Raw genomic sequence first — 276,689 nt, forward strand, 5'->3', positions numbered from 1 at the left:
CGTGAGTTGCCCTGTGTGTGTGTGTGTGTGTGTGTGTGTGTGTGTGTGTGTGTGCTTATATTTGTCCTGTTTCACACATGTACAAGTGTGTATTCTACACATGTGTCCTGGAAAGAGATGGAGACCCGCACACTGTCTGAAAAGGAATACATCCAAAACTGAGGCTTTAATGCAAAATAAAGATGTATATTAAAACATCATGGTGTCCAAAAAATCATCAGTGCATAAATGAAAGGTGGAAACAAAACACAAACGTTTCAGCCTCAGGCCATCATCAGTGTAAATTGTCTGCACACACATGGCCTGAGGCCAAAACGTTTGTGTTTTGTTTCCACCTTTCGATTATGCACTTTCTTGCACTGTGATTTTTTGGCCACCATGATGTTTTAATAATTGCATTCAAGCCTCAGTTTTGGATGTATTCATTGTTTCTACAGTGTGTGGGTCTCCATCTCTTCCAGTATTCTTATTTTGACACCTACACACCTGGAACAGACACTATTCAGTAGTAAGAACCTTAAAAAAGCGCAGACAGCCTCGTATCATTTATACGCATGTGTGAAATGGAAATGTTTTTTTTGCATGTCCCAACTCCCCCTGAGACACATACTGTACGTGTGTGTCCCCTCTCTCTCTCTCTCTCTCTGGCGAGGGGAATTTCAATGGTATGGATAAAGAATTGGCAGCAGGATTTCAAAGGGCCTCGCACAGGTGTACACTCTGAGCCTTATCTTCCCTTTGTCGCCAAGGGGTCAGTGTGTCGACATTACAGCTTCACCAAACTATCCCCACCCCTTACCTATTTTGACTGCCCTAGTGTAAAACACACTGAATGTCAGAACCACATACTGTCTTTATAGTTTATGACAGAAAGGTTTGGGGGCAAAGTGAGAGGGGGTGGAGGAGAACGTGTGTTAAATATGTACCCCCCCCCCTCTCTCTTTTTCTCCCTTTCTCTCTCCCTCTGTAGCATCTGATGTAATGACGGCCACCTGTAGTGTTGAAGAGTTCCAGTGTGCATACGGACGCTGTATTCTGGACATTTACCACTGTGACGGAGACGACGACTGTGGAGACTGGTCTGATGAGTCCGACTGCTGTAAGTACACACACACACACGTCTGATTCAGGTAGCTAATCATTGACATCTGCAGGCGCCAGCACCATAAATGCTACATCAGAGGCTGCTACACCGCCAGGCAGCAAACACATACTGTACCTCAAATTCCTCTGCTACACAAACAAACACAGACACACACACACAGACACACACACAAACACACACACACAGAGAGAACCTGCTGTGGCCGGACGACAGCTTGGAATTCTACCCAGAATGCCGAGCGCCCTATTTCTCAAGTGGAATGTAAACATAGGGGTCAGTATGTTAGGGGCAGGGAGGATTGCAGGTGGGCTACAACTTTATCATGAGGGACGGGAGTGAGGGAGTGAAGTTCAGTATTTGAGAGGTGCCACTGACACTCTTTGATTTCTTTTTAAGGCCTTATCAGGTGAAAGCAATAGTGTGTCAATATTTCCAGTCAAGTGTTCATAAAAGAAAAGAGATAAGGATAGGATCGGCTGAGGTTAAACAGAATTGAGACAAGTTGGTGATGGCAGGTCCAGCTGTTACCATTGTAGCTATGATTGAGCTTGAGCAGTGACATGTTAAATGGCTACACTGCAGAAATCTGTCTCCCTCACTTATTATGGCTCTCTGAGCGTTCCCTAACACAGATTCCTGGAATGCCCTGTCCCATTCTCCTTGCTGACAGCTGTCGTGGTAGAGCCTGCTGCTCCGCGGTGTGTCTATGTTACGTGCGTGTGTGCATGTCTGCGTGGGTTGGAAAACACTTCCCGTCTTTTTCTCTCTAACACACACATACGCGCGAGCTAGCAAGCGTTTCGATTAGCACAGGCTATCATGTTTCTACTCTTCACTCCAAAGAATGTACCCTGTTAGACTAATAATAACTAAGACCTTACTGCTTTCATGTCCCTTCTTTCTGTTAATGTATCTCTAGCTCAGTCTTTCATCTCTCCCTGTCCCACAGTCTCTCTTTCGCTTTCTTTCTCGTTCTCTCTCTCTCTTTCTTTCTCTTTCTCTCACTCTCTCTTTCTCTCTCTCTCGCTCACTGATACACACACTCTCTCTCATTCTCTCTGTCATGGCAGCCCACACAAAATGCCTGTGAATGGATCTCTAATAGCATGCATCAGACTAGGGAGTAGGATGAGAGGAGCGAGAGCAGTGATTCTCAAACTCCTCTCTTCTTTGATGTTGTCTTTAACGGTGATAAGCTTTTTTTTTTTAAAGGCTTTCTTTGTGACTGACTGATCAGTAAGGTCATGTTAGTTGCATGTCTTCGTCCCCTCTCTTCTCCTCCTCTATCATCCCTTTCTCCGCCCTCCACAAGCATTTCGCTACACCCGCAATAACATCTGCTAAATATGTGTATGTGACCAACAGAAACTTGATTTGATTTGATAATTGCCCCCCTAGCCTGGGGATATTTATAATTTTTTTGGGAGAGTTGAAAACGCATCAAAGAAAAAGAAAAAGGACAGAGATAAAAAAAAAAAAAGGAAAAGAAGACCTTACACTACAGCTGGGAGAAGAGACATACCAGAGAGGAATAAGACTAGCCATCCTCACACTGCATGTCTTGGCATTGACTGTATGCTGGACGCTTTGATAGAAAAACACTGGCACACTCTCAGATGGGCATGGTGTGTGTGTTCAGAATGGAGAGCGAGCTGGGCACACGAGCAGATCAAACGGTTATCTGTGTGTTTAGTGGTGTGTGTGTGTATGGCTATGTCTGTGTATTCGTTGTGTGTGTGTATTCTGAGAGTTGGGCACACACGGGTAGATGAAACGGTTCTCTGTGTGTGTGGGCGTCAATGTGGACGACAGGGTACCAGCTGATAAGTGGGTTTGAACATGAGAACACTGTCCATTTAAAATGTCTTTCCATTTCTCTCTCTCTCTCTCTCTCTCTCTCTCTCTCTCTCTCTCTCTCTCTCTCTCTCTCTCTCTCTCTCTCTCTCTCTCACCACCTGGTGTTTTGATCATCCCCTCATCACACACACAGCATTGCTTTATTCTTCTCTTCTTTCTTCTCTCCCTCTCTTCTGTTCTGTTGGCGCTGTTCCCTTCTCTTGTCTATCTGATAACACTGCACATGGACGCATTCAGACACTCTACAGCACTTGTTCTCTCACGCTTCCTCTCTTTTTTTACCCTCGCTTTATTCATTCCTCAGCTCTCTGTCCTTATCTTCTACCCTCAGCACTTCAGCCTCATATGAACAGGCTCTTATTGTTAGATCATGAATACAAGTGTGTGTGTGTCCTTGTGTGTGTTTGTTTGGTCTTGAATAGATATGTTTGATTCTTTTGCAAACATGCATGTCCTGCCCCACATGTTTCTTTCTGTTCTGTCCCTGTAAAAGCATCTTTGTATTACCAGGGTCCTTCAGATCAATTGTTTTACACTGTCAGGGATGATTGAAGTTCCAAAAGCATTTGCATTTTATCTCACGGTAGTGGTTGTGTGTGTGTGTGTGTGTGTGTGTGTGTGTGTGTGTCCTGCAGCCTCCCACCAGCCTTGTCGTTCTGTGGAGTTCATGTGCAGCAGTGGGATGTGCATCAACGCTGGCTGGAGGTGTGACGGGGAGTTTGACTGTGATGACCAATCAGATGAGAAAAACTGCAGTAAGTATCTGCTTGTGTGTGTGTGTGTGTGTGTGTGTGTGTCTCTAACCAACCTGTCCTCTCCCTCCAGCCACCTCCATGTGTACTGCGGATCAGTTCCGCTGTGCATCGGGACGCTGTGTCAGGTTGTCATGGAGATGTGATGGCGAGGATGACTGCTCTGACGGCAGCGATGAAGATGACTGTGAGAAGACTGGTACGTGTGTGGGTGTGTGCACGTGTGCAGATCGGCATTAATCTAAACTAGACAGTACAGAGGAAATAAAAGGATACAAAGAAGGAAAGAGAGATCCAGGGACTTAGTTCTTATAGGCGGGCTAAACAAACATTGAGCTAAATCTCACACCTCAGACATGCACCCTATAGTTCAGTATCCATGACAACAGTTGCAGGACAGCTCTCCATGCTGAAAAGCATCATGGTGGAGGAAACTGTCAGAGGGAAAGCATATTGGATGATCACCCCACCCAGGGTGGAGTCTAGATCCAGTCAATCTAAAGAACGGTTACCATTACCCCACAGGCCTTTTGTGTCTATCCTTCAAAAGTCAGAGGCTAAGTCCCAAATGGTACCCTATTCCCTATATAGTGCACTACTTTTGACCAGGACCCAAGGGGTGCCATTTGAAACAGAGTTTTCAGATGTTGTCCATTGTTCTTCACATCTTTTTCCCAGCCCATTGTAACTTTCTCCATCTATCTCCCCACCAGACACCCCGCCATGTGCTCCAGACCAGTTCCTGTGTGGGAACGGCCGTTGTATTGGCCAGAGGAAGGTTTGTAATGAGGTCAGCGACTGTGGAGATGGGACGGACGAACACCCTCACCAGGACTGCCGTGAGTTATGTCTGACTGTATAAGGGGAAGGGTGTGTGTGTGTGTGTGTGTGTTTGGGGGCTTATGCGGAAACATCTGTAAGGCTCCACATCATAACATCTCTCTAACAAGTGTGTGTGTTTGAGTGTAGGCCCGCGGTCCAGCGAGGGCAACTGTAACCTAAATAATGGAGCCTGTTCTCAGAAGTGTCAGATGGCCAGAGGTCTGGTCCAGTGTACCTGTCATACTGGCTACAGACTGATGGAGGATGGCAGGGCCTGCCAGGGTGAGACTGTGTGTGTGTGTGTGTGTGTGCGTGTGCGTGCGATGAGAGACTGAAAAAATTTAAATGAGCTCTGCTGATTTTATAATGAGTTGATTGAAAATGTATATATTTGAGGTGTTTACACTTGCAGTTCCATCACATAGTCTCTTACACCCCCCGTTCCCAGATGTGGATGAGTGTGCAGAGGAGGGCTACTGCAGCCAGGGTTGTACCAACACAGAGGGGGGGTTCCAGTGCTGGTGTGTGCAGGGCTACGAGCTGAGGCCTGACAAGCGCAGCTGCAAGGCGCTGGGTGAGTCCACTCACAACCTTTCAATTTAAGACCTTTGGCTTCAACATTTGGAGGGATTGCGAGCGCCTGGGGAAGGTGTTTACCTGAAATGCATCAGGGTTTTGTGTTTCTTGGAATTCAAACCATTTCCCTTACTCTGCCCTGGGTAGTGGGTGACCCATATGCATCATAGTTGTGTTTAAAACATGCAAACATGTTTCATCTGCATTTAATTGTAACCGTATCCCTTGCTTAGCTTGGGGGAGTTGGACTGTGGCTGAAGCTAGCTAATAGTTTAAGGTCAGAAAAGCGAGTGCTTGGGTGCATCCCAAATGGCACCTTATATCCTATAGTGCACTACTGTACTAAAGTAGTCCACTATAAAGCAATAGGGTGCCATTTGAAACGCAGGCCTGGTCTGTACTAGATTTAGATATGGAGCTAGGGTCCACTACATTGCTAATACAGCACCCCACAAATCTGGTGTGTATCACTGGTGAACCCCGGTCGAGCATCTCTGCTTGGGTTCCAGTGGCCAGGGGGTGTACTTGACTGACTGACTAATATTAATGTTGGGTCTTATTGAAAGTGATGGCTGGAGTTCCCTGCAAGAGCTGAGTTTTTCTTCCTCTATCCCTTGCAACTCCACACCCTCTCCTCTCTCTCCCTCTTTCTATCACTCTCCTCATTTTGCTTCTCACTACCCTCCCTCTCTCCTTTCCCTCCCTCCTCTCTATACCCTCCTCTCTTTACCCTACTCTGTACTCCCCCATTAGGTCCTGAGCCAGTGCTGCTGTTCGCTAACCGTATAGACATCCGCCAGGTGTTGCCCCACCGGTCAGAGTACACTCTGCTGCTGAACAACCTGGAAAACGCTATCGCTCTGGACTTCCACCACAACCAGGAGCTGGTCTACTGGTCCGACGTCACGCTCGACCGCATCATGAAGGCCAACCTGAACGGGAGCAACGTGGAGGAAGTGGTTTCCACTGGCTTAGAGAGTCCAGGTATGAACATGACCGTTTATGGTCTAACTCTGGTCAAAACACACACGGTAGAATGCATAGCAGGTGGTTTCCACCACCATGGATACGATCACAGATGGTCATGCTACATTCTAAACACACACAATTATTTAAAGGAAAGCCCAGTTATAACTACGACCACACATGGGTTTACTATGGTCAGAACATGTATCAACATAGTATGTACAGCACTGCAACAGTCATAATGCAAGGTTTAGGACAAATTACGAGTCAACACAATCTGGCCTTGCTGAAGAAGACAAATGGATGGCATTTTCTAACCCAAAAAGGTCAAATAGGGGGGCTTATATTTGTTCTGTGTAACCTGTACAAGTGTGTGGTATGAGCAATTAGGGTTAAGTGCCTTGCTCAAGGGCAGATCAACAGATATTTCACCTAGTCGGCTCAGGAATTCAAACTAGCAATCTTTCGGTTACTGGCCCAACGCTCTAACCGCTAGGCTACATGTCGCCCTCTAATCCCAAATGTGATTTTAGCTTCTACACTTTTACCCAAAGTTTGCCCCAAACCATAACCCCTAGATAAAAACTAGATAGCTCAACAGCGCTGATTATTTTGCCACATTTTAATCTACCAGGGTTGTGTTTATTAGGGCATGCAACATAACATGTTTTAAAACTTTTGCAATGGAAAACAAAAGACTGTTTTTAATTAAGTCAAGTCCCTCCCTGTTTCAGTCTGTTTTCCTCCGTTTGGTGCCTAATGAACATGACCCTGCTCTCTCCCTCTAGGTGGTCTGGCTATAGACTGGATCCATGACAAGCTATACTGGACTGACTCAGGGACGTCCCGTATTGAGGTGGCCAATCTGGATGGAACCCACCGCAAGGTCCTCCTATGGCAGAGCATGGAGAAACCCAGAGCCATCGCACTGCACCCTATAGAGGGGTAAGGAGGATCTCGCTCTTTCTCCTCTCTCTTCTCTATCCCTACCTGCCAACCTGCACGTATTGTGTGTACCATACACGCAATTTCAGGTCAAAGTATGCTGGTACAAAAAACAACCCTAAAATACGCAAAAAATAAGCTTCTGGTAGGCACATTGTGGTTTTTGACTCTGAAGTTGGAGCTGAACCAATCATAGGACTCAGACGAGGAGAAAAAATCTCCGGCCCTCCCCACCCCCCGTAGTCGTAGTACTATTTTCGTCCCTGCAGCTGGATGGCAGCTCTCCACTTCGTCTGTTGATACCACTGATGTGTGAGGAAAAAGGGTAAGGGGTATGGAGAATGCACTGTTTGCCAAATACATTTTCCAAAATTGTATGCGTTAGTCAAGCACATAACCAATATTATTTCTTAGATACAGTCAGGGAAAAAAGTATTTGATCCCCTGCTGATTTTGTACGTTTGCCCACTGACAAAGACATGATCAGTCTATAATTTTAAAGGTAGGTTTATTTGAACAGTGAGAGACAGAATAACAACAAAAAAATCCAGAAAAACGCTTGTCAAAAATGTTATGAATTGATTTGCATTTTAATGAGGGAAATAAGTATTTGACCCCCTCTCAATCAGAAAGATTTCTGGCTCCCAGGTGTCTTTTATACAGGTAATGAGCTGAGATTAGGAGCACACTCTTAAAGGGAGTGCTCCTAATCTCAGTTTGTTACCTGTATAAAAGACACCTGTCCACAGAAGCAATCAATCAGATTCCAAACTCTCCACCATGGCCAAGACCAAAGAGCTCTCCAAGGATGTCAGGGACAAGATTGTAGACCTACACAAGGCCGGACTGGGCTACAAGACCATCGCCAAGCAGCTGGTGAGAAGGTGACAACAGTTGGTGAGATTAAACGCAAATGGAAGAAACACAAAAGACCTGTCAATCTCCCTCGGCCTGGGGCTCCATGCAAGATCTCACCTCGTGGAGTTGCAATGATCATGAGAACGGTGAGGAATCAGCCCAGAACTACACGGGAGGATCTTGTCAATGATCTCAAGGCAGCTGGGACCATAGTCACCAAGAAAACAATTTGTAACACACTACCCCGTGAAGGACTGAAATCCTGCAGCGCTCGCAAGGTCCCCCTGCTCAAGAAAGCACATATACAGGGCCGTCTGAAGTTTGCCAATGAACATCTGAATGATTCAGAGGAGAACTAGGTGAAAGTGTTGTGGTCAGATGAGACCAAAATCGAGCTCTTTGGCATCAACTCAACTCGCCGTGTTTGGAGGAGGAGGAATGCTGCCTATGACCCCAAGAAGACCATCCCCACCGTCAAACATGGAGGTGGAAACATTATGCTTTGGGGGTGTTTTTACTGCTAAGGGGACAGGACAACTTCACCGCATCAAAGGGACGATGATCAGGGCCATGTACCGTCAAATCTTGGGTGAGAACCTCCTTCCCTCAGCCAGGGCATTGAAAATGGGTCGTGGATGGGTATTCCAGCATGACAATGACCCAAAACACACGGCCAAGGCAACAAAGGAGTGGCTCAAGAAGAAGCACATTAAGGTCAATCCCATAGAAAATCTGTGGAGGGAGGTGAAGGTTTGAGTTGCCAAACGTCAGCCTCGAAACCTTAATGACTTGGAGAAGATCTGCAAAGAGGAGTGGGACAAAATCCCTCCTCAGATGTGTGCAAACCTGGTGGCCAACTACAAGACCTCTGACCTCTGACCTCTGTGATTGCCAACAAGGGTTTTGCCACCAAGTACTAAGTCATGTTTTGCAGAGGGGTCAAATACTTATTTCCCTCAAAAAAATGCAGATCAATTGAAAACATTTTTGACATGCGTTTTTCTGGATCTTTTTGTTGTTATTCTGTCTCTCACTGTTCAAATAAACCTACCATTAAAATTATAGACTGATCATGTCTTTGTCAGTGGGCAAACGGACAAAATCAGCAGGGGATCAAATACTTTTTTTCCCTCACTGTACATACATACATACATACATACATTCATACATACATACATACATACATACATACATACGTACGTACGTACGTACATACATACATACATACATACATATACATACATATACATACGAAAACATATGCTTAAAGTACTTTGCTTCCTCCTTCAAAATATAATTTGGTGAATAATGGATGACTCCGTCATTTGTAACCAGTTTCAGTAAATTATTTTTTAATGTTGAAAATTTAAAAAAATAATTTGGTGAATTTTTCCCAATATTCCATCTAGTTTGCTTTATTTTTATAATATATTACACTTGATCTTTCTTGAATAAGTTCCCTCCATTTATTTTTGTTTTTTTCTGTAATTTATTCTGAGCCTCTATGTTACAGTTTTTATTGCTATCTATCTGTTCTGTTAGACCTTCCTTTTCCTTTGTTAGTATGAACTCTTGACCTAAATTGCTTTTGTTTTCGAGATGAGTACTGAATTGCATGGCCTCTGAAGGCACATTTAAAAGTGTCCCATACAATAAGAGGATTTGCTGTACCTATGTTATGTCGGACAAATTCAGTTATAAATTCCTTTGTCCTAGTTCAAAACAATTTATCATCCAATAAGCTTTGATTAAATTTCCAATATCCTTGCCCACGTGGAAATTCAGTAAGAGTAATGTATATGCCAATTATATGATGGTCCGACCGCATTCTGTACCCTATCAACACTTTTTAAACTTTTGGTGCCAACGAGAATGACATAAGAAAGAAGTCAAGACGACTAGCTTGATTGAGACTCCGCCATGTATATTTCACAAGTCAGGATATTTAAGTCTCCATATATCCACTAGTTCTAATGTATCCATAACATTCATGATTTACTTAAGAGCATGAGGGTGATAGTTTGTAGTGTGATTTCCTTTACAACAATATTTGTGATTATGGAAAACGCATTAAGAAGTAAAGACATTCCACAAATTACTTTTAACATGGCACACCTGTTAATTGAAATGCATTCCAGGTGAAGCTGGTTGAGAGAATGCCAAGAGTGTGCAAAGCTGTCATCAAGGCAAAGGGTGGCTAGTTTGATGAATCTAAAATCTAAAATATATTTTGATTTGTTTAACACTTTTTTGGTTACTACATGATTCCATATGTGTTATTTCATAGTTTTGATGTCTTCACTATTATTCTACAATGTAGAAAATAGTTGTAATAAAGAAAACCCCTTGATTTAGTAGGTGTGTCCAAACCTTTGACTGGTACTGTATCTATAAGTAGCCTGTGTCATTCTTGGGAGGTGGAACCTAAACAATTACAGGAATTACGTCAAAATAGGGGTGGCTTTGCCCTCTGGTGGGCACCTTTAATATGCCACAGTGACCTCTAGCGACATGGAAAAGTTGGAAACTATTAATTTACTAATTTAGCTCATCAAATAGCTAATTTGCATGTGGTAATTGAGAGGATGGTTGGTAAATTGGCTATGAATGCTGAGAGCCAAAGAATATAGATGATTGAAAGACAGGAACCAGGGTGGAGAACGTGTCAGTGACCTTGATCAGTTAAGTTTTAAAGTTATTCAAACAGCTGACATCAGTGGCATCTGATAAAAACTATGAATTACCTAAGTTCGAATAGTATTTATTTTATTTTAAATACTTTGAACGTTGTTTGATTGAGCCTGCATGGAGTGCCAGATGGGCGGGGTTTTGTGGTGGACATTTTAAATACTATCAAATAAGGACAGACAAACTTATCACACAAGTCAGAGTTGTACTTAAACTAAATCTTTATTCAAATAACTTATCGATAAGGGAGCTGGTCGCAATACCACACAACCAAGTGGATAGAGTGAGAGCCCAACGAACAGGAAATGCTGACATCTTATATAGTGGACCAACAAATGCTTAGTCATGGCTGGTTCCACCCCTCCCCGGCAGATCAGGAGCTACCTTGTTTTCTTCTTGTGGCTTTGTGTAACAGGTCATAGCACACAAACAAGTGATAACGTTAGTTCCGTTACTACTCATATCTCCACACAGCTGTGCCCTTGGAAGATAGTAAAAGACAGGATGAACTGAAAAACTGTGGTCACTTTGAGGCTCTTTGTCTTATGCCGTGTGACCAGGTTACTCAAAAGCAACGAGAAATTGAAACAATACAGGTTTATCTGTTCCTCAAGTTTATTTCTTTCCTATGTCCTTGACTACATGCCCAGACCAGCTGCAGGGAGCTAGAGGGAAACATCCTTATGAAAATCACAGCATTGGTAGTTAAGGAATGTCTCTACTATTGTTAAGCTTATTAATTGTTCATCAACTATTCATATTAAACAAATCCGGTAAATATGTGATTTTTCTCCTACAGTTTGCACTTATGGATTCAATCTTCTATAAAATGATATGACAAATTCACACCATATGTAAAGATAAAAAAATAATAATAATAGAAAACCTTCCAGATGTAACATATGACATGTTCAGTTGAAGTCGGAAGTTTACATACACTTAGGTTGGAGTCATTAAAACTCTTTTTTCAACCACTCCACACATTTCTTGTTAAGAAACTATAGTTTTGGCAAGTCGGTTAGGACATCTACTTTGTGCATGACACAAGTAATTTTTCCAACAATTGTTTACAGACAGATTATTTCACTTATAATTCACTGTATCACAATTCCAGTGGGTCAGAAGTTTACATACACTAAGTTGACTGTGCCTTTAAACAGCTTGGAAAATTCAAGAAAATGATTTGTCATGGCTTTAGAAGCTTCTGATGGGCTAATTGACATAATTTGAGGTGTACCTGTGGATGTATTTCAAGGCCTACCTTCAAACTCAGTGCGTCTTTGCTTGACATCATGGGAAAATCAAAAGAAATCAGCCAAGACCTCAGAATTTTTTTTTTAGACGTCCACAAGTCTGGTTCATCCTTGGGAGCAATTTCTAAACGCCTGAAGGTACCACGTTCATTACATTTACATTTACATTTTAGTCTTTTAGCAGACGCTCTTATCCAGAGTGAGTGCATACATTATATTTGTTTATACTGGCCCTCCGTGGGAATCGAACCCACAACCCTGGCGTTGCAAATGCCCTACCAACAACGTACAAACAATAGTACGCAAGTATAAACACCATGGGACCACGTAGCCGTCATACCGCTCAGGAAGGAGACGCGTTCTGTCTCCTAAAGATGAACGTACTTTGGTGCGAAAAGTGCAAATCAATCCCAGAATGACAGCAAAGGACCTTGTGAAGATGCTGGAGGAAGCAGGTACAAAAGTATCTATATCCACAGTAAAACGAGTCCTATATCGACATAACCTGAAAGGCCGCTCAGCAAGGAAGAAGCCACTGTTCCAAAACCGCCATAAAAAAGCTAGACTACGGTTTGCAAATGCACATGGGGACAAAGATCGTACTTTTTGGAGAAATGTCCTCCGGTCTGATGAAACAAAAATAGAACTGTTTGGCCATAATGACCATCGTTATGTTTGGAGGAAAAAGGGGGCGGCTTGCAAGCTGAAGAACACCACCCCAACTGTGAAGCACAGGGGTGGCAGCATCATGCTGTGGGGGTGCTTTGCTGCAGGAGCATCTGGGCGTTCAGACAATATTCCACTCCTACTGAGCCGACCTTGTGAGCAAACCTCTATTTACAACAGGCGCATTTCTAAGTATGCAACAGGTCAAACATCACTGACCTCAGACATTATTTAAAGACATTTCAAACATTTTGTGTACCAACCTTGTACAAAACACCAATCCCTTGAGGCTTTTCTTACTGGCAAGATAGGGGTATTGCAAGGTGACTCTGGACACAGGACTAACGCTCTGTGCTCTAACAGTGAGGCATGTACAGGTGTGATACCCGCAATAGCCTCTTTACTGAGTGGATACTGTGCTCTAGAGGGGGACTGGTATCTTTCGGAGTGACTACAAGGGGCTCAGCCCCCTTCATCCTGCCAAAATCATACTTATCCCTTGTCCATAGGCAATCAGGGACACCTCTCAAGAGGGGCAAGTCCTCACTCAAAAGCATGATATTGGTGACAAAGGAGGGCTGATCAAGTCCATACACACCCCTCTCAACTGCTGTGTCCCAGTTGAGGGGGTAACAATATGTCAGTATGCTGGGTGAATGTTGACCAATCTGAACCAATCTCCCAATCAACAGCATTGACCAGGCCCTTTATCCAAACTGCAGTATCCTCCCACTCAACTCTTCATGATTTTGCCAGGGACACATGTGGTGCACTATCTTCAAACATGTAGAGCTCTTTCTGTGCAGGGGTTAGATTAACTCCCAAAGCACAGGAATCACTGCTACAATACAACCTTTCATACTGGATAGATTCTGGCGCTACACTTTCTAACAGCCATTTGTTCTCATCTCAGGTCTCTTGTCAATGGTGAGAAATGGGAGGTGCAATGTAAGCCTGCTTCAGACATAACTGCCCTCGTGACCCCAATGGGTTTTGGCCCATTGAGAAAACACGAACCATATTGGGCACCTCATTTATCAACGTCCCATGCATAATACCAGTCACAAAACTCAGACATTAACGTCAATTGCTCCCCCTCTTCCTCCTCCTCCTCATGAATAATGGTTAAACCGGTTGGGCCACATGTTATGTTGATGCCCAGTTTACAAAGGAGGTCCCTGCCCATCAGATTGACAGGACAGTGGTCAGAGTAGAGAAATTGATGCTGACACTTCTCCTCATAAAAGGAGACAGGCAGAGGCATAGTTACATGCTCTCTGAATGGGAGGCCTGAAGCCCCTAGTTTTGACTGTTTCACTAGATATGGGAGGTTTTGTCATAGCCTTTACAGTTAATCACAGACATTGTAGCTCCCGTATCAACAATAAATATTATTCACTCAACATTGATGCAAGCCTCCACTGTTGGCTTGATTCGAGGAAGGGTATGGCTCTTTAAAAACAAATGTTCTGGTTGCTCTGACAATTCTAACTCAACTACTTCTCCCTTCTCCTCCTCTCCTGGATTGTACAGGGCCGTCTGTGCAGGCGGCCCCATCTGCCAGGCCCCAGGCTGGCCTCTGCCTTGAGAGCCCCCTTGTGGGCCTGGCCATTGGTTGGTTGGCGGCTGCCATGGCTGTTGAGCCCCCTTGGGGCTCCTCTACCTCTTGATCCACCTCTGCCTCTTCCCCTTGGCTGCTGGGCAGTTTGAGTGCAGCTTACGGCGAAGTAGCCAGGTTTTCGACAGTTGTAGCAGATTCTTCCACCACTCACACCCCCTCCAGCAGCTGCTAGTGCAGCCCCCTGGTAGAATGTCAACTGAGCAGCTGGTAGTTTCTGAGTCTTGTCTTGTCGTCTGGGCTGGTTGGGGGAGCGCCCTCGAGGAACGGGTTACGACTCTTCCTGTCCGCTGTCTGGCTCCCCCAGCCATACCCTTCCTCTGTGGTTTGGGAGTTGACGTCATTCCCACCGCCAGCATGGCCAGTCCAGAGAGCAGTTTGTCCACCGCTGCTGCTACTAGGGGAGGCACAGGAGTGAACTGTGGAGTTGGGGGAGGAGGCACAGTGGGGTGTAGAGCAAGAGCGTCCACTTGGTCGTTTGGATCAGGCGGAGGCAGGGGAGGGAGGTCGACAGCCGCAGCCACAGGCCCAGACAGCACTGGGTAGAGATTGGGAGGAGAAAAGTTCTTTCTCATTATCTCGTCTTTATCTGTTCTCCCTTCCTCCGCAGTCTGCACTACCATATTCTGACGGGGCTGTCCCCCAAATGGGTCCTGTCTTTGTGTACGCCTTTCTGTCTCTCTTTCCCATTTTCTAAATTTAACCCAGCCTATTTGATCTTTTGTACCTTTTTTAGTCCCTTCATACTCTGTCAGTCTCTCCCTGACTTTGTCTAACATTGTTAGACTCAGTGTCCCTGTCAACGGAAAACCACCTTCCCTATCTGTAATTTCACCTGGTTCAGATTGCCCCTTCCCCACTTATCTGCACATAACCTTCAGGGCCCCTGTGGGGGGATCTGGAATACCATGTCCCTTGCTCCCGTGTGCTCCCATGGTTCCTGTTCCACTCACACACTTACAGATAACACAGACACACACCCACAGGGGTAGACAAACAAAGAAAGCCGGTTAGTGCTGTTTCTGATTTTATATTTTATCCATATGAACAGGGAAATTCATATCTCCATTAAAATATTGCCCAGAACGTGGTGTTATCTCCACACGGAGATATCACCTACTGCGATTACTGTGGTACAGACTACACCAAGTGCTGGCTTCTCTACCAACACTCTGGCTCCTGCAGGGCATACCTGGCTAGCACATTTAAAATAATCTGACTTCACCACTTCTGAGGCACACCCTTCAGACAGAGGTCCTTCATCCAATGGGACTTCACCAAGTGCTGGCATATCTACAGACACTCTGGCCCCTCGTCCCTACAGACCGCACCAATCACCACTGTGATCACTTCAGTGTCAGGACGGCTCTAAGTCGCCCGCAACAGACCAGTGGCAGAGTATCTTTGAGTCTGACAGTGCTGTCAGATGACTCTCCTCTGACTCTGCCCTGCTTACGCCTCCAAGGTGCCCCCTCTCACAGGAATACAAACTCAGAGCCCACGTAACAGAGGCTTTTCATAAAAACTTGACTTTGTGTGGTTCGCTCGCCTCCTTCTCAATAATGAGGAGAGACAAGGTCAACCACCAATCAGGATATTGCTGGATCATCTTGCTCCCCTCTCTCAATACTATGTTCGGGATCTGGTATCCACCCATGCCCGCTTGCTCGCAGATCTTAGGTGGATCCAGCTGCTCATTTAGGTGCGCAGTTCCCCTGAGATCCCAATTTGGGGATCCCCTGTGCACAGTTTACCCAGACCTTCAGGGGCGACCAACAGGTGAAGTAACAGATCCCATCCTCGTCGCCAAATGTGGTGGATATTTTAAATACTATCAAATGAGGAGAGACAAACTTATCACACAAGTCAGAGTTATACTTAAACTAAATATTTATTTAAATAACTGGATAGAGTGAGAGCCCAACGAACAGGAAATGCTGACATCTTATATAGTGGACCTAAAAATGCTTAGTCATGGCTGGTTCCACCCCTGCCCGGCAGATCAGGAGCTACCTTGTTTTCTTCTTGTGGCTATGTGTATTGGGTCATAGCGCACAAACAAGTGATAACGTTAGTTCCGTTACTACTCATATCTCCACACAGCTGTGCCCTTGGAAGATAGTAAAAGACAGGATGAACTGAAAAACCGTGGTCACTCTGAGGCTCTTTGTCTTATGCCGTGTGACCAGGTTACTCAAAAGCAACGAGAAATTGAAACAATACAGGTCTATCTGTTCCTCACGTTTATCTCTATCTCATGTCCTTGACTACATGCCCAGACCAGCTGCAGGGAGCTAGAGGGAAACATCATTATGAAAATCACAGCATTGGTAGTTAAGAAATGTCTCTACTATTGTTAAGAATATTAATAGTTAACTATTCATATTAAACAAATCAGGTAAATACGTGATTTTTCTCCTACAGTTTGCACTTATGGGACTACTGCATTGGTTCCATTGCACCAGGAAAACTTGATCTAGCGCAGCAAATTATTATTTAAAGAAAACAAGTACTATTCGATCCCAAGTCTGAATGGTGCTTGTCCTATGATACAGTTGAAGTCGGAAGTTTACATACACCTTAGCCAAATACATTTAAACTCAGTTTTTCACAATTCCTGACATTTAATCCTAGTAAGAATTCCCTGTCTTAGGTCAGTTAGGATCACCACTTTATTTTAAGAACGTGAAATGTCAGAATAATAGTAGAGAGAATTATTTATTTCAGCTTTTTTTTCTTTCATCACATTCCCAGTGGGTCAGAAGTTTACATACACTCAATTAGTATTTGGTAGCATTGCCTTTAAATTGTTTAACTTGGGTCAAACGTTTCAGGTAGCCTTCCACAAGCTTCCCTCAATAAGTTGGGTGAATTTTGGCCCATTCCTCCTGACAGAGCTGGTGTAACTGAGTCAGGTTTGAAGGCCTCCTTGCTCGCTCACGCTTTTTCAGTTCTGCCCACACATTTTCTATAGGATTGAGGTCAGGGCTTTGTGATGGCCACTCCAATACCTTGACTTTGTTGTCCTTAAGCCATTTTGCCACAACTTTGGAAGTATGCTTGGGGTCATTGTCCATTTGGAAGACCCATTTGCGAGCAAGCTTTAACTTCCTGACTGATGTCTTGAGATGTTGCTTCAATATATCCACATAATTTTCCTTCCTCATGATGCCATCTATTTTGTGAAGTGCACCAGTCCCTCCTGCAGCAAAGCACCCCCACAGCGTGATGCTGCCGCCCCCGTGCTTCATGGTTGGGATGGTGTTCTTCGGCTTGCAAGCTACCCCCTTTTTCCTCCAAACATAACGATGGTCATTATGGCCAAACAGTTTTATTTTTGTTTCATCAGACCAGAGGACATTTCTCAAAAAAGTATGATATTTGTCCCCATGTGCAGTTGCAAACCGTAGTCTGTCTTTTTTATGGCGGTTTTGGAGCAGTGGCTTCTTCCTTGCTGAGCGGCCTTTCAGGTTATGTCGATATAGGACTCATTTTACTGTGGAGATAGATACTTTTGTACCTGTTTCCTCCAGCATCTTCACAAGGTCCTTTGCTGTTGTTCTGGGATTGATTTGCACTTTTCGCACCAAAGTACGTTCATCTCTAGGAGACAGAATGCGTCTCCTTCCTGAGCGGTATGACGGCTGCGTGGTCCCATGGTGTTTATACAGGTACACCTCCAATTGACTCAAATGATGTAAATTAGCCTATCAGGAGCTTCTAAAGCCATTACATCATTTTCTGGAATTTTCCAAGCTGTTTAACGGCACAGTCAACTTAGTGTATGTAAACTTCTGACCCACTGGAATTGTGATACAGTGAATTATAAGTGAAATAATCTCTCTGTAAACAATTGTTGGAAAAATGACTTGTGTCATGCACAAAGTAGATGTCCTAACCGACTTGCCAAAACTATAGTTTGTTAACAAGAAATTTGTGGAGTGGTTGAAAAAATAGTTTTAATGACTCCAACCTAAGTGTATGTAAACTTCCGACTTCAACTGTATGTGACCTATCTTTTAGTTGGACAACTACAACCTAACCCTAAGTTTTCCTGACTTTTTCCACCCCCCACAGCAAGATCTACTGGACGGACTGGGGTAACACTCCTCGTATCGAGTATGCCAACATGGATGGCTCCAACCGGCGCATCATCGCCGACACACACTTGTTCTGGCCCAACGGGCTGACCATCGACTACGCCGGGCACCGCATGTACTGGGTGGACGCCAAGCATCACGTCATAGAAAGAGCTGACCTGGACGGACGGAACCGTAAGGCCGTCATCAGCCAAGGTAAGGATACCAGGGAACCAAACACAGACACACACAGGCCATGTTCGAAATTGTTCTTGCCTACTGCTTAATAAAAGTGTATACTGTGTACTAATCATACACTGTTTAGTAAAAATGTATGCAGTAAGCAACAAATATCAACATTCTCCCAAGGCATCATCTAATGTGCAATTGGTTTGTTACCCGCCATTCATTCACACACACACACACACATCAGACACTCTCCCACACACGCAGACACTAACTTACAGTCACACACACACACACACACACACAGTCCTCTCTCTGCTGGCACCCTGGGTTACCTGTGTTTACGGAAAATCTAAATCTCCACAACTGAAAATCCCCTAAATGAACGTTTGGCCACGAAATGAAACCCCTATCAGCCAGAGAGAGAGAGCGCGTGAGAGAGGGGGAGGAAAAGGAGGGAGGAATTGAGCATAGGTTTGACAAGAGTTCAACTTGGTTTCTGAATGATCACAATGCTGTTATTGTGACGCTGATACACACATATACACGTAAACACACACAGATACACATGCACTCACACATTTCCTCAGTCAGAGAGATATAGTGCACACTACATTTTACATTACATTTTAGTCATTTAGCAGACGCTCTTATCCAGAGGGACTTACAATTACTGCGTTCATCTTAAGATAGCTAAGTGAGACAACAACACTTCACAATCGTATCAAGTACATTTTCCCTCAACAAATTATTTATCAGCAAAGTCAGTGCTAGTAGGGAAAGACAAGCCTTTTTTCTTTTTTGGAGTTTTAAAGAGGTAGGGTTTTTAGACGTTTTCAGAAGATGGGCAGGGACTCCGCTGTCCTGACTTTAGGGGGAAGCTTGTTCCACCATTGGGGTGCCAGGACAGAGAAGAGCTTTGACTGGGCTGTTAGAGGGCCAAGAGACCAGAGCTGGCGGAACAGAGTGCTCGGGTTGGGATGTAGGGTTTGAGCATAGCCTGAAGGTAAGGAGGGGCATTTCCCCTTGCTGCTCCATAGGCAAGCACCGGGGTGTTGAAAATTATGCAAGCTTCGACTGGAAGCCAGTGGAGTGTGCAGAGGAGCGGGAGGATATGGGAGAACTTAGGAAGGTTAAACTTCAGGCGGGCCGCGGTATTCTGGATAAGTTGCAGGGGTTTGATGGCGCAAGCGGGGAGCCCAGCCAACAGAAAGTTGCTGTAGTCTAGACAGAAGATGACAAGTGCCTGGATTAGGACCTGCTGCACTTCCTGTGTGAGGTAAGGTCGTACTCTACGGATGTTGTAGAGTACGACCTTAACTGAACTAAAAAACATTGTCTAATACATTCATTTTAGGAAGTGGGGGGATTCAACTTCATTTTCAAGTAGATATAGTTTACCCAATAGCAATTACATTTTCATATTAAAAGGGTCAAGTTAGTAATAAGTTTATGAGCAGAACTGCATGGTCAGGACGAGAAGGTTCATTTCCAAAAATTCAAATTGGTCAGAACCATTTGTTTTTGAGACAGGGGTATCACCAACGCTGTGTTTTACTCATTAGGTACAGTATGTTGTAGCTAATTTTCAAATATTCATTATGATACATTACAAACTTTTTAAAAAAAGAAAAAAAATATTATGACTAACCATGGCCATTTGCATGACAATTAATCGTTACCCAAAATTCCATAATCGTCACAGCCGTAGAGAGGAGGGAGTGGAAGTATGATAGGTCCAACTGAAGTTTACTTTTCCTCAATTTTTGCTCAGCTACCCGCAGCCCTCTTCTGTTAATACACAGTGAGTCATTTAGCCACAGAGCGGGAAGGGAGGGTCGAGCCAGCCGGGAAGAAAGGGGACAGTGAGAGTCAATTGATGCGGAAAGGGAGTAAGGTCGAAGAGGCAAAGTTGGGACACAGGAGGGAGAAGGATTTAGCAGAAGGGAGAGAGGATAAGATAGAAGAGGAGAGAGTAGTGGGAGCAAGAGAGCGAAGATTGCGGAGGCACATGAACATCTGGGGAGAGGCTGAGTGGGTAGGGTTGTAGGAAAGATGGAGAGAAAAGGAAACAAAGTAGTGATCAGAGACATGGAGGGGGGTTGCAGTGAGATTAGTAGGTGAACAGCCTCTAAGATGATGTCAAGTGTATTGTCTGCCTTGTGAGTAGGAGGTGACTGGGAAAGGGTGAGGTCAAAAGAGGAAAGGAGTGGAAAGAAAAACATAGAAAGAAATTAATTGAAGTCAGGTGTCGGGAGGTTAAAGTCGCCCAGTACGATGAGAGGTGAGCCATTGTCGGGAAATTTGCTTATCAAGGTGTCAAGCTCATTGAGGAACTCTCCAAGGGCACCTGGTGGGCGAAAGATGACAACAATGTTAGGCTTGAGTGGACAAGTGACAGTGACCACATGGTTTTCAAATGAGGAGATAGACAGGTGAGAGAGGGGGAAAAGAGAAAATCTCCGCTTAGGAGAAATGAGTAGCCCTGTGCCGCCACCGCGAGGACCACATGCTCTCTGACTATGAGAGAACTGCTGGAGTAGCAGTGTTCTCTGGGGTGATCTATGTCTCTGTTAAGGCCAAAAAGTGTAGGGACTGAAGGACAATATACATGTAGGCTGAGATTAACTCAGCCTTATTGACGGCATATCGGCAGTTCCAAACGCTGCCGGAGACTAGGAATTCCACATGGGTTGTGTGTGCAGGGTACACGAAATTATAAGGGTTGCAGCCATGGGGTGGGGAGCGTCTGTAAAACCTACAGGGACAGGAGCGAACAGGGATAGAAAACACACACAGTTGACAAAGCTACAAAAGAGCAAAAGGAAATCATCTGAAAATAACTAGGTAAGATATTTACATTTGAAGTCGTAAGTTTACATACACTTAGGTTGGAGTCATTAAAACTCGTTTTTCAACCACTCCACAAATGTCTTGTTAACAAACTATAGTTTTGGCAAGTCGGTTAGGACATCTATTTTGTGCGTGACACAAGTAATTTTTCCAACAATTGTTTACAGACAGATTATTTCACTTATAATTCACTGTATCAAAATTCCAGTGGGTCAGAAGTTTACATACGCTAAGTTGACTGTGCCTTTAAACAGCTTGGAAAATTCCAGAAAATGATTTGTCATGGCTTTAGAAGCTTCTGATAGGCTAATTGACATCATTTGAGTCAATTTGAGGTGTACCTGTGGATGTATTTCAAGGCCTACCTTCAAACTCAGTGCCTCTGCTTGACATCATGGGAAAATCATAAGAAATCAGCCAAGACAGAAAAAACTAATTGTAGACCTCCACAAGTCTGGTTCATCCTTGGGAGCAATTTTCAAACGCCTGAAGGTACCACGTTCATCTGTACAAACAATAGTACGCAAGTGTAAACACCATGGGACCACGCAGCCGTCATACCGCTCAGGAAGGAGACGCGTTCTGTCTCCTAGAGATGAACGTACTTTGGTGCGAAAAGTGAAAATCAATCCCAGAACCACAGCAAAGGACCTTGTGAAGATGCTGGAGGAAACAGGTACAAAAGTATCTATATCCACAGTAAAACGAGTCCTAAATCGACATAACCTGAAAGGCCGCTCAGCAAGAAAGAAGCCACTGCTCCAAAACCGCCATAAAAAAGCCAGACTACGGTTTGCAACTGCAAATGGGGACAAATATCGTACTTTTTTGAGAAATGTCCTCTGGTTTGATGAAACTAAAATAGAACTGTTTGGCCATAATGACCATCGTTATGTTTGGAGGAAAAAGGGGGACTTGCAAGCCGAAGAACACCATCCCAACCGTGAAGCACGGGGGTGGCAGCATCACGCTCTGGGGGTGCTTTGTTGCAGGAGGGACTGGTGCACTTCACAAAATAGATGGCATCATGAGGAAGGAACATTATGTGGATATATTGAAGCAACATCTCAAGACATCAGTCAGGAAGTTAAAGCTTGATCGCAAATGGGTCTTCCAAATGGAGAATGACCCCAAGCATACTTCCAAAGTTGTGGCAAAATGGCTTAAGGATAACAAAATCAAGGTATTGGAGTGGCCATCACAAAGCCCTGACCTCAATCCTGTAGAAAATGTGTGGGCAGAACTGAAAAAGTGTGTGCGAGCAAGGAGGCCTACAAACCTGACTCAGTTACACCAGCTCTGTCAGGAGGAATGGGCCAAAATTCACCCAGCTTATTGTGGTAAGCTTGTGGAAGGCTACCCGAAACGTTTGACCCAAGTTAAACCATTTAAAGGCAATGCTACCAAATACTAATTGAGTGTATGTAAACTTCTGACCCACTGGGAATGTGATTAAATAAATAAAAGCTGAAATAAATCATTCTCTCTACTACTATTCTGACATTTCACATTCTTAAAATAAAGTGGTGATCCTAACTGACAGGGAATTTTTACTAGGATTAAATGTCAGGAATTGTGAAAAACTGAGTTTAAATGTATTTGGCTAAGGTGTATGTAAACTTCCGACTTCAACTGTATGTGTGAGAGTGGTGTGAACTTATTCTCTTTCCTTCCTCGAACAACTCGACAGAACAACTCGGCAGAACGTCTTTATTTCGGCGACAGTCATGGTTTTGTTGACAAAACAGGGGAGACTGAAGTACTAGCACTAATTGCCTAGCCAAGGTGATAGACACACCTACCTGCACTGATTGCTGATTGCGTGTCAGAGGCAAAGAAAACACCCCCTACTATACAACACGCCCACAAATTAGCAAGACTGTTACACAAATAGACCTGAAACTAATCTAAGTCCACAACGACAGTCACAAGTAATGTAAGTCACAAGTACTACATATAATGCTGTTCACCACTGTAAAACCTCAAGAGTGGGAGGAGGAGTGTCCATTTTTGTTCATAAACGTTATCAATTCTTTGTAAGAGAGGACCTCGCACTTGCATCTGATAACATGTTGAATCTCTTCATTTTTTGGTGGTAATTGGATGCATCTATCAGCCACTCGATTCTGACATTGGGAGTTTTATTGATATCCTTGCATCAACCTTGGATTTGATTAATAATGAAGGTAACATTTGTTTTGTATTGGGTGATTATAACATGAACTTATTTAAAAGTGAGAACCACTCACTGACATCTGACTTTTTGAATACTTTATACTCCAGCTATTTTAATCGCTCATCTATAAGCCTACAAGAGTTACCAGTTCATCTGCCACCCTTATCGATAATATTTTTCCAAATTATTTGAAAAATGTGGCTAAAACAGGTATACTTTATACTGACATTTCTGACCACTTCCAATTTTCCACTTCGCTTTGGCAGCTGGAAATGAACCGATGGGAATGATTAGTAGCATTAAGGGTAGAATATTTAACTAAAGTAATTGTGAGCGCTTTAAGATGTTGATTGATGATATTTAATGGGAAAATGTTTATAATCAGGGAGAGCAGGAGATTGTTTCTGGAAACCTCGGTTTACAACCGGTCTCGAAAAATTGTCAGTTAAAGAAACTAGTTGTATAAAAAGTTTCTCACACATCCCTCTCCCCTGAATTCTGCAACTTACAAAAAGTATACGGTTGAATAAGAAAAAGGCATCTACAACTATCCCATCTCAATTTATTGTTGAAAATAAGACCTATAGTGATCCTGATGTTATTTCATGTGCATTTAATAACTTTTTTGTGAATGTGGGTTCCTCTCTGTCAAAGAAAATAGAGAAAACTGATGGAGATCCCTTGGAATACATTGTGACATTTCCCTTCTCTGCTTCAGTTTGATCCTCCTGATGTAATGGAGGTGATGGACGTAATTGGTAACTTAAAGGTATCAGCAGCAGGTCATGATGAGATTGTTGCCTCTTTGGTGAAATCAGTGTCTTCCTCGATTACTGAGCCTCTAATGTATATCTTCACCAAATCAATGCAAACTTGTATTGTTCCTAAAGATGAGAAAATTGCCAAAGTTATCCCCCTCTATAAATCTGGGGATCCCAGATCTTTTACAAATTATTGCCCAATATCTGTACTACCATGATTTTCTAAAATCCTAGAAAAATGTGTGTATAAGAGAATGTTGAATAATTTAAATCAACACTGTATTCTATATGAGCACTAATATGGTTTTCGTTAAAAACTACTCCACAGATATGGCTCTTTTGAAACTTGTGGATAAAATCTTTACAGCCCTGAACAACAATGAATACGCTCTCGGCATTTCACACGGTTGATCATGAAATATTACTTTATAAATTGCATTATTACGGTTTTCATGATTATACATATAATTGGCTATATAGTTACGTTTATGATAGAGAACAATTTGTTGATGCAAACGGCTGTGCATCTACCAGGGCCAAAATATCCTGTGGCGTGCCAAAGGGTTCGATAATTGGACCTTTGTTATTCCTAATCTATATCAATGACCTTGCTGCTGTGTCTTCGTCTGTACTTCCCATTCTCTTTGCTGATGACACCAATTTGATTTTATCACACAATAATTTTGACTTACTAATTAATTACTAACCTCCCGAGTGGCCACTAGAGATCCTGGTTCGAATCCATGCTTTGCTGTAGCCGGCCGCAACCGGGAGACCAATGGGGCGGCGCACAATTGGCCCAGCGTCGTCCAGGGTAGGGGAGGGAATGGCCGGCAGCGAGGTAGCTCAGTTGGTAGAGCATGGCGTTTGCAACGCCAGGGTTGTGGGTTCGATTCCCACGGGGGGCCAGTATGAAAATAAAAAAGAATAATGTATGCGCTAACTGTAAGTCGCTCTGGATAAGAGTGTCTGCTAAATGACGTAAATGTAATGAAGCCACATTTCCTGAATGGTTCCAGATAAACAAATTATCTTTAAATGTTAAAAAATGTTTAAAAATCCAACTTTATTGTATTCACTTGTAAGAATAATTGGTGTGAATTATTAAATTAGTCACATCCACTAGATTCCTCTGAGTTCTAATTGATGAAAAGTTATTCAATTTGTCTGCAGCAAAGTTGTCACGCCCTGACTCAAGGGACTCATATTTGTTGAGTCAGGGTGTGTATTTTCTGTGTTGTGTTGTGTTGTGCTATGTTGATTTTCTATGTTAGATCTAGTATGTGTAGATCTATGTTGGCCGGGGTGGTTCCCAATCAAAGTCAGCTGTAGCTCGTTGTCTCTGATTGGGGACCATACTTAGGCAGCCTTTTGGCACTAGTTAGTCGTGGGATCTTGTTCCGTGTTAAGGTATGTTGTGTTGTGCTGTATCGTTTGTTTATTGTTTTGTCGTTGTGTTTGTTCGTTAATAAACATGTATGCATATCACGCTGCGCCTTGGTCCGTCCCGTCTGTAAGCGATCGTGACAGAAGATCCCACCAAACGATGACCAAGCAGCGTGCCCAGGAAGAGCGTATAGCGATGTCACAGGTGGGCAAATGGTGGTCATGGGAGGAGATATTCGCGGGGAAAGGGCCATGGGCGAAGGTAAATGCCCAGGCAGGAGAGGAACGACGGCAACATGGAAGCCGGCCGAGGAGGAGGCCCGAGAAGCAGCCCCAAGAAACATTTTTTTGGGGGGGCTAAAGGGGTGGTCGGGGAGCGATAGAGAAGAGCCCCGACCACTGCACCCGGTTGGGTTTCGGATTGGGTCCCTACGACCTTGGGAAGAGGAGTGGGAACAGTACTACACTGAGGAGTTGGAGGATGACGACGACGACGAGTGTCTGTTCCCTAACTCGTGGGGGCTCCCGGAGGAGTCCTCACGGGAAGAGGAGTGCCGACGACGGAGACCCGAGAGGCAACCCCAAGAAAATGTTAGGGGGGGGGCACACGGTGTGGATGACGAGGCAGCAGGAGGCAGTGACAGGGCGGATCTGCAGGTTAGGAGAGGAGGCCACCAGGTTACGGGGGCTATTGGTTCAGAGGGAGCAGGAGTTATTAGGTCAGAGGGAGGAGCTACAGGAGGCTAAAAGGGAGAAGGAAGGTGTAGAGGCACGGCGAGAGGAGCTGGTTAGGCAGCAGAAGGAGCGGGGGTTTATAAAGGAACCCAGTCCCACTCCTCGCACCAAGCAAGTGGTGCGTGTCGCCAGCCCGGCCTGTTCTTTTCCCTCGCACCAAGCCAGTGGTGCGCATCGCCAGCCCGGCCCGGCCTGTTCCTGCCCCTCGCACAAAGCCAGTGGTGCACGTCGCCAGCCCGGCCCGGCCTGTTCCTGCCCCTCGCACCAAGCCAGCTCCACTCCGGAGCCAGAGCAGTCCGCTCCACCGGTGCCTGATCCAGCTCCGGTTAGCTGCTCCACTCCGGAGCCAGAGCAATCCGCTCCACCGGGGTCCAGTCCAGCTCCGGTCAGTGGCTCCACTCCGGAGCCAGAGCAGTCCGCTCCACCAGTGCCTGATCCAGCTCCGGTCAGCGGCTCCACTCCGGAGCCAGAGTAGTTCGATCCACCGTCATCGGGTCCAGCTCCAGTCAGCGGTTCCAGTCCAGACCCAGAAGTCAGCCCCTCTCCAGGTTCGGGGTCTCCCACACCAGGGTCCAGACAGGGCTTGGTATCGTGGGAGGAAGGAGAGGGGAAGCAGCGCGCCGAGGTCCAGACCAGACCAGGGGCGCAACAGGGAGGTGGAGAGTAAGTGGTGGTCACGCCCGGAGCTGGATCCGCCTCCTAGGCGGCATGCCCACCCGGCCCCTACCCTGTTATGTTTATTTGGCGCGGTCGGAGTCCGCACCTTTGGGGGTACTGTCACGCCCTGACTCTGGGGACTCCTATTTGTTGAGTCAGGGTGTGTATATTCTATGTTGTGTTGTTCTATGTTATAGGTTCTATTATGTCTAGATCTATGTTGGCCGGTGTGGTTCCCAATCAGAGGCAGCTGTCGCTTGTTGTCTCTGATTGGGGACCATACTTAGGTAGCCTATTGGCACTAGTTAGTTGTGGGATCTTGTTCCAGTTATGGTATGTTTGTGTGTTACCTTGGACTTCACGTTTCGTTTGTTGTTTTGTCGCGTGTTCATTCGTTTAAATAAACATGTATGCTTATCACGCTGCGCCTTGGTCCGTCCAGTCTATAAACGATCATGACAAAAGTGATGAAATCTGTTGATATCATCAGAAAGATTAGTGGTTTGGTTCATCAGGCTTGCTTCCTAACTCTATACTATAGCTTAATTTACCCATATCTCATTTACTGTAATATTGTCTGGGCCAGTACATATGCCTCCTACCCAATGTACCCTCAAATGTTTTTCGGGCACTGAGCAAATTTCAGGTCTGCTGAGCGCAAACTTGATCGAAACTTCCTGCACGCGTTTACTGTGAACACTGAGGTTGTACCCGCTTTGATCATAATGTAGGCCTACCAGAATGGTCTAACATCAAAAACAATGGAGAAAAACGCATCCCATAACATTTTAACATGGAAATAGATGTTCTATCATTCAGCCTATAGTAGCAGCCAATGTGTGGTGTTCAATGCCTACATTCCATGAGACTTTTGGAAAGAAAACATGCAGGGCTTGACATTAACCTGTTTATCCACTTGTCCTTCAGACAAGAAGGTGACTGAAAATGTGTTTGATGGAAGAAACCACTTTACAAAATAAAATGCATTATTATTCCCATACCATTATTACAGAGAATCAGACAAATTATGCTACGCTCTGCCTATTGGCTACTTATCTTATTCAAGACTGTCTCAAAATACAACACTTCCCCTTTAAGACATAAAAAAGCTCTTTACATGACTCGCTTTTCAAAGATGGCTAGAAATGCACACATTTTGTGCTCTTGTTGGAAGCAACCACTCCCCCATTGTTGACTAGAAATTAGCTATAACTGGGCTAATAACTCACTTACTAGCAAAGGATATGAACAAATGTGCACACGTGGCTACATGCAGCTCTCACTTTGATCTCAAAACAAGCGCATCTACTCGTGACCGCTCATACTGTAGCCTAAACACAGTCGAGTTCAAAGTGAATGGCACAGATCCATATATGGCAATGGATATAGGCCTACTGCAGCTTTGCATATAGGCCTACTGCAGCTCTGATTGGTTATGGCACAGTATGAGACTGAGTCTTGCCTGTCAATGCAATAGAATCCTACTCCAATGTGCTCTGCCTACAAGAAAATCTCTTGCACAGTTAGTTTTGCATACTAAATATTGCATAGTTCGTTTTCTTTCGGTATATTACATTGAAAGTGGCTAATATTGTGTTGATTCGATCACAATTCCCACAGTAGAGCGAAATGTTGATAGTGTTAACTAAAGGGGAAAACTGTAGAAAGTTGAGTGAAGTTCAATCTCGTGCTTCTCTGCGCAGGCTCATATTTCTTCTGCGCCCACACACGCTCGCAGCTTAGAGGGAACATTGCTCCTAACTACACAAATTACTAATCATACAAAATAGATTTGCAAGACTAGCCACCTCATCTAATTACCTGGCTCCATCTGCGCCTTTGTTTAAGAAACTCAATATCCTGTCTATTTACGACATCAATGTACGCCAATTATGCACTTTTATCTACAAATACTCATACCTCCCAGACAGTTTACCTAAAGCTTTCAATGGATTCTTCCAGGTTAATTCTGAAATCCATCTATATAACACAAGACAATGCAATAACCTTCATCATTCCCACTGCCACATCTCACATAGTCAATTCTCTATCAGATATAGAGGTACCATACTCTGGAATTCTTATCTTCACATTGCCAAAATATCATCATCCCTCAATAACTTCAAGACTGGGGGTCAGCCTGATGAACCAAACTACTCAGTAATCTCCTCCATATAGCCTAACTCTCACACACTCACATTTTTTCATGATTACTGATCAATTCATTTATGCATTTATAATTAGTAGGTTTTGTTATCTGTTTTAACAAACCTTTTTTATTTTTGAACTTCTGTATTGTATATAGTTTTTTTTGTGGTGTGATTTTCAAATAAGCCAACAACACCTGCACACCTTTTTTTTAATTTAGGGTTTGTTTTCATCTGTATTGTTGTCTATCACTTGTTTTCTTTGGTGCAAATAAATAAATACAAAAATAAATGAGCAATCAGACAGTTCAAACAGGAATGATTAACTAGGCTACTACGTGAAAGACAAAATTAAATGAAATTGCTCTAGCAAGATGATACCTACAGTTACTTGTTGAATCAAAAATCTACTTGCTGCTATTGTAGGAGCTGATATCCTTCCAAACTATAGATGAGGAAAACTAGAGCTGCTCTGTCATACCATGTGGAATTAATCAATGCCATATTTCCATTAAATTGCACACAAAAAACAGCACACTCACATCCACACAGCAACTCACATCCACAAAGCAATGAATGCATAAATCCTGTGACTTGGAACCAAGGGTGTGGGTGTGTGTTTGTGTGTGAGAGAAAGAGAGTGTTTTTGTGAAAGACCGTGGGAGATATGACATTATGACAAGTGCAGATCAGTGTTCTGTGGATCATCACCACTCCCGACACACTTCACTCACCACCCCCCCGGCCTGCTAATTGGAAATCACCCGTTCTGGAAATCAAAGCAGCGCTGGCTTCTGTTTATGGGGAGAGCGGGAGCCGTGAGCTGTGTCCCAAATGGCACCATATTGTCTATATATATATATTTGACCTTTATTTAACTAGGCAAGTCAGTTAAGAACAAATTCTTATTTAAAATAACGGCCTACACCGGCCAAACACGGACGACGCTTGGCCAATTATGCGCCGCCCAATGGGACTCCCAATCACGGCCGGTTGTGATACAGCCTGGAATCGAACCAGGGGGTCTGTAGTGACGCCTCAAGCACTGAGATGCCACTCGGGAGCCCAATATAGGGCACCCTAATCCCCCCATAGGGCTCTGGTCAAAAGTAGAGGACTATTTAGGGAATAAGGTGCGATTTGGGACACACCCATGGGCTTTGCCACAGCCACAATTCCGCTCGGTATTCCAACTGGGCAGAGATAATTCCAGCTCTGCAGTGGCAAATCAGCAGTCGGTGCAGAACACCTGTCGGTCATAACAAAGCGAGACAGGAGTAGAGGTCCTCCTCAGTCTCCATCTAAAAACAGAGGCGATAGATAGGTATGTTCACTTGTTATCACAGCCTGGTCCTGTCTGGCTTAGTATGCAACGCCAAGGATTGTAGGTTCGATTCTCGCTAGGGTCACCCATACAAAAGATGCATGCAGGCATGACTGTAAGTTGCTTTGGTTAAAAGTGTCTACTAAATGGCACATACACTCACCACCCAGTTTATTAGGTACAGTGAGTCAGTGTGGCCTTGGCTTGTTCTATAAAGCAGGCAAGCAGATGGACATCGGGGCTGACCCCATTTAGTCGACTGGTCGATTGTTTTGTCAATAGGCTGTTCGTCGACCAAGATATTTTTAGTCAAGCAGTAGAAAATATATATTATTTTTTTATGGCACACGAGACAACTGTCTGATTTACGCATGTCTCAGTGGACTAATCCATTGCGGAGGCCGAGGGATGCCACACCAGTATCACCAGTAGTATATTTACCGTTAATTCCCATCATTTCTAATCTACAATGTTTGGTTATGGTCATTTCTGTTAATGCATTCAATATATTATTATTACAGTCTTTTACCATTCTCATTGTCTGAGTGGACACGTTGTTTGCGGACTGCACAACCTAGGCTAGAGGAACAAGTTTTTATTTATTTCATTTCATTTCTGAGTTGTCAATTTATTCATTGCATTTTATTTGTAAGGCTCCGGTCACTGTTGAGTAAGGACGTACACCTGATTATGCATAGAGGTAGGCCTAGGCTACCTGGCCTGTGCACAAATGTAGGCCTCTAAATGTGCCCATTTGGGGATCTCATAGTATTTCTGATTGTCTTAACTCACCACCACTGTGGAGCTTCTCAAATGATTTTTTTCTTCACCTCAAACAACAAGTAAACAAAGTCTGTTTTTACATCCATTGAGAATGACAATAGTTCCTCAACGTAGCCTATTTGAAAAATCTTTCCAGCTCTCTTTCGATAACCACTCCACTCTCTACTTGGTGTGAAAGGGGGGAAAAATGTCATGCTCTGATCCGCTGGAAACGTCATAAAATAGGCCTACCTGATTACTTCTTATCCCTTGCGCAAATAGCCTACAGCTGTGTCCAGAGCTCACTGGTGCGGGAAACTCTGAGGGGCCAGAATATTTTATACAATGTTGCAAGTTTTCTAGTGCTAGGTTCAGGCCGGACCAAGTTGATAGTTGGAACAATGTTTCAAGTTCCCTTCAGACAGGCCATGCGTAGCCAATATAGGATTTATAGGATATTTATTTTTATCAGGATGTTTTCTACCTTCAGGCTGCAATGTTTTTATGAGTTATTAGTTGGCAATGGCAATAGAAGTTACTTTTAGAATTTTGATTAACCACATGATAATGATTTTGAGATACGAAGACTTGATTATAAATTAAATGAAACTGTTCCATGAAAATGTGAATATAAAAATCATAACTGGCACGCAGATCGGTAGAAATTGTAAGATAAATTGGCACTCCAAATGGAAAAGGTTACCGACCCCTGGTGTAGCCGTTTACCGGCAACTTCAGGAGCTTAATGGCAGAATCTGCGAAGGCCAGCAGTAGCTGAAGGAGGATGGTCGGGAACAGGTTTTTTTCTTCTGGTTAGGCTATCTTGATATCTGGCTACCTCTTGAGTCATTTGTCTGTCTTAATTATTATATCACATTGTGCTTAATAAAACACCAGACAAGCTCAATAGCCTAGATATACAGTTGAAGTCGGAAGTTTACATACACCTTAGCCAAATACAGTGGGGGAAAAAAGTATTTAGTCAGCCACCAATTGTGAAAGTTCTCCCACTTAAAAAGATGAGAGAGGCCTGTAATTTTTATCATAGGTACACGTAAACTATGACAGACAAAATGAGAAAAAAATATATATATACCCTTTGTTGGCAATGACACAGGTCAAACGTTTTCACACGGTTTTCACACACTGTTGCTGGTATTTTGGCCCATTCCTCCATGCAGATCTCCTCTAGAGCAGTGATGTTTTGGGGCTGTCGCTGGGCAACACAGACTTTCACAGAACTCCCTCCAAAGATTTTCTATGGGGTTGAGATCTGGAGACTGGCTAGGCCACTCCAGGACCTTGAAATGCTTCTTACGAAGCCACTCCTTCGTTGCCCGGGTGGTGTGTTTGGGATCATTGTCATGCTGAAAGACCCAGTCACGTTTCATCTTCAATGCCCTTGCTGATGGAAGGAGGTTTTCACTCAAAATCTCACGATACATGGCCCCATTCATTCTTTCCTTTACACGGATCAGTCGTCCTGGTCCCTTTGCAGAAAAACAGCCCCAAAGCATGATGTTTCCACCCCCATGCTTCACAGTAGGTATGGTGTTCTTTGGATGCAACTCAGCATTCTTTGTCCTCCAAACACGACGAGGTTGAGTTTTTACCAAAAAGTTCTATTTTGGTTTCATCTGACCATATGACATTCTCCCAATCCTCTTCTGGATCATCCAAATGCACTCTAGCAAACTTCAGACGGGCCTGGACATGTACTGGCTTAAGCAGGGGGACACGTCTGGCACTGCAGGATTTGAGTCCCTGGCGGCGTAGTGTGTTACTGATGGTAGGCTTTGTTACTTTGGTCCCAGCTCTCTGCAGGTCATTCACTAGGTCCCCCCGTGTGGTTCTGGGATTTTGCTCACCGTTCTTGTGATCATTTTGACCCCACGGGGTGAGATCTTGCGTGGAGCCCCAGATCGAGGGAGATTATCAGTGGTCTTCCATTTCCTAATAATTGCTCCCACAGTTGATTTCTTCAAACCAAGCTGCTTACCTATTGCAGATTCAGTCTTCCCAGCCTGGTGCAGGTCTACAATTTTGTTTCTGGTGTCCTTTGAAAGCTCTTTGGTCTTGGCCATAGTGGAGTTTGGAGTGTGACTGTTTGAGGTTGTGGACAGGTGTCTTTTATACTGATAACAAGTTCAAACATGTGCCATTAATACAGGTAACGAGTGGAGGACAGAGGAGCCTCTTAAAGACGAAGTTACAGGTCTGTGAGAGCCAGAAATCTTGCTTGTTTGTAGGTGACCAAATACTTATTTTCCACCATAATTTGCAAATAAATTCATTACAAATCCTACAATGTGATTTTCTGGAATTTCTTTTCTCAATTTGTCTGTACCTATGATGAAAATTACAGGCCTCTCTCATCTTTTTAAGTGGGAGAACTTGCACAATTGGTGGCTGACTAAATACTTGTTTTCCCCACTGTACATTTAAACTCAGTTTTTCACAATTCCTGACATTTAATCATAGTAGAAATGCCCTGACTTAGGTCAGTTAGGATCACCACTTTATTTTAAGAATGTGAAATGTCAGAATAATAGTAGAGAGAATTATTTATTTCAGCTTTAATTTCTTTCATCACATTCCCAGTGGGTCAGAAGTTTACATACACTCAATTAGTATTTGGTAGCATTGCCTTTAAATTGTTTAACTTGGGTCAAACGTTTCGGGTAGCCTTCCACAAGCTTCCCACAATAAGTTGGGTGAATTTTGGCCCATTCCTCCTGCCTCCTGACAGAGCTGGTGTAACTGATTCAGGTTTGTAGGCCTCCTTGCTCGCACATGCTTTTTCAGTTCTGCCCACAAATGTTCTATAGGATTGATGTCAGGGCTTTGTGATGGCCACTCCAATACCTTAACTTTGTTGTCCTTAAGATATTTTGCCACAACTTTGGAAGTATGGTTGGGGTCATTGTCCATTTGGAAGACCCATTTGCGATCAAGCTTTAACTTCCTGACTGATGTCTTGAGATGTTGCTTCAATATATCCACATCATTTTCCTTCCTCATGATGCCATCTATTTTGTGAAGTGCACCAGTCCCTCCTGCAGTAAAGCACCCCCACAGCATGATGCTGCCACCCCCGTGCTTCACGGTTGGGATGGTGTTCTTCGGCTTGCAAGCAACCGCCTTTTTCCTCCAAACATAACGATGGTCATTATGGCCAAACAGTTCTATTTTTGTTTCATCAGGCCAGAGGACATTTCTCCAAAAAGTATGATCTTTGTCCCCATGTGCAGTTGCAAACCGTAGTCTGGCTTTTTTATGGCGGTTTTGGAGCAGTGGCTTCTTCCTTGCTGAGCGGCCTTTCAGGTTATGTTGATATAGGACTCGTTTTACTGTGGATATAGATACTTTTGTACCTGTTTCCTCCAGCATCTTCACAAGGTCCTTTGCTGTTGTTCTGGGATTGATTTGCACTTTTCGCACCAAAGTACGTTCATCTCTAGGAGACAGAGCGCGTTTCCTTCCTGAGCGGTATGACGGCTGCGTGGTCCCATGGTGTTTATACTTGTGTACTATTGTTTGTACAGATGAACATGGTACCTTCAGGCGTTTGGAAATTGCTCCCAAGGATGAACCAGACTTGTGGAGGTCTACAATTGTTTTTCTGAGGTCTTGGCTGATTTCTTTTGATTTTCAAGCAAAAAGGCACTGGGTTTGAAGGTAGGCCTTGAAATACATCCACAGGTACACCTCCAATTGACTCAAATTATGTCAATTAGCCTGTCAGAAGCTTCTAAAGTCATGACACCATTTTCTGGAATTATCCAAGCTGTTTAAAGGCACAGTCAACTTAGTGTATGTAAACTTCTGACCCACTGGAATTGTGATACAGTGAATTATAAGTGAAATAATCTGTCTGTAAACAATTGTTAGAAAAATGGCTTGTGTAATGCTTAAAGTAGATGTCCTAACCGACTTGCAAAAACGATAGTTTGTTAACAAGAAATTTGTGGAGTGGTTGAAAAACAAGTTTTAATGACTCCAACCTAAGTGAATGTAAACTTCGGACTTCAACTGTAGTTGATTTTATTAACACATAGGGTGTGTCTATACTGAAGTTTTGGAATGGCGCCGGAGAAGATGGCTGCCGTTTTACAGCCCTCTAACCAATTGTACTATTATGTGTGTTTTTCCGCGTTATTTGTAATTTATTTTGTACATGTTTTTGCCATCGTCTCTTATAACCAAAAAGAGCTTCTGGATATCAGGACAGCGATTACTCACCTCGTATTGGACAAATAATTTTTCTTCAATGAGACGGCCGCAAAGGATATCCTACAGACACCCGACAAGGCCCAAATCCCCGTCATTCGCATGAGGAAGAGACGGAGATATCGTGGACGTAGGTCGGGGTGCCTTGTAAGGATCCGACGGCGAGCGAGTAAACTGCCGCTCCCATCAATCCTATTAGCCAATCTTCAATCATTGTAAAATAAATTGGATGACCTAAGATTACGGTTATCCTACCAACGGGACATTAAAAATTGTAATATCTTATGTTTCACCGAGTCGTGGCTGAACGATGACATGGATAACATACAGCTAGCGGGCTATACGCTACATCGGCAGGATAGAACGGCTGACTCCGGTAAGACAAGGGGTGGCGGTCTGTGTATATTTGTAAAAAACAGCTGGTGCACAAAATCAAATACTAAGGAAGTCTCGAGGTTTTGCTCGCCTGAGGTAGAGTATCTTATGATAAGCTGTAGATCACACTATTTACCAAGTGAGTTTTCATCTATATTTTTCATAGCTGTCTATTTACCACCACAAACCAATGCTGGCATTAAGATTGCACTGAATGAGCTGTATAAGGCCATAAGTCAACAGGAAAACGCTCATCCAGAAGCAGCGCTCCTAGTGGCCGGGGACTTTAATGCAGGGAAACTTAAATCTGTTCTACCTAATTTCTACCAGCATGTTAAATGTGCAACCAGAGGAAAAAAAACTCTAGACCACCTTTACTCCACACAGAGACGCATACAAAGCTCTCCCTCGCCCTCCATTTGGCAAATCTGACCATAACTCTATCCTCCTGATTCCTGCTTATAAGCAAAAACTAAAGCAGGAAGCACCAGTGACTCGGTTAATAAAAAAGTGGTCAGATGACGCAGATGCTAAGCTACATGACTGTTTTGCTAGCACAGACTGGAACATGTTCCGGGATTCTTCAGATAGCATTGAGGAGTACACATCAGTCACTGGCTTCATCAATAAGTGCATCGATGATGTCGTCCCCACAGTGACCGTACGTACATACCCCAACCAGAAGCCATGGATTACAGGAAACATCCGCACTGAGCTAAAGGGTAGAGCTGCCGCATTCAAGGAGCGGGACTCTAACCCGGACGCTTATAAGAAATCCCGCTTTGCCCTCTGATGAACCATCAAACAGGCAAAGAGTCAATACAGGACTAAGATTGAATCGTACTACACCGGCTCTGACGCTCGTTGGATGTGGCAGGGCTTGAAAACTATTACAGACTACAAAGGGAAGCACAGCCGCAAGCTTCCCAGTGACACAAGCCTACCAGACGAGCTAAACCACTTCTATGCTCGCTTCGAGGCAAGCAACACTGAAGCATGCATGAGAGCACCAGCTGTTCCGGATGACTATGTGATCACGCTCTCCGTAGCCGATGTGAGTAAGACTTTTAAGCAGGTCAACATTCACAAGGCCGCAGGGCCAGACGGATTACCAGGACGTGTACTCCGAGCATGTGCTGACCAAGTCGCAAGTGTCTTCACTGACATTTTCAACATGTCCCTGACTGAGTATGTAATACCAACATGTTTCAAGCAGACCACCATAGTCCCCGTGCCCAAGGACTCTAAGATAACCTGCCTAAATGACTACCGACCCGTAGCACTGACGTCTGTAGCCATGAAGTGCTTTGAAAGGCTGGTCATGGCTCACATCAACACCATTATCCCAGAAACCCTAGACCCACTCCAATTTGCATACTGCCCCAACAGACCCACAGATGATGCAATCTCTATTGCACTCCACACTGCCTTTCCCACCTGGACAAGAGGAACACCTACGTGAGAATGCTATTCATTGACTACAGCTCAGCATTCAACACCATAGTGCCCTCAAAGCTCATCACTAAGCTAAGGATCCTGGGACTAAACACCTCCCTCTGCAACTGGATCCTGGACTTCCTGACGGGCCGCCCCCAGGTGGTAAGGGTAGGTAACAACACATCTGCCACTGATCCTCAACACGGGGGCCCCTCAGGGGTGTGTGCTCAGTCCCCTCCTGTACTCCCTGTTCACCCATGACTGCATGGCCAGGCACGACTCCAACACCATCATTAAGTTTGCCGACGACACAACAGTGGTAGGCCTGATCACAGACAACGATGAGACTGCCTATAGGGAGGAGGTCAGAGACCTGGCCGTGTGGTGCCAGGATAACAACCTCTCCCTCAACGTGACCAAGACAAAGGAGATGATTGTGGACTACAGGAAAAAAAAGAGGACTGAGCATTCTAATCGACGGGGCTGTAGTGGAACAGGTTGAGAGCTTCAAGTTTCTTGGTGTCCACATCACCAACGATCTATAATGGTCCAAACACACCAAGACAGTCGTGAAGAGGGCACGACAAAGCCTATTCCCCCTCAGGAGACTGAAAAGATTCGGCATGGGTCCTCAGATCCTCAAAAAATTCTACAGCAGCACCATCGAGAGCATCCTGACTGGTTGCATCACCGCCTGGTATGGCAACTGCTTGGCCTCCGACCGCAAGGCACTACAGAGGGTGGTGCGTACGGCCCAGTACATCACTGGGGCCAAGCTTCCTGCCATCCAGGACCTCTATACCAGGCGGTGTCAGAGGAAGGCCCTCAAAATTGTCAAAGACTCCAGCCACCCCAGTCATAGACTGTTCTCTCTGCTACCGCACGGCAAGCGGTACCGGAGTGCCAAGTCTAGGTCGAAAAGACTTCTCAACAGCTTCTACCCCCAAGCCATAAGACTCCTGAACAGCTAATCATGGCTACCCAGACTATTTGCACTGCCCCTCCACCCCATCTTTTTACGCTGCTGCTACTCTGTTAATTATTTATGCATAGTCACTTTAACTCCACCCACATGTACATATTACTTCAATTACCTCAACTAGCCGGTGCCCCCGCACATTGACTCTGCACCGGTACCCCCCCTGCATATATAGCCTCCCTACTGTTATTTTATTTTACTTCTCCTCTTTTTTTCTCAACAATTTTTTGTTGTTTTATTTAACTTTTTTATTAAAAAGAAATGCACTGTTGGTTAAGGGCTGTAAGTAAGCATTTCACTGTAATGTCTGCACCTGTTGTATTCGGCGCATGTGGCCAATAAAATTTGATTTGATTTATAGGCAAAAATACACTTTTCAAGATTTTGACCAATCGATTGGTTGAAAGAACAGATGACTCTTGATTTATTTTTGTCGGGGACAGCCCTGATCAAAGGCATTCAGTTACTGTTTTATTGAACGTTAGCATGGGTAAAACGAGTGACCTAAGCAACTTTGAGCGTGGTATGATCGTTGGTGGCAGGCATGCTGGATCCAGTATCTCAGAAACAGCTGCCCTCCTGGGATTTTCACGCACGGCATTGTCTAGGGTTTACCGAGAATGGTGCAACAAACAAAAAACATCCATCAGCGGCAGTCCTGTGGGCGAAAACAGCTTGTTGATGAGAGATGTCGAAGGAGAATGGCAAGAATCGTGCAAGCTAACAGGCTGGCTACAAACAGACAAATAACGGTGCAGTACAACAGTGGTGTGCAGAACGGCATCACAGAACGCACGACTCGTTGATCCTTGTCATGGATGGGATATTGCAGCAGACGACCACACCAGGTTCCACTCCTATCAGCTAAAAACAAGAAGAAGCGGCTCCAGTGGGCACGCGATCACCAACACTGTACAATTGAGGAGTGGATAAACATAGCCTGGAACATGACATTGAGTTCAGGTCTGCGCAGTCCCCAGACCTCAACCCAATAGAGTATCTTTGGGATGAGATGGAATGGTCTGTTCGCAGCATAAATGTACCACCGTCCAATCTGCAGCAACTGCGTGATGCCATTGCGTCAACATGGACCAACATCCCTGTGGAACGTTTCCGACACCTTGTAGAATGACCTGAAGAATTCAGGCTGTTCTGGAGGCAAAGAGGGGTCTGACCCGGTACTAGATGGGTTTACCTAATAAACTGGCCAGTGAGTGTATATAAGTCGCTCTGGATAAGAGTGTCTGCTAAATTACTCAAATGTAAATATATTATCTAACCTGTAAGAAGCTTCCACAAACACAACTCCGGAATACTACACTTCGATTGGCTTATGGGTCCATCAAAGTGTTTGTTGGGATAAGTTTAAAAACGTTTAGGTTTTTTGAGGGTGGAAGAGAAGTGAGGTGTTTTTTGGAGGGGAGGATGAATAGAAGGAAGGGCTTTTGGGAGAGGAAAAGGAGGGGTACCCACTGCCCTCGGTGAGTGTTTGATTAGAGGAGGAGGGGTGCATGTGGGGTGATAGGGGGAGGAGAACAGGGGTGTAGAGGGTACCCGTCCAGCCCTGTGTGAGTAGCCCTTAATGATGTGTGCTCTCGGGATAAAAACCTGTAATTGGCCCTGTACCTCCACTAGGCCCTCTGTTTGCTCAGACAACAGGCAGAACAAATGGGACGTGTGTGTGCCTGTGTGTGTGGTTTTGTGTGTGTGCACGCATGCATGCCTTTATGTGTGTGTGTGTTCGTTTGAGAAACATTTGGAGGCATGCCAGCTCCTTTGTCATGGTATATGGAGAGTGATGTGGGTGACACCATTATCCTCTGAGCACACCTGTGCACCTTCAGGGGCGAGGTGGGGGGTGGGGGGGCAGTAAAGGATAACTGATGTTGTGGGGACAGGGAGGGATGGGAATGTGGGCTTTTTTGGAGGGGGGGTTGAAAAGGAGGTAGGGGAGAGACAGAGAAGGACACAATAGAGTGAGTGAGGGAGTTGAGGAGAAGAGCGGGGACAGAGAGGGGAGAGGTTACATGTGGGTGGAGGGTAGACCCCCATGGAAGGTTCCCCGTTGCCTTACAGCTGCTGGCCCAGCTGTCCCTTAGACCAGAGACAGAAACCTGAGAGACAGAAAAGAGAAAGTAGGCCCACATACCACCAGTGTTCCTGCTAGCTGCCTTTGAAAGAGAGAGGAGAGGGTCAATCCAACTCTATGACTCCCCTCCACACTCATGTCTTACCATGTGTCTCCTTGAAGATAACATCAGTAACACACACACACCAAGTATCGTCCTACACACACCTGGAGACCTAAAGAAAAAGATAGACAGATGGAGAGACATGAGAGAGAGAAAAAATACCAATATTTCCCTGAAGCTAATGTTATTTAGTTTTTTTCTGACGGGTATGATACTTTAAGTATGTATCTGAGTATTCATTTACATTAAGAGTTAAGTAATATCTTGGAGAGAGAGAGAAAATGATTGCATCTCCACGGGTTTGGTCTTTCACCATTCTTCATTTACACCCCCACTGTAAATTCCTGGTATAAAATGCCAAACCTGTGTAAGACCTTTATGGCAGCAAGCTCACCACAAACTGTGCGCCACCAACACAAATAAACGAGGGGAAAAACGATGTTCTTTCCATCCATCAGTTGAGCGTATTCAGCGCTCTCTGTGGTTCTCTGTGCTTTGCCAAAAAATATAGGCAATCTGGCCAATAGGGTCACTGTAGCTAGGCGAATGAATGAAGGGCCGATTGTATGGAAGTGTTCCACTCATGCGCTCCACCAAAGACTGTGGCTCTATTTAAATGAACAAATCATTGTTCCCTTCCTTCCTTCCTTTCTTTGATCAATCCCTCCCTCATTGCTGTAAGTATTCAAACAGGGACTTTTTCTCAGAAGAAATCTATAGAGCTAGCACTTAACTCCCAAAGCTTATGTCATTAGCGAGTGGCTAATAAGAAACAGGCTAACTCCAACCAGCTCTGATTAAGCCTGAATACAATAGGGGACACCGTGACATCTGCCAGAACCACTGCTCTCTTCTGGGTAATGTTTCAATAGAGGGGGGTTGCCTTATGTGTCACTAAATTGAAAAGACAACAACATTAACTCATCCTCATTTGATGGTGTGAGGAATCAGATCTTGTCCAACTTTGTGCTATTTTGCTTTGAAGATAATTGTTCCTTTACGCCAGATTGGTTTTATTTGGTGTTTTGTCTTAGTTTGCGGAGGAACTGTTTAGGGATTTGTGTGTGGCTGTGTGTTGTTTAGTTGCTGCTCCAATGGGTGCTTGTTGTTTGAAATCATGTAACCCCCCTCCTTCTATACCACTTGGTCTAAGTCCTTTGAAGGGTCAACGAGAAGGTTCCAAGGTTGTTATTGTGTTTCAGAAATAAAGACAACATATGCTTCTTTCAATACATATATTTGTCTCTATCTCTCTCTCTGTCTTTCTCTCTCTCTCTCTGTCTTACTCTCTCTCCATCCAGGCTTGCCCCATCCATTTGCCATCACGGTATTTGAGGATAGCCTGTACTGGACAGACTGGCACACCAAGAGCATCAATAGTGCCAACAAGTTCACGGGCAAGAACCAGGAGATCATCAGAAACAAGCTGCACTTCCCCATGGATATACATACACTGCACCCGCAGAGACAGCCCGCAGGTCAGTCAGAACACACACACACACACACACACACACACACACACACACACACACACACACCACCCACAGATGCACTCTGTTAGTCAGTAACACACCTGCACACTCACTCAGTCACTCACTCACTCAGTGCTTCTAACCTCTCTCCCCTCCTCTCTTCTTCAGGTGGGCGTAACCGATGTGGGACCAACAACGGGGGCTGCAGCCACCTCTGTCTCCCTGGCAACAAGACCTATACCTGCCACTGCCCCACGGGCTTCAAGAAAGTGGACCAGCATAACTGTGCCCTGAGTGAGTATACTTACTGGCCTACAAGAACACACTCTAGGTAGAATAACAGAATATTTGTTGACATTTGAATGTGATGATTTAGAGTTGTAAATCTTTTTGTGTTAATTTAGTCATTACTTTATTCTAAATATAATCTAAAATGTTTGCTAATAAATGTTCAATCCAGTTAGTCCATGTTGTTGTGTTGTGTGTGTGTGTTGTGATGACCCCGTTGTTAAATGTAGAGCACTGACAGAAGACCTTTGGTCTTTGATCAGGTCTTGACAAGTTCCTGCTTTTTGCCCGAAGGACGGACATCCGACGAATCAGCTTTGACACCGAGGACATGTCGGATGATGTCATCCCACTGGCTGACATACGCAACGCCGTGGCACTGGACTGGCACGCTGAGGAGGGCTTAATCTATTGGACGGACGTCACCACCGACTCCATCAACCGGGCCCAATGGGACGGCTCCAAGCAGGAGGTCAGTTCTGCCCCATATTACTTTCTTAGCAGATGCTCCTATCCAGAGCCACTTACTGTACAATGGATGGTGCATTCAACTAAAGTAGATGAGACAACCACCCATCAAGATCATTACAAGTAAAATAGCTAGTTATAAAGAAGAAAACAGTTTAGTGTTATAGTGGTTGATGTTTTGATGAGATCAGAGTATTGATAAAAGTCTCTTGCACTTTACTTTTAACCAAATATCGCCACCTATTGATGAGAGTTTGGTATCACAGTTAATTTCACAGCTGTTTGACCTTGTTGCAATGGGGGAGTATTTCATTGAAGTTACTGTACTGTATTTTAATGAGTTGTTATTGTGTGTGTCAGGTGGTGGTGGACACCAGTCTGGAAAGTCCAGCCGGTCTGGCTATTGACTGGGTGACCAACAAACTCTACTGGACCGACGCAGGTAAGAATCCTTAACTGTACCAGTGTTCTAGATTTAAATTACTATAGGGTAGTGGTACATACTTCAGTTTGTGTATCATGTCAGCTATAGACTACCAGGAAGTCTTTATTGACTAGTCTTTATTGAGTCATTTGTTGTACGAACCATAATGAATTGTGTGCGTGTGTGTGTGAGATCAGGTACAGATCGTATCGAAGTATCTAATGCAGACGGGAGCATGCGTACTGTCCTGATCTGGGAGAATCTGGACCGACCCAGGGACATCGTGGTTGACCCAATTGGAGGGTGAGTCAGAGGTCAAGGGTCAATGTCAGATGTCAATGACACCTCTGACAATAGTTTACAGAGTAGCGTGTAAACACACCTTTTTTTCCAGCAGTCCAATAAGTTGGTAAAATACTAAAAAGTTAGCGCTGCATGGATTTTGTTGTTTACCACAGACACCTAATCTGAACATACAGTATACAGATGACTTTTGCATACCACATACATGTACAGTTTACTGATGCATGATTTTCCCTGTGTACCATAGATACATGTACTGGACAGACTGGGGTGTGAGTCCTAAGATAGAGCAGGCAGGGATGGACGCATCCAGCCGTATCGTCATCATCTCTTCCAACCTGACGTGGCCTAACGGACTGGCAATTGACTACCAAACACAGCGCCTGTACTGGGCCGACGCCGGGATGAAGACCATCGAGTTTGGCAACTTTGACGGCTCAGACAGACAGGTGAGGTGGTCTTGAAGGGATAGTATTTTAAAGGTTTAGCTTATTTTCAATATATTTTTGTTTGTTGGATGGGTATTTAATCAAGTGAGACTTTTTCTCTGTAAATCAGACTACTGGCTAATATTTATATTTTTATTCCCCGCCCCCCTCCCCTCCATTGGTGTCCAGGTGTTGATTGGCAGTCAGTTACCCCACCCCTTTGGGCTGACTCTGCATGAGGAGAAGCTCTATTGGACGGACTGGCAGTCCAAGAGCATCCAGAGTGCCAACAAAATGACTGGCCTGGGACGACAGACACTCGCCGAGAACCTGGAGAACCTCATGGATATTCACATGTTCCACCGCTACCGCACCACAGGTGTGTGTGCGTGTGTGTGACCTGTTGGCCCTCTGAGTATTTTGTGACAGGATACTAGACCCCCACCCCCAACACCAGGTCCAGTGTCCCTCCCTGTCACTAGGGGGATTAGGGGCCAGGTAAACTGATCCTAGATATGTGGTTCAGAGGGAAAAAAGCACCTGGGGCTCATACCAGGCTAAAGCAGCACTTATCAGAGTAGGGATGTCAAACGTTCAGCCTGCTGCACAGACCTCATGGAGGCTCTAGTCTAGAGCGCCCGGTTAAATTGTGTTTGAGATCATTTTTAAACTCTCAACTGTTAAATGAGTGAGAAATAGATGTCATTGTTGCAATAGTTTGTGAGTGGGCAACATATACTATCATCTTACATTTACATGTTGAATAATTTTATATTGCGCTCTCTCCCCCCTCTGTCCCTCTCTCTCTCTAGTGCGGACCCCCTGTGCGGTGAATAATGGGGGCTGCAGTCACCTGTGTCTGTTGGCCCCACCCCCTAAATGCTCCAGCTGTACCTGTCCTACTGGCATCAACCTTCAGCTGGACGGAAAGACCTGCACACACGGTAGCATAGCAACAATGTCATATTATTATATTACCAGCACCCATTGTACAACAACCCCATGGTACATTGGATGTTTTGGTGCCTCTGGGGCAATTTAGACACCTGATTTAGGACCTTATTACTGATGTATGTGTTTATGTTTTATGACCTTGTTCTGTTTCTGCTTGCATTTTGTATTTTCTGAAATTCAGGGTTCTTCTGTAAAAGAGACCTTGGTCTCAGTATGACTATCTGGTAGAATAACGGTTAAAAAAACAACAACAAAAACAACACTATATCATATATCTCATCACCTTAGCACAGAGATACAGAGATATTGATGTGTGTAAATAAACTATGTCTTCCAAGATACCACAAATAGATTGATAACAATGGTTAATTGATATAACAAAATATTGTCTCATCCATGATTTAAAGGAGAGAAAAAAACAACATAGTTTAGTATTTTGTTAATTAGTCCGCTGTTGATATGGTCCCAACAAGCGTGCATGTCAGCAGTAAAGTTTTCAAGATGGAGCACTTTCAGTAAAAATCTAAAAGTGTGATGATAATGTGTTTTGCATTATCATCACACGCTTTGCTTTGTACTGTAAGTGCTCTATCTTGAAAACGTTACTGCTGACATTCCTTTAATTACTACCTGCACCGTCAAGGCCCAAGCTGTGAATCAGTATTTACAGCCCATTGATTCTTAAAGTATATCACTTACAAATGCCTCATAAGCTTAGTTCAACTGACAGTGTTGTGTCTCTTGGTTGTAGGGATGAGTAGTTTCCTTATCTTTGCACGGCGGACCGATATCAGAATGGTCTCTCTGGATATCCCATACTTTGCTGATGTGGTGCTGGCTGTCAACGGATCCATGAAAAACACCATCGCCATCGGGGTGGACCCCAAAGAGGGTGTGTGTGTGTGTGTGCGTCTGTGCGTGTGTTTCAGCTTTTCTGTGATCTCAGTGTGGTATGAACAGGAAAATGAGGAAGGTCTGCACTTAGTTTTTGCAGTAAAAAAATATATATATATATATGTATTCCATCTTTCAGACGAGATGTTTCGCCCGAAAGGCTTCATCATCAGTGTCCTTTGAGAAAACAGTGTCATTTTTTCTTTTTGATCTGAATGTGCACAAGTGGTGGTCAGTGCCATTTAATATTTTTTCAATGAGCATGGCCTTATTTATATTACAGGATATTGGATGACTGTCATTCATATTTCATTCACCCAGCTCAATGTAACATCGATAGGTTTAGGCTACTACATGATACAACATTTTTCCCAATAACCATCATGAGGTTTCTTCAACCTATCCTACGAATGAACGTTTACCACGTACGTGCACAGGTTGAGAGAAATGTTTTAGTAATCAAGGTGACATACAGTGAATGACGCATTCAATACTGCCTTGCACACTTTTCCCTACATCTAGCTGATCTAGGGTGTAATCATTAGTTCAGCAGTTGCAAACGAGAGTTTCTATTGGAAAAATTCAGGTATGTTTATCCCCGTTCCGTTTTCTTCCTCTTAAGAAATGTTTTTCAACAGAACCGGTGGAATGAGTACACCCCTGATCACCCACCCACAGGTCACTTTCATAGCAGCCACATACAAACAGCATGATCACTTTGCTCATTGTATAATTCCTTCTCGCATTTACGCTGTCCTCCTCTCTCCTTTCCCTTCGCTTGTGGACTTCATTGCACAACACAACAGCTGTCTGTGACCAGGCAAAAAAAACTTTTCAAGCCAAACCTTCATACCATAACCGCTAACCGCTACACACAGTTCTACATCGTTGTCACCATATTAGCTAATGTCATAGTCAACATAGCTACTAAAACTAACGCATTAGTAAACCCGCTACAATCATGCAGTACAATGTACAGCAAGCAGTTTAGCAGTTAAACCAAAAGATTATCTTGACTTGGAAGAGTTCCAGTGCTGGATAGCATTAATTAGCTAAGTAAGTGAAAGTGAAAGAAATACAACAAAATATAGCTAGCTCGCTCTCTCTCTCTCTCTCTTGCTTCTCCTTCATTTTTGAAGAAATGTATTTGTTCTCTGATTCTTTGATTGGGTGGACAACATGCCGGTTTATGCTGCAAGAGCTCTGATAGGTTGGTGGGCGTCCTCCGGAAGTTGTCATAATTACTGTGTAAGTCTATGGAAGGGGGTAAGAACCATGAGCCTCCTAGGTTTTGTATTGAAGTCAATGGTACTACCCCAGAGAGTGCTTTTGAGGTGACTGTAGACCTTCATTGCAAAACAGTGTGTTTTAATTAATTATTTGGTGATGTGAATATAGTTAGTATAGTTTTATCTATAAAGCATAACTTTTTTATGTTTCACTATTTAAATTTTTATGAAATTCATTGAGGATGGTCCTCCCCTTCCTCCTCTGAGGAGCCTCCACTGATGTGCACACGCTGTTCCATTTGCACGTACTAACAGTAAACAGTGACTAACAGTATGTCTTTGTAACCTTGATGAGTGTGTGTCTACTGCCCCCTGCAGGTAAAGTGTACTGGTCAGACAGCACATTGAAGAAGGTGAGTAGAGCTAACATCAATGGGACGGCTCATGAGGATATCATCGCTACAGGTGAGGGAAATAAACAATCAGCTTTATTTCATAAAGGAAAACATATCTGAATCATATTACAGATAGTACTAGGCTAGTGTCTTTTTTGTCTTTCTGCTGTATTACAGAGGAATAGTAATCTATATTGTAAAACAAATGACCTGTAGCACAGAAATATTTCAACTTCTATACTTCTTATCTCTCCTTTCTCTCTCACTTCCTCTAATCCTCTCTCTTCTCCCTAACTGTATCTCCTTCGCACTTCCTTTCTTCCACACTTCCTTTTTCTTTCTTTCTTTCTTTCTTTCTTTCTTTCTTTCTTTCTTTCTTTCTTTCTTTCTTTCTTTCTTTCTTTCTTTCTTTCTTTCTTTCTTTCTTTATCTTCCTTCCTTCCTTCCTTCCTTCCTCTCTCTTTCTCTTGTTCTCCAGGTCTGATGACCACTGATGGTCTGGCGGTGGATGCGGTGGGCCGAAAGATCTACTGGACTGACACCGGAACGAACCGGATCGAGGTGGCCAACCTGGACGGCTCCATGAGGAAGGTTCTGATCTGGCAGAACCTGGACAGCCCGCGAGCCATCGCCCTCTACCACGAGATGGGGTAAGGAGTTATTTTGGCTGTCAGTCAATTAAGATTCGCTGTGCACAGTGTGTTTAGCTCCAGGTTCTGATTTTGCACTTGTTTTTATATTAAAGTGTAATTTTTACTATCAATTTACTGAATAATCATATGCAGACTGTTAGTTAGTTCCTGTGAGAGAGTTGGTTCCTGTGTTTTTTAGGTATTTAGATATTTTTGTTGCAGGGCAATAAAAGTTGACCCATCGTGAATTACACCCCAGCAATTTACTTTCTAAACAGCCTAGATTGGGCAATAGTTAGCCCTACTTTGTCAGTCGCTAACGACTTGCTAATTTCTCTCTCTCTCTCTCTCTCTCCTCCAGGTATATGTACTGGACAGATTGGGGGGAGCATGCTAAACTGGAGCGGTCATCGATGGATGGCTCTGACCGTTTGGTTCTGATCAGTAACAACCTAGGCTGGCCTAATGGACTGGCCATCGACAGTGCCGGCTCACAGCTACTGTGGGCCGACGCGCACACAGAGGTCAGTCGCCCCGTCCGAAAAGCTGTGCAGGCTTTTGTTCCAGCCTAGCTCTACCACAGCTGGGTCATGTTTAAAGTAGGACACACCATAGCAAAAGCATTTTGCCACTGAAATGACAATTCTGAGTCAGTGAATTAACAAAGTTTTACCCTCCCGTAGCGCATCGAGGCGGCAGACCTGAACGGGCTGAACCGCCATACCCTGGTATCCCCGGTCCAGCACCCATACGGTCTGACCCTACTAGGACCACACATCTACTGGACCGACTGGCAGAGCCGCAGCATCCAGCGGGCTGACAAAACCACCGGCGCCAACACCATCACCGTACGCAGCAACCTACCTGGGCTCATGGACATACAGGCTGTGGATAGAGAGAAGCCACTGGGTGAGTGTACCAATGGCACACTGGCCTCGGAACAGCAGAGAGGAAGGTGTGGGTAGGGGTTTGCGTTGGTTTAACCTCGTCCCCAGGCTATTGTGCACGTCGCATAAAAGCCTGGTACATCAACGATTCAAAGTTGGCCTTAGTGGGAGTGACCATAGAATTCTATGGGAGTGACCTTACTTCTCATCATTTAGTTTTAGAAAATCACACGACTGCAAATAATCTGGGAAGGTTGTTTGGTTGGTGTGTGTTTGGAATTGCGTTGCACTTACCCGTTTGCTGTCCTCCCTTTGTCCCCTGTATTTTCTATTTATTGTTTGTCTTCCCTCTCTCACTTCACTTTCAATGGAATCAGTTGCATGTATGTAATGGGAATGTAATGAAACCCGTAAATATACTGTTGCTACCCCTATTTGTGTACCTGCAACAAAAGTCTGACTTGGTTTGCTTCTTTCTCTCTCTCTCTTACACACCATCTCTCCCTCTCTCTCTCTCTCTCCCCCACACCCCTCCCTCCCCCTCTCCAGGTTTCAATAAGTGTGGTAGAAGGAACGGGGGCTGTAGCCACCTGTGTCTGCCCCGACCCAACGGTACTTCCTGTGCCTGTCCCACTGGCATCCTCCTCAAGGGGGACGCCAGGTCATGTGACGACTCCCCCGAGACCTACCTGCTCTTCTCCAACCGGGTCAGCGTGCGACGCATCTCCCTGGACACAAATGACCACACGGACGTTCATGTGCCCGTGCCCGAGCTGCACAACGTCATCTCACTGGACTACGACAGTGTGGACGGGAAGCTGTACTACACCGATGTCAGCCTCGATGTTATCAGGTATGCTAAAAAGACACACTCACACACAATATACACTGAGTGTACAAAACATTAGGAACACCTTCCTAATATTGAGTTGCACCCCCTTTTGCCCTCAGAACAGCCTCAATTCGTTGGGGCATGGACTCTACAAGGTGTCAAAAGCGTTCCACACTGAATTCACTGATGTTTGTGGAACCATTCCTGGACAATCCTAGCCTTGTGGCATGGGGCATTATCCAGCTGAAAAAAATCAATTTGCAGATGGATACACTGCTGCCATGAAGGGATGCACCTGATTGGCAATGATGTTCAGATATCCTGTGGCATTCAAACGTAACTCCACTTTTATCAAGGGACCCAATGTGTGCCATGAAAACACACCCCACACCATCACACCACCACCAGCCTGCAATGTTGACACGCAACATGATGGATGCATGTACTCATGTGGTTTTCTCCATACCCTAGTCCTCCCATCACCGTGAAATAGCAGGAACCGGGATTCATCAGACCAGGCAATGTTTTTCCAATTCTCCAGTTTCCAGTGATTTCGTTCCTTAGCCCACTGTAACCGCAGTTTATTGTTTTTTGCTGAAAGAAGTGGAACTGTAAGGTCATCGGCTGCCATACCCCATTCATGTCAAGGTACGACGAGTTGTGCATTATTTTATGGGTCTTTGGGGACAAATGTTGTACTGGACTGTCAGTTGACTAACTGTTGTCCGTCAATTCGTGTCAGCCTCCTTTGTCCTCTCTCATCAATGACCTGTTTTCAACCACTGGCCTGCCGTTGGCTGGATGTCCTTTGGGTGGTGGGCCATTCTTGATACACACGGGAAACTGAGCGTGAAAAACCCAGCAGTGTTGCAGTTCTTGACACACTCAAACTGGTGTGCCTGGCACCTACTACCATATCCCGTTCAAAGGCACTTACATCTTTTGTCTTGCTCATTCACCATCTGAATGGCACACATACACAATCCATGTTTCAATTGTCTCAAGGCTTAAAAATCCATCTTTAACCTGTGTCCTCCCCTGATTTGAAGTGGATTTAACAGGTGACATCAGTAAGGGATCATAGCTTTCAACTGGATTCACCTGGTCAGTCTATGTCATGTAAAGAGCAGGTGTTCCTAATGATTGTACACTCAGTGTATACACACACAATACATACACTCTCACTCACTTGTCACTGTCACTTTTTCGTACTATTTGGGGTTTTAACTCTTTGCAATTAATGTATTTGAGCAATAGAAAGGCACTGTACCAATAAGATTTGATTTAATAATTGATATAATTTATTGATTTGTTGATTGATTAATTGATTGATTGACTTAACTTCTCCTGTGCTGTTCAGACGGGCCAACCTAGATGGTACAGGGATGGAGACAGTGATAAGCCAGGGTCTGAAAACCACTGATGGTCTGGCTGTGGACTGGGTGACCAGGAATATGTACTGGACGGACACAGGTCGCAACACCATCGAGGTGGCCCGACTGGACGGGACCAGCCGCAAAGTACTAGTCAACAACAGCCTGGATGAACCCAGGGCCATCGCTGTGTTTCCCAGCAAAGGGTGAGAGAGGGGAGAGGAGGAGGGATAGAGGGGGGAAAGCGTTAAGGTTGAGGGAAGAGGGTGGAAGGGTGTAGTGGAAGAGATTGGTTTTGTGGGTGTTTATATATGCGTGTTTGTGTATGTGTGGGGGGCGGGATGTGGGAACTGGGTTGTTATTGTTTCATTGGTCTCCCTAGGTACCTGTTCTGGACAGACTGGGGTCACATTGCTAAGATCGAGCGGGCACACCTAGACGGATCAGACCGTAAAGTTCTGATTAACACAGACCTGGGCTGGCCCAACGGACTCACACTGGACTACGACACACGCAGGTTAGAAAGAGAGAGCGGGAGGAAGGGAGGGGGATGGAGACAGGGAGGGAATAAGGGAATGGCAGACAGAGATACAAGAGAGGGAGGGAGTGGTAGGGAGGGAGGGAATAAGGGAATGACAGACAGAGATACAGGAGAGAGAGAGGGATTGATAGGGAGGGAGAGAGGGAGGGAATAAGGGAATGACAGACAGAGATAAAGGAGTGAGAGGGAATGGTAGGGAGGGAGAGAGAGAGTGAGAGCGCAGGTTAGTGTTTTTCGTCACTAGCTGCCTAGCCTTAACTCTAACCTTAACCACACTGCTAACCCTAATGCTTAACCCTTCAATTAACTTTAAATTAAGACCAAAAAGCAAAGTTTTGTTTTCATGAATTTTACAATATAGCCAATTTTGACTTTGCAGCTGGCCCATCTAGCAGAAATTGCTCAGTTCTGCCTCCGGGACAAGACTCATCCCGATAAATGTAAACCTGCAGAGGGAGTGGAAGGGAGAGTGTGACAGCCAGAGACCGGGAAAGAGGGAGAGAAAGACTGAAAATATTAGGAACTAACAAAATCGAATTATTTTCTGCAGAGCATTCTGTTTTGTGTAGTTAATCATAGTACAGTACAGGAGTTTTCTGGCCTCTTAATAGGATAGCTTTGATGTCAATTCCTGTTAAATCCCTCTCATCTCTGTCTAATATCTCTTGCAAGTATTTTTGCCTAGTATGTATATGTACTGTACTACTATATGTACTCCTGCGTGGCGCAGTGGTCTAAGGCACTGCATCGCAGTGCTAACTGTGCCACTAGATATCCTGGTTCGAATCCAGGCTCTGTCGCAGCCGGCCGCGACCGGGAGACTCATGGGCGGCGCACAATTGGCCCAGCGTCGTCCAGGGTAGGGGAGGGAATGGCCGGCAGGGATGTAGCTCAGTTGATAGAGCATGGCGTTTGCAACGCCAGGGTTGTGGGTTCGTTTCCCACGGGGGGCCAGTAAAAAAAAAATATATATATATATATATATTTATTCACTAACTGTAAGTCGCTCTGGATAAGAGCATCTGCTAAATGACTAAAATGTAAATGTACTATGAATGTGTGTGTTTAACTCCTCCGTGTGTGTGTGTGTGTAGGATCTTCTGGGTGGATGCTCACCTGGACCGCATTGAGAGTTCCGACCTAAACGGAAAGCTCCGTCAAATCCTCATCAGCCCTGTGTCCCACCCCTTCGCCCTCACACAGGTACCCCCCAGCTGTCAATCAACCACCTGACTCCTCCCCCTGGCTGCCACGTCCACTCACTTTCTCTCTCACTCCTCCTCCACTCACTTGTTTGTTCACTGCCTCACTTGCTCTCCCTCCTCCTCCACTCATACTGAACCATAAAACTGAACCATTCTACTTCCCTTCATCTCTGACCTTCATTTTCTTCCTCCCTCTCTCTCTTCCTCCTTGTCTGTGTTTCTTTCTCTCCTCTTTTTCTCTACCTTGTTCCCCCAGTTGAAGCCGGTGTCCTCCCCTCTAACCCCTTTCTCCCGACTCTCGCAGCAAGACCGTTGGATCTACTGGACGGACTGGCAGACTAAGTCCATCCAGCGTGTGGACAAACACACTGGCCGCAGCAAGGAGACGGTCCTGGCCAACGTGGAGGGTCTCATGGACATCATCGTAGTCTCACCACAGAGGCAGAGCGGTAAGGGAGCAGGGTGAAGTTGCCCCTAGACACTGATCTTGGGTCATTTTAGCATTTTCCCGACTAATGGTTAAGGTTAGGATTGGGTAGGGGAAGCTGATCCTAGATCTGTACCGAAGGGGGAACTTTACCCTTGAGCGAGCGGTAAGTTGCCCCTAACTACTGATACCGGTTCAAGTATTTGTTCATCTTCTTATGGCGAAGGTTAGGATTGAGGGTAATCTGATCCTAGATGATTAGAGCCAGCTTCTACCTTCAACCCCCATTGTGGTGTCGCCACAGTGACTTAGTGGTAACGAGGCATTTCTGGGATGTTTTTAAATTTTTTAATTTAAGCTTTCACCTTATACTGGTGGTCACACTCAAGGATGGTATTTACAGTGTGTGTTATGTAATTCATGCATTGTTTAGAGCTGAGGTAAACATAGTTTTTTACTCAACAACAGTAAAAGTGTTCAACATTGTATTGTGAATCTCTACAAACTCTTCTTCATCTGTTGAGTAAACCTTGCTAAACAATGGCCGTTCAGCTAAAGGGGTATCCATCCCGTCAATTACGGTAAAAAAATACAAAATTACATACCATTCAAAAGCTACAGCAATTGTCTTTTTGGAAATCAACCTCAAATCTTACTGCTGGCAATGTCCTAAGCATGCCCCCCCTCCCCCAACGCCCCACCTAGCTGTCTTAAGATGAATGCACTAGATGTAAGTCGCTCTGGATAAGAGTGTCTGCTAAATCTGGATAAGATCGTCTGCTAAATGACGAAAATGTCAAATGTAAATGTCAAATGTACACCCTGGTGATCATATTGCAATGCATTTCTTTCTCAATTCATTACCTTGCATGTATCCTCCAGTATGTACCATTGCTATATCTGACTCATTTACTATGGGGTAATTGAATGGGAAAATAAGTTTGACGTTTCCTCACCTATCTGTGTGTTATTAAAAAAATAATAACTTGAAAGCCCCAATCGCTAGGGTCATTTTAAGATGTCAGGCGTCAAAATCTGTCCAGTTTTGACACTGAGCTCATTGCCCAACCAGACACATCTGGTTTCAAGTGGCCAGGAGACCTCGTGATCTTCAGCTGCTATTTAGCGGACGAACTGGGAATCAGACAGGAAATCTAATTACATTAGTGGAAAGGTAGCAACGTCAGTTTTCTTCACATATGTATGTTATTCCTGTACGTCGAAAAATGGAGGAGTTGCACAAGCCCTATGGGAAGTTGTGCATGTTTATAGCGCCACCATTAGGTAAAATATCTGACTTGTTTTTTTAAATCCTTTTGGAACAGTTATTAGTGGTATATTTTATTTCAAACCTAGACTTTCAAAACTATTTTTCTCTTAAAATGTACTGACAATTTTACTTCCCTTTACCTGCAGTTGCTCTGGCTCTGTAATAGTCACGTTGTTGCTGACTATTTCTAATAGTACTAAGCATGTATTTGTTGAAATCTAAATGTCTTTCATGAAGCATAAAATATATGTTAGTCACAGCCGGAGCAACTGTATATTCCCCCTCAAGCCAATACCACGATGGCCCTCAAGGAACTACACTGGACTTTATGCAAACTGGAAACCAAATATCCTGAGGCCGCATTTATTGTAGCTGGGGATTTTAACAAAGCAAATTTGAGGAAAATGCTACCGAAGTTCAAGCAGCCATTGATTGTAGTACTTGCTTAAGAATAACCCTAGACCACTGCTACTCGCCTTTTTGAGATGCCTACAAGGCCCCCAGCCCTCCCTTCGGCAAATCAGATCACGACTCCATTTTGCTCATCCCTTCCTATAGGCAGAAACTCAAACAAGAAGTACCCGTGCTAAGGTCTATTCAACGCTGGTCTGACCAATCGGAATCCATGCTTCAAGATTGTTTTGATCACGCGGACTGGGATATGTTCCGGGTAGCCTCTGAGAATAACATTGACGTTTACACGGACACGATGACTTGAGTTCATCAGGAAGTGTATAGGAGATGATGTTCCCATGGTGACTATTAAAACCTACCCAAACCAGAAACGGTGGATAGATGGCAGCATTCGCGCAAAACTGAAAGTGCGAACCACCGCATTTAAGCATGGCAAGGTGACTGGGAATATGGTTGAATACAAACAGTGTAGTTATTCCCTCCGTAAGGCAATCAAACAGGCAAAACGTCAGTACAGAGACAAAGTGGAGTCGCAATTCAATGGCTCAGACACAAGAAATATGTGGCAGGGTCTACAGACAATCACAGATTACAAAGGGAAAACTAGCCACGTCGCGGACACCAACGTCTTGGTCCCAGACAAGCTAAACACCTTCTTCGCCCGCTTTGAGGATAACACAGTGCCACCGACGCGGCCCGCTCCCAAAGACTGTGGGCTCTCGTTCTCCGTGGCCGACGTGAGTAAGACATTTAAGCGGGTTAACTTTCTCAAGGCTACCGGCCCAGATGGCATCCCTAGCCGTCTCCTCAAAGCATGCGCAGACCAGCTGGCTGGAGTGTTTACGGACATATTCAATCTCTCCCTATCCCAGTCTGCTATCCCCACTTGCTTCAATATGTCAAACATTGTTCCTGAACCCAAGAAAGCAAAGGTAACTGAACTAAATGATTATCGCCCCGTAGCACTCACTTCTGTCATCATGAAGTGCTTTGAGAGGCTAGTTAAGGATCATATCACCTCTATCTTACCTGACAACCTAGACCCACTTCAATTTGCTTACCGTCCCAATAGATCCACAGACGATGCAATAGCCATCACACTGCCCTATCCCATCTGGACAAGAGGAATACCTATGTCAGCCTTCATCACCATAGTACCCTCCAAGCTCATCATTAAACTCGGGGCCCTGGGTCTGAACCCCGCCCTGTGCAACTAGATCCTGGACTTCCTGACGGGCCGCCCCCAGGTAGTGAAGGAAGGAAACAACACCTCCACTTCGCTGATCCTCAACACAGGGGCCCCACAAGGGGGCGTGCTCAGCCCCTTCCTGTACTCCCTGTTCACCCATGACTGTGTGGCCACGCACGCCTCCAACTCAATCATCAAGTTTGCGGATGACACAACAGTAGTAGGACTGATTACCAACAATGACGAGTCAGCCTACAGAGAGGAGGTGAGAGCCCTGGCAGAGTGGTGCCAGGAAAATAACATCTCCCTCAATGTCAACAAAATGAAGGAGCTGAACGTGGACTTCAGGAAACAGCAGAGGGAGCACGCCCCTCTCCAGATCGACGGGACCGCAGTGGAGAACTCCTGAGTGGCGCAGTGCTAACTGTGCCACTAGAGATCCTGGTTCGAATCCAGGCTCTGTCGCAGCCGGCCGCGACCGGGAGACTCATGGGCGGCGCACAATTGGCCCAGTGTCGTCCAGGGTAGGGGAGGGAATGGCCGGCAGGGATGTAGCTCAGTTGATAGAGCATGGCGTTTGCAACGCCAGGGTTGTGGGTTCAATTCCCACGGGGGGCCAGTTAAAAAAAATATGTATTCACTAACTGTAAGTCGCTCTGGATAAGAGCGTCTGCTAAATGACTAAAATGTAATGTAAAATGAGAAGGTGGAAAGCTTCAAGTTCCTCGTACACATCACTGACAATCTGAAATGGTCCACCCAAACAGACAGTGTGGTGAAGAAGGCGCAACAGCGCCTCTGCAACCTCTGGAGGCTGAAGAAATTAGTCCTGGCCCCTAAGACCCTCAGAAACTTTTACAGATGCAAAATTGAGAGCATCCTGTCGGGCTGTATCACCGCCTGGTACAGCAACTTCACCGCCCGTAACCGCAGGGCTCTCCAGAGGGTGGTGCGGTCTGCCCAATACATCACTGGAGGCACACTGCCTGCCCTCAAGGACACCTACAGCACCCAATGTCACAGGAAGGCCAAAAAGATCATCAAGGACATCAACCACCCAAGCTACTGACTGTTCACCCCGCTATCATCCAGAAGGCGAGGTCAGTACAGGTCCATCAAAGCTGGGACCAAGAGATTGAAAAACAGCTTCTATCTCAAGGCCATCAGACTGTTAAATAGCCATCACTAGCTGGCTACCACCCGGTTACTCAACCTTGCACCTTAGAGACCGCTGCCCTATATACATAGCCATGGAATCACTGGCCACTTTAATAATGGAACACAAGTCACTTTAAAAATGTTTACATACTGCTTTACTCATCTCATTTGTAGATACTGTATTCTATTCTACTGTATTTAGTCATTGCCACTCCGACATTGCTCGTCCTAATATTTATATATTTATTTTACTTTTAGATTTGTGTATTGTTGTGAATTGTTGAATTGTTAGATACTACTGCACTGTTGGAGCTAGGAACACAAGCATTTCGCTACACCCGCAATAACATCTGCTAAATATGTGTATGTGACCAATAAAATGTGATTTGATTTGATGTACGCCGTTGTGAAAATGCCACAAGAGGGCGTCAGAGTTTAACAGGTTAAAGTAAGCATTTTCTCTTCCCTGCAGGCTCTAACCACTGTGGGGTGAATAATGGAGGATGTACTCATCTCTGCTTCGCTAAGACAAACAGCTTTGTGTGCGCCTGCCCTGATGAACCAGACAGCAGGCCCTGCTCCACCAGTGAGTGTGTGTGTGTGTACTTGCGTGCGTGTGTGCATGTATGTAAGAAACAACTTATTTTGATAAACAACATTCCAGCTTTGTGTGTGATCTGTTTATGTATCTTTAAAACACTAATCATTGTTCCTCTGTTTAGTCTCAGGTTATGTGCCCACCTCACCAGACAGAGAGACCACCAGCACCCCAGCCCCCAACAAGATCCCCAAAGCCCCCACAGACACGTCTCAGCAAGGACCCCCACTGGTCAAGTATGTCAACTACAGGCCTGACATTTTACCTCATCGACCATGACTTGAAGGGATCCTATTTATACATAATGAGTGCTGTCTGATATGAATATTGACTAAATACCTTGTATCACTTTTATATTTACCTTTATATCTTCAGTTTGTGAGAAAGTATAGGCTCAGTTTGATGGTTCATGTTCTATTTTTTACATCCTGTTTTGTAGCTGCACAGACAAGATCCTGAGTGTGGAGGGCTGCTTACAGAGCAACGTGGTGACGGCTCCTCACGGTAAGATAAAGATCAGTCAGCTTCATCATCATAATCATCATCATTATCATGATTATTACCCTTCGTAGCGTCTTTATCACACTTTGCGTCATCATTACTATCATCATCACTTTCAAATGTACAGTGTTGATTTAGAGGCTACATCTAATTGTTTAGATGTCATAGCAGTGGAATCCACTCATTGGTTGATGTTCATCTGCAACACTTCTTTCCCAGGGGAGGGGCTTCATATCAGCTATGTGATTGGAGGAGCGTTGACCATTCTTGCCATCCTGATACTCATCACTGCATTCATTATTTACAGGTAAGACCAAGTCCTCTCTAAATACTCAAAATTCCTCTCATTTGACATTTACATTTGAGTCATTTATCTAGATGGCTCTAATCTAGATCAATTTACAGTTAGTACATTCATCTTAAAGTAGCTAGGTGAGACAACCACATCAGTCATAGTAAGTAAAATGTTCCTCGATTAAGCAGTCACCAGCAAAGTCAGTGCTAGTAATAAAATAAATATGTCTATATGTCTATTCTCCATCCCTTTATCTGCCCAGATCTGAAATAAGTGATTAGGTGAAAACAAATTGAGCACCAATAGATTTCGCCGATGTTACTGTCAGGTAACTTATCGTTTCATGTCAGTGCAGATAAAGAACAAACAGAGAGGAAGCTACGTTAGACCTGTGACATTTGTCTGTTGTGGGAGCTAACCTAGATAGCCACCCCATGGACAGTTTTAACCAGTGGACTGTGTGGACGATGTGTTTTCCCATCTTTCTTTCCTCAGACACAAAAAGTCCAAGTTTGCTGACCCCGGGGTGAGCAACCTGACCTACAGTAACCCCTCATACAGGACGTCAACGCAAGAGGTCAAGATCGAGACCTCTCAGAAGCCGGCTATTTACAACCAGCTACGATATAAGAAAGAGGTAACTATCCAGGCCTATTTAGTATTGTAAGAAAATGTCGACGGTGTTCTAATCTAGCGAAGCATTTTTGCATGTGCAGCATTTGCAGCAGTTATTTTTCTGGAGGGACTAAAGCATAAAAGTGAATTGAAGGTGAAATCACGATTTGAAGGGGAAATGGAAATGTATGTTATTCTCTTATAATGAGAATAAGAAAGTAACTCATGTTTAATAGAGGAACGGATACATTTGATGTGAATCCATTGGGTTTCTGTATGCCTATTGTGACCGAAGGGTTTCAAATGGTATAGCTGGAAGTAACCATTGAGACAAATACCAGTTTTCAATGTTTGTCTCTATCTCCTATGCTTTAGATAGATTGCTTTACAGTAGTTTAATTATAACCAAACATGAAGAGGTGATCGACCCCTCCACTCATCTCTCCTTTCTTCTCTTCCCCCTCGCCTTCACTGCAGCTCTCTCATCCTTACAACAGCCTCTCTCCTCTATTCTTTTGACCTGTTTTGTCCTGCGGAGAGGTAGTCACACACTGCATGGGGGAATCCCTCCAATCAATCAACCTATCACTCTCTCTTTCACTCCTCCTGTATCTCTCACGCCTTTGTATCTCTCTCTCTCTCTCTCTCGTCCCCACCTTCACCTTGCATGTGTACATGCTCTCTCTCTCTCTACTATTGTTCCTCTGCTTGGTCATACATGACAACTGACTCTTTCTGTTTCTGATGACTGACTTAACTAATTATTTAACAAATGTAGAGACGTACAGTGCCTTCAGAAAGTAGTTACACCCCTTGACTTTTTCCACATTTGTTGTGTTACAGCCTGAATTTAAAATGGATTAAAATGAGATTGTGTGTCACTGGCCTACACACAATACCCCATAATGTCAGCGGAATATGTACTTCTACATTTTTACAAATTAATTTAAAATAAAATGCTGAAATGTCAATAAGTATTCAACTCCTTCTTTTTTTTCTGCAAGTCTAAATAAGTTCAGAAGTAAAATTTTACTTAAGTCACATAATAAGTTGCATGGATTCACTGATAGTGAAATGATGCAATGATAGTGTTTAACATAATTTTTGAATGACTACCTCATCTCTGTACCCCACACATACAATTAATTACCTGTAAGGTCCCTCAGTCGAGCAGTGAATTTCAAACACAGATTCAACCACAAAGACCAGGGAGGTTTTCAAATGGTTCAAAAAGAAAGGAACCTATTGGTAGATGGGTAAAAAAAATAGCAGACATTGAATATCCCTTTGAGCATGGTAAAGTTATTAATTACACTTTGGATGTTGTATGAATACACCCAGTCACTTGGGCGACCTTCCTAACTCAGTTGCCGTAGAGGAAGGAAACCGCTCAGGGTTAGGGTTAATGGCTGTGATTGGAGAAAACTGAGGATGGGTCAACAACATTGTAGTTACTCCACAATACTAACCTAAATGACAGAGTGAAAAGAAAGCCTGTTCAGAATAAAAAGATTCCAAAACATGCATCCTGTTTGCAACAAGGTACTAAAGTAATACTGCAAAAAAAATTGGCTACGGAATTAACTTAATGTCCTAAATACAAAGTGTTATGTTTGGGGCAAATCTAACACAACACGTCATTTAGTACCACTCTTCATATTTTCAAGCATGGTTGTGGCTGCATCATGTTATGGATATGCTTGTCATTGGCAAGGGAGTTTTTTAGGATATAAATAAACGGAATAGAGCTAAGCTCAGGCAAAATCCTTGAGGAAAACCTGGTTTAGTCTGCTTTCCAACAGACACTGGGAGACAAATTCACCATTCAGCAGGACAATAACCTAAAACACAAGGCCAAATATACACTGGAGTTGCTTACCTAGACAACATTGAATGTTCCTGAGTGGCCTAGTGACAGTTTTGAGGACATCTCACTGAAAAGCAAACTACCACTGTGCATGGGTAGAGATTTACAACAACATCCTGCTCTGGAGTGTTTGTAGTAGTTTTCTGATGAGTTATTCCAAAATGGCTGCTGTCTAACCACTGATACAGGTTTAGTTTTCTACTAACTACTTATGCAGGGTCAGATATTCTTCATCCCCTCAGATGCTTTTGGGGATATGATCATCTGACCCTAGATCTGTGATTATGGGTGATGTCTACGTCGTGCGCTAGGCTAACATAGCTAACCCTTCTACTGTGTCTTCTTTCTCCTTCCTACTTCCTCAGGGGGGCGGGGACAGCGGCTACACCAAGGAGAAGATCCGCATCGTGGAGGGCGTGTGTCTCCTCTCCAGCGAGGAGCTGTACTGGGAGGACCTGAAGCAGCTGAAGCCGTCGCGGGGCGGTCTGCACACGTGCATGCGCACGGACACTGTGTCCCTGCAGGCCAGCAGCGCCTCGCTGGACGACGGCGAGACGGAGCAGCTGCTCCAAGAGGAGACGTCGGAGTGCTCGTCCATAAACACGCTGACCCCCGCCACAGCCACACCCCAACGACACCCCCAACACAGCCTGCCCGACACCGGCTGGACCCCCGTGCGCAAACCCTCCACGGAGAGCGAGGTGTAAGGGAGGCCTCTCGATTCACTGCCTCCCTACTCCTACTCTTCCCCCTTAGTCCTCCTGACCCCTTCAACTACACACCCTTATATACACACACACACACACACACCTGTATACAATATACACATACATACAGTACTCATATGTAAACGGTACGTACTTACGCTTCAGGCCACAGTGAGTCATACACAAACTGACACTCACACAGATAGGTGGTACATACAAACACTAAAGCCACATACATACTTCATGCTACACACAAACATTTATGCATGCATACAAACCTGGCATCTCCTCCGCCCGCTGGACTTCGTCCTACACACACGGACACACATCGGCACTCTCACCACTACCCTCTCACAACTGCAGACTGACTCACTGCTACCCTCTTCAGGCAACAGACTGAATGACAATTTACAAACATGCTGGAAAAAGAAAGCAAAAAAAAAAGAGAAAGGAAATGATAAAAAGAGAATGAAATGACATCTGGAGCCTTTTTAAAGAATTCAACCCCTCAAGGTGAGGGCCGCTTAGTTGTGTATAACATTGCATTTTTTGTGAACTTTTTGGCAAAGCTAAAAACGATATACTCCCGCAGGAGACTATGTAACAAACTGCTCTCACCTCTATATGCCACTCATCATATACCATGTCCTTATGAACTGTATTTATGAACTTTGTTCTTTGAGTGGGTTTTAGCTGATTTTAGAGAATGGTGAGAGTGTTGTGTAGAACTGTATTTATGACAGTGCCAAAGGGTGGAGCTTCGCTACGTCTACATCTACACTAGAAGAAAATTGTATGGGATATGTGCCACGTAAAGGACGGACAGACAGACAGTTACCTATGGGAGAGCACAGGAATGGGACAATCTGTTTCAGACATATGTTTCGCATTGTATATCTACTCTTCTAAATCCAACCATGGACTTATCTATCTGGTCTCTCTTAACTGGTACTCTAGACTGGTACTGGAAACTGGTACTCTAAACTGGTACTGAAAATGGGTACTCTAGACTGGTACTGGAAACTGGTACTCTAGATTGGTACTGAAAATGGGTACTCTAGACTGGTACTGGAAACTGGTTCTTTATACTGGTACTGGAAACTGCATTAGCAATCGTTGAAATCCATTCATTTTATAACATCTAAAGTAAACTGCAAGTAAACCATTTCTGGTCCTCGGGGAATAGCAGTCTCGATGAAGTATAAGTGCCAAACATTATTTTCATTTTTTTCTTTCCTCAGTTTTATATTTCCTGGAGGTTGTAAAATGTGCTTGGTATTCTTTTAGCTGTTCTGATTAAAGAAGATATCTGTCATCTCTGAACCTGTAAAGCACTGTGCACTTAGTGTCCACTGTTCTAGTCTAGACAATAGAATAGGCTTCAGTGTATTATGTCATTTGACAAGGTTGCCCTTTGTGAAATATCAAACACATACAGTGCATTTGGAAAGTATTCAGACTCCTTGACTTTTTCCCCAAAAAAATTAAACGTTACAGCCTTATTCTAAAATGGATTAAACACTTGTTTTACCTCATCAATCTACACACAATACCCCATAAGTGAAAGCAGGTTTTTAGTAATTTTTGCACATTTATTAAAAATAAAAAACAGATACCTTATTTACATAAGTATTCAGACCCTTTGCAATGTGACTCGAAATTGAGCTCAGGTGCATCCCGTTTACATTGATCATCCTTGAGATGTTTCTACAACTTGATTGGAGTCCAACTGTGGTAAATTCAATTGATTGGACATGATTTGGAAAGGCACACACCTGTCTATATATGGTCCCAAAGTTGACAGTACATGTCAGAGCAAAAACCGAGCTATGAGGTCGGAGAAATTGTCTGTAGAGCTCCGAGACAAGATTGTGTCGAGGCACAGATCTGAAGAAGGGTACCAAACAATTTCTGCAGCATTGAAGATGCCCAAGAACACAGTGGCCTCCATCATTCTTAAATGGAAGAAGTTTGGAACCACCAAGACTCTTCCTAGAGTTGGCCGCCTGGCCAAACTGAGCAATTGGGGGAGAAGGGCCTTGGTCGGGGAGGTGACCAAGAACCCGATGGTCACTCTGACAGAGCCCTAGAGTTCCTCTGTGGAGATGGGAGAACCTTCCAGAAGGACAACCATCTCTGCAGCACTCCACCAATCAGGTCTTTATGGTAGAGTGGCCAGACGGAAGCCACTCCTCAGTATATGGCACATGTTGGAGTTTGCCAAAAGGCACCTAAAGACTCTCAGACCATGAGAAACAAGATTCTCTGATCTGATGAAACCAAGGTTGAACTCTTTGGCCTGAATGCCAAGCGTCACGTCTGGAGGAAACCTGGCACCATCCCTACGGTGAAGCATGGTGGTGGCAGCATCATGCTGTGGGGATGTTTTTCAGCGGCAGGGACTGGGATATTAGTCAGGATCGAAGGAAAGATGAACGGAGCAAAGTACAGAGAGATCCTTGATGAAAACCTGCTCCAGAGCACTCAGGACCTCAGACTGGGGTGAAGGTTCACCTTCCAACAGGACAACAACCCTAAGCACACAGCCAAGACAACGCAGGAGTGGCTTCGGGACAAGTATCTGAATGTCCTTGAGTGGCCCAGCCAGAGCCCGGATTTGAACCCGATCGAACATCTCTGGAGAGACCTGAAAATAGCTGTGCAGCAACGCTCCCCATCCAACCTGACAGAGCTTGAGAGGATCTGCAGAGAAGAATGGGAGAAACTCCCCAAATACAAGTGTGCCAGGCTTGTAGCGTCATACCCAAGAAGACTCTAGGCTGTAATCGCTGCCAAAGGTTATTCAACAAAGTACTGAGTAAAGGGTCTGAATACTTATGTAAATGTGATATTTCCAATTTTTATTTTATATATATATTTTCAAACATTTCTAAAAACCTTTTTTTGTGTTGTCATTATGGGGTATTGTGTGTAGATTGATGAGGGGAAAAAACTAATCTATTTTAGAATAAGGCTGTAATGTAACAAAATGTGGAAAAAGTAAAGGGGTCTGAATACTTTCTGAATGCGCTGTACAGTATATGAGATTACCATGAACCATAAATCACAGAGGTGTTACCTTAGACAAAAAATATACCACTGACAACTTAAGGAACCATTCATATTATTTAAGTAAAAACAATATATATTACATTAAGGCCTAGATTCAATCCGTATCGCTGAAGAGCCACATTCTAGCGCAATTGAAATGTAAAGGTAATTTCCAATTGAGCCGACATATGCAGCGTTTACCCTGAATGCAGTCTCCGCGAACTTGGGCACATTGCCTTTAAATTTAAATCGTGCTGTATTGCGGATCTTCAGCGTTATGGATTGAATCTAGCCCTTAGATTAACATTGTTTTGTACTGTTCTATCTGTCATGGAAATGCAGAGGGTGGGCATTGGAGCGTTGCTCTGGACAGATATCAGTTTGAGTTCTCAAACCATATATCTTGAAGTAACTTCAACAAGTTCAGCAACATGCTGATTTGCTGCTAGACGGGAATTCCACAGCACTGATGCCAATGAAAGAAGGTCTTGGCAGCTACTTTACCTGAGGTCTCTGATGGTTGGATCACAGATGCATCAATCTGACCAACGCTTCAATCATTAACTATGCTAACACACAGAATCCCACCCACTCAGCGAAGGTTGCTAAACTGTACAGATTTGACCATGCATTTTAAGCAGACAAATTGTCAAAGATATTGTGTTGATTTTGTACAAAGGGATTTTGTACAAAAGGGATTTCATGATTGTTTTGACTTGTATTAATATTACTCACTGGAGAAGAACATTTTGTTTTGCTGGATTATTTAACCACTGTGTTTCCAAACATTGTAAATGATAGGGTTGCTGACATTTATTTAATAATGCTGTTTTATGTTAAGAAATATTGGTCACATATAACTGTTGTAAAGTTAACTAAAAGAGATATTTATGATTTCTTTGTTTGGTTGTCACTTAATGTGTAAATATGAATAGTACCTGCAGTACTAACAAGCTGTGTTGTGTGATATAGTGAATTATCCCTTTGCTATCTTTTAATATAAAACTGCATTTGCATTTGAATGGAAATGTGACTTTTTTTTGTCTCACAAGTTTGAAGCAATGGATCTTCCTCTCTGCAGATCTTACGGAAGCCCTGAAGGCCAAGGAAAAAAAGAACACTGTCGTTTAAACGACTTAATTGTTATTTTGTCTAATTAGGCCTCATCTGTTGCTGAAGCCATTCATTCACTGATTCCATCCATTGATATGATTAGTCATTGACAGTTCTTTACGCCTATTCGGTTGTAATTATTTAGCCTACCCCACCCATAGTAGCCTATATCTAGTTTATATTCTACTTTCTAACATTAGGATAGGTCACGTTGTATAATGATTTGAAGACAGGCGCAGGAATACGTATTTGGGGTTTTATTTACTCCAACCAACACAAGGTACGTCATGAAAAACGACAGGGAAGAAGCCCAAAACAAACATGTACAGTGAGGAAAAAAAGCATTTGATCCCCTGCGTATTTTGTACGTTTGCCCACTGACAAAGACATGATCAGTCTATAATTTTAATGGTAGGTTTATTTGAACAGTGAGAGACAGAATAACAACAAATAAGTCCAGAAAAACGCATGTCAGACGTTTCTTGTAGTTGGCCACCAGGTTTGCACACATCTCAGGAGGGATTTTGTCCCACTCCTCTTTGCAGATCTCCTCCAAGTCATTAAGGTTTCGAGGCTGACGTTTGGCAACTCGAACCTTCAGCTCCCTCCACAGATTTTCTATGGGATTAAGGTTTGGAGACTGGCTAGGCCACTCCAGGACCTTAATGTGCCTCTTCTTGAGCCACTCCTTTGTTGCCTTGGCCGTGTGTTTTGGGTCATTGTCATGCTGGAATACCCATCCACGACCCATTTTCAATGTCCTGGCTGAGGGAAGGAGGTTCTCACCCAAGGTTTGACGGTACATGGCCCCGTCCATCGTCCCTTTGATGTGGTGAAGTTGTCCTGTCCCCTTAGCAGAAAAACACCCCCAAAGCATAATGTTTCCACCTCCATGTTTGACGGTGGGGATGGTGTTCTTGGGGTCATAGGCAGCATTCCTCCTTCTCCAAACACCGCGAGTTGAGTTGATGCCAAAGAGCTCGATTTTGGTCTCATCTGACCACAACACTTTCACCCAGTTCTCCTCTGAATCATTCAGATGTTCATTGGCAAACTTCAGACGGCCCTGTATATGTGCTTTCTTCAGCTGGGGGACCTTGCAGGTGCTGCAGGATTTCAGTCCTTCACGGCGTAGTGTGTTACATTTTTTATTTTTTTTTTTTAACCAATTGTTTTCTTGGTGACTATGGTCCCGGCTGCCTTGAGATCATTGACAAGATCCTCCCATGTAGTTCTGGGCTTATTCCTCACCGTTCTCATGATCATTACAACTCCATGAGGTGAGTTCTTGCATGGAGCCCCAGGCCGAGGGAGATTGACAGTTATTTTGTGTTTCTTCCATTTGCGAATAATCGCACCAACTGTTGTCACCTTCTCACCAAGCTGCTTGGCGATGGTCTTGTAGCCCATTCCAGCCTTGTGTAGGTATACAATCTTGTCCCTGACATCCTTGGAGAGCTCTTTGGTCTTGGCCATGGTGGAGCATTTAGAATCTGATTGATTGATTGCTTCTGTGGACAGGTGTATTTTATACAGGTAACAAACGGAGATTAGGAGCACTCCCTTTAAGAGTGTGCGCCTAATCTCAGCTCGTTACCTGTATAAAAGACACCTGGAAGCCAGAAATCTTTCTGATTGAGAGGGTGTCAAATACTTATTTCCCTCATTAAAATGCTAATAAATTTATAACATTTTTGACATGCGTTTTTCTGAAACGTACAAAATCAGCAGGGGATCAAATACTTTTTTTGACCTGTCTCCTGGTAGCGCCTCCATGCTCTGGACACTACGCTGACAGACACAGCAAACCTTCTTGCCACAGCTCGCATTGATGTGCCATCCTGGATGAGCTGCACTACCTGAGCCACTTGTGTGGGTTGTAGACTCCGTCTCATGCTACCACTAGAGTGAAAGCACCGCCAGCATTCAAAAGTGACCAAAACATCAGCCAGGAAGCATAGGAACTGAGAAGTGGTCTGTGGTCACCACCTGCAGAACCACTTCTTTATTGGGGGTGTCTTGCTAATTGCCTATAATTTCCACCTGTTGTCTATTCCATTTGCACAACAGAATGTGACATTTATTGTCAATCAGTGTTGCTTCCTAATTGGACAGTTTGATTTCACAGAAGTGTGATTGACTTGGAGTTACATTGTGTTGTTTAAGTGTTCCCTTTATTTTTTGAGCAGTGTGTATACAGTTGAAGTCGGAAGTTTACATACACCTTAGCCAAATACATTTAAACTCAGTTTTTCACAATTCCTGACATTTAATCCTAGTAAAAATTCCCTGTCTTAGGTCAGTTAGGATAACCACTTAATTTTAAGAATGTGAAATGTCAGAATAATAGTAGAGTGATTTATTTCAGCTTTTATTTCTTTCATCACATTCCCAGTGGGTCTGAAGTTTACATACACTCAATTAGTATTCGGTAGCATTGCCTTTAAATTGTTTAACTTGGGTCAAACGTTTTGGGTAGCCTTCCACAAGCTTCCCACAATAAGCTGGGTGAATTTTGGCCCATTCCGTCTGACAGAGCTGGTGTAAAGGAGTCAGGTTTGTAGGCCTCCTTGCTCGCACACGCTTTGTCAGTTCTGCCCACACATTTTCTATAGGATTGAGGACAGGGCTTTGTGATGGCCACTCCAATACCTTGACTTTGTTGTCCTTAAGCCATTTTGGCACAACTTTGGAAGTATGCTTGGGGTCATTGTCCATTTGGAAGACCCATTTGCGACCAAGCTTTAACTTCCTGACTGATGTCTTGAGATGTTGCTTTTATATATCCACATAATTTTCCATCCTCATGATGCCATCTATTTTGTGAAGTGCACCAGTCCCTCCAGCAGCAAATCACCCCCACAGCATGATGCTGCCACCCCCGTGCTTCATGGTTGGGATGGTGTTCTTCGGCTGGCAAGCAACCCCCTTTGTCCTCCAAACAACAATGGTCATTATGGCCAAACAGTTCTATTTTTGTTTCATCAGACCAGAGGACATTTCTCCAAAAATTACGATCTTTGTCCCCATGTGCAGTTGCAAACCGTAGTCTGGCTTATTTATGGCGGTTTTGGAGCAGTGGCTTCTTCCTTGCTGAGCGGCCTTTCAGGTTGTCAATATAGGACTTGTTTTACTGTGGATATAGATACTTTTGTACCTGTTTCTTCCAACATCTTTACAAGGTCCTTTGCTGTTATTCTGGGATTGATTTGCACTTTTCGCACCAAAGTACGTTCATCTCTAGGAGACAGAACGTGTCTCCTTCCTGAGCGGTATGACGGCTGCATGGTCCCATGGTGTTTATACTTGCGTACTATTGTTTGTACAGATGAACGTGGTACCTTCAGGCATTTGGAAATTGCTCCCAAGGATGAACCAGACTTCTGGAGGTCTACAATTTTTTTTCTGAGGTTTTGGCTGATTTTTTTTATTTTCCCATGATGTCAAGCAAAGAGGCACTGATTTTGAAGGTGGGCCTTGAAATAAATCCACAGATACACCTCCAATTGACTCAAATGATGTCAATTAGCCTATCAGAAGCTTCTAAAGCCATGACATCATTTTCTGGAATTTTCCAAGCTGTTTAAAGGCACAGTCAACTTAGTGTATGTAAACTTCTGACCCACTGGAATTGTGATACAGTGAATTATACGTGAAATAATCTGTCTGTAAACAATTGTTGGAAAATTTACTTGTGTCATACACAAAGTAGATGTCCTAACCGACTTGCCAAAACTATAGTTTGTTAACAAGAAATGTGTGGAGTGGTTGAAAAACTAGTTTTAATGACTCCAACCTAAGTGTATTTAAACTTCCGACTTCAACTGTATATAACACTGGGATGTAAACCAAAAAGAAGAGCGAGATGTAAATCTCCAGACAAATACACGGGACGAGACCCGTAATCACAAGAGCACAATACACGGTACTCACAAGACCAACGGACATGGGACAGTAATTGAGAAGGACAATTGGGAACAGAGGGCACATATATATACATACTAATCAGTGGGAATGGGAACCAAGTGTGCGTAATGAGACAAGACAGTCCGGGGTTGGTGGTAATGATCCGTGTCAGTGACGCCTAAAAAGCAGGTGATGTAGAACGGAATGAGCTGCAGTACCAGGGGGATCCGTGACAATATGTAGTTTTCATTTTGAAGGAATTCAAATGTATTAACGGATGTTTTAGGCAATACATAGGCTACTGTAAAATGCGTTTAAGTTTTTTTGGGGAAAGGAACACCATAATATAAATCAAGTTAATTAGGCTAAAATATCAGAAATAAATCATGAAAAATAAAAGCCAGTATCAGCTTCTTTTCATAAATAAAAGGGAATAAATAATCTGGAGGAAATCAGGCACCGCTCACAAGACCAACGGACATGGGACAGTAATTGAGAAGGACAATTGGGAACAGAGGGCACATATATATACATACTAATCAGTGGGAATGGGAACCAGGTGTGCGTAATGAGACAAGACAGTCCGGGGTTGGTGATAATAGTCCATGTCAGTGACGCCTAGAAAGCCGGTGACGTAGACCTCCGGAACTGATGAACGGAATGAGCAGCAGTACCAGGGGGATCCGTGACAGTAACCCCCCCCCCGATGCGCTGTGGGACGACACCGGCCTCGGGGACACAGTGCGGGTTGGTCAGGGCGCCCCGCCCGACGCCTCGAATCCAGGATTTCACGGACTGAGTACGTCGGACCTCCCTCAATGTCCAGAGGAGGAGGCGGGGCGTCACTGGGTCCAGCCTCAGCGAGGGGACCAGGCACCACTGGCCTGAGGACAGACACATGAAAAGTCGGGTTAATGCGGTAATCATCAGGGAGTTGCAAACGGTACGTTACCTCATTAACCCTCCTCAGGACTTTAAACGGCACAACAAACCATGGACTCAGCTTCCGGCAGGGCAAGTGGAGGGGCAGGTTCCAGGTGGAGAGCCAGACCCGGTCGCCTGGAGAGAAAACAGGCGCCTCACTGCGATGGAGGTTGGCCTGTTCTTTGTGCCGACGCACGGCCTGCTGGAGACGAGTGTGTGCAGCATTCCAGATCTCATCAGCGCGCCGAAACCACTCGTCCACCGCAGGGGCCTTGGTCTGGCTCGGATGCCAAGGTGCCAGGGCCAGCTGGTACCCCAACACGCACTGGAAATGAGTGAGGTTAGTGTAGGAGTGGCGGAGGGAATTCTGTGCGTAATCAGCCCAAGGTAGAAAATCTGCCCACTCCCCCGGCCAGTCCTGACAGTAACACCTCAGGAACCTTCCCACTTCCTGATTGACCCTGAGGACGGTACCCGGAGGTGAGACTGACCGTGACCCCCAGGCGTTCCAATAGCGCTTTCAATACGCGTGAGGTAAACTGAGGACCATGGCCTGACACAATGTTCTCCAGAGATCCCATAGTGCCGGAAGATGTGCGTAAAAAGAGCCTCCGCATTTTGCATGGCCGACGGGAGCCCAGGCAGAGGAAGGAGGTGACAAGCTTAGGAAAACCAGTCCACAATGACGAGAACGGTGGTGTTCCCCTGGGAGTGGGGAAGGTCCACCGAGAGGTGAGACCAGGGTCGTTTTGGAACCGGCTGGGGAAGGAGCTTTCCATAAGGGAGGTGTCTGGGTGTCTCAGACTGGGCACAGATGGAGTAGGAAGAGACGTAAACCCGGAAGTCCCTAGCCAAGGTGGGCCACCAGTACTTCTCAGTCAGGCAGGCGATGGTACGGCCTATCCCAGGATGACCCGACACAGGCGCCTTGTGCGCCCAGGAAAGGAGGTGGTCCCGCACACCCGTGGGCATGTAGGCGTGGTTCTCCGGGCACCTTGCAGGTGCGGGTTCCGTACGTAGGGCCTGCCGTATTTCGGCGTCCATGTCCCACACCACTGGCACGGTGATAGGGAACGGAGGGATGATGGGGGTCTTCTGTATGTAGGTCTCCATGACCTCGGTCTCCGCGTAGGAGAGGGGATAGACGTGTCCTCTCGGGAGGGCTGCGTCAGACAGCATATCAATGGCACAGTCCCAGGAGCGATGAGAAGGCAGGCGTTTAGCCTGGGTCTTAGAAAAAACCCGGTGCAGATCCAGGTATTCCTCCGGTAAATCCACTTGAGTGGCGTGGTCCGGACTTTCCACTGTAGTGGTGTTGACAGACACCGCGAGACACCTCCCCTGACACTCCTGTGTTGGAGCAGAAGAATTCCCTGGCTTGTCACCTCCTCACCTATTAGTGGATAGGGGGCAGGTCGGGGAGAAATGACCCCTTTCTCAACAATAGGAGCAGAGACCCAGATTCCTCCTTCTCCTACGCTCTGCCTTGGGCAAACCTGCAGAGCCCACCTCCATCGGCTCTGGCCACGGAGCAGGTGTAGCCATGGGCTCTGGATTCCGCACAGGTCTTCGTTGGGACCGCAGGAGATTGTCCAACCGGATCACCATGCTGATGAGCTGGTCGAGTGACAGGTTGTCATCACGGCAGGCAAACTCCCTCTGTACCTCCTCCTGCAGTCCGCTGTGGAAAACGGTGACCAGAGCCGACGCATTCCATCCGGTGGAGGCCGCGATGGTCCTGAACTCCAGGGCAAACTCCGAGGCGGTCCTAGATCTCTGGCGTAGTCAGAGTAGACGCCCACCCCCATCTCGGCCCTCCACGGGATGATCAAACACCGAGTGGAAGAGGAGGGTTAAGCGCTCGTAGGACTCGACCTCAGGTCCGCCCGTTTCCCAGACCGCGGCACCCCAGTCCAGGACCCTTCCATTCAGTGCCGAGATGACTGTGGCAACCCTGTCTCTCCCGGAGACAGCCTCAGCATAGCGAGCGAGGTACAGGTCACATTGCAGAAGGAATCCCATCAAAGCGCTCCGGGAGGGACAGAGGTATTCCGCAGACCGGCTCTGATGGGACGGAGGCAGGTAGTGGTGGTGTGGGGGCTGGTGCCAGAACCGGTGCTGGAGACTGGAGGGACTGCACATTCCTCTCCAAACGCAGGATGGTTGCCAGCACGCTGTCCATGGCGCTGATGAGTCTGGAAAGACAGTCCAGCATCACAAGGACTATCACTACGATGGTCGCCAGCTCGGCCTTTCCCGCTGTCTCCATTTTATGGGTTGATTATTCTATCACGTTGTATAATGATTTGAAGACAGGCGCAGGAATACTTATTAGGGGTTTTATTTACTCCACCCAACACAAGGTACGTCATGATAAACGATGGGGAAGAAGCCCAAGACAAACATGTGTATATATATATCACACTGGGATATAACCCAAACAAAAGAGCAAGGTGTAAACCTACAAACAAATACACGGGATGAGACCCATAATCACAAGAGCACAATACACGGTACTCACGAGACCAACGGACATGGGGCAATAATCAACAAGGACAACGGGGAACAGAGGGCACATATATATACATGCTAATCAGTAGGAATGGGAACCAGGTGTGCGTAATGAGACAAGACAGTCCGGGGTTGGTGGTAATGATCCGTGTCAGTGACGCCTAGAAAGCAGGTGATGTAGAACAGAATGAGCTGCAGTACCAGGGGGATCCGTGACAATATGTAGTTTTCATTTTGAAGGAATTCAAATGTATTAACGGATGTTTTAGGCAATACATAGGCTACTGTAAAATGCGTTTAAGTTTTTTGGGGGAAAGGAACACCATAATATAAATCAAGTTAATTAGGCTAAAATATCATTAATAAATCATGAACAATAAAAGCCAGTATCGGCTTCTTTTCATAAATAAAAGGGAATAAATAATCTGGAGGAAATCCGGCACCGCTCATCACCTGGCCAATACCATCCCTACAGTGAAGTATGGTGGTGGCAGCATCATGCTGTGGGGATATTTTTCAGTGGCAGAGACTGGGAGACTAGTCAGGATCGAGGGAAAGATTAATGGAGCAAATTACAGAGAGATCCTTGATGAAAACCTGCTCCAGAGCACTCAGGACCTTCCAACAGGACAACGACCCTAAACACACAGCCAAGACAATGCAGGTGTGGCTTCGGGACAAGTCTCTGAATGTCCTTGAGTGGCCCAGCCAGAGCCCGGATTTGAACCTGATTGAACATCTCTAGAGATCTGAAAATGCCAAAAGTGTGCAAAGCTGTCATCAAGGCAAAGTGTGGCTACTTTGAAGAAACTCAAATATATAATATATTTTGATTTGTTTAACACTTTTTTGGTTACTACATGATTCCATATGTGTTATTTCATAGTTTTGAAGTTTTCACTACTATTCTACAATGTAGAAAATAGTAAAAATAAAGAAAAAACATTGAATGAGTAGGTGTGTCTCTCCTCATCTGACCATGTGTTCTCGCATACCCCGAGAGCATCTGGTCAGAGGGGTGGTGGCACAGGAATCCTCATCTCTCCCAAGTGGACATTCTCAATTTTCCCCCTAACCCATCTGTCTATCTCCTCATTTGAATTCCATGCTGTCACAGTCACTAGCCCATTTAAGCTTAATATCCTTGTCATCTATCGCCCTCCAGGTTCCCTTGGAGAGTTCATCAATGAGCTTGACGCCTTGATAAGTTCCTTTCCTGAGGATGGCTCACCCCTCACAGTTTTGGGGGATTTCAACCTCCCTATGTCCACATTTGACTCATTTCTCTCTGCCTCCTTCTTTCCACTTCTCTCCTCTTTTGACCTCACCCTCTCACCGTCCCCCCCTACTCACAAGGCAGGCAATACGCTTGACCTCATATTTACTAGATGCTGCTCTTCTACTAATCTCACTGCAACTCCCCTCCATGTCTCCAACCACTACTTTGTTTCCTTTTCTCTCTCGCTCTCCTCCCACACTACTCACTCTGCCCCTACACAGATGGTAATGCGCCGCCGCAACCTTCGCTCTCTCTCTCCCACTACTCTCTCCTCTTCCATCCTATCATCTCTTCCCTCTGCTCAATCCTTCTCCCTCCAATCTCCTGATTCTGCCTCCTCAACCCTCCTCTCCTCCCTTTCTGCATCCTTTGACTCTCTGTGTCCCCTATCCTCCCGGCCGGCTCGGTCCTCCCCTCCAGCTCCGTGGCTTGATGACTCATTGCGAGCTCACAGAACAGAGCTCCGGGCAGCGGAGCGGAAATGGAAGAAAACTAAACTCCCTGCCGACCTGGCATCTTTTCACTCCCTCCTCTCTACATTTTCTTCATCTGTTTCTGCTGCTAAGGCCACTTTCTACCACTCTAAATTCCAAGCATCTGCCTCTAACCCTAGGGAAGCTCTTTGCCACATTTTCCTCCCTCCTGAATCCTCCCCCCCCCCGCCCCCTCCTCTCTCTCTGTGGATGACTTCGTCAACCACTTTGAAAAGAAGGTTGACGACATTCGATCCTCGTTTGTTAAGTCTAATGACACTGCTGGTCCTACTCACACTGCCCTACCCTATGCTTTGACTTCTTTCTCCCCTCTCTCTCCAGATAAAATCCTGCGACTTGTGACTGCAGGCTGCCCAACAACCTGCCCGCTTGACCCCATCCCCTCCTCTCTTCTCCAGACCATCTCCGGTGACCTTCTCCCCTACCTCACCTCGCTGATCAACTCATCCTTGACCGCTGGCCATGTCCCTTCCGTCTTCAAGAGAGCGAGAGTTGCTCCCCTTCTCAAGAAACCAACACTCGATCCCACTGATGTCAACAACTACAGACCAGTATCCCTTCTTTCTTTTCTTTCCAAAACTATTGAGCGTGCCGTCTTTAGCCAACTCTCTTGCTATCTCTCTCAGAATGACCTTCTTGATCCAAACCAGTCAGGTTTCAGGACTGGTCATTCAACTGAGACTGCTCTTCTCTGTGTCACGGAGGCTCTCCGCACTGCTAAAGCTAACTCTCTCTCCTCTGCTCTTGTCCTTCTAGACCTGTCTGCTGCCTTTGATACTGTGAACCATCAGATCCTCCTCTCCACCCTCTCCGAGCTGGGCATCTCCGGCGCGGCTCACTCCTGGATTGCGTCCTACCTGACCGGTCGCTCCTACCAAGTGGCGTGGCGAGAAGCTGTCTCCGCACCACGTGCTCTCACCACTGGTGTCCCCCAGGGCTCAGTCCTAGGCCCTCTCCTTTTCTCCCTATACACCAAGTCACTTGGCTCTGTCATATCCTCACATGGCCTCTCCTATCATTGCTACGCTGACGATACACAACTAATCTTCTCCTTTCCCCCTTCTGATAACCAGGTGGCGAATCGCATCTCTGCATGTCTGGCAGACATATCAGTATGGATGACGGATCACCACCTCAAGCTGAACCCTGGCAAGATCAATCAATCAATCAATTTTATTTTATATAGCCCTTCTTACATCAGCTAATATCTCGAAGTGCTGTACAGAAACCCAGCCTAAAACCCCAAACAGCTAGTAATGCAGATGGAGCTGCTCTTCCTCCCGGGGAAGGACTGCCCGTTCCATGATCTCGCCATCACGGTTGACAACTCCGCTGTGTCCTCCTCCCAGAGTGCGAAGAGCCTAGGCGTGACCCTGGACAACACCCTGTCGTTCTCCGCCAACATCAAGGCGGTGACCCGCTCCTGCAGGTTCATGCTCTACAACATTTGGAGAGTACGACCCTGCCTTACACAGGAAGCGGCACAGGTCCTAATCCAGGCACTTGTCATCTCCCGTCTGGACTACTGCAACTCGCTGTTGGCTGGCCTCCCTGCCTGTGCCATTAAAACCCCTACAACTCATCCAGAATGCCGCAGCCCGTCTGGTGTTCAACCTTCCCAAGTTCTCTCACGTCACCCCCTCCTCCGCACACTCCACTGGCTTCCAGTTGAAGCTCGCATCCGCTACAAGACCATGGTGCTTGCCTATGGAGCAGTGAGGGGAACGGCACCTCTGTACCTTCGGGCTCTGATCAGTCCCTACACCCAAACGAGGGCATTGCGTTCATCCACCTCTGGCCTGCTGGCTCCCTTCCTCTGCGGAAGCATAGTTCCCGCTCAGCCCAGTCAAAACTGTTCGCTGCTCTGGCACCCCAATGGTGGAACAAGCTCCCTCACGACGCCAGGACAGCGGAGTCACTCACCACCTTCCGGAGGCATTTGAAACCCCACCTCTTTAAGGAATACCTGGGATAGGATAAAGTAATCCTTCTACCCCCCCAAAATTGTAAAGTGGTTATCCCACTGGCTATAGGGTGAACGCACCAATTGGTGAGTCGCTCTGGATAAGAGCGTCTGCTAAATGACGTAAATGTGCCCTTGAGCAAGGCACTTAACCCTAATTGCTCCTGTAAGTCGCTCTGGATAAGAGCGTCTGCTAAATGACTAAAACGTAAATGTAAAATGTGTGTCCAAACTTTTAACTGGTACTGTACATAGTATAAAACAAGGAGAAATGTATGGCCACTCAATCTTTACCTATTACAATAGTATGTGAACACCTTTAGGCGCAACAAGGTGCTACATCGACAATGGATAAAGTAGATATGTGTTATTACATACATTTGTATTTGTATTTATTATGGCTTGCAAAAGTATTTACCCCCATTGGCATTTTTCCTATTTTGTTGCCTTACAACCTGGAATTAAAATGAATTTTTGGGGGGGTTGTATCATTTTATTTACACAACATGTGTGATGCGTGATTTGAAGGAGGAGGGTAAATCACAGTATACAGAGTTTATTCCATAATCCAGCGTAACCAGTCCAGTGCGCAAAACAGGCTCACTGGAACAAACATGCACACAGGGAAAATACCCCGGCAATACAAAAATACTGAGCTCAACTGAGCTACTAATCCTCACAATGAACAATCACCTACTAGGACAAGGGGGCAGAGGGAACACTTAAACACGTACTAATGAAGGGAATATGAACCAGGTATGTGTAATGACAAGACAAGACAAATGGAATGATGAGATATGGAGCGGCTGTGGCTAGAAGGCCTGTGACGACGAACGCCGAAGCCTGCCCGAACAAGGAGGAGGGCAGCTTCGGAGGAAGTCGTGACAGTACCCCACCCCCCCCAGCGCGCCTACCCAGGCCTCGGGGACAGCCAGGAGGACGCGGAGCAGAGGGAGGCGGATGGCGACGGTGGAAATCCCGCAACAGGGAGGGATCGAGGATATCCCTCACCGGGACCCAGCACCGTTCCTCCGGACCGTACCCCTCCCACTCCAAGAGGTACTGAAGGCCCCCCACCCGACGCCTCGAATCCAGGTTGGAACGGATGGAGTACGCCGGGGCACCCTCGATGTCCAGTGGAGGAGGAGGGACCTCCCGCACCTCAGACTCCTGGAGCGGACCAGCCACCACCGGCCTGAGGAGAGACACATGAAACGAGGGATTAATACGGTAATCATGGGGGAGTAATAACCTATAGGTAACCTTGTTGATTCTCCTCAGGACTTTGAACAGCCCCACAAACCGCGGCGCCTCGATCTGGTTCTGGTGCCACGGTGCCAGAACCGATTGGTAACCTAAAACACATTGGAATGGCGTTAGTTTAGTGGACAAGTGACAGAGGGAGTTCTGGGCATATTCGGCCCATGGCAAGAACACCGACCACTCTCCCGGCCGGTCCTGGCAGTAGGACTGCAGGAACCTAACCACATCCTGATTTACCCGTTCCACCTGCCCATTAGACTCGGGGTGGAAACCAGAGGTCAGGCTGACCGAGACCCCCAGACGATCCATGAACGCCTTCCAGACCTTGGATGTGAACTGGGGACCCCGGTCAGACACTATATTCTAAGGTACCCCGTAGTGCCGGAAGACGTGTGTAAACAGGGCCTCCGCAGTTTGCAGGGCCGTGGGGAGACCGGGCAGAGGAAGGAGGCGGCAGGCCTTGGAAAAGCGGTCCACAACGACCAGGATGGTGGTGTTACCATTGGGAGAGGGGAAGATCGGTAAGGAAATCAACACTCAGGTGAGACCATGGTCGTTGTGGAACTGGTAAAGGTTGTAACTTACCCGCTGGGAGGTGCCTAGGTGCCTTACTCTGGGCCACACCGAGCAGGAAGAGACATACACCCTCACGTCCTTAGCAAAGGTAGGCCACCAGTACTTTCCGGTCAGGCAGCGCACTGTACGACCGATAACTGGGTGACCAAAGGAGGGTGACGTGTGTGCCCAGTAGATCAGACGATCACGGATAAGAGCAGGCACGTACTGCAGCCCAGCTGGACACTGTGCGTAACGCCTGCTCTACAGTCGTGGTCAAAAGTTTTGAGAATGACACAAATATTAATTTTCACAAAGTCTGTTGCCTCAGTTTTTATGATGCCAATTTGCATATACTCCAGAATGTTATGAAGAGTGATCAGATGAATTGCAATTAATTGCAAAGTCCCTCTTTGCCATGAAAATGAACTTAATCCCCAAAAAAACATTTCTACTGCATTTCAGCCCTGCCACAAAAGGACCAGCTGACATCATGTCAGTGATCCTCTCGTTAACACAGGTGAGAGTGTTGACGAGGACAAGGCTGGAGATCACTCTGTCATGCTGATTGAGTTAGAATAACAGACTGGAAGCTTTAAAAGGAGGGTGGTGCTTGAAATCATTGTTCTTCCTCTGTTAACCATGGTTACCTGCAAGGAAACACGTGCCGTCATCATTGATTTGCACAAAAAGGGCTTCACAGGCAAGGATATGGCTGCTAGTAAGATTGCACCTAAATCAACCATTTATCGGATCATCAAGAACTTCAAGGAGAGAGGTTCAATTGTTGTGAAGGCTTCAGGGCACCCAAGAAAGTCCAGCAAGCGCCAGGACCGTCTCCTAAAGTTGATTCAGCTGCAGGATCGGGGCCCCACCAGTGCAGAGCTTGCTCAGGAATGGCAGCAGGCAGGTGTGAGTGCATCTGCACGCATAGTGAGGCGAAGACTTTTGGAGGATGGCCTGGTGTCAAGAAGGGCAGCGAGGAAGCCACTTCTCTCCAGGAAAAACATCAGGGACAGACTGATATTCTGGAAAAGGTACAGGGATTGGACTGCTGAGGACTGGGGTAAAGTCATTTTCTCGAATAAATCCCCTTTCCGATTGTTTGGGGCATCCGGAAAAAAGCTTGTCCGGAGAAGACAAGGTGAGCGCTACCATCAGTCCTGTGTCATGCCAACAGTAAAGCATCCTGAAACCATTAATGTGTGGGGTTGCTTCTCAGACAAGGGAGTGGGTTCACTCACAATTTTGCCTAAGAACACATACATGAATAAAGAATGGTACCAACACATCCTCCGAGAGCAACTTCTCCCAACCATCCAAGAACAGTTTGGTGACGACCAATGCCTTTTCCAGCATGATGGAGCGCCTTGCCATAAGGCAAAAGTGATAACTAAGTGGCTCGGGGAACAAAACATCAACATTTTGTGTCCATGGCCAGGAAACTCCCCAGACCTTAATCCCATTGAGAACTTGTGGTCAATCCTCAAGAGGCGGGTGGACAAACAAAAACCCACAAATTCTGACAGACTCCAAGCATTGATTATGCAAGAATGGGCTGCCATCAGTCAGGATGTGGCCCAGAAGTTAATTGACAGCATGCCAGGGTGGATTGCAGAGGTCTTGAAAAACAAGGGTCAACACTGCAAATATTGACTCTTTGCATAAACTTAATGTAATTGTCAATGAAAGCCTTTGACACTTATGGAATGCTTGTAATTATACTTCAGTATACCATAGTAACATCTGACAAAAATATCTAAAAACACAGAAGCAGCAAACTTTGTGAAGACCAATACTTGTGTCATTCTCAAAACTTTTGACCACAGCTGTATATCCGCGTCCATCGCCCATACTACCGGCGCCACAATACAGGAGGCTGGGAGTATGGGGGTGTTGTCTCTGGGCCTCTCCTCTGTGTCATACATACATCGTACTTCTGCTCCGCCGGGCTGAGCTTCTTAGAGAAGAAGGCACAGGACAGCGCCTATCCCTACCTCGGACGCATCCACCTCCACTACGAACAGTAGTGATGGATCGGGGTGGGCCAGTACCGGGGCTGAGGTGAACAGACCCCTCAGGTTACTGAAGGCCCTGTCAGCCTCAGCAGACCAGCGGAGCTGGGACGGCCCACCCTTCAACAGAGATGTAATGGGAGCTGCGACCTTGCCAAAGCCCCGGATAAACCTCTGATAGTAGTTGGCGAAGCCAATAAAGCGCTGCACCTCTTTAACCGTGGTTGGAGTCGGCCAATTACGCACGGCTGAAATGCGATCTCCCTCCATCTCCACACCTGAGGTGGTAATACGGTAGGAGACGGATTGCTGGAAAAACAGACACTTTTCTGCCTTGGCATAAAGATAATTTTCCAACAGTCGGTCCAGCACTTTGCGAACCAGGGACACATGCTCGGCGCGCGTGGTGGAATACACCAGAATGTCATCGATGTAGACCACTACACCGCGACCAAGCATGTCCCGAAACATCTCGTTCACAAAGGACTGGAAGACTGATGGAGCATTCATCAAACCGTAGGGCATCACCAGGTATTCATAATGCCCCGTGGTTGTTTTGAATGCTGTCTTCCACTCATCCCCCTCTCGGACACGCACCAGGTTGTACACACTCCGGAGATCTAATTTGGTGAAGAAGCACGGCCCTTGCATTGACTCGATCACTGAAGGAATGAGGGGGAGAGTATAACGAAATCGTATCGTCTCCTTGTTCAGTGATCGATAATCAATGCAAAGGCTCAGACCGACGTCTTTCTTCTTCACAAAAAAGAAACTCGACGAGGTGGGTGAAGTGGAGGGACGTATATACCCCTGGCGCAGGGACTCGGTGACGTATGTTTCCATAGCCTCCGTTTCAGCCTGTGACGGGATACACATGACTCCTGGGAGGCACAGCGTCTACCCGGAGGTTTATCGCGCAATCCCCCACCCGATGAGGTGGTAACTTGGTCGCCTGCGTTTTGGAAAACGCGTGCACCAAATCGAGGTATTCGGGGGGAATGCTCACGGTGGAGGTACTGTCTGGACTTTCCACCGTGGTTGCACTAACGGAAACACCAAGACACCTACCCTGACACTCTCACGACCACCCTGTGAGAACCCTCTGCGGCCATGAGAATGTGGGGTTGTGGAGTGCTAACCAAGGGATACCACAGGGAAAGCAGGAGACTCAATAATAAAAAACGTGACTTGCTCGCAATGAGTCTCGTGGGTAACTATGGTGATTGGTGCAGTAACTTCCCTAACAAACCCGGACCCTAATGGTCGACTGTCAAGTGCTCTGATGGGGAGTGGAATGGATCGATATATCGGGTCCACTCCTCTCCAAGTGTTGGAGGACCTGGATAACCCGATCCATCGCTTCTCCCAAGCTGGCTAGCATTGTTGAATGCTCCTGGACCCGTGCCATGACTCCAGGCATACGCTCCTCTCCCGCTGACTCCATAGTTGGTGGGTGATTCTGTGATGCGTGATTTGAAGGAGTCAGGCGCAGGAGGGTAAATCACAGTATACAGAGTTTATTCCGTAATCCAGCGTAACCAGTCCAGTGTGCAAAACAGGCGCACTGGAACAAACATGCGCACGGGGAAAATACCCCGGCAATACAAAAATACTGAGCTCAACCGAGCTACTAATCCTCACAATGAACAATCACCCACAAGGACAAGGGGGCAGAGGGAACACTTAAACACGTACTAATGAGGGGAATATGAACCAGGTGTGTGTAATGACAAGACAAGACAAATGGAATGATGAGATATGGAGCGGCAATGGCTAGAAGGCCGGTGACGACGAACGCCGAAGCCTGCACGAACAAGGAGGGGAGGCAGCTTCGGAGGAAGTCATAACAACATGCCTACCACTTTGAAGATGCAAAATATTTTTTGGGGTGAAACAAACAAGATATAAGACAAAAAAACAGAAAACTTGAGCGTGGATAACTATTCACCCCCCAAAGTCAATACTTTGTAGACCTTTTGCAGCAATTACAGCTGCAAGTCTCTTGGGCGATGTCTCTATAAGCTTGGCACATCTAGCCACTGGGAATTTTGCCCATTCTTCAAGGCAAAACTGCTCCAGTTCCTTCAAGTTGGATGGGTTCTGCTGGTATACAGCAATCTTTAAGTCATACCACAGATTCTCAATTGGATTGAGGTCTGGGCTTCGACTAGGCCATTCCAAGACATTTAAATGTTTCCCCTTAAACCACTAGAGTGTTGCTTTAGCAGTATGCTTAGGGTCATTGTTCTGCTGGAAGGTGAACCTCCGTCCCAGTCTCAAATCTCTGGAAGACTGAAACAGGTTTCCCTCAAGAAGTTCCCTGTATTTAGCGCCATCCATCATTCCTTCAATTCTGACCAGTTTCCCAGTCCCTGCCGATGAAAAACATGGTGTTCTCTGGTGATGAGAGGTGTTGGGTTTGCGCCAGACATAGCATTTTCCTTGATGGCCAAAAGCTCAATTTTTGTCTCACCTGACCAGAGTACCTTCTTCCATATATTTGGGGAGTATCCCACATGGCTTTTGGTGAGCTCCAAACGTGTTTGCTTGTTTTTTTCTTTAAGCAATGGCTTTTTTCTGGCCACTCTTCCGTAAATCCCAGCTCTGTGGAGTGTACGGGGGTACCTGTCTGGTACAGGTACTCCCGCCACACCCCGCCCCTCTCTCCCGAGCTTTCGCTCACCTCCAGCACACACGCTCTGTTGGTGGCGAGTGACTCTGAACTTACGATGGATAGCCCCAAGTCATTATGTTTTTCTTGTGCTTTATGCTATTTGCCTCATGACTCCTGCGTGCATTGTTGACTATGACCTTGCTTGTTTACCAGCCCGTGGAACAGACTATGTTTGTTCCCACACTCGGGACTCTGACTCTCTATTGGTTGCACAGTCTCTTGGACTCCCATCCTATTCTAACCACCACTTGCCGGCTTTGTATTCATGTTACCTGATGAAATGTACAATATGATCTCGTTGCCATCTGATGCACATTCAAATAAATAAACACTGCAGAGCTCTCCCTGTCCTCGGCCGTGCCCTGATTGTATTACTGCTGATGATATCTGGAAATGTGCATGTATACCCTGGCCCATCTACTGTTACTAGCCCCAATTCTGACTTGTGCTCTGATATCTGCTTCACTGATTTCTGTTCTCGTAAAAGCCTGGGCTTTCTGCACTTTAACACAAGAAGCTTATTACCTAAAATTGATAAATTGAAAGTGTGGGTTCACAGCTCCAATCCAGATGTGTTGGTCATTACTCTGACGTGGTTAAGAAAGAGTGTTTTGAACACTGTTGTTAACCTTTCTGGTTATAACCTTTTTCGTCAAGACAGATCTTCCAAAGGTGGTGGAGTAGCAATCTTTACCAAGGAAAGCCTTCAGTGCTCGGTTGTCTCCACCAAGTCTGTCCCCATAACAATTTGATTTGCTGGTTGTAAGCATTAAACTTTCAAATAGCTTTTTGTTAACTGTTGCTGGGTGTTATCGTCCACCATCAGCACCGGCCTGTACCCTACCTGCCCTAAGCTCTCTCCTGGCCCCTTACACTAAGTCTGAATTTGTCCTGCTAGTGACCTAAACTGGGATATGCTTAAACCACCTGACCAAGTCCTAAAGCAATGGGACTCCATAAATCTTTCTCAGATTATTACCAATCCCACAAGGTATGACTCAAAACACCCATTAAAAAACTACTCTCATTGATGTTATCCTCACAAATAGTCCTGATAGGTATCAGTCTGGTGTTTTCTGTAATGACCTTAGTGATCAGTGTTTTACGGCCTGTGTTCGTAATGGCTACTCAGTGAAACGACCTGTCCTGATTTGTCATTGCTAAAAGCTTTAATGAGCGCGCTTTCCTTCATGACCTGGCCTCTGTAAATTTGTATAGAATCAGCTTGATCCCCTCTGTCGAAGACGCTTGGACTTCTTTTTTGATATTTTCAGTGGTATTGTTAACAAACACGCTCCATAAAGAAAATGAGAATTAAAAACAGGTTCAGCCCCTGGTTCGACCGTAATCTGGCAGAGTTACTCCACCTCAAGAATTCCATTTGGCGAAAGGCTCGGCACACGCTTACTCAGGCTGACTGGCTCTCGTTCAGGCAAATGAGAAATAAGTGCACTCAGGCTATCTGGACGGCTAAAGCTAGTTACTTTTAAGGAGCAGTTCTCTCTCTGTGGGTCTGACCTCAAGAAGCTCTGGAAAACAATTAAAGACCTGGAGAATAAACCCTCCTCCTCACAGCTGCCCATGTCCCTTAATGTTGATGATGTGGTTGTTACTGACAAAGAGCACATGGCTGAGCTCTTTCATCACCACTTCATTAAGTCAGGATTCCTATTTGACTCAGCCATGCCTCCTTGCCCGTCCAACATTTCCTCATTTCCCAGTCCTTCTAATACGACTAGCCCCGATGCTCCTCCCTCTTTTCCCCCTGAAGTTTCTCCCTGCAGGTGGTCACGGAGTCCGAGGTGCTAAAGGAGCTCCTTGAACTTCACACCAAAAAAACATCTGGGTCAGATAGTTTAGACCCTTTCTTCTTTAAGGTTGCAGCCCTATCATCGCCAATCCTGTCTCTGACCTTTTTAAAATTTCTCTTCTCTCTGGGGAGGTTCCCATTGCTTGGAAGGCAGCCACAGTGCGTCCTTTATTTAAAGGGGTGATTAAGGTAATCCTAACTGTTATAGGCCAATTTGTATTTTGCCCTGTTTATCAAAAGTGTTGGAAAAACTTGTCAATATTCAGCTGACTGGCTTTAATGATGTCTATAGTATTCTCTTTGGTATGCAATCTGGTTTCCTCTCAGGTTATGGATGTGTCACTGCAACCATAAAGGTCCTAAATGATGTCACCAATGCCCTTGATTCTAAGCAATGTTGTGCTGCTATTTTTATTGATTTGGCCAAAGCTTTTGATATGGTAGACCATTCCATCCTTGTCGGCCGGCTAAGGAGTATTGGTGTCTCTGAGGGGTCTTTGGCCTGGTTTGCTAACTACCGCTCTCAAAGAGTGCAGTGTATAAAGTCAGAACATCTGCTATCTCAGCCACTGCCTGTCACCAAGGGAGTACCCCAAGGCTCAATCCTAGGCCCCACGCTCTTCTCAATTTACGTCGGTGGGATTACTACCTCTGAGGGTTTAGAGCTTGAGGTAGTCACCTCATACAAGTACTTGGGAGTATGGCTAGACAATACACTGTCCTTCTCTCAGCACATATCAAAGCTGTAGGCTAAGGTTAAATATAGACTTGGTTTCCTCTATCGTAATCGCTCCTCTTTCACCCCAGCTGCCAATTCAGATGACCATCCTACCCATGCTAGATTACGGGGACGTCATTTATAGATCGGCAGGTAAGGGTGCTCTCGAGCGGCTAGATGTTCTATACCATTTGGCCATCAGGTTTGCCACCAATGCTCCTTATAGGACACATCACTGCACTCTATACTCCTCTGTAAACTGGTAATCTCTGTATACCCATCGCAAGACCCACTGGTTGATGCTTATTTACAAAACCCTCTTATGCCTCACTCCCCCCTATCTGAGATACCTACTGCAGCCCTCATCCTCCACATACAACACCCGTTCTGCCAGTCACATTCTGTTAAAGATCCCCAAAGCACACACATCCCTGGGTCACTCCACTTTCCAGTTCGCTGCAGCTAGTGACTGGAACGAGCTACAAAAAACACTAAAACTGGACAGTTTTATCTCCATCTCTTCATTCAAAGACTCAATCATTGACACTCTTACTGACAGTTGTGGCTGCTTCGCATGATGTATTGTTGTCTCTACCTTCTTGCCCTTTTTTTTTTTCTTATTGGGGGAATGGATCAGCTTAATATTGCAGATAGATTGTATCTTCTATCAATGTAATTGTCTGCATCACTTCCAATCCCCCATGTTTTTTTTTTCTTTTTTTTTCTCTTTTATATATATACTTCCCTTTATTACTTTTACAAAAGTCTGAACCTTTCTATTCTCATTGCTTCTACAGATTGTGAATTTAAAAAAAACATTTTTGCTAAAAGTATTATTATATTATTGATTGATTGACTATGACTTTTCAGATCACCCAGTAATGCTATCTGCAAGGTTAGTTCCAGGTAAATATTGCAATCCTTTAGCCATTCCTGGACCTGTGTCCAAAAACAAGCTACAAATGGACAGAACCAAAACAAATGATCTAATGATTCTGTATCTTCACAGCAAAATCTGCAGAGCTGGGAAGATTGTATCCCCCATATAAATAACATTCTATTGGTAGCAAGAATTTTATATAATATTTTAAATTGAAAGATTCCTAATTTTTGAATCCGGTGTCGTTTTGCGTGTCAGTTCATAAACACTATGCCATGGGATCGGTACGTCAAAGATCTCTTCCCAACTTTTTTGCAATCTATATGGGACGGCTTTCAATCCTTTGGTCCTTAAGTGAAACTGATATACTTTTTTATTTATCACAGTTTTCCTTAACCAATTATGTTCTTTAATGCAAAGCCGACAGACAAGTTCCTTACTTTCTCCCCCTTCCATTTTCCTCTTCCACTTTTGCGGTAAGGCTGCAATTATTTGGTTGTAATTTTGGGTAGAGCAGACATTTCCATATGTTTTTGTTAGCTGCATGTGCGACATATCTCCACCAGTCCTACCGATGATATCATTTACGAAGATTATACCTTTTTTAAACATTCTGTCAAAAAATAAAGGTTTTTGTCAATTAGTATATTTGAATTTAACCACAATATTTGTTGCATTATTTGTTCTGTCGTTTCTGGAGGATTAAATTGAAATTGCAACCAACTTTCTATGGCTTGTTTTAGAAATAGTGACATTTGGGAGATTATTTCCTTTTCAAATAACTGAAAGTGAGAGGTTGTAATCTGAATAAAGGGAAAAAGGCCTTTGTTGAACATTGGGTGAGACAATCTTACTAATTTGCTTGAGAACCAGTTCGGATTTAAGTATAACTTTTGTATGACTGAAGATTTTAGTGATAGGTCTAATGGTTTAATATTTAATAATTTCTGTCCTCCGAATTCATATTCATTATATAAATATGCTCTTTTAATTTTGTCTGGCTTGCCGTTCCAAATAAAATTGAATATTTTTTTCTCATATAATTTAAAAAACTATTTGCTAGGCGTAGGCAAGACCATAAGCAAATAGGTAAACTGGGATAATACTAAAGAGTTAATCAGGGTGATTTTTCCACAAATTGACAGGTATTTTCCTTTCCATGGTAGTAAGATCTTATCTATTTTTGCTAACTTTCTATTAAAATGTACTGAAGTGAGATCATTTATTTCCTTTGGGATATGTATTCCGAGTATATCCACATCACCATCAGACCATTTTATTGGTAAACTTCATGGTAATGTAAAAATTGTATTTTTTATTGATCCAATACGTAATATAGTACATTTTTCATAATTTGGTTGTAATACAGAGAGGTTAGAAAATGTATCTAGATCCTCTATGAGGCTGTGGAGGGATTCTAGTTGTGGATCTAAAAGAAAACATGAATCATCTGCGTACAATGACACCTTTGTTTTTAAGCCCTGTATTTCTAATCCTCTGATATTATTATTGGAGCTGATTTTAATAGCTAACATCTCGATGGCCACAATAAATAGATATGCCGATAGTGGACAACCTTGTTTCACTCCTCTTGACAGTTTAAAACTTTCTGAGAAATAGCCATTATTTACTATTTCACACCTAGGGTTACTATACATGATTTTGACCCATTTTATAAGAGATTCTCCAAAATTGAAATGCTCCAGGCATTTATATATAAACCCTAGTCGAACTTTATCAAATGCCTTTTCGAAGTCTGCTATGAATAGCAGGCCTGGTTTCCCATATTTTCCATAGTGTTCTATTGTTTCCAATACTTGCCTTATATTATCTCCAATGTATCTTCCATGTAAAAAACCTGTCTGATTAGAATGAATAATATCCGACACTACCTTTTTTAATTCTATGCGCTATACATTTTGCTAGGATTTTTGCATCACAACACTGAAGTGTAAGGGGCCTCCAATTTTGTAAATGGACTGGATCTTTATATTTTCCACTTGTATCCTGTTTCAGTAATAATGAGATCAGACCTTCTTCTTGAGTGTCAGATAATCTACCATTTACATAGGAGTGGTTAAAACATGCTAATAACGGTCCTCTTAGTATATCAAAAAAGGTTTGGTATACCTCAACTGGTATGCCATCCAACCCTGGAGTTTTCCCGGACTTAAAGTCTTTAAGCATCCAGAAGTTCCTCCTCTGTAATTTCACCTTCACATGAGTCTTTCTGTGTGGCTGTTAATTTGACATTATCAATAGAAAAAAAATCTCTACAATTAGCTTCAGTTAGAGGAGATGGAGGCGACTGAAAAGAAAACATATGCTTAAAGTACTTTGTTTCTTCCTTCAAAATATCATTTGGTGAATTATGGGTGACTCCGTCAATTGTAACCAGTTTCATTAAGTTCTTTTTGGTAGCATTCCTATGTTGAAGATTAAAAAAGAATTTTGTGCATTTTTCCCCGTATTCCATCCAGTTTGCTTTATTTTTATAATATATTACACTTGATCTTTCTTGAATAAGTTTCTCCATTTCTTTTTGTTTTTCCTCTAATTTATTCTGAGTCTCTATGTTACAGTTTTTATTGCCATCTATCTGTTCTGTTAGACTTTCTATTTCCTTTCTTAGTATAAACTCTTTTGACCTAAATTGCTTTTGTTTTCGAGATAAGTACTGAATTGCATGGCCTCTAAAGGCACATTTAAAGGTGTCCCATACAATAAGGGGATTCTTTGTACCTATGTAATGTTGGAAAAAGTCAGTTATAAATTCCTTTGTTCTAATTATAAATAAATCATCATCCAATAGGCTTTGATAAAATTTCCAATATCCTCGCCCACGTGGAAATTCAGTAAGAGTAATGTATATGCCTATTATATGATGGTCCGACCGCATTCTGTCCCCTATCAACACTTTTTTTTACTTTTGGTGCCAACGAGGATGAGATAAGAAAGAAGTCAAGACGACTAGCTTGATTCAGTCTCCGCCATGTATATCTCACTAGATCAGTATATTTAAGCCTCCATATATCTACTAGTTCTAATGTATCCATGACATTCACAATTTCCTTAAGAGCATGTGGGTGATTGTTTGTGGTGTGATTTCCTTTACGGTCCATTGAGCTATTTAAAACAGTATTATAATCCCCCACCATAATAATATTGTCTTGAGTTGCTTGCAGGCTTGATAATTTATTATATATATTGTCAAAGAATTGTGGATCATCATTATTTGGTCCGTAAAGGTTAATGAGCCATATCTGTTTATGGTCCAATAACATATTTAAAATAATCCATCTACCTTGCGTATCTATTTGGACAATTTGCACATTCGGATCGAAATTACTATTAATTAATATCATCACCCCTTTTGAATTTCTTTGCCCATGGGAGAAGTATATTTCCCCCCATTCTTTTTCCACGCTACTTCATCTCGAATTGTTGAATGAGTTTCCTGCATACAATAGATATTATATTCCTTCTCTTTGAGCCATGTAAATATTGTTCTTCTTTTGTTATTATCAGCTAAGCCATTACAATTATAACTGGCTATACTTATTTCACCATACACCATAATGAGATACAAGTTTCAAGTCTATTTATCATTATATATGTTTGTAAATTTACCAATAAAAAATAGCGTAATGATTGAGTGTCCATATAGCTGTACCGTGATATTTGCATTGCTACGGAGTAACCCTTCAATTGTTCTCCATTAATTCCCCCGCTAAAGCCCCTCCCCATCCCAAGTTGAGCCGTCATCCCAGTGATCAGCATCCCACCCACGTCCCTCCGTATCCCTAAGGCCCCGAGAGGCCAGGACCCATCCATCGAAAATAGCACACAGTGCCACCCACAAAACAGAAGCAGATTAACCGCCAAAAGCATTTCCAATGCTTTCACCTCTATATATATATATATCTATATAACTATTTTTTTAAAAAATTATGCATATCCTATTTTCCATCATTATCAATTAATCAAGCGCAGGACAACAGAGGCTTCGTCCAAAAGTCTTAGTAAGACACGAAAAAACAAACAAATGGCTACAAACGAGCCAGAGGCAAGTGAACTTTACGCACACTGGGTAAACCACAAAGTACAAGCAAATGCGCACAACAGTGCGGACACTCTCTCAAAAAACAACAAATGGAGAGAAATAGAACTCACAGCTCCTGCTGACCGGTGAAACAATTACACACAACACAAGACACAAACGACGAGAACTTATAGGACACATAATAAGTACAAAACAGAAACAGGTGTAACCAATCAGACAAAACCAAACAAACATCGAAACATACAACGGTGGCAGCTAGTACTCCGGGGACGACGACCGCCGAAGCCTGCCCGAACAAGGAGGAGGAGCAGCCTCGGCCGAAACCGTGACAGGCAGGCTCAGAATCTTGAGGGGGCGGTGCTGCTCAAGTAGGTCTCTGACCGCATTTATTTCTCTGTTTAGGCTGCATATTCACAGCAGGTCCATAAAAGAGATGGGAACATCTCTTTGGTGTATGGGTCGCTCAGGTGGGTGTCCAGGTTATAGGGTTAGGGATCTTTCCATCATGATAGGACAATGAATAATTAGATTAGATGTATATTTAAAAATGTATATCCCTCATCTACACAAAATTGAAAGCTCTCTCTCACTACCCCTGCTCATAGACCCCCGGTCGGCTCTGGGATATGCAACCATTTCCCCTCTCACTCACTTAACGCCGCACCTTTTCAAACACAAAAATGCACACCACATGGTTGACTGCGGAAGAAATGGGCCGAGCGTGCAAACGCACCCGCATCCACATCTGCCGCAAGGGGGAAAGGACGCCAGAGAGAACACAGGACCAACCACAACAACCATCCGCCAAAACAACCTCCCGCCAAAAAAGCCATGTTCTAATTATTTGTATTTAAAGATGTATTATTCTGCTTGTTATATCGTTTTATCCTTTTATAAAATACTATACTTAATATAAATGTTATTTAATATTACAATCCCTATCATTGCTAGTATCAGGTGCTCCAATATTTGACTCCTCTATTACAACTTTTAGAATAGCCATGGTGTAGTCTTTGTGTCTCTGAACATTTGGTTGTCAATATATAATTTATCCACCACTAGTGCAACACGTTTCCCTTTTAATCTGTTTTCCTTGAAGATTGGATACAGAACTTTGCGCCTTTCTACAATCTCCCTCGGGAACTGATCATTCATGCCTATTTTCGTGCCAGCAAGTCTTTTTCCTAGGCTTTTCACCATAGCTTTATCCTTAAAAAAAGCACATTTGGCAACGATTGGGCACTCATATTTCTGTCCTCTTTTTCCGAAACGATGTACACGTTCGAGTTGGATTTTATCGACAGCCTCGAGTGGGATTTGTAGCGCTGTATGCAGGAAGTCCTTTATAATATTCTCTGTTATTTCTCCCTCCTTTTCCTGAATACCCGTAAATACTAGATTTTCCCTCATCGATCTAGTTTGGATGTCTAGTAAGGCTTCTCTCAGAAGATTGTTCTCCTTTTTTAGTTCCCTAACGTCCGTTTCCATTTTAGAGACTGTCACTTTTATTTATTTGGTTTCTTTCTCCATTACCAAAGCTTTTTCGTCACTCATTTGAAGACTCGCTTTCAATCTTTTACGTCTTTACTGACCAATTCTAGTATGCCCAATTTGTCATTTATCGACTTCAACAGGTCGCTTTCCACACTTACCATACCCAGTGGTGAAAAGCATATATAATCTGTTTCAGTCGATGAGTCGCGTTTCCTTTTGGGGATCGGCTCTCCACGCTTGTCTTCAGTCATGTTTGGGTGTTGCATGTTGTTGTAATATTTGTCGATATATTTCTCTAGCCTTATGATCTGTTTTCTGTTATTATCCAGATTGAATTATATTAACTGCGAATATATGAAATGCTAATATTTAGTCTAACTTACTGATTTTGAATATTATGTTTTTATCTTGAGGTGTTTTGTACCGATTTCTATTCAATACGCCATCTTGTCTACGCGTGCCCTTTGTGCTGTTGTCTGTGCCCAGTAATGTTTGTACCATGTCTTGTGCTGCTACCATGTTGTGCTGCTGCCATGTTGTGTTGCTACCATGTTGTTTTCATTTACATTTACATTTCAGTCATTTAGCAGACGCTCTTATCCGTGTGTTGCAGCCATGCTGTGTTGTTGTCTTAGGTCTCCATTCATGTAGTGTTCTGTTGTCTCTCTTGTGATGTGTGTTTGGTCCTATATTTATATATATATATTTTTAATCTCAGCCCCCGTCCCCGCAGGAGGCCTTTTGCCTTTTGGTAGGCCGTCATTGTAAATAAGAATTTGTTCTTAACTGACTTGCCTAGTTAAATAAAGGTCACGGGGCCGCCCCTCTGCTCTAGTGGACCCTGGGTTGGGACGCACTAGACACTGCTGAAGCTGGTGCCCCTCCTGGCCACAATAGGGACAGAGCCCCAGCTGTCTCCGGCGACGCCGCTCTGTCGCTGAGATGTGTGTGGCCCCTACCTCCATGGGTTCAGGCTCTGCCTCAGGACAACCAAAGGAGGGAGGCGAGTGGCGAGGTGGACAACAGCGCTCCCGAAGAAGGTTATCCAGATGGCTGGCCATCATGATTAGAGCGTCCAAGGATATGTTGTCATCCCAACATGCCAACTCCGTCTCGACCAGTCCACTGCGGAATAGAGTGCGTAGCGTCGGCTCATTCCATCAGCTGGAGGCTGCCACAGTCTGAAATGTGAGGGCATACTCCGTAGTGGTCTGGGCACCCTGCTGGAGTTGGAAAAGTCGCTCACCTCCCTCTCTGCCCTCTGGAGGATGGTCGAAGACCGCCCTGAACAGAGCCATGAACCTCATAGGAACCCAGCTCCTCCTCTCCTCTCTCCCAGACGGCCATAGCCCAATCCAATACCCATCCGGTCAGCAGGGAAATGACCCTGGCAACCTTGGACCTCTCGGTGGTGGGGGCTCCTGTCTGATAGGCGAAATAGAGGAAGCACTGGAGTAGGAAGCCAGGGCATTTTGATGGAGTACCGTCATACTTCTCCGGGTGGGACAGTCGGGCATTGCTGACCTGGGTGGACGGCTGGGTAGGCTGGGGGACTCGCTCACTGTGACAACCCGTGGTAGGATGCCCCCCGTCAGAGGTATGGAGAACCTCGCTGGTGGTGTCGAGGCGGTAGAGAACACGGAGGACCTCCTTCATGGTCATACCCAGCAGAGCCAGCTGGTCGTGGTGTTGGTGGAGTAGATTACCCTGTTCCTCGACCGTCCGGAAGATGGAGTTATCTTCTGCTGCTTTCATTATTTTCAGAGGCAGTATTCTGTAACGTATACGCTAGGATTCAGGAAGCAGGTGCAGAAGGTGAGTTTAATACTAAGAATAAGCAGATAAACAAAACAGGAGAAGTGTACTGAACGTCGAGCACCGGAGACAGGGAACAGGAGAAGGCGTGACAGCTGATCCCTTCTAGCTGAGAATCCTGGCCATCCTTAATCCCCACTCCAGACCTCAGTGAAGACCAAATTACACCACTGCTGGAAGGTGAAGCATCACATGCTCACTTGATGGGTAGGGAATGGTCATAGTGAGTGAGTACTTCATCTGAAGCTATCAATCTCTTAGGCCTAGATCCAATCCCGAGCGCAATTTTCCCGTGTTCTCTTAGACTGTATTCACGTTAAATGCTGCATATATCGGCTCAATTGGATCTTGTTTAGCCTCAAGGAATCTGCGCTTTGTTCCAAACAAAATGGATTCAGTTTTGCCCAAATGTAGCGACAATTTGTTGTCAGTCAACCAATCTCTAACAAAATGAAATTCCTTACTCAAGGTCTGCTGTATGTAAGCCATATCCCGATACCACTTGGGCTGAGTCAGCAGCATAAAGCAGGAGTTTGCACTTTACTGTATCTGGCATATCATTGACATACAGTATACACTGAGTGTACAAAAGATTATGAACACTTGCTCTTTCCATGACATTGACTGACCAGGTGACTCCAGGTGAAAACTATGATCCCTTATTGAGACAGGTTAAAGACGGATTTTTAAGCCTTCAGACAATTGAGACACATGGATTGTGTATGTGTGCCATTCAGAGGGTGAATGGACAAGACAAAATATTTAAGTGCCTTTGAACGGTGTATGTGTGTTAAGAACTGCAACACTGCTTTTCACGCTCAACAGTTTCCTGTGTGTATCAAGAATGGTCCACCACTCAAAGGACATCCAGCCAAGTTGACACAACTGTGGGAAGCATTGGAGTCAACATGGGCCAGCATCCCTGTGGAATACTTTCGACACCTTCTAGAGTCCATGCCCTGATTAATTGAGGCTCTTCTGAGGGCAAATGGGGGTGGAACTCAATATTAGGAAGGTGTTCCTAATGTTTTGAACACTCAGTGTATAAGGATAAGTGTGGCCCTAAAATGTATCCCTACGGTACTCATGAGGTACAGCCTTCTCACTCATCATGAATAATAATGAGTGAGAATTTTACAAAGGCTACAACAAAACAAGCTAACCTCTCACCAATAACAGGGGAGGTTAGCATTTTGGGGGGTATGATCTTTGTGCCTCTGTAACTTTCTCACTCATCCAATTTCATGAGGAGGAGGAAAACCGAGTCGAAATCAGCCATGAAGCTTGTTGATTGGCCAGTGAGTGACCAAGCCCTTGCCACACCTCCAACTTAATCAAAACACCAGCCCTTTCCCACCACCACCAGGTATTGCGCCCCTTATTCCAGCTGTGAAAATTGAACAATATTTCTGAAACGCCCTATGGCTATAGTGCCACAGGACAGTGCTACGTTTTACCATTTTGTATTTATTATGGATCCCCATGAGCTGCTACTCTTCCTGGGGTCCAGCAAATTTAAGGCAGTTAGTTATACAATTAAAAAAACATTACAATACAAACACAACAGATTTAACAACACACTAAGTGTGTGCCCTCAGGCCCCTACTCTACTAACAAATATCTACAACACAAAATCCATGTGTGCTTGTGTGTATAGTGCGTATGTTATCATGTGTGTGTATGCATGTGTCTGTGCCTATTTTTATGTTACTTCACAGTCCCCGCTGTTCCATAAGGTGTATTTTATCTGTTTGTTTAATCTAATTTTACTGCTTGCAGGGGGATTTTTTAGTGAACTATGTGCTAAACAAAGTTAAATCACGGACATCTCTGTTGCTAGGCAAGAACTAAGAATTGTTCCTTTCACTGGGCTTGTGCATGTGTGAAATGGGGATCTGACCTAGGGTCGAATTGCTCGCTCTTACCTAATCCATGGCTGTCTTACCTTATCAGAGACTGAAACCAGACTGCTGCCTAATGCATCTCTCCTCAAACAAGGTTCTGAGAGCGGAGCCAAAGTTGAACAGCGTTTAGACTAGTCATGAGTAATTACAGCATGACGGGAGGGAAGAGGAGTAGGTTTGTGCACGTTTGAGAGATTGAGTGTGGACCAACAATCAATGTCCAACAATCAATCTTTAGGTCAAGCCAGGGTGAGCCGGAGTTGAACAGAGTTTAAAACGGAACATGATTGTTTTTGCATGACAAGGGTGTGATTGATTGTAATAATATTGTTTGTAAACTGAATGACAGTCAAATTAAGCCACTATCATAGACGAACGGAGTGGGCGGAGCGGTAGAGAGCGGGAAACTGAAGATGATGGTAGGAGAACCCAAGAGGGAGGGGTTTTGAGCTAGGAGGGATGTGAATGGGACTATATATATATATGGGGAGCAGAGAGAGAGGGGAGGCTACTCTGCAGACCAGCCCGGCTTTGTTGAATTGTAATAAAGTAAATCTTGATTCTACAAAAACTCTGGAATAACTTTGATTTTTAATAAAGTATAGTGATTATTTTCCACATCAAGTTCCATGTAGTTGTGGCTCTATGTAGTACTGTGCACCTCCCATAGTCTGTTACAAGTACAAGTAGTAATGTAGTTAATCTCTCCTCCACTTTGAGCCAGCAGAGATCGACATACATATTATTAATGTTAGCTCTCTGTGTACATCCAAGGGCCAGCCATGCTGCCCTGTTCTGACCACACGACTGAACAGTAGTCTAGGTGCGACAAAACTAGGGCCTGTAGGACATTCCTTGTTGATAGTGCTGTTAAGAAGGTAGAGGAGCGCTTTATTATGGACAGACTTCTCCCCATTTTAGCTACTGTTGTATCAATATGTTTTGACCATGACAGTTTACAGTCCAGGGTTACTCCAAGCAGTTTAGTCACCTCAACCATTAGGTTTAACTATGCTTCCTCTGCGGAAGCATAGTTCCCGCTCAGCCCAGTCAAAGCTGTTCGCTGCTCTGGCACCCCAATGGTGGCTTCCTCTGCGGAAGCATAGTTCCCGCTCAGCCCAGTCAAAGCTGTTCGCTGCTCTGGCACCCCAATGGTGGAACAAGCTCCCTCACGACGCCAGGACAGCGGAGTCACTCACCACCTTCCGGAGACATTTGAAACCCCACCTCTTTAAGGAACAATAGGATAAAGTAATCCTTCTACCCCCCCCCAAAAAAAAAAGTATAATTGTAAAGTGGTTATCCCACTGGCTATAGGGTGAATGCACCAATTTGTAGTCGCTTTGGATAAGAGCGTCTGCTAAATGACGTAAATGTGCCCTTGAGCAAGGCACTTAACCCTAATTGCTCCTGTAAGTCGCTCTGGATAAGAGCGTCTGCTAAATGACTAAAATGTAAATGTAATGTAAAATGTTTGATTTGTTAAAATATACCCCTAAATGGCAGAAAATACTTAGTACAGTTACCCATGCATTCCAACGATTGTTCTGACAATACTGAAACGTGAATTAACTTTCTGTTGACAGTAACTGTACTGTGTCCTAATAATTACCCAAAACAACTTGTTGTTTCGTGTAGCAGTTTCAGGTATTTTGGGGTAGCTGTTTTGGGTTGTTTCTGGTATTTTGGGGTTTGTTTGGGGTAATTGGTAAGCTAAGGCTATAGAGTAGAGCACTGTTATAATAATGACAAGACACCACAAATGCTGCATTGAACATTTTAAATGTAATAATACAATTCACACTTAAAAATAAATAAATAAAATAAGAATTTAAATTGCTACAGTATCAATTGGTACAGTGTAACATTTGTAATTACAATATATGTATTTATATATGGCACATCTGTACACTCTTTATAACCTTTGCTTGGTTTCCTCATAGTGGCCAGAATGACTGTTTGGGGACTGAAAATAGAAGTAGTCTCGGAGAATGTCTCAAAATCAGGCATTATTCAATCAGATCCACCTTAACCCGCAATAACTGACAAACTGCATAGCATATCATTGTTTTTGTTTAGGCGATGTCACAGGTGTTCTGCGTTGGAGCTGTCAAATGGTGAATGGCTGATCTTGAGGTCATTGTCACACCCGTCCCACCCGTGTTAGAAGTTCCGAATGACAAAGTGTAGTAAAGATAATGACACTCATTGAAAATCATACAGATTTATATCAGTCTAATGGAGGTGTATATTACAACACACAACACGATAAGCAAAAACAATTATATGCTATGCAGTTGTCATTTATCATGCGTTAAGGCGGATCTGATCTAAATTTTGCTCTTTGTTTCTTGGCTCAGAAGAAAATTATGAATGATGAAGATCAAATGTAAACTTGTGACTTGGAAATACATGTCACTATTCATAGGAATATGCTTGACAGGTGGTAAAATGAATGTGGTTTCATATCCCATGCTTTCATAAGTTAGAGACACCCATTTGACAAGCATTCCTTCTCACAACTTTTTAAATGTTCAGTTAATTACAGTTCTTAGAACAATACATTGTGTTACAAGTTCTTGTTAGAATGTAATTCTGTGTCAGCCATGTTAGAAATCACTGTGTCTGAAAGCCACATAAAACCATTATTTGCCCTTCCCCTAAACCCTACCCCTTCTGTGATGGAAAATCTGAAGACTGGAAAGGTGTAAGCAGTATGGGGATGGCTCCACCTAGCGTTCCAGTGAACTTAGGGTGGTTTCCCGCATATAACAAACATCTCTGGTTCCATGAGAATCTACAAGCACCAGATGGGTAGGAGCGATTAGCTGATTTCAGACCAGGCCATTGTTTCCAAAAACAAACCTCTGGCCAGGGGTTGGCCATTTTGAGGTGAGGTCCTATCTTATTATGTTGAACCTTGATCTAGTCTTACTTACTATATTCTTACCATCTCAACACACTCATGATATCTCCTTCACAAAAACAGCCTGTTTCCAACCTCTCCTATCAACACACCTTGTGGTAAATCTAAATGGCATAGCAATAACCACAATGATCCTTCAGAGGCACTACTTGTAAAAGACACCAGTCTCCCCCTGCCTTGTACTTCCTAGTCAGCCAGCACCTCTGTAATAGACTGAGGCTTTCCTTTAAAACTACATCTCCCATCACCCATTTCCTACACACTTCACCTTTCATGTCCTTTTTGTGAGGATCAGAGGTCATTCCCTTTTATGTTACCAGGGTAACAGCTTGAGTAAGCATCCTTATCTTATACCCAGTTATCTGAATGGCAACCCCATCTGAACTCTCAATATGAACTCTCATTTCATGTTGAAACTGAGCATGAGAAGAACTATGAGGCAGTCCACATTGACCCTTCCTGCAAATCAGATGCTTTTAAGCTAGTTTTAGTCAAGCCAAAGCGGTTGACTGGAAACTCTGTAGTCCATCTCTTTGTTTCTGGTAATGGAATTACAATACTGTAATTCAGTATTAAGTGTACCCTTAATGATTTAACAAGAATCAGTCTTCCCAAAAATCAAAGAATAACTAGGGTCATGTTCAGCACAAACAAAAGGAAGCATTTTCGAACAGAAAACAATGTGAATGCTTTTATTGGTAGGACCCTCCATTTTAAAAGTTTCCTCTTGATTCCTTAATGTGAATATATTTGAGGGTTCTGAGAGTGTACCAGAAATAATACCAAAGGCTTTGCTGCGTATTAAAGACACTATTCCTGGTCAACAGTGTGACCCTAATGCTTACTTGTTTTTGTTTTAGTGGGAGCAACCACATGGAAAAGAAGTAACAGAGTGAGCCACTGATAACAGCGCAGATCATTTGCCATCTCCTTAATTGCAAAGGTTGAGGTAAGGTAATCTGATCCTAGACCTGTAGTTACCTTAGGCCACAGGATTTATCACCCTCTCCAAACACACTGCACCATTAGCTCATGCAGAATCACTCTTTCCCTCACACAATGTATCACACCAACATTAAAGGTTCCATAGAATTAGGGATTAGAATACTCAAATACTAGTAATTTAATAGGATCTTTATGGCAGGTTCATTCATTTATTGATTTATTTTTTCCTGACCTCCATTTGCTGTTACCTTAGCAACTACTGGTCTTTCTGGGGTTCACCAAGTCCAAAGCCCAGTGTTCTACCTGGGATTCAAGCTCTAAATCCATAAAGATTAGTTTTAGACTACTCCAGTCCAGGTCACTATGATCTGAGCATTGTGCTTTGAGTGGACAGCCTGAGGACACCATAGGCACATTAACTTCCTCATTAGTGACTCCATTTTGCATATTTTGCGACCCCCTCTTCAACATCTCCACTATGTTTGGATCAATTACTTGTTCATTCGTCATAATGTTTAACATCTTTGGACAAACAGTAGACACCAGTACCTCTCCTTCTTTCTCTCGCTCCTTCTTCATCTTTTTGTCAGATGTATTAGTTCATATTTGTTATAATTGTTTTGTCCGTCATGCAACAGTATGTTATGATACACTGTAACGTACAGGTTTGTGGTGGAAGGCGGGGCGGGTGCTATTCCAGGTAAATATCCTCTGTCGGACAGGAATAATCTACAAATTCCTTATAGTACAACTGGAAGGCTTTCCTGTAGAAGAGACAAGAGGGGAGAACAGATCCGGGGGGGAGATAGGGGGGTAGATAAACAAACAAACAAAAGGTTTTTCAATCACTCAGTTCCTTTCCTGACAGGTATGACAACTCTCTACAGAATCATACACTCAGTGGCCAGTTTATTAGGTACAACCATCTAGTACCGGGTCGGAGTCCCTTTGCCTCCAGAACAGCCTTAATTCTTTGAGGCATGGAAACGTTGCTCAATTGGTATCAAAGGACCTAACATGTGCCACGGAAACATTCCACACACCATTGCACCACTGCTACCAGCCTGTACCGTTGACACCATGCAGGATGGGGCCATCGACTCATGCTACTTATGCCAAATCCTGACTCTGCCATCAACATGATAAAACAGGAACCGGGATTCAATGCACCAGGTGATGTTTTTCCACTCCTCAATTGTCCTGTGTTTGTGATCACGTGCCCACTGGCGCCACTTCTTCTTGTTTTTAGCTGATAGGAGTGGAACCCAGTGTGATGTGGTCGTCTGCTGCAATAGCCCATCCGTGACAAGGACTGACGATATGTGCGTTCTGTTGTACTGCACCGTTATTTGCCTGTGGCCCGCCTGTTAGCTTGCACGATTCTTGCCATTCTCCTTCGACCTCTCATCAACAAGCAGTTTTCGCCCACAGCACTGCTGCGCTGACTGGATGTTTTTTGTTTGTAGCACCATTCTCGGTAAACCATAGACACTGTTGTGCGTGAAAAGCCCAGGAGGCCCACTGTTTCTGAGATACTGGAACCATGCTCAAAGTGGCTTAGGTCACTTGTTTTGCCCATTCTAACATTCAATCGAACAGTAACTGAATCTCGATGCCTGCCTGTCTGCCTGCTTTATTTAGCAAGCCATGTGACTCACTGTCTAGGAGCGAACCATTTCCGTGAACGGGGTGGTGTACCTAATAAACTGGCCCCTGAGTGTACTGGGTCAATTGCAACCAACAGGCAGAATTTAGCACTGGATTTCTTAAAACGCTACTAACAGGAGATTACATTAATCTGCGTGTTAAAACACTTGCTTGCAACCAAAAACCCACAAGAATAAACTAGCAGATCAGTTGATATCATGTTGTTACTGTTTCAAAAGAGTTAGATGCCAGATAGCTGTGTCTATGTTCTCTACTCTTGGCCCAATGAAATATCGGGAACATTGAAAATAGCAAGGCTGGTAATTAATAACAAATATTTATTGTTAGAATATAGACCAAATTAATTTTAAGAAACTCGAGTAAAGTTGAGCAGTGTACAGTTCAGTACAGTACAGGAAAGTAGAGTATAGTTCAGTACAGTAGAGTACATTACTGTACTGAAGTGAACTATACTCTACTCTACTGTACTGTACTGATCTCTACTTTCCTGTACTGAACTATACTCTACTTGAGTTTACTGTACAGTAGAGTACGGTAGAGTATAGTTCAGTACAGTTGAATACAGTGCAATATAGTTCAGTACAGTATAGTTCAGTACAGTAGAGTACAGTAGAGTACTGCGTTGACCTCTACTGTCCTGAACTCTACTCTATTTTCCTGTACTGTACTGAACTATACTCTACTCCTGTTTACTGTACAGTAGAGTACAGTATGGTATAGCACAGTAGAGTACAGCACTGTACTGAACTCTGCTCTACTTTCCTGTACTGAACTATGCTCTACTCGAATTTACTGTACAGTAGAGTACAGTACAGTAAAGTACAAGACAGTACATTAAAAATATCTATGTTTGGCCCACAGAATATAATTTGTAATTTGTCATACCTTGATTAGACTATAATTAATGAACATATAGATTATATTAACTCAATCATGATTGGCTTGATTAAGCTCCTAATTTGAGATGTAGACAGTTCCGGAATACTTTATTTTCTCCTTTTATTAAGAAATGTCTTTGTTAATGGATTAAATAAATTAGAAATGAAAAGTAAACCAACACAAGCTTTACATTAATAAAATGTGTAGAGTAAATTCCCACAGTAGATTATGTGTGGTAAACGAGGACATACCTAATTTCAGTTGGAATGATTGTCAAATAGTTACATTTCTGCTTAGTCTACTCAAATATTAGGTTTAATTTGTACTGAAGATTATACCCACCAGAGGGCTAAATAGTCTTGAAGGTCAACTGCCCCTTAGAACCACACTTCTCTGGATTTAAACGGCTTATGTGGTATAGATAGGAGTCAGAAACATTTTACATTTTATTTACATTTTACATTTTAGTCATTTAGCATACGCTCTTATCCAGAGCGACTTACAGTTAGTGAGTGCATAAATTTTTTTTCATACTGGCCCCCCATACAACACATTACTGAGTACCACTCACCATATTTTCAAGCATATTTCTGCATCATGTTATGGGTATGCTTGTAAATCATTGATGACTGGGGTGTTTCTTTATGATAAAAAATTAACGGAATGGAACTAAGCATAGGCAACATCCTAGAGGAAAACCTGATTCATTCTGCTCTCCATCAGACACTGGGGGATGAATTCACCTTCCAGCAGTACAATAACCTAAAAAGGTAAGGCCAGATCTACACTGGAGTTGCTTACAAAGAAGACAGTGAATGTTCCTGAGTGGCCGAGTTACAGTTTTGACTTAAATCTGCTTGAAAATCGATGGCAAGACTTGAAAATGGTTGTCTAGCAATGATCAACAACCAAGTTGACAGAGCTTGAACAATTTTGAAAATAATAATGGGCAAATTTTGTACAATCTAGGTGTGCAAAGCTCTTAGAGATTTACCCAGAAAGACTCACAGCTGTATCGCTGCCCAAGGTGATTTTTTTTTTTACATTTACGTTTTAGTCATTTAGCAGACGCTCTTATCCAGAGCGACTTACAGTTAGTGAGTGCATACATTATTATTTTTGTAATTTTTTTCTTCATATTATAACATATATTGAATCAGGGTGTGAATACTTATGTAACTAAGATATTTCTGTATTCCATTTTCATTATGGGGTATTGTGTTTAAATGGGTGAGAAAAAAATCAATTTAATCCATTTTGAATTCAGGGTGTAACAATGAAATGTGGAATAAGTCAAGGGGTATGAATACTTTCTGAAGGCACTGTACATCAAGCTAATGTGCATGTAAGAGGAAGATGTGCATAGCTCACGTTAGCTAGCTTTAACTTTAGCCCACAGGCACTTGGATACTAGCTTACTAGTTAGTCATGGGATGTAGCCAGCATGCTTTCAATAATGTTTAAACTCGAACTGGCTCATTTCAACTCGTAAAACTATATAACTAATCCATATAGGCAAGTTAGGTAGCTAGCTAGCATTTGGGGGCTTTGTATGTTAACCCGAAACAACATGCCTGTTCTCCTAAAAGTTTATTGTGTATATCTAGGGCAAAAATAAATGAAGGATGGTACTTGTCTACTACAAATATAGCTATTGCTCCGTCAGCAAATAGCAGAAGGTATCAGCAAGCATTCAGCAATGTACACAGCTGGTTGCAGAGTAACGGTGTCACCGGCCTGTATCTATTCTGTAGTTACAGTCCCTCTATTAGCATATACATTTTATTTCATTCACAGTCTACGTACAAAACCTGGTGGATTTGTTGTTCAGCAGCATTGTGGGAAGCCCCATACTATATCAGGAGCTCTTAGAGAAGGCTGAGGCAGTGCCCAGACACCAGTCCCGCTTCAGAGTAATGGAGGACACTTGAATCAGGTTGGTCACATTTGATCTGGTCAATGGTCAAAATACTATCCTGGAATTCACCTAACCACCATATGGAATCATGGCTCTCTCTGGATATATTGTCCCCGTCCATATAGCCAGCAGGGTTCTCAGTTCATCGCGCAGACAGGAAAAAAGAACTCTCCGGGAAAAATAAGGTGGAGGGGTATGTCTCATGATTAACAACTCATGATGTGATTGTGGTAACATACAGGAACTCAAGTCCTATTGTTCTCCCGATCTGGAATACCTCCACATCAAATGCCGACTGCATTACCTCCCGAATTGTTTTTATTTGGTTATTGTCACTGCCGTGTATATTCCCCTCCAAGCAGCCGACACCGCGACGGCTCTCAAGGAACTACACTGGGCTTAGGGCAAACTGGAAACCAAATATCCTGAGGCCAGCATTTATTGTAGCTGGGGACTGTAATAAAGGACATCTGAGGAAAAAGCTGACGAAATTCTACCAACACATCTCCTGCACTACACGCGGAGAGAACACACTTGACCATTGTTACTCTCCCTTCCGGGATGGCTACAAGGCCCTCCCCGCCCTACCTTCAGCAAATCAGATCACACCTCAATCCTGCTCCTCCCCGCCTATAGACAGAAACTCAAACAGGAAGCACCCATGGTAAAGACTGTTCAACATTGGAATCTATGCTACAAGACTGTTTTGAACACGTGGACTGGGAAATGTTCTTGGTCGCCTCTGAGAATAGTAACAACGTATACACTGATTCAATGACTGGGTTCATCAGGAACTGCATAGAGGATGTTGTTCCTACTGTGACGATAAGAACTTAGTGGATAGATGGGAGCATTTACGCAAAACTGAAAGCACGAACCACCACATTTAACCATGGCAAGGTAACTGGGAACATGGACGTGTACAAACAGAACAGCTAAGGCAATCAGAGCCAAAATTGACAGTACAGGGAAAGTAGAGTAGCAATTCAATGGCACAGACACGACATGCATGTGGCAGGGACTCCAGACAATCACAGATTATAAAGGGAAAGCCAGCCATGTTGCGGACACCGACGCCTCACTCCCAGACAAGCTAAACACCTTTTTCGCCACTTCAAGGAATACAACACTGAGCCGCCGACGTCGGCCTCTGCCACTCAAGAGGACTGTGTGCTCCCGATCTATGGGACAATGTGAGTAAGACAATCAAGCGTGTTAAACCTTGCATGCCTGCCGGCCCAGACAACCTTCCAAGCCGCGTCCTCAGAGCATTTGCATGGACATATTCGATCTCTCCCTATCCCAGTCTGTTGTCCCCACTTGTTTCTAGATGTCCACCATTATTCCCGTACCCAAGAGAGCGAAGGTAACTACCGTAGCAATCACTTCTGTCATCATGAAGTGCTTTGAGAGTTAAGACATCCCGCTATGCCCTCTGACGAACCATCAAACAGGCAAAACTCCGACGCTCGTAGGATGTGGCAGGGCTTGCAAACTATTACGGACTACAAAGGGAAGCACAGCTGCGAGCTGCCCAGTGACACAAGCCTACCAGACGAGCTAAATGACTTCTATGGGTGCTTCGAGGCAAGCAACACTGAAGCATGCATGAGAGCACTAGCTGTTCGGGACGACTGTGTGATCACGCTCTCCGTAGCCGATGTGAGTAAGAACTTTAAACAGGTCAACATTCACAAGGCCGCAGGGCCAGACAGAATACCAGGACGTGTACTCCGAGCATACGCAGACCAACTGGCTAGTGTCTTCACTGACATTTTCAACCTGTCCCTGACCGAGTCTGTAATACCAATGTTTCAAGCAGACCACCATAGTCCCTGTGCCCAAGAACACCAAGGTAACCTGACTAAATGACTACCGACCCGTAACACTCACGTCTTTAGCCATGAAGTGCTTTGAAAGGCTGGTCATGGCTCACATCATTACCATTATCCCAGAAAACCTAGACCCACTCCAATTTGCATACCGCCCCAACATATCCACAGATGACGCAATCTCTATTGCACTCCACACTGCCTTTTCCCACCTGGACAAAAGGAACACCTACATGAGAATGCTATTCATTGACTACAGCTCAGCGTTCAACACTATAGTGCCCTCAAAGCTCATCACTAAGCTACGGACCCTGGGACTAAATACCTCTCTCTGCAACTGAATCCTGGACTTCCTGACGGGCCACCCCCAGGTGGTAAGGGTGGTCTAAGGCACTGCATCGCAGTGCTAGCTGTGCCACTAGAGATCCTGGTTTGAATCCAGGCTCTGTCGTAGCCGGCCGCGACCGGTAGACCCATGGGGTGGCGCATAATTGGCCCAGCGTCGTCCAGGGTAGGGGAGGGAATGGCCGGCAGGGATGTAGCTCAGTTGGTAGAGCATGGCGTTTGCAACGCCAGGGCTGTGGGTTCGATTCCCACAGGGGTCCAGTATGAAAAAAATTAAATTATGTATGCACTCAATAACTGTAAGTCGCTCTGGATAAGAGCGTCTGCTAAATGACTAAAATGTAAATGTAACAACACATATGCCACGCTGATCCTCAACACGGGGGCCCCTCAGGGTTGCGTGCTCAGTCCCCTCCTGTACTCCCTGTTCACCCATGACTCATGGCCAAGCACGACTCCAACACCATCATTGAGTTTGTACATGTGACAAATAAAGTTTGATTTGATTTAAAGGACTCTCAGACCTGATAAAATCAAGATTGAACTCTTTGGCCTGAATGCCAAGTGTCACGTCTGGAGGAAAGCTGGCACCATCCCTACGGTTAATCATGGTGGTGGCAGCATCATGTTGTGGGGATGTTTTTCAGCGGCAGGGACTTGGAGACTAGTCAGGATTGAGGGATAGATGATTGGAGCAAAGTACAGAGATCCATGATGAAAACCTGCTCCAGAGCGCTCAGGACCTCAGGATGGGGCGAATGTTCACCTTCCATCAGCACAACGACCCTAAGCACACCGCCAATAAAATGCAGGAGTGGCTTTGGGACAAGTCTCTGAAAATCATTGAGTGGCCCAGCAAGAGCCCGGACTTGAACCCAATCAAACATCTCTGTTTAGAACTGAAAATAGCTGTGCAGCGACACTCCCCATCCAACCTGACAGAGCTTGAGAGGATCTGCAGAGAAGAATGGGAGAAACTCCCCATATACAGGTGTGCCAAGCTTGTAGCGTCATACCCAAGAAGACTCAAGGCTGTAATTGCTGCCAAAGGTGCTTCAACAAAGCACTGAGAAAAGAGTGAACACTGATGTAAATTTGATATTTCATGTATTTAAAAAAAAAATGTATTCTTATTGTTTTACCTGTTTTTGCTTTGTCATTATGGGGAATTGTGTGTAGATTGATGAGGGGGAAAAAACTATTAAATCAATTTTAGAATAAGGCTGTAAAGTAAGAAAATTTGGAAAAGGTCAAGGGGTCTGAATACTTTCCAAATGCACATAATTATATTCCGGACTCTGACATTGCTCATTATAATATATCTATATTTCTTAATTATTTTATTTTTCTGTTTTGGATTTGCTTGTATTGTTTTGTATTGTTAGGTATTACTGCACTGTTGGAGCTTGCAACATAAGCATTTCGCTACACCCACGATAACATCTGCAAACTAATTTATGTGTATGCAATACAAAACTTCAAAACATCGTTCTCTCCATAGCAAAGATAGCTTAGCTTACCTCGCTGTACTCACTACTGCACTTGTTTGTTGTGATTGAATGACAAAGACACACCCAAGAAACACCCACATCAAACCACACCCCCAAGATCACTCTTGTATGCCTTCAGCATTTCTTAATGGACATTGATGAAAAATGAGGCCAAATCACGAAGCGCAGTCACCCTTTAAACACTGACATCAGCTTTAGGGAGCGATAATATAATGGCCAATAGTGGTTGCAATTGAGATCAGCTGTGTGGGTGATTTTAGCGCATATTGGTGGTTTAACGAGAGATCACCTCGTGTTGAGACAGTGCTCAATGTTGGTTGTAATTGGCCCACTATGGCTAAGAACCTCTTGAATCCTCTGACAATATAACATAGAGGGACAAAGAGCAAAAGAGTGACAGGATATATATATTTTTTAAGACAGAAACAAAGTCCTCAATCCTCACCCAACAGACTCTGCCAGGGGTTTAGTCGAATCTTCAGACACAAACACATGACAGGCAAATCTCTGGTCAGCTGGGTGTTTTGTGATGAAGCCAAAGTACCTAAGGGGAAACCATACAACCCACACATAGGTTTAAAAAATATATACAGGGGTCAGAGGAGCGAAACCCCAGAGGGAACCAGGTTCCAGGAGTAAAATAAATGCAGATTTTCCGGTTCTGAGAGTGATTCTCTTTCTCCATTTCCTCCACTGCCTGCGCCATGACTCTCCCAAAAAGATCATTGTTACTTGAATACAGTGAGCATGACTGACAAAATGTCATCCAGATCCAGGTACTTACTTGCTGTTCTTAGGGTGATAGCCACAGAAGGAAACATTCTTCAACTGGAAGAAGTGGCTGCACTGGTTACTCTGTGATGGCAGACAGACACACACACACACACACACACACACACATCTATATTACAGTTTTTTCCAATTGCTAACACACTACAATGACATGCACAGCACAATTATTTAAACTGACACACAGAGAGCAAAACCTCTACTCAAGTCTCCAAAACACATTTTCTGCTTTACACACATTTTGCAATTCAAAATGGCACTTTTTAAATGCACTGCACACGGTTCTCTGCATAAGACACAACAATCTGACGTAAAGTCACATGTTTGCCATTTAAAAACACTGCCATTCAAAATGACACTACATGAGCTAATTGGCCAATACATGTGCCACCTGGCCAAACACCTCAATGGTTAATTGTTACCACTTCAATCAGGAAGTAAGCACTATGAAAAGACCACAGGTGAGCACCTTTTGTTTTACAACAACAATGGAAGATGTTGCAGAGAGAGGAAGAGGAAGAGGGAGGGTGAGAATGAGAGGGGGAGGAAGAGTGAGAGGTAGGGGTAGAGCTGGTAGAGGAGTTCATGGCCAAAGAGGACAACAACTTTCAAATGAAATCAGAGCAAACTTAGTTGATCATGTCATTAACCATGGGCTGACAATGCGAGAGGCTGGACAGAGAGTGCAGCCCAACTTGAGCTGTTTTACTGTCGCCTGTGTCATCCGGACATTTAGACTGGAGTACAGGTATGTAACCAAAATGTATTTCACACTATGTAGTACACCCCATGTCATAGTGTATCAGTTGTGTGACACCTGTTTACTTGATGTAATTGTAGGCCAATTTAATTTGGAAACTAGAATGACTACCCATAATCTAGAATGACTACCTATAATCTAGAATGATCACCCATAATGCTCTAGATACAGTATCTGGTATGTGCTGTCATATGAATACATCATAGTTCTTTGGTACAAACCTCATTGACCAAATTCTATGGCTCTGAAAAACAGGTGTTGAGGGTAAAAAGTATCCACCCTCCATGTCAACAACTGCATTTCTCATGGAGTTTGCTGTCTGCTTACACCACATATTCTGTAGGAGCAGTAGCTAGTGAACCTTATGATTGACCAATTAGATTAGATATTAAAACAAATCTTAGCCTTAATGTCAACAAAGAACCCACTGATGGTTACATAGCTTGACTTCAGTTTTGGAGGGCACCGCTGTTGCCAGATAAAATTCTCACTTGCTTCTATGCAGTACAACTGGATTATTATGTGTGGTCTGCAATACCCTGTAGTGCCCACACTGGGGCGTTATCAACCTTCTTTACTGGGAATACGTACCTCAGTGTGATCTTGCTGGTCAGTGGTTTGTATAAAAAGTCTCTATGTATCTAGTCTTGCAAGCCAAATGAGAAGTCTTGTAGTCATAAATCTGTGTGTGTGTGCATTTGAGTGTGAAAGTCTTACTCTGTCAGAGGCATAGTAGTCATCCTGGACTAGGAGCTTCACACCTTTCACGTTGATCTCAAGGATACAAGACGATGGTGGGTTATACTGCACTGTCATCCTTCTATTGGTGGCAATCTGGTGGCAATCAAAACAGCATCAGCATCCCTTGAGAAAAGCAGCAGCTGAAACATCAGGGCTAGTTTAGATATTGAATTGATATGTAAAAAAAACAACAACAAAAAAACAAGACAACTTGTGCATCATTATTCTACTAATTGGAATTTAAAACATGAACATTGGAAAGAGGTGGGTTATTGGTCTTAAAATTCTAGTGGCATCTCAGCTAGAAATATACACTATATATACAAAAGTATGTGGACACGTCTTCAAATTAGTGGATTCAGCTATTTGAGCCACACCCGTTGCTGACCGAGCACACAACCATGTAATCTCCATAGACAAACATTGGCAGTAGAATGGCCTTACTGAAGAGCTCAGTGACTTTCAACGTGGCACCGTCATAGGATACCACCTTTCCAACAAGTCAGTTTGTCAAATTTCAAATGCCTGGAGAATGCTACCTGCCCTAATGCATAGGGCCAACTGTAAAGTTTGGTGGAAGAGGAATAGTGATCTGGGGCTGTTTTTCATGGTTCAGGCTAGGCCCCTTAGTTCCAGTGAAGGGAAATCGTAACGCTACAGCATACAATGACATTCTAGATGATTGTGTGCTTCCAACTTTGTGGCAACAGTTTGGGGAAGGCCCTTTCCTGTTTCAGCATGACAATGCCCCCGTACCAAAAGCAAGGTCCATACAGAAATGGTTTGTCAAGATCGGTGTGGAAGAACTTGACTGGCCTTCACAGAGACCTGACCTCAACCCCATCGAACACCTTTGGGATGATTTGGAATGCCGACTGCAAGCCAGGCCTAATCGCCCAACATCACTGCCCAACCTCACTAATGCCTAGTTAAATAAATAAAAATAAATAATGCTCTTGTGGCTGAATGGAAGCAAGTCCCCTCAGCAATGTTCCAACATCTAGTGGAAAGCCTTCCCAGAAGAGGGGGGACCATCTCCATATTAATGCCCATGATTTTGGAATGAGATGTTCGACGGGCAGGTGTACACATACTTTTGGAAATGTAATTTAGCTATGAGCAATGGCTAATACCTCTTCTCAACCTGCCTCTGTCCTCTTTTCTTTTCTATCATGTTTTAATGATTTCCTGTCTTAACCTTTCTAATTTGTAATCTCAGATTCTTCTCCTGTCAATGCTTGTTTGTGTAATACAGGGTTGGGGTCAATTCTGAATTGAATTGCTCTTTAATTCCAATTCTATTCTTAAATTTGTCCACACCCCACAGGAAACAGACTTGGAATTGAATTCAAATGGCTTATTTATTCTACACATCACTACACAAATATAATTGTTTTGAAATCATGTATGGTAACCAATACTATGTATAAGATACAGTGTGGTTGAATCAAAGGAATGGCACTTTCATGTCTTAGTTGAATTGCTTTGAATTAATTTACTTTCTTTAATTAAAATTAAATTACAATTCTGCTTTCTGTGGGATGTGTCTAATTCAAATTTCAATTAATGCGTTGAATTGAATTAAATTCTGAATTCCGACCCCAACCCTGGTGTAATACCATACTATCTCAATACTATTTTCATAGAGAATAAACTATACTGTTTACCTCTCACTCTTTCTCCCCCATTATTTCCCATGTTCCTACTCACTTCATCTGTCTCTTCATCCATCTGTCTCTTCCTCCCCCTCTCACTCAGTTAAAGTTTATGGTTTCCATTGGTAACGTGCCAGTTGACATCTCTCTCACACTCTTTCTATCCTCTCACTCTCTCTTTCACAAGCACACACACAGCACATTCCATACCTTCTGCATAGCTGCACACAGAACATCGTTGCCTTTGTGGTAGGGCACTTGGACCGAGCCCAGGAATTTCATGCGGTATCTGTCTACCCATTCACTGCTCTTCACTGTGGGGGAGAGAGAGAGAGATAGAAAAACAATATAAACTATGGATGCTACAGTACATTTAAGGGCACAATATGTAGTAATAGCTCTGCCATTTCCTGGTTTCTAATGACAAAATCAATATATAATGTAGACAATCATTGTACCATCAATAACTGTCCATCAATAAACATTGTACCCTCACCTGTTTTCGTATTTTGCATCTTAGTAACTAGTAACCACTTAACTATCCTCGAGGTAAGCAACATTCCATCCTTCACCATCATATAACTAATAATTTGACATCATCTGTAAGTATTCATATTTATTGTTAATGTGTGTGCATGTACTATTCATTATTTCACCATTTATTACTTTTAGGATGTTTAAAAAGGTCGCTAGCTAAAATGGTTTTAACCGATCCCATTGAAATGTATGGTGTTTAGCTTGACGGTTAGCTAGCCTCATTGCTATTCATGTTTCTCTCTTTAATCGTCATGCTGACTAATCAGCATGGATGTGTGTGTATGCAAATGTGTATTTGTGTTAGTATACTCACCTGTGTCCTACCTGTTTGGTATATTTTGGTTAATCCTGGATGTTCACCTCCCTGTAAAATGCCCAATCTACAAAGGACTATTGTAGCCTATACCTACCTTGTGAGACCTGTAAATCATTATTCTCTCCTGCTGTTGTCCCAACATGTTATATGTTCATGTTTAGCTTTGATACAGCCAATTCTACATGTATCTATCTATATATGTGAGAATATCATACTTACCTTTTGGCATGCTGTGCTCATAGTTTTGTGCGTACAGATTTAGACTTCTGAAATTAAATCTTCAAATTATATCTCCAGCCTGGTTCTTGGAGGATTAGTGTTAAGAAAAGTTTAGCTGGCTATCTAGCTAAAGAAGCGCTCATTGGAGCATGCCCTTAGTGAGAACAGCAAAAATAATGTATTTTCAGCTGTTTGAAGCTGGTGTACAGAACTGAAAGTAAAAAGACACAAAAATGAAACTTATGGAGGGGGAGCATAGAATATTGTACATAGAACAGATCTACTGCTTGTCAGACTTGCTTTCAATGAGAATGACATATCAACTCCCATTTCTATAGGAAATCTGTTGGTTCTTCCACAAAGCTACATAATGGACCTTTAAAGTGCTCTGAATGAAGATGGGTCAACATTTAAGCACTGCATACATAATAATGGGTTAGTGCTGGACAAGGCTGACTCAGTACTTTTAGCCCTTCTCTTATGTTCGATTGGGCCAACACCGTTTATGTTCCGGGTCAATTTGACCAGTACAGTAAGTACAATAAGTACATCAAGATCACAAATATAGGATCTTAACCTCCCAAAATGTATTTTCTAGTAGCTCAGTGTTTCTTCTTTCATATGCTTTTCCCCTAAATTGATGGACCCAATTGTTCAAAAGTTAGAGCCAAATGTTTGATTACTGTACCAAAGTCGTAAATCAATCAAATTATGACATTTTATGACATTTAAGACCTTTATAGCAAATGTTTTGCCTAACTTCAGATCACTGTCCCTCGGCCTCTGAACATTACAGGGAAAGCATACCTATATCCTTGTGATCCCCGTATAGCTCAGGCCCCGTGAAGCTCAGTTGGTAGAGCATGGCGTTTGCAACGCCAGGGTTGTGGGTTCGATTCCCACGGGGGGTCAGTATGAAAAAAAATATGTATGCACTCACTAACTGTAAGTCGCTCTGGATAAGAGTGTTTGCTAAAATGACTAAAATATAAATGATCATCATGGACGGATCTTTACTGCACAGAATACCATTTGTCTCTAGCACAAAGGTCAAGGTCAAATTTGCTTCAGATCAGTGTTGCTTAGCCTCTGAGCATCATAGGGACATCATTTGTGATCATCATGTTTGCACCATTCCTGTGCAGAAAGCAGATTGTTTCCAGGTCACACCGTTCAAAAGTTATATAGGTCAAGGTCAAATTGCGGGAGCCAAATTGCTGGTTAAATTGACTTCAGATCAGTGTTGCTCAGCAACATAGGGAAATCATACTTATATCTATGTGATTATCATGGTTGCACCATTCTTGTGCAGTAAGTAGTTTGTTTCTATATATAAAGTTAAATAGACCATGTTCAAGGTCAAATTGCGGGTAAAATTTACCCAGAACATCATGTCACTATTCCGGTACTGGGTTTAATTTTAATTGTATTTGTTTAATTATGTGTTTTGCAAGTTTGAGACCCATCCTCAGGAAAGCAGATGAAGGGTCATGGTTGAAAAATGACGTAAAATAGTATTTTAGTGATTTCGAACTCTTTTCAAATTGCCCCGGAACAGAAGGGAAGGGTTAAAGTGCTCTACACACGGTTGGATCAATGCCATTAGTACTGTAATGTGCATCAATATATTCACCTATAGCGCTGTCAACACAATAGTGTTCTTTAAAGGGGCAATCTACGATTGGTTACACACCATGGCAAATACATTTTACTTTACTTACAATGTCATGTGCTGAATCATTTGGTTATGAGGATCAAACTATTTAATATTTGTGTTCCTTAAAGAGGCAATCTGCAGTTGTTACATCAATTTGTAGACTTTTAAATTAATGATATACTGTAGACCAATTGATTCTTGAAGAATATAACTTCTACATTTCTCATGAGCTTAGTTCAAAACTATCAGCTTGTCTTGATCCACTGTGTGTAAACAAATTAATTGTAAACAGTTACATAGCCTCAAAACATGGTAAAAACTATAATGTTGATATCATGAATGGTCAATCCTTGCATCCATAGCTCTGAGTGGTTACATTTCTCCAGTCCCATCCCTCAGCTGTTTACGAAAACAGTGGCGGGATGTTGGCTTTGTTATTGTTTGAACTACAGATTGCCCTTTTAAAGTGGTGCAAATACTAATTTAGCATTTTAGCACTGTGTAAATAAGCAGGGATCAAAGCACTGTACCTTTTAAGCTCTCTGGCTCCTTGGCGACCTCTATGGCGTAGTAAGCAGGAAAGATGCCGTGGGTGCCTGTACGCATGTTGTAGCCTTCGTACCAGTAATCCTCTGCTTGTACCTCCACTAGTAGAGGGTCATCCACCTCCAACTCCAGCTCATCTTCATGGCGAGGGACAAACCTGTAGTTGTCACAGAAACAGGGACAAACAGCCAGACAGAACAACATATTTTAGAACCTGTTCATGCTTAGAAAGCCAATTTTCTAACTGTGTAACGTTCAAGTCTACACCTGTGTACGTTTGGCTGGTAACAGATACAGTGCACTCAGCTTATAAGATACATAGATATAGTGGTCAAACACCATAGCTAAGAAATATTCCTGTACTTACAATGTCATGTGCTTGAATCATTTGGTTATCAGGATCAAACTGTTTAATATTTGTGTTCCTTAAAGGGGCAATCTGCAATTGCTACATACATTTTTGACTTTGATTCTTGAAGAATATAATTTGCGTAATGAGCTTAGTTCAACTGTCATACCCAATCAGAACCCAAAATATAAACGTGTTTTAATCTATTGTTTTGTAAACAGAGGGTGTGTGACAGTACATGAAGGATCACTTGTCTTATACTGTTCAAATGTATGATGAAGTTACGAGTAATTGTAAAAGGATGACCAAATTGAAATATTTCTGTGGTAGTACTTCCTTGAATTCCACTGTGGCGTTGGCCCCCTCTGTTGAACACAGACCAACAATACACCAAACGATGTGTATTGAGCAGCCCGTTAGTTTGGCACAATCTATGTCCAAATCAGTCAAACACTCTATATATATATATATATATTGAAAATGTTATTGCTTTTTTTTAGCTTTCAGGAGGTCTGGGGGGGTTGAATTTTTCTGAGAGCCAATCCGTGACTTGCCAAATAACATACACTTATTTAATTGTTTTTAGGACTCCAGATTTTCCCACCTTGCCGGCTTGGGGATTCAATCCAGCAACCTTTCGGTTACTGGCCCAATGCTGAGTTTAAAGATAATTGACATTAGATCATCGTTAGCTTAGCACAATTGCTGGAGGTCTCCAGGTAGCCAGCTCCTCTCAAAAGCATGGAAAAATACCTTCTAGCTACTCCAAAGTATATATAAAACTATCATATTTCAATTCTAGTTGTTTTAAATGCAGTTATTTTTGGAACTATTTTATCTGAAATATGCATTTCATTCATCTGCCGTAGGCGAAAGAAAAGGTTATGTGCAACCTCTCAAGTCAACACAGCCAGCCAACTGCGACAACGGGACAGCGCTTCAGTTCTGAGCTAGATAGCTGGTAGTACCATCGCATGTCCAATATAGTTTGTGAGTGTCCTGTGAGAATTTATAAAATATATAAATTACTATGTAGGACTATAAATGACCAACCAACCAGCTTTGGAATAGTTAGAAGGTATATTTCCCTGCTTTTGAGAGGAGCTGGTTACTCTACCTGGAGACTTCCAGCCATTGCGCTATGCTAACGATAAGCTAATGTCAGTTACCTTCAAACTGCATACCGAGACATAAAAATGGTATTGATGAGTTCATCTTTCTAGGTAAATAAATTAAATCCCCAAATCTCGTAGTATCCCTTTTAAAAAGGAATAGTTTCACTATATTAAAACGAGAATTCAGTTCACATAACAGGGGTTGACCTTAACATGAGGGACAGACATACAGTGGGGAGAACAAGTATTTGATACACTGCCGATTTTGCAGGTTTTCCTACTTACAAAGCATGTAGAGGTCTGTAATTGTTATCATAGGTACACTTCAACTGTGAGAGACGGAATCTAAAACAAAAATCCAGAAAATCACATGGTATGATTTTTAAGTAATTAATTTGCGTTTTATTGCATGACATAAGTATTTGATACATCAGAAAAGCAGAACTTAATATTTGGTACAGAAACCTTTGTTTGCAATTACAGAGATCATACGTTTCCTGTAGGTCTTGACCAGGTTTGCACACACTGTAGCAGGGATTTTGCCCCACTCCTCCATACAGACCTTCTCCAGATCCTTCGGGTTTCGGGGCTGTCGCTGGGCAATACAGACTTTCAACTCCCTCCAAAGATTTTCTATTGGGTTCAGGTCTGGAGACCAGCTAGGCAACTCCAGGACCTTGAGATGCTTCTTACGGAGCCACTCCTTAGTTGCCTTGGCTGTGTGTTTTGGGTCATTGTCATGCTGGAAGACCCAGCCACGACCCATCTTCAATGCTCTTACTGAGGGAAGGAGGTTGTTGGCCAAGATCTTGCGATACATGGCCCCATCCATCCTCCCCTCAATACGTTGCAGTCATCCTGTCCCCTTTGCAGAAAAGCATCCCTAAAGAATGATGTTTCCACCTCCATGCTTCACGGTTGGGATGGTGTTCTTGGGGTTGTACTCATCCTTCTTCTTCCTCCAAACACGGCGAGTGGAGTTTAGACCAAAAAGCTATATTTTTGTCTCATCAGACCACATGACCTTCTCCCATTCCTCCTCTGGATCATCCAGATGGTCATTGGCAAACTCCAGACGTGCCTGGACATGCGCTGGCTTGAGCAGGGGGACCTTGCGTGCGCTACAGGATTTTAATCCATGACGGCGTAGTGTGTTACTAATGGTTTTCTTTGAGACTGTGGTCCTAGCTCTCTTCAGGTCATTGACCAGGTCCTGCCGTGTAGTTCTGGGCTGATCCCTCACCATCCTCATGATCATTGATGCCCCACGAGGTGAGATCTTGCATGGGGCCCCAGACCGAGGGTGATTGACCGTCATCTTGAACTTCTTCCATTTTCTAATAATTGCACCAACAGTTGTTGCCTTCTCACCAAGCTGCTTGCCTATTGTCCTGTAGCCCATTCCAGCCTTGTACAGGTACAATTTTATCCCTGATGTCCTTACACAGCTCTCTGGTCTTGGCCATTGTGGAGAGGTTGGAGTCTGTTTGATTGAGTGTGTGGACAGGTGTCTTTTATACAGGTAACGAGTTCAAACAGGTGCAGTTAATACAGGTAATGAGTGGAGAACAGGAGGGCTTCTTAAAGAAAAACTAACAGGTCTGTGAGAGCCGGAATTCATACTGGTTGGTAGGTGATCAAATACTTATGTCATGCAATAAAATGAAAATTAATTAATTTATTGACTTGTTCATGTGGTCTATATTAAAGAGAACTTCATTTAATATGATGTAATAGTCTTTTAAAATGCAATATTTGTGCACAATTTCTACTTAAAATATCAAAGCGACGCAAAATGTACTCTATTTGTGGAACGACGTAACTATGCATAGGTTTTTCTGCTCTACTGATTCCAAGAGACCCATTTGGCCTGTCAAATCTATATGTCATGGAGGATAACTGACAAGTCACATTACTAAATGCTACAAAGCAATGCTAAAGTGTAAAAGGTCAATTAATTTAGTGGTTAGGATTACCTAAGTGCTATGAGTAAGTATGATGGGTTAGAGGTCTTTGTTTAATCAGTGCTAGGATATAGTTGTGGGTTTAATTCCCACATCAGCTATATACTGAAAGGATGTGTTTAATAAGTCACTTTGTATAAATACCTGCAAAATGTAATTCGCAGTAGTGCAGGTGACGACGATGACTGATGATGTGATGATGATAATAAAGATGTATCTCACCTGTAGACGGCTCTGTGACTCTGTTCCCTCTCCTCCCCATTTATGATGCAGGAGAACAAGCAAAACGACTCTGCACCTGGAGAAGTTGGGAGTAAAAGAAGATTCATTTTTATTCTGAAGTACTGTTTCCAAGTGCTGCATGGATGAAATATATGTTTTTCTCACCCATCTACTCATAATACCCCATAATGACAAATTGAAAAATATTTGCAGAAATCTTAGCAAATATATTGAAAATTAAATGCAGAAATATGTCGAATACATAAGTATTCACACCCCTGAGTCAATACTTTGTATAAGCACCTTTGGCGGCAATTGCAGCTGTGAATCTTTTTAGTTAAGTCTCTAAGAGCTTTGCACACCTGGATTGTACAATATTTGCCCATTTATTCTTTTTAAAATTCTTCAAGCTCTGTCAAGTTGATGGTTGGTCATTGCTAGACAGCCATTTTCAAGTTTTTCCATAGAGTTTCAACTTACAGAATAGTTATGCATGCTCAAGTTTTCAGTTTTTTTGTCTTATTTCTAGTGTTTTTCACAAAAAAATATTTTGCATCTTCAAAAGTGGTAGGCATGTTGTGTAAATCAAATGATACAAACACCGACAAAATAAATTTTAATTCCAGGTTGTAAGGAAACAAAATAGGAACAATGCCAAGGGGGGTGAATATTTTCGCAAGCCACTGTAGTCAACATTTTCTACAAACAAAACTCCACTTTATGGGGTATTGTGTGTAGATCAGTGACACAAAATCTTAATTTAATCCATTTTAAATTCAGGCTGTAGCACAACAACATGTGTAAAAGGTTTGAATACTTTATGAAGGCACTGTACAGTGGGGAAAAAAAGTATTTAGTCAGCCACCAATTGTGCAAGTTCTCCCACTTAAAAAGATGAGAGAGGCCTGTAATTTTCATCATAGGTACACGTCAACTATGACAGACAAATAGAGATTTTTTTTCTCCAGAAAATCACATTGTAGGATTTTTAATGAATTTATTTGCAAATTATGGTGGAAAATAAGTATTTGGTCACCTACAAACAAGCAAGATTTCTGGCTCTCACAGACCTGTAACTTCTTCTTTAAGAGGCTCCTCTGTCCTCCACTCGTTACCTGTATTAATGGCACCTGTTTGAACTTGTTATCAGTATAAAAGACACCTGTCCATAACCTCAAACAGTCACACTCCAAACTCCACTATGGCCAAGACCAAAGAGCTGTCAAAGGACACCAGAAACAAAATTGTAGACCTGCACCAGGCTGGGAAGACTGAATCTGCAATAGGTAAGCAGCTTGGTTTGACTGTGGGAGCAATTATTAGGAAATGGAAGACATACAAGACCACTGATAATCTCCCTCGATCTGGGGCTCCACGCAAGATCTCACCCCGTGGGGTCAAAATGATCACAAGAACGGTGAGCAAAAATCCCAGAACCACACGGGGGGACCTAGTGAATGACCTGCAGAGAGCTGGGACCAAAGTAACAAAGCCTACCATCAGTAACACATTACGCCGCCAGGGACTCAAATCCTGCAGTGCCAGACGTGTCCCCCTGCTTAAGCCAGTACATGTCCAGGCCCATCTGAAGTTTGCTAGAGTGCATTTGGATGATCCAGAAGAGGATTGGGAGAATGTCATATGGTCAGATGAAACCAAAATAGAACTTTTTGGTAAAAACTCAACTCGTCGTGTTTTGGAGGACAAAGAATGCGGAGTTGCATCCAAATAACACCATACCTACTGTGAAGCATGGGGGTGGAAACATCATGCTTTGGGACTGTTTTTCTGCAAAGGGACCAGGACGACTGATCCGTGTAAAGGAAAGAATGAATGGGGCCATGTATCGTGAGATTTTGAGTGAAAACCTCCTTCCATCAGCAAGGGCATTGAAGATGAAACATGGCTGGGTGTTTGATAATGACAATGATCCCAAACACACCGCCTGGGCAACGAAAGAGTGGCTTCGTAAGAAGCATTTCAAGGTCCTGGAGTGGCATAGTCAGTCTCCAGATCTCAACCCCATAGAAAATCTTTGGAGGGAGTTGAAAGTCCGTGTTGCCCAGCGACAGCCCCAAAACATCACTGCTCTAGAGGAGATCTGCATGGAGGAATGGGCCAAAATACCAGCAACAGTGTGTGAAAACTTTGAAGACTTACAGAAGACGTTTGACCTGTGTCATTGCCAACAAAGGGTATATAACAAAGTATTGAGAAACTTTTGTTATTGACCAAATACTTATTTTCCACCATAATTTGCAAATAAATTCATTAAAAATCCTACAATGTGATTTTCTGGAAAAAAATGCTCATTTTGTCTGTCATAGTTGACGTGTACCTATGATGAAAATTACAGGCCTCATCTTTTTAAGTGGGAGAACTTGCACAATTGGTGGCTGACTAAATGCATTTTTTCCCCACTGTATATCAGGGGTCTCAAGCTGAAAAAGTTGAAGATCCCCTGGTCTACATTAACAATATTGGGTTGTCTGTGGAAAAAATTGTAAACTGCACCTGTATGCGTATGATACTGTTGTGTATTATATTGCCCCCATTGTGGACCAGGCACTCTGACCTACAGACTGCTTTCATTGTCTTACAAAAAACACTTCTTGACCTTAAATAATTATTGAATGCTGGAAAAACAAAGTATATGTTGTTTTCTATAGCGCACAACAATGACTCTAAAAATGTAATAATCTGTACCTTGGATTATGCCCACAATGATCGTGTCTCTGCCTGGGCATTTGGATAAGACAATACGTTGTCTTTTAAAAAACATATAAACGAGTTAACTAAGAAGCTGAGAATAAAAATGGGTTTCTTCTATAGAAATAGATCATTTGTCACGCTTAATAGTAGAAAACAGATCATTCAGTCGACATTCCTACCGGTCCTAGACTATGGTGACATCATCTACATGAATGCAGCTGCCACTGTTAAGCTGTTAGAAGCGGTTTACCATAGCACACTTGCTTTTATCAGGGGTGACAGGTTTTCTCTATGAAAAAGTAGGCTGGGCCTCTTTGACGTCGCATAGGTCGAAACATTGCATTCTGTTCATTTATAAAGCCCTTTCGCAAAAACTCCAGCATTACCTAACCCGGGTCACAGGTATGGCCATGTCTTGAAATTCCTTCTGTCACTACAGAATACTCTGCAATTGGATGCATTAGTGCCTTTCGGGCAATTCAGATTGTTGGTTGAGGACCTCTTCACTGAGGAATGTGGTAATTTTGGCCCATAGAAACACATTAAATAATACGTTCATAAATAGACAGTGAACCATTTTATCATAAGGAGTAAGGTTTTGTAGTGTCTGGCCTATATCTACGAGGTATACGTTTTTTTTTACACATATTTAACCCCTTTTTTTTGTTGGCACAAAACTACCTCCATACTTTCATTCATTTGTATGGGTTACATTCAGACGAGTTCCGTGACACTTGTGGGGGTCGTAGAGCAAAACGGACGCTACAGACCGTTCGGATGCTACAGACATTTTCGTGAGAAGCTTGGCCACCTTCCACCGCAGATGCGGAAGGCTTACATAGGCAGATACGGTGGATTGAGACCAGTGGAGGCTCCTCAGAGGAGGAAGGGTAACACCACAGTGTAGCCGGAGGACAGCTAGCTTCTGTCCTCCTCTGGGTAGATTGACTTCAATACACAACCTAGAAGGCTCTTGGTTCTCACCCCCTTCCAATAGACTTACACCGTAATTATGACAACTTCCGGAGGATGTCCTCCAACCTGTCAGAGCTCTTGCAACATGCACTGACATGTTGTCCACCCAATCGAAGGATCAGAGAATTTATCTAGTACTGTAAGCTACAGCTGAGAGAGAGAGAGAGAGAGAGAGAGAGAGAGAGAGAGAGAGAGAGATTTTTTTTTTTGCCTGGTCACAGACAGCTGATGTGTTGTGCACTGAAGTCCACAATCTTAGGGAAAAGGTGAGGGGAGGAGAGAGAGCGTAGATGCGAGAAGAAATTATATACTGCATAAAACGAGCTGTTTGTACGTGGCTGCTATGAATGTGAACTGTGTTTAAGTGCGATCAGGGGTGTATTCATTGCGCAGATTCTGTTGAAAAACATTTCTTAAACGGAAGCAAACAGAACGAAACATGGGATAAACATACCAGAATTTGTCCAATAGAAACACTAGATCAGCTAGATGCAGGCAAGAGTGTTTAAGGCGGTATTAAATGTGTCACTGTCTGTCAAATTATCTCGACCTGTGAACCTACGTTGTAAACTTTCATTCATAGGCTAGGTTGTAGCAACCTCATGATGGGTACAGGGTAAATTCAAGTACGATGTAGTGGCCTAAACCTATCGCTGTTCCATTGAGCTTGGAATATGGATGACAGTCATCCAATATGCTGTAATAGAAATAAGGCCATGTTCATCTTAAATGGCACCAACCGCCACTGATTGAGATGCAAAAAGATATCTCTAACTTAAACTGATGGATTTTGATGGGGATTTGTTTTATTATGTTACTTATACTGACGCACGGGTGAGTCAATAGACTATTAAGGATTAAAATGTTGTAACTTTTGATGATGTCATCGGGTAGAACTTTTGAACTTTATATTTGTTCCTGCAAAACTTAGAAATGCGCCATTTTCACATATGTTGACACTCGTATTGTGCTGGAGATAATGAAAAGTGATGGAGTTGCCCTTTAAGCCTAATATAAGAAACTGCAGTGTCTGAACAAAAGATGGTGCCCTTGTGGTTCAGTGGTGGTACCTACTGGAGGACCGTGACCGTCCGTTCATGAAGATGTTGAGGAACTTCTTAGAGAAGTGTAGGTTCGCCTCTGGGGTGGAGTCCTCTGACAGACAGGCGGTTGCTTCTCTCCTCCATTCCACTCTCGCTCTCTCCTCCTCATCCTCTTTATCTTCTTCTTCCTCTTCCTCCTCATACTCCTCCCCGATGGCCGACTCGTACGGAGACAAGACACAATTGTCGTAGACGGTCGCAGAGTCGCTGTCGTCGCTGTAACATTGGTAACACTGCTGCAGACTCACCAGTTCGAGCTGTGCGTGCTCGTCCACGACGAGTGTGTACTTCACAGAGTCGTAAGACAGACCACTCGCTTCCGAGCTCATCAGAGTCCTCGGGGGGGCACCACAGCCGCCACGTCCCAAATACTGCCTGCCTCCCACATCCCTTACCCTCTCATCCTCAGCCTCACCCTCTCCCCCAAATGTCTCGTCCTGGGCGTCTACATACTCCACCCCTGCCCTCACCACCGCCCCTGCTCCTCCTTCCCTCAGGCTGAGGTTCAGGGCTAAGGCTGGGGGTTCCCTGGGGGGGGCGGTAGAGGGGGGGGTGAGGAGAGCCTCCACACAGGAGGCGTAGGAGGGAGGGGGCACATACACCTCGTCCTCCTCACATATGGAGGGGTTGGTCCGGTCGGGCAGAGGCTGGTAAGGGGGTGGGCCCTCGGTGTCAGAGCTGAATGACATGCGTCCGTGCTCTGGCTGCTGGGACAGGAATGGGCGGTCCTGCTCGGAACGGTGCACGGGAGTCAGATAGATCTCCTCAGTGGGTTCTAGGCGTACGTCTGTGTGATAGCGGATATTCTCTCTGTGTGTCCCCCCCTCGCCCTTCCCTGGGGGGCCCAGAGGTGCGGGTGTATAGTTTTGGGGAGGCGGGGGTGCTGTGGGCTTCTCCTGCAGTTTGGAGCGTGTCCCTGCTGCGGAGCTGTGGGTGTGTCCAGAGGTGTGTTTGTGTCTGCAGGGAGCGTCAGTGGATGTGCCGCGGTCCTTGGTCTGCGTCCCACCTCCCTGCTGCAACTTGTCCTCATCGCTCAGACAGCTGTGCTCATGGGGAGAGGTCAGCCCACCTGGGGGAGGGAGACAGACACAGACCCAGGCATACACAGTCACACAGACATACATACAAGACACAGGCATACAGTCATGCAGGCTCACAGACAGACATACAAGCAAACATGTCCACACAGGCACACATGTACACATTCACATAGAAAATACACAAACACACACAAGGGCACATAGATAAAAACCCAGATGGAAACATATGCAGCAGTTCACAAACAGTACACACAGACAACAACAAACACATACAGATCAACAGCAACATGCACAGACAAACATACACAAATATTAGAAACGTCAAGTTGGTTAGGTAACACTGGGATTACAAGCTAATTCCACAATACTCATCATATTCAGTGGGCAGCAAATATAATGTGATTGACCTAGTATGTCATAATCCACTGTCAAAAAGCCCAGCACAAATTCACTGTAAAAAAACATTAGAGCCTTGCAGGGACACTAGCTATTCACCATGCCATCACTGCTATCAGAGGACACTAATACACGCTTTGAGAGCAATGTATAAAAAGCTTTTCATAAATTAAGTTATAATTACAACCATTACTAATTATTGGGGGTTTTCAATAGATATCTGAACAAGAAAACATCTATATAAAGCACTAAACCAAATTGGGACTAGTGGACCTAAAGCAGATACGGTTATATATTAGAGAGACAGAGAACAGAATAAGAATAAAAAGTCAACCGTTTTCTATTTGATTCTGTTATCCTTTCCTTCCAAACACATTTAGTGACAGCTAGGCTAATAGAAACTTCATAGTTGTGCAGCATCGGTCATCTAGTCTGTAACTCAACACACTCTCTGCTAGTTTTACATATAGTTCAGAGAGGCCATTCTAAGACCTGTAGTAGCTCTGGGCTGCTAGCTAAGCCACAGCAGACTGTTCAATATGGCTGACACTAATGAGCCACTGGAATTCATCCACAGACAGATTTTCGACAATGTTGGAATGGATAATAGGAAATATTTATATTGTTTTAGTGGCAGTGGTTGATTCTGCAGTTACTGCTGTGTTGCCTAATTATATCTGCAAAATCAGCAACCCCCTAAAAGATTAAACTGGTGGTATGAGCCAGCAGTCTCCTGTAACATGAAGTGGTGGTGGAACAGCTCACCTGTTTTGAGGGGGGAGGATGAGCGCGAGACCTTCTCCTGCCAGCTGTACTTCTTACCAAATGAGTTGTTGTTTAATGTGTCCTGAGAGGGAAAGTGAGATCAAATTCAAGAGAGAACGGTAAAAAAAAGACTGACACGGCAAAAGAGAATGACACGGCAAAAGAGAGAGATTGGAGAGATTGTGAGTCAGAGAGATTTGGATGCACAAAGTCAATGTACACAATCTTTTTCTCGCTCTACACTGCCTCTCTCTCATTCACTCACTCACTGACTCAGTCACTCTCTTTCACACACACAAAGCTTTTATTCTGTTGAATGACCAGGGATTCTTTTGTCTGTGCTCCGTGGTGTGCATTTAAAGGGACCCAAAATCCCTTTTCCAAGCTTGTGAAATACACACACACACCCAGACTCACAGAGGGGGGATTGTTTTTAGAAGCTGGGGGGCTGATACTGTAGCATGGGGGCCAACAGCTCCCCTGTCATACATCCAGAACCCCCACTGATTCCCCTGAACTCCCTTCTCTGGTTTGGGGTAGAATGTTCTGTCTGTCTATGTCTATGTCTCTGTCTCTGACTTTTTGTCTCTCTCTCTCAATTCAATTAAATTCAAAGGGTTTTAGTGGCATGGGAAAAATATGTTTACATTGCCAAAGCAAGTGAAATAGATAATAAACAAAAGTGAAATAAATAATCAAAAATAAACGGTAAACATTACACTCACAAAAGTTCCAAAGGAATAGAGACATTTCAAATGTCATATTATGGCTATATACTGAAAGATTATTGGAATCTGTTTGTGTAGCCAGACAGGTAGGATGACTGACAATAGTGAAGGTAAACAGGTGGTCACAGGTCAGGTGACTGAGAGGAATGGAGGAGACTGAGGCAGGAATTCCTTTACCACAAAGTGGTATATTTACTGGATAGTTTGTGTGTGCTGCATAACTAAGGAAACAGAATAACATGTATCAAATCAAATTCAAAAGTCAAATCATAACAATCATTAACAGAGGTAATTCAGCAATTCAGTTCAATAGGAATTCAATATGAAGCATGATTGAGTCATTTAGGATCATAACCGTTCATCATGAGAATGAGAATGTAAATAAATCGATCAGTTGGGAATTATTCAATCTATAATCTCAATCAGTTTAATATCAGGATTTATCAATTCAGCAAATAATAATTATGTTTCATATTTCATCCTTTCCAGGTTTGTCTTCATATGTACATGTCATTTCGTTACATTTTAACCATATATCAACAATGGTGTAATTGGCCCGTGATGATCTGTAGGGCCGTGATCATTGTCCATTGCCGTAACACAATAGGTTTGAAGCGTGCACTCCAAGCCGCGCTCCGTGGTAATAACTATGAACAATGATAGATAGTTCAGATGAAAGATAACAGATTCGGTGGATTTATGTCTGGATTAGCAGCGAGGTCGGGCGGTGGCGATTTCCTCCTTTTAATGAGTTGAGATCTGTCTGACAATTCCACCTGACCTAATTAAAGCGCTCTGGCCCAGCTGCGCAAGTGGCCATGAATTAAATGGCGAATCCACCAACTCCATGGGCCTTTTCTACATGTACAGTGTTGTAACAATGTGCAAATAGTTATAGTACAAAAGGGAAAATAAATATGGGTTGTATTTACGATGGTGTTTGTTCTTCACTGGTGATGCACACTGTGGTATTTCACCCAATAGATATGGGAGTTTATAAAGTTTGATTTGTTTTCAAATTCTTTGTGGGTCTGTGTAATCTGAGGGAAATATGTGTCTCTAATATGGTCAGACATTTGGCAGGAGGTTAGGAAGTGCAGCTCAGTTTCCACCTCATTTTGTGGGCAGTGTGCACATACTGTAGCCTGTCTTCTCTTGAGAGCCTGGTCTGCCTACAGCGGCCTCTTTCAATAGCAAGGCTATGCTCACTGAGTCTGTACATAGTCAAAGTTTTCCCGAAATGTTGGGTCAGTCACAGTGGCCAGGTATTCTGCCACTGTGTACTCTCTGTTTAGGGCATTCTAGTTTGCACAGTTTTGTTGTTAATTCTTTCCAATGTGTCAAGTAATTATCTTTTTGTTTTCTCATGATTTGGTTGAGTCTAATTGTGTTGCTGTCCTGGGGCTCTGTGGGGTCTGTTTGAGTTTGTGAACAGTGTCCCAGGACCAGCTTGCTTAGGGGACTCTTCTCCAGGTTCATCTCTCTGTAGGTGATGGCTTTGTTATGGAAGGTTTAGGAATTGCTTCCTTTTAGGTGGTTGTAGAATTTAACGACTCTTTTCTGGATTTTGATAATTAGAGGGTATCGGACTAATTCTGCTCTACATGCATTATTTTGTGTTTTATGTTGTACACTGAGGATATTTTTGCATGCAAAGTCTCAATTTGATGTTTGTCCCATTTTGTGAATTATTGGTTGGTGAGTGGACCCCAGACCTCACAACCATAAAGGGCAATGGGTTCTAAAACTGATTCAAGTATTTTTTGCCAGATCCTAATTGGTATGTCGAATTTCATGTTATTTTGATGGTGTAGAAGGACCTTCTTGCCTTGTCTCTCAGATCGTTCACAGCTTTGTGGAAGTTACCTGTGGCGTTGATGTTTAGGCCGGGATGTGTATAGTTTTTTCTGTGCTCTAGGGCAGTGATTCCCAACCAGGTTGGGTATCATACGCTTGCAATGCCAAGGCCAATCTAAAAAATAATAATAATGGCAGAGAAACGTAAAAGCGGTAATTCCCAGAAAAAAAAATTGTACACGCCAATGACCCGCGCTCAATCAGTCTACTAGCTTTGCCATTGAGGAACTGAAGCAAGTACGCTTGTATTTTTTTGTTTGAAACACAGCCCCGCATCCCCACCATCATACAATTACTGTTGTTCACTCAATCCAAAAATTGTTCCATTATAAATTGCAATCTGGGTCAGGTGTGGGCATCATTTGACAGCTTATTATATTGCCAACATGGCAACAAGTGATAAAATAAGATTTTATAGTGTTAGGCTTTCAAAAGGCAAACATATTGTAATTTTGGTGCGCATATACAGTGGGGAAAAAAAGTATTTAGTCAGCCACCAATTGTGCAAGTTCTCCCACTTAAAAAGATGTGAGAGGCCTGTAATTTTCATCATAGGTACACGTCAACTATGACAGACAAATTGAGAAAAAAAATCCAGAAAATCACATTGTAGGATTTTTAATGAATTTATTTGCAAATTATGGTGGAAAATAAGTATTTGGTCACCTACAAACAAGAAGTTTCTGGCTCTCACAGACCTGTAACTTCTTCTTTAAGAGGCTCCTCTGTCCTCCACTCGTTACCTGTATTAATGGCACCTGTTTGAACTTGTTATCAGTATAAAAGACACCTGTCCACAACCTCAAACAGTCACACTCCAAACTCCACTATGGCCAAGACCAAAGAGCTGTCAAAGGACACCAGAAACAAAATTGTAGACCTGCACCAGGCTGGGAAGACTGAATCTGCAATAGGTAAGCAGCTTGGTTTGAAGAAATCAACTGTGGGAGCAATTATTAGGAAATGGAAGACATACAAGACCACTGATAATCTCCCTCGATCTGGGGCTCCATGCAAGATCTCACCCCGTGGGGTCACAAAATGATCACAAGAACGGTGAGCAAAAATCCCAGAACCACACGGGGGGACCTAGTGAATGACCTGCAGAGAGCTGGGACCAAAGTAACAAAGCCTACCATCAGTAACACACTACGCTCGCCAGGAACTCAAATCCTGCAGTGCCAGACGTGTCCCCCCTGCTTAAGCCAGTACATGTCCAGGCCCGTCTGAAGTTTGCTAGAGTGCATTTGGATGATCCAGAAGAGGATTGGGAGAATGTCAGATGAAACCAAAATATAACTTTTTTGGTAAAATCTCAACTTCGTCGTGTTTGGAGGACAAAGAATGCTAAGTTGCATCCAAAGAACACCATACCTACTGTGAAGTATGGGGGTGGAAACATCATGCCTGTTTTTCTGCAAAGGGACCAGGACGACTGATCCGTGTAAAGGAAAGAATGAATGGGGCCATGTATCGTGAGATTTTGAGGAAAACCTCCTTCCATCAGCAAGGGCATTGAAGATGAAACGTGGCTGGGTCTTTCAGCATGACAATGATCCCAAACACACCGCCCGGGCAACAAAGGAGTGGCTTGTAAGAAGCATTTCAAGGTCCTGGAGTGGCCTAGTCAGTCTCCAGATCTCAACCCCCATAGAAAATCTTTGGAGGGAGTTGAAAGTCCGTGTTGCCCAGCGACAGCCCCAAAACATCACTGCTCTAGAGGAGATCTGCATGGAGGAATGGGCCAAAATACCAGCAACAGTGTGTGAAAACTCTTGACCTGTGTCATCGCCAACAAAGGGTATATAACAAAGTATTGAGAAACTTTGTTATTGACCAAATACTTATTTTCCACCATAATTTGCAAATAAATTCATTAAAAATCCTACAATGTGATTTTCTGGAAACAAATTCTCATTTGGTCTGTCATAGTTGACGTGTACCTATGATGAAAATTACAGGCCTCTCTCATCTTTTTAAGTGGGAGAACTTGCACAATTGGTGGCTGACTAAATACTTTTTTCCCCCACTGTAATGGAGTCATGAGTACATTCAAGTGTGTGTATGAAGTGCACATTTGGTTTGCTTGAATAACATCAAAGCAGTATGTATTATAATCCTCATCATCTTTCAGAACACATCCACTCCTCTTGCTTTACAGCATTCCCATCACTCAGACTACAAATGTGCAAAAGTAGCCCAATTAGCGGATGGGATGGGGACATCTTCTTGTTGTGCATGCTGCTCAAGTTTATAACAACTGTCAGTCAAAACCCATACAGCGCTGTGAAGCGGAGAAACTGAGTTTTGATAGCATGTTACTGTACGGCCACTGCATTCCAATTTAGGTGATAATCAATCACAAAATCTGCCATTTTCAACCGGTATACGGGATAACAGGGGCTGTGTGTGGAAAGGGCTACTGTGTTACCACTGATCTAATAGCACAGCCAAATGACCTGTATTGCAGTTGAGATTACAATAGAAGTGCAAGTGATCAATGCTGTTCGAGATTCTGCGTAGATTATTATAGCAATTGTGAAGATCTCCACAGACCTGCGACCTTTGCATGTTATCTTGAACATGCATGCTTCCTGCCATCCAGGACCTCTATACCAGGCGGTGTCAGAGGAAGGCCCTCAAAATTGTCAAAGACTCCAGCCACCCTAGTCATAGACTGTTCTCCCTGCTACCGCACGGCAAGCGGTACCGGAGTGCCAGGTCTAGGTCCAAAAGACTTCTCAACAGCTTCTACCCCCAAGCCATAAGACTCCTGAACAGCTAATCATGGTTACCCGGACTATTTGCACTGCCCCCCCACCCCATCCTTTTTACGCTGCGCTACTCTGTTAATTATTTATGCATAGTCACTTTAACTCTACCCACATGTACGTATTACTTCAACTATCTCCAACTAGTCTTGGTGCCCCCGCACATTGACTCTGCACCGGTACCCCCCTGTATATATACCCTCCCTACTGTTATTTTATTTTACTTCTACTCTTTCTTTCTCAACACTTTTTATGTTGTTGTTTTATTTTTACTTTTTTTGTAAAAAATAAATGCACTGTTTGTTAAGGGCTGCAAGTAAGCATTTCACTGTAATGTCTGCACCTGTTGTATTCGGCGCATGTGACCAATAAAATGTGATTTGATTTGATTACATAAGAAGACATTATAGTTACAGTAACCTCAAAATGTGGCAATGGATGTGTTGCTAATTTTAAAGTTGAATAAATACTGTTACATTTGAAGATAGCCTTAACTTCAGGCTATTTTCTGTATTACAAAAGTAATAATGAATTGTGTTTGGTTGACAATGCCAATATCAACATCTTTATTTAAAGTGCACTTAAAGTTTGATTTGAATTTATTTAGTTCTATTCTTTAACTTAGATTTTTGGTTGAGATTGAGACGTGAATCCAACATATCAATTATACATTTGTAGACAAACTGGAATTAAAGACAGACTAAGTCAGTGGCACAGATATAACTATCCAAACAGAAGATACATGTCCATCTCCTTCAAATGTGGATATTTGGTTGCATTGACAACAAAACACAGTTTAATATCCAGTTTGTCTACAAATGAATAATGTATATGTTGGATTCATATCTCCATCTCAACCAAAAATATAAGTATACATTTCTAGTTATGACTTATAAAGTATGGTTACATTTAATTTGCTCTGTTAAACCTATCCTTTGGAATGACTTTATAATAATAATAATAATATGCCATTTAGCAGACGCTTTTATCCAAAGCGACTTACAGTCATGTGTGCATACATTTTTGTGTATGGGTGGTCCCGGGGATCGAACCCACTACCCTGGCGTTACAAGCGCCGTGCTCTACCAGCTGAGCTACAGAGGACCACAACGGTGAATCTTTCTAGTTATTAAGCGATTTCTCAATAATCATTCTCACGATAGCATATTGGTAGTGTTCAGTGACAAATATCAAAGCTATGCAGTGCTGGGCCTGGTTAAAACCAAATGGATAGCTGTAGATATATAAACTCTCCAGTAGGAGTTGCTGCCCAGCCTATTGTTTTTTTCTGATAGCTGATATAATGTTGAAGATCTGATGTTATTTCAAAGATAGAAATTCAACATATTTTATACAAGGTTTGTTTATGTTGAAAATGGGTTACCACGATGACATAATCCTGTTGTAAAAATTTTACCCTCAAAACAAATCCAATGTATTTTCCACATACAGTAGATTCCAAATCACAATATGTTGACAAATTATGTTGAAACAGTGGGCACCCACCCCTTTCTCCTCTCGTTGCTGACTCACCCTCATTGACTCATCAGGCAGAAATGGTGTGTCACCATAGGACCCCTATCAGTGATGTAGCAGGTGGGGTGTGTATGGCATGTTTGTGTATGTGTGTGTGTGTCATAAACCTAAATGACTAACCATAGGATGGCTAGCTGTCTAAGGGCTAGATTCTATCAGATCCATGCTAGCCGACATCCGAAATGGTTGTTTTGGAGCTGTCGGATGACTTGAATAAGCAGCCAATCCGAAATGATTCCCAATATACCACTTTCATGAACATTGCCGGATTACCGACCGGGCACGCATGGCACGTACCCAGGGCCCCCCGACCTCCAGGTGGTCCCGTTGATTTTGTTATAATGTTCGAGTCAAACGAACACGGTATAAGCCATGGCAAAATGTGTAGCATTGCAGAAAATTAGCAGGAAATTAGAAAACTGCTTAATTGTCTGTCCGCTTACAAGACACACATTTTATTTTATTTTATTTTATTCACTTGTATTTATTCAGGGTAGCCCAATTGAGACCAGGGTCTCATTCCCAATGGTGCCCTGAGTACAAACATTTTGTCACAACAGCAAAAACAATTTACATTATAATTAAAACAAGATGAATAAAAATAACCACAAGGCACAACCTCAACACCACAATTTTAACAAATAAACCACTGCAATCAATCGAACCAACTGCAATCCTCAATGAATTCATTCAACACCAGAGACCTAAACTGCCCTAGCGGCACCAGGGAATCAAGACGCAAAGATCTTTGGGCGTTATTCCAACAATGCACTAAAACTAAAGGAGGATTTACCTAAATTGGTCGAGACTAGAGTGACCTCAAGAGTTAACCAATCCTGCGAGCGGGTTTGGTAGCTCATTCTTTTTAGGGAGAGGCTAGATCTATTTTTTTTAAAGAAGCCCACTTTGAATGTTAGCTTTTAACAAGCTCATTCGTATGTTATTTAAACATTAAGTCTTTGTCAATCCAAATGTCCAGATATTTGTAGGCGGGAACTCGATCAATGGGAGAACCATCCAATGAATAAATATGTAGTCCATCTCAAACATTCTTGCGAGAACAAGAGAACAACATGTAAAATCAAGAAAAAATACTACAGTTTACTATAGAATACTACAGTTCTTATGATATAATTGTGTGGTAAACTGTAGTATACTGTAGAATAATATACTACACACAGTAGTAATACATGTACTGTACCTTCTATAGAATTGTGTATTATATTGTAGAATACTATAGTAAATACTACAGTAATATCCGCAAAAACGCTATAGTCCGCAAGAACACTACAGTAATTACTATATGAGTATTGTCACGATACCAGAATTTCGATTTTGATACCGATACTAGGTTTAATATCACAATACTCGATACCATCACGATGCCCGATACCAAAACGATACCATGGCAAAAAAAGAAAGCATATTAGCCAAAGTCACAGAATGGCACTTGATCCAGACAGATATCAATATCATACAATTTGAATTTTTTACATCAACATTTTTCAGACACCCTTATCAAAATGTATTAATATTGGTTGCCTTCACACCAAACATGGTCTCGTGCTGCCAGCCTTTGGAATAGAGAATTACCATCGTTTTCAAACACTATCAAAAGTAAAGGCTTTCTATACCTGAGGTGATGAAAAATAATCCTTACTGAAGTAATAATTACTCATAATAGCAAATTATTAATTGTATCATTTATAAATAGTTCAATGGTTCATTAAAACATTGGTCTTAGAACTTGGAGAATGCCATCTTTTTTGGGAAATAGGGGAAACACTGAGTAGGCTAACACCCCATCCAATGGGCGCAAACTCCACAGGTAAGGCTGTACAGTCCAACATTATTAAATACAATTAGTTTAGGAACCCAGGGGAGCATTTGTGCAAGAAGAAATGGGGGCTGACGTTTTGACCCTATTTTAATCCGGAGAATATGTTCTTTCTAATAGGGTTATATAACATTAAGAATAAGTATTTGATACACTGCCGATTTTGCAGGTTTTCCTACTTACAAAGCATGTAGAGGTCTGTAATTTTTATCATAGGTACACTTCAACTGTGAGAGACGGAATCTAAAACAAAAATCCAGAAAATCAAATTGTATGATTTTTAAGTAATTCATTGCATTTTATTGCATGACATAAGTATTTGATCACCTACCAACCAGTAAGAATTCGGCTCTCACAGACCTGTTAGTTTTTCTTTAAGAAGCCCTCCTGTTCTCCACTCATTACCTGTATTAACTGCACCTGTTTGAACTCATTACCTGTGATAAAAGACACCTGTCCACACACTCAATCAAACAGACTCCAACCTCTCCACAATGGCCAAGACCAGAAAGCTGTGTAAGGACATCAGGGATAAAATTGTAGACCTGCACAAGGCTGGGATGGGCTACAGGACAATAGGCAAGCAGCTTGGTGAGAAGGCAACAACTGTTGGCACAATTATTAGAAAATGGAAGAAGTTCAAGATGACGGTCAATCACCCTCGGTCTGGGCTCCATGCAAAATCTCACCTCGTGGGGCATCAATGATCATGAGGAAGGTGAGGGATCAGCCCAGAACTACACGGCAGGACCTGGTCAATGACCTGAAGAGAGCTGGGACCACAGTCTCAAAGAAAACCATTAGTAACACACTACGCCGTCATGGATTAAAATCCTGCAGCGCACGCAAGGTCCCCCTGCTCTAGCCAGCGCATGTCCAGGCCCCGTCTGAAGTTTGCCAATGACCATCTGGATGATCCAGAGGAGGAATGGGAGAAGGTCATGTGGTCTGATGAGACAAAAATAGAGCTTTTTGGTCTAAACTCCACTGCAGTGTTTGGAGGAAGAAGAAGGATGAGTACAACCCCAAGAACACCATCCAAACCGTGAAGCATGGAGGTGGAAACATCATTCTTTGGGGGATGCTTTTCTGCATAGGGGACAGGACGACTGCACCGTATTGAGGGGGAGGATGGATGGGGCCATGTATTGCAAGATCTTGGCCAACAACCTCTTTCCCTCAGTAAGAGCATTGAAGATGGGTCGTGGCTGGGTCTTCCAGCATGACAACGACCCGAAACACGCAGCCAGGGCAACTAAGGAGTGGCTCCGTAAGAAGCTTCTCAAGGTCCTGGAGTGGCCTAGCCAGTCTCCAGACCTGAACCCAATAGAAAATCTTTGGAGGGAGCTGAAAGTCCGTGTGCCCAGCGACAGCCCCAAACCTGAAGGATCTGGAGAAGGTCTGTATGGAGGAGTGGGCCAAATCCCTGCTGCAGTGTGTGCAAACCTGGTCAAGACCTACAGGAAATGTATGATCTCTGTAATTGCAAACAAAGGTTTCTGTACCAAATATTAAGTTCTGCTTTTCTGATGTATCAAATACTTATGTCATGCAATAAAATGCAAATGAATTACTAATAAATCATACAATGTGATTTTCTGGATTTTTGTGTTAGATTCCATCTCTCACAGTTGAAGTGTACCTATGATAAAAATTTAAGACCTCTACATGCTTTGTAAGTAGGAAAACCTGCAAAATCAACAGTGTATCAAATACTTGTTCTCCCCACTGTGTGTGTGTGTGTGTGTATATATATATATATATATATATATATATATATATATATTACACATACACACACACAGTTCCAGTCAAAAGTTTGGACACACCTACTCATTCAAGGGTTTTTCTTTATTTTTACTATTTTCTACATTGTAGAATAATAGTGAAGACATCAAAACTATGAAATAACACATGGAATCATGTAGTAACCAAAAAAAGTGTTAAACAAATCAAAATATATTTAATATTTGAGATTCTTCAAAGTAGCCACCCTCTACCTTGATGACAGCTTTGCACACTCTTGGCATTCTCTCAACCAGCTTCATGAGGTAGTCACCTGGAATGAATTTCAATTAACAGGTGTGCCTTGTAAAAAGTTAATTTGTGGAATTTCTGTCCTTCTTAATGCGTTTGAGCCAATCAGTTGTGTTGTGACAAGGTAGGGGTGTACAGAATATAGCCCTATTTGGTAAAAGACCAAGTCCATATTATGGCAAGAACAGCTCAAATAAGCAAAGAGAAACAACAGTCCATCACTACTTTAAGGCATGAAGGTCAGTCAATCTGGAAAATAACACCAGTTGGATGAGAAGCAAAAGGATGGTAGATAGCTAGCTAGGTATATTTGGCTATGGAAGGTTTTTCATATGTGACTCGTTTCAGAAAACTAGTTATATGTCACAGGAGAGGCATTTGAAAGTAAACAATATATTTTTTATCAAAATACATGTGAACTTTCAAGTGCTTTAATAACAAACTTGTATGCCATCTGTAAATACAAATAAAATTGTTAAATTACGAGCTTAGTTGGTTTAGCCACGGAAAAAGACAGGAACCTTCCCACTAGCCATGATTGGCTGAGATAATGGATGGGCATGCAGAACATGCCAAGAGATGAGTTCAGATTTTTCTGCCCTGTAGCATGCTTGTGTCAATAACATGAGGAGCTCAGTATGTGTAGTTAATCCTATCTAATTCGGCTTTTTTGAAAGATATCACAAGGAACTGCAACAAAGAAGTTGACCGAGTTTTAAAATCAGTGGAATGCCGGTGGAAGCAGAGTATGATAGCTAACAATATATTATGCGGAGAGAGTCGAAAAGAGAACACCTGTCTCTGGATTACATCTTCAAAATAAGGGCAACCATGGCATCCGTGACCGAGAGGGAGAAGCGTTCATCCACGTATACGGGTAAGAGTGTTCTGTTCTCCTAGCTAGCTACCATGTATAGGGGGAAGAGAGTCTGGCTATAATTTTGTCAGAAAGTTGTTTTCATTGCAAGTTAAGGTGTACTGTTAGCTAGCTAGCTAACGTTAACTGAATGGCTCGCTAGCTAACATGACCTGCACCAAAGTCAAATTAGGATATAACGTCAGGCCAACAAGACAGTGTCCTAGTTCTAAAAATCTCAGGTAGAATGCTCTTCTTCTATTTCATCACACTCACAACCGTAAGCTAATTTCTGTAATTAGCTCGCCATTAACTTGTAAATAATGATCTTGTTGTGATTTCCTGTAATAATTAGCTAAAGCTAAGACTATGATATGGTCATAGATAAAAAACAAACCAATTGTTTAGAAAGTTACTTTTAGTTGCCTGGTTTGCTAGATTGACATATCCTAAATTAATTTTTAAATGGATGGGTTTGTTGGTGTTAAAATACACCAGTTATGCTATTTTGGACCAGCAGGCTGCAGGACCGAATCCAGGTGGTCAGTCACATGTGGCTGAAGAGAGTAATTTGTGTAAACTGCTGACCTGGACACTTGCGTGTAATCAAAGCACAAACAAATAAGCTAATGAATGTCCTTGGCTGCTATTATAGCCAGTTAGATACACCCAACTTTGGGAAAACTGCCACACTGCTAATTTATAATACATGCACATACCAGACAGACACGTCGCTGTTAGAAGATCCAGAGCAAATTCTAGCCCTTACCTTATGTATTAATTCAGAACATTCCTTCCTCTTCTTGACATTATAATCCAAATTTGCACTGACTGATCAACACATTGTCAAGTTACTTTTCAATGTGTTCCCGAAAACCTAAAGTCGCCATCCACAAGTAAAAATGTGCAGGGGTGCGGGTTTCACATGAAGCATGCAGATCAAAACAACAACATCATAATGATCATTCCATGCTTGCACGACCTGTCAAAAGAAAACTCCATGCCTGCTAAATTGGTTAGCTATGTGATAACATGAAACTGTTTTCAACACATCAACTGTTTTAGACCATTTTTTAAGGTAGTGCTCCTAATCTGTGACTGGATCTTTTATTTCTGAGTGCACAAATTCTCACAGAATTTGGGACTTCACTCATTTTCTCAATGCCAAAACCGGATTAGATACATAACTAGTTAAATCAGAGTTAAATGCCCAAAATATGATATTCAGCTTTATTCTAAAATGGATTAAATAAAAAAAATCCTCAGCAATCTACACACAAACCCCAGAATGACAAAGCAAAAACAGGTTTTTAGACATTTTTGCAAATGTATACAACAAAAAATACTGAAATGTCACATTTACAGAAGTATTCAGACCCTTTACTCAGTACTTTGTTGAAGAGCCTTTGGCAGCGATTACAGCCTCAAATATTCTTGGGCATGACGCTACAAGCTTTGCACACCTGTATTTGGGGAGTTTCTCCCATTCTTCTCTGCAGATCCTCTCAAGCTCAGTCAGGATGGATAGGGAGTGTCGCTACACAGCTTTTTTCAGGTCTCTCCAGAGATGTTTGATCGGGTTCAAGTCCGGCCTTTGGCTGGGCAACTCAAGGACATTCAGAGACTTGTACCGAAGCCACTCCTGTGTTGTCTAAGCTGTGTGCTTAGGGTCCTTGTCCTGTTGGAAGGTGAACCTTCACCCCAGTCTGAGGTCCTGAGCACTCTGGAGCAGCTTTTCATCAAGGATCTCTCTGTACCTTGTTCCGTTCATCTTTCCCTTGATCCTGACTAGTCTCCCAGTCCCTGCCACTGATGCTGCCACCACCATGCTTCACCGTAGGGATGGTGCCAGGTTTCCTCCAGACGTGACACTTGGCATTCAGGCCAAAGAGCTCAATCTTGGTTTCATTAGTCCAGAGAATCTTGTTTCTCATGGTCTGAGAGTCCTTTAGGTGCCTTGTGGCAAACTCCAAGCGGGCTGTCATGTGCCTTTTACTGAGGAGTGACTTCCGTCTGGCCACTCTACCATAAAGGCCTGATTGGTAGAGTGCTGAAGAAATGGTTGTCCTTCTGGAAGGTTCTCCCATCTCCACAAAGGAACTCTGGAGCTCTATCAGAGTGACCATCTGGTTCTTGGTCACCTCCCTAACCAAGGCCTTTCTCCCCCGATTGTTCAGTTTGGCCAGGCGGCCAGCTCTAGGATGAGTCTTGGTGGTTCCAAACTTCTTCTATTTAAGAATGATGGAGGCCACTTTGTTCTTGGGGACCTCCAATGCTGCAGAAATGTTTTGGTGCCCTTCCCAGATCTATACCTCGACACAATCCTGTCCTGGAGCTCTATGGACAATTTTGCTCTGACATGCACTGTCAACTGGGGGACCTATTAGAGACAGGTGTGTGCCTTTCCAAATCATGTCCAATCAATTGAATTTACCACAGGTGAACTCCAATCAAGTTGTAGAAACATCATAAGGATGATCAATGGAAACAGGATGCACCTGAGCTCATTTTCGAGTCTCATAGCAAAGGGTCTGAATCCTTATGTAAATAAGGTATTTCTGTTCCTTATTTGTAATAAATGTGCTAAAATGTCTAAAAACCAGTTTTTGCTTTGTCATTATGGGTTATTGTGTGTAGATTGCTTAGGAAATTGTTTTATTTAATCAATTTTAGAATAAGGCTGTTATGTAACACAATGGGGAAAAAGTCAAGGGGTCTGAATACTTTCCGAAGGCACTGTATTTCAATATGATTGAAATAGGCCTATAGCTTACTCTTTATATTTTAATACAATCTTTTCGGCTTTCATTTTAAACATATTTGTACGTGTTGCTTGTTTGTATCAATTGCAAAGACATTGGCAACTTTGTGTTTATAGTCAAGTTATTGAAATCACAGACAGAAGGATAAACCATGTGATTCTATGTTTAGCAGAGATCATCTGTGTATAAAGTCACGCGGGAGGGCAATAAAACATCTAATGACGCACCTAGCTGTTCTATGAGTGGTCTGAGGCAGCCGTTAGAATACGAGTATTTTCAAGTGCAACTTTAATAATGATGGTTTTGGGAAACAGCTTGGAGATTTAACGATGCTCCTACGAAGGTATTAACGATGAACTTAGTCTTAAGATGCTCTTTGTCACAGATTTAGCCGAGGCTGCTCCTCCTACTTGCTCTGGCAGGCTTCGGCGTTCGTCGTCCCCGGAGTACTAGTTGCCACCGATCTAGGTTTCAGCAATCATCTAGATTGGTCTGCTTTGTGTACACCTATTTCCCATTAGTGTTGATGGTTTCCCTTTATAACCCCTGTCTGTCATTCGTTTGTTGTGTGTGATTGTTCTCCGTTTGTTTTCGGCAGGACTGTGTATTGCGATTATTGTTCCTCCCTGTTTTGGAGGTTTTGTTGTTTTGTACTTTTCATTACGTTTATTAGTAAGTACATCTGCCAGTCTCTCGGTGTCCTGCGCTGACTTCGTTCACCGCATACACGTTTATCCTGACAGAATCACACACCACACATGGAGTCAGCAGGAGCGGCGGTGCCAGCTGGATCAGTGGAGGAACGCGTTGAACAACAAGCGGCCATGATCCAGGCTCTCGGCACCGCCATGGAACGGGTGGTGAGCACTATGAAGCGATGGGAAAGAGGGGGTCTGCCTACACCTCCTCCTACGATACCACCACCATCGGCATTACCCATCGCTTCTCCTCCGGGGTCCAGTGGGATTCGGCTCTCGCTCCCGAGGGCTTATGATGGCACAGCTGCCGGGTGTCAGGGTTTCCTGCTCCAGGTTGAACTCTACCTGGCAACCATCCACCCGGTGCCCTCGGGATACAAGAGCATGTCCGCCCTCATCTCCTGTCTGTCCGGCAAGGCGCTGGAGTGGGCCAACGCCGAGTGGGGGGGAATAGACGCCGCTAATGTCAACTATGCGGAGTTCACCCACCGCTTCAGGGCAGTTTTCGATCATCCACCAGAGGGTAAGGCGGCGGGTGAGCGTCCATTCCACCTCAGGCAGGGGAGGAGGAGTGCACAGGAGTTCGCGCTGGACTTCCGGACGCTGGCTGCCAACGCGGGATGGAATGAGAGGGCCCTCATTGACCACTACCGATGTAGCCTGAGAGAGGACGTGCGTCGGGAATTGGCCTGCAGGGACACCAACCTCAGCTTCGACCAACTGGTGGACATGTCTATTCGCCTGGATACCCTGTTGGCTACCCGCGGACGTCCGGATTCAGGGCCGTCCATTCCATCCCCCAGCACTTCCGAGCCGACCCCTATGGAGCTCGGAGGTGCTGGTGCTAGGGAGACCAGGAGAGTGGCCAGGAGGGAGGCCGTCCCCTGCACCAACTGTGACCGCAGAGGACACACTGCTGGTCGGTGCTGGGGAGGGTCTCCTGGGATTCGAGGCGGTAGGCAGCGCACTGATGAGTCATTCCAGGTGAGTAGGCACCCAACTCACCCAGAGCTCTCTGGTGCCATATGTGTATTACTGTTATGTTTCCCGAGGTCTCTCCTCATTCCCAGCATAAGGCACTAGTAGATTCAGGCGCAGCTGGGAATGTTATAGATCGCCAGTTCACCTATAAGTTAGGGATTCCTATTGTACCCGTTGATGTGCCCTTCCCCATCCATGCCCTAGATAGCCGTCCTTTGGGGTCAGGATTGATTAGGGAAGTCACAGCACCTCTCAAGATAAAAACGCAGGAGGGCCATGAGGAGTTAATTAGTCTGTATTTGATGGATTCTCCTGAGTTTCCCGTGGTGTTGGGACTCCCCTGGTTAATGTCACATGACCCCAACATTTCATGGCAGCAGAGGGCTCTCAAGGGATGGTCTGATCAGTGTTTCGGGCGGTGTGTAGATGTTTCCGTAGGGGCAACGACGGTGGAAAGTCTGAACCAAGTTCCCCCCATGCACATTCCATCTGAATATGCCGATTTGGCGCTCGCCTTCAGTAAAAAGAAGGCGACTCAATTACCACCTCATCGATAGGGGGATTGTGCGATAGACCTCCAAGTAGGCGCTGCGCTTCCTCGTAGTCATGTGTATCCTCTGTCTCAGGAGGAGACGGCGGCTATGGAGACATATGTCGCCAAATCTCTGGGACAGGGATACATACGGCCATCCACTTCCCCTGTGTCATCGAGTTTATTTTTTGTGAAGAAGAAGGATGGGGGTTTACGCCCGTGTATTGATTACCGTGGTCTCAATCAGATCACAATCAAGTACAGCTATCCTCTCCCTCTGATTGCTAGTATGACGGAGTCATTACACGGGGCGTGATTCTTCACAAAATTGGACCTCAGGAGCGCGTACAACCTGGTGCGCATTAGGGAGGGAGATGAGTAGAAGACAGCATTTAGTACAACCTCGGGTCACTATGAGTACCTTGTCATGCCATACGGTTTAATGAATGCTCCCTTCAGTATTCCAATCGTTTGTGGACGAGATTTTCCGGGACTTGCATGGACAGGGTGTAGTGGTGTATATTGATGACATTCTAATATACTCCGCTACACGCGCCGAGCATGTGTCCCTGGTGTGTCGGGTGCTTGGTAGACTGTTGGAGTATGACCTGTATGTGAAGGCAGAGAAGTGTCTGTTCTTCCAGGAGTCCATCTCCTTCCTGGGGCATCGGTTGTCCACGTCAGGGGTGGAGATGGAGATTGACTGCATTTCAGCAGTGCGTAATTGGCAGACTCCCACCACGGTGAAGGAAGTGCAGCGGTTTTTGGGTTTTGCCAATTACTACCGGAGGTTTATCCGGGGCTTTGGACAGGTAGCAGCTCCCATCACCTCCCTGCTAAAGGGGGGTCCGGCGCGTCTGCAGTGGTCGGCTGAGGCGGACAGGGCGTTTAGACATCTGAAGGACCTGTTTACCTCGGCTCCGGTGCTGGCACATCCGGATCCCTCTTTGGCGTTCCAAGTTGAGGTGGATGCGTCCGAGGCTGGGATTGGTGCTGTACTATCTCAGCGCTCGGGTACGCCACCAAAACTCCTCCCCTGTGCCTTGTTCTCTAAGAAGCTCAGTCCGGCAGAGCGTAATTATGACGTGGGGGACAGGGAGCTGTTGGCTGTAGTCCAAGCCCTGAAGGTGTGGAGACATCGGCTTGAGGGGGCTAACCACCCTTTTCTCATTTTGACTGACCATCGTAACCTGGAGTACATCCGGGCAGCGAGGAGGCTAAACCCTTGCCAGGCAAGGTGGGCCATGTTCTTTACCAGATTTGTATTTAAACTCACCTATAGACCAGGGTCACAGAACACTAAGGCGGACGCCCTGTCCCGACTGTATGACACAGAGGAGAGGTCCATTGAGCCCACTCCCATACTTCCGGAGTCTTGTCTGGTGGTGTGGGAGGTTGATGCGGACATCGAGCGGGCGTTACGTACCGATCCTACTCCCCCACAATGTCCAGAGGATCGGAAGTACGTGCCGCTCGAGGTTCGTGATCGATTGATCTATTGGGCTCACACGTCACCCTCCTCTGGTCATCCTTGTATTGGTCGGACGGTGCACTGCCTTAGTGGGAAGTACTGGTGGCCCACTTTAGCTAAGGACGTGCGGGTTTATGTTTCCACCTGCTCGGTGTGCCGTGGTCTCACCTATCGGTGGATTTTGTCACGGACCTTCCCCCCTCCCAGGGGAACACTACGATCTTGGTCGTTGTGGATCGGTTTTCAAAGGCCTGCCGTCTCATTCCTATGCCAGTTCTCCCTACAGCCCTACAAACTGCTGACGCCCTGTTTACACACGTCTTCCAGCACTACGGGGTGCCTGAGGATATAGTGTCTGATCGGGGTCCCCAGTTCACCTCTAGAGTCTGGAAGGCTTTTATGGAACATCTGGGGGTCTCGATTAGCCTTACCTCAGGTTTTCACCCCGAGAGTAATGGGCAGGTGGAAAGAGTTAACCAGGATGTGGGTAGGTTTCTGAGGTCCTATTGCCAGGACCGGCAGGGGGAGTGGTCGGTATATATCCCCTGGGCGGAGATAGCTCAAAACTCACTCCGTCACTCCTCCACTAACCTTATGCCTTTTCAGTGTGTGCTGGGTTATCAGCCGGTTCTGGCAACTTGGCATCAGAGCCAGATCGAAGCCCCTGCTGTGGACGAGTGATTTCGGCGCTCGGAGGAGACATGGAACATCAGACATGTCCATCTGCAACGGGCCATCAGGCGGCAGAAGGCGAGCGCCGATCGCCACCGTAGTGAGGCTCCGGTGTATGCACCGGGAGATCGGGTCTGGCTCTCGAACCGAAATCTGCCCCTTCGCCTGCCCTGCCGGAAGCTGGGTCGGCGGTTTGTGGGGCCATTTAAAGTCCTGAGGAGATTGAACGAGGTATGCTATAGATTACAACTGCCAATTAATTACCGCATTAACCCCTCGTTCCATGTGTCTCTCCTCAGGCCGGTGGTAGCTGGTCCACTCCAGGAGAGTGAGGTACGAGAGGTTCCTCCGCCCCCATTGAAGATCGAGGTGGCTCCAGCGTACTCAGTCCGTTCCATCTTGGATTCGAGGCGTCGGATGGGGGGCCTACAGTATCTCGTGGAGTGGGAGGGGTACGGTCCGGCGGAATGGTGCTGGGTCCCTAGGAGGGACATCCTAGACCCCTCCATGCTGAGGGATTTCCACCGGAGTCATCCGACTCGCCTTGCTCAGCATCCTCCTGGCCGTCCCCGAGGCCGGGGTCGCGTCAAGGGGGGGGGGGTACTGCTCCTCCTCCTTGCTTGGGCAGGCTTCGGCGTTCGTCATCCCCGGAGTACTAGCTGCCACCGATCTAGGTTTCAGCAATCATCTAGATTGGTCTGCTTTGTGTACACCTGTTTCCCATTAGTGTTGATGGTTTCCCTTTATAACCCCTGTCTGTCATTCGTTTGTTGTGTGTGATTGTTCTCCGTTTGTTTTCGGCAGGACTGTGTATTGCGATTATTGTTCCTCCCTGTTTTGGAGATTTTGTTGTTTTGTACTTTTCATTACGTTTATTAGTAAAGTACATCTGCCAGTCTCTCGGTGTCCTGCGCATGACTTTGTTCACCGCATACACGTTTATCCTGACACTCTTGGGAAACCGAGCCCAGCTCTCAAACTCTCCTCCCATCTGTTTTAATATTTACTGTATACTGCCATTTAAAAAAATTTGAATTAATTTGTGGTCTTTTGCTGGAGTTGGACAGCTGTGTTACTTAGCATTACTAAGAACATTTGTAGCTAAAGGATTTAGAGCACATATCCAATGTCAGATTTGTAAATATATATTCTTAAAAGTGTTTTGTACTTGTCTAGTGACTTTGTATTTTAGCAGGTGTTTCTCGGCATTTTCTCATTTGTCTCAGTATTTGTATCAGCAGTTACCAAAATTGCTATTGACGATCCAGATTTATGCAGGCTTTTTTGATCAAACCCAGTGCTACCACACCTGATTCTACTACTCAGCTGCTCATCAAGACTTCAGTTGTTCATCGAGACATTGAATAATAGAATCAGGTGTTGTAGAACTGGGCATGAACAAGAAAGCCTGCAGAACCCTGTAGCTCTTCAAGAGCAATTGTGGCCACATTTTACTATATGCATTTTACTATATCTGATTGTACGTTGTATTGTGTACTTTACATTTTATAATGTACTTTACATTTGATTGTTTACAGGTAATGTAGTACTAGGCCTTTCTCCAATAAACTTTAAACTACATTTTCATGTAAATAGTTAATGGGTACATGTTGATTATTTGTATATTTTACAGGAGCTTTCTAGATCGTCTTGTTAAAAGAGATCAGGAAATTCTTTGGCTTAAATGGGTTTCTGGTTTACGCTTCCCTCTGGAAAATCGGTTCTTAATATTAAATAAATACTAATAACGACATTATTTTACCCCTCTTTTGATCTTGTCTCATCGCTGCAACTCCCCTGTGGGCTAGGAAGAGGCGAAGGTGGAGTCATGCGTCCTCCGGAACATGACCCGCCTAACCGCGCTCCTTAACACCGCCAGCTTTACCCGGAAGCCAGCCGCACCAACGTGTCGGAGGAAACACTGTTCAACTGGTGATCGGGGTCAGCCTGCAGGCACCCGGCCCACCACAAGGAGTCGCTAGGGCGCGATGAGCCAAGTAAAGCCCCCCTGGCCAAACCCTACCCTAACGACGCTCGGCCAAATGTGCGCCGTCCTATGGGACTCCTGGCCACGGCCGGTTGTGGCACAGCCCGGGAATGAACCCGGGTCTCTAGTAACGCTACTAGTACTGCGATGCATTGCCTTAGACCGCTGTTGCCATTTGTAATTATTGTGTACTTTACTTGTATTGCTGTTTTATTGTGGTCCCGTGTAGCTCAGTTGGTAGAGCATGGCGCTTGCAACGCCAGGGTTGTGGGTTCGATTCCCACGGGGGGGCAGTATGAAAATATATGCACTCACTAACTTTAAGTTGCTCTGGATAAGAGCGTCTGCTAAATGATGTAAATGTATTGTATTATAATGTTGTATAATCACCTTCTGGTGTAACAACCATGGAAATTAAAAACAAAAAAACACACTTTTAAGTGGGAAGTAGACATTGTTCTGAAGCCAAAAAAAGAAAGGAAATTCACATGAGCACCACAATACGTACTTCACCCATGCTCTACCAATGTTTTCCAACAGACAGCTTTGACCAACTACAGTAGCTATGTTGGTCTATTGTACTTCCAACAATGTGTAGGCAGGTTGCTTAGGATTAAAACCTTCTCAAACAGCCTAATTCATACTCTTCTTGGTTTTTCTTTCAGTAGTACAATTTGCCTGAAGGATTTAAAAAATGTTCTGTCCAAACTCTATTTATACTTCACATGATGCCCTTTTCTTTGAACATCACATGATGAAACCAAATATAGGTAACAGGAATATGAGAGGAGTCTGTCCAAGCATGGGCCCTGTACATACTCAGGTTGTGTAACTGATGTATAACACATTTGACACAATGGCTGTGATACAACATGCTTGTATAATTATTATTTTGTGCAAAAACATTCATCACAACAGTTGCGCCAAATGCCTTGTAAATCAGCCTTCAAAGGATTGTGCAACAAGAGAGCTCTATTTCCTTTATGCCTCCTTCTTATGACAGCTCATGCACAGGTGCACACGCACACGCACGCACACACACACGCACACACACACTTCCCCTCACTTCCCTCCCATCAGAGTGGGAAAATAAATCAAGCACACACAGTGGATGTTCCTTCTGACAGCCTGTGCTCGAGTGTCGGTGTGTGTGTCGCTCCTTCTCTGACCACCATAACTGTCTACCCTAGCTCTTATTTCTGCCACTAATGAAAAGACACATACATACCTCACAAGCTATAATGCGCGCTCATGTGTTCACACACATCCACACATACTTATGATACTTCTCCCAACTGATGATGTGTATTTTTAATGGATTATCAGATGAAATTGAGTTAATCATGAACATATAGTTAACATTCTTTGTGGCTAGCTGAATTGGGCCGTTTGTTTTTGTCTCTCTCTTCAAACACAGTGAAGGGAGCGGCACCAGGGTTGAATAGAGTTTGGGCTAGACCTTTTGTCTCCTTGGTATCTTCTTGATTGATTACAGCTTGAGGGGGTGAGGTACAGGGGAGCGGGTGATTGGTTGGAGTAATAGTTCAGCCGTCCTCAGGGACAAAGGAAGTGGGCGGAGCAATAAAAGAGCGGGAAAACTGAAGAGGACTATATAAGATGGAGGGAGACCTTAAGAATGTGTGCCCCTCTGCAGACGGGTATCGGCTTTGTTGAAAACTTTAATAAAGTCATTTCTTGATGCAACAAAAACTCTAAGACCGTAATTGTAATAAAGTATGGTGGTTATTGTCCACAACATAATTGGTGACCCCGACGTGATTGGTTATACATTTACATTTTAGTCATTTAGCAGACGCTCTTATCCAGAGCGACTAACAGTTAGTGAGTGCATACATTATTTTATTTTTTCATACTGGCCCCCCGTGGGAATCGAACCCACAACCCTGGCGTTGCAAACGCCATGCTCTACCAACTGAGCTACATCCCTGCCGGCCATTCCCTCCCCTACACTGGGCCAATTGTGCGCCGCCCCATGGGTCTCCCGGTCGCGGCCAGCTACGACAGAGCCTGGATTCGATGCAGTGCCTTAGACCACTGTGCCACTCGGGAGGTGATATAGAGATAGAGATCCTTGAGTGCTTTGCCACGGAGGAGGTTTTGACGAATCACACAAATTCAGTGGCCACTGTTTGAAAGGTAAGCTTTGTTCTTACTTGAGCTGTGTGTTTCGATCAGGCTGAATCTGAGGGTGGGGTACGGAAGAATTCTCTCCAGAATAAGGACCAAATTTAGTAGAAGAAGCAGAGTATTTGTTGAAATAAGGAATAAGCATGCATGCAATATAAATGAGTGTAAATAAGACAAGCAGGCTAGCATAGAAGCAGGCTAGTAGTAGAAGAAGCAGGCTAGCATAGACGCAGGCTAGTAGACAAGCAGGCTATCATAGACGCAGGCTAGTAGTAGAAGAAGCAGGCTAGTAGTAGAAGAAGCAGGCTAGCATAGACACAGGCTAGTAGTAGAAGAAGCAGGCTAGTAGTAGAAGAAGCAGGCTAGCATAAACGCAGGCTAGTGGACGTGCAGGCTAATACGTAGGTTTGCTCGTCCGGAGTAGGTGTGCATCATCCTGGATGAGGGGATGCACAAATTAGAAAACGAATCGGGTAAAATTAAGTAAGTCATCCTGAGAAGGTGACGCCATAAATTGGAAGTAACGCCGGGCATCCTGAGTAGGTGCACGGTTGTGAACAGCCACCAGGGCTTCAAAGTATAGAGAATTAATAAGATAGAATAGGTCTGCTCATCTTGTGCAGGGGAATAATTTGTTTGAGCGGCTGTGGTTCATTCAATTGTGATTAAGTTGTCATTTGGTCAGCTTCGTTCAATCGTCTGACACTATTGTTCGTTCTGCTTGTCATGCTGTCTGACTAATTTAAGCACGAGTGGCGGCATATCTGTGTGGGTGATCGGACAACAAAAAGAAATCCTGAAAATAATAGCCTTGTCTTTGTGGAGAAAGTGTAAGGAAAGGGACTATATTTTAGGTCGTTTGAAGCTTCTAAGGCTGGTGGAGAAAGGGAAAGCCCAATCTTGCATTAGGGAGAGAAGAATTAATAGTAAGTGGATATTCATTTACTAACGTAAAGGAGAGAGAGAGAAATCCTGTTGGAGGAACAGGTCACGTGTACGGGGGTGATCATATGACGTCGACACATTGAATTTCGGTCAAGCTTTTAGGGGTTAATTAAAGTTGGGAAAGTTAGAAGGGATATAGGATTATGCTAAAATTGACCACAGTAAAGGAATATTCCGGTAGGTTATGCAAATAGTGATGAAGCGTGTTTGAGAACAACGTTGTGTGGATGTGGTATGATGAAGAGATAAAGAGGGGTGTATGAGAATGTTATAGAGCGTGTGGCGATAAAGAATCATTAGAAATACGAATGCGGTGGATGATGAATAATATTGACATATGATGTATGTTATGTGTGGGTAATTGGTTAATGGAGAGTGGATAAAAGTGGAATAATATATAAGTGCTGGCTTGAGCGCCCAAACACGTAGACTTACGTGGGGGGTGAGAGACAGTGCATAGAGCGTGTGGGAGAAAAGGTTTTAAGCAGTATAATAGTTATCTATCATTTCAGAAGCAGAGGTGATATAGTCAAACAATTTTAGTATATTAGGGGGGAATTATAATTAATATGGTTATCTGTTTTCAAATCAATGAATGTGGGTTTGACTCGTTTGCTGCTAAGGTATTTACGTTGAGCATGTGAGATCTGTGTCCTTCAAAGCTATTTTGTGATAAATGTGGTATGTGCCAGATACAAAATATACGGACCATTTATAATTGGAATAACGGAGGATTTACTTGTCATTCAGATAAAACATAGATTCTGCATTAGATTTTCCAATTACGTTTATGGGTTGCTTAGATTGATAGAACAGTCAATGTTCATTTTATGTTATAAGACTGAACGATTTAGCAGCTGGCTGATTTCAAATTGAACGACTCCGGTATTCAACCGGAATAGGAGACAGGGAGAAAGATAGTTATTTTGTGTGGCGCTGAATTGCATTATGGTCATTTGGCAGACGCTCTTGTCCAGAGCGATTTACAGGAGTGGTTAGGGTTGGGTGCCTTGCTCGGGGGCATATCGGCAGATTTTTCGCCTGGTCGGCTCGGGGATTAAAACTGGCGATCTTTCCGTTGCTGGCACGGCGCTCTTGACCACTAGGCTACCTGCCGCCCAAATGAGTTGATAATTTGAAAAACTACTGGGAATAAAATTGAATATAGATGTGAATTAAATGTATGCTTGTAAATTATAGCCAGTGTTGTTTTACTAATTAGAGCATAATCAGAAAGGACGGTTACAGAAACTGATTAGCAGGCTGGCAATTGTACTAGAAGCTGTGGTAATTATTTGAATGGATAACAAAGGAAAATAATTTATGACTCTGGTTCGCGGGTAAAAGAGAGACAGTCCAGCCCGTTGTAAGATTTCAAGTAGAGGTCTAAATACTTGACTGGAAAACAGTTATTTAACAAATTCTAATTGTTATTACTTTATTCAATAGGTTGCTTAACACCAGTGGTGTATGCAAATAGGTGTTGAATTCCAAAACGATAGTCTGTTTTCGTTACGTGAACAAGGGGATGCAAGTAGCTTTGGCAATTATGCTGAGGGAATAGCACCATTTATAGTGGGTTGTAGATTTCTTGAATAACAAACTTATTTAAAACTAAATTAATGCAGTAGGCTACAAATATAACATTATCAGATTTTTTTTTTTTTATGCGAAATAGTTATTACAAGTGTCATTGATCCAGTAATGATAGAAGGAGAGTAAAGGAAGGGCAAGGGATAAAATCTCATTTAAGGAAAGAGAAAGTGTATGAAGATATATTAGGGAGTTAAATACCATTAACTGAGTGATATAAAATGTTAGGCTGAGAAAGACAACAGGAATAATTTACCTTACACCCTAATAAAGACACTGAACCACACAAGAAGTAGAGATGGCAGGAACACCAGTAGCAATCATGAAGAGAAGGTTCCCAGAGAATAGTAATATTGGTAATATCTCTGACAAATGGGGAAAAAAGGACCAGGAAAATAGTAACTAAATGGCCAAAGGAGGGAACATTTGATGTAAGAATGGATGAAATAAGGGAACAAAGAATAACAAGAAAATTAGAAGAGAGAGGGAGTGAACCAAAAAAGGCTGGTTCAACTACACCACCACCATACGCAGAAGGGGGGCAGTATTCACAGGTTACAGGTGTAGTCTCAATAACAGGGAATATAGAAATAGAAGAGGAAGAAAATGGGAAACAACAGGTTTCTACGCCTAAAAAAGGAGACAAATCACATTTAGATATAGACTGTTATGGAGGACTGAGGGACATGTTAACAGAGCTAGAAAATTATGGGGTAGATGAACAAAAGTATGGAGGGCTAAAAGATGTGGAGAATACAAATGATGAGGAAGGTGAAGAATTTAGACAGTATGCTGACTCTGATCAAGGACAGAGTGAGACAGAGGGACTAACGTCAGAATCACGCAAGGAATTGTGCGACCATATTATCCACGCAATGGAGAAATACAGTGGGACAAAAAGTATTTAGTCAGCCACCAATTGTGCAAGTTCTCCCACTTAAAAAGATGAGAGAGGCCTGTAATTTTCATCATAGGTACACGTCAACTATGACAGACAAAATGAGGAAAAGAAATTCCAGAAAATCACATTGTAGGATTTTTAATGAATTTATTTGCAAATTATGGTGGAAAATAAGTATTTGGTCACCTACAAACAAGCAAGATTTCTGGCTCTCACAGACCTGTAACTTCTTCTTTAAGAGGCTCCTCTGTCCTCCACTCGTTACCTGTATTAATGGCACCTGTTTGAACTTGTTATCAGTATAAAAGACACCTGTCCACTCCAAATTCCACTATGGCCAAGACCAAAGAGCTGTCAAAGGACACCAGAAACAAAATTGTAGACCTGCTCCAGGCTGGGAAGACTGAATCTGCAATAAGTAAGCAGCTTGGTTTAAAGAAATCAACTGTGGGAGCAATTATTATGAAATGGAAGACATACAAGACCACTGATAATCTCCCTCGATCTGGGGCTCCACGCAAGATCTCACCCCGTGGGGTCAAAATGATCACAAGAACGGTGAGCAAAAATCCCAGAACCACACGGGGGACCTAGTGAATGACCTGCAGAGAGCTGGGACCAAAGTAACAAAGCCTACCATCAGTAACACACTACGCCGCCAGGGACTCAAATCCTGCAGTGCCAGACGTGTCCCCCTGCTTAAGCCAGTACATGTCCAGGCCCATCTGAAGTTTGCTAGAGTGCATTTGGATGATCCAGAAGAGGATTGGGAGAATGTCATATGGTCAGATGAAACCAAAATATAACTTTTTGGTAAAATCTCAACTCGTCGTGTTTGGAGGACAAAGAATGCTGAGTTGCATCCAAAGAACACCATACCTACTGTGAAGCATGGGGGTGGAAACATCATGCTTTGGGGCTGTTTTTCTTTAAAGGGACCAGGATGACTGATCCGTGTAAAGGAAAGAATGAATGGGGCCATGTATCATGAGATTTTGAGTGAAAACCTCCTTCCATCAGCAAGGGCATTGAAGATGAAACGTGGCTGGGTCTTTCAGCATGACAATGATCCCAAACACACCGCCCGGGCAACGAAGGAGTGGCTTCGTAAGAAGCATTTCAAGGTCCTGGAGTGGCCTAGCCAGTCTCCAGATCTCAACCCCTTATTTTCCACCATAATTTGCAAATAAATTCATTAAAAATTCTACAATGTGATTTTCTGGATTTTCTTTTCTCATTTTGTCTGTCATAGTTGACGTGTACCTATGATAAAAATTACAGTTCTCTCTCATCTTTTTAAGTGGGAGAACTTGCACAATTGGTGGCTGACTAAATACTTTTTTCCCCCACTGTACAGGAGGGATGAACGGAAATTGGCGAAGCAGTGGAGAGAGATTCTGAGAAAATTGGGACAGTTGCAGCTGGAAGAGCTGACAAGAAAGGACAAAAAGAGAACACAAGCTCCAGTGATTACTCCGGTCCCGACGGAGGAGGGTGCCATGGCACCTGTCATCCAGGGAGGTCAACAACCACTTCCTCAGCAGAAAGGCCAAAGAGCTCCTGCCTTACCAGTAGTGAATGTGTATACACAACAATCCCCTGGACAGTGTCTAAACAAAGGAAATGGAAACAGACCAAAGAATCCAGGGTACCGATCACAACAGTAGACATGCCAAGAGGGGGGACCGAGAGGACCGCCAGGTGTCTGCTGGGGGTGCAATCAATTAGGACATGTGAGAAGGGATTGTCCTACCAACCCATGGCTGCCTAGGCAACCACAACAGGAAAATTGGCTAAGAAATGGCACCAGCTAAGATGAATGGCAGCAGTCTTAGAACTCATGGGGAGGACCACATCAGGGTAGCTAGAGAAGCATTTATTTTGGACTAGGGGACAGGACTAACTTTTTGTAGGTTCTGGATGATTGATTACACAACAATTTATAATTTTACTAAAATCAAGGCAGCAAATTGAAATGAGTAGAATACTGGAAAGTGGTTATGGGTTTCTTATGTTATAGGTGTATTCCACTTAATGAAACATTAAAATGTCTGATGTGTCTTGATTGGGAGTCTTTCTTCACGGATTGATGGAAATCCCCTACAGAATGGATGAGGAGGGAGATGTAGGAGACCACGTCTCAAACAACATTTTGATAGATAATTGGGACCAAATATCACTGATTCCTTACACAGAGGAATTGACTGTATTTGTGAGAGGGAAAAGTATTACATTCAGTGGGGTTAAAGAATCCTTCCTAGGGTCAAAGATAATAAATTCTGAAAGGTGAAATGTAAATTGACAGTATGAAAGACAGTGCGAATGAGGGTTACAAATGGTCAAATGGTGTATCATGCTGCATTCAAACAATCGTTAGAGGGGTTGAATTTGAGTGTTACGGGCGTCGAATGACGATGAAGCTAATGGGGGAAACCATCATCACATTAGTAAACGATTTTATAGGAGGGGGACCACAGGGCATGTGGGAGAGTACAACTAACGAGGCAAGAGATAGCATATTTGAGTTTCCGACGTCACGAAGCATGTTGGGAGTGATTGAGTGGTAGCAGTGCGGCTAGGGAAAAGCCTAGGGATTTAAATCTTATGGGATTTTATTTCGTTTTATGTGCACTAGATTGTGGAATTTACTGGAGAAGGGAGCAGTCACAAGTTATGTTCTTGAGGGTTGTCTGAAAGGAGGGATCAGGAGATGTGGCAAGAGAGTGAGCATTTCAAATTTAGATTGTGTGGACTGATTAAGAGGTATCAAAATGGAAACTAACTAAATGTGTACTTTTTCTTCCAGGAAAAAGGGGGGAGTGATTCTCTTTTCTTTGAAATATTTTCTGAGACTATAAATAAGGCCTGGCCATTTTTTGTTGGTTTATTGTTTTACTATATGGTGTTCAAATAACCACAAACAAACCACTTAGTATGAAATGTTAGCTGTATAGGATTTCTATTTGGGTATTGGGTTTTTTCACGGGATGGAAGTGACATATCTTAAAGGGGCAAACACGTGTAATTTGGGCTTTTATTTACTGAGGGATAAGTAAATACGTGTGATTTATTTTGAAAAGAGCTGCACTAAAGACATACTGTACACTTGGGATACAACATTTATGAAATGTTTTGACGGTTGTTAATGAGTAGTATACTATTTGATGAAACAATTAATTGAATGATTTCAATGACCTCTGCAATCTGTCCTGGCTTTATGGTGTGGCCTAATCACCACACTGTAAATCTTGGAGGCATGTTGAATTAGGGGGTTGATTTATAATAAGGAATTGTAAAGAAGTATATCATTTGGCATTAATCCTATATATCATCCCAAACAGGACAAAGAAGAAGTGGGAGAGTTAGTCTTGAGGGAGAGATATGAATAATGTTATCGAATGCAATTGTGTTAAGATATCATCAAGGGTTGTCATTTTAAGTTCAGTTATTATTTTTGGTTTACCAAGCAATGTTGTTGTTTTGTTTTTTGAACACATGAATCACGATGTGATGCATGTGTTCAATGAGGGGAAGGTGTTAACGATTTTGTTTTTTTGGGCTTACAGGGGTTTTACAGGTGTTTTTATGATTTTTGGGCTTACATGAGTTTTAATGGTTTTAATATTTTTAATGTTTTTGTGCTAAGATGTGCAAATTGTATTAAGGATATGAGCAGTAGTAATAATGTGTTATGGGTTAGGTTAAATCTTTTTTGTTTTTGTGATAGGAGGCAGGGTGTAGAGGTCTGTCTATGAAATGAGGGGACTACAACGAGCTGGAAGGAGGTGCGCTTCATAATCTCAAGGCTCTCCTGACGGATGAGAGGACATAAGTAGCAAACTGTGTCTCACCTAACCTAACAATGTTCTTAAGATTTTTTTCCCATGGGTGAAGGGAACTCTGCCCAACGGAGTAGGAGAATCTGAGTATTTTCTGCTCCCTGGAAACTATGTGATGGTAAAAGACTATGGAAGAAAGAGTTGGAAAGACCCTATGTGGAGGGGGCTGTACCAGGTGTTGTTGGCTACCTCAATGATGGTAAAAGTGGCGGAGACAGATACTTAGATCCATGTTTCCCAGCATTGTTGTCTTGTGTGTGTGTCTGTGCTTGTGTGTCCTTGCAGCAGTAACTCAGAGCTTCCCTATGGGTAGGCTGATAGAAGGACACTCTTCGCAGACCGATGTCGATAGATTGAGAGGGACTCTGGCTGATCCGGAGACCCTAGTGACGGGAGAAGGTTAACAGCTAAAGTGACCATACATCATCGTCCCGGTTACACCAACGGCGGTGCGGATAGAGGGGAGCGCGATCGGGTATCATCTAAACCATTGTACCAGAGTGAGGGAACTGATGACTAAGAGACCGCCGAGAGATTCCAGACCTCCAAGACCTTCCAGACCGCCGAGAGATTCCAGACCTCCAAGAGATTCTAGACCTCCAAGACATTCCAGACCACCGAGAGATTCCAGACCTCCAAGACGCACCAGATATCCTCATCATTGATTTCTCTGCAGTTGACTAGTTCCCTGAGAATAAAGGGAATGGGGTACTGATAATAGTAAACAGCAGAAGAACAAGACATAGAAGGGATAAAGACAGGATTAGAATGTATATTCCTGCACAGGCAGGAACCATAACTAAAATACAGAAAGGGATCACTATTAAAATACAAGGGTTAAATGGTTATTGGTGTGGGAAGAACCAGCACAGGGAGTATTGGGAAATCACATGGGGTAACGGTGACCTTAAGATAATAAAAGAAAAAGACAGATGGATCATAGACATAAGGATAACAGTTCAAAACTTAGATAAACAATTTGATGTAGTACTTAGTGTTAGAGTTCCAGGGGGGAGTGTTGTTGGAGTAGTTATTCCTTGGGAAAGTGCACTAAACCTTGTACATGTTAGAGCCATACCAAATACAGAATAAAGGGAATGGAAGGAGCCATTAAACAATGATTGGTATAGATGAGTACAATATATTACATTACAATTAAATAAAGAAAATAGTCTAATACGCACCACATCTCCGTTTAAAGAATTAACAGTAGTTCAAAATCTTCACAGTTACCAGGACTGTGTGCTAGGATTCAATCACAACTTTTGTAATATTTAGGGAATTCTAACTATAAACAATTTTATGATCAACCAGGAGGAGGAGAGAAGTGTAAGCAATTGTTAGAATAGGAACAAGGAAAAGGGAAACACCAGAGTAATATCAAATAGATTATGAGGAAATATAGGAATGTTACAATAAAACAATTGGGTTATATAATTTGGGAGAATTCAAGGGAGAACGTGAAACTAGGGGGCGTTTAAACAGATAGCCTTTGGAATACAGGGTCCCCTCAAAGAAAAATCTATCAGGCAGCAGGATCAAGTATTACAAATGGGTATTAAGAATGAGTGGTGAAACATAATACTTTGTCATATAGTCAATGTTAATAGGGATGTTTTGGATTGGAAATTAACTCAACTGAACTGTTGTGATCTGTCCTTTCCTGAGGTTACTATGGATGGTGTCGTAATGCATAGCAGAGATAATTCAGTCCAGAACGGTGTAAACCTCAACAAAAACCAAAAACCCTCTACCCGGCTGAAGAGGAGCAACAAAGGCATTGAAGACGTTCCTGTCCGACACCACCTCTGCCAGGAAACCTGAATCCAGCATCAAAGCAATCAATTGCCTTCTCTTTTGTGCCTTTTCTCTCAAGAATGTGACAGGAGTCCATGTGGAGTGAGAAGGAAGAGAGAGATCTATGCCAATACAACGTTCTTCATAGTTTGGGTATACTGGTTGGCAAAATGGACAAAACTGAATGATGGTGGAGGTGGGGCGGCTCAGGCGTGACATTGGAATTGGGGCATTGCCATGGGCAATCCAAGATGAACTATGAAGCTATCTGAAGGACATAAGGAGGACGCCAGAAGATTGAGTGCCGGTAGAGGAAGGGAGTGTTAGTTGAGGTAGTATGTTGAATTGAGGAGTTATTATACACTGCTAAATTGATAGTAATTTAGACTAGGAATGCATTAAGATTTTAATCTGTTGTAATTCTCATTATGAGGAAGGTAATGCTAAAATTATCGATAATATAAAGGTACATTCTGTTAGTGTCAATATGTGCCAAGGTGAGAGTTTTAACTTTGAATGATGGAACCAAGGTGACTGACTAAGAATTGTCATTCTAAATTTGTTTTGGGTAATTAATTTGAGTATGATTATGAATTGTAAGCTGACTGATTGATCTGAATGAAGATATGTGAATTAAAGATGTTGACACTATTCTTAAACATGTCCTAGGTAGTATGGTTAAAACAATGCTATGTTAGTTTTAATGTGTTAAGAGACTAACACTTACATTGGAATTATTTTGAGTATAAATAGTGATGTTTTTATTATGAGTATAACCTTGAATGCAAAGATTGGGATTGATAGCATAAACATGATATACTTTTATACGTTTATGGGATTAGAAAATCCCATTGGGAGGGATATGATGTGTATTTTTAATGGATTATCAGATGAAATTGAGTTAATCATGAACATATAGTTAACATTATTTGTGGCTAACTGAATTGGGCCGTTTGTTTTTGTCTCTCTCTTCAAACACAGTGAAGGGAGCGGCACCAGGGTTGAATAGAGTTTGGGCTAGACCTTTGTCTCCTTGGTATCTTCTTGATTGATTACAGCTTGAGGGGGTGAGGTACAGGGGAGCGGGTGATTGGTTGAAGTAATAGTTCAGCCGTCCTCAGGGACAAAGGAAGTGGGCGGAGCAATAAAAGAGTGGGAAAACTGAAGAGGACTATATAAGGTGGAGGGAGACCTTAAGAATGTGTGCCCCTCTGCAGACGGTTATCGGCTTTGTTGAAAACTTTAATAAAGTAATTTTTTGATGCAACAAAAACTCTGTAAGACCGTATTTGTAATAAAGTATGGTGGTTATATACCACAACACTGAATCAATAAATGCACAGGGTCATGACACTGTGAGAGTGAATGTAAGCTAGCTGTATTTACAGAGAACAGGAAACAGACATATACACACACACTGCCACACACATACCCAGCAGTGGAGGTTCCGAAGGGGAGGACCATCATCAGTGAATTTCATAAAAATAAAAATAGTGGAACATTGAAAAAGTGATCCTTTTTAGATAAAACTATACTAAATATATTCACGTCAATAAATAATTGATTTAAACACACTGTTTTGCAATGAAGGTCTACAGTAGCCTCAACAGCACTCTGTAGGGTAGGACCATGGTGTAGCCGGAGGACAGCTAGTTTCCGTCCTCCTCTGGGTGCATTGGCTTCAATACAAAACCTAGGAAGGAGACTCATGGTTGTCACCCCCCTTCCATAGACTTACACAGCAATTATGACAACTTCCGGAGGATGTCCTCCAACCTATCTGAGCTCTTGCAGCATGAACCTACATGTTGTCCACCCAATCAAAGGATCAGAGAATGAACAAAAATATAAATGCAACATGCAACATTTTCAAAGATTTTACTGAGTTACAGTTCATATAAGGAAATCAGTCAATTGAAATAAATTCATTAGGTCTTAATCTATGGATTTCACATGAATGGGAATACAGATATGCATCTGTTGGTCACAGATACCTTAATAAAAAGGTAGGGGCGTGGATAAGAAAACCAGTCAGTATCCGGTGTGACCACAATTTGCATCACAAAGCGCAACACAGCTCCTTCACATAGAGTTGATTAGGCTGTTGATTGTGGCCTGTGGAATGTTGTCCCACTCTTCAACAGCTGTGCGATGTGGCTGGATAATGGCGGGAACTGGAACACGCCGGTGTAACTGCTAAACTGCTTGCTAACTCTACACTGTACATGATTGTAGCGGGTTTACTAACGCATTAGTTCTAGTAACTATGTTAACTGTGATGCTAGCTAATATGGTGACAATGATGTAGGCTGTATTTTGCGGTTAGCAGTTATGATATGAAGGTTTGGCTTGGAAAGGTCTTTTCACCTGGTCACAGACAGCTGATGTGTTGTGCACTGAAGTCCACAAGCGAAGGGAAAAGGTGAGAGGAGGAGAGTGTGTAGATGCAAGAAGGAATTATACAACGAGCAAAGTGATCATGCTGTTTGTATGTGGCTGCTAGAAAGTAAACTGTGTTTGCGTGTGATCAGGGGTGAATTCATTCCGCCGATTCTGTTGAAAAACTTTTTTTAACGGAAGCAAACGGAACGAAATGGGGATAAACATATCTGGATTTGTCCAATACAAACTCTCGTTTCCAACTGTTGGACTAATGATTACACCCTAGATCAGCTAGATGCAGGCAAGGTGGTGTTGACTGTGTCACTGTCTGTCTCCTTGATTACTAAAAATGTTCTCTCGATCTGCACACCTACGTTGTAAACTTTTATTCATAGGCTAGGTCAGGGTTTCCCAACCCAGGGTAAGAGTAGGTGGGCAGTCCCCAGGGGGTATGTGGGTGGATTTTCTAAAATGTGAAGAAAAATATTTGGAAAAACATTGCCTAAAAAGATATGTTCAAGTTATTTAAATCTTAATAGGTAGGAAAACATTTACTGAGGTCACTGGTGTGAAATCTAGATATTTTATATTTATAGGCCTACTTTTTTACTTTGGATGCGTTTGCATTGCTCTATCTACCTGGCCTCTGCTCGCCCACCCGTTGGCTCAATGGTTGATCCTCTGCTCGTGCCAAGTGCACGTGATCCTTTGCTCCGTGCACTAGAGTGCCTGCTGCTGTTATTCTAACAGAAACTATCATTGATCAAATCAAATCAAACATTAATTGGCACATGAGCCAAATACAACAGTGAAATGCTTACTTACAAGCCCTTAACCAACAATGCAGTTTTAAGAAAGAATACCAAAAAAAATCACACACAAAAAGACAATATAAAATAATACAAAATAAAAGTAACAAATAATTAAAGAGCAGCAGTAAAAATAACAATACAGCTGATGCACTGAAGACGATACCATTGTCAAATAACACGATGTACTGTAGGATTGATGACATGGGCGTTGATATCGTTGATCAAGTGGTGGAAAATGTAAAGAATTCAGAGACATTTCGGAAATGAATGAGCACATTCTTTTCTGCAAGAAGCTAATGGGGAGAACTACAGGTAAGGGTGTGTTTGAAGTTATTGACAGCCTTTTTTTCAGAGCACAATCTGGATTGGAAATCCTGTGTTCATGTGTGCACGGAGGTGCAGCATCATTGCCTGGGAGAGTGAAATGATTAATTGCCCACATAAAGATGGTAAATCCAGACATTGAATGGAATCACTGTATCATTCACTGGGAGGCATTGGCCAGCAAGAGAATGAGTCCTGAGTTACATGATGTTTTGCATGACGCAGTGAAGGTGATTAACTTTGTCCATTCCAGGCCTCTGAATCATGACTGTTTGAAAGGCTCTGTGATGACAGTGGGACTGAGCACCAGCAGCTAGCTACTGCTTCACACTGACATCCGTTGGCTATCCAGAGGGAAAACGCTACAGAGGCTTTTTGAGCTGCGCACTGAAGTTAGTGATTTTCTGTCTGGGCACTCACACCCCCTTGTGTCTGTGTTAGAGGACACAGACTGGGTAGCCCGCCTTGCCTATCTTGCTGATGTGTTCATCAAACTGAACAACCTGAATCTAGCTCTGCAAGATAAAGACACACACATTCGAAACATTTCAACATTAGGAAGTATATTTTCATTAGGAAGATCAAACTATGGGAGAGGAAATGTGAAGATGGGGATATAAGTTGTTTCCAGCAATTTGACACCTACAGTACATTTCTATAGGTGATGTTGACAGAGCTCACATTTACCCAAACTCAACAGTGAGTTCAACTCCTACTTCCCTGACATTGAAAACAAGTCTGCCAAACTTGACTGGGTGCATAATCATTTAATGACTGACAGTACCAACAATGCCATTCCTACCAGACTGCAGGAAAATCTTCTGGATGTGTCCTCAGACCGTGACCTGAAGATGAGGAACTCAGAGACTTTCACAGTTCTGGTGTGATGTGGAGAAGGAATATCCTGATTTGGGTATACATGCACTGAATGAACTGCTGCCCTTTGGATCTACAGTGCATTTGGAATGTATTCAGACCCCTTGACTTTTTCCACATTTTGTTACGTTACAGCCTTATTCTAAAATGGATTACATTTTTTAAAATCCTCATCAATCTAAACACAATACCCCATAATGACAAAGCAAAAAAAATATTTACATATGTATTCAGACTTTGCTATAAGACTTGAAATTGACCTCAGGTGCATCCTGTTTCCATTGATCATCCTTGGAAAGGCCTGATGGAAGCCACTCCTCAGTAAAAGGTACATGACAGCCCTCTTGGAGTTTGCCAAAAGGCACCTAAAGGACACTCAGACCATGAGAAACAAGATTCTCTGGTCTGATGAAACCAAGATTGAACTCTTTGGCCTGAATGCCAAGCGTCACTTCTGGAGGAGACCTGGCACCATTCCTACGGTGAAGCATGGTGGTGGCAGGATCATGCTGAGGGGATGTTTTTCAACGACCCTTAGCACACAGCCAAGACAATGCAGGAGTGGCTTCGGGACAAGTCTCTGAATGTCCTTCAGTGGCCCACCCAGAGCCCGGACTTGAACCTGATCGACCATCTCTGGAGAGACCTGACAGAGCTTGAGAGGCTCTGCAGAGAAGAACGGAAGAAACTCCCCAAATACAGTGGGGAGAACAAGTATTTGATACACTGCCGATTTTGCAGGTTTTCCTACTTACAAAGCATGTAGAGGTCTGTCATTTTTATCATAGGTACACTTCAACTGTGAGAGACGGAATCTAAAACAAAAATCCAGAAAATCACATTGTATGATTTTTAAGTAATTAATTTGCATTTTATTGCATGACATAAGTATTTGATCACCTACCAACCAGTACGACTTCCGGCTCTCACAGGCCTGTTAGTTTTTCTTTAAGAAGCCCTCCTGTTCTCCACTTATTACCTGTATTAACTGAACCTGTTTGAACTCGTTACCTGTATAAAAGACACCTGTCCACACACTCAATCAAACAGACTCCAACCTCTCCACAATGGCCAAGACCAGAGAGCTGTGTAAGGACATCAGGGATCAAATTGTAGACCTGCACAAGGCTGGGATGGGCTACAGGACAATAGGCAAGCAGCTTGGTGAGAAGGCAACAACTGTTGGCGCAATTATTAAAAAATGGAAGAAGTTCAAGATGACGGTCAATCACCCTCGGTCTGGGGCTCCATACAAGATCTCACCTCGTGGGGCGTCAATGATCATGAGGAAGGTGAGGGATCAGCCCAGAACTACACGGCAGGACCTGGTCAATGACCTGAAGAGAGCTGGGACCACAGTCTCAAAGAAAACCATTAGTAACACACTACGCCGTCATGGATTAAAATCCTGTAGCGCACGCAAGGTCCCCCTGCTCAAGCCAGCGCATGTCCAGGCCCATCTGAAGTTTGCCAGTGACCATCGGGATGATCCAGAGGAGGAATGGGAGAAGGTCATGTGGTCTGATGAGACAAAAATAGAGCTTTTTGGTCTAAACTCCACTCACCATGTTTGGAGGAAGAAGAAGGATGAGTACAACCCCAAGAACACCATCCCAACCGTGAAGCATGGAGGTGGAAACATCATTCTTTGGGGATGCTTTTCTGCAAAGGGGACAGGACGACTGCACCGTATTGAGGGGAGGATGGATGGGGCCATGTATCGCGAGATCTTGGACAACAACCTCCTTCCCTCAGTAAGAGCATTGAAGATGGGTCGTGGCTGGGTCTTCCAGCATGACAACAACCCGAAACACACAGCCAGGGCAACTAAGGAGTGGCTCTGTAAGAAGCATCTCAAGGTCCTGGAGTTGCCTAGCTGGTCTCCAGACCTGAACCCAATAGAAAATCTTTGGAGGGAGCTGAAAGTCCGTATTGCCCAGCGACAGCCCCGAAACCTGAAGGATCTGGAGAAGGTCTGCATGGAGGAGTGGGCCAAAATCCCTGCTGCAGTGTGTTCAAACCTGGTCAAGACCTACAGGAAACGTATGATCTCTGTAATTGCAAACAAAGGTTTCTGTACCAAATATTAAGTTCTGCTTTTCTGATGTATCAAATACTTATGTCATGCAATAAAATGCAAATGAATTACTTAAAAATCATACAATGTGATTTTCTGGATTTTTGTTTTAGATTCCGTCTCTCACAGTTGAAGTGTACCTATGATAAAGATTACAGACCTCTACATGCTTTGTAAGTAGGAAAACCTGCAAAATCGGCAGTGTATCAAATACTTGTTCTCCCCACTGTACATGTGTGCAAAGCTTGTAGCGTCATACCCAATAATACTCTAGGCTGTAATTGCTGCCAAAGGTGCTTCAACAAAGTGCTGAATAAAGGGTCTGAATACTTATTTAAATGTGATATTTCAGTTTTGTATTTTTAATAGATTTGCAAAAATGTCTATAAACATGTTTTTGCTTTGTCATTATGGGGTATTGTGTGTAGATTGATGAGGGGAAAAAAACTATTTAATCAATTTTAGAATAAGTCTGTAACGTAACAAAATGTGGGAAAAGTCGAGGGGTCTGAATACTCTCCGAATGTACTGTACATACTTAAGTGAAGTGACATTTTCATCCATGACCCTAATCAAGACCAAGCACAAGAACAGACTGGACTTAGAGAAAAGCCTGATCACTGCTGTTGCCACCCTGCCCCCAAAGACTGACAAAGCTTATGAGTGAGAGACGGGGTCAAGTTTCTCATTGATTGGTGAGTCCTCATGTGTCATACACAAGTCTAGAAAATATGGGTTATATGTACTGGGAGAATGTGTATAACATTTGATCTTTGTTTTTGTATAATTTGTCTGGGCACTTGAAGATGTGAACAAATCCTATAAAAAAGATTAAACTGATGTTTGTATTTGTATTTGTATTTATTATGGTCCCCATTAGTTGTCTCTACCTTCTTGCCCTTTGTGCTGTTGTCTATGCCCAATAATGTTTGGACCATGTTTTGTGCTGCTACCATGTTGTGCTGCTGCCATGTTGTGTTGCTACCATGTTGATGTCATGTTGTGTTGCTACCATGCTGTGTTGTCATGTGTTGCTGCCATGCTATGTTGTTGTCTTAGGTCTCTCTTTATGCATGTCAAAAATGTTATAAATCGATTTGCATTTTAATGAGGGAAATAAGTATTTGACCCCTCTGCAAAACATGACTTAGTACTTGGTGACAAAACCCTTGTTGGCAATCACAGAGGTCAGACGTTTCTTGTAGTTGGCCACCAGGTTTGCACACATCTCAGGAGGGATTTTGTTCCATTCCTCTTTGCAGATCTTCTCCAAGTCATTAAGGTTTCAAAGCTGATGTTTGGCAACTCGAATCTTCAGCTCCCTCCACAGATTTTCTATGGGATTAAGGTCTGGAGACTGGCTAGGCCACTCCAGGACCTTAATGTGCTTCTTCTTGAGCCTCTCCTTTGTTGCCTTGGCCGTGTGTTTTGGGTCATTGTCATGCTGGAATACCCATCCACAACCCATTTTCAATGCCCTGGCTGAGGGAAGGAGGTTCTCACCCAAGATTTGACGATACATGGCCCCGTCCATCGTCCCTTTGATGCGGTGAAGTTGTCCTGTCCCCTTAGCAGAAAAACACCCCCAAAGCATAATGTTTCCACCTCCATGTTTGACGGTGGGGATGGTGTTCTTGGGGTCAGCTCCATTTTGGTCTCATCTGACCACAACACTTTCACCAAGTTCTCCTCTGAATCATTCAGATGTTCATTGGCAAACTTCAGACGGGCATGTATATGTGCTTTCTTGAGCAGGGGGACCTTGCGGGCGCTGCAGGATTTCAGTCCTTCACGGCGTATTGTGTTACCAATTGTTTTCTATGGCCCCAGCTGCCTTGAGATCATTGACAAGATCCTCCTGTGTAGTTCTGGGCTGATTCCTCACCGTTCTCATGATCATTGCAACTCCACCAGGTGAGATCTTGAATGGAGCCCCAGGCTGAGGGAGATTGACAGTTAATCACACCAACTGTTGTCACCTTCTCACCAAGCTGCTTGGCGATGGTCTTGTAGCCCATTCCAGCCTTGTGTAGGTCTACAATCTTGTCCCTGACATCCTTGGAGAGCTCTTTGGCTTCTGTGGACAGGTGTCTTTTATACAGGTAACAAACTGAGATTAGGAGCACTCCCTTTAAGAGTGTGCTCCTAATCTCAGCTCGTTACCTGTATAAAAGACACCTGGGAGCCAGAAATCTTTCTGATTGAGAGGGGGTCAAATACTTATTTCCCTCATTACTATGCAAATCAATTTATCACATTTTTGACATGCGTTTTTCTCGATTATTTTGTTGTTATTCTGTCTCTCACTGTTAAAAAAAAACAACCATTAAAATTATAGACTGATCATTTCTTTGTCATTGGGCAAACATACAAAATCAGCAGGGGATCAAATACTTTTTTCCCTCACTGAATATATTTATTTTATTTTTCATTTTTAATCCCCCGTCCCCGCAGGAGGCCTTTTGCCTTTTGGTAGGCCATCATTGTAAATAAGAATTTGTTCTTAACTGACTTGCCGAGTTAAATAAAAATACTTATTAAAATGGGGTCCAGCAAAATTAAGGCAGTTTGACATTTTTTAAAACATTACAATACATTAACAACAGATTTCACAACATATTAAGTGTGTGCCCTCAGTCCCCTACTCTACTACCACATATCCACAACACAAAATCCATGTGTGCTTGTGTGTATAGGGCGTATGTTATCGTGTATTTGTATGCATGTGTCTGTGCCTATGTTTGTGTTGCTTCGCAGTCCCCGCTGTTCCATAAGGTGTATTTTTATCTGTTTTTTAAATCTGGCACAGACCCCCACTGATACACAGTCACAAGCCTCAGTCACACACATGCACAGTCGTCACACACAAAAGGAGATGGGTACCAAAAAAACACTCTCTCTCTCTCCTGACAATCCCAGCCATTGTTTCGACCAGCATAACACACTCACAGAGAAAAACAGACATGGTGTCTAGGGGGGTGATATCATCACAGGTTTTTCCCCACTGATTTTATACACACATATAGACTAGATACAGTATAGAATATCAGCTTTATCCTCACATTCTCATACATTTTACTCTATCATTTCATTCTTCCACCCCTCCATCCTTCCAGCTATCAGTATTCACTCAGCTGTCACAAACAGAGGTTAATGAGGAAGAAAGAAAAGGGGACATCAAGCGGTGTCAGCCAGTAGAAGGAGGGAGGGGGGGTGAAAGGATGGGAAGAGTAATGAAGGGATAACGGAGGGTTCATTTGGACTCACCTGAGTGCGTGGCACCATGGGGAAAAGGTTAAGGGTCGTGGGTCTCTTGGGCCGGTATATATCCATGGTTATTAGAGGGGGGTCCTCGGTTACTGGCAGGGGTGCTGTGGAAGATGGCTTAGATGACTCCTTGTCGTCACGGTAACCATCGGCCCCGTCGATCAGATCCAAATGGAGCATCTCCGCATGGAGTTGGCCGACAGCACCCAGCTCCACCTTTCCCACCACACTATTGGTCCCCCGCCTCACACAGCCCTGCAGGGATTGGACGATACTCACGTCAGTCAGTCCAGAGAGAGAGAAAGGCAACGGGAGCTACAAGCAGAGACACACAAAAGGAGATAAAGATTGAGAAAGAGACAGAGGAAATGGAACAAGATGAGAAGTAGAGGTAGACAGAGAGCAAGGGATGGAGGAAGGAGAAAATAGGGGGGATGGGGGATTGAGTTGGCCAATTAGAGGCTAATCTGACATCAGCCTGCACACTGTCACTGCCGACGCTAAGCCACTTATAACAGGGAGAGAAAAAGAGAGAGGGAATGAGCCAAATGGAGAGATCAAGGCAGAGAGACTATTCATAGCAGCAGTTTGTTTACTGATTGTATCTACATAAATGGATTGATGAATATGAATGCCACTACTTGTAGAGCTCAACATTACTCTTTCTCTGAGGTGCTGGAAATAACTGAATGTACACACACACACACACACACACACACACACACACACACACACACACACACACACACACACACACACACACACACACACACACCATTCTGTAAAATATTGTGCATTGTGGAGAAATGTTGTGGACAGGGAAATAATTGTATTTTTAATGGTATTGTAATTCCACCCCACAGAATACCGTGCTGTACCTTTTGCATGATATTGTTGTTTCTGGCTCATTTAGATATTTTGAGCCGCACTGCTTCTTGACATACTGCTTGCTTAACCCGGAAGCCAGCCGCACCAATGTGTCGGAGGAAACCCCATACAAGGACATCCCGGCCGGCCAAGCCCTCCCCTAACCCAGACGACGCTGGGCCATTTGTGCACCGCCTAATGGGTCTCCCGGTCGCGGCCGGCTGCGACACAGCCTGGGATCAAACCAGGGTCAGTAGTGACACCTCTAGCACTGCGATGCAGTGCCTTAGACCGCTGCGCCACTCGGGGGGCCTATATTGGGTCATGTTGAATTACTGTAAATGACTATGTCTACTCTACTCCTCTCACAGCCACCCCTCACTCCTAGTTCCCTCACTCCATTCCTACCTTGAAGTACCCATAAACATTCGTACTCTGCCTCAATCGGGGGAGCTGTCAGACCTTTCCCTCTCTCCATCTTCCTTTCCCCATAGTGGTGATTGATATGCCCTCAGGCAGTGGAGTCTAACCTTCCCCCCTTGTATTCTGGTATCAATGATGTGTTGCCCCTTGTTGCTAGGAGACCAGGAGCCTTAGCGACGGGGCAGGCAGTAGTTGGTAGTTGGTGGTATTCCTGCCCAACTAGATGCACAGGCATTGCATCAAGCAATGGTTGCGTGCCACGTCATTGACTACTCAGTCGGGCATCAGATAGCTATATCATATAATGTGGTTAGCTGACATCCAGCCGTTATGAGATCTGGCATGCGTCTGCAATGTAGTTGGGCAGGAACACCACCACAGCCTGAGGATCCTGATGCCTGGCATTGCATTGGCCAATCACCCGTTTTTTTTACACAGACATACTAGACATGAACATAAGATTTATATGCACAAATAACTAAGGTAGACTACAAAAGTATGTGGACACCTGCTCTTCAAACATCTCATTCCAAAATCATGGGCATTAATATGGAGTTGGTCCACCCTTTGCTGCTATAACAGCCTCCACTCTTCTGGGAAGGCTTTCCACTAGATGTTGGAACGTTGCTGTGGGGACTTGCTTCCATTCAGCCAGAAGAGCATTAGTGAGATCGGGCATAGATGTTGGGCGATTAGGCCTGGCTCGCAGTCGGCGTTCCAATTCATCCCAAAGGTGTCTGATGGGGTTGAGGTCAGGGCTCTGTGCAGGCCGGTCAGGTTCTTCCACACTGATCTCGACAAAACATTTCTCTATGGACCGCGCTTTGTGCACGGGGGCATTGTCATGCTCAAATAGGAAAGGGCCTTCCCCAAACTGTTGCCACAAAGTTGGAAGCACAGAATCGTCTAGAATGTAATTGTATGCTGTACCGTTAAGATTTCCTTTCACTGGAACTAAGGGGCATAGACTGAACCATGAAAAACAGCCCCAGCCCATTATTCTTCCTCAACCAAACTTTACAGTTGGCCCTATGCATTGGGGAAGGTAGCGTTCTCCTGGCATCCGCCAAACCTAGATTTGTCCGTCGGACTGCCAGATGTGGAAGCGTGATTCATCACTCCAGAGAACACGTTTCCACTGCTCCAAAGTCCAATGACAGCAAGCTTTACACCACGCCAGCAGACGTTTGGCATTGCGCATGGTGATCTTAGGCTTATGTGCGGCTGCTCAGCCATGGAAACCCATTTCATGAAGCTCCCAACTAACAGTTATTGTGCTGACGTTGCTTCCAGAGGCAGTTTGGAACTCGGTAGTGAGTGTTGCAACCGAGGACAGACAATTTGTACGCGCTATGCGATTCAGCACTCGCCGGTCCCGTTCTTTGAGCTTGTGTGGCCTACCACTTCGTGTTTGAGCCGGTGTTGCTCCTAGACCTTTCCACATTTGACCGGGGCAGCTCTAGCAGGGCAGAAATTTGACTTACTGACTTGTTGGAAAGGTGGTATCCTATGACCTTCAATAAGGTAATTCTACTGCCAATGTTTGTCTATGGAGATTGCATGGCTCTGTGCTCAATTTTATACACCTGTCAGCAATGGGTGTGGCTGAAATAGCCAAATCCACTAATTTGAAGGTGTGTCCACATACTTTTGTATCCTGTATGTGTATGACCAAACACAAGCTACATTTATTTTATTTTATTTTATTTAACTAGGCAAGTCAGTTAAGAACAAATTCTTATTTACAATGACGGCCTACACCGGCCAAACCCGGACGACGCTGGGCCAATTGTGCGCCGCCCTATGGGACTCCCAATCACGGCCGGTTGTGATACAGCCTGGAATCAAACCAGGGGGTCTGTAGTGACGCCTCAAGCACTGAGATGCAGTGCCTTGGACCGCTGCGCCACTCGGGAGCCCACATAAGGAAGGTTTATCTTCATAATGCTAGAAGGTTTTTGAAATAGAACATACCAGTTCTATTAATGGGTTCGAGTCCTGAATGCTGATTGGCTAACAGCGGTGGTATATCAGACCCTATACCACAGGTATGACAAAACATTTATTTGTACTGCTCTAATTAAGTTGGTAACCAGTTTATAATAGCAATAAGGCATCTTGGGGGTTTGTGGTATATGGCCAATATACCACGGCTAAGAGCTGTATCCAGGCACTCCGCGTTGCGTCATACATAAGAACAGGCCTTCGCCGTGGTATATTGGCCATATGCCACACCCCCTCAGGCCTTATTGCTTAATTCTATTATTACTTAATTCTATATAAACTGAACAGGCCTGGTGCTACTGCACTCTTTTACAACCTGTTTGTGTGTGTGTGTGTGTGTTCCAAAGCTGCATATAGTTTCAACAGTGAAGCTTGCAGTAGATGAGATAAAACTGTTACCATGGAGATAGGTTTCCTTGTCCATGTTTTGGTTGGCTCATGCACACCCACACACGCCCCCTCCCTCTCTCCTCCATCACCCCTCCCTCCCATGTTTCTCCTTCTCTTCAACTTCTCTGCTCCCTCCATCCTCCCTCCCTCCTTTATTTCTGCTCCCTCTCTCTCCCCCCTCATCTCCCCTCCCTTCATTTTGCTGTTTTCTTTAAAACATAGAGGTCTCTCTGAGGACCCTAACCCTAACACACACTCACTCACAGACCCGTCCATTATTGATGAGGTCAGATGCTTCCCACAATCCCCTGGGGCTATGAGCTCATCAATAAAGTCATCGCTCACTCTTCACAGACATAGCATCGAAGACAAGGATGAGTTTGTGTGCGCATGTTTCTTTGTGTTGGTTGGATGTGTTTCAATTATATATATATATATATATATTTATTTATCCTTTATTTCAGTGGTACTCATTTCTTTGGACACTCTTTCTCACTCCAAATGATCAAAGCCCTCAAATCCGTGAGCTAACATGGAAGTTAGCTCACAAATAGGAATTTAAGCACAAATAAGTTAAGCACAAAGAAGAATGATGAACTCCATAACAAATGCAAGCTCTCTGTTGAATAGGCAACTTTTTGCTACACTGCTAATATTGGCCCCTAGCTGTGTGATATATACAGTAGAATAAGACAAAAACTCTGTTGATGAGACAAGAAGAAAATACTCAGTTATTGTAGCAGGATATGTAGGACAAGTAAAACTATCTGAAAGCAGGAGTCTCAAACAAGAATGCATTTTTTTCCTGTCGTGCTCTGGGCCGAATAGATCAAATGGCTAGATAGGACACATTTATCTCCCCGAGACAGTAGGCTACCACATTTGTAACTGTAAGTAGGTATTTTGTTGAATCTGTTTGATATAATTAATTAAGCAGCCAATATTGCCAGTCAGTATGGGGCCAATATTAGCAGTCAGAATGAATTTGAGAAACGTTGCTTTGATAATAATAATTTTATGCTGACTTTGCTTCCCAACTCCAGTCCTCCAGTACCCCAACAGTACACATTATTGTTGTACCCTGGACAAACACAGATGCTAGATGTTAAAAGATTATGATATCAGAGCATTCAAGAATATAATTTGACTTTGTGACCCCCCAAACCTCCTTCTACGACCGATAGTGCAGCTCTCCCAAATCAAATAAAATCAAATGTTATTGGTCGCATACACATACAGTGGGGAAAAAAAGTATTTAGTCAGCCACCAATTGTGCAAGTTCTCCCACTTAAAAAGATGAGAGAGGCCTGTAATTTTCATCATAGGTGCACGTCAGCTATGACAGACAAAATGAGGGGAAAAAATCCAGAAGATCACATTGTAGGATTTTTAATGAATTTATTTGCAAATTATGGTGGAAAATAAGTATTTGGTCAATAACAAAAGTTTCTCAATACTTTGTTATATACCCTTTGTTGGCAATGACACAGGTCAAACGTATTCTGTAAGTCTTCACAAGGTTTTCACACACTGTTGCTGGTATTTTGGCCCATTCCTCCATGCAGATCTCCTCTAGAGCAGTGATGTTTTGGGGCTGTCGCTGGGCAACACAGACTTTCAACTCCCTCCAAAGATTTTCTATGGGGTTGAGATCTGGAGACTGGCTAGGCCACTCCAGGACCTTGAAATGCTTCTTACGAAGCCACTCCTTCGTTGCCCGGGCGGTGTGTTTGGGATCATTGTCATGCTGAAAGACCCAGCCACGTTTCATCTTCAATGCCCTTGCTGATGGAAGGAGGTTTTCACTCAAAATCTCACGATACATGGCCCCATTCATTCTTTCCTTTACACGGATCAGTCGTCCTGGTCCCTTTGCAGAAAACAGCCCCAAAGCATGATGTTTCCACCCCCATGCTTCACAGTAGGTATGGTGTTCTTTGGATGCAACTCAGCATTCTTTGTCCTCCAAAAACGACGAGTTGAGTTTTTACCAAAAAGTTATATTTTGGTTTCATCTGACCATATGACATTCTCCCAATCCTCTTCTGGATCATCCAAATGCACTCTAGCAAACTTCAGACGGGCCTGGACATGTACTGGCTTAAGCAGGGGGACACGTCTGGCACTGCAGGATTTGAGTCCCTGGCGGCGTAGTGTGTTACTGATGGTAGGCTTTGTTACTTTGGTCCCAGCTCTCTGCAGGTCATTCACTAGGTCCCCCGTGTGGTTCTGGGATTTTTGCTCACCGTTCTTGTGATCATTTTGACCCCACGGGGTGAGATCTTGCGTGGAGCCCCAGATCGAGGGAGATTATCAGTGGTCTTGTATGTCTTCCATTTCCTAATAAATGCTCCCACAGTTGATTTCTTCAAACCAAGCTGCTTACCTATTGCAGATTCAGTCTTCCCAGCCTGGTGCAGGTCTACAATTTTGTTTCTGGTGTCCTTTGACAGCTCTTTGGTCTTGGCCATAGTGGAGTTTGGAGTGTGACTGTTTGAGGTTGTGGACAGGTGTCTTTTATACTGATAACACGTTCAAACAGGTGCCGTTAATACAGGTAACGAGTGGAGGACAGAGGAGCCTCTTAAAGAAGAAGTTACAGGTCTGTGAGAGCCAGAAATCTTGCTTGTTTGTAGGTGACCAAATACTTATTTTCCACCATAATTTGCAAATAAATTCATTAAAAATCCTACAATGTGATTTTCTGGAGAAAAAAAATCTTAATTTGTCTGTCATAGTTGACGTGTACCTATGATGAAAATAACAAGCCTCTCTCATCTTTTTAAGTGGGACAACTTGCACAATTGGTGGCTGACTAAATACTTTTTTCCCCCACTGTATTTAGTAGATGTTCATATGGATGTAGTGAAAAGCTTGTGTTCCTAGCTCCAACAGGCAGTAATATTTAACAATACACAACAATACACACAAATCTAAAAGTAAAATAATGGAATTAAGAAATATATAAATATTAGGACGAGCATAAACATACAGTACAAGTCAAAAGTATGGACACACCTACTCATTCAAGGGTTTTTCTTTATTTTTACTATTTTCTACATTGTAGAATAATAGTGAAGACATCAAAACTATGAAATAACACATATGGAATGATGTAGTAACCAGAAAAGTGTTAAACAAACCAAAACATATTTTTTATTTGAGATTCTTCAAAGAGTAACCCTTTGCCTTGATGACAGCATTGCACACTCTTGGCATTCTCTCAACCAGCTTCATGAGGTAGTCACCTGGAATGCATTTCAATTAACAGGTGTGCCTTTTTAAAAGTTAATTTGTGGAATTTTTCTCCTTCTTAATGCGTTTGAGCCAATCAGTTGTGGTATGAAAAGGTAGGGGGTGTATACAGAAGATAGCCCTATTTGGTAAAAACCAAGTCCATATTATGGCAAGAACAGCTCAAATAAGCAAAGAGAAATGACAGTCCATCATTACTTTAAGACATGAAGGTCAGTCAATCCAGAACATTTCAAGAACTTTGAAAGTTTCTTCAAGTGCAGTCGCAAAAACCATCAAGTGCTATGATGAAACTGGCTCTCATGAGGACCACCACAGGAATGGAAGACCCAGAGTTACCTCTGCTGCAGAGGATACGTTCATTAGCGTTAACAGCCTCCGAAATTGCAGCCCAAATAAATGCATCACAGAGTTCAACGAACAGACACATCTCAATATCAACTGTTCAGAGGAGACTGTGTGAATCAGGCCTTCATGGTCGAATTTCTGCAAAGAAACCACTACTAAAATGACACCAATAAAAAGAAGAGACCTGCTTGGGCCAAGAAACACGAGCAATGGACATTAGACCGGTGGAAATTTGTCCTATGGTCTGGAGTCCAAATTGGAGATTTTTGGTTCAAACCGCTGTGTCTTTGTGAGACATGGTGTGGGTGAATGGATGATCTCCGCATGTGTAGATACCACAGTAAAGCATGGAGGAGGTGGTGTTATGGTGTGGGGGTGCTTTGCTGGTGACACTGTCTGTGATTTATTTTGAATTCAAGGCACACTTAACCAGCATGGCCACCACAGCATTCTACAGCGCTACGCCATCCCATCTGGTTTGGGCTTAGTGGGACTATCAATTGTTTTTCAACAGGACAATGACCCAACACACATCCAGGCTGTGTAAGGGCTATTTTACAAAGAAGAAGAGTGATGGAGTGTTGCATCAGATGACCTGGCCTCCACAATTCCCCGACCTCAACCCAATTGAGATGGTTTGGGATGAGTCGGACGGCAGAGTGAAGGATAAGCAGCCAACAAGTGCTCAGCATATGTGGGAACTCCTTCAAGACTGTTGGAAAAGCATTCCAGTCCATTCAGAAAGTATTCAGACCCCTTCACTTTTTCCGCATTTTGTTAAGTTACAGCCTTGTTCTAAAAATTGATTTTTTTTTAAATCCTCATCAATCTACACACAATACCCCATAATGACAAAGCGAAAACAGGTTTTTAGAAATGTTTGCAAATATATTAGAAATTACAAACAGAAATACCTTATTTACGTAAGTATTCAGACCTTTTATTGCTTTATTTAGACAGGTAAGCCTTTACATAGTCAGGGTATAGTTTATCATCCAGTCAGGCCCATGTGGCCTGTGTTTCTGTAATAGTGTAGATACAGTAATGAAATAATCAGATTATCCAGAAGTCCTCACTTCTTCTTATGTAACAGTGGGTGTTTCTCAAAATGCATACTACCATGCTCCAAGCATGCAAATTGGAGCACGCAAACGGTTGGAGTATGAATCCAAATCAAATTATGTGAAACGGAGCACGTAGGGCACTTCTTGGAAGCGTACTTCATTTGTACACATTTCAAAGCATGCATTGATGGCGTCTGTGGTCGAGCTGAAGCGAGAGGAAATAAACTGACTTTGGAATGAAATGTTGCCCATTCACATCTTATATGTTTCCTGACTACAATAGTTTATCTCGATACGTTAATAAATACATTCTGTGTTCAATTAGGCATATTTAACTGCCTAGAATACCCACTGTAGTGTCATAGATCGCAGGTTAACTGATGAAGAATTGGTAGCTAGCTATCTACCCACAAAGAATTTGTAGCTAACATTGGCCATTGCATACTTTCATTTGGACTCATACTCCGACCGTTGCGCGCCACAATTTGCGTGCTAGGCCCTAGTGCACAATGGCATGCCCGTCTTTAGCCACGCTGTGGGGTGGGGCTATTGTGGGATGAGTCATCAAGCTCCCCACTGGGCACAAACTGGTTAAATCAACATTGTTTCAACATCATTTGTCAATGTATTGTGGTGTGGAATCTGCATGTAAAATACATTTGATTTCCAAAAAGTCATTGTTTTGAGGGTGAAATTTCAACCACAGGATTATGTCATCATGTTAACCAATTTTCAATTTAGACAAACCTTGTAAAAAATATGTTGAATTTGTACCTTTGAAACAACGTCAGATCTTCAACGTTATCACTATCAGAAAAATAACAATAGGCTGGGCAGCACCTCCTACTGGAGAATTTATCCCTTTGATCGCCCATCCAGCGTTTTAACCAAACCCAGACATGCTTAGCTTTGATATTTGTCACTGACTACTACCAATGTTCTATAGTGAAAGTAATCGTTGAGAGATCTCCACTTAAAAACAAAATGTATTCACTTTTGTTATCGAAGTCATTCCAAAGGGTACTCTCTCAAAAATAGTGCTAGTTAGTACCAAAAAAAGGTTCTTAATTTTGTCCCTGTAGGGGAACCCTTTTCTGGGCTGTGGAGGTCCTTTTTATATCAGTTATTTGAATAACCCTTTGTATAACCATTTGTATAGTTCTTCATTACACTGTTAGAACCAGAAGGTTCTTCATTACACTGTTAAACATTTCCCGGCTACTGGTTGCAGTGAAATTACAGTAAATATACAAAAAGTAAGGGCTGAATTCAATTAGTATCGCCGAAGTATTGCGGAAGATCTGGATTAAAATGTAAAGGTATTTTCCGATTGAGCCATTATATGCACCATTTACGTTTGTTTACCGTGAATTTAGTCTCCGCAATCGCGGGAACATTGCCTTTAATTGTCAATCGCGCTATAAAGTGGATCTTCAGTGCTATTGATTGAATGGAGCCCCTAACTGTATTTTTTGAAAATGATAAAATGCTGCTATATTCTGATTACTTGGGAGTGAACCTCACTTGTGATTTGAACTCACACCCTCTTGGTTGCCAGCAACCTGCATTTCCTGCTATGCCACCGGGTCTGTGGGTATGATAGAGATTGTAAAAATATTATAACTAAGGGTGAAAATTTTGATTTGAATAAATTGGCACGAAACAAAATATATGTATTCAAAACCACAGATTCTGTAATTTGTCACCCCTTTTGGGTGCCATGTAGAACCCTTAGATTTTTTTTAGAACCATCTCACAAGGAACCCTAGATGGGTTCTTAGTTTTTTTTCCCCTGAAGTGGAACCCAATTGGGTTCTACGTAGAACCTTCTCATGAAGAACCCTCTGTTTCCATGGGTTTGTCATCTGTCCCTATGAGGGAACCCTTTTGGATGCCACACAGAACCTTTTGATTTGTCTCTGTAAGGGAACCCTTTTGAGTTTAATTTAGAATCCTCTCATGAAGAACCTCTGGTTCCAGGTATAACCAATGACAGGTTCCACAGTTATACTTATTGGATGCTTCAGACGTGCTTATGGCACACACTATTAGGTACTCACATGGTACTGGTGTGCACAAAATCATCTAGTATAATGGTACATTTTGTTACCCAATATATTCAATATAAGGTACAATCATTACGTGGGAGGCAATGTGCTGGCGGGGGCTCATTAGCATATTTGGGAGGAATGGTCTAAAATATGTTGTATTTATGCTAACCATTAGCGGAAGTGTTCATAAAGTGGAAGCCTTCATAAAGTATTTACACCCCTTAACTTTTTCCACATTTTGTTGTGTAACAGCCTGAATTGAAAATGTATTACATTGAGATGTAGACACAATACCCCATAATATCAAAGTGGATGTTTTATTTGTCTTTGTTTTTAAACAAATTGATAAAAAATGAATGGCTGAAATCTCTTGAGTCAATAAGTATTTAATCCCTTTGTTATGGCAAGCCTAAATAAGTACAGGAGTAAACATTTGCTTAAGTCACATAATAAGTTGCATGGACTCACTGTGTGCAGTAGTAGTGGTTACAATTATGTTTTACTGATTACCCGATCTTTGTACCACACATACAAATATCTGTAAGGTTCTTCAGTCGAGAAGTGAATTTCAAGCACAGATTCAACCTCAAAAACCAGGGAGGTTTTCCAATGTCTTGCAAAGAAGGGCACCTATTGATAGATGGGTGAAAATGAAAAAAGCAGACACTGATTATCCCTTTGAGCATGGTGAAGTTATCAATTATATCAATACAGCCAGTCACTGCAAAGATACAGGCGTCCTTCCTAACTCATTTTACGGAGAGGAAGGAAACCGCTCTGGGATTTCACCATGAGGCAAATGGTGATTTTAAAACAGTTACAGAGTTTAATGGCTGTGATAGGAGAAAACTGAGGATGGATCAACAACATTGTAGTTACTCTACAAAACTGACCTAAATGACAGCGTGAAAAGAAGGAAGCCTGTACAGAATAAAAATATTCCAAAACATGCATCCTGTTTGCAAAAAGGCAAGGCAAATAAGTCTGGCTGCATAACCGATTGGCAAACGTATTGCAAATTGAGAAATCATGTGACTAAACTGAATAAAAAGAAGAAGAAACAACACTATGAAACAAGGATAAATGACATAAAGAATGATAGTAAAAAGCTTTGGAGCACCAATTAAATTTTGGGGAAAAAAGGCAAACTCAGCTCCATCATTCATTGAATCAGATGGCTCATTCATCACAAAACCAACTGATATTGCAAAATACTTTAATGATATTTTCATTGGCAAAATTAGCAAACTTAGGCATGACATGCCAAAAAGAATTGCTGACACTACACATCCAAGTATATCTGATCAAATTATGAAAGACAAGCATTGTAATTTTGAATTATGTAAAGTGAGTGTGGAAGAGGTGAAAACATTATTTCTGTCTATTAACAATGACAAGCCACCGGGGTCTGACAACTTGGATGGAAAATTACTGAGGATAATAGCGGACGATATTGCCACTCCTATTTGCCATATTTTCAATTTAAGCCTACTAGAATGTATGTGCCCCAAGGCTTGGAGGGAAGCAAAAGTTATTCCGCTACCTAAAAATAGTAAAGCCCCCTTTACTGGCTCAAATAGCCGACCAATTAGCCTGTTACCAACCCTTAGTAAACTATTGGAAAAAAATGTGTTTGACCAGATACAGTGCTATTTTACAGTAAACAAATTGACAACAAACTTTCAGCATGCTTATAGAGAAGGACATTCAACAAACACAGCAGTTACACAAATGACTGATAATTGGCTGAGAGAAATCGATGATAAAAAGGTTGTGGGGGCTCTCTTGTTAGACTTCAGTGAGGCTTTTGACATTATCGATCATAGTCTGCTGCTGGAAAACCTATGTGTTATGGCTTTAAACCCCCTGCTATAATGTGGATAAAGACTTACTTGTGTAACAGAACAAAGAGGGTGTTCTTTAAATAAAATTAAAAAATAAAATAAAATAAAAAATAACACAATAAAATAACAATAACGAGGCTATGTACAGTGGGGAAAAAAAGTATTTAGTCAGCCACCAATTGTGCAAGTTCTCCTACTTAAAAAGATGAGAGAGGCCTGTAATTTTCATCATAGGTACACGTTAACTATGACAGACAAAATGAGAAGAAGAGAAATCCAGAAAATCACATGGTAGGATTTTTTATGAATTTATTTGCAAATTATGGTGGAAAATAAGTATTTGGTCAATAACAAAAGTTTCTCAATACTTTGTTATATACCCTTTGTTGGCAATGACACAGGTCAAACGTTTTCTTTAAGTCTTCACAAGGTTTTCACACACTGTTGCTGGTATTTTGGCCCATTCCTCCATGCAGATCTCCTCTAGAGTAGTGATGTTTTGGGGCTGTCACTGGGCAACACGGACTTTCAACTCCCTCCAAAGATTTTCTATGGGGTTGAGATCTGGAGACTGGCTAGGCCACTCCAGGACCTTGAAATGCTTCTTACGAAGCCACTTCTTCGTTGCCCGGGCGGTGTGTTTGGGATCATTGTCATGCTGAAAGACCCAGCCACGTTTCATCTTCAATGCCCTTGCTGATGGAAGGAGGTTTTCACTCAAAATCTCACGATACATGGCCCCATTCATTTTTTCCATTACACGGATCAGTCGTCCTGGTCCCTTTGCAGAAAAACAGGCCCAAAGCATGATGTTTCCACCCCCATGCTTCACAGTAGGTATGGTGTTCTTTGGATGCAACTCAGCATTCTTTGTCCTCCAAACACGACGAGTTGAGTTTTTACCAAAAAGTTCTATTTTGGTTTCATTTGACCATATGACATTCTCCCAATCCTCTTCTGGATCATCCAAATGCACTCTAGCAAACTTCAGACGGGCCTGGACATGTACTGGCTTAAGCAGGGGGACACGTCTGGCACTGCAGGATTTGAGTCCCTGGCGGCGTAGTGTGTTACTGATGGTAGGCTTTGTTACTTTGGTCCCAGCTCTCTGCAGGTCATTCACTAGGTCCCCCCGTGTGGTTCTGGGATTTTTGCTCACCGTTCTTGTGATCATTTTGACCCCACGGGGTGAGATCTTGCGTGGAGCCCCAGATCGAGGGAGATTATCAGTGGTCTTGTATGTCTTCCATTTCCTAATAATTGCTCCCACAGTTGATTTCTCCCGAGTGGCGCAGTGGTCTAAGGCACTGCATCGCAGTGCTAGCTGTGCCACTAGAGATCCTGGTTCGAATCCAGGCTCTGTCGTAGCCGGCCGCGACCGGGAAACCCATGGGGCGGCGCACAATTGGCCCAGCGTCGTCCAGGGTAGGGGAGGGAATGGCCAGCAGGGGATGTAGCTCAGTTGGTAGAGCATGGCGTTTGCAACGCCAGGGTTGTGGGTTCGATAAAATAATGTATGCGCTAACTGTAAGTCGCTCTGGATAAGAGCGTCTGCTAAATGACTAAAAATGTTTGTTTTTTTTAAAATTCTTCAAACCAAGCTGCTTACCTATTGCAGATTCAGTCTTCCCAGCCTGGTGCAGGTCTACAATTTTGTTTCTGGTGTCCTTTGACAGCTCTTTGGTCTTGGCCATAGTGGAGTTTGGAGTGTGACTGTTTGAGGTTGTGGACAGGTGTCTTTTATACTGATAACAAGTTCAAACAGGTGCCATTAATATAGGTAATGAGTGGAGGACAGAGGAGCCTCTTGAAGAAGAAGTTACAGGTCTGTGAGAGTCAGAAATCTTGCTTGTTTGTAGGTGACCAAATACTTATTTTCCACCATAATCTGCAAATATATTCATAAAAAATCCTACAATGTGATTTTCTGGAGAAAAAAATTCTCAATATGTCTGTCATAGTTGACGTGTACCTATGATGAAAATTACAGGCCTCTCTCATCTTTTTAAGTGGGAGAACTTGCACAATTGGTGGCTGACTAAATACTTTTTTTCCCCACTGTGCGGGGTACAGGTTAGTCTAGGTAATTTGTACATGTAGGTAGGGGGGGGGGAATGTATCAATGTAAATAGTCCGGGTGGCCATTTGATTAATTAAACATACGCCTCACAAGTCCTCAACTGGCAGCTTCATTAAATAGTACACGCAAAACACCAGTCTTAACGTCAACAGTGAAGAGGCGACTCCGGGATGCTGACCTTCTAGGCAGAGTTGCAAAGAAACATACGTATCTCAGACTGCCCATCTTTATCTTTTCTTTTTATTAGCCAGTCTGATATATGGCTTTTTCTTTGCAAGGTGGTATACTCCTCGATGCCATTGGATGAATCCAGGAACATATTTCAGTCTGTGCTAGCAAAACAGTCCTGTAGCGTAGCATCCGTGTTATCTGACCACTTTCGTATTAAGCGAGTCACTGGTACTTCCTGCTTTTGTCTTCACTAAATTGGCAACAAGATTGCTAGCCAGCTGTGAACCAACTAACCAATCAGACGATTTATACACATTCATCATTACTACCAAAACACAAACAGAGAGTGTGTTAGCTATATCGACAATTCTATGTTTAGTAAAAAATGGTTTTCCAGAAAAGGGTGGAAGAGATGGCTACCAGATTGAGTTACTTTTATTTGTTAATGTTAGCTAGCTTATGTTAGCTAACGTTAGTCAAAGATAGAAGAAACAAAAAAATTTAATTTGCTGAAGTTAGCTACCAGTCTAGCTTTGACTACCATGGCATAGGCGAAAGTGATTGGCAATGTGTATCCAAAAGATAGCTAACTAGCTATATGATTTAGCTGATGACTTTCAGAGTTCAATACAGGACTGTAACGTAAGCTAGCTAGCTAACTTACCGTGTCCAGCTAGGATAGCAAGCTAGCTAACGTTATGTTACCTCAAATTGAGAATCTTCTGTTTTACTATGAAGAAAAGAAAACATGGTATCGCATCACTTCTCAGCTGTCGTCGAAATGGATTCCCCATCCGTTCAGCCTGAAAATCCCTCTGATATTTGGTCACCGTAAGCATCATTCTTGATAGCTGCAAGCCATTAACACCATAGGGGTACATTTCTGGTAGGTAGAATGGTGAAAGATAACTAATTTTAGCACTTTTTTGTAATTCGCTCAGCCAGACACAGAACACCACACAGGTATGATGACAAACGTTAGTGAAAAAAGTGTTTTTATTAAATCTTGCCTAGAAAAGTTCTGAGATTACTGTGTGTTGGTCGTTCGAAGTAAACAATGCCATCAACCAAGTTTGTGGGCATGCCCCATCTACCTAGCGGGGCTGTATCTGCATTCACTATGAATACTGGACTTTGTAGTTCACTATTTGCAGACAAATACACAGAAAGACGAAACGTCTCAATTCTGCCAGTGAAATTAAAATGCGCTCGTTCTAGCTTGTGGTTTGGATAATGTTGATGTTTATGACAAAAAACATAATGTTGTTAATATAGTAATGAATATTTGCCCTGTCAGAGCCAGGGTGACATTTCCCTTTAAGGCTATCTTACAAACTAATGTAACAGTATGTATTGAACGTTAAAATGAGTAACACTTCCATGGCCATATTTTGAGGTTACTGTTACTATAAATCTTCTTTTGTAATCATGTTCAAGATCACAAGTCTGTGGAGATCTTCACAATTGCTATAATCTGCCCAGAATCTTGAAAAGGCATTGATTACTTGCAGCATGTACTTGTACTTGTAATGTAATCTCAACTGCAATCCAGATCATGTGGTTGCGCTATTAGTAAATAAACCAAATATCTGACATATTCCCATTTGAGCTTTAGGTGACAAGTAAACATTTGGAATTCAACTAACTTTAGGCTGTCTTTTTGAGCGTGTGAATATGTGACCCGTTAGAGATAGCTGGGCATGTGTCACACTTCACTACTTCACAGGAGAGGCATTTGAACATTAAAACGTTTTTTCATCAAAATTCGTTTTTTTGCAGAAATGCCTTCTTGAACATGTGCATTTTCATGTGTGTTAATAACAAACTCATATATAATCTTTAAATATAAATAAAATGTGAAATCACAAAGCTGTTTAGACACGGAGAAAATGCAGAATCTTGCCTAGCCATCATTGGTTGAGATATGAGGGGGCTGGGACATTCACGAGAAAGAGAGTCCATTTTGTCACTCAAGGCTTCTTTGAAAAATGGCAAATTCTGCTCTCTGCTACCACGGATATTTGAAAGATCCATTGGATTTACGAATATTTTCATCATGGACTACATGCAAAGTGTAGCTACAGCTTTCAATACCAATGTTGTCCTGAATACAGCTGCTGGTATCGATACAACTCTGTCTTCTGTGGCTAAAGCAGTCTGGACTGGTTGAAGACAAGTGGCAAGGATTATTTTGTAAGTGTTTCAGTCTGCCGTGAATCATCATAATCCATACACCGGTAAGAGTCTACAGTTAAAATGCCAAGATAGCTACATGTACATACATTATTGTCTCAACTGTATCAAAACTTTTTTTCATTGCTAACTATTGTTAGCTATATAGCTAGCTAGCTAGACAGTTGCATACAGGTATCATTATAGCTTGCTTCGTCCCGCAATGAGCCATTGTTTACAGATGGCTCATTGCAGGACAAAGCAATGTTAAGACAGCTAGCTGAGCTGGCCAGTTGCATTCTGTTGTTAATGTTAATTGCTGATGTGCTAAGGCATGCATAACATGATGCTAATCTTTTTCATGTTTGCAAGTGTGTCGTGTTTAACTAGCTAGCTACTGAAATAGCCACTGTGGTGTGAATGCTAATTGATTAGCAAGCTAATCAAACCCCATGTTACATTATAGGGACATATGCTAAATTGGCTAGCTAGCTAGCCAAGATGAAATTATAGATAAATAGTTAGCTAGCTAGGATAATAGATTTCAAGGTCGTTTTTTTGTGTGTTAAACTAGCTGGCTAACACGATGAATACTATTTACATCTACCCAGCTGGTAATTATGAAGCTAAACGTTTGCTAAATCTAGCTAGTCATTTTGTGTCTGCATTGCCATTGTTGGGCTGGAAGCAATTTAAGTGTGTACAGGGCATTTTAGTACAGCTGTACAGTGGTAGGCCTGATCACCGACAACGATGAGACAGCCTATAGGGAGGAGGTCAGAGACCTGGCCGTGTGGTGCCAGGATAACAACCTCTCCCTCAACGTGATCAAGACAAAGGAGATGATTGTGGACTACAGGAAAAAGTTATAGGACATGAATTCATGAATTTATTAAATGTTTTGCATTTTAGTCATTTAGTAGACACTCTTAATCAGAGTGACTTACATTTAGTGCATTCATCATAAGATAGCTAGGTTGGACAACTACATACAACAGGTATAGAAAGTAGATTTCTCCTCAATAAAGTAGCTGGGGATGGCGCTGACAGGTAGGGCAGCGCTGCTTCTAGCTCCTAAGCAACTTTGCAGTATTTTGTTTTTTTGTGTGTTGTTTCTTACATTATTAGCCCAGAAATCTTTTTGTGTCATTACATATAGCCGGAAATAACTTTTAGATATCAGCGCGGCGGTAACTCACCAGAATTACGACCAGGAATATGACTTTCCTGAATTGGATCGTTTTTCGTACCCCCCAGGGCAATTGAACTGATTTGAGAGGCTGATCCAAAATACCGCCTGACGGGCCGCCCCCAGGTGGTAAGGGTAGGTAACAACACATCTGCCACGCTGATCCTCAACACAGGGGCCCCTGAGGGGTGCGTGCTCAGTCCCCTCCTGTACTCCCTGTTCACCCATGACTGCAAGGCCAGGCAGGACTCAAACACCATCATTAAGTTTTCCGACGACACAACCGTGGTAGGCCTGATCACCGACAACGATGAGACAGCCTATAGGGAGGAGTAGTGGAACAGGTTGAGAGCTTCAAGTTCCTTGGTGTCCACATCACCAACAAACTATCATGGTCCAAACACACCAAGACAGTCGTGAAGAGGGCACGACAAAGCCTATTCCCCCTCAGGAGACTGAAAAGATTTGGCATTGGTCCTCAGACCCTCAAAAAGTTCTACAGCTGCACCATCGAGAGCATCCTGACTGGTTGCATCACCACCTGGTATGGCAACTGCTCGGCCTCTGACCGCAAGGCACTACAGAGGGTAGTGCGTACGGCCCAGTACTTCACTGGGGCCAAGCTTCCTGCCATCCAGGACCTCTATACCAGGCGGTGTCAGAGGAAGGCCCTAAAAATTGTCAAAGACTCCAGCCACCCTAGTCATAGACTGTTCTCTCTGCTACCGCACAGCAAGCGGTACCGGAACGCCAAGTCTAGGTCCAAAAGGCTTCTTAACAGCTTCTACCCCAAGCCATAAGACTCCTGAACAGCTAATCATGGCTACCCAGACTACTCAGACTGCTCTGAGAAAACATTAGACCACTGCTACTCAGCTTTTCGATATGCCTACAAGGCCCTCCCCCGCCCTCCCTTCGGCAAATCTGATCACGACTCCATTTTGCTCCTCCCTTCCTATAGGCATGAACTCAAACAGGAAGTACCCGTGCTAAGGACTATTCAACACTGGTCTTACCAATCGTAATCCATGCTTCAAGATTGTTTTGATCACGCGGACTGGGATATGTTCCGGGTAGCCTCTGAGAATAACATCGACGAATGCACGGATACGGTGACTGAGTTCATCAGGAAGTGTATAGGAGATGTTGTACCCACTGTGACTATTAAAACCTACCCAAACCAGAAACCGTGGATAGATGGCAGCATTCGCACAAAACTGAATGTGCGAACCACCACATTTAACCATGGCAAGGTATGGTGGAAAAATTACAAGATTATGTTTAATAATGTTTTATGCAATAGAATAGGGTTCTTAGAAACTCTTTATTCTGTGTCTGTGTGAACTGAGAGGAGCCTCTGAAGCTGGGCCTGGCAATTGATTTAGGGATGGCTAGGTGATAAAACCAACTGCCACATTCCATTTCATGATTAATGGTGTGTGAGAGGGAGATGTCTCCAGTCTGACTGAGCCTGCATTTTCATAGACTGAATTGGTGTCTGTAAGGTACCAGGGACGAGATCTGTTATGAATAGTTGAAAAGAACCTTGGTCTTGGAGGCCAAACCCTGGTTTCCGTACAATGAGAACAGTCTTCATAGCAGATACTGTCTGCTGTGAATTATTCATTTCTTTCATACAAATCCTAACCATTTAATTCATTCCACACATCTGCTGTTTGTCATGTAGACTGAGAGGGTGTATCTTTGCTATAAAATATATTTGTATTGTCTGTATGTCAGAGCTCAAGAGTGTTGGGTTGACCAGCCTCACTTACTACCTTATTAATACGTTTTGAATAAGGTAATATCCTGATTGGTGATTGACCTTGTCTCTCCTCATTATTGATTAAACTTTCCACGACAAAGGTGACTGGGAATATGTCAGAATACAAACAGTGTAGTTATTCCCTCCGTAAGGCAATCAAACTGGCAAAACGTCAGTATAGAGACAAAGTAGAGTCGCAATTCAACGGCTCAGACACAAGACGTATGTGTCAGGGTCTACAGACAATCACGGAAAACCAGCCACGTCGCGGACAATGACGTCTTGCTTCCGGACAAGCTAAACACCAAAAAAAGCCAGCTTTGAGGATAACAGTGCCACCGACGCGGCCCGCTACCAAGGACTGTGGGCTCTCCTTCTCTGTGGCCGATGTGAGCAAGACATTTAAGCGTGTTAACCCTCGCAAGGCTGCCGGCCAGATGGCATCGCAAGCCGCGTCCTCAGAGCACGTGCAGACCAGCTGGCTAGAGTGTTTACGGACATAATCAATCTCTCCCTATCCCAGTCTGCTGTCCCCACTTGCTTCAAGATGTCCACCATCGTTCCTGTACAAAGGAAAGCAAAGGTAACTCTACTAAATTATTATCGCCCCATAGCACTCACTTCTGTCATCATGAAGTGCTTTGAGAGGCTAGTTAAGGAAATATATCACCTCTGCCTTACCTGACACCTTAGACACACTTCAATTTGCTTACCGCCCCAATAGATCCACAGACGATGCAAACGCCATCACACTGCACACTGCCCTATCCCATCTGGACAAGAGGAATACCTATGTAAGAATGCTGTTCATTGACTATAGCTCAGCATCAGACTATAGCTCAGCATTCAACACCATAGTACCCTCCAAGCTCATCATTAAGCTCGGGGCCCTGGGTCTGAACCCCGCCCTGTGCAACTGGGTCCTGGACTTCCGACGGGCCACCCCCAGGTGGTGAAGGAAGGAAACAACACCTCTTCGCTGATCCTCAACACAGGGGCCCCACAAGGGGGCGTGCTCAGCCCCCTCCTGTACTCACCCATGACTGCATGGCCACGCACGCCTCCAACTCAATCATCAAATTTGCAGACGACACAACAGTACTAGGCCTGATTACCATCAACGATGAGACAGCCTACAGGGAGGAGGTGAGGTCCCTGGGAGTGTGGTGCCAGGAAAATAATCTCTCAATCAACATCAACAAAACAAAGGAGCTGATCGAGGACTTCAGGAAACAGCAGAGGGAACACGCCCCTATCCACATCGACGGGACTGCAGTGGAGAATGTGGAAAGCTTAAAAGTTCCTCAGCGTACACATCACTGACGATCTGAAATGGTCCACCCACACAGACAGTGTGGTGGAGAAGGTGCAACAGTGCCTCTTCAACCTCAGGAGGCTGAAGAAATGTGTCTTGCTACCTAAAACTCTCAAACTTTTACAGATGCACAATTGAGAGCATCCTGTCGGGCTGTATCACCGCCTGGTATGGCAACTGCACCGCCCGCAACAGCAGGGCTCTCCAGAGGGTGGTGCGGTCTGCCCAACGCATCACCAGGGGCAAACTACCTGCCCTCCAGGACACCTACAGCACCCGATGTCACAGGAAGGTCAAAAAAATCATCAAGGACAACAACTACCCGAGCCACTGCCTGTTCCCCACGCTATCATCCAGATGGCGAGGTCTGTACAGGTGCATCAAAGCTGGGACCGAGAGACTGAAAAACAACTTCTATCTCAAAGCCATCAGACTGTTAAATGGCCATCACTAGGCGGCTTCCACCCGGTTACGTAACCCTGCACCTTAGAGTCTGCTGCCATATATACATAGACTTGAAATTACTGGCCACTTTAATAATGGAACACTAGTCACTTTAATAATATTTACATATTTTTGAATTACTCATCTCATATGTATATACTGTATTCTATTCTACTGTATTTTAGTCTGTCTGACATTGCTCGTCCTAATATTTATATATTTCTTAATTCCATTCTTTTACTTTTAGATTTTGTGTATTATGTGTAGTGTTGTGAATTGTTAGACATTACTGCACTGCTGGAGCTAGAAACACAAGCATTTCCCTTCACACGCAATAACATCTGCTAAACATGTGTATGTCACCAATGTAATTAGTCCATAAACACAATACCACATCTAGCCTATTTGGCCTGTTAAATAGGTTATTCAATTGCTTTAAAGGGATGGTGCAAGATTTTGGCAATCAAGCCTTTTTCTACCCAGATGACATGCTTGCTCCTCCCGTATACTTCCAGTCATTGTGGTAACGCTAGTTAGCAATGGTTCGCAAAACTACCTTCACCTTCCTTCAAACTGCACGCAGGGACATAAAAATGTTATTCATGATTTCATCTGACTCTGGGTAAGTAGAAAAGGGGCTTAATTGACAATAATTCACACTATATCCTCTACTGTGGTATGTGATGTAAGGTGTAGCCACCATTTCTGAACTTTTTTGCTATTACAGAGCCAAGAAAAAGTTGACATTTCATTTATTTGTATTTTTCTACTTATCTAGACAACCCACTCCACATTTAAAGAGAAATACAGTGGGGGAAAAAAGTATTTAGTCAGCCACCAATTGTGCAAGTTCTCCCACTTAAAAAGATGAGAGAGGCCTGTAATTTTCATCATAGGTACACGTCAACTATGACAGACAAATTCAGTGAAGGTGTAACGATCCCGGCAGTCTGAGTCGGGTCCTGTCTGTGGACTAGTTTTTCTGCTCGTGATCTCCAGTTTCCCGAGGGTTCTGGAACGCTCCGGGGAGCTCTCTTGATTTCCGCACCTGCATCCCATCAGCAATCTGCACACCTGGTCCTGATCATCACCCTTCTTAGGCTCTGGCCTAACATCCATTCCCTGCCGGATCGTTAGCCATGAACAGTAGGTTTACCAGAGTATCAGTCTTAGAGCGGCTAGCGTTAGTTTTGTTATTTTGCACCTTGTTGGTTTGTTGTTTACTTACCTCCGTTTTGTTCCATCTGCAGTCACTCATCCGGGACCTTCATCCAACCTCTGCCTGGTGGTCGGCGGCTGCCGAGCCATGATTGGATCAACCACTGCACCCCCAACAACTAATCAACGCCGCCCGCTCTGTTCCCTGGATTATTCAGCATCACTCTTGAATTTGTAAATAAACACTCACCTTCGTTTCAACTTACCTTGTCCTGGTCTGCTTCTGGGTTCTGGCTTTGTAACTCGTGACAGAAGGACAAATTCTAGAAAATCACATTGTAGGATTTTTTATGAATTTATTTGCAAATTATGGTGGAAAATAAGTATTTGGTCACCTACAAACAAGCAGGTTTCTGGCTCTCACAGACCTGTAACTTCTTCTTTAAGAGGCTCCTCTGTCCTCCACTTGTTACCTGTATTAATGGCACCTGTTTGAACGTGTTATCAGTATAAAAGACACCTGTCCACAACCTCAAACAGTCACACTCCAAACTCCACTATGGCCAAGACCAAAGAGCTGTCAAAGGACACCAGAAACAAAATTGTAGACCTGCACCAGGCTGGGAAGACTGAATCTGCAATAGGTAAGCAGCTTGGTTTGAAGAAATCAACTGTGGGAGCAATTATTAGGAAATGGAAGACATACAAGACCACTGATAATCTCCCCTCGATCTGGGGCTCCACGCAAGATCTCACCCCGTGGGGTCAAAATGATCACAAGAACGGTGAGCAAAAATCCCAGAACCACACGGGGGGACCTAGTGAATGACCTGCAGAGAGCTGGGACCAAAGTAACAAAGCCTACCATCAGTAACACACTACGCCGCCAGGGACTCAAATCCTGCAGTGCCAGACGTGTCCCCCTGCTTAAGCCAGTACATGTCCAGGCCCGTCTGAAGTTTGCTAGAGTGCATTTGGATGATCCAGAAGAGGATTGGGGGAATGTCATATGGTCAGATGAAACCAAAATATAACTTTTTGGTAAAATCTCAACTCGTCGTGTTTGGAGGACAAAGAATGCTGAGTTGCATCCAAAGAACACCATACCTACTGGGAAGCATGGGGGTGAAAACATCATGCTTTGGGGCTGTTTTTCTGCAAAGGGACCAGGACCACTGATCCGTGTAAAGGAAAGAATGAATGGGGCCATGTATCGTGAGATTTTGAGTGAAAACCTCCTTCCATCAGCAAGGGCATTGAAGATGAAACGTGGCTGGGTCTTTCAGCATGACAATGATCCCAAACACACCGCCCGGGCAACGAAGGAGTGGCTTCGTAAGAAGCATTTCAAGGTCCTGGAGTGGCCTAGCCAGTCTCCAGATCTCAACCCCATAGAAAATCTTTGGAGGGGAGTTGAAAGTCTGTGTTGCCCAGCGACAGCCCCAAAACATCACTGCTCTAGAGGAGATCTGCATGGAGGAATGGGCCAAAATACCAGCAACAGTGTGTGAAAACCTTATGAAGACTTACAGAAAACGTTTGACCTGTGTCATTGCCAACAAAAGGTATATAACAAAGTATTGAGAAACTTTTGTTATTGACCAAATACTTATTTTCCACCATAATTTGCAAATAATAATAATAATAATTCATTAAATATCCTAGAATGTGATTTTCTGGATTTTTTTTCTCATTTTGTCTGTCATAGTTAACGTGTACCTATGATGAAAATTACAGGCCTCTCTCATCTTTTTAAGTGGGAGAACATGCACAATTGGTGGCTGACTAAATACTTTTTTCCCCCACTGTATTTACTCGATAAATGTTTGAAAATGAAAACTGAGATGTCTTGTGTGAATAAGAATGTGAACCCTTAAGTCAATACTTGATGGAAGCACCTTTAGCAGCAAAAAAACAAAGTTGTCTCTCCATCACTTGTTTGGGTAAAAAGCTGAGGGATGGGGCTGGAGAAATGTAACCACTGTCAAATTCTCAGACAGAGCTATGCAAGGACTGACCATTCATTAGATACACATTTTAACCATGTTTTAAAGCTATGGAGTGTTTGTTTACAAACAATGGAGAAAAACAAGTTTATATGATGGGTTCTGATGTGGTACGACAGTTGGACTAAGCTCATGAGACATTTATGTTATATTCTTTAAGAATCAATGGCTGTATACAATCAATTTAAAAGTCAGAAAATGGATATCTGCTTATTCTCTGGCTGCCCACTGTTGAGGACAGGTCTGATCTGCACAGTGTTCTGGTGTTAAGACACACAATAATCATTTTTTTAAATATATGCATCACCTGATAGATGATCCAGGTGTTCACCCCATCCTCCTCTCAACAATGACCTCCAGTGGGTCAAGTTTCAGTCCCACCACAGATTTTTAGAATAAATTATAAGGTCTGCAAGATTATTCAGTACTAAATGAATTTCAAGCAAAGGTCTGTGCCAGTCTACGACTTTAACCCTGAGTTGTTTTAAAATATCAATGGTGGCTTTGTGGTTGAACCTTTGCTTGAAATTCATATAGGACTGGGTAATCTTACAGAGACCTTATAATTCATTCTAAAATCATGAGAACCACTCTACTGTAAATACACACAGATGAAGTCCATTTAACATATTGTGTGACTTGTTAAGTAATTTGTGTTCCTTGCACCTATCTTGCCATATAGCAAAGGGTTCACATACTCATTCACACAATACATTGCCTGCTTTCTACGGAAGCCCTGAAGCCCAAGGCAAAAAAAAAAGTAGAAAAATGTACACTCTTGGAATTCTCTCGTTTGAACGACTTTTCTTTTTTAAATAAGTTGTTCAAACGAGGTACTAAGTCATTCAAACACGATACTAAGTCATTTGATGACTTAGTATCTGATTTGAACAACTTAACCCATTACAGTCTAAGCCCTGTCTAAACTGGGGAGGGGTTCTACTAAGCTATAAATAGTTGTTGTAAGAAGGTCATATCAAGTATCATTTTGCTATTTGATTTAGAATTTTAAGACACCTTGAAGTATAAAAAAATATGAAAACATTGTTTGCTTTTTTAAAATGTATTTGGCCTAACTGCTATTAGCGCATACAAATGCATTGAATAACAGATTCACTACATACAGTGCATTCGGTAAGTATTCAGACCCCCTGACTTTTTCAACATTTTGCAGATGGTCTGAATACTTATGTAAAGGTATTTCTGTTTTATATTTTAAATAAATGTGCAAAAATGTCAAAACTTTTTGCTTTGTCATCATGGGGTATTGTGTGTAGATTAATATAAAATACAATAATAATCATCCATTTTAGAATAAGGCAGTAACGTAACAAAATGTGGAAAAAGTCAAGGGGTCTAAATACTGTCCGAATGCACTGTAGAACAACAGATAGTCCCCACAAAAAATCTAAAAGGAAGTTTGTTCTGAAGTGTCTGTCCTATATTAGAGATATAAGAAAGATAAGGAAACGGTTTTTGTATTTAACCCCTTATTTTTGGCATTTTTGGGACGGCAGGTAGCTTAGTGGTTAAGAGCGTTGTGCCAGTAACCGAAAGGTCGCTGGTTCTAATCCCCGAACCGACTAGGTGAAAAATCTGTCGATGTGCCCTTGAGCGAGGCACTTAACCCTAATTGCTCCTGTAAGACGCTCTGGATAAGAGCGTCTGCTAAATGACACAAAAAATAATAATACAATCGAAATAAAAAATAAACAGTCTCCATATATACAGTTGAATTCGGAAGTTTACATACACCCGAGCCAAATACATTTAAACTCAGTTTTTCACAATTCCTGACATTTAATCCTAGTAAAAATTAGACAGTTAGGATCACCACTTTATTTTAAGAATGTGAAATGTCAGAATAATAGTAGAGAGAATGATTTATTTCAACTTTTATTTCTTTCATCACATTCCCAGTGGGTCAAACGTTTTAGGTAGCCTTCCACAAGCTTCCCACAATAAGTTGGGGGAATTTTGGCCCATTCCTTCTGACAGAGCTGGTGTAACGGAGTCAGGTTTGTAGGCCTCCTTGCTCGCACACGCTTTTTCAGTTCTGCCCACACATTTTCTATAGGATTGAGGTCAGGGCTTTGTGATGGCCACTCCAATACCTTGACTTTGTTGTCCTTAAGATATTTTTCCACAACTTTGGAAGTATGCTTGGGGTCATTGTCCGTTTGGAAGACCCATATGCGACCAAGCTTTAACTTCCTGACTGATGTCTTGAGATGTTGCTTCAATATATCCACATAATTTTCCTTCCTCATGATCCCATCTATTTTGTGAAGTGCACCAGTCCCTCCTGCAGTAAAGCACCCCGACAGCATGATGCTGCCAACCCCGTGCTTCACGGTTGGGATGGTGTTCTTCGGCTTGCAAGCCTACCCCTTTTTCCTCCAAACATAACAATGGTCATTATGGCCAAACAGTTCTATTTTTGTTTCATCAGACCAGAGGACATTTCTCCAAAAATTATGATCTTTGTCCCCATGTGCAGTTGCAAACCGTAGTCTGGCTTTTTTTATGGCGTTTTTGGAGCAGTGGCTTCTTCCTTGCTGAGCGGCCTTTCAGGTTATGTCGATATAGGACTTGTTTTACTGTGGATATAGATACTTTTGTACCCATTTCCTCCAGCATCTTCACAAGGTCCTTTGCTGTTCTGGGATTGATTTGCACTTTTTGCACCAAAGTACGTTCATCTCTAGGAGACAGAAAGAGTCTCTTTCCTGAGCGGTATGACGGCAGTGTGGTTCCATGGTGTTTATACTTGCGTACTATTGTTTGTACAGATGAACGTGGTACCTACCTTCAGGTGTTTGGAAATTGCTCCCAAGGATGAACAAGATTTGTGGAGGTCTACAATTTTTTTTCTGAGGTCTTGGCTGATTTCTTTTGATTTTCCCATGATATCAAGCAAAGAGGCACTGAGTTTGAAGGTAGACCTTGAAATACATCCACAGGTACACCTCCAATTGACTCAAATTATGTCAATTAGCCAATCAAAGGCACAGTCAATTTATTGTATGTAAACTTCTGACCCACTGGAATTGTGATACAGTGAATTATAAGTGAAATAATCTGTCTGTAAATAATTGTTAGAAATATTACTTGTGTCATGCACAAAGTAGATGTCCTAACCGACTTGCCAAAACTATAGTTTGTTAACAAGAAATTTGTGCAGTGGTTGAAAAACGAGTTTTAATAACTCCAACCTAAGTGTATGTAAACTTCTGACTTCAACTGTATGTAATGTAACAGTTGAAATGTATTCAATATTGAGTTTGCATCCCAATATTACACTTTATATACATCACAGAAGAATGAAATATAACAAAACATTTTGACATAGAAACACCGGATTTTCAGCAGGTATTTTGCAATAATGTTTATTAACTATGAAATTATGAAAACAATTAATAACCTTCCACCCATGAGGCCACTAGGCCATTTGACAGCAGGAAAGGGCTACACGTTTTCTTGTGAAGGACCACTGGACCAATTAGCACCAAATCTGGTATATATCAACTATGTGGTCCTCTGTAGCTCAGCTGGTAGAGCACGGCGCTTGTAACGCCAAGGTAGTGGGTTCGATCCCCGGGACCACCCATACACAAAAAATGTATGCACGCACGACTGTAAGTCGCTTTGGATAAAAGCGTCTGCTAAATGGCATATTTCTTTTTTTTTTATGTACCCATGTCATTAAACACAATTTTCTAGGACTCTGGCTCAAACAATATGGCTGCTATGAGACAATGAGCTGACATGAAATGTTTTTTCATGTCTAATTATGGGTCCATAGGCAAATGTGTTCCTTGTGATAAGAAGGACATTTGTGCCGAATTTTGTGACTCTAGGTCAACCAGTGTGAGGGGCGTGACCTTTCAAAGTTAGCATTTTCAATCGCTTGTTATAGCGCCACTATGTGGTCAATTGGCATGGTACTGCATGAAAGTGAGTGGCCCTTTAGCATCCTGCCAGGTTGCACCCTCCTAGGCCTTACCATCTCATGGGAATTTGCATTTTAATTTGGCCTTACGGTGCTTGAACCCCTAATAATATTAATAAACGATTACTACCTTACTATTCTGTGCAGGCTGACGCAGACCGATTAGGCCATTTCAAATACTTCAAGCTAGTCAAAAGCAACCTACTGAGGGGCGCACAGATTATTTTGACAATAATATTGTGTGGAGTTGTTTTTATTAACTGGAAGAATTTTAACTCATGTCTAATTGTGGGGTCTTTGGTAAACAAAAATGTCACGATACATAGCTGCATTTTAATCAATCAGGGCATTTGAAGCAGAGCAGAGATATTCATGCATTCTGCCAAACCTGGTATGATATTGCAAAGAAGATTCGTCCTGTCCATTTGGGAATTTCGATAATTAAACAGAATTTTAGGGACTGCAGATAACCAGCATGGAGCTGTTTTTACGCACCAATAATCTGTGTTCTCTTTAGGTGATATCACCATTGCGTATGCCCTCAGTGACAGTCTGTTCGATTAGAGACATGAAAAGAAGCTGATACTGGCCTTTATTATTTACAATTTTTTTCTTATATTTTAGCTTGATTTATATTATGGTGTTTCTATTCCAAGAAAACTAAAAATACAGTGGTCTATGTATTGCCTACCTAAAACATCCGTTAATACATTTGAAGTCCTTCCAAATATAAACTAAATATCTTAATGTTAGAAAGTAGAATATAAACTAGATATAGGCTACAGTGGGTGTGGTAGGCAAAATAATTACAACCAAATTGGCCTAATTAAAAGAATAGTGAAAAATGCTAGGCAGAGCATGCCTAGAGCTAGTGGCTGAGCATTTCCAGAGCGCAATTGGAGCGGGAGAGAATCTGCTCGAATTACATTCTGCCCCTCGTGTCACACTTACCCACTTACATGCTCTGACATTCAAAAGCAACCCTGCTTTAGGCTATCAAAGAACTGTTAATGAATAATCATACCAATGGATAGAATCAGTGAATGAATGGCTGCAGCAACCATTACACAGTCTGACAAGCTGCATTACAAATGAGGCCTAATTAGACAAAATAACAATTAAGTCATTCAAACGAGATACTAAGTCGTTCGAACAAGATACTAAGTCATTCAAACAAAATACCAAGTCGTTCAAACAAGATAATTCCAAGAGTCTTACTTTTTTTTGTTTGACTTGGGCTTCAGGGCTTGCGTAGCTTTCTTTACATTTCATAATTTATTAACATTTTTCTACATTATCTTTTTCACTTTCTAAGTGATAGAAAAGTGGTATGAAAATAAAAACATACTAAATATGTCAATGTTTAAGACTAATGCAACAAAGTGTGAAAATTGTTCAGTGGTTCACATTCTTTTTCTTGGCACTGTACATGTATCACTGTTCTGATGATCTTAGAAATAGGTGGAAATACTTGCTAATACTTGCCCCATACCTAACAATGAGCATCTGCTATTTTAAAGGTGTGTGTGTGTGTGTGTGTGTGTGTGTGTGTGTGTGTGTGTGTGTGTGTGTGTGTGTGTGTGTGTGTATGTCATAAAGCAAGTGCAGGTTTGAAGTTCTCCCTTACCTTAATCTCCAGGCCATTGCAGTTCAGACTCATCCCACACTCATCTGTGATCTCAGTGATCTCAGACAGGTCCTCATCCTCAAACTCATTCAGGCTGATGTCATGGGTCAACCTAGGGGGGGTTGGGGTGGAGAGGGAGGCGGGAGATAGGGAGAGAAGGAGAGTGGAGGGAGATTGGGAAGGGGGTGGGATAGAGTGAGAAGACACAGGGAGAGGAAATGTTAAACTGTCTGACCCTCCAAAGCGCAATATATTTTCCCCTCTAAGTCTGTACAATCTGTCTGATCAATCTAACTGACAGCATCTTCATTGACAGCAACTGTCGCTAACCACCATAATGAACAATGTTGTTTCAAAACAATTGCCAGCTATGATGTCTATGACAAAAACTGAGAGTTAATTTAAGATTAAAATAAAGAAAATAAAGTGCACTAAAGGTGCTAGTATAACTCAAGAAATGCAGAGCGTGTTGGAATATTTTTCCATTTTTAACACTACAACTGCCGCAAAGGTAATTTTGACCATTGACACTCTTAAAAACTATATTACTGTTGGCAAAGAAACCAGGTGGTTCTCACTCTGTGACTTTTCCTAAATATGGGACATTGTTATAAACTAAATAAACACACACTTTTACCCAGTTCATTTTGGGCACTATAATGCAACATTGTGAATGGTGCATGTATACAGTCTGCAACATGTTCATATTAAATTTTTTATACAGTAAAGAACATAGAATATGACATCATACAATGCGAGAATGTTTGGCTTGGATGAGCTGGATAATAACAAGGAACGTATCCAGTAAACTTGTGTTTTTGCCCATTCTTATAGCCAAACATACTGTAACTCAGGACACTTGTGAAACATTTAGGTAACCTGTCTGGTGCCAAATGGCTATTGCATAAAGCGCAGATTGAGCCCACCACAAAAACTTTTGCCTACTCATGCATCATGCATAGGGCCCTGCGTTTTGCTCGAGTTCTTTTCTACCCGGCATTTTGATCATCCCACCTCAAGAGGGCGATATAGCACCTTCCCACACCATGTGTGAACTAATTGTCACCTCTGCATACCATAATCATCTAAATTAATTATCCAATTAGTCCAAAATAAGTTCCAAATCATGTGGATTGACTTTAAAAAATGCACCAAATTATTAGGCCCTCACGGACATTATCAACACAAATATTTCACTACTTATTCATTGTGTGTTTTAGTTTTGCACAGTATAGAAAAACTTCTGTACTTTTTTGATCCTAGAACATAAAAAACAGTTTGGTACTAGAATTATTTTTACTTTTGGTATTTCTGTCAAATGTGTCTCACGGATCAACTGTCTACGCGGCCGATGTCCCCCTTATAGAGCAAAAGCACCGTTCCTGCTCCACTTAGTCTGGGCTGCATCATGTTAGCTTCCCACTCATGCTGCACAGAAGTTAACACACCTGAATAATGCGACACGGCATGTAGAAATGTTGAAACTGTTAATGACTGTTCACAAAAAAATGTCCATACAGGCTAGAACAATTTACAATGCAAGAAGATACCGGTAGCTCCCAGCTTTGTAGGGTAACTTTTCTTTCTAGCTTACAGCTGAAGCTATCATCAATTCACTACCCTGGTACTATGTTTCTGATAATATGCAAATTATGACGCAAAATATCCTGATTTCAAAGCTGATTGTCACTAAAACTTAGTTCATTCACTTAATAAGTCTCCATCTCACATCTCTCCCAAAGATTATCTATTACCTCAGTGAAGTGACTCAGGGCGCCCACCCTCTTGCCTCGTGAATGACATAATTACTGGTTAACACTAGAACCACCATAGGCCAATGGCTACTGAGGTTTGATTTTGTAAATTAAAATAGTTTATTTGTCAGAGTTTTTTAATCACAAACAGAAAAGTATTTAGAGCCTTTTTACCTCTAGTATTTAGAGCCTTTTTACCTCTAGTATTTAGAGCCTTTATCTCTCTCTCTCTCTCTCCTCACTGAATGAATGCCAAATGGATGGATGGACGATAATTGTGCACCTTCACAATTTAATTTAAATTAGGCCTAACTGAATGGTAAGGAGGGTGAAGAGGTTGATTTAATTTAGAAAGACAAGTGTAATGATGAATTTGTGTTATGCCTATTTACAGTTGAAGTCGAAAGTTTACATACACCTTAGCCAAATACATTTAAACTCAGTTTTTCAAAATTCCTGACATTTAATCCTAGTAAAAATTCCCTGTCTTAGGTCAGTTAGGATCACCACTTTATTTTAAGAATGTGAAATGTCAGAATAATAGTAGAGAGAATTATTTATTTCAGCTTTTATTTCTTTCATCACATTCCCAGTTTACATACACTCAATTAGTATTTGGTAGCATTGCCTTTAAATGGATTAACTTGGGTCAAACGTTTCGGGTAGCCTTCCACAAGCTTACCACAATAAGCTGGGTGAATTTTGACCCATTCCTCCTGACAGAGCTGGTGTAACTGAGTCAGGTTTGTAGGCCTCCTTGCTCGCACATGCTTTTTCAGTTCTGCCCACACATTTTCTACAGGATTGAGGTCAGGGCTTTGTGATGGCCACTCCAATACCTTGACTTTGTTATCCTTGAGCCATTTTGCCACAACTTTGGAAGTATGCTTGGGGTCATTCTCCATTTGGAAGACCCATTTGCGACCAAGCTTTAACTTCCTGACTGATGTCTTGAGAGGTTGCTTCAGTATATCCACATAATTTTCCTTCCTCATGATGCCATCTATTTTGTGAAGTGCACCAGTCCCTCCTGCAGCAAAGCACCCCCACAGCGTGATGCTGCCACCCCCGTGCTTCACGGTTGGGATGGTGTTTTTCGGCTTGCAAGCAACCCCCTTTTCCCTCCAAAAATAACGATGGTCATTATGGCCAAACATTTCTATTTTTGTTTCATCAGACTAGAGGACATTTCTCCAAAAAGTACGATCTTTGTCCCCATGTGCAGTTGCAAACCGTAGTCTGGCTTAATTATGGCAGTTTTGGAGCAGTGGCTTCTTCCTTGCTGAGCGGCCTTTCAGGTTATGTCGATATAGGACTCGTTTTACTGTGGATATAGATACTTTTGTACCTGTTTCCTCCAGCATCTTCACAAGGTCCTTTGGACCAAAATATGTTCATCTCTAGGAGACAGAATGCGTCTCCTTCCTGAGCGGTATGACGGCTGCGTGGTCCCATGGTGTTTACACTTGCGTACTATTGTTTGTACAGATGAACGTGGTACCTTCAGGCATTTTTTTTTCTGAGGTCTTGGCTGATTTCTTTTGATTTTCCCATGATGTCAAGCAAAGAGGCACTGAGTTTGAAGGTAGGCCTTGAAATACATCCACAGGTACACCTCCAATTGACTCAAATTATGTACATTAGCCTATCAGAAGCTTCTAAAGCCATGACAGCATTTTCTGGAATTTTCCAAGCTGTTTACAGGCAGAGTCAACTTAGTGTATGTAAACTTCTGACCTACTGGAATTGTGATACAGTCAATTATAAGTGAAATAATCTGTCTGTAAACAATTGTTGGAAAGATTACTTGTGTCATGCACAAAGTAGATGTCCTAACCGACTTGCCAAAATTATAGTTTGTTAACAAGAAATTTGTGGAGTGATTGAAAAACAAGTTTTATTGACTCCAACCAAAGTGTATGTAAACTTCCGACTTCAACTGTATCAGCGGCAAATAATTTGATCTTGCAGGTTGGTATCATTCTCGTTTTCTTTTTACTTTATACAAAGTAAATATGGGACTGTTTTATTTACTATAACGCTATTACTCATCACATTTATTGTAAGGGAAACGGAAACATGCTACGTGTTGCAGTAGGCCTTTAGAATATTGCAAAATATATCCTTGACTCTATCCAAGTTCATGAGCGGGAAACAAACGATGCCAGTCAGCCTGCACATCAGGCCCATCGAAACTACACCTAAACTAATTTTACACATAAGAGTTAGCCTATAGACAAGATAAAATTGACAATAATCTGATGAGTGACAATATTATCAGTTGTCAAATTGTACAGGATGGGCGCATCTTGTAATTGACAGATGAAGGGATCAAGCATCACTTTATCAAATCCTCCATCATAGTCACATGCAGGTAAAACGTTTAGATGTCTATATAGTATATAATCTCCCATCAGAGTCAAAATCAGACACTGAGTACAACATGTAACTTGTGTAGTTCACAATGGCAAGCCGAACCAAACAAATGGAAGCACTGACAGCATTGCAAATGCTGCAGAATTTAGATGAGTTGGAGTCAGATGGAGGATCGTATATTGAGCTTGATATCGACGTTGCTGATGAAGAGTCTTCATCTGATTTTGATGTTGACTTCGAGCCTCCGCCACTGATGCCTGAGCCTCGCCGCAGAAGAACCAGAACAGAGCCAACTGAGACCTGCTTTCCCTCTTCCCCAAGCACCACAGTTCCCACTCTGGAAAATGAAGACACAATGTCAAGTCGGCAGGTGCAGATGACAAAAGGCCCATGAAAACTGTGTGCAGTGCAACCGATTTGTTTGTGGGGCTCGCTCACACAAAGCCCCGAAGCTGTCTGCTGAATGTGGACCCAAGACATAAAGAGAAGACAAAATTGATTAATGCGTAAAGGCACGGTATATAGTCCGATACAATTAACAAATTACTGTTTATATCTTGTCATGAATATATTTCCACAAATATTTCTTTATGCTATTCATCCAATTCTTCATGCACTGGTGCTTTTGTTTAGGAACACTGCAAATAATTTCACCTGCGCACCTGGTTATATTATTATTATTATATATACAGTGAGGGAAAAAAGTATTTGATCCCCTGCTGATTTTGTACGTTTGCCCACTGACAAAGACATGATCAGTCTATAATTTTAATGGTAGGTTTATTTGAACAGTGAGAGACAGAATAACAACAACAAAATTCAGAAAAACGCATGTCAAAAATGTTATACATTGATTTGCATTTTAATGAGGGAAATAAGTATTTGACCCCTCTGCAAAACATGACTTAGTACTTGGTGGCAAAACCCTTGTTGGTAATCATAGAGGTCAGACATTTCTTGTAGTTGGCCACCAGGTTTGCACACATCTCAAGAGGGATTTTGTCCCACTCCTCTTTGCAGATCTTCTCCAAGTCATTAAGGTTTTGAGGCTGACGTTTGGCAACTCGAACCTTCAGCTCCCTCCACAGATTTTCTATGGGATTAAGACTGGCTGGCCACTCCAGGACCTTAATGTGCTTCTTCTTGAGCCACTCATTTGTTGCCTTGGGCATGTGTTTTGGGTCATTGTTATGCTGGAATACCCATCCACGACCCATTTTCAATGCCCTGGCTGAGGGAAGGAGGATCTCACCCAAGATTTGACGGTACATGGCCCCGTCCATCGTCCCTTTGATGCGGTGAAGTTGTCCTGTCCCCTTAGCAGAGAAACACCCCCAAAGCATAATGTTTCCACCTCCATGTTTGACGGTAGGGATGGTGTTCTTGGGGTCATAGGCAGCATTCCTCCTCCAAACACAGCGAGTTGAGTTGATGCCAAAGAGCTCGATAATGGTTGGCAACTGTTGGATAGAATTAGCTTGCAAACAAGTATATAAACATAGAGATTTTGTATGGAAGTCATTCAGATGGCAGGAGGCTATGTCCATACTTCCTGTCATTGAATCCAATAGTAACCATTAAATAATGACTGAATCAAATCTCCATCTGTGTAACATACTCTCTTGCATCCTGAACTAAATACCAGAAACTCACCTTGTCAGTGACATTGTTTTGAATAGTTCTCCAATCACTGCATCAGACTGAAGATTGATGAGCTCAAGTTGCAGGTCAGTGGAAGCGTTATCCACATTGAAGGTGAAAGGAGAGAAAACCAACAGCATGTCATTTTCCAACACTTTGAAATCCTCAAAACGACGAGAAAACTCACAGTTCAAAGCACGCAGCAGCGATGTATACTTCTCCCGCTGATCATCTGACAGGGAACAGACTAGAAGTGTCGGAAGGTGGGTGAGATTGTTGGTTCTACTTGGCGGGTCAGGAGGAGTAATTTTCCCTTGAAGGCTTTGACAAGGCTGTACATCTGATGTGCAAAAAGGCCCTTCCCTTCTAGTTTGGAATTCAGTTCATTCATGAGGCCCATGATGTCCACGATGAAGGCAAAATCAGCCAACCATATTTTCCTTTCATTTACAAAAACTTTAGGTCCCACACCCTTTTAAACGCCTTAACGAAACTCAGTCCCAACTTTGCCACACACTTATTAACCTCCTCCAATAAATCTTTCCATGTGGTTGTGCTCTTCCTTTACTGTACTGAACAGTAATTAAACGTATGCCTCGTAAGAATATCAACTGTGCCGTGTCACGTGCATCACTGCTCTCATCCAGGGCCAGGGGAGAAATAGGTGAAATCCTTTACCTTGCCTTTCAACTGTTGTTCCATATTCTCTGCGATGTCCTCAACACGCCGTGTCTCTGTTAATCTTGACAGGGAAACATTTTCAAACAGCTCTTTCTTGTCGGGGCAAAGTATTGCTGCAGAGTCAATTAAACCTTCTTTAATGAATTCGCCCTCAGCGAATGGCTTGATATGTTTAGCAATTTTGTGGGACAGTACATAGCTAGCTCTCGCAATTCTGTTGTTTGCTGAATGCAGTTTTGTGAAAAGTCCTTGCTGCTTTTACAACTGAGAAAGCAACTCTTTCGATGCAGTTGCCCTCTGCTAAGAAGACATATTCCTATATTTCTCTGCATGCTTCATCTGGAAGTGTCGGGACAAGTTGTAGTCTTTCAAGACAGCGATGCTCTCTTTGCACACTAAGCACACAGCTTTCCCTGATACCTCAATAAATTCATATTTCGATGTCCACTCTTGCTGGAACACCCTACATTCATTGTCTACTTTCCTTTTCTTTGAAAAACTCATTTTCTAGCTAGCTACTATTTGTAACTGTGACGTGTGTGTCAGCCTGTCAGTCACTGTCTGTCCTCGTGCAGTTGTTATTTATACGTGCCTTCAAAATAAAATGTCCCACAAGCGGTGGGAGTTAAATCATTACACAAAAGGCGAGTATTAAATTGGGCTTTTAATTTGAATAACAAATACTTTTTAAAAAAAACTTTACTATCGCAAATTCTTTGTGATCGGAGCATGATTCCGCGGGCCATATTGAGTCAGGTCGCGGGCCGCATATGGCCCCCGGGCCAGCCTTTGCCCAGGCTACACCATGGTGCTATCGTACAGAGTGCTGTTGAGGCTACTGTAGACCTTCATTGCAAAACAGTGTGTTTTAATCAATTATTTGGTGACGTGAATATATTTAGTATAGATTTATCTAAAAAGCATAGCTTTTGTAATGTTTCACTGTTAAAAAAAAAATCAAATTCACTGAGGATGGTCCTCCCCTTACTCCTCTGAGGAGCCTCCACTGATGTACATATAACTAGGAATAAAGTGACAGATAATAAACAGTAGCAGCAGCATATGTGATGAGTCAAAAAGGTTAGTGCAAATTGGGTCAATGCAGATAGTTAAACAGTTAACCAAATAGCTCCCTGGACTAACTATTTAGCAGTCTTTCGGCTTGGGGGTAGAAGCTGTTCAGGAGCCTTTTGGTCCTGCTCCGGTACCGCTTGCAGTGCAGTAGCAGAGAGAACAGTCTGACTTGGGTGGCTGGAGTCTTTGACAATATTGAGGGCCTTCCTCTGACACCGCCTGGTATAGAGGTCCTAGATGGCAGGGAACTCAGCCCCAGTTATGTACTGAGCCATACGCACTACCCTCTGCCGAGCAGTTGCCATACCAAGTGGTGATGCAGCCAGTCAAAATGCTCTCAATGGTGCAGCTGTATAACTTTTTCAGGATCTGAGGGGCCATGCCACATCTTTTCAGCCTCCTGAGGGGGAAGAGGCATTCTCGTGCCCTCTTCACAACTGTGTTGGTGTCTTTGGACCATGACGGCATGTTATGAAGCTTATAAACAAGAGGCAAAAAGGACCACATCCGGGATCCCAAGCCAGTAGCACACTTGTAAACTCCTTCCCTGTGTGTGTGTGTGTGTGTGTGTGTGTGTGTGTGTGTGTGTGTGTGTGTGTGTGTGTGTGTGTGTGTGTGTGTGTGAGAGAGAATGGATGACAGGGTGTGTGAATGTGTGTGAATCAGTGAATGTATTGTTTCTGCACTTCAAATTGCCATCATTAGGCAGTTTTACAGATTCATAAACTTGGTCAAGTTGTCAGGTTTACTTTTAGTTTCCTACTTCAAAACATTTTCTTCATAACAATTATCAGATTATCTTGAACCATCATCATAACATGGACTGTGCATTGTTACAAAATTAAACCCTCACATTATTATTGTCAAGTTAATCATTTTTACTGATAAAAGTCTTTACAGTATGAGTAGAATAACTTTGCCTGTTAAAAAGGCTGTCCTGCTCACCTAACTTCCCCTCACAGTCCCTTCAGTTTCCCTTATGTCCCGATAGTTTGCCTGCTAAATTATCCCTCACCCATCATAGCCCTGCCATTCCCAACTAATCAGAGCGCATGGAAATGCGCATCTGGACACGTTTCTGAGGACTTTCTATTGTCAACAGTAACATGAATGTTGTGCGTTCATCAAAATGTAAGTTGCAGGGGGGTTTTATCTGCTGTGTAATAATATAACAACAACAATAAGATTCCAAGTCATTCGGATTACCACAATCATATAAACATCCTCAAATAGGAGCAGCTGCATCTGTGGTGGTGACTATCATGTTCTAAACGGACAGCACTATAGAGGGCAGAACCAAACTCATCAGTTTACAGCTGGTGAGGGTATTCACAGCCGACCGCTCAGGGCATACCAGCCAACAATTTTTTCCTTGGTCCTTCAATACAGAGAGGGATTTAACCTTTTATTTAACTAGGCAAGTCAGTTAAGGACAAATTCTTATTTACAATGACGACCTACCCCGGCCAAACCCGGACAACGCTGGGCCAATTGTGCGCCGTCATATGGGACTCCCAATCACGGCCAGGTTGTGATACAGCCTGGAATCAAACCAGGGTATGTAGTGACGCCTCTAGAACTGAGATGCAGTGCCTTAGACCGCTGCACCACTCGAGAGCCCACTCGGAATTGAACTGACAGTAATCACAGAAAGTATTGACTAGGAAACATAGTAATAAATGTAGCCAAGGATGCACAACAAATTACTTGGCTAGCTAGCAAGCCTAAATGGAGCAAAAAACAGCTAGCTGCATTTCAACAAAAAAATTATGTTACAATTTCTTACCTCCACACCAAAAATCGGGAAATAGTGATATGTCCTACCAAAGCATCAATTGCTCGGTTTAGTCCCTGAAAGAAAACAGGTAGAAAAATATGATTTGCAACATCTCATTAGCTTGCTAGCCAGATCACAAATTCAGGATTTTTTAAAAACTGAGCGATTCTTACTAATTGACACATTCCTGAATTAACTAGTAAGTTTAAACTGCTGATGAGATCGCATTCTAGCTATAGGTAGTGTCACACCCTGATCTGTTTCACCTGTCTTTGTGATTTTCTCCACCCCCCTCCAGGTGTCACCCATCTTCCCCCTTATCCCCAGTGTATTTATACCTGTGTTCTCTGTTTCTCTGTTGCCGGTACGTTTTGTTTCGTCAAGCCTACCAGTGTTTTCCTGCTTGCTCCTATCTTTCTCAAGTTCCTGTTCTCTTCGCTGGAGAGTCGGGAACCTGTCGGGCATATCTCACTCAGTGTTTGCTCATCATTGAGCTGCAGCCCTCCTCCTTCCCCTCGGACCGCTCTAAGACAGCGTACCTCATCACGTCCGGGAGGGCTCTCACCTGGGCTACGGCAGTGTGGGAACAACAGTTGGCCGTATGCTTGTGTCTGGAGGAGTTTGTGCAAGAGGTAAAGGAGGCTTTCGATGCGCCATTGTCTGGGAGAGAGGCTGCCTGGAAGTTACTCCAGCTTCGGCAAGAATCCCGCAGTGTGGCAGACTATGCAGTATATTTCCGCATGTTGGCAGCTGAGTGTGCCTGGAACCCGGAAGCGCTGTTCGACACGTTCCTGCACGGAGTATCAGAGGAAGTAAAAGACGAGCTTGCAGCCCGGGAACTACCGACGGATCTCGACTCGCTCATCGCCTTGACCATTCGGATCGATGGGCGACTGCATGAACGAAGGAAGGACAGGAAGAATTCCACCTAGCCTCCGAGGCATCCCAGAAGTCCCTGACGGTTCCGTTGCCGAGAGAACCCGAGGCTACCCGAGTTCCCCCGAGAGTCTCCGAAGTCTGCCGATTCACCTCTTCCCGAGCCGATGCAGCTAGGCAGAGCTAGGCTGTCTCCAGCCGAACGGCAAAACAGGCTTCACACAAAGAGTTGCCTGTATTGCGGGACTACTGGTCATTTTGTGTCCACCTGTCCACTAAAAGAACAGGCTCAACGGTAGGAGCGAGTGCTCTGGTGGGCCATATGGATAACTTTTCCTCTCCCCTTACTCGCACCCCCCTTTCATGCCATCTTGCTGTGGGGGAACCAGTCGAAATCTCTCCGGGTACTCATCGACTCTGGGGCCGGTGAGAGCTTTATGGATGCTACCTTGGTGTCCGAGCTGGGCATCCCCACTCAGCCCCTCTCCATTCCCATGGACGTTAGAGTGCTGGATGGGCACTCTATAGGCCGGGTCACCCACAATACCACCCCCATCAACCTACGAGTATCAGGGAACCACAGCGAGACGATCCAATTCCTGCTATTTAAGTCTCCTCAGGTTCCCATGGTATTGGGTTTCTCTTGGCTCCAGCGACACAACCCATTTATTGACTGGTCTATTGGTGCCATCATGGGCTGAAGCCCATTCTGCCATGCTCATTGTCTGAAGTCAGTGCAGCCTGCGCCGGGATGTCTTCCTGGGGGCTCTGAAGTTGCCTCGGACCTCTGCGCCATTCCCGTGGAGTACCAGGACCTCCGGGAGGTGTTCAGGAAGGCCTGGGCCACTTCGCTTCCATCGCACCGACCCTACTACTGCAGAATCGACTTTCTCCCAGGCACCACTCCGCCCCGGGATGACTGTACTCGCTGTCGAGTCCGGAGACCAAGGCTGAGTCCTACATTGAGGACTCCCTAGCTGCCGGGTTCATCCGTCCTTCTGCCTCCCCCACTGGTGCAGGGTTCTTCTTTGTGGAGAAGGACAAAACAACTGCACCCGTGCATCAACTACCGGGGCCCAAATGACATCACAGTGAAGAATCACTACCACTCATCTCCTCAGCATTCGAGCCGCTCCAGGGGGCCAACGTGTTCTCCACGCTGGACCTACGGCATGCCTACCACCTGGTGCAGATACGGGAGGGGGACGAGTGGAAGACTGCCTTCAACACGGCCTGTGGTCACTACGAGTATCTGGTCATGCCATGTTGCCTTACCAATACTCCAGCTGTGTTCCAGGCCCTGGTTAATTATGTTCTCCGCGACATGTTGAACCGGGTCGTCTTCATCTACCTCAACGACATCCTCATCTTCCGCTCTGCCCAAGAACACGTGCGCCATGTCCGACAGGTCCTCCAACGCCTCCTGGAGAACCAGCTTTTTGTGAAAGCGGAGAAACGCGAATTCCATCGCTCCACCATCCTCTTCCTGGGCTACATCATCACTGCAGAGAGTGTACAGATGGATCCCGGGAAGGTGAGAGCGGTGGTGGATTGGCCCAACCTACGTCCAGAGTGCAGCTGCAACGTTTCCTAGGATTCGCAACTTTTATCGCCGCTTTATCCAGGGTTACAGCACTCACCTCTCCCAAGGTTCTGTTCACATGGTCCTCAGATGCTCATGGGTCATTCCGGTACCTCAAACATCGTTTAACCACTGCTCCCATCTTGGTTCATCCTGACCCGTCCCGTCAGTTCGTGGTGGAGGCCGATGCTTCGGATGTCGAAGTGGGGGCGGTCCTGTCCCAGCGTTCGGCCCTAGACCTCAAGTGACATCCCTGCGCCGCCTTCTCCCATCGCCTCAAACCACAGAGAGGAATTATGATGTGGGAAATCATGAGCTTCTCGCGGTGAAGATTGCGTTGGAGTAGTGGAGGCACTGGCTGGAGGGGGCGGAACATCCGTTCATTGTGTGGACAGACCACAAGAACTTGGAATATCTCCGCACCGCCAAGCGTCTCAATTCCAGGCAAGCTAGGTGGGCCCTGCTTTTCACTTGGTTCAACTTCTCCCTCTCATACCGACCGGGATCCAAGAATGTCAAGCCAGATGCGCTGTCACGCCGCTATAGCCCCGCGGCTACAACCCCGGAATCCGAGAAAATCCTTCCCACCTCGTGCTTGGCGACGGCACTCAGTTGGGGAATATGGAAGCAGGTCTGGGAGGCGCAGCGTTGCCGGCCGAACCCCGGGCCCAGATAACAGGATGTTTGTTCCTGATGCTGTCCACTCCTGGAGTCGGCCCACTCCTCCAGGCTAGCCTGCCACCCGGGCTCTGGACCCTGGTCTTTGTGCGACAATGCATTTGGTGGCCTACCATGGTTCCTGACGTCTCTGCGTTCGTCGCCGCCTGCACGATCTGTGCGCAGAACAAGACTCCTCTGCAAGCTCCGGCTGATCTCCTCCAACCTCTGCCTGTTCCTCACCGTCCCTGGTCTCACATATACCTGGACTTTGTCATGGGTCTTCCCCCATCTGATGGCAACACCACCATGCTGACAGTTGTGGACTGGATTTCCAAAGCCGCCCACTTCATTCCTCTCCCCAAGCTACCCTCCGCCAAAGAGATGGCCCAGCTCATGTTGCAACACGTCTTCCGGATCCATGGACACCCAGTGGACACGGTCTCAGACCGGGGTCCTCAGTTCTCGTCCCGGTTCTGGAAGGCGTTCTGCACACTCATTGGGTCATTGGCCAGCCTGTCCTCCGGTTTCCACCCTCAGTCCAACGACTCTGCACTGCCTGGTCTCCGCCAACCCCACCACCTGGAGCCAGCAACTAGTGTGGGTCGAATACGCCCGCAGCACCCTTCCCTGCTCTGCCACGGGGTCTTTCGCCCTTTGAGTGTTCCCTGGGTTATCAACCTCCGCTCTTCCCGGAGCAAGAGGTCGGCATACCCTTGGCCCAGATGTTTGTCTGGAGGAGAGCGCAGTTGGCTCTTCTCAAGACCACCTTTAGGTATCGATGACAAGCAGACCGGATCCCAGCTCCCCGGTATCGTCTCGGGCAGAAGGTATGGCTGTCCACCCGAGATCTGCCCCTCCCGATGGAGTTGCACAAACTTTCCCCCCGGTTTATTGGCCCTTTCCCGATCTCCAAGATCATTAGCCCCTCTGCTGTTCGTCTTCTGTTGCCCCGTACCCTCCGTATACATCCCACTTTTCATGTGTCTAGGATCAAACCCATGTCTCACAGCCCTTTGTCTCCTGTTTCTAGTTTTCCCGGTTTTGACCATTCTGCCTGCCCTGACCCTGAGCCTGCCTGCCGTTCTGTAGCTTGTCACACCACCCTGGATTATTGACCTCTGCCTGCCCGGAGACTGCCTGCCGTTCTGTACCTTTTGGACTCTGATCTGGATTACTGACCTCTACCTGCCCTTGACCTGTTGTTTGTCTGCCCCGTTTTTGTAATAAACTTTTGTTACTTCAACACTGTCTGCATCTGGGTCTTCTCTTGAAACTTGATAGGTAGTGTCCAACTTTAGCTAGCTTGGCTAGTGGGCTGATGTCGAAAGCACACACTCTACGTTGCATGCCACAATAGTCAAATTTAACATTCATATGAAAGTCATCTGGACCTTTTAAAATAATTTGTTGAAAAAATAAAATGTTAGCACTCACATTTCATGAAGAAGTTCTTTCTTCTTCTAGCTAGAAGGTGTTCTCCCAAAAAGGACACAGCCATGATGTCATCAATCTGCGCGTCACATGAAACAAATATTATCCCAATGAATGGAGATAACCGACTTATCTGAAGCCGCATTTCTGGAATGTAATATATCGACAGGCAGGCTTATATTTTGTATTTGGTAAGCACAGAATACCACAAGCACTTTTTGAATGCGCAAATGCACATTCCACAGTTGTAAATGTTAGGATTTTCTTAACAAGTTGCTCACAAATCATTCTACATTGGTTCAAATTGTAGTTTTATTTGTGAGCTGTTGCGTGCTCATTGACCTCATCAGGGTCTTGACCTGAATGCAGTTTGGCGTCGATGGCCACTGGCATGTTGGAGAAGTGTGCTCTTCACGGATGAATCCCGGTTTCAACTGTGCCAGGCAGATGGCAGCAAGTGGTTTGCTGATATCAACGTTGTGAACAGAGTGCCCCATGGTGATGGCGGGGTTATGGTATGGGCAGGCATAAGCTACGGACAATGAACACAATTGTATTTTATCGATGACAATTTGATTGCACAGAGATACCGTGACGAGATCCTGAGGGCCATTGTCATGCCATTCATCCGCCACCATCATCTCATGTTTCAGCATGACAATGCACGGCCCCATGTCACAAGGATCTTCACACAATTCCGGGAAGCTGAAAATGTCCCAGTTCTTCCATGGCCTACATACCCACCAGACATGTCACCCATTGAGCACGTTTGGGATGCTCTGGATCGACATGTACAATAACCAGCAACCTCGCACAGCCATTGAAGAGGAGTGGGACAACATTCCACAATCAACAGCCTACTGACAGGTTCAGATCCACTCCCCTAGCTTTTTTAAAGGTATCTCTGACCAACAGATACAGTGCATTTGGAAAGTGTTCAGACCCCTTGACTTTTTCCACTTTTTTTTATGTTACAGCCTTATTCTAAAATTGAATAAACCGTTTCCCCTCCCCTCCATCTACACACAATGACAAAGCAAAAACTAGTTTTTAGTTAAAAAATAATATGAAAAAAATACATTTACATAAGTATTCAGACCCTTTACTCAGTACTTTGTTGAAACACCTTTGGCAGCAAATACAGCCTCGAGTCTTCTTGGGTCTGACATTACAAGCTTGGCACACCTCGATCCTGACTAGTCTCCCAGTCCGTGCTGCTAAAAAACATCCCCACAGCATGATGCTGCCACCACCATGCTTTAACGTAGGGATGGTGCCAGATTTCCTCCAGACGTGACGCTTGGCATTCAGGCCAAAGAGTTCAATCTCGGTTTCATCAGAACAGAGAATCTTGTTTCCTTCTGAAAAGTTCTATCTCCACAGAGGAACTCTGTCAGAGTGACCATCGGGTTCTTGGTCACCTCCCTGACCAAGGCCCTTCTCCCCTGATTGCTCAGTTTGGTGGTTCCAAACTTCTTCCATTTGAGAATGATGGAGGCCACTGTGTTCTTGGGGACCTTCAATGCTGCAGACATTTTTTGGGACCCTTCCCCAGATCGGTCCCTTGACACAATCGTGTCTCGTAGCTCTACTGACAATTCCTTCGACATGGCTTGGTTTTTGCTCTGACATGCACTGTCAACTGTGGAACCTTATATAATAATAATAATAATAATAATAATAATAATAATAATAAGCCATTTAGCAGACGCTTTTATCCAAAGCGACTTAGTCATGTGTGCATACATTATAGACAGGTGTGTGCCTTTCCAAATCATGTCCAATCAATTCAATTTACCACAGGTGGACTCCAATCAAGTTGTGGAAACATCAATGATGATCATTGGAAACAGGATGCACTGGAGCTCAATTTTGAGTCTCATAGCAATGGGTCTGAATACTTATGTAAATAAGTTATCCATTTTTTTTTTATATACATTTGCAAAAAAAAATAAAACCCGTTTTCTCTTTGTCATTATGGGGTATTGTGTGCAGATTGATGAGGCAAAAAAATGCATTTAAATCGATTTTAGATTAAGACTGTGACATAACAAAATGTGGAAAAAGTGAAGGGTCTGAGTACTTTCCGAATGCACTGTACATCTGTTTTCCCAGTCATGTGAAATCAATAGATTAGGGCTTAATTCATTTATTTCAATTGACATATTGCCTTATGATAACTAACTCAGTAAAATCTTTGAAATTGTTGCATGTTGCATTCTATATTTTTGTTCAGTGTAAAACATATAATTGAGTATTAACAAGGATATGGAGCAATAGAAACTGTATTTGAATGTAATATGTTTTTATTTGTTATGCACAAATTGAATAATTGAAATTGTATTTAATGATTTTGAAACTGAATTGACTGAATATTGCACATTCAGTGAATTTTGTTGTTGAATTTGATTGAATATTCAATTTCAATATTTATATATTCAGATTCAATATGTTAGATGTTGCATTCATTTTGTGAATTAAGTTTACAAAACTATAATTTCAACTTCACCAAAGTTTCAAATATTCAACTTCTCAGATGCAGTTTTCAAATTCAGCTCTCTAAATTCAGATTTAAAACCATAGACTGCGTTGAGACAATGATTTATCAATGACCTAAGCCCAGCTCAGATAATCCCTACCATTGTGTCACTGAGTTGTTGTAATGCTGCAGAACATTTACATTATCCCAGGGGCATTGGCAGTCACAATGTATGTAACCTAATTTATGTCCCTCTAACTCCCCTGAATGCCTCTGTTGATCCTACAGCTATTATATGCAGTAATCATGTGCCTATGAACCAGAGTTATACTGTTAATACTGAGGCGGTGTGCCCTAGTAGGAAGTTCACTGTGTGCAGCTCACCCTGCAGAATCAGCTCAAACATAAATAACATTGCCATGTCTACTTCTGATAAGCTTCCCTGTAAAGCAATAAAAACAATCAAGCATCCCAGAAAAGTGCTAGAAATTGCACACATTAACATATGTAGCCTAAGAAACAAGTGTCATGAAATCGATAACTTGCTAGTAATAGATGACATTCATATTCTGACTATCTCTGAAACTCACTTAGATAATACCTTTGATGATACTGTGCTAGCAATACATGGTTATAATATCTACAGAAAAGACAGCAATGCCAATGGGTCGGTGTTGCGGTCTATATTCAGAACCACATTCCTGTAAAGCTTAGAGGGGATCTCATGTTAAATACTATTGAAGTAATATGGCTACAGGTTAATCTGCCTCACCTAAAGCCCATTCTTGTGAGAAGCTGCTATAGACCACCAAGAGTTAATAGTCAGTATCTGGATAATATGTGTGAAACGCTTGATTATATATGTGATATCAACACAGAGGTATATTTTCTGGGTGACCTAAATATTGACTGGCTTTCATCAAGCTGGCCACTCCAGAAAAAAGCTTCAAATGGTGCCTGGAACCTGGTTATCCGTCAACCTACCAGGGTATTTACAAACAGCCCAGGAATGAAATCATCCACATGTCTTGATCACATCTTTAATGCTGCAGAAATCTGCTTTAAAGCAGTATCCAAATCCAATTGGATGTGGTGATCACAATACAGTAGCCATATCTAGAAAAACCAAAGTTCCAAAGGCTGGGTCTAATATAGTGTGTAAGAGGTCATACAATAAGTTTTGTAGTGATTCCTATGTTGATGATGTAAAGAATATTTGTTGGTCTGTGATGTGTAATGAGGAGCAATCAGATTATGCATTTGACACATTTATGAAATGTCTTATTCCACTCACTAATAAGCATGCACCAATTAAGACAATGACTGTAAAAACTGTTAAATCATCATGGATTTATGAGGAATTAAAAAAATTGTATGGTTGAGAGGGATGAGACAAAATGAATGGCAAATAGGTCTGGCTGCACAACTGATTGGCAAACATACTGCAAATTGAGAAATAATGTGACTAAACTGAATATAACGGAACTATACTATGAAACCAAGATAAATTATATAAAGAATGAGAGTAAAACGCTTTGGAGTATCTTAAATGAAATTTTGGACAAAAGGCAAACTCAGCTCCATCATTAATTGAATCAGATCGCTCATTCATCACAAAAACCCAGTGATTTTGGCAACTACTTGAATTATTTTTTCATGGCAAGATTGGCAAACTTAGGCATGACATTCCACCAACAAATGCCGACCCTACACATCCAAGTACACTGTAACTGACCAAATTATAAAAAGACAAGCATTGCAATTTTGAATTCCGTAAAGTGAGTGTGGAAGAGGTGAAAAAAGTAGTCATTCAACAATGACAAGCCCCCTGGGTCTGACAACTTGGATGGAAAATTACTGAGGATATTGCCACTCCTATTTGCCATATCTTTAATTTAAGTCTACAAGAAAGTGTGTGCCCTCAGGCCAGGAGGGAAGTAAAAGTCATTCTACTACCCAAGAACAGTAAAGCCCCCTTTACTGGCTCAAATAGCCAACCAATCAGCCTGTTACCAACACTTAGTAAACTTTTGGAGAAAAAAAATTGTGTTTGACCATATACAATGCTATTTTACAGTAAATAAATGGACATACTTTCAGCACACTACAGGGAAGGGCATTCAAAATGCACGGCACAGACAAATGACTGATGATTTGCTGAGAGAAATTAATGATACAATGATTGTGTGAGCTGTTTGTTAGACTTCAGTGCGGCTTTGACATAGTCTGCTGCTGGAAAAATGTTTGTTATGGCTTTACACCCCCTGCTATATTGTGGATAAAGATTTACCTGTCTAACAGATTACAGAGGGTGTTCTTTAATGGAAGCCTCTCCAACGTAATACAGGTAGAATCAGGCATTCCCCAGGCTAGCTCTCTAGGCCCCTTACTTTTTTCAATCTTTACTAATGACATGCTGCTGGCTTTGAGTAAAGCCAGTGTGTCTATGTATGCGGATGACTCAACACTATACACGTCAGCTACTACAGCGAGTGAAATCACTACAACACTTAAGAGCTGCAGTCAGTTTCAGAATGGGTATGCAAGAAATAAATTAGGCCTAAATATTTCAAAAACTAAAAGCATTGTATTTGGGACAAATCATTCACTAAACCGCAACTAAATATTGTAATGAATCATTTGGAAATGGGGATATTTAATAAATACAAATGACACGGCTATTCAACTATATTCTCTATGGGGGTCAAATAAAACAAAATGCCACACTCCCTTCTAATATGTCCTGTGCAGTCTGTGCAACATCATAGAGGGGGACAGAAGGCACATCCATGTTTCAGACTGTCTTAGCTTTCAGAGAGCAGGTTACAATAGCGTATAGGCCAGACATTTCAAACGCAAGAGCCAAATTCATAGGTAGAAAATAATTTCAGCATGCCACGTTGGCTTCAGAAACCACTTATATCGCTAACTTCTGTTTACCCTAGACCAGAGCTATAATCATTAACTAGCTCTGGTCCAGGGCATTAGTGTGATGCGCACATACAGGTGGGAGAACAAGTATTTGATACACTGCCGATTTTGCAGGTTTTCCTACTTACAAAGCATGTAGAGGTCTGTAATTTGTATCATAGGTACACTTCAACTGTGAGAGACGGAATCTAAAACAAAAATCCAGAAAATCACATTGTATGATTTTTAAGTAATTAATTTGCATTTTATTGCATGACATAAGTATTTGATACATCAGAAAAGCAGAACTTAATATTTGGTACAATAACCTTTGTTTGCAATTACAGAGATCATACGTTTCCTGTAGGTCTTGACCAGGTTTGCACACACTGCAGCAGGGATTTTGGCCCACTCCTCCATACAGACCTTCTCCAGATCCTTCAGGTTTCGGGGCTGTCGCTGGGCAATACAGACTTTCAGCTCCCTCCAAAGATGTTCTATTGGGTTCAGGTCTGGAGACTGGCTAGGCATCTCCAGGACCTTGAGATGCTTCTTACGGAGCCACTCCTTAGTTGCCCTGGCTGTGTGTTTCGGATTGTTGTCATGCTGGAAGACCCAGCCACGACCCATCTTCAATGCTCTTACTGAGGGAAGGAGGTTGTTGGCCAAGATCTCGCGATACATGGCCCCATCCATCCTCCCCTCAATACGGTGCAGTCGTCCTGTCCCCTTTGCAGAAAAGCATCCCCAAAGAATGATGTTTCCACTTCCATGCTTCACATTTGGGATGGTGTTCTTGAGGTTTTACTCATCCTTCTTCTTCCTCCAAACACGGCGAGTGGAGTTTAGACCAAAAAGCTATATTTTTGTCTCATCAGACCACATGACCTTCTCCCATTCCTCCTCTGGATCATCCAGATGGTCATTGGCAAACTTCAGATGGGCCTGGACATGCGCTGGCTTGAGCAGGGAGACCTTGCGTGCGCTGCAGGATTTTAATCCATGACGGCGTAGTGTGTTACTAATGGTTTTCTTTGAGACTGTGGTCCCAGCTCTCTTCAGGTCATTGACCAGGTCCTGCCGTGTAGTTATGGGCTGATCCCTCACCTTCCTCATGATCATTGATGCCCCCACGAGGTGAGATCTTGCATGGAGCCCCAGACCGAGGGTGATTGACCATCATCTTGAATTGCGCCAACAGTTGTTGCCTTCTCACCAAGCTACTTGCCTATTGTCCTGTAGCCCATCCCAGCCTTGTGCAGGTCTACAATTTCATCCCTGATGTCCTTACACAGCTCTCTGGTCTTGGCCATTGTGGAGAGGTTGGAGTCTGTTTGATTGAGTGTGTGGACAGGTGTCTTTTATACAGGTAACGAGTTCAAACAGGTGCAGTTAATACAGGTACACTTCAACTGTGAGAGACGGAATCTAAAACAAAAATCCAGAAAATCACATTGTATGATTTTTAAGTAATTAATTTGTATTTTATTGCATGACATAAGTATTTGATCACCTACCAACCAGTAAGAATTCCGGCTCTCACAGACCTGTTAGTTTTTCTTTAAGAAGCCCTCCTGTTCTCCACTCATTAGTGGATTTTCTGGATTTTTGTTTTAGATTCCGTCTCTCACAGTTGAAGTGTACCTATGATAAAAATTACAGACCTCTACATGCTTTGTAAGTAGGAAAACCTGCAAAATCGGCAGTGTATCAAATACTTCTTCTCCCCACTGTACCTGTCTGTGCACAAGCTCTGGTCCAGGGCATAGCTAATAGCTAGATAGCTCTGGTATGCACTAACTAGCTCTGGTCCAGGATGTAGCCAGTAGCTAGCTATGGTCTGCATTAGTTCTGTTATAGCTCTTGTCTGCATTAACTCTGGTGTAGCTAGCTAGCTCTAGTCCATGTGGTGCCAGGACAACAACCTCTCCCTCAATGTGAGCAAGACAAAGGAGCTGACCGTGGACTACAGGAAAAGACAGGCCAAACAGGCCCCCATTAACATCGACGGGGCTGTAGTGGAGTGGGTCGAGCGTTTCAAGTTCCTTGGTGTCCACATCACCAACAATCTATCATAGTCCAAACACACCAAGACAGTCGTGAAGAGGGCACGACCACACCTTTTCCCCCTCAGGAGACTGAAAAGTTTTGGCATGGGGTCCCCAGATCCTCAAAACTTTCTATAGCTGCACCATCGAGAGCATCCTGACTGGTTGCATCACCGCTGGTATGGCAACTTCTCGGCATCTGACCATAAGGCGCTTCAGAGGTTAGTGCGCATGGCCCAGTACATTACTGGGGCCAAGCTTCCTGCCATCCAGGACCTATAGACTAGGTGGTGTCAGAGGAAAGCCCAAGAAAATGGTCAAAGACTCCAGTCACCCAAGTCATAGACTGTTCTCTCTGCTACCGCACGGAAAGCGGTACTAGAGTGCCAAGTCTAGGACCAAAATGCTCCTTAACAGTTTCTACCCCAAAGCCATCAGACTGCTGAACAATTAATCAAATGGCCACCCGGACTATTTATATTGACCCCCCATTTGTTTTTACACTGCCGTTACCCGCTATCTATTATCTATGCATAGTCACTTTACCCCTACCTACATGTACAACATTTCCTCAACTAACCTGTACCCCGCACATGGACTCAGTACTGTTACCCCCTGTATATACCCTCAATAGTTATTTTATTGGTTACTTTTTATAATTTTTGACTTTAGTTTATTTGGTAAATATTTTCTTAACTCTTTCTTGAACTGCATTGTTGGTTAAGGGCTTGTAAGTAAGCATTTCACGGTAAGGTCTACACCTGTTGTATTCAGCACGTGACAAATAAAGTTTGATTTGATTTGAATTAAAAGAAAAAACCCAGCAATTTACCTTTCGGAGTAAAATCATACCAAACGTGGAGGAAACCAAACAGGGGAGACACAAGATAAAAAGCTTTGTTTCATACCGTAAAGCGGGAGCGGTAAACAGCTCTCCCAACATCTCTCATGCCCACTGGAAACTGAGCCAGCCGCTCTTAAATAGCAGCTGTGCCAGAACAGGTGAAACTAACGACTGCCTAACGAGGCGACAGGTGCAACACATCCTAACCAATGAGGATAATTCCAGTCAGGGCCAGCCTCACCCAAACAGAACCAACTTCGAAATCGAAAATGTAATGGAACACGAAATTGAGCAAAACCCCAAAGCCTATAACACTCATAATAAACCATAACACATCCGTGAATCTGCTTAGGGTGATTTATTGAATTACCCAATAAATGGCTGTGAATCTTCCTTCATTTGCTGATTAAATTATCCCACTTCTGGCTTCTCCATGTTAAGCATTAGACCCATGATTGAGTCATTAATACAGCCACATCTGCCTGACTCTCTCTACTGCTAATTTACATCTTAATCCCAAATCAGGCATATTAATAGGCTGCACACAACATTACAGTTCATTCATCCACCTCTGCTGCTCACATTTGTTGTGCATCGTAAGGACAGTCCCATCTAATGGGTCACCTTTACATCCAACACCGTATGACAACAAACACAGAGTCAGCAAGTCAGTGCTTTCAACATACCAGCATCCTGGTGATATCATCATATTCTGTATTCTTCTTCTCCCAAGAGTTATATTACATGTGTCATATATGATAAAAGCTGCTACATCTACCTCTAGTACATCCTCCACTCTCTCACTCTCTTCTCTCGCTGCCTCTCTCCTATGCATCCTCTCTACTTCAAGGGCATCCATGTCCTATGCTGCAACACTGAGAGAAGCATAGGGAGCGACATATTTTCAGCACTTACATACACACACAAGGTCACCCAGCCCTCCACTAGGTTTCTGCCAGTGTGGTAAACACCTAGGATAGGAAAGAGAGATGCCGTGTTGCCCTACCATTTCTCCCACTGGTCTTCCATCCACCCTTCCTCTCTTTCCCCTCCGGAGTCCATGCTGCAAGTGAGGGCATCCACAGAGGAGAGGAGAAGGAGAAAGGGGGGAGGAGGAGGGGTGCTCAGCTGTGTCGATAGGATAGGCATACGAATCAAAGCCCTTCTCTGGTTATCCCTCCTTCCTCCTGTCGCCTTAAACGTTCCTGAGCCCAGAATGGGAATATAAGAGTATCGTTGTTAGCAGCGGCAGGAGCAGCCAGCGCAAAGTGCTATTAGATAACCGACTCCTCTCTTCTCCTCTCCCACTGAGAGCCTTTTTCTCGAGTCATCAGTGTTTACACTGTCCCGGATGTGCGAGGTGCACTGCAGGGAACTGCTGCCCTGTGACACAAGCAGGAGTAGAAAGATAAATTATTGTGGGAGAGCTGGGCTTGGCTGGGCTGAGAACAGACCTCTCCAAAACACAGCCCTCCTCAATTATTCATGGAGCATATCGATCATGCTCGGGTTATTCTTATCTTCTCTCTCTCATTATCCCTCTCCCTTTCATTTTTTCCTCCTCTCTCCTTTTTTCTCTGAACAAAATGGATGAGAGGAGACAGGAGGATCTGCTTCATCTCCAGAAGGGGGGGGTGTACACTTCATGCCACCTTCATGCCTTCTACAAAACTCCCTCTCTCCCTCTCTCTCTGTGTGTGTGTGTGTGTGTGTGTGTGTGTGTGTGTGTGTGTGTGTGTGTGTGTGTGTGTGTGTGTGTGTGTGTGTGTGTGTGTGTGTGTGTGTGTGTGTGTGTGTGTGTGTGTGTGTGTGTGTGTGTGTGTGTGTGTGTGTGTGTGTGTGTTAATCATATTCTATTGAACACAGAAGGCATACCAAGCACCATGTATATTGTTGAAATATGAAATGTTGTGTATATGTACCTGATCATTTATTTATTATTTTGGTTATTTTTGTGCCTCAGTGTACCTTAGTATATGGCCCCTCCTTTTGCCCATTCTTTGCACTGTGGCAAGTATAGAATAAATGAAGTTAATCAGAGAATACTTTTGTTTGCTTATTTAAAGGTAGAAAAATCCTATTTTTGTTGCACCATATCCCTGGATATCCGTGAGTGCTCTTTGCCTTTTCAGAACTTTTAATGTAGACTGTATGCGTCAGAAACAACCCCGCTTCAGCTTGGGCACTGACTATGTTGGCAAGGTAAAGAAGCCACTACAATCAAGTCAAAATAATCCGCAAATGATATTTATCGGAAGGAAACTCTGCTACGGACACACGCTGGATACAGTTCTAACTTTCCATTTCATTTGGAACGCAAGGACAGCTCAACTCCTAGAATTTGCTTGCCAAAAGATACCGACCCTACTGTTATGCTTGTTTACACTGAGCTGCACTGGGGTTGAAACGCAATCATGGTTACATTAAGACAGCGTGGAGCCTGCACGAGATATGGGTCGGAAAACATACCTTAATGGCAGGGTTTGATTCTGCCATTCAAACCCTTGGGCAGGCCGCCTAAGCGTTTTTTCGGGCCGCCCAAATAGAAAAATGCTGAAAATCCGGCCATAAAAACCACATTAACTCTGTCATAAATGGTGCAAAAAAATTCTATGCAATACAGTAATCTCCCTAGCAGAAGTGCGTGCGTCATCTATGAAGAACAATGTTCAAGACGATACACAACATTTCTGTGTCACCAGAGGATTTTAGCTCCACAGATAAATTATTATTAGTGATTTACATATTTGGTCCAGCTAAATCAAGACAAGACCAAGGTACTTATTATTGGAGCCAAAGCAAGATAAAACACCAGGTAAAAAACTAGGTGTTATTTTAGATCCTGAACTCAATTTCGAATCACACATTATGAATGTGACCAAAATATCTTTTTCCCACCTCAGGAACCACCTCAGGAACCGCCAAGGTGCGGCCGTTTCTATCTCAGGCTGATACAGAGAGACTCATACATGCTTTTATTACAAGCAGGCTTGACTACTGTAATGCTCTCCTGTCTGGTCTATCCAAGAAAGCCATTGGTCAACTGCAAAACATACAGAATGCTGCAGCACGGATACTGACATGATATTAGACATGCTTTTGAGTCCCTCAGGTCCTCTGGCACTGGCCTTTTAACTATCCCAAAGCCTAGGACCAAGAGGCATGGAGAGGCAGCCTTTAGTTACTATGCCCCCAGCCTCTGGAATAGCCTGCCAGAGAACCTGAGGAGGGTGATGGAAACGATGGACATATTTAACAGAGATCTTAAAACACACCTTTATAGCTTTGCATTTCCTTCAGGTGCTTTTTTAGTCTTTCAGTTTTTATTGTTAATCTTTAGATTTTTATCCTCTTATGTATTGTTATATCGTTTTTTAAATAATGTATTTCCTGTGAAGTGCATTGAGTTGCATTCATGAATGAAATGTGCTATATAAATAAAGCTTGATTTGAAGACCCACACCTCACCTCATTTACCGTTTGACAGCCATTGGGCTCCCACTGAAAACACTGCTACTCCTACTGCTCTCTCCTCGTCTGACCATGTGTTCTCGCATACCCCGAGAGCATCTGGTCAGCGGGGTGGTGGCACAGGAATTTTCATCTCTCCCAAGTGGACATTCTCAATTTTTCCCCTAACCCATCTGTCCATCTCCTCATTTGAATTCCATGCTGTCACAGTCACTATCCCATTTAAGCTTAATATCCTTGTCATCTATCGCCCTCCAGGTTCCCTTGGAGAGTTCATCAATGAGCTTGACGCCTTGATAAGTTCCTTTCCTGAGGATGGCTCACCCCTCACAGTTCTGGGGGATTTCAACCTCCCTACGTCTACATTTGACTCATTTCTCTCTGCCTCCTTCTTTCCACTCCTCTCCTCTTTTGACCTCACCCTCTCACCGTCCCCCCCTACTCACAAGGCAGGCAATACGCTTGACCTCATCTTTACTAGATGCTGTTCTTCTACTAATCTCACTGCAACTCCCTGCGGACCTGGCATCTTTTCACTCCCTCCTCTCTACATTTTCTTCATCTGTTTCTGCTGCTAAGGCCACTTTCTACCACTCTAAATTCCAAGCATCTGCCTCTAACCCTAGGAAGCTCTTTGCCACATTCTCCTCCCTGCTGAATCCCCCCCCCCTCCTCCCTCTCTGTGAATGACTTTGTCAACCACTTTGAAAAGAAGGTTGACGACATCCGATCCTCGTTTGTTAAGTCAAATGACACTGCTGGTCCTGCTCACACTGCCCTACCCTATGCTTTGACTTCTTTCTCCCCTCTCTCTCCAGATAAAATCTTGCGACTTGTGACGGCAGGCCGCCCAACAACCTGCCCGCTTGACCCTATCCCCTCCTCTCTTCTCCAGACCATCTCCGGTGACCTTCTACCCTACCTCACCTCGCTGATCAACTCATCCTTGACCGCTGGCTATGTCCCTTCCGTCTTCAAGAGAACAAGAGTTGCACCCCTTCTCAAAAAAACAACACTCGATCCCTCTGATGTCAACAACTACAGACCAGTATCCCTTCTTTCTTTTCTCTCCAAAACTATTGAGCGTGCCGTCTTTAGCCAACTCTCTTGCTATCTCTCTCAGAATGACCTTCTTGATCCAAACCAGTCAGGTTTCAAGACTGGTCATTCAACTGAGACTGCTCTTCTCTGTGTCACGGAGGCTCTCCGCACTGCTAAAGCTAACTCTCTCTCCTCTGCTCTTGTCCTTCTAGAGCTGTCTGCTGCCTTTGATACTGTGAACCATCAGATCCTCCTCTCCACCCTCTCCGAGCTGGGCATCTCCGGCGCGGCTCACTCTTGGATTGCGTCCTACCTGACCGGCCGCTCCTACCAAGTGGCGTGGCGGAGAAGCTGTCTCCGCACCCACGTGCTCTCACCACTGGTGTCCCCCAGGGCTCAGTTCTAGGCCCTCTCCTATTCTCGCTATACACCAAGTCACTTGGCTCTGTCATATCCTCACATGGCCTCTCCTATCATTGCTACGCTGACGATACACAACTAATCTTCTCCTTTCCCCCTTCTGATAACCAGGTGGCGAATCGCATCTCTGCACGTCTGGCAGACATATCAGTATGGATGACGGATCACCACCTCAAGCTGAACCTTGGCAAGACGGAGCTGCTCTTCCTCCCGGGGAAGGACTGCCTGTTCCATGATCTCGCCATCACGGTTGACAACACCGTTGTGTCCTCCTCCCAGAGTGCGAAGAGCCTTGGCGTGACCCTGGACAACACCCTGTCGTTCTCCGCTAACATCAAGCCGGTGACCCGATCCTGTAGGTTCATGCTCTACAACATTCGAAGAGTACGACCCTGCCTTACACAGGAAGCGGCACAGGTCCTAATCCAGGCACTTGTCATCTCCCGTCTGGATTACTGCAACTCGCTGTTGGCTGGGCTCCCTGCCTGTGCCATTAAACCCCTACAACTCATCCAGAATGTCGCAGCCCGTCTGGTGTTCAACCTTCCCAAGTTCTCTCACGTCACCCCGCTCCTCCGCACACTCCACTGGCTTCCAGTTTAAGCTCGCATCTGTTACAAGACCATGGTGTTTGCCTATGGAGATGTGAGGGGAACGGCACCTCCGTACCTTCAGGCTCTGATCAGTCCCTACACCCAAACAAGGGCATTGCGTTCATCCACCTCTGGCCTGCTGGCTCCTCTTCCTCTGCGGAAGCATAGTTCCCGCTCAGCCCAGTCAAAACTGTTCGCTGCCCTGGCACCCCAATGGTGGAACAAGCTCCCTCACGACGCCAGGACAGCGGAGTCACTCACCACCTTCCTGAGACTTTTGAAACCCCACCTCTTTAACCCTCCCGTTGTCCTGGTATTCTGTACACACGCCGTGCCCTCCGGGTCGAACTGTCCCCCTCTCACTAAAGGCCCAATTGGAACATGTGGGACAGTATACGTGTGAACAGCCTTTGCAGATGTATTTGTTACACCTGGTGCACACCGTGTGTGTTTTACAGTCCTTCTTTGTGGGACAGACCTGACACCTCTTCCTCTTACTGGGTTGTGCGGGGTTGGGTGCTTGGGCCGGTGCGTGGTCCGGTGCTGCGGGGGCGTGATCCCGCCGGGGCTGATCACGATAGCCCTCTGAACAGCTTTGATGAGCGCCGCAGAGGCTTCGGTGCGAGGGAGACGGGCCCTTCTTTGTATGAACGGAGTCACTAGTGCCTTTCCCAGCTGCTCGAGGAACACCCTCCTCTTGTTTCGCTTACCAGGCATCCAAGTAGGGTTGAGCTCTCGCCATATGACAAAAGCGTTGTAAGAGGACACGTCAAGGATGTTGTGGAAGATGACCAGGGGCCAGCGCGCGGTCATCCTCCTGCAGCTGTAGGTTCCAATCACCTTGTCTAGGTTGTCCACACCTCCCTTGTTGCTGTTGTAGTCTAGGACGATGGCCGGCTTCTTGTCCTGGCGACGGCTAACGTGAGCCTCGGTGTGCAGCGTGCTCAGGAGTAAGACGTTCTTGTTTTTCTTTGGCAGGTAGGACACTAGAGTGGTGGTGGGCGTGAAGGCGAACTTGGAGGAGAAGAGGAGCCTGTCCTTTGAGGCGAGCAGCGCCTGCGGGAGCTCTGGCTTGTTCTTTCTGACTGTACCGACCACGGTGACGTTCCTCCTCAGGAGCTGGCGTGCGAGCTCGTATGAGGTGAAGAAATTGTCACAGGTGACGTTGTGACCCCTGAGTCCCTGCGTCAAATCGAGCACGACCCTCATCCCCTGGTTCTTCTCGGGGCCTCCGCATGTGGCCTTCCCGGTGTAGACCTGCATCTTCCAGGCGTAGCTGGATTTGGAGTCGCAGGCCACCCAGGTCTTGATGCCGTATTTGGCCGGCTTGCTTGGGATATACTGGCGGAAAGGACATCGGCCTGGAGGAGAGAGAAAGAGAGAGAGAGAGAGAGAGAGAGAGAGAGAGAGAGAGAGAGAGAGAGAGAGAGAGAGAGAGAGAGAGAGAGAGAGGAGAGGCAAGAGAAGAGATTAGCTTTAGCGTGTTGTGTTGTGTTGTGTAGTGTTGTGTTGTGTTCAGTGTTGTTGTGCTCTTGTACGGTGTTGTTGGCCCGGCACACCTCTGAAAGGGACCAGTTGCTCGTCCACCGTCACGTCGGGCCCGGGGTTGTAGAGGAGCGGCAGCCTCTCGACCCACTTGTCCCAGACCTCTCTCACGGCTGCAAGTTTGTCACCGCCGCCTGCTGCGCGTCTCTCGGCTCTGGTCTGGCGGTCGTCGAAGCGAAGGAGTCTCGAGTAAGCGTGAAAGACTTTGAGCGGCATGGTTGCGCGGAAAATGGTCCTTCCGCTCTCGGCGTCCCAGAGACTAGAGGCCGCTTCGCCTCGGGACCTGTACACGCCGGCTAGGATGAGCAGCCCTACGTAGGCTCGCAGGTCTGTGGAGTCCATCGCTTTCCAGCGGCCGCCGCCGCGGTCGCGGTCGTGGTCTTCGTGGTCGTCGGCGTAGTGGCGGTGGTCGTCGTCGCCGTCGCCGTCGCCTCGGGCTCCGTATTTTCGAACGCCCTCCAGATTGGTCATCTCCAGGATGATGTCTTCTATCTCGGGTGTGAAAAACAAGCGGAACGTGGAGAGGATGTCGCGGGCTTGGCCTACGGCCTGCCTAGTAGGCCCGGGCCTCATGTCCTCCGGCACCTCAGCAACCGGCCTGTTACTTTTTGCCGCTGCGGCGGCCCCTCCGACGCCCCGATTGTTGTCACAGGGCACCGAGCACCATTGGATTTGGCCGTTTCTTGACACGAATGTCTCTCTTTCCACTCGAGGGATATCGTGTTGTGTTCTGGGGCTGATGCGGCGGCGGCAGCGGCGGCTGTCTCCTCGCTCTCCTTCACCTTCACCTTCCCCTTGTTCTTCTCCTTGTTCTTCTTCTTCTTGTTGGTCGTCGTCGTCGTCGTCGTTGTGGTCGTCTTCGTCGTCGTTGTCGTCGTCGTCATCGTCTCGTTCGTCTTCTACGCCTTGACCTTCTTCTACTTGGACATCGTCCTCGTCGTCGGCAGCGGCGGCGGCGGCTGCGGCGTCGTAGTCGTCGTCGTCGTCGTCCTCTGTGGTCTCCTCGTCCTCTGGGTTGTATTCCTCCCCGTCTTCTTCTTCGGACGCTTCCTCGTCCGCTTCCTCGTCGCAGTCAGAGTCATTGGAAAATATATGTTCTAGGACCTGTTTGGCCGTGAAACGCACAGCACTCATAATAGCTTCGACACCCAGGCTGGGGAAGTCCCCAAGACCTCTCTCTTCGGGACGTGTCCGGACATGCCACGGAGGCAATATTAGTAGTAGTAGTAGTAGTAGTAGTAGTAGTAGTATTAGTAGTAGTAGTAGTAGTAGTAGTAGTAGTAGTAGTAGTAGTAGTAGTAGTAGTTGTAGTAGTTGTAGTAGTTGTAGTTGTAGTAGTTGTAGTAGTTGTAGTTGTTCTTGGTGTTGGTGTTTGTTTACGGCTTACCTAGTACCTCTGGCTCAGAGCTTATGCCTCTAACGTGTAGCCTGGGTCCTTTTGACCCCAGCCAGGACAGGACAGGACAACGCTAGGGGTTATACAGCAACTCGCTCTAACACTCTGACACGTAGCCTGGGTCTTTTTGACCCGGACAGGACAGCGGGAGGAGATATACAGCCACTCGCTCTAACACATAGGCACTGACACGTAGCCTGGGTCTTTTTGACCCCGGAAAGGACAACGGGAGGGGTTATACAGCCACTAGCTCTAACACGTAGGCTCTAACACGTAGCCTGGGTCTTTTTGACCCCGGACAAGACAGCACAACGCTAGGGATTATACAGCCACTCGCTCTAACACTCTGACACGTAGCCTGGGTCGTTTTGACCCGGTCAGGACAGCAGGAGGAGATATACAGCCACTCGCTCTAACACCTAGGCTCTAACACGTAGCCTGGGTCGTTTTGACCCGGACAGGACAGCGGGAGGGGTTATAGAGCAACTCGCTCTAACACCTAGGCTCTAACACGTAGCCTGGGTCTTTTTGACCCGGTCAGGACAGCGGGAGGGGATATACAGCCACTAGCTCTAACACCTAGGCTCTGACACGTAGCCTGGGTCCTTTTGACCCGGACAGGACAGGACAGGACAGGACAGCGGGAGGAGATATACAGCCACTCGCTCTAACACGTAGGCTCTAACACGTAGCCTGGGTCGTTTTGACCCCAGCCAGGACATGACTGGACTGGACAACGCTAGGGGTTATACAGCCACTCACTCTAACACGTAGCCTGGGTCTTTTTTTTTTTACCCGGACAGGACAACGGGAGGGTTAATTTCTCCCAAACCCACAGAGACACTTTCTGGACTAGCTGTATCGCACTCAAGGAATGGCGTGGAACGCAAACTCATGATTGCCGACATGTCAGAATAGCGACGATGTGTGTCGAAGGAATAGAACATGGGCAGCACAGAATAGGTTTTGAATCGAATAACTTGATGTCTGTCTACGTAGACACCACGATTGCTTGTATGTAGCCGAAACCATGATCTATGTTTACAACAAATAACAACTACTATTAAAAATGTCATGTTTTAATACTAATCACAAAGATATAATTTGACAAAACATTAACAAATAAATAAATGAATATAATATAATGAATTCTTTTTCTGGGAGTGGTCATTGAATCCACAATATACCAGAGAAGCGTCTGAGCACTGTGCATCAAAACAGGTTCGTGTCTCACAGACAAACAACATAGATCGAAGCTATGTCGACTTTCCAGAACACAGAAAACGTGAAGGGGGATTCTTGCTGCATCACTGCAGTGTTTGACATACACACGTCGGACTCCAGTCATGTAACTACTACCGACAACACCACCGTCGTCGTCACTGTGATCGGTCTGGGCATCGGAGGATCGACTCGACTGAATCTGAGCACCATCAACTTCAACGACATCTATTCTGTGTTCAATCGAGTAGTGAAGAACATACCCATACTTCTCGGGTACACGGTGAAAAGCCTCTCGGTCATGCCCAACAACAAACTGGAGGTAAGACTATTTGTCGAACCGAAATATAGTCTGTTGAGTTATGAGCTGTGGCTCGTTCGGGTCGTAGGACAGACTCTGCTCTTGTGGTTTTACCACGGTGCAGTGTCACACATCATGGTGACACACCAGGACCATTTGCAGAAGATACACCGTGAAGCTGTGGGATGGTGTCCCTGTGCAATGTTGACCGGTTTCGACGACAGCGAGTCTTGTACTTGTGCTTTGTACTACGACATGTGGGACATGGACGTTCGTCACAGCCACGTCCGAGACCATTTGTTGACATATCGGACATATCGGCAAATGCCATGCGATATCTCTTCCGTGTGTAGCGGTGTCCACATGACAGATCTCTCAGATGAGGAACAGACACTTCTGATGAAGAAAGTCGCCTGGATATTTCAAGGCTTTTCTGTTGCCCCCAAACAAGACGCCATGATGGGGATCCATTCGAGCCGTTCGATCTGGTGATTTCCTTGTAATATTGTAGGTGTCACTACTCGACAACAATGCTGGAAACCCAAGATGTCCATTTCCTCAACAAGTGAATATATGTCATCTGCTCTTCGGCTTGCTGACAATTGAACATCTCCGCACGTGTTTCATTCTGACAGTCTGTCAGCTTGTATACTTGCGGTACAACATTTTTGGTTTTCGTGAAATCACAAGGTCTAACACGTAGCCTGGGTCGTTTTGACCCCAGCCAGGACAGGAGAGGACAATGCTAGGGGTCATACAGCCACTCGCTCTAACACATAGGCACTGACACGTAGCCTGGGTCTTTTTGACCCGGACAGGACAACGGGAGGGTTAAATTTTGCATGAAAAGGGTCTAAAATATGTTTTAACGTTCAGCACTAGAAGGACATATGTAGAATATAACATACAAGGGTTTTCAAATGTGATTAAAAAAATAAATAATTCGATGAATATTTTCTAAAATCATGTTTTAGGCAAAATCCACAATGCAACTAGTTCGGCATATGAAGGGATACCATTTCTTTTATAACAAACGTGAAAAATATATTTTTTTAATTTAGCATGAAAAGGGTCTAAAATATGTTTTAACGTTCAGCACTAGAAGGACATATATAGAATTCAACATAAAAGGGTTTTCAAATGTGATTTAAAAAATAAAAAATTCAATGAATATTTTCTAAAATCATGTTTTAGGCAAAATCCACCATGCAACTAGTTCGGCATATGAAGGGATACAATTTTTTTCATAACAAACGTGAATAATATTTTTTATACATTTTGCATGAAAAGTGTCTAAAATATTTTTTTTACGTTCAGCACTAGAAGGACAGACGTAGAATACAATTTAGAAGGGTTTTCAAATGTGATTTTTTAAAAGCTTTTTTCAATGAATATTGTATATAATCATGTTTTAGGCAAAATCCACAAAAAAACTAGTTCGGCATATGAAGGGATACAAAGTTTTTTTTATAAAAAACTTGAAAAATATATTTTTTTAATTTTGCATGAAAAGGGTCTAAAATATGTTTTAACGTTCAGCACTAGAAGGACATATGTAGAATATAACATACAAGGGTTTTCAAATGTGATTAAAAAATAAATAATTCAATGAATATTTTCTAAAATCATGTTTTAGGCAAAATCCACCATGCAACTAGTTCGGCATATGAAGGGATACAATTTTTTTCATAACAAACGTGAACAATATTTTTCATACATTTTGCTTGAAAAGGGTCTAAAATATTTTTTTTACGTTCAGCACTAGAAGGACATATGTAGAATTCAACATACAAGGGTTTTCAAATGTGATTTTAAAAAAAAATTCAATGAATATTTTCTAAAATCATGTTTTAGGCAAAATCCACAATGCAACTAGTTCGGCATATGAAGGGATACAATTTTTTTTATAACAAACGTGAAAAATATTTTTTATACATTTTGCATGAAAAGGGTCTAAAATATTTTTTTTACGTTCAGCACTAGATGGACAGACGTAGAATAAAATTTAGAAGGGTTTTCGAATGTGATTTTTTAAAAAGCTTTTTTCAATGAATAATGTCTAAAATCATGTTTTAGGCAAAATCCACAAAAAAACTAGTTCGGCATATGAAGGGATACAAAGTTTTTTAAATAAAAAACGTGAAAAATATATTTTTTAAATTTTGCATGAAAAGGGTCTAAAATATGTTTTAACGTTCAGCACTAGAAGGACATATATAGAATTCAACATAAAAGGGTTTTCAAATGTGATTTAAAAAATAAAAAATTCAATGAATATTTTCTAAAATCATGTTTTAGGCAAAATCCACCATGCAACTAGTTCGGCATATGAAGGGATACAATTTTTTTCATAACAAACGTGAATAATATTTTTTATACATTTTGCATGAAAAGTGTCTAAAATATTTTTTTTACGTTCAGCACTAGAAGGACAGACGTAGAATACAATTTAAAAGGGTTTTCAAATGTGATTTTTTAAAAAGCTTTTTTCAATGAATATTGTATATAATCATGTTTTAGGCAAAATCCACAAAAAAACTAGTTCGGCATATGAAGGGATACAAAGTTTTTTTTATAAAAAACGTGAAAAATATATTTTTTAAATTTTGCATGAAAAGGGTCTAAAATATGTTTTAACGTTCAGCACTAGAAGGACATATGTAGAATATAACATACAAGGGTTTTCAAATGTGATTAAAAAAATAAATAATTCAATGAATATTTTCTAAAATCATGTTTTAGGCAAAATCCACAATGCAACTAGTTCGGCATATGAAGGGATACAATTTTTTTATAACAAACGTGAAAACTATTTTTTATACATTTTGCATGAAAAGGGTCTAAAATATTTTTATTTACGTTCAGAATTAGAAGGACATATGTAGAATTCAACATACAAGGGTTCTCAAATGTGATTTTAAAAAAAATAAATTCAATGAATATTTTCTAAAATCATGTTTTAGGCAAAATCCACCATGCAACTAGTTCGGCATATGAAGGGATACAAATTTTTTTATAACAAACGTGAAAACTATTTTTTATACATTTTGCATGAAAAGTGTCTAAAATATTTTTTTTACGTTCAGCACTAGAAGGACAGACGTAGAATACAATTTAGAAGGGTTTTCAAATGTGATTTTTTTAAAAGCTTTTTTCAATTAATATTGTATATAATCATGTTTTAGGCAAAATCCACAAAAAAACTAGTTCGGCATATGAAGGGATACAAAGTTTTTTTATAAAAAACTTGAAAAAATATATTTTTTAATTTTGCATGAAAAGGGTCTAAAATATGTTTTAACGTTCAGCACTAGAAGGACATATGTAGAATACAACATACAAGGGTTTTCAAATGTGATTAAAAAAATAAATAATTCAATGAATATTTTCTAAAATCATGTTTTAGGCAAAATCCACCATGCAACTAGTTCGGCATATGAAGGGATACAATTTTTTTCATAACAAACGTGAATAATATTTTTTATAAATTTTGCATGAAAAGGGTCTAAAATATGTTTTAACGTTCAGCACTAGAAGGACATATGTAGAATATAACATACAAGGGTTTTCAAATGTGATTAAAAAAATTAATAATTCTATGAATATTTTCTAAAATCATGTTTTATGCAAAATCCACAATGCAACTAGTTCGGCATATGAAGGGATACAATTTTTTTATAAAAAACGTGAAAAATATTTTTTAAATTTTGCATGAAAAGGGTCTAAAATATGTTTTAACGTTCAGCACTAGAAGGACATATGTAGAATATAACATACAAGGGTATTCAAATGTGATTAAAAAAATAAATAATTCTATGAATATTTTCTAAAATCATGTTTTAGGCAAAATCCACAATGCAACTAGTTCGGCATATGAAGGGATACAAAGTTTTTTTATAAAAAACGTGAAAAATATATTTTACATTTTGCATGAAAAGGGGTCTAAAATATGTTTTAACGTTCAGCACTAGAAGGACATATGTAGAATATAACATACAAGGGTTTTCAAATGTGATTAAAAAATAAATAATTCTATGAATATTTTCTAAAATCATGTTTTAGGCAAAATCCACAATGCAACTAGTTCGGCATATGAAGGGATACAATTTTTTTATAACAAACGTGAAAACTATTTTTTATACATTTTGCATGAAAAGGGTCTAAACTATTTTTATTACGTTCATCATTAGAAGGACATATGTAGAATTCAACATACAAGGGTTCTCAAATGTGATTTAAAAAATAAAAAATTCAATGAATATTTTCTAAAATCATGTTTTAGGCAAAATCCACCATACAACTAGTTCGGCATATGAAGGGATACAATTTTTTTCATAACAAACGTGAATAATATTTTTTATACATTTTGCATGAAAAGTGTCTAAAATATTTTTTTTACGTTCAGCACTAGAAGGACAGACGTAGAATACAATTTAGAAGGGTTTTCAAATGTGATTTTTAAAAGCTTTTTTCAATGAATATTGTATATAATCATGTTTTAGGCAAAATCCACAAAAAAACTAGTTCGGCATATGAAGGGATACAAAGTTTTTTTATAAAAAAACTTGAAAAATATATTTTTTAATTTTGCATGAAAAGGGTCTAAAATATGTTTTAACGTTCAGCACTAGAAGGACATATGTAGAATATAACATACAAGGGTTTTCAAATGTGATTAAAAAAATAAATAATTCAATGAATATTTTCTAAAATCATGTTTTAGGCAAAATCCACCATGCAACTAGTTCGGCATATGAAGGGATACAATTTTTTTCATAACAAACGTGAACAATATTTTTCATACATTTTGCTTGAAAAGGGTCTAAAATATTTTTTTTACGTTCAGCACTAGAAGGACATATGTAGAATTCAACATACAAGGGTTTTCAAATGTGATTTAAAAAAAAATTCTATGAATATTTTCTAAAATCATGTTTTAGGCAAAATCCACAATGCAACTAGTTCGGCATATGAAGGGATACAATTTTTTTATAACAAACGTGAAAAATATTTTTATACATTTTGCATAAAAGGGTCTAAAATATGTTTTAACGTTCAGCATTAGAAGGACATATGTAGAATTCAACATACAAGGGTTTTCAAATGTGATTAAAAAAATAAATAATTCTATGAATATTTTCTAAAATCATGTTTTAGGCAAAATCCACAATGCAACTAGTTCGGCATATGAAGGGATACAAAGTTTTTTTATAAAAAACGTGAAAAATATATTTTTTACATTCTGCATGAAAAGGGTCTAAAATATGTTTTAACGTTCAGCACTAGAAGGACATATGTAGAATATAACATACAAGGGTTTTCAAATGTGATTTTAAAAAAATAAATAATTCTATGAATATTGTCTAAAATCATGTTTTAGGCAAAATCCACAATGAAACTAGTTCGGCATATGAAGGGATACAATTTTTTTATAACAAACGTGAAAAACTATTTTTTATACATTTTGCATGAAAAGGGTCTAAAATATGTTTTAACGTTCAGCAGTAGAAGGACATATGTAGAATATAACATACAAGGGTTTTCAAATGTGATTAAAAAAATAAATAATTCTATGAATATTTTCTAAAATCATGTTTTAGGCAAAATCCACAATGCAACTAGTTCGGCATATGAAGGGATAAATTTTTTTTCAGAACAAACGTGAATAATATTTTTTATACATTTTGCATGAAAAGTGTCTAAAATATTTTTTACGTTCAGCACTAGAAGGACAGACGTAGAATACAATTTAGAAGGGTTTTCAAATGTGATTTTTTTAAAAGCTTTTTTCAATGAATATTGTATATAATCATGTTTTAGGCAAAATCCACAAAAACTAGTTCGGCATATGAAGGGATACAAAGTTTTTTTATAAAAAACTTGAAAAATATATTTTTAATTTTGCATGAAAAGGGTCTAAAATATGTTTTAACGTTCAGCACTAGAAGGACATATGTAGAATATAACATACAAGGGTTTTCAAATGTGATTAAAAAAATAAATAATTCTATGAATATTTTCTAAAATCATGTTTTAGGCAAAATCCACAATGCAACTAGTTCGGCATATGAAGGGATACAATTTTTTTATAACAAACGTGAAAAATATTTTTATACATTTTGCATGAAAAGGGTCTAAAATATGTTTTATTACGTTCAGCACTAGAAGGACATATGTAGAATATCAACATACAAGGGTTTCAAATGTGATTAAAAAAATAAATAATTCTATGAATATTTTCTAAAATCATGTTTTAGGCAAAATCCACAATGCAACTAGTTCGGCATATGAAGGGATACAAAGTTTTTTCATAACAAACGTGAATAATATTTTTATACATTTTGCATGAAAAGGGTCTAAAATATGTTTTAACGTTCAGCACTAGAAGGACATATGTAGAATACAACATACAAGGGTTTTCAAATGTGATTAAAAAATAAATAATTCTATGAATATTTTCTAAAATCATGTTTTAGGCAAAATCCACAATGCAACTAGTTCGGCATATGAAGGGATACAAAGTTTTTTTATAACAAACGTGAAAAATATTTTTTATACATTTTGCATGAAAAGGGTCTAAAATATGTTTTAACGTTCAGCACTAGAAGGACATATGTAGAATATAACATACAAGGGTTTTCAAATGTGATTAAAAAAAAATAATAATTCTATGAATATTTTCTAAAATCATGTTTTAGGCAAAATCCACAATGCAACTAGTTCGGCATATGAAGGGATACAAAGTTTTTTTATAAAAAACGTGAAAAATATATTTTTAAAATTTTGCATGAAAAGGGTCTAAAATATGTTTTAACGTTCAGCACTAGAAGGACATATGTAGAATATAACATACAAGGGTTTTCAAATGTGATTAAAAAAATAAATAATTCTATGAATATTTTCTAAAATCATGTTTTAGGCAAAATCCACAATGCAACTAGTTCGGCATATGAAGGGATACAATTTTTTTCATAACAAACGTGAATAATATTTTTTATACATTTTGCATGAAAAGTGTCTAAAATATTTTTTTTACGTTCAGAATTAGAAGGACATATGTAGAATTCAACATACAAGGGTTCTCAAATGTGATTTAAAAAAAAAAAATTCAATGAATATTTTCTAAAATCATGTTTTAGGCAAAATCCACCATACAACTAGTTCGGCATATGAAGGGATACAATTTTTTTCATAACAAACGTGAATAATATTTTTTATACATTTTGCATGAAAAGTGTCTAAAATATTTTTTTTACGTTCAGCACTAGAAGGACAGACGTAGAATACAATTTAGAAGGGTTTTCAAATGTGATTTTTTTAAAAGCTTTTTTCAATGAATATTGTATATAATCATGTTTTAGGCAAAATCCACAAAAAAACTAGTTCGGCATATGAAGGGATACAAAGTTTTTTTTATAAAAAACTTGAAAAATATATATTTTTAATTTTGCATGAAAAGGGTCTAAAATATGTTTTAACGTTCAGCACTAGAAGGACATATGTAGAATATAACATACAAGGGTTTTCAAATGTGATTAAAAAAATAAATAATTCAATGAATATTTTCTAAAATCATGTTTTAGGCAAAATCCACCATGCAACTAGTTCGGCATATGAAGGGATACAATTTTTTTCATAACAAACGTGAACAATATTTTTCATACATTTTGCTTTAAAAGGGTCTAAAATATTTTTTTTACGTTCAGCACTAGAAGGACATATGTAGAATTCAACATACAAGGGTTTTCAAATGTGATTTAAAAAAAAAATTCTATGAATATTTTCTAAAATCATGTTTTAGGCAAAATCCACAATGCAACTAGTTCGGCATATGAAGGGATACAATTTTTTTTATAACAAACGTGAAAAATATTTTTTATACATTTTGCATGAAAAGGGTCTAAAATATTTTTTTTACGTTCAGCACTAGATGGACAGACGTAGAATAAAATTTAGAAGGGTTTTCGAATGTGATTTTTTAAAAAGCTTTTTTCAATGAATAATGTCTAAAATCATGTTTTAGGCAAAATCCACAAAAAAACTAGTTCGGCATATGAAGGGATACAAAGTTTTTTAAATAAAAAACGTGAAAAATATATTTTTTAAATTTTGCATGAAAAGGGTCTAAAATATGTTTTAACGTTCAGCACTAGAAGGACATATGTAGAATATAACATACAAGGGTTTTCAAATGTGATTAAAAAAATAAATAATTCTATGAATATTTTCTAAAATCATGTTTTAGGCAAAATCCACAATGCAACTAGTTCGGCAAATGAAGGGATACAATTTTTTTTATAACAAAAGTGAAAACTATTTTTTATACATTTTGCATGAAAAGGGTCTAAACTATTTTTATTACGTTCAGCATTAGAAGGACATATGTAGAATTCAACATACAAGGGTTCTCAAATGTGATTTAAAAAATAAAAAATTCTATGAATATTTTCTAAAATCATGTTTTAGGCAAAATCCACCATGCAACTAGTTCGGCATATGAAGGGATACAATTTTTTTCATAACAAACGTGAATAATATTTTTTATACATTTTGCATGAAAAGGGTCTAAAATATTTTTTTACGTTCAGCACTAGAAGGACAGACGTAGAATACAATTTAGAAGGGTTTTCGAATGTGATTTTTTAAAAGCTTTTTTTCAATGAATATTGTCTATAATCATGTTTTAGGCAAAATCCACAAAAAAACTAGTTCGGCATATGAAGGGATACAAACGTTTTTTTATAAAAAACTTGAAAAATAAATATTTTTTAATTTTGCATGAAAAGGGTCTAAAATATGTTTTAACGTTCAGCACTAGAAGGACATATGTAGAATATAACATACAAGGGTTTTCAAATGTGATTAAAAAAATAAATAATTCAATGAATATTTTCTAAAATCATGTTTTAGGCAAAATCCACAATGCAACTAGTTCGGCATATGAAGGGATACAATTTTTTTCATAACAAACGTGAACAATATTTTTCATACATTTTGCATGAAAAGGGTCTAAAATATTTTTTTTTACGTTCAGCACTAGAAGGACATATGTAGAATTCAACATACAAGGGTTTTCAAATGTGATTAAAAAAAAAATTCTATGAATATTTTCTAAAATCATGTTTTAGGCAAAATCCACAATGCAACTAGTTCGGCATATGAAGGGATACAATTTTTTTTATAACAAACGTGAAAAATATTTTTTATACATTTTGCATGAAAAGGGTCTAAAATATTTTTTTTACGTTCAGCACTAGAAGGACATATGTAGAATAAAATTTAGAAGGGTTTTCGAAAGTGATTTTTTTAAAAAGATTTTTTCAATGAATAATGTCTAAAATCATGTTTTAGGCAAAATCCACAAAAAAACTAGTTCGGCATATGAAGGGATACAATTTTTTTCATAACAAACGTGAATAATATTTTTTATAAATTTTGCATGAAAAGGGTCTAAAATATGTTTTAACGTTCAGCACTAGAAGGACATATGTAGAATATAACATACAAGGGTTTTCAAATGTGATTAAAAAAATAAATAATTCAATGAATATTTTCTAAAATCATGTTTTAGGCAAAATCCACAATGCAACTAGTTCGGCATATGAAGGGATACAAAGTTTTTTTATAAAAAACGTGAAAAATATATTTTTACATTTTGCATGAAAAGGGTCTAAAATATGTTTTAACGTTCAGCACTAGAAGGACATATGTAGAATATAACATACAAGGGTTTTCAAATGTGATTAAAAAAATAAATAATTCTATGAATATTTTCTAAAATCATGTTTTAGGCAAAATCCACAATGCAACTAGTTCGGCATATGAAGGGATACAATTTTTTTTTATAACAAACGTGAAAACTATTTTTTATACATTTTGCATGAAAAGGGTCTAAAATATTTTTATTACGTTCAGCATTAGAAGGACATATGTAGAATTCAACATACAAGGGTTTTCAAATGTGATTAAAAAAATAAATAATTCTATGAATATTTTCTAAAATCATGTTTTAGGCAAAATCCACAATGCAACTAGTTCGGCATATGAAGGGATACAATTTTTTTTCATAACAAACGTGAATAATATTTTTTATACATTTTGCATGAAAAGGGTCTAAAATATGTTTTAACGTTCAGCACTAGAAGGACAGACGTAGAATACAACATAGAAGGGTTTTCAAATGTGATTAAAAAATAAATAATTCAATGAATATTTTCTATAATCATGTTTTAGGCAAAATCCACAAGCAAACTAGTTCGGCATATGAAGGGATACAAAGTTTTTTTATAAACAAAACGTGAAAAATATTTTTTATAAATTTTGCATGAAAAGGGTCTAAAATATGTTTTAACGTTCAGCACTAGAAGGACATATGTAGAATATAACATACAAGGGTTTTCAAATGTGATTAAAAAAATAAATAATTCTATGAATATTTTCTAAAATCATGTTTTAGGCAAAATCCACAATGCAACTAGTTCGGCATATGAAGGGATACAATTTTTTTCATAACAAACGTGAATAATATTTTTTTATACATTTTGCATGAAAAGGGTCTAAAATATTTTTTAACGTTCAGCACTAGAAGGACAGACGTAGAATACAATTTACAAGGGTTTTCAAATGTGATTAAAAAGTTTTTCAATGAATATTGTCTAAAATCATGTTTTAGGCAAAATCCACAAAGAAACTAGTTCGGCATATGAAGGGATACAAAGTTTTTTTATAAAAAACGTGAAAAATATATTTTTTTAAATTCTGCAAAAAAGGGTCTAAAATATGTTTTAACGTTCAGCACTAGAAGGACATATGTAGAATATAACATACAAGGGTTTTCAAATGTGATTAAAAAAATAAATAATTCAATGAATATTTTCTAAAATCATGTTTTAGGCAAAATCCACAATGCAACTAGTTCGGCATATGAAGGGATACAATTTTTTTCATAACAAACGTGAAAAATATTTTTATACATTTTGCATGAAAAGGGTCTAAAATATTTTTTTACGTTCAGCACTAGAAGGACATATGTAGAATTCAACATACAAGGGTTTTCAAATGTGATTTTAAAAAAAAATAATTCAATGAATATTTTCTAAAATCATGTTTTAGGCAAAATCCACAATGCAACTAGTTCGGCATATGAAGGGATACAAATTTTTTTTATAACAAACGTGAAAAATATTTTTTATACATTTTGCATGAAAAGGGTCTAAAATATTTTTTACGTTCAGCACTAGAAGGACAGACGTAGAATAAAATTTACAAGGGTTTTCAAATGTGATTTTTTAAAAAAAAGTTTATTCAATGAATATTGTCTAAAATCATGTTTTAGGCAAAATCCACAAAAAAACTAGTTCGGCATATGAAGGGATACAAAGTTTTTTTATAAAAAACGTGAAAAATATATTTTTTAAATTTTGCATGAAAAGGGTCTAAAATATGTTTTAACGTTCAGCACTAGAAGGACATATGTAGAATATAACATACAAGGGTTTTCAAATGTGATTAAAAAAATAAATAATTCTATGAATATTTTCTAAAATCATGTTTTAGGCAAAATCCACAATGCAACTAGTTCGGCATATGAAGGGATACAATTTTTTTTATAACAAACGTGAAAACTATTTTTTATACATTTTGCATGAAAAGGGTCTAAAATATTTTTATTACGTTCAGCATTAGAAGGACATATGTAGAATTCAACATACAAGGGTTTCAAATGTGATTAAAAAAATTAAAAATTCAATGAATATTTTCTAAAATCATGTTTTAGGCAAAATCCACCATGCAACTAGTTCGGCATATGAAGGGATACAATTTTTTTCATAACAAACGTGAATAATATTTTTTTATACATTTTGCATGAAAAGGGTCTAAAATATTTTTTAACGTTCAGCACTAGAAGGACAGATGTAGAATACAATATAGAAGGGTTTTCAAATGTGATTTTTTAAAAAAGATTATTCAATGAATATTGTCTATAAATCATGTTATAGGCAAAATCCACAAATGCAACTAGTTCGGCATATGAAGGGATACAAAGTTTTTTTATAACAAACGTGAAAACATATTTTTTATAAATTTTGCATGAAAAGGGTCTAAAATATGTTTTAACGTTCAGCACTAGAAGGACATATGTAGAATATAACATACAAGGGTTTTCAAATGTGATTAAAAAAATAAATAATTCAATGAATATTTTCTAAAATCATGTTTTAGGCAAAATCCACAATGCAACTAGTTCGGCATATGAAGGGATACAATTTTTTTATAACAAACGTGAATAATATTTTTATAAATTTTGCATGAAAAGGGTCTAAAATATGTTTTAACGTTCAGCATTAGAAGGACATATGTAGAATTCAACATACAAGGGTTTTCAAATGTGATTAAAAAAATAAATAATTCTATGAATATTTTCTAAAATCATGTTTTATGCAAAATCCACAATGCAACTAGTTCGGCATATGAAGGGATACAATTTTTTTTATAACAAACGTGAAAAATATTTTTTATACATTTTGCATGAAAAGGGTCTAAAATATGTTTTAACGTTCAGCACTAGAAGGACATATGTAGAATATAACATACAAGGGTTTTCAAATGTGATTTAAAAAAAAATTATTCTATGAATATTTTCTAAAATCATGTTTTAGGCAAAATCCACAATGCAACTAGTTCGGCATATGAAGGGATACAAAGTTTTTTTATAAAAAACGTGAAAAATATATTTTTTACATTTTGCATGAAAAGGGTCTAAAATATGTTTTAACGTTCAGCACTAGAAGGACATATGTAGAATATAACATACAAGGGTTTTCAAATGTGATTAAAAAAATAAATAATTCTATGAATATTTTCTAAAATCATGTTTTAGGCAAAATCCACAATGCAACTAGTTCGGCATATGAAGGGATACAATTTTTTTTATAACAAACGTGAAAACTATTTTTTATACATTTTGCATGAAAAGGGTCTAAAATATTTTTATTACGTTCAGCATTAGAAGGACATATGTAGAATTCAACATACAAGGGTTTTCAAATGTGATTTAAAAAATAAAAAATTCTATGAATATTTTCTAAAATCATGTTTTAGGCAAAATCCACCATGCAACTAGTTCGGCATATGAAGGGATACAATTTTTTTCATAACAAACGTGAATAATATTTTTTATAAATTTTGCATGAAAAGGGTCTAAAATATGTTTTAACGTTCAGCACTAGAAGGACATATGTAGAATATAACATACAAGGGTTTTCAAATGTGATTTTTAAAAAAAAATTATTCTATGAATATTTTCTAAAATCATGTTTTATGCAAAATCCACAATGCAACTAGTTCGGCATATGAAGGGATACCATTTTTTTTATAACAAACGTGAAAAATATTTTTTATACATTTTGCATGAAAAGGGTCTAAAATATGTTTTAACGTTCAGCACTAGAAGGACATATGTAGAATATAACATACAAGGGTTTTCAAATGTGATTAAAAAAAATAATAATTCTATGAATATTTTCTAAAATCATGTTTTAGGCAAAATCCACAATGCAACTAGTTCGGCATATGAAGGGATACAATTTTTTTATAACAAACGTGAAAAATATTTTTTATACATTTTGCATGAAAAGGGTCTAAAATATTTTTTTACGTTCAGCACTAGAAGGACAGATGTAGAATACAATATAGAAGGGTTTTCAAATGTGATTTTTAAAAGCTTTTTTCAATGAATATTGTCTAAAATCATGTTTTAGGCAAAATCCACAAGAAAACTAGTTCGGCATATGAAGGGATACAAAGTTTTTTTTATAAAAAACGTGAAAAATATATTTTTTAATTTTGCATGAAAAGGGTCTAAAATATGTTTTAACGTTCAGCACTAGAAGGACATATGTAGAATATAACATACAAGGGTTTTCAAATGTGATTTAAAAAAATAAATAATTCTATGAATATTTTCTAAAATCATGTTTTAGGCAAAATCCACAATGCAACTAGTTCGGCATATGAAGGGATACAATTTTTTTATAACAAACGTGAATAATATTTTTATACATTTTGCATGAAAAGGGTCTAAAATATTTTTTTACGTTCAGCATTAGAAGGACAGACGTAGAATACAATTTACAAGGGTTTTCAAATGTGATTTTTTAAAAAAAAGCTTTTTCAATGAATATTGTCTATAATCATGTTTTAGGCAAAATCCACAAAAAAACTAGTTCGGCATATGAAGGGATACAAAGTTCTTTTATAAAAAACGTGAAAAATATTTTTTTTTCAATTCAGCAAAAAAGGGTCTAAAATATGTTTTAACGTTCAGCACTAGAAGGACATATGTAGAATATAACATACAAGGGTTTTCAAATGTGATTTAAAAAAAATAATTCTATGAATATTTTCTAAAATCATGTTTTATGCAAAATCCACAATGCAACTAGTTCGGCATATGAAGGGATACAATTTTTTTTATAACAAACGTGAAAACTATTTTTTATACATTTTGCATGAAAAGGGTCTAAAATATTTTTATTACGTTCAGCATTAGAAGGACATATGTAGAATTCAACATACAAGGGTTTTCAAATGTGATTAAAAAAATTAAAAATTCAATGAATATTTTCTAAAATCATGTTTTAGGCAAAATCCACCATGCAACTAGTTCGGCATATGAAGGGATACAATTTTTTTTATAACAAACGTGAATAATATTTTTTATAAATTTTGCATGAAAAGGGTCTAAAATATGTTTTAACGTTCAGCACTAGAAGGACATATGTAGAATATAACATACAAGGGTTTTCAAATGTGATTTAAAAAAAAATAATTCTATGAATATTTTCTAAAATCATGTTTTAGGCAAAATCCACAATGCAACTAGTTCGGCATATGAAGGGATACAATTTTTTTTATAACAAACGTGAAAAATATTTTTTATACATTTTGCATGAAAAGGGTCTAAAATATTTTTTACGTTCAGCACTAGAAGGACAGATGTAGAATATAAATTTACAAGGGTTTTCAAATGTGATTTTTTTAAAAAGATAATATTTCAATGAATATTGTCTAAAATCATGTTTTAGGCAAAATCCACAAACAACTAGTTCGGCATATGAAGGGATACAAAGTTTTTTTTAATAAAAAACGTGAAAAATATATTTTTTAAATTTTGCATGAAAAGGGTCTAAAATATGTTTTAACGTTCAGCACTAGAAGGACATATGTAGAATATAACATACAAGGGTTTTCAAATGTGATTAAAAAAATAAATAATTCTATGAATATTTTCTAAAATCATGTTTTAGGCAAAATCCACAATGCAACTAGTTCGGCATATGAAGGGATACAATTTTTTTATAACAAACGTGAAAAATATTTTTTATACATTTTGCATGAAAAGGGTCTAAAATATTTTTATTACGTTCAGCATTAGAAGGACATATGTAGAATTCAACATACAAGGGTTTTCAAATGTGATTTAAAAAATAAAAAATTCAATGAATATTTTCTAAAATCATGTTTTAGGCAAAATCCACCATGCAACTAGTTCGGCATATGAAGGGATACAATTTTTTTCATAACAAACGTGAATAATATTTTTTTATAAATTTTGCATGAAAAGGGTCTAAAATATGTTTTTAACGTTCAGCACTAGAAGGACAGATGTAGAATACAACATAGAAGGGTTTTCAAATGTGATTTTTAAAAAAAAATAATTCAATGAATATTGTCTAAAATCATGTTTTAGGCAAAATCCACAATGAAACTAGTTCGGCATATGAAGGGATACAAAGTTTTTTTTATAAAAAACGTGAAAAATATTTTTTTAATTTTGCATGAAAAGGGTCTAAAATATGTTTTAACGTTCAGCACTAGAAGGACATATGTAGAATATAACATACAAGGGTTTTCAAATGTGATTAAAAAAATAAATAATTCAATGAATATTTTCTAAAATCATGTTTTAGGCAAAATCCACAATGCAACTAGTTCGGCATATGAAGGGATACAATTTTTTTATAACAAACGTGAAAAATATTTTTATACATTTTGCATGAAAAGGGTCTAAAATATGTTTTTACGTTCAGCACTAGAAGGACATATGTAGAATTCAACATACAAGGGTTTTCAAATGTGATTTAAAAAAAATAAAATTCTATGAATATTTTCTAAAATCATGTTTTAGGCAAAATCCACAATGCAACTAGTTCGGCATATGAAGGGATACAATTTTTTTATAACAAACGTGAAAAATATTTTTTATACATTTTGCATGAAAAGGGTCTAAAATATTTTTTAACGTTCAGCACTAGAAGGACATATGTAGAATACAAATATACAAGGGTTTTCAAATGTGATTTTAAAAAAAAAATATTTTCAATGAATATTTCTAAAATCATGTTTTAGGCAAAATCCACAATGCAACTAGTTCGGCATATGAAGGGATACAATTTTTTTCATAACAAACGTGAATAATATTTTTTATAAATTTTGCATGAAAAGGGTCTAAAATATGTTTTAACGTTCAGCACTAGAAGGACATATGTAGAATATAACATACAAGGGTTTTCAAATGTGATTAAAAAAATAAATAATTCTATGAATATTTTCTAAAATCATGTTTTAGGCAAAATCCACAATGCAACTAGTTCGGCATATGAAGGGATACAAAGTTTTTTTTATAAAAAACGTGAAAAATATATTTTTTACATTCTGCATGAAAAGGGTCTAAAATATGTTTTAACGTTCAGCACTAGAAGGACATATGTAGAATATAACATACAAGGGTTTTCAAATGTGATTAAAAAAATAAATAATTCAATGAATATTTTCTAAAATCATGTTTTAGGCAAAATCCACAATGCAACTAGTTCGGCATATGAAGGGATACAATTTTTTTTATAACAAACGTGAAAACTATTTTTTATACATTTTGCATGAAAAGGGTCTAAAATATTTTTATTACGTTCAGCATTAGAAGGACATATGTAGAATTCAACATACAAGGGTTTCAAATGTGATTTAAAAAATAAAAAATTCTATGAATATTTTCTAAAATCATGTTTTAGGCAAAATCCACCATGCAACTAGTTCGGCATATGAAGGGATACAATTTTTTTATAACAAACGTGAATAATATTTTTTATACATTTTGCATGAAAAGGGTCTAAAATATTTTTTTACGTTCAGCACTAGAAGGACAGACGTAGAATACAATTTAGAAGGGTTTTCAAATGTGATTTTTTAAAAAAAAGCTATTTCAATGAATATTGTCTAAAATCATGTTTTAGGCAAAATCCACAAAAAACTAGTTCGGCATATGAAGGGATACAAAGTTTTTTTTATAAAAAACGTGAAAAATATATTTTTTTAATTTAGCATGAAAAGGGTCTAAAATATGTTTTAACGTTCAGCACTAGAAGGACATATGTAGAATATAACATACAAGGGTTTTCAAATGTGATTAAAAAAATAAATAATTCTATGAATATTTTCTAAAATCATGTTTTAGGCAAAATCCACAATGCAACTAGTTCGGCATATGAAGGGATACAATTTTTTTTATAACAAACGTGAAAACTATTTTTTATACATTTTGCATGAAAAGGGTCTAAAATATTTTTATTACGTTCAGCACTAGAAGGACATATGTAGAATTCAACATACAAGGGTTTTCAAATGTGATTAAAAAAAATTAAAAAATTCAATGAATATTTTCTAAAATCATGTTTTAGGCAAAATCCACCATGCAACTAGTTCGGCATATGAAGGGATACAATTTTTTTATAACAAACGTGAATAATATTTTTATAAATTTTGCATGAAAAGGGTCTAAAATATGTTTTAACGTTCAGCACTAGAAGGACATATGTAGAATATAACATACAAGGGTTTTCAAATGTGATTTAAAAAAATATAATTCTATGAATATTTTCTAAAATCATGTTTTAGGCAAAATCCACAATGCAACTAGTTCGGCATATGAAGGGATACAATTTTTTTATAACAAACGTGAAAAATATTTTTATACATTTTGCATGAAAAGGGTCTAAAATATGTTTTTTACGTTCAGCACTAGAAGGACATATGTAGAATATAACATAGAAGGGTTTTCAAATGTGATTTTAAAAAATAAATAATTCAATGAATATTTTCTAAAATCATGTTTTAGGCAAAATCCACAATGAAACTAGTTCGGCATATGAAGGGATACAATTTTTTTATAACAAACGTGAATAATATTTTTTATACATTTTGCATGAAAAGGGTCTAAAATATTTTTTAACGTTCAGCACTAGAAGGACAGACGTAGAATATAACATAGAAGGGTTTTCAAATGTGATTTTAAAAAAATTAATAATTCAATGAATATTTTCTAAAATCATGTTTTAGGCAAAATCCACAATGAAACTAGTTCGGCATATGAAGGGATACAAAGTTTTTTTATAAAAAACGTGAAAAATATATTTTTTTACATTCTGCATGAAAAGGGTCTAAAATATGTTTTAACGTTCAGCACTAGAAGGACATATGTAGAATATAACATACAAGGGTTTTCAAATGTGATTTAAAAAAATAAATAATTCTATGAATATTTTCTAAAATCATGTTTTAGGCAAAATCCACAATGCAACTAGTTCGGCATATGAAGGGATACAATTTTTTTTATAACAAACGTGAAAACTATTTTTTATACATTTTGCATGAAAAGGGTCTAAAATATTTTTATTACGTTCAGCATTAGAAGGACATATGTAGAATTCAACATACAAGGGTTTTCAAATGTGATTTAAAAAATAAAAAATTCTATGAATATTTTCTAAAATCATGTTTTAGGCAAAATCCACCATGCAACTAGTTCGGCATATGAAGGGATACAATTTTTTTCATAACAAACGTGAATAATATTTTTTATAAATTTTGCATGAAAAGGGTCTAAAATATGTTTTAACGTTCAGCACTAGAAGGACATATGTAGAATACAACATACAAGGGTTTTCAAATGTGATTTTAAAAAAATAATAATTCTATGAATATTTTCTAAAATCATGTTTTATGCAAAATCCACAATGCAACTAGTTCGGCATATGAAGGGATACAATTTTTTTATAAAAAACGTGAAAAATATTTTTTATACATTTTGCATGAAAAGGGTCTAAAATATGTTTTAACGTTCAGCACTAGAAGGACATATGTAGAATATAACATACAAGGGTTTTCAAATGTGATTAAAAAAATAAATAATTCTATGAATATTTTCTAAAATCATGTTTTAGGCAAAATCCACAATGCAACTAGTTCGGCATATGAAGGGATACAATTTTTTTTATAACAAACGTGAAATATTTTTTATACATTTTGCATGAAAAGGGTCTAAAATATTTTTTTACGTTCAGCACTAGAAGGACAGACGTAGAATACAATTTAGAAGGGTTTTCAAATGTGATTTTTTTAAAAAGCTTTTTCAATGAATATTGTCTAAAATCATGTTTTAGGCAAAATCCACAAAACAACTAGTTCGGCATATGAAGGGATACAAAGTTTTTTTTATAAAAAACTTGAAAAATATATTTTTTTAATTTTGCATGAAAAGGGTCTAAAATATGTTTTAACGTTCAGCACTAGAAGGACATATGTAGAATATAACATACAAGGGTTTTCAAATGTGATTAAAAAAATAAATAATTCTATGAATATTTTCTAAAATCATGTTTTAGGCAAAATCCACAATGCAACTAGTTCGGCATATGAAGGGATACAATTTTTTTCATAACAAACGTGAATAATATTTTTTATACATTTTGCATGAAAAGTGTCTAAAATATTTTTTTTACGTTCAGCACTAGAAGGACAGACGTAGAATACAATTTAGAAGGGTTTTCAAATGTGATTTTTTAAAAGCTTTTTTCAATGAATATTGTATATAATCATGTTTTAGGCAAAATCCACAAAAAAACTAGTTCGGCATATGAAGGGATACAAAGTTTTTTTTATAAAAAACTTGAAAAATATATTTTTTTAATTTTGCATGAAAAGGGTCTAAAATATGTTTTAACGTTCAGCACTAGAAGGACATATGTAGAATATAACATACAAGGGTTTTCAAATGTGATTTAAAAAATAAATAATTCTATGAATATTTTCTAAAATCATGTTTTAGGTAAAATCCACAATGCAACTAGTTCGGCATATGAAGGGATACAATTTTTTTTATAACAAACGTGAAAACTATTTTTTATACATTTTGCATGAAAAGGGTCTAAAATATTTTTATTACGTTCAGCATTAGAAGGACATATGTAGAATTCAACATACAAGGGTTTTCAAATGTGATTAAAAAAATAAAAAATTCAATGAATATTTTCTAAAATCATGTTTTAGGCAAAATCCACAATGCAACTAGTTCGGCATATGAAGGGATACAATTTTTTTATAACAAACGTGAATAATATTTTTTATAAATTTTGCATGAAAAGGGTCTAAAATATGTTTTAACGTTCAGCACTAGAAGGACATATGTAGAATATAACATACAAGGGTTTTCAAATGTGATTTAAAAAATAAATAATTCTATGAATATTTTCTAAAATCATGTTTTAGGCAAAATCCACAATGCAACTAGTTCGGCATATGAAGGGATACAATTTTTTTTATAACAAACGTGAAAAATATTTTTTATACATTTTGCATGAAAAGGGTCTAAAATATTTTTTAACGTTCAGCACTAGATGGACAGACGTAGAATACAATTTAGAAGGGTTTTCGAATGTGATTTTTTAAAAAGCTTTTTTCAATGAATAATGTCTAAAATCATGTTTTAGGCAAAATCCACAAAAAAACTAGTTCGGCATATGAAGGGATACAAAGTTTTTTAAATAAAAAACGTGAAAAATATATTTTTTAAATTTTGCATGAAAAGGGTCTAAAATATGTTTTAACGTTCAGCACTAGAAGGACATATGTAGAATATAACATACAAGGGTTTTCAAATGTGATTAAAAAAATAAATAATTCTATGAATATTTTCTAAAATCATGTTTTAGGCAAAATCCACAATGCAACTAGTTCGGCATATGAAGGGATACAATTTTTTTATAACAAAACGTGAAAACTATTTTTTATACATTTTGCATGAAAAGGGTCTAAAATATTTTTATTACGTTCAGCACTAGAAGGACATATGTAGAATACAACATACAAGGGTTTTCAAATGTGATTTAAAAAATAAAAAATTCAATGAATATTTTCTAAAATCATGTTTTAGGCAAAATCCACCATGCAACTAGTTCGGCATATGAAGGGATACAATTTTTTTATAACAAACGTGAATAATATTTTTTATACATTTTGCATGAAAAGGGTCTAAAATATTTTTTACGTTCAGCACTAGAAGGACAGATGTAGAATACAACTTTAGAAGGGTTTTCAAATGTGATTTTTTAAAAGCTTTTTTCAATGAATATTGTATAAATCATGTTTTAGGCAAAATCCACAAAAAAACTAGTTCGGCATATGAAGGGATACAAAGTTTTTTTTATAAAAAACTTGAAAAATATATATTTTTTAATTTTGCATGAAAAGGGTCTAAAATATGTTTTAACGTTCAGCACTAGAAGGACATATGTAGAATATAACATACAAGGGTTTTCAAATGTGATTAAAAAAATAAATAATTCTATGAATATTTTCTAAAATCATGTTTTAGGCAAAATCCACAATGCAACTAGTTCGGCATATGAAGGGATACAATTTTTTTCATAACAAACGTGAATAATATTTTTTATACATTTTGCATGAAAAGGGTCTAAAATATGTTTTAACGTTCAGCACTAGAAGGACATATGTAGAATTCAACATACAAGGGTTTTCAAATGTGATTTAAAAAATAAAAAATTCTATGAATATTTTCTAAAATCATGTTTTAGGCAAAATCCACCATGCAACTAGTTCGGCATATGAAGGGATACAATTTTTTTATAACAAACGTGAAAAATATTTTTTATACATTTTGCATGAAAAGGGTCTAAAATATTTTTTTACGTTCAGCACTAGAAGGACATATGTAGAATAAAATTAGAAGGGTTTTCAAATGTGATTTTAAAAAAAAATTTCAATGAATATTGTCTAAAATCATGTTTTAGGCAAAATCCACAATGCAAACTAGTTCGGCATATGAAGGGATACAATTTTTTTTATAACAAACGTGAATAATATTTTTTATAAATTTTGCATGAAAAGGGTCTAAAATATGTTTTAACGTTCAGCACTAGAAGGACATATGTAGAATATAACATACAAGGGTTTTCAAATGTGATTTAAAAAAATTAATAATTCTATGAATATTTTCTAAAATCATGTTTTAGGCAAAATCCACAATGCAACTAGTTCGGCATATGAAGGGATACAAAGTTTTTTTATAACAAACGTGAAAAATATTTTTTTACATTTTGCATGAAAAGGGTCTAAAATATGTTTTAACGTTCAGCACTAGAAGGACATATGTAGAATATAACATACAAGGGTTTTCAAATGTGATTTAAAAAATAAATAATTCTATGAATATTTTCTAAAATCATGTTTTAGGCAAAATCCACAATGCAACTAGTTCGGCATATGAAGGGATACAATTTTTTTTATAACAAACGTGAAAAATATTTTTTATACATTTTGCATGAAAAGGGTCTAAAATATTTTTTTTACGTTCAGCACTAGAAGGACAGACGTAGAATAAAATTTACAAGGGTTTTCGAATGTGATTTTTTAAAAAGCTTATTTCAATGAATAATGTCTAAAATCATGTTTTAGGCAAAATCCACAAAAACTAGTTCGGCATATGAAGGGATACAAAGTTTTTTAAATAAAAAACGTGAAAAAATATTTTTTAAATTTTGCATGAAAAGGGTCTAAAATATGTTTTAACGTTCAGCACTAGAAGGACATATGTAGAATATAACATACAAGGGTTTTCAAATGTGATTAAAAAAATAAATAATTCTATGAATATTTTCTAAAATCATGTTTTAGGCAAAATCCACAATGCAACTAGTTCGGCATATGAAGGGATACAATTTTTTTATAACAAAACGTGAAAAATATTTTTTATACATTTTGCATGAAAAGGGTCTAAAATATTTTTATTACGTTCAGCATTAGAAGGACATATGTAGAATTCAACATACAAGGGTTTTCAAATGTGATTTAAAAAAATAAAAAATTCAATGAATATTTTCTAAAATCATGTTTTAGGCAAAATCCACCATGCAACTAGTTCGGCATATGAAGGGATACAATTTTTTTCATAACAAACGTGAATAATATTTTTATACATTTTGCATGAAAAGTGTCTAAAATATTTTTTTTAACGTTCAGCACTAGAAGGACAGACGTAGAATACAATTTACAAGGGTTTTCAAATGTGATTTTTTAAAAAGCTTTTTTCAATGAATATTGTCTAAAATCATGTTTTAGGCAAAATCCACAAACAACTAGTTCGGCATATGAAGGGATACAAAGTTTTTTTTATAAAAAACTTGAAAAATAATATTTTTTAATTTTGCATGAAAAGGGTCTAAAATATGTTTTAACGTTCAGCACTAGAAGGACATATGTAGAATATAACATACAAGGGTTTTCAAATGTGATTAAAAAAATAAATAATTAAATGAATATTTTCTAAAATCATGTTTTAGGCAAAATCCACAATGCAACTAGTTCGGCATATGAAGGGATACAATTTTTTTATAACAAACGTGAAAAATATTTTTTATACATTTTGCATGAAAAGGGTCTAAAATATTTTTTTACGTTCAGCACTAGAAGGACATATGTAGAATTCAACATACAAGGGTTTTCAAATGTGATTTAAAAATAAATAATTCTATGAATATTTTCTAAAATCATGTTTTAGGCAAAATCCACAATGCAACTAGTTCGGCATATGAAGGGATACAATTTTTTTTATAACAAACGTGAAAAATATTTTTTATACATTTTGCATGAAAAGGGTCTAAAATATTTTTTTAACGTTCAGCACTAGATGGACAGACGTAGAATATAATTTACAAGGGTTTTCAAATGTGATTTTTAAAAAAAAAGTTTTTCAATGAATATTGTCTAAAATCATGTTTTAGGCAAAATCCACAATGCAACTAGTTCGGCATATGAAGGGATACAATTTTTTTTTATAACAAACGTGAATAATATTTTTTATACATTTTGCATGAAAAGGGTCTAAAATATGTTTTAACGTTCAGCACTAGAAGGACATATGTAGAATATAACATACAAGGGTTTTCAAATGTGATTAAAAAAATAAATAATTCAATGAATATTTTCTAAAATCATGTTTTAGGCAAAATCCACAATGCAACTAGTTCGGCATATGAAGGGATACAAAGTTTTTTTATAAAAAACGTGAAAAATATATTTTTTACATTTTGCATGAAAAGGGTCTAAAATATGTTTTAACGTTCAGCACTAGAAGGACATATGTAGAATATAACATACAAGGGTTTTCAAATGTGATTAAAAAAATAAATAATTCTATGAATATTTTCTAAAATCATGTTTTAGGCAAAATCCACAATGCAACTAGTTCGGCATATGAAGGGATACAATTTTTTTTATAACAAACGTGAAAACTATTTTTTATACATTTTGCATGAAAAGGGTCTAAACTATTTTTATTACGTTCATCATTAGAAGGACATATGTAGAATTCAACATACAAGGGTTCTCAAATGTGATTTAAAAAATAAAAAATTCTATGAATATTTTCTAAAATCATGTTTTAGGCAAAATCCACCATACAACTAGTTCGGCATATGAAGGGATACAATTTTTTTCATAACAAACGTGAATAATATTTTTTATACATTTTGCATGAAAAGTGTCTAAAATATTTTTTTTACGTTCAGCACTAGAAGGACAGACGTAGAATACAATTTAGAAGGGTTTTCAAATGTGATTTTTTTAAAAGCTTTTTTCAATGAATATTGTATATAATCATGTTTTAGGCAAAATCCACAATGCAACTAGTTCGGCATATGAAGGGATACAAAGTTTTTTTATAAAAACGTGAAAAATATATTTTTTTAATTTTGCATGAAAAGGGTCTAAAATATGTTTTAACGTTCAGCACTAGAAGGACATATGTAGAATATAACATACAAGGGTTTTCAAATGTGATTAAAAAAATAAATAATTCTATGAATATTTTCTAAAATCATGTTTTAGGTAAAATCCACAATGCAACTAGTTCGGCATATGAAGGGATACATTTTTTTTATAACAAACGTGAAAACTATTTTTTATACATTTTGCATGAAAAGGGTCTAAAATATTTTTTTTACGTTCAGCACTAGAAGGATATATGTAGAGTACAACATACAAGGGTTTTCAAATGTGATAAAAAAATTAAAAAATTCAATGAATATTGTCTAAAATCATGTTTTAGGCAAAATCCACAATGCAACTAGTTCGGCATATGAAGGGATACAATTTTTTTTATAACAAACGTGAATAATATTTTTATAAATTTTGCATGAAAAGGGTCTAAAATATGTTTTAACGTTCAGCACTAGAAGGACATATGTAGAATATAACATACAAGGGTTTTCAAATGTGATTTAAAAAAAAATTATTCAATGAATATTTTCTAAAATCATGTTTTAGGCAAAATCCACAATGCAACTAGTTCGGCATATGAAGGGATACAATTTTTTTATAACAAACGTGAAAAATATTTTTTATACATTTTGCATGAAAAGGGTCTAAAATATTTTTTTACGTTCAGCACTAGAAGGACAGATGTAGAATAAACATTTAGAAGGGTTTTCAAATGTGATTTTTAAAAAAAAGATTTTTCAATGAATATTGTCTAAAATCATGTTTTAGGCAAAATCCACAATGAAACTAGTTCGGCATATGAAGGGATACAATTTTTTTCATAACAAACGTGAATAATATTTTTTATAAATTTTGCATGAAAAGGGTCTAAAATAAGTTTTAACGTTCAGCACTAGAAGGACATATGTAGAATATAACATACAAGGGTTTTCAAATGTGAATAAAAAAATAAATAATTCAATGAATATTGTCTAAAATCATGTTTAATATAAAATCCACAATGCAACTAGTTCGGCATATGAAGGGATACAAAGTTTTTTTATAAAAAACGTGAAAAATATATTTTTAAAATTTTGCATGAAAAGGGTCTAAAATATGTTTTAACGTTCAGCACTAGAAGGACATATGTAGAATATAACATACAAGGGTTTTCAAATGTGATTAAAAAAATAAATAATTCTATGAATATTTTCTAAAATCATGTTTTAGGCAAAATCCACAATGCAACTAGTTCGGCATATGAAGGGATACAATTTTTTTTTATAACAAACGTGAAAACTATTTTTTATACATTTTGCATGAAAAGGGTCTAAAATATTTTTATTACGTTCAGCACTAGAAGGACATATGTAGAATACAACATACAAGGGTTTTCAAATGTGATTTAAAAAATAAAAAATTCAATGAATATTTTCTAAAATCATGTTTTAGGCAAAATCCACCATGCAACTAGTTCGGCATATGAAGGGATACAATTTTTTTTCATAACAAACGTGAATAATATTTTTTATACATTTTGCATGAAAAGGGTCTAAAATATTTTTTTACGTTCAGCACTAGAAGGACAGACGTAGAATACAACATAGAAGGGTTTTCAAATGTGATTTTTTTTAAAAGCTTTTTTCAATGAATATTGTATAAAATCATGTTTTAGGCAAAATCCACAAACAACTAGTTCGGCATATGAAGGGATACAAAGTTTTTTTTATAAAAAACTTGAAAAATATATTTTTTTCAATTTAGCATGAAAAGGGTCTAAAATATGTTTTAACGTTCAGCACTAGAAGGACATATGTAGAATATAACATACAAGGGTTTTCAAATGTGATTAAAAAAATAAATAATTCTATGAATATTTTCTAAAATCATGTTTTAGGCAAAATCCACCATGCAACTAGTTCGGCATATGAAGGGATACAATTTTTTTTTATAACAAACGTGAAAACTATTTTTTATACATTTTGCATGAAAAGTGTCTAAAATATTTTTTTTACGTTCAGCACTAGAAGGACAGACGTAGAATACAATTTAGAAGGGTTTTCAAATGTGATTTTTTTAAAAGCTTTTTTCAATGAATATTGTCTATAATCATGTTTTAGGCAAAATCCACAAAAAAACTAGTTCGGCATATGAAGGGATACAAAGTTTTTTTTATAAAAAACTTGAAAAATATATTTTTTTAATTTTGCATGAAAAGGGTCTAAAATATGTTTTAACGTTCAGCACTAGAAGGACATATGTAGAATATAACATACAAGGGTTTTCAAATGTGATTAAAAAAATAAATAATTCTATGAATATTTTCTAAAATCATGTTTTAGGCAAAATCCACAATGCAACTAGTTCGGCATATGAAGGGATACAATTTTTTTTATAACAAACGTGAAAAATATTTTTTATACATTTTGCATGAAAAGGGTCTAAAATATTTTTTTACGTTCAGCACTAGAAGGACATATGTAGAATTCAACATACAAGGGTTTTCAAATGTGATTTAAAAAATAAAAAATTCTATGAATATTTTCTAAAATCATGTTTTAGGCAAAATCCACAATGCAACTAGTTCGGCATATGAAGTGATACAATTTTTTTTATAACAAACGTGAAAAATATTTTTTATACATTTTGCATGAAAAGGGTCTAAAATATTTTTTAACGTTCAGCACTAGAAGGACATATGTAGAACATAACATACAAGGGTTTTCAAATGTGATTTTAAAAAAAAACTTATTTCAATGAATATTTTCTAAAATCATGTTTTAGGCAAAATCCACAAAGCAACTAGTTCGGCATATGAAGGGATACAAAGTTTTTTTATAAAAAACGTGAAAAATATATTTTTTAAATTTTGCATGAAAAGGGTCTAAAATATGTTTTAACGTTCAGCACTAGAAGGACATATGTAGAATATAACATACAAGGGTTTTCAAATGTGATTAAAAAAATAAATAATTCTATGAATATTTTCTAAAATCATGTTTTAGGCAAAATCCACAATGCAACTAGTTCGGCATATGAAGGGATACAATTTTTTTAATAACAAACGTGAAAACTATTTTTTATACATTTTGCATGAAAAGGGTCTAAAATATTTTTATTACGTTCAGCATTAGAAGGACATATGTAGAATTCAACATACAAGGGTTCTCAAATGTGATTTAAAAAATAAAAAATTCAATGAATATTTTCTAAAATCATGTTTTAGGCAAAATCCACAATGCAACTAGTTCGGCATATGAAGGGATACAATTTTTTTCATAACAAACGTGAATAATATTTTTTATAAATTTTGCATGAAAAGGGTCTAAAATATTTTTTAACGTTCAGCACTAGAAGGACAGATGTAGAATACAACATACAAGGGTTTTCAAATGTGATTTAAAAAATTTAAATAATTCAATGAATATTGTCTAAAATCATGTTTTAGGCAAAATCCACAAAGCAACTAGTTCGGCATATGAAGGGATACAAAGTTTTTTTTATAAAAAACGTGAAAACATATTTTTTTATAAATTTTGCATGAAAAGGGTCTAAAATATGTTTTAACGTTCAGCACTAGAAGGACATATGTAGAATATAACATACAAGGGTTTTCAAATGTGATTAAAAAAATAAATAATTCAATGAATATTTTCTAAAATCATGTTTTAGGCAAAATCCACAATGCAACTAGTTCGGCATATGAAGGGATACAATTTTTTTATAACAAACGTGAAAAATATTTTTTATAAATTTTGCATGAAAAGGGTCTAAAATATTTTTTTACGTTCAGCACTAGAAGGACATATGTAGAATATAACATACAAGGGTTTTCAAATGTGATTAAAAAAATAAAAATTCAATGAATATTTTCTAAAATCATGTTTTAGGCAAAATCCACAATACAACTAGTTCGGCATATGAAGGGATACATTTTTTTTTATAACAAACGTGAAAAATATTTTTTATACATTTTGCATGAAAAGGGTCTAAAATATTTTTTAACGTTCAGCACTAGAAGGACATATGTAGAATTCAACATACAAGGGTTTTCAAATGTGATTAAAAAAATAAATAATTAAATGAATATTTTCTAAAATCATGTTTTAGGCAAAATCCACAATGCAACTAGTTCGGCATATGAAGGGATACAAAGTTTTTTTTATAAAAAACGTGAAAAATATATTTTTTAAATTTTGCATGAAAAGGGTCTAAAATATGTTTTAACGTTCAGCACTAGAAGGACATATGTAGAATATAACATACAAGGGTTTTCAAATGTGATTAAAAAAATAAATAATTCTATGAATATTTTCTAAAATCATGTTTTAGGCAAAATCCACAATGCAACTAGTTCGGCATATGAAGGGATACAATTTTTTTATAACAAACGTGAAAACTATTTTTTATACATTTTGCATGAAAAGGGTCTAAAATATTTTTATTACGTTCAGCATTAGAAGGACATATGTAGAATTCAACATACAAGGGTTTTCAAATGTGATTTAAAAAATAAAAATTCTATGAATATTTTCTAAAATCATGTTTTAGGCAAAATCCACCATGCAACTAGTTCGGCATATGAAGGGATACAATTTTTTTCATAACAAACGTGAATAATATTTTTTATAAATTTTGCATGAAAAGGGTCTAAAATATGTTTTAACGTTCAGCACTAGAAGGACATATGTAGAATATAACATACAAGGGTTTTCAAATGTGATTTTTAAAAAATAAATAATTATATGAATATTTTCTAAAATCATGTTTTATGCAAAATCCACAATGCAACTAGTTCTGCATATGAAGGGATAAAAAATTTTTTTTAACAAACGTGAAAAATATTTTTATACATTTTGCATGAAACGGGTCTAAAATATGTTTTAACGTTCAGCACTAGAAGGACATATGTAGAATATAACATACAAGGGTTTTCAAATGTGATTAAAAAAATAAATAATTCTATGAATATTTTCTAAAATCATGTTTTAGGCAAAATCCACAATGCAACTAGTTCGGCATATGAAGGGATACAATTTTTTTTATAACAAACGTGAATAATATTTTTTATACATTTTGCATGAAAAGGGTCTAAAATATTTTTTTACGTTCAGCACTAGAAGGACAGACGTAGAATACAATTTAGAAGGGTTTTCAAATGTGATTTAAAAAGCTTTTCAATGAATATTGTCTATAATCATGTTTTAGGCAAAATCCACAAAGCAACTAGTTCGGCATATGAAGGGATACAAAGTTTTTTTATAACAAACGTGAAAAATATTTTTTTAAATTTTGCATGAAAAGGGTCTAAAATATGTTTTAACGTTCAGCACTAGAAGGACATATGTAGAATATAACATACAAGGGTTTTCAAATGTGATTTAAAAAAAATAAATAATTATATGAATATTTTCTAAAATCATGTTTTAGGCAAAATCCACAATGCAACTAGTTCGGCATATGAAGGGATACAATTTTTTTATAACAAACGTGAATACTATTTTTATACATTTTGCATGAAAAGTGTCTAAAATATTTTTTTACGTTCAGCACTAGAAGGACAGACGTAGAATACAATTTAGAAGGGTTTTCAAATGTGATTTTTTAAAAAGCTTTATTCAATGAATATTGTCTAAATCATGTTTTAGGCAAAATCCACAATGCAACTAGTTCGGCATATGAAGGGATACAAAGTTTTTTTATAAAAAACGTGAAAAATATTTTTTATTTTAATTTTGCATGAAAAGGGTCTAAAATATGTTTTAACGTTCAGCACTAGAAGGACATATGTAGAATATAACATACAAGGGTTTTCAAATGTGATTAAAAAAATAAATAATTCTATGAATATTTTCTAAAATCATGTTTTAGGCAAAATCCACAATGCAACTAGTTCGGCATATGAAGGGATACAATTTTTTTATAACAAACGTGAAAACTATTTTTTTATACATTTTGCATGAAAAGGGTCTAAAATATTTTTATTACGTTCAGCATTAGAAGGACATATGTAGAATTCAACATACAAGGGTTTTCAAATGTGATTAAAAAATAAAAAATTCAATGAATATTTTCTAAAATCATGTTTTAGGCAAAATCCACAATGCAACTAGTTCGGCATATGAAGGGATACAATTTTTTTTATAACAAACGTGAATAATATTTTTTATAAATTTTGCATGAAAAGGGTCTAAAATATGTTTTAACGTTCAGCACTAGAAGGACATATGTAGAATATAACATACAAGGGTTTTCAAATGTGATTTAAAAAAAAATTATTCTATGAATATTTTCTAAAATCATGTTTTATGCAAAATCCACAATGCAACTAGTTCGGCATATGAAGGGATACAAAGTTTTTTTATAAAAAACGTGAAAAATATATATTTAAAATTTTGCATGAAAAGGGTCTAAAATATGTTTTAACGTTCAGCACTAGAAGGACATATGTAGAATATAACATACAAGGGTTTTCAAATGTGATTAAAAAAATAAATAATTCAATGAATATTTTCTAAAATCATGTTTTAGGCAAAATCCACAATGCAACTAGTTCGGCATATGAAGGGATACAAAGTTTTTTAAATAAAAAACGTGAAAAATATATTTTTTAAATTTTGCATGAAAAGGGTCTAAAATATGTTTTAACGTTCAGCACTAGAAGGACATATGTAGAATATAACATACAAGGGTTTTCAAATGTGATTTAAAAAAATAAATAATTCTATGAATATTTTCTAAAATCATGTTTTAGGCAAAATCCACAATGCAACTAGTTCGGCATATGAAGGGATACAATTTTTTTTATAACAAACGTGAAAACTATTTTTTATACATTTTGCATGAAAAGGGTCTAAAATATTTTTATTACGTTCAGCACTAGAAGGACATATGTAGAATACAACATACAAGGGTTTTCAAATGTGATTTAAAAAATAAAAAATTCTATGAATATTTTCTAAAATCATGTTTTAGGCAAAATCCACCATGCAACTAGTTCGGCATATGAAGGGATACAATTTTTTTTTATAACAAACGTGAAAAATATTTTTTATACATTTTGCATGAAAAGGGTCTAAAATAAGTTTTTAACGTTCAGCACTAGAAGGACAGACGTAGAATACAATTAGAAGGGTTTTCAAATGTGAATAAAAAAATAAATAATTCAATGAATATTGTCTAAAATCATGTTTAATATAAAATCCACAATGCAACTAGTTCGGCATATGAAGGGATACAAAGTTTTTTTATAAAAAACGTGAAAAATATATTTTTAAAATTTTGCATGAAAAGGGTCTAAAATATGTTTTAACGTTCAGCACTAGAAGGACATATGTAGAATATAACATACAAGGGTTTTCAAATGTGATTAAAAAAATAAATAATTCTATGAATATTTTCTAAAATCATGTTTTAGGCAAAATCCACCATGCAACTAGTTCGGCATATGAAGGGATACAATTTTTTTCATAACAAACGTGAATAATATTTTTTATAAATTTTGCATGAAAAGGGTCTAAAATATGTTTTTAACGTTCAGCACTAGAAGGACATATGTAGAATACAACATACAAGGGTTTTCAAATGTGATTAAAAAAATAAATAATTCAATGAATATTTTCTAAAATCATGTTTTAGGCAAAATCCACAATACAACTAGTTCGGCATATGAAGGGATACAATTTTTTTTATAACAAACGTGAATAATATTTTTTATAAATTTTGCATGAAAAGGGTCTAAAATATTTTTTAACGTTCAGCACTAGAAGGACATATGTAGAATACAACATACAAGGGTTTTCAAATGTGATTTAAAAAAAAATTATTCAATGAATATTTTCTAAAATCATGTTTTAGGCAAAATCCACAATGCAACTAGTTCGGCATATGAAGGGATACAATTTTTTTATAACAAACGTGAAAAATATTTTTTATACATTTTGCATGAAAAGGGTCTAAAATATGTTTTAACGTTCAGCACTAGAAGGACATATGTAGAATATAACATACAAGGGTTTTCAAATGTGATTAAAAAAAATAAATAATTCTATGAATATTTTCTAAAATCATGTTTTAGGCAAAATCCACAATGCAACTAGTTTGGCATATGAAGGGATACAATTTTTTTTATAACAAACGTGAATAATATTTTTATACATTTTGCATGAAAAGGGTCTAAAATATTTTTTTACGTTCAGCACTAGAAGGACAGATGTAGAATACAATTTAGAAGGGTTTTCAAATGTGATTTTTATAAAAATTAATTCAATGAATATTGTCTAAAATCATGTTTTAGGCAAAATCCACAATGCAACTAGTTCGGCATATGAAGGGATACAAAGTTTTTTTATAACAAACGTGAAAAATATTTTTTTAAATTTTGCATGAAAAGGGTCTAAAATATTTTTTAACGTTCAGCACTAGAAGGACATATGTAGAATACAACATACAAGGGTTTTCAAATGTGATTAAAAAAATAAATAATTCAATGAATATTTTCTAAAATCATGTTTTAGGCAAAATCCACAATGCAACTAGTTCGGCATATGAAGGGATACAATTTTTTTCATAACAAACGTGAATAATATTTTTTATACATTTTGCATGAAAAGTGTCTAAAATATTTTTTTTACGTTCAGCACTAGAAGGACAGACGTAGAATACAATTTAGAAGGGTTTTCAAATGTGATTTTTTAAAAGCTTTTTTCAATGAATATTGTATATAATCATGTTTTAGGCAAAATCCACAAAAAAACTAGTTCGGCATATGAAGGGATACAAAGTTTTTTTATAAAAAACGTGAAAAATATATTTTTTACATTCTGCATGAAAAGGGTCTAAAATATGTTTTAACGTTCAGCACTAGAAGGACATATGTAGAATATAACATACAAGGGTTTTCAAATGTGATTAAAAAAATAAATAATTCTATGAATATTTTCTAAAATCATGTTTTAGGCAAAATCCACAATGCAACTAGTTCGGCATATGAAGGGATACAATTTTTTTTATAACAAACGTGAAAACTATTTTTATACATTTTGCATGAAAAGGGTCTAAAATATTTTTATTACGTTCAGCATTAGAAGGACATATGTAGAATTCAACATACAAGGGTTTTCAAATGTGATTAAAAAAATTAAAAATTCAATGAATATTTTCTAAAATCATGTTTTAGGCAAAATCCACCATGCAACTAGTTCGGCATATGAAGGGATACAATTTTTTTCATAACAAACGTGAATAATATTTTTTATAAATTTTGCATGAAAAGGGTCTAAAATATGTTTTAACGTTCAGCACTAGAAGGACATATGTAGAATATAACATACAAGGGTTTTCAAATGTGATTTTAAAAAAAAATTATTCTATGAATATTTTCTAAAATCATGTTTTATGCAAAATCCACAATGCAACTAGTTCGGCATATGAAGGGATACAATTTTTTTTATAACAAACGTGAAAAATATTTTTTATACATTTTGCATGAAAAGGGTCTAAAATATGTTTTAACGTTCAGCACTAGAAGGACATATGTAGAATATAACATACAAGGGTTTTCAAATGTGATTAAAAAAATAAATAATTCTATGAATATTTTCTAAAATCATGTTTTAGGCAAAATCCACAATGCAACTAGTTCGGCATATGAAGGGATACAAAGTTTTTTTATAAAAAACGTGAAAATTATTTTTTATAAATTTTGCATGAAAAGGGTCTAAAATATGTTTTATACGTTCAGCACTAGAAGGACATATGTAGAATTCAACATACAAGGGTTTTCAAATGTGATTAAAAAAATAAATAATTCTATGAATATTTTCTAAAATCATGTTTTAGGCAAAATCCACAATGCAACTAGTTCGGCATATGAAGGGATACAAAGTTTTTTTATAACAAACGTGAAAAATATTTTTTTTACATTTTGCATGAAAAGGGTCAAAAATATTTTTTAACGTTCAGCACTAGAAGGACATATGTAGAATTCAACATACAAGGGTTTTCAAATGTGATTAAAAAAATAAATAATTCAATGAATATTTTCTAAAATCATGTTTTAGGCAAAATCCACAATGCAACTAGTTCGGCATATGAAGGGATACAATTTTTTTTATAACAAACGTGAAAACTATTTTTTATACATTTTGCATGAAAAGGGTCTAAAATATTTTTTTACGTTCAGCACTAGAAGGACAGACGTAGAATACAATTTAGAAGGGTTTTCAAATGTGATTTTTAAAAAATAAACTATTTTTCAATGAATATTGTCTAAAATCATGTTTAATATAAAATCCACAATGCAACTAGTTCGGCATATGAAGGGATACAAAGTTTTTTTATAAAAAACGTGAAAAATATATTTTTTAAATTTTGCATGAAAAGGGTCTAAAATATGTTTTAACGTTCAGCACTAGAAGGACATATGTAGAATATAACATACAAGGGTTTTCAAATGTGATTAAAAAAATAAATAATTCTATGAATATTTTCTAAAATCATGTTTTAGGCAAAATCCACAATGCAACTAGTTCGGCATATGAAGGGATACAATTTTTTTATAACAAACGTGAAAACTATTTTTATACATTTTGCATGAAAAGGGTCTAAAATATTTTTATTACGTTCAGCATTAGAAGGACATATGTAGAATTCAACATACAAGGGTTTTCAAATGTGATTAAAAAAATAAAAAATTCTATGAATATTTTCTAAAATCATGTTTTAGGCAAAATCCACCATGCAACTAGTTCGGCATATGAAGGGATACAATTTTTTTCATAACAAACGTGAATAATATTTTTTATAAATTTTGCATGAAAAGGGTCTAAAATATGTTTTAACGTTCAGCACTAGAAGGACATATGTAGAATATAACATACAAGGGTTTTCAAATGTGATTTAAAAAAAAAATATTCTATGAATATTTTCTAAAATCATGTTTTATGCAAAATCCACAATGCAACTAGTTCGGCATATGAAGGGATACAAATTTTTTTATAACAAACGTGAAAAATATTTTTTATACATTTTGCATGAAAAGGGTCTAAAATATGTTTTAACGTTCAGCACTAGAAGGACATATGTAGAATATAACATACAAGGGTTTTCAAATGTGATTAAAAAAATAAATAATTCTATGAATATTTTCTAAAATCATGTTTTAGGCAAAATCCACAATGCAACTAGTTCGGCATATGAAGGGATACAAAGTTTTTTAAATAAAAAACGTGAAAAATATTTTTTTACATTTTGCATGAAAAGGGTCTAAAATATGTTTTAACGTTCAGCACTAGAAGGACATACGTAGAATACAACATACAAGGGTTTTCAAATGTGAATAAAAAAATAAATAATTCAATGAATATTTTCTAAAATCATGTTTTAGGCAAAATCCACAATGCAACTAGTTCGGCATATGAAGGGATACAAAGTTTTTTTATAAAAAACGTGAAAAATATATTTTTATACATTTTGCATGAAAAGGGTCTAAAATATGTTTTAACGTTCAGCACTAGAAGGACATATGTAGAATATAACATACAAGGGTTTTCAAATGTGATTTAAAAAAATAAATAATTCTATGAATATTTTCTAAAATCATGTTTTAGGCAAAATCCACAATGCAACTAGTTCGGCATATGAAGGGATACAATTTTTTTTATAACAAACGTGAAAAATATTTTTTATACATTTTGCATGAAAAGGGTCTAAAATATTTTTAACGTTCAGCACTAGAAGGACAGACGTAGAATACAACATAGAAGGGTTTTCAAATGTGATTTTTTAAAAAGCTTTTTTCAATGAATATTGTCTAAAATCATGTTTTAGGCAAAATCCACAATGCAACTAGTTCGGCATATGAAGGGATACAAAGTTTTTTAAATAAAAAACGTGAAAAATATATTTTTTAAATTTTGCATGAAAAGGGTCTAAAATATGTTTTAACGTTCAGCACTAGAAGGACATATGTAGAATACAACATACAAGGGTTTTCAAATGTGATTAAAAAAATAAATAATTCTATGAATATTTTCTAAAATCATGTTTTAGGCAAAATCCACAATGCAACTAGTTCGGCATATGAAGGGATACAATTTTTTTTATAACAAACGTGAAAAATATTTTTTATACATTTTGCATGAAAAGGGTCTAAAATATATTTTTTACGTTCAGCATTAGAAGGACATATGTAGAATTCAACATACAAGGGTTTTCAAATGTGATTAAAAAAAATAAATAATTCAATGAATATTTTCTAAAATCATGTTTTAGGCAAAATCCACAATGCAACTAGTTCGGCATATGAAGGGATACCATTTTTATAATAACAAACGTGAATAATATTTTTTATACATTTTGCATGAAAAGGGTCTAATATATTTTTTTTACGTTCAGCACTAGAAGGACAGACGTAGAATACAACATACAAGGGTTTTCAAATGTGATTTTTAAAAACTAAATTTTTCAATGAATATTTTCTAAAATCATGTTTTAGGCAAAATCCACAATGAAACTAGTTCGGCATATGAAGGGATACAAAGTTTTTTTTATAAAAAACGTGAAAAATATTTTTTTTTCAATTCAGCAAAAAAGGGTCTAAAATATGTTTTAACGTTCAGCACTAGAAGGACATATGTAGAATATAACATACAAGGGTTTTCAAATGTGATTTAAAAAAAATAATTCTATGAATATTTTCTAAAATCATGTTTTATGCAAAATCCACAATGCAACTAGTTCGGCATATGAAGGGATACAATTTTTTTTATAACAAACGTGAAAAATATTTTTTATACATTTTGCATGAAAAGGGTCTAAAATATTTTTTAACGTTCAGCACTAGAAGGACAGATGTAGAATACAACATACAAGGGTTTTCAAATGTGATTTTTAAAAAAATAATTAAATGAATATTTTCTAAAATCATGTTTTAGGCAAAATCCACAATGAAACTAGTTCGGCATATGAAGGGATACAAAGTTTTTTATAAAAAACGTGAAAAATATATTTTTTACAATTTGCATGAAAAGGGTCTAAAATATATTTTTTTACGTTCAGCATTAGAAGGACATATGTAGAATTCAACATACAAGGGTTTTCAAATGTGATTAAAAAAAATAAAATTCAATGAATATTTTCTAAAATCATGTTTTAGGCAAAATCCACAATGCAACTAGTTCGGCATATGAAGGGATACCATTTTTATCATAACAAACGTGAATAATATTTTTTATAAATTTTGCATGAAAAGGGTCTAAAATATGTTTTAACGTTCAGCACTAGAAGGACATATGTAGAATATAACATACAAGGGTTTTCAAATGTGATTAAAAAAATAAATAATTCTATGAATATTTTCTAAAATCATGTTTTAGGCAAAATCCACCATACAACTAGTTTGGCATATGAAGGGATACAATTTTTTTCATAACAAACGTGAATAATATTTTTTATACATTTTGCATGAAAAGTGTCTAAAATATTTTTTTTACGTTCAGCACTAGAAGGACAGACGTAGAATACAATTTAGAAGGGTTTTCAAATGTGATTTTTTTAAAAGCAATTTTTCAATGAATATTGTCTATAATCATGTTTTAGGCAAAATCCACAAAAAAACTAGTTCGGCATATGAAGGGATACAAAGTTCTTTTATAAAAAACGTGAAAAATATTTTTTTTTAATTTTGCATAAAAAGGGTCTAAAATATGTTTTAACGTTCAGCACTAGAAGGACATATGTAGAATATAACATACAAGGGTTTTCAAATGTGATTAAAAAAATAAATAATTCTATGAATATTTTCTAAAATCATGTTTTAGGCAAAATCCACAATGCAACTAGTTCGGCATATGAAGGGATACAATTTTTTTCATAACAAACGTGAATAATATTTTTTATACATTTTGCATGAAAAGGGTCTAAAATATTTTTTTACGTTCAGCACTAGAAGGACAGACGTAGAATACAACATACAAGGGTTTTCAAATGTGATTTTTAAAAAATAAATATTTCAATGAATATTGTCTAAAATCATGTTTTAGGCAAAATCCACAATGAAACTAGTTCGGCATATGAAGGGATACAAAGTTTTTTTTATAAAAAACTTGAAAAATATTTTTTTTAAATTTTGCATGAAAAGGGTCTAAAATATGTTTTAACGTTCAGCACTAGAAGGACATATGTAGAATATAACATACAAGGGTTTTCAAATGTGATTAAAAAAATAAATAATTCTATGAATATTTTCTAAAATCATGTTTTAGGCAAAATCCACAATGCAACTAGTTCGGCATATGAAGGGATACAATTTTTTTATAACAAACGTGAAAAACTATTTTTTTATACATTTTGCATGAAAAGGGTCTAAAATATTTTTATTACGTTCAGCATTAGAAGGACATATGTAGAATTCAACATACAAGGGTTTTCAAATGTGATTAAATAAATTAAAAATTCAATGAATATTTTCTAAAATCATGTTTTAGGCAAAATCCACCATGCAACTAGTTCGGCATATGAAGGGATACAATTTTTTTATAACAAACGTGAATAATATTTTTTATAAATTTTGCATGAAAAGGGTCTAAAATATGTTTTAACGTTCAGCACTAGAAGGACATATGTAGAATACAACATACAAGGGTTTTCAAATGTGATTTAAAAAATAAATAATTCTATGAATATTTTCTAAAATCATGTTTTAGGCAAAATCCACAATGCAACTAGTTCGGCATATGAAGGGATACAATTTTTTTATAACAAACGTGAAAAATATTTTTATACATTTTGCATGAAAAGGGTCTAAAATATGTTTTAACGTTCAGCACTAGAAGGACATATGTAGAATATAACATACAAGGGTTTTCAAATGTGATTAAAAAAATAAATAATTCAATGAATATTGTCTAAAATCATGTTTTAGGCAAAATCCACAATGCAACTAGTTCGGCATATGAAGGGATACAAAGTTTTTTAAATAAAAAACGTGAAAAATATATTTTTTAAATTTTGCATGAAAAGGGTCTAAAATATGTTTTAACGTTCAGCACTAGAAGGACATATGTAGAATATAACATACAAGGGTTTTCAAATGTGATTAAAAAAATAAATAATTCTATGAATATTTTCTAAAATCATGTTTTAGGCAAAATCCACAATGCAACTAGTTCGGCATATGAAGGGATACAATTTTTTTTATAACAAACGTGAAAATATTTTTTATACATTTTGCATGAAAAGGGTCTAAAATATTTTTTTTACGTTCAGCATTAGAAGGACATATGTAGAATTCAACATACAAGGGTTTTCAAATGTGATTTAAAAAAATAAATAATTCTATGAATATTTTCTAAAATCATGTTTTAGGCAAAATCCACAATGCAACTAGTTCGGCATATGAAGGGATACAATTTTTTTTATAACAAACGTGAAAAATATTTTTTATACATTTTGCATGAAAAGGGTCTAAAATATGTTTTAACGTTCAGCACTAGAAGGACATATGTAGAATACAACATACAAGGGTTTTCAAATGTGATAAAAAAAATAAATAATTCAATGAATATTTTCTAAAATCATGTTTTAGGCAAAATCCACAATGCAACTAGTTCGGCATATGAAGGGATACAAAGTTTTTTTTAATAACAAAACGTGAAAAATATATTTTTATACATTTTGCATGAAAAGGGTCTAAAATATGTTTTAACGTTCAGCACTAGAAGGACATATGTAGAATACAACATACAAGGGTTTTCAAATGTGATTAAAAAAATAAATAATTCTATGAATATTTTCTAAAATCATGTTTTAGGCAAAATCCACCATGCAACTAGTTCGGCATATGAAGGGATACAATTTTTTTATAACAAACGTGAAAAATATTTTTTTATACATTTTGCATGAAAAGGGTCTAAAATATGTTTTAACGTTCAGCATTAGAAGGACATATGTAGAATACAACATACAAGGGTTTTCAAATGTGATTAAAAAAATAAAAATTCTATGAATATTTTCTAAAATCATGTTTTAGGCAAAATCCACAATACAACTAGTTCGGCATATGAAGGGATACAATTTTTTTATAACAAACGTGAAAAATATTTTTTTATACATTTTGCATGAAAAGGGTCTAAAATATGTTTTTAACGTTCAGCACTAGAAGGACAGACGTAGAATACAACATAGAAGGGTTTTCAAATGTGATTTTAAAAACTAAATAATTTCTATGAATATTTTCAAAATCATGTTTTAGGCAAAATCCACAATGCAACTAGTTCGGCATATGAAGGGATACAAAGTTTTTTTTATAACAAACTTGAAAAATATTTTTTATACATTTTGCATGAAAAGGGTCTAAAATATGTTTTAACGTTCAGCACTAGAAGGACATATGTAGAATACAACATACAAGGGTTTTCAAATGTGATTAAAAAAATAAATAATTCTATGAATATTTTCTAAAATCATGTTTTAGGCAAAATCCACAATGCAACTAGTTCGGCATATGAAGGGATACAATTTTTTTCATAACAAACGTGAATAATATTTTTTATACATTTTGCATGAAAAGTGTCTAAAATATTTTTTTTACGTTCAGCACTAGAAGGACAGACGTAGAATACAATTTAGAAGGGTTTTCAAATGTGATTTTTTTAAAAGCTTTTTTCAATGAATATTGTCTATAATCATGTTTTAGGCAAAATCCACAAAAAAACTAGTTCGGCATATGAAGGGATACAAAGTTTTTTTATAAAAAACGTGAAAAATATATTTTTTAAATTTTGCATGAAAAGGGTCTAAAATATGTTTTAACGTTCAGCACTAGAAGGACATATGTAGAATATAACATACAAGGGTTTTCAAATGTGATTAAAAAAATAAATAATTCTATGAATATTTTCTAAAATCATGTTTTAGGCAAAATCCACAATGCAACTAGTTCGGCATATGAAGGGATACAATTTTTTTATAACAAACGTGAAAAACTATTTTTATACATTTTGCATGAAAAGGGTCTAAAATATTTTTATTACGTTCAGCACTAGAAGGACATATGTAGAATTCAACATACAAGGGTTTTCAAATGTGATTAAAAAAATTAAAAAATTCTATGAATATTTTCTAAAATCATGTTTTAGGCAAAATCCACCATGCAACTAGTTCGGCATATGAAGGGATACAATTTTTTTTATAACAAACGTGAATAATATTTTTTTATAAATTTTGCATGAAAAGGGTCTAAAATATGTTTTAACGTTCAGCACTAGAAGGACATATGTAGAATATAACATACAAGGGTTTTCAAATGTGATTTTAAAAAAAAATATTCTATGAATATTTTCTAAAATCATGTTTTATGCAAAATCCACAATGCAACTAGTTCGGCATATGAAGGGATACAACGTTTTTTTATAAAAAACGTGAAAAATATATTTTTTACATTCTGCATGAAAAGGGTCTAAAATATGTTTTAACGTTCAGCACTAGAAGGACATATGTAGAATATAACATACAAGGGTTTTCAAATGTGATTTAAAAAAAAATTATTCTATGAATATTTTCTAAAATCATGTTTTAGGCAAAATCCACAATGCAACTAGTTCGGCATATGAAGGGATACAAAGTTTTTTTTATAACAAACGTGAAAAATATATTTTTATACATTTTGCATGAAAAGGGTCTAAAATATGTTTTAACGTTCAGCACTAGAAGGACATATGTAGAATATAATATACAAGGGTTTTCAAATGTGATTTTAAAAAATAAATAATTCTATGAATATTGTCTAAAATCATGTTTTAGGCAAAATCCACAATGCAACTAGTTCGGCATATGAAGGGATACAAAGTTTTTTTCATAACAAACGTGAATAATATTTTTTATAAATTTTGCATGAAAAGGGTCTAAAATATGTTTTAACGTTCAGCACTAGAAGGACATATGTAGAATATAACATACAAGGGTTTTCAAATGTGAATAAAAAAATAAATAATTCAATGAATATTGTCTAAAATCATGTTTAATATAAAATCCACAATGCAACTAGTTCGGCATATGAAGGGATACAATTTTTTTTTATAACAAACGTGAAAACTATTTTTTATACATTTTGCATGAAAAGGGTCTAAAATATTATTATTACGTTCAGCATTAGAAGGACATATGTAGAATTCAACATACAAGGGTTTTCAAATGTGATTAAAAAAATAAATAATTCTATGAATATTTTCTAAATCATGTTTTAGGCAAAATCCACAAAGCAACTAGTTCGGCATATGAAGGGATACAAAGTTTTTTTATAAAAAACGTGAAAAATATATTTTTTACATTCTGCATGAAAAGGGTCTAAAATATGTTTTAACGTTCAGCATTAGAAGGACATATGTAGAATTCAACATACAAGGGTTTTCAAATGTGATTTAAAAAATAAATAATTCTATGAATATTTTCTAAAATCATGTTTTAGGCAAAATCCACAATGCAACTAGTTCGGCATATGAAGGGATACAATTTTTTTATAACAAACGTGAAAAACTATTTTTATAAATTTTGCATGAAAAAGGGTCTAAAATATTATTATTACGTTCAGCATTAGAAGGACATATGTAGAATTCAACATACAAGGGTTTTCAAATGTGATTAAAAAAATAAATAATTCTATGAATATTTTCTAAAATCATGTTTTAGGCAAAATCCACAATGCAACTAGTTCGGCATATGAAGGGATACAATTTTTTTATAACAAACGTGAAAAATATTTTTTATACATTTTGCATGAAAAGGGTCTAAAATATGTTTTAACGTTCAGCACTAGAAGGACATATGTAGAATATAACATACAAGGGTTTTCAAATGTGATTTAAAAATAAATAATTCTATGAATATTTTCTAAAATCATGTTTTAGGCAAAATCCACAATGCAACTAGTTCGGCATATGAAGGATACAATTTTTTTATAACAAACGTGAAAAAATATTTTTTATACATTTTGCATGAAAAGGGTCTAAAATATGTTTTAACGTTCAGCACTAGAAGGACATACGTAGAATATAACATACAAGGGTTTTCAAATGTGATTAAAAAAATAAATAATTCAATGAATATTTTCTAAAATCATGTTTTAGGCAAAATCCACAATGCAACTAGTTCGGCATATGAAGGGATACAAAGTTTTTTAAATAAAAAACGTGAAAAATATATTTTTTAAATTTTGCATGAAAAGGGTCTAAAATATGTTTTAACGTTCAGCACTAGAAGGACATATGTAGAATATAACATACAAGGGTTTTCAAATGTGATTAAAAAAATAAATAATTCTATGAATATTTTCTAAAATCATGTTTTAGGCAAAATCCACAATGCAACTAGTTCGGCATATGAAGGGATACAATTTTTTTATAACAAACGTGAAAACTATTTTTTATACATTTTGCATGAAAAGGGTCTAAAATATTTTTATTACGTTCAGCATTAGAAGGACATATGTAGAATTCAACATACAAGGGTTTTCAAATGTGATTTAAAAAATAAAAAATTCTATGAATATTTTCTAAAATCATGTTTTAGGCAAAATCCACCATGCAACTAGTTCGGCATATGAAGGGATACAATTTTTTTCATAACAAACGTGAATAATATTTTTTATAAATTTTGCATGAAAAGGGTCTAAAATAAGTTTTAACGTTCAGCACTAGAAGGACATATGTAGAATATAACATACAAGGGTTTTCAAATGTGAATAAAAAAATAAATAATTCAATGAATATTGTCTAAAATCATGTTTAATATAAAATCCACAATGCAACTAGTTCGGCATATGAAGGGATACAAATTTTTTTATAACAAACGTGAAAAATATTTTTTATACATTTTGCATGAAAAGGGTCTAAAATATGTTTTTACGTTCAGCACTAGAAGGACATATGTAGAATATAACATACAAGGGTTTTCAAATGTGATTAAAAAAATAAATAATTCTATGAATATTTTCTAAAATCATGTTTTAGGCAAAATCCACAATGCAACTAGTTCGGCATATGAAGGGATACAAAGTTTTTTTATAAAAAACGTGAAAAATATTTTTTATACATTTTGCATGAAAAGGGTCTAAAATATGTTTTAACGTTCAGCACTAGAAGGACATATGTAGAATATAACATACAAGGGTTTTCAAATGTGATTAAAAAAAAATAATTCTATGAATATTTTCTAAAATCATGTTTTAGGCAAAATCCACAATGCAACTAGTTCGGCATATGAAGGGATACAAAGTTTTAAAAAACGTGAAAAATATATTTTTACATTTTGCATGAAAAGGGTCTAAAATATGTTTTAACGTTCAGCATTAGAAGGACATATGTAGAATTCAACATACAAGGGTTTTCAAATGTGATTTAATAAAAAAATTCTATGAATATTTTCTAAAATCATGTTTTAGGCAAAATCCACCATGCAACTAGTTCGGCATATGAAGGGATTACAATTTTTTTCATAACAAACGTGAATAATATTTTTTATAAATTTTGCATGAAAAGGGTCTAAAATATGTTTTAACGTTCAGCACTAGAAGGACATATGTAGAATATAAACATACAATGGTTTTCAAATGTGATTTAAAAAATTATTCTATGAATATTTTCTAAAATCATGTTTTAGGCAAAATCCACAATGCAACTAGTTCGGCATATGAAGGGATACAAATTTTTTTATAAAAAACGTGAAAAATATTTTTTTTACATTTTGCATGAAAAGGGTCTAAAATATGTTTTAACGTTCAGCACTAGAAGGACATATGTAGAATATAACATACAAGGGTTTTCAAATGTGATTTAAAAAATAATAATTCTATGAATATTGTCTAAAATCATGTTTTATGCAAAATCCACAATGCAACTAGTTCGGCATATGAAGGGATACAAAGTTTTTTTATAAAAAACGTGAAAAATATATATTTAAAATTTTGCATGAAAAGGGTCTAAAATATGTTTTAACGTTCAGCACTAGAAGGACATATGTAGAATATAACATACAAGGGTTTTCAAATGTGATTAAAAAAATAAATAATTCTATGAATATTTTCTAAAATCATGTTTTAGGCAAAATCCACAATGCAACTAGTTCGGCATATGAAGGGATACAATTTTTTTATAACAAACGTGAAAAACTATTTTTATACATTTTGCATGAAAAGGGTCTAAAATATTTTTATTACGTTCAGCACTAGAAGGACATATGTAGAATTCAACATACAAGGGTTTTCAAATGTGATTTAAAAAATAAAAAATTCTATGAATATTTTCTAAAATCATGTTTTAGGCAAAATCCACCATGCAACTAGTTCGGCATATGAAGGGATACAATTTTTTTCATAACAAACGTGAATAATATTTTTTATAAATTTTGCATGAAAAGGGTCTAAAATAAGTTTTAACGTTCAGCACTAGAAGGACATATGTAGAATATAACATACAAGGGTTTTCAAATGTGAATAAAAAAATAAATAATTCAATGAATATTGTCTAAAATCATGTTTAATATAAAATCCACAATGCAACTAGTTCGGCATATGAAGGGATACAA

General features: G+C 40.8%; 3 protein-coding genes across 7 annotated transcripts in view; 1 reads left to right on the top strand and 2 right to left on the bottom strand.

Moving 5' to 3' along the window:
* The window catches only part of LOC121579069 (low-density lipoprotein receptor-related protein 4-like), a 198,032-nt gene extending 134,828 nt beyond the window's left edge, over window positions 1-63,204 (top strand). The window contains exons 5-39 of one of the 4 annotated variants that reach the window (XM_045208803.1): window position 1; window positions 971-1,099; window positions 3,598-3,717; window positions 3,788-3,913; window positions 4,428-4,553; window positions 4,684-4,818; window positions 4,985-5,110; window positions 5,866-6,096; window positions 6,867-7,023; window positions 18,184-18,401; window positions 41,687-41,863; window positions 42,026-42,151; window positions 42,409-42,617; window positions 42,974-43,055; window positions 43,235-43,340; window positions 43,588-43,789; window positions 43,958-44,147; window positions 44,581-44,712; window positions 45,474-45,614; window positions 47,224-47,310; window positions 47,719-47,890; window positions 48,234-48,396; window positions 48,556-48,781; window positions 49,309-49,612; window positions 50,952-51,170; window positions 51,347-51,481; window positions 52,600-52,708; window positions 52,967-53,159; window positions 57,641-57,754; window positions 57,891-58,002; window positions 58,206-58,270; window positions 58,487-58,574; window positions 59,058-59,199; window positions 59,655-59,717; window positions 61,410-61,495. The exon at window position 1 is cut by the window's left edge and continues 116 nt beyond it. In XM_045208803.1, the coding sequence (XP_045064738.1) occupies window position 1; window positions 971-1,099; window positions 3,598-3,717; window positions 3,788-3,913; window positions 4,428-4,553; window positions 4,684-4,818; window positions 4,985-5,110; window positions 5,866-6,096; window positions 6,867-7,023; window positions 18,184-18,401; window positions 41,687-41,863; window positions 42,026-42,151; window positions 42,409-42,617; window positions 42,974-43,055; window positions 43,235-43,340; window positions 43,588-43,789; window positions 43,958-44,147; window positions 44,581-44,712; window positions 45,474-45,614; window positions 47,224-47,310; window positions 47,719-47,890; window positions 48,234-48,396; window positions 48,556-48,781; window positions 49,309-49,612; window positions 50,952-51,170; window positions 51,347-51,481; window positions 52,600-52,708; window positions 52,967-53,159; window positions 57,641-57,754; window positions 57,891-58,002; window positions 58,206-58,270; window positions 58,487-58,574; window positions 59,058-59,199; window positions 59,655-59,696 (4,905 nt within the window). In that variant the 3' untranslated portion in view covers window positions 59,697-59,717; window positions 61,410-61,495. Of the gene's footprint in view, window positions 2-970; window positions 1,100-3,597; window positions 3,718-3,787; window positions 3,914-4,427; window positions 4,554-4,683; window positions 4,819-4,984; window positions 5,111-5,865; window positions 6,097-6,866; window positions 7,024-18,183; window positions 18,402-41,686; window positions 41,864-42,025; window positions 42,152-42,408; window positions 42,618-42,973; window positions 43,056-43,234; window positions 43,341-43,587; window positions 43,790-43,957; window positions 44,148-44,580; window positions 44,713-45,473; window positions 45,615-47,223; window positions 47,311-47,718; window positions 47,891-48,233; window positions 48,397-48,555; window positions 48,782-49,308; window positions 49,613-50,951; window positions 51,171-51,346; window positions 51,482-52,599; window positions 52,709-52,966; window positions 53,160-57,640; window positions 57,755-57,890; window positions 58,003-58,205; window positions 58,271-58,486; window positions 58,575-59,057; window positions 59,200-59,654; window positions 59,718-61,409 lie in introns of those variants that run through there. The other 3 variants (XM_045208784.1, XM_041893335.2, XM_045208811.1) reach the window with 3 other exon arrangements.
* A 34,742-nt stretch (window positions 63,205-97,946) lies between these two features.
* On the bottom strand, window positions 97,947-221,359 carry LOC121580061 (C-Jun-amino-terminal kinase-interacting protein 1-like). Of its 2 annotated transcripts, none has more exons than XM_045208826.1 (12): window positions 221,019-221,359; window positions 197,880-197,991; window positions 167,755-168,009; window positions 126,069-126,150; window positions 123,839-124,936; window positions 119,078-119,153; window positions 115,412-115,584; window positions 112,363-112,466; window positions 110,474-110,590; window positions 108,992-109,062; window positions 108,653-108,751; window positions 97,947-100,818 (listed from the first exon to the last, which is right to left on the bottom strand). In XM_045208826.1, exons 1-12 carry the CDS (start codon window positions 221,159-221,161, stop codon window positions 100,746-100,748), a joined length of 2,403 nt encoding a protein of 800 aa, XP_045064761.1. In that variant the 5' UTR covers window positions 221,162-221,359; the 3' UTR covers window positions 97,947-100,745. The 2 variants fall into 2 exon arrangements, with proteins under 2 accessions (XP_045064761.1, XP_045064751.1); XM_045208816.1 differs by having other exon boundaries at window positions 167,755-168,069.
* Window positions 221,252-228,216, bottom strand: LOC123482173 (piggyBac transposable element-derived protein 4-like). Its single transcript, XM_045208960.1, has 5 exons — window positions 227,994-228,216; window positions 227,526-227,789; window positions 227,097-227,444; window positions 226,036-226,898; window positions 221,252-221,395 (listed from the first exon to the last, which is right to left on the bottom strand). The coding sequence occupies exons 1-5, from the start codon at window positions 228,214-228,216 to the stop codon at window positions 221,252-221,254; spliced, it is 1,842 nt and encodes a 613-aa protein (XP_045064895.1).
* Between the last annotated feature and the right edge of the window lie 48,473 nt (window positions 228,217-276,689).

Source organism: Coregonus clupeaformis, chromosome 3 (assembly GCF_020615455.1).
Source record: "Coregonus clupeaformis isolate EN_2021a chromosome 3, ASM2061545v1, whole genome shotgun sequence".
In the NCBI taxonomy this organism is placed as follows: domain Eukaryota; kingdom Metazoa; phylum Chordata; class Actinopteri; order Salmoniformes; family Salmonidae; genus Coregonus; species Coregonus clupeaformis.

What these genes read in the sequence shown, in the direction of transcription:
- LOC121580061 (XM_045208816.1), bottom strand. Translation starts at nt 221,161, where the DNA reads ATGCCTATCCTATCGACACAGCTGAGCACCCCTCCTCCTCCCCCCTTT. An exon ending in GCAATGGCCTGGAGATTAAG is followed by an intron (nt 168,070 to 197,879) that starts GTAAGGGAGAAC and finishes CTCTGCTTGTAG; the next exon opens with CTCCCGTTGCCTTTCTCTCT. An exon ending in CGGACGGTCACGGTCCTCCA is followed by an intron (nt 119,154 to 123,838) that starts GTAGGTACCACC and finishes CAACTTCTCCAG; the next exon opens with GTGCAGAGTCGTTTTGCTTG.
- LOC123482173 (XM_045208960.1), bottom strand. Translation starts at nt 228,216, where the DNA reads ATGAGTGCTGTGCGTTTCACGGCCAAACAGGTCCTAGAACATATATTT. An exon ending in CGATGTCCAAGTAGAAGAAG is followed by an intron (nt 227,790 to 227,993) that starts GTCAAGGCGTAG and finishes ATATCCCTCGAG; the next exon opens with TGGAAAGAGAGACATTCGTG. An exon ending in GCAACTGGTCCCTTTCAGAG is followed by an intron (nt 226,899 to 227,096) that starts GTGTGCCGGGCC and finishes TCTCTCCTCCAG; the next exon opens with GCCGATGTCCTTTCCGCCAG.